The 288,358-nt window shown below is 41.0% G+C and overlaps 1 long non-coding RNA gene across 1 annotated transcript; it reads right to left on the bottom strand.

Moving 5' to 3' along the window:
* Positions 1-634: 634 nt before the first annotated feature.
* On the bottom strand, positions 635-5,998 carry LOC137501892 (uncharacterized). Its single transcript, XR_011018678.1, has 2 exons — positions 5,945-5,998; positions 635-906 (listed from the first exon to the last, which is right to left on the bottom strand). It is a non-coding gene; the product is annotated as an uncharacterized lncRNA (long non-coding RNA).
* Positions 5,999-288,358: the final 282,360 nt, after the last annotated feature.

Raw genomic sequence — 288,358 nt, 5'->3', positions numbered from 1 at the left:
ACGAAAGAGGCAGTAAACGTTTATATGTAGCGCTTCGTATCGGCGACGACAACACTTACCTGAACATTCTGTCCACTCTCTCGGCTAACAGGAAGGAGGCTAAACATTGTGTAAGGCACTGCAAGACGTTAATGGGGGAACTGGGGGAAGCTTAAGTACAGTACCGGTCAAAAGTTTAGGACCACATTAAAAAATCATGAGGTTCCATCTAGGACCTACAATTTTGCTACTAGACCTCTGTACTTTTTTCCTGAGCTCTTGCATCTAATATGATATACATCGCCTGATTTCAGTGATTTACGCCAAGTTTTGAATAAGTTATACAATTTTAACTGTTGGAAGGTCACATCAGAAAGTCAACATTTTTGGAAATATTATGTACTATATCCTCTAATTGGTTTCAAGTATCACCACCAAGATTCTTGTAGAGACTTAGCAATAGTTAGTGGTCATTTTAGTATAAATATAAAAATTCCGAAAAAAAAAAATGAGGCACCCATTTTTGTGCCTTTATTTTCTTTTCGAACCAGCGCTAAAATAGTCAATTCTTCCTTGTTTTTGTCATAGGTCTCAGTGTGAGCTATCGGCATCAGAAATGTGTTCTTGGATGCCATTCGCAGAGTAAATAATAATAATAATAATCGTATGGCCTCAGCTACCGTTTGCAGACATTTCGATTTGACGCCATCTGGCTGTCTGCTCGTCAATTTCGACGTTCCGGTTTACTCTGTCTGCCATCTAGCGGACCTAGAGTAAACCGGATCTCTCTTGGGCGTCTATGGCTGAGATTTAATTAATTTTGTCGGGTAAATACCAAATGTATCACCAGAGATCTTTTACATGCCGACATCGTACGACATGGAGTGTCGAATGGACTTTTTTTCCGCCCTTCAAAAATCCGACTACCTCTGCCGGGCAGATAAGTTTGACGCCGATAGCTCGCCCTGAGACCTTAGGCCTTACATGAAAAAGGCAAAGAAAAATCAACAATTTTGGCCCTGGTTCAAAAAAATAAAACACGCAAAAAGACCGGTGCCGCATATTTTCGGAATTTTTATATTTATACATAAATGGCCCCCACCTATCCCTAAGTTTATAGAAAAATCTTGTTGGTGTTACTTGCAACCAATTAGAACGTACAGTACATTATATTACCAAAATGTTTGATCTTTTGGTGTGACCTTCCAAGAGTTAAAAATTCATAACTTCCACAGTATTTGGAGTACCTGTAACTCAATGAAATCAAGCGACATATATCCTATTAGATGTGAGAGGTCAGAAAGGAAATTATAGAGGACTAGTGGCACAATTTTAGGTTCTAGATGACATTTCGTGATTTCCTTATGTGGTCCTAAACTTTCGACCGGTACTGTATGTCGCGAAGGCGAGCATTACTGTACAAGAGTTAAGCATAATTTGGCTGATAGGCAACCACAGAATCCGGGAAATGTTGGATGAAAATATCCTAGCTCTCTCGCTGATTTTTTGAATGCATCCATTTATGTACGTCGATGAATCCCCTAGAGCTATGAAAGGAAAAGTATCCATTATTTAATTCAGGGTAAATTAATAGTCAAGCCCGCCCCACAAACTAATGTTACACGTGAAATAATACAACGTCTTTCCTTCTTACCTTCCTTCCAAATTGGAAATGTCTGCATCAGCTTGTCCAGTTTTAAGCCAGAGCGAGAAGGAGCTTGACAAGATTGTATTTGCAGCAAATCCTGCAGAGGAAGAGCAAACAGGCAAGCAATTAGTTGCGAACATCGTCTTGATTCCCTAAGAAGTCAGCTGTTCTGCTTCAGTCAATCGTGCACAGAGCCAATTAGAGAGAGGGCCGCTCTCAGCTAAGATGTAATGCACTGCATCACGCGGCGCAACACTGAATAGTCCTCGTAGAACAAATACAAGTCAGTAGTCGGTATGGCAAACATAATGCAAGAAAACTGTCAGCTGTCGACTGAAAAATTAGCAATCCAAGGTAATGGTCATAATAGCTGTTTTAAAGGACACAAACGTCAAGATGGTGATGACGAGTATAATAATAATAATAATAATAATAATAATAATAATAATAATAATAATAATAATAATAATAATAATAATAATAATAATAATAATTGTACTGGGAATTACACCTCAACGCCGCGAATTTAAAATAAGCGCCTTAATGAACTCCTCTATTGAACTAAAGTGGAAACTACTACAACAGGACTTAGAACTTTAATGAGATGTCTCCACTGAAATATTAAGTAATTTTGTTATTCTGAAGTTTCCTAAAGTGAGTGAAATACTCCTTGTTTTGTCTGCCATTTATCAAGAAGTTTGGACATTTTTCTACAGATGACACCACAAAAAATTTATGCCCTCTGGTGCAAAGTGAAAGAACTTATAATTTAAAGAAGTTTTGTATTTCTAGGTTTTTGCAACTGATTGATGTTCATTTATTTTTGGGTTAGCAATCTTCCCTTTTCCTTTCCACCAGTTTTGAATCTAGCCAATCACTAATTTCTGTAATTAATTTTCAACCTACCACAGGCTTCTTGTTCGATTCTGAGTGTAACATTGAGATTAACCAAGTAAATGGAGAGGGTGTGGCTGGTTTAATCTTGAATGATCTCGAACCTTCCCTGTGGGTTTATAAACTGCGGCTTTTCCCGTTTCTTGGCCAACTGATCGTCGTCTTCCTGAGTGTGTGTCCTTAAGCAGGAGGCGGGTGGCCTCATTCGTCGGCAGCAGAACATCTATAAGGTAATGGCCACATAAACTACATCTTTCTTGTTGTAGCTACCTCCGCAGCTTAATCCGAGGGTAAAGGTCCGAATCTTTACTTATGTAACCTACTTTCTAAAATGTAAATCTTCTTCCGGCTAATGTAAAAATTTCATAAAATCTTTAACTGTAAATCGGGGATATAGAGTGATGTACCCCTTTCGAGCTCCCCTTCATCTTGGTTTGAGGTGACTACGTTTTGTAAATGTTTTTCCTTCTGTAATGTGTTAAAGTAATTTCTATGCCAGTCACCTGAGTAGGTTAGGAATAGCCCCTGTTTCATCGGCCTGGAGCCCTGTAAGTTTTTAAGTTTTCATTATGTTGGAGCGCAGTGTACGCCTCCATTCATTTTTTGTTTGAGCCAGTTATTTAACCTCTTCCTTTTTCATGAAGGCCCCGTAGGTTGGGTATAAAATACCCCTGTATAGATCATTTTCAAATTGTAAGTTGTGCCTTGAGCGGCCAGTGATTGTAAGTTGATGTTGCCTTGAGTAGGTTTGGACACCTGAGAGCCTGTTAGCTTGTTTTCAAGTTTTGTAACTGTAAAGTGTGCCTCTGGGAAGCTAGATATTGTGATTTAGGGAGCGAATGCTCTGTGAATTAGGGGATTTCTGCCCTTGAATAAATTTGTGCTCTTTGGTAAATTTAAGCAGGGAGCTCACGAGTTGTAAAGCGAGGGGCTTGAAGCCCAGAATGTGTAAAGTTCACTAATCTTGTATCTTCCTTGACTTGTTTCAAGATTCTCATTGTACCTGATGTTTCATTGTTATGGAAAATTGTTACATTTGAATTGCTAAAAATATAATATTCAGCTTAAGTTTAAAATTAATTTTGATATTGTAGATAGACCCATTCACCCCGGCACCTTCTTTAACCTCTTTCTGCTCCATGGGTAATCCCGTAACAATAATAATATTAATAATAATATTATATTAATTATTATAAATATTTTATAATAATATTATTATGTTACCCGGCGAGTTGACTGTGCGGTTAGGGTCTCACAGCTGTGAGCTTGCATACGGGAGATAGTGGGTTCGAACCCCACTGTCGGCAGCCCTGAAGATGGTTTTCCGTGGTTTCCCATTTTCACACCAGGCAAATACTGGCGCTGTACCTTAATTAAGGCCACGGCCGCGTCCTTCCCATTTCTAAGCCTTTCCTATCCCATCGTCGCCAAAATACCTCTCTGTGTCTGTGCGACGTAAAGCAAATAGCAATATATATATTTATATTATTATTATTATTATTATTATTATTATTATTATTATTATTATTATTATTATTACAAGTGATACCATTGAGAAACTGATATACTTCTTTCAATTTATTTTATTCAGCGAGAGTGGTGCATAGCTCTAATAATGCTTCTGCTAAGTATCTGTTACCATTCAATTGATTCTTGCATAAAATTTAACTGGTTGTCTGCGAAGACATTCGTACATTGCCCTTATCATTCCTCTTAATCCGAACAAAACGTATTTCCTCTCAGTGCTTACCTGAAAGGCTTGAACGTGTGGTTATCACTATGGACGAGGTCTGGTGAATATGGCGGAAGATATTAAATCTGTATGTCTTGGATGGTCACAACTGCTGCACGGACAGTATGGGGCCCAGCACTATAATGATTCTACAGTGACAAGCATGAAACAGCTGAAACGCCATTCGTCTATGAATTTCACGAGGTTTCATATTTTCACTACTCAAAAACCGAATAACAGACCACTGTTCTCCTTTAGAGCATATCCCATGCTGTCAAAGGACGAAACCAATTTTCTTCATCAGGAGTTCTTTTACGTGTTAGCAAATCTACCGACACGAGCTTGACTTATGTGATTACCTTCAAATACAATCGGACTGAGTCAGAATCAGTAGGCCAGAGCGTGTACCGTCTGAGTCAATCATCCCAGCTGTAATAATAATAATAATAATAATAATAATAATAATAATAATAATAATAATAATAATAATAATAATAATAATAATAATAGACCCCTATTACCAAACGAATTGTATCACTGATACATGTCATGTAGCTTTACGTTTGCATTCAGGAGATGGTGGGTTGGATTCCTACCATAGGCAATCCTGAAGATGGTCTTTCATGGTTTCCTCAGTTTTACATCGTGCAAATGCTGAGGATGTACCTTAACTAAGCCCACGGCCACTGCCCGCCTACTCCTACACAGTCTATCCAGTTACACGTGAAATCAGAACCACAGAAACGTGACAATTCCTTTAAAACATCCCACGCATACTGGCTAGAATTCAAACCATGGCTGTCTTGGTGCGAAACCAGTTTCGAAGTCGCTCGACCATCACGAACCCATAAACATTCAAACAGAAATGAATCGAACTGAATAGTTCTCTACCAGTTGAGTTACATCCATTGCTTCAAATATTAACGTACAGTTTTGTTGAGTCAACCATCCAGAAGTGAGAAGAGTGAGAATTTCTTAAAGGCAAAATTTAGGCAACGGAGGAAGTGTAGGGAACAGTCTACTAACACGGAAACCCAATTGTTAGTCTCCGATCTAATTGGAATTTGTTATAGCGACTTCAGTATGAACGCTTTATTCACCCATACTAAAATTAGAGTAGTATATTTAGCACTTGTTTTGGGGTGTCAAAGTTTGCTAATTTAACACCGCGTAGATAGGAGTGAGTGACGGGTAGCAGGTAGTTGTTGGGCAGTAATGTGTGAGCAAGTGAGAAAGAGTGAGAGTGTGGCACATGGACTGGCCGGCTGCTCAGTTGTTGTACCATTTCTCAATCAGATCTGAGACTTAAAAATGGAAGAGTTTCCTTGTAAGATCTTAAACTGCTGACATTAGGGCATTGTTTAACAAACAGCTTGTGTTTATCATAATAATAATAATAATAATAATAATAATAATAATAATAATAATCGTATGGCCTCAGCTACCGTGTGCAGACAATTCAATTTGACGCCATCTGGCTGTCTGCTCGTCAATTTCGACGTTCCATTTTACTCTAGGCCCACTAGATGGCAGACCGAGTAAACCGAAACTCTTTTGGGCGTCTATGGCTGAGATTTAATGAATTTTGTCGGGTAAACACCAAATGTGTCACCAGAGATCTTTTACATGCCGACATCGTACGACATGGAGTGTCGAATGGACTTTCTTCCGCCGATCAAAAATCCGACTACCTCTGCCGGGTTTGAACCCGCTATCTTGGGATCCGGAGGCCGACACTCTACCACTAATCCACCATCATCGTCCGGCTCCATGGCTAAATTGTTAAGATGCTGGCCTTTGATCACAGGGGTCCCAGGTTCGATTCCCGGCCGGTTCGGGAATTTTAACCATGATTAGTTAATTTCTATGGCATGGGAGCTGGGTGTGTGTGTCGTCTTAATAATCATTTCATCCTTATCACGACGCGCAAGTCGCCTACGGGAGTCAAAACAAAAGACCTGCATCTGGCGAATCGAACTTGTCCTCGGACACTTCCGGCACTAAAAACCATACGCCATTATCATCATCTTCATCATCATAGAAGTATAAATGTAAGTTATTGCCTACATTATTGATACCTCTCTACATTTATCAAGTTTAATTCACAAGCCGATCCATCTTGTTCTACCCGCCCCAGAGCAAACCATTGCCCTAATTACTACTCGGGCAGCCAAGCTGGCCACACAGACGGATCAATTTATTAACATCACATTCTGGGGTAGGACAGATCCTCCTATCTTATTTATCAGTGGCTCACATTAATGGAGGAGTGGAGGAGCAACGTTTGAATGAATTCACAGCAAAGTGAATACCTCGGCTGATAACATCGGTATGAAGCATTCGCTCAGTAAAATAAGACATTAACTGGTATCGTTGATACCGTGAGTTTTATTAGCGTATGAGAACTTTGACTTGATAATTAGTTGAAATTTAACCTCCTGATTACAGTGAGTATTTCAAATTTCATCACCTGTTAAACTACTCTTCCTTAATATTTCAACATTAGAAGATGTAAATATTCTTAAATCTATATAAATAAAATTGTACAGGGTCCACGGTCTTTGCAGGACCCTTCAATTTCTTGGCAAATACAGTAATTCGTCGAAGTGTCGGACCTCTTCCACTTATCCCCTACACAGCGAAACCTCGGTAAGTCGAATCAAGTCGGGAGCTAAATTTTATTTTGAGTCATAGAAATTTTGAAATATAGAGAATACCGTTTTAGAGCATATAATCGAATCATGTGTATCTACGGGCTTATACCGAATACATTATTTTTTCAGTATATAAAATACACTGACTGACAGAGCAAATGCAACACCAAGAAGGAGTGGTCAGAACTTTATGCCAATTGCAGGGTAGACTGACGTCACTGAGGTATGCTCATGATGTGAAATGCGCCGCTGTGCTGCGCACGTAGCGAACGATAAATGGGACACGGCGTTGGCGAATGGCCCACTTCGTACCGTGATTTCTCAGCCGACAGTCATTGTAGAACGTGTTGTCGTGTGCCACAGGACACGTGTATAGCTAAGAATGCCAGGCCGCCGTCAACGGAGGCATTTCCAGCAGACAGACGACTTTACGAGGGGTATGGTGATCGGGCTGAGAAGGGCAGGTTGGTCGCTTCGTCAAATCGCAGCCGATACCCATAGGGATGTGTCCACGGTGCAGCGCCTGTGGCGAAGATGGTTGGCGCAGGGACATGTGGCACGTGCGAGGGGTCCAGGCGCAGTCCGAGTGACGTCAGCACGCGAGGATCGGCGCATCCGCCGCCAAGCGGTGGCAGCCCCGCACGCCACGTCAACCGCCATTCTTCAGCATGTGCAAGACACCCTGGCTGTTCCAATATCGACCAGAACAATTTCCCGTCGATTGGTTGAAGGAGGCCTGCACTCCCGGCGTCCGCTCAGAAGACTACCATTGACTCCACAGCATAGACGTGCACGCCTGGCATGGTGCCGGGCTAGAGCGACTTGGATGAGGGAATGGCGGAACGTCGTGTTCTCCGATGAGTCACGCTTATGTTCTGTCAGTGATAGTCACCGCAGACGAGTGTGGCGTCGGCGTGGAGAAAGGTCAAATCCGGCAGTAACTGTGGAGCGCCCTACCGCTAGACAACGCTGCATCATGGTTTGGGGCGCTATTGCGTATGATTCCACGTCACCTCTAGTGCGTATTCAAGGCACGTTAAATGCCCACCGCTACGTGCAGCATGTGCTGCGGCCGGTGGCACTCCCGTACCTTCAGGAGCTGCCCAATGCTCTGTTTCAGCAGGATAATGCCCGCCCACACACTGCTCGCATCTCCCAACAGGCTCTACGAGGTGTACAGATGCTTCCGTGGCCAGCGTACTCTCCGGATCTCTCACCAATCGAACACGTGTGGGATCTCATTGGACGCCATTTGCAAACTCTGCCCCAGCCTCGTACGGACGACCAGCTGTGGCAAATGGTTGACAGAGAATGGAGAACCATCCCTCAGGACACCATCCGCACTCTTATTGACTCTGTACCTCGACGTGTTTCTGCGTGCATCGCCGCTCGCGGTGGTCCTACATCCTACTGAGTCGATGCCGTGCGCATTGTGTAACCTGCATATCGGTTTGAAATAAACATCAATTATTCTTCCGTGCCGTCTCTGTTTTTTCCCCAACTTTCATCCCTTTCGAACCACTCCTTCTTGGTGTTGCATTTGCTCTGTCAGTCAGTGTATATAAATAAACTCTATTTTACGGAAAAACGTTAATTATAACCCCTATTATACTAAAATTTTAGAAGACAGGATACAGTACATACACTAGTGAAACAAGAAACATACCTCAGTTAACACCTTTGAAAAAATCCGTTAATCTCTTGTGCTTGTTACTGTTAACCTTTCCTCCCTTCACGTTGGAACTTCTTGTGAATACCACGCAGCCGAGATTCGTAAATAGAGCTTGTGATCCACTACCTCGGAGGTTGCTTTCATACGTGACCAATTTTCCGATCATTAGAAATTTTAGTTCTTCGATTCCAGTCATATTAGCTCCCACCGTCACTGTAACCCTTTCTTTACAAATGCCGTATTGCACAGTTAATGTTGCACAACTTTCGAATTACAGAGTATTTTTTGCTTCAAGGGAGGAAATATTTGCTTCGAGAAATCGAGAATTTCGTGTAACCGAATTTTGAGTAATAGAGAAATAAATACATGAGAAGAATGGAACAAACAGCCGGGAAATAATTTCATTTCTCACATTTCAGACTTAGGATGGTCTACGATAATTATTTGCATTTACCAACTTCTTATATGAAAACTGTAATATGTTGTTGCCGGTGCAGTTCTAATTTTGCTTCGTACATTGAGTAAAGTCCGCCTCTGTGGTGTAGTGGTTAGCGTGATTAGCTGCTACCCCCGGAGGTCCGGGTTCGATTCCCGGCTCTGCCACGAAATTTGAAAAGTGGTACGAGGGCTGGAACGGGGTCCACTCAGCCTCGGGAGGTCAACTGAGTAGAGGTGGGTTCGATTCCCACCTCAGCCATCCTGCAAGTGGTTTTCCGTGGTTTCCCACTTCTCCTCCAGGCAAATGCCGGGATGGTACCTAACTTAAGGCCACGGCCGCTTCCTTCCCTCTTCCTTGCCTGTCCCATCCAATCTTCCCATCCCTCCACAAGGCCCCTGTTCAGCATAGCAGATGAGGCCGCCTGGGCGAGGTACTGGTCATTCTCCCCAGTTGTATCCCCGACCCAAAGTCTGAATCTCCAGGACACTGCCTTTGAGGCGGTAGAGGTGGGATCCCTCGCTGAGTCCGAGGGAAAAACCGACCCTGGAGGGTAAACAGATTACGAACGAATATCGAGTAAAATCTGTACGCGAGCACAACTAGGAACTGTTTCATTCAAAGTTTTGGCTGTGAATTTCATAACATTGAAATGTCTAATCCTAACGATGGCTCAGTTAGCAATAACCAGATGGCCAGTAAAGAGAGGCTCAAGCAAATGCACCCACGTTCATTCAGTTATCGATTAAGAAATCTCGGTAGTATTTAGTATTAGCATTTAATATTATAATACGGTATATTAAAATTCGTCAGTCTGTTCCATGTCTTGGTTACTTGTGTGTGCGAACTGAAGCAGATGGAGTTAACACAAACCTTGGAGGTACTTCGTGCGATGCTGGCAGAGATGGGCATTCTCCATGCAGCAAAGATAAGCCCAGAAAATGTTAAGTGGCATGCAAAGAACCCAAGGGTCAACATTGATGAGATGACAATTTCGGAAAAATATTCAGAAATAATAGCTCCATTCTTCAAGCAACGAAATGTCCACCTCCGTTGCGTAAGGGCTGGTGTTATTAGCTGCCGTCCTCGGGGGCCCGGGTTCGATTCCCGGTACTGCCAAAAATTTAAAACTGGCAGGATGTCTGGTATGTGGTTAAAATAGTACATGCAGCTCGCCACCATTGGGGGTGTGCCTGAAAAGAGCTGCACCACTTCGGGATGAGGAGACGACTTTACTTTTTAGCAATAAAATATTTCAAAAATGTATTCCGCGCTCTTCTAAGGTGATACGCATGTATTTTGCACCTTCCTATAGATATCCTCAGTATTGTGGTGTAGTGGTTAGTGAGATTAGCTGCCAGCCCCTGAGGCCCAAGTACGAATCCCGGCTCTGCCACGACATTTAAAAAGAGGTACAAGGGCTGTAAGGGGTACAGTCTGCCTTTGGAGGTCAACTAAGTAGAGGGGGTTCGATTTCCACCTCAGGCATCATCGAAGTGGTTTTCCATTGTTTCCCACTTCTCCAAGCGAATGCCGGGATTGTACGTATCTTAACGCCACGGCCGCTTCCTTCTCTATCATTCGTGATCTTCTCTTCCATTAAAAGGCCCTTGTTCAGCATAGCAGGTGAGGCAACTTGGGCTAAGTACTGGTTCTCCTTCCCAGTTGTATCCCCCGACCCAAAGTCTCACGCTCCAGGACTCTGCTCTTTAAGTGGTAGAGGTTGGATGCCTCGCTAATAATAATAATAATAATAATAATAATAATAATAATAATAATAATAATAATAATAATAATAATAATAATAGTAATAATAACCCTGGAAGGTTAACGGATGAAGGAAGAATGAAGATTGAGAGCGAGTCACAGATATCCTGGGGATAGTATCACCTGGTTCTAATTGTTGTTCTAATTACCTCTCGGACAGTTCGGTTGGCCACAATGGGATCAATTTGTAAACATGACAACTGACTAGGGCTAGGCAAGACTGCCTAACCTAATTATGGATCGCTCAGCTTACAGAGGCTTACACGTCAGTATCTGCAAGTTGGAGGAACTACAGCAAACAATACACACACAATATTTATCAGGAATCAGTGAAGATTACTGCTGCCCTATATCAGTTATCGATATCAGTCGTCATTAGTCTGAACAGTCAAACCAGGCCAAGCTTATTAGCCTCTGGTGCTAAATCAAACCCTCCGGGAGCTTAGCCTCCAGCTACATCATTAACAAACCCTCTGAGTACCTCCGGGCAGTGCTCTGTCACAACCATTATTGCCAAATTCTCGAGTCTTTAGACTTGAATATAGAAGACAAGCAAAAATAAGTTTAACTTCTTAATCATAAAAAATAACTTTATTGAAAATTAGCTCTGTAGTTTTTGATAGTAATTCCACAAGCACACGTCGAAAAGATTACATACGCCATTAGGAAAAGGGGGATTGTTTTCTATACTCTTTCATGACGTGAATGAAACCAATTAGTATTATTATTATTATTATTATTATTATTATTATTATTATTTATAGTACGACTCGTTGGCTGAATGGTCAGCGTACTGGCCTTCGGTTCAGAGGGTCCCGGGTTCGATTCCCGGCCGGGTCGGGGATTTTAACCTTAATTGGTTAATTCCAATGGCCCGGGGGCTGGGTGTTTGTGCTGTCCCCAACATCCCTGTAACTCACACAGCACACATAACACAATCCTCCACAACAATAACACGCAGTTACCTAGCCATGGCAGATGCCGCCCACCTTCATCGGAGGGTCTGCCTTACAAGGGCTGCACTCGGCTAGAAATAGCCACACGAAATTAAATTTATTATTATTATTATTATTATTATTATTATTATTATTATTATTATTATTATTATTATTATTATTATTATTATTATGTCCACGTCTGTGGTGTAGTGGTTAGTGTGATTATATGCCATCCCTGGAGGATCGGATTCGATTCCCGACTCTGCTACGAAATTTGAAAAAAGGTACGAGGGCTGCAACGGGGTCTAATCAGCCTCGGGAGGTCAACTGAGTACAGGGGTGATCGATTCCCATCTCAGCCATCCTCGAAATGGTTTTCCGTGGTTCCTCACTTCTCCTCCAGGCAAATGCCGGAATGCTACCTAACTTAGACCACTGCCGCTTCCTTCCCTCTTCCTTGTCTATCCCTCCCAATCTTCCCATCCCCTCATAAAAACCCTGTTTAACATAGCAGGTGACGCCGCCTGGACGAAGTACTGGTTCTCCTCCCAGGTGTATCCCCCGACCCAAAGTCTCACGCCCCAGAACACCACCGTTGAGAGGTGAGATCCCTCACTGAGTCTGAGGAAGAAACCAGTCCTGGAGGGTAAACGGATTTAAAAGCAAAAGAAAGAAAGAAAGAAAGAAAGAAAGAAAGAAAAAGAAAGAAAGAAAAATGTTGATGATGATGATGATGATGATGATATCATTATTATTAGTGGAGCTGTACTATTCCGCAGCTTTCTTTATAAATAGGTCAGATAACTCGTCTTGATACGCCTGTTGTAGTCATATGATCAGAGGAAGTGTATATTGTCTGGCTTGACAGGTAGTAATCAAACACGGCTGCAAGTAATCACATTACTAAGGATAAACATCATATGTCAGAATATTAGTGAAAGTATTAATCGCTTAGCAACTTGCTAAGTACAGAATGTATTGCGGGCTGGGGCGAGCCTTCGCCTGCAATTATTGGAGTAATTATTTAGTGCTTTGATTTTACTCAAAACTGACCGAACATAGAGGCCTAACAATGTCTGATAACCGGCAGATAATAAAAAATAAGAAATAAACAAAGACTAAAATAAGAAGCAAATCGGTCGAGTTAAAAGGCCTGACGAAGTGGACAGATACATGTTAGTAAACATTTTAAATTCATGGATTGTTGTTGTTATTATTATTATTATTATTGTGGTTGTTGTTGTTGTTGTTGTTGTTTTTATTATTATTATTATTGTTGTTGTTGTTGTTGTTGTAAATGGTTCGTACAAGCCGACTAAAGACTATGATGTTCAACTGTTGCATTTTTGGGTGGGATTTGATGTTTCCCCAGCATTGTGCATGATCGGGCTGCATTTTACCTTCCTTTATTTCTCTTTATAATTGGTTTTATGTCGCGTGGACACAGATAGGTCTCATAGTGACGATGGGATAGGATAGGATAGGATAGGATAGGATAGGATAGGATAGGATAGGATAGGATAGGGATAAGAGTGGGAAGGAAGTGGCCGTGGCCTTAATTAAGGTAATCAATTACTTGTATTTTCTGATTTGTTCGCTATTTTTTCTTATATCTTCATGTTGGTATCCATATCTTGATATACTGATAAATAATAACATATCACCTCCAATATATTTTCCGCATTACATGAATATATATATATATATATATATTATTTTCTTTTGCTATTGGCTTAACGTCGCACTAACACAGATAGGTCTTACGGCGACGATGGGACAGGAAAGGGCTAGGACTGGGAAGGAAGCGGCCGTGGCCTTAATTAAGGTACAGCCCCAGCATTTGCCTGGGGTGAAATGGGAAACCGCGGAAAACCATTTTCAGGGCTACTGAAAGTGGATTCGAACCCGCTATCTTCCGAATGCTGCGCGCCTTAACCACACGTCCAAATCGTTCGGTTTCTTCCTTCCTCTCCTTGACTATTATTATTATTATTATTATTATTATTATTATTATTATTATTATTATTATTATTATTATTATTATTATTATTATTATTATTATTATTAATATCAGTTGACCAGCGCTGCTCCGCAACATTCGTCATAAAGAGGTCAGACATCTCGTCTTGGTCTGTCACAGTCATATTGTTTTGCCTGCCCTTTTCAATAGATTTTTGAATATTTAATAACGGGGTTTGTTCTTTTTCTTTTCTAGGGGCTTTACGTCGCACCGACACAGATAGGTCTTATGGCGACGATGGGATAGGAAAGGCCTAGGAGTTGGAAGGAAGCGGCCGTAGCCTTAATTAAGGTACAGCCTGGTGTGAAAATGGGAAACCACGGAAAACCATCTTCAGGGCTGCCGATAGTGGGATTCGAACCTACTATCTCCCGGATGCAAGCTCACAGCCACGCGCCTCTAAGCGCACGGCCAACTCGCCCGGTGGGGTTTGTTCTGGAACCGGATTTGTTTTAAGCATCCTCGTGACACAATTATGTTTGTAAACATCAAGTTACATAATTCATCCGTTTGCTTGTTGTAATGTACTCTACTACTCTGACCTTCGTCTAGGTGTGTTGTGTTTGTCACAACAGGTCGCTTGCCTTTTCGACTGGAGTCACTCGCAGCATACAGAAGCAAGCCGCTGTACTGCGGCGAGTGTTCTCACCTCTTATATCACCTTACATAGAAGTATTAATTTTTTCACAACGCACCATCACGTATGCCTTGTAAATACCTTTCTCTCCTATTCCATATGATCGCTGTATAACATTCTGTTTCATTCTGTAAATAGGCTTTATAACGTGTCAGTTTTCCAACTGTGTAGCTTCATACCTTCTAGCTGTCTAGAGATTTCAGCGCTGTCCAGAACGACAGTGGAATCCAAAGCAAATCGATGGTAACTTCAACTATGCGAACTAAGTTGCATCGGTGGAAAAATGTTTCAGTACCACTACTGGACCTTGTGCGATTGGCGAAGGGTTACCTTTTTCAATGAGGCCTGTTTTCTGCTTCATCGAACGGATGCACCTTGGCTTATCACGGGAGAAACAGTATGGAACAAACATGCTGAAATAACACACGCTGTTGATAGGGAATTATAATCTAGGAAATATCTTTGTCACAATCTCTGGGATCACTCATCTATATGAAAGACATTCTCGATCGATTTAGTTATGAATTTATTGTTGCGGATGACTCTCACTCACGCATGGGACGGATGGAATCATCCATCGAGGCAATGTGACAGTGGTTCGCTTAGCACAACAAAGACATCCAAGAACTTCCCTGCCCCTACTTTACCCGAATTCAACCCAATTTATGTGTTAGGCAATCTGGTTCGTGGCGTTCACTTTCTACTTTGCACCCAGTAGCAGAAGTCAGAAGCAAAGCAGGTAAGTACGGCAGCAGATTTCACTTTATTAAGTCACTAATAGCTCATTTGTTTTATTACAATTTGCTTCACGTCGGCCAACGGCCGTAGCCGTGTTGAAACACGGATCCCGTAAGATCTCCGAAGTTAAGCAACATTGGGCGTGGTCAATAACTGGATGGGTTGCCACGCGCTGTTGGTGGGGGTTAAGGGAATGGAGGAGCGGAAAGGAACTGTCCACCCTACCGTACGTAAACTTCGGCTCAGGCACACCTCTGTGGAGGTTCGGACATGCCTTCGGGCAGAATACACCCTTACCTTAGGCTACTATTTTTAATGTATTGTCTAACGTTTACACAATCTTTTAACACAGCATTGGCTACTCTAGCATGCATCTTTCTCCAGCTTATTTCGGGTATATCTGGGGGCGATGCAGCCACCCACACTTATTTTGGTTTAAGTTTGGGCTTTAAGGACGGATGCCCTTCCTGACGCCATATTATTTTGAGATGAAAACCACATCCAGGATCCGCCGTGAATCGAACCTCAACCCTTCGGTGGGAAACCGGCAGATAAGCCACTGATTCCCCCCCCCCCTCGAGGCTACACATAATATACGAGCAATTAATATATTATTCCAAGACACGCTACAACAGACAGTACAGTATGGGTTATCAGGTTGTACTTGCACTAGTTTCATGGCCTAGGCCATCAGTATGTCACACTGGAATCAAGTGTTGTCACATCGCTAATTCATCACAACCTGACAGCTGTCACATGCTAGTAGCAAACAAGAATTGTATGTGCTGCTGAAGTACAGTGCGTTCATGATTTTCCCCACACATTTTCGACTTAACATTTCACTAATAATATTAATACGCCCTGTTTTATATTCTTCTGACTACATTTACAGTATTCTGAGACTATTTGCATTTTTCAGCCACTGTGCCTACATCAGGTTTTACGTTCTGTGAGTTTGCTCATATGCTGTGCATGCCCATGGTATGAACATTTCTTGTTCGTATTGAGAAAGCTGTAAGGTAGAGGTGAGGTGTTTGAAATTCGTCATGCTTTCCAGTTTTCAGGTCTGAAAATAAATGCGGTCACAGAATGATAGTTTCAAATGGAGGAATGTGCATACATTTAGTAAAATCTCAGTAGCCTGTAGACTGAACGCTGAAATATAGGACAGTCTAAATCAAGGGCAGGCACAAATTCCGCTCTTTGAGAAGCGCTCCAGATCACGCAGATAAAGGAGCAGATAAAGGAGCTCTACTGCTCAGATAGGTAAAGGAGCAGAGTACAGCCTAGCAGCTGCTTGCACGGCTCTCAGTTACAACTAGTGAAGGAGCAGAGTACAGCCTAGCTGCAGCTTGGACGGCTCTCAGTTACAACTAGTGAGGCGCTCCAGCTCAAGCAGGTAAAGGAGCAGAGTACAGCCTAGCAGCAGCTTGCACGGCTCTCAGTTACAACTAGTGAAGGAGCATAATACAGCCTAGCAGCTGCATGGACGGCTCTCAGTTACAACTAGTGAATGAGCAGAGTACAGCCTAACAGCTGCTTGCACGGCTCTCAGTTACAACTAGTGAAGGAGCAGAATACAGCCTAGCTGCAGCTTGGACGGCTCTCAGTTACAACTAGTGAGGCGCTCCAGCTCAAGCAGGTAAAGGAGCAGAGTACAGCCTAGCAGCTGCTTGCACGGCTCTCAGTTACAACTAGTGAAGGAGCATAGTACAGCCTAACAGCAGCTTGGACGGCTCTCAGTTACAACTAGTGAAGGAGCAGAGTACAGCCTAGCAGCTGCATGGACGGCTCTCAGTTACAACTAGTGAATGAGCAGAGTACAGCCTAACAGCAGCTTGGACGGCTCTCAGTTACAACTAGTGAGGCGCTCCAGCTCAAGCAGGTAAAGGAGCAGAGTACAGCCTAACAGCAGCTCGCACGGCTCTCAGTTACAACTAGTGAAGCGTTCCAGCTCAGGCAGGTGAAGGAGCAGAGTACAGCCTAGCTGCTGCTTGCACGGCTCTCAGTTACAACTAGTGAGGCGCTCCAGCTCAAGCAGGTAAAGGAGCAGAGTACAGCCTAGCAGCAGCTTGCACGGCTCTCAGTTACAACTAGTGAGGCGCTCCAGCTCAAGCAGGTGAAGGAGCAGAGTACAGCCTAGCAGCTGCTTGCACGGCTCTCAGTTACAACTAGTGAGGCGCTCCAGCTCAAGCAGGTAAAGGAGCAGAGTACAGCCTAGCAGCAGCTTGCACGGCTCTCAGTTACAACTAGTGAATGAGCAGAGTACAGCCTAACAGCTGCTTGCACGGCTCTCAGTTACAACTAGTGAAGCGCTACTGCTCAGGTAGGTAAAGGAGCAGAGTACAGCCTAACAGCAGCTCGCACGGCTCTAAGTTACAACTAGTGAAGCGTTCCAGCTAGGCAGGTGAAGGAGCAGAGTACAGCCTAGCTGCTGCTTGGACGGCTATCAGTTACAACTAGTGAAGCTCTCCTGCTCAGGTAGGTAAAGGAGCATAGTACAGCCGAGCAGCTGCTTGCACGGCTCTCAATTACAACTAGTGAATGAGCAGAGTACAGCCGAGCAGCTGCTTGCACGGCTCTCAATTACAACTAGTGAATGAGCAGAGTACAGCCTAGCTGCTGCTTGCACGGCTCTCAGTTACAACTAGTGAGGCGCTCCAGCTCAAGCAGGTAAAGGAGCAGAGTACAGCCTAGCAGCTGCTTGCACGGCTCTCAGTTACAACTAGTGAAGGAGCATAATACAGCCTAGCAGCTGCATGGACGGCTCTCAGTTACAACTAGTGAATGAGCAGAGTACAGCCTAGCTGCTGCTTGCACGGCTCTCAGTTACAACTAGTGAGGCGCTCCAGCTCAAGCAGGTAAAGGAGCAGAGTACAGCCTAGCAGCAGCTTGCACGGCTCTCAGTTACAACTAGTGAAGGAGCATAATACAGCCTAGCAGCAGCTTGCACGGCTCTCAGTTACAACTAGTCAAGCGCTACTGCTCAGGTAGGTAAAGGAGCATAGTACAGCCGAGCAGCTGCTTGCACGGCTCTCAGTTACAACTAGTCAAGCGCTACTGCTCAGGTAGGTAAAGGATCAGAGTACAGCCTAGCAGCAGCTTGCACGGCTCTCACTTACAACTAGTGAATGAGCAGAGTACAGCCTAACAGCTGCTTGCACGGTTCTCAGTTACAACTAGTGAAGCGCTACTGCTCAGGTAGGTAAAGGAGCAGAGTACAGCCTAGCAGCTGCTTGCACGGCTCTCAGTTACAAATACTGAAGCACTCCTGCTCAGGGAGGTAAAGGAGCAGAGTACAGCCTAGCAGCTGCTTGCACGGCTCTCAGTTACAACTAGTGAAGGAGCATAGTACAGACTAGCAACTGCTTGCACGGCTCTCAGTAAACAACCAGTGAACCGCTCCAGCGCTAGGCAGGTGAAGGAGCAGAGTACAGCCTAGCTGCTACTTGGACGGCTCTCAGTTACAACTAGTGAGGCGCTCCAGCTCAAGCAGGTAAAGGAGCAGAGTACAGCCTAGCAGCAGCTTGCACGGCTCTCAGTTACAACTAGTGAATCGCTCCAGCTCAAGCAGGTAAAGGAGCAGAGTACAGCCTAGCAGCAGCTTGCACGGCTCTAAGTTATAACTAGTGAAGCTCTACTGCTCAGGTAGGTAAAGGAGCATAGTACAGCCTAGCAGCTGCTTGCACGGCTCTCAGTCACAACTAGTGAATGAGCAGAGTACAGCCTAACAGCTGCTTGCACGGCTCTCAGCTACAACTAGTGAACGAGTAGAGTACAGCCTAACAACTGCTTGCACGGCTCTCAGCTACAACTAGTGAAGTGCTACTGCTCAGATAGGTAAAGGAGCAGAGTACAGCCTAGCAGCAGCTTGCACGGCTCTCAGTTACAACTAGTGAAGCTCTAAAGCTCAGACCGGTAAAGGAGCAGAGTACAGCCTAGCAGCTACGTGCACAGCTCTCAGTTACAACTAGTGAAGCGCTCCAGCTCAGACAGGTAAAGGAGCAGAGTACAGCCTAGCAGCAGCTTGCACGGCTCTCAGTTACAACTAGTGAAGCACTCCTGCTGAGGCAGGTAAAGGAGCAGAGTACAGCGTAGCAGCTGATTGCACGGCTCTCAGTTACAAGTAGTGAAGGAGCATAGTACAGCCTAGCAGCTGCTTGCACGGCTCTCAGTTACAACTAGTGAAGCACTCCTGCTCAAGCAGGTAAAGGAGCAGAGTACAGCCCAGCAGCAGCTTGCACGGCTCTCAGTTACAACTAGTGAATGAGCAGAGTACAGCCTAGCAGCTTGTTGCACGGCTCTCAGTTACAAATAGTGAAGCACTCCTGCTCAGGCAGGTAAAGGAGCAGAGTACAGCGTAGCAGCTGATTGCACGGCTCTCAGTTACAAGTAGTGAAGGAGCATAGTACAGCCTAGCAGCTGCTTGCACGGCTCTCAGCTACAACTAGTGAAAGAGCAGAGGACATCCTAGCTGCTGCTTGGACGGCTCTCAGTTACAACTAGTGAGGCACTCCAGATCAAGCAGGTAAAGGAGCAGAGTATGGCCTAGCAGCGGCTTGCACGGCTTGCACGGCTCGCAGTTACAACTAGTGAAGCGCTACTGCTCAGGTAGGTAAAAGAGCAGAGTACAGCCTAGCAGCAGCTTGCACGGCTCTCAGTTACAACTAGTGAATGAGCAGAGTACAGCCTAACAGCTGCTTGCACGGTTCTCAGTTACAACTAGTGAAGCGCTACTGCTCAGGTAGGTAAAAGAGCAGAGTACAGCCTAGCAGCAGCTTGCACGGCTCTCAGTTACAACTAGTGAAGGAGCATAGTACAGCCTAGCAGCTGCTTGCACGGCTCTCAGCTACAAATAGTGAAGCATTCCTGCTCAGGCAGGTAAAGGAGCAGAGTACAGCCTAGCAGCTGCTTGCATGGCTCTCAGTTACAAATAGTGAAGCACTCCTGCTCAGGCAGGTAAAGAAGCATAGTACAGCCTAGCAGCTGCTTGCACGGCTCTCAGTTACAAATGTTGAAGCACTCCTGCTCAGGCAGGTAAAGGAGCAGAGTGCAGCCTAGCAGCAGCTTGGACGGCTCTCAGTTACAACTAGTGAAGGAGCATAGTACAGCCTAGCAGCTGCATGCACGGCTCTCAGTTACAACTAGTGAATGAGCAGAGTACAGCCCAACAGCTGCTTGCACTGCTCTCAGTTACAACTAGTGAATCGCTACTGCTCAGGTAGGTAAAGGAGCAGAGTACAGCCTAACAGCTGCTTGCACGGCTCTCAGTTACAACTAGTGAAGCGTTCCAGCTCAGGTAGGTAAAGGAGCAGAGTACAGCCTAACAGCTGCTTGCACGGCTCTCAGCTACAACTAGTGAAGCGCTACTGCTCAGGTAGGTAAAAGAGCAAAGTACAGCCCAGCAGCAGCTTGCACGGCTCTCAGTTACAACTAGTGAAGCGTTCCAGCTCAGGCAGGTAAATGTGCGGAGTACAGCTTAGCAGCTGCTTGCACGGCTCTCAGTAAACAACCAGTGAAGCGCTCCAGCTCTAGGCAGGTGAAGGAGCAGAGTACAGCCTAGCTGCTGCTCGGACGACTCTCAGTTACAACTAGTGAGGCGCTCCAGCTCAAGCAGGTAAAGGAGCAGAGTATAGCCTAGCAGCAGCTTGCACGGCTCTCAGTTACATCTAGTGAGGCGCTCCAGCTCAAGCAGGTAAAGGAGCAGAGTACAGCCTAGCAGCAGCTTGCACGGCTCTCAGTTATAACTAGTGAAGCTCTACTGCTCAGGTAGGTAAAGGAGCGTAGTACTGCCTAGCAGCTGCTTGAACGGCTCTCAGTTACAACCAGTGAATGAGCAGAGTACAGCCTAACAGCTGCTTGCACGGCTCTCAGCTACAACTAATGAATCGCTACTGCTCAGGTAGTTAAAGGAGCAGAGTACAGCCTAGCAGCAGCTTGCACGGCTCTCAGTTACAACTAGTGAATGAGCAGAGTACAGCCTAACAGCTGCTTGCACGGCTCTCAGCTACAACTAGTGAAGCGCTACTGCTGAGGTAGGTAAAGGAGCAGAGTACAGCCTAACAGCTGCTTGCACGGCTCTCAGCTACAACTAGTGAAGCGCTACTGCTCAGGTAGGTAAAAGAGCAAAGTACAGCCCAGCAGCAGCTTGCACGGCTCTCAGTTACAACTAGTGAAGCGTTCCAGCTCAGGCAGGTAAATGTGCGGAGTACAGCTTAGCAGCTGCTTGCACGGCTCTCAGTAAACAACCAGTGAAGCGCTCCAGCTCTAGGCAGGTGAAGGAGCAGAGTACAGCCTAGCTGCTGCTCGTACGACTCTCAGTTACAACTAGTGAGGCGCTCCAGCTCAAGCAGGTAAAGGAGCAGAGTATAGCCTAGCAGCAGCTTGCACGGCTCTCAGTTACATCTAGTGAGGCGCTCCAGCTCAAGCAGGTAAAGGAGCAGAGTACAGCCTAGCAGCAGCTTGCACGGCTCTCAGTTATAACTAGTGAAGCTCTACTGCTCAGGTAGGTAAAGGAGCGTAGTACTGCCTAGCAGCTGCTTGAACGGCTCTCAGTTACAACCAGTGAATGAGCAGAGTACAGCCTAACAGCTGCTTGCACGGCTCTCAGCTACAACTAATGAATCGCTACTGCTCAGGTAGTTAAAGGAGCAGAGTACAGCCTAGCAGCAGCTTGCACGGCTCTCAGTTACAACTAGTGAATGAGCAGAGTACAGCCTAACAGCTGCTTGCACGGCTCTCAGCTACAACTAGTGAAGCGCTACTGCTGAGGTAGGTAAAGGAGCAGAGTACAGCCTAGCAGCAGCTTGCACGGCTCTCAGTTGCAACTAGTGAAGGAGCATAGTACAGTCCAGCAGCAGCTTGCATGGCTCTCAGTTACAATTAGTGAAGGAGCAGAGTACAGCCTAGCAGCTGCTTGCACAGCTCCCAGCTACAACTAGTGAAAGAGCAGAGGACATCCTAGCGGCTGCTTGCACGGTTCTCAGTTACATGTAGCGAAGCGCTCCAGCGCAGGCAAGTAAAGGAGCAGAGTAAGCCTAGCAGCTGCTTGCACGGCTCTCAGTTACAACTAGTGAAGCACTCCTGCTCAGGCAGGTAATGGAACAGAGTACAGCCTAGCATCTGCTTGTGCGGCTCTCAGCTACAACTAGTGAAGGATCAGAGAACAGCCTAGCAGCTGCTTGCACGGTTCTCAGTTACATGTAGTGAAGCGCTCCAGCTCAGGCAGGTAAAGTAGCAGAGTACTGCCTCGCAGCTGCTTGCACGGCTCTCAGCTGCAACTAGTGAAGGTGCGCGTTTCTAGACAGACTTAAACTTTTAGCCGTTTTATTGTACTAAAAATTTCGTTCTATTCAGTGCAGTAGATTAAGCTATGGTGAAGAAACAAAGTAAGTTTTGGATAAAAACGCCTTGTGCTAAGTAAAGGCGTTCAATTGTATTCATTCAATTAGGTTATGCGTAGGAACCAAAATTAAATATTCTGAAGTGTACTCCTCGGACTGCTACCTGTACTCCTAGAACTGTTGTGGGCCAACATATGATGTTGTTTAATAAACACAGCATAAGCAGTGAATGGCAAGTGTATTTAGCAAACATAATATATTCAGCCAGGTATATTTCTGGGGTTCTGCTGGCACCTTGACTCCACATTTATCGCTATATAGACTTTACAGTAGAAACCATTAAAGTTAGCTCCTCTCGGCTCTGCTCACGCTCATGCTGTTAGCACAACGAGCGGGGCTCTCCCATTGCCCATGTATAGTCTCCGTCCTCGGGCACACAGTAGATATATAAGTGGTTGGGTGAGCAATCAGTGCGTGCGCTTCAGCGACAGCTACGTTGTGGTTACGTCACAGACCGTAAAGGTCAACGAACAGTGAACGTTCATTTTAGTAAACTGTGTTATATATTTTTATTTCCAGTGAACAGAGATCCAGATAATGGTCAGTATCAATTGCATCGTAATAAATTTTTTATTTTTTTATTTTTTTCATTTATTGCCCGGATTCAAATCAGAGTTTACCGGTACCTAAAAGTATTTTCGTACTCTACTCAATGAATTACGATTTGGACCTTGATTTTGCTACTTTCTCTTCAAATGTTGAGGTATTGTCAAATCGGCTTCTGAACTACTTTCTGTTCTTGATCAGATCTGCCGTAAGAACGATTTCCTCCGCACCCCTCTTGAACTCTTCCACTCACTTCGTTGTGGCCTTCAGCCCTACAATGTACTTAAAGATTTTATTCGTCAATCGGTTCTCGTCCATTCTCGCCAGATTTCCATAGAATATCCACCATCGTTTCCACATCTAACTGACAATTTATTTTATTTATTTTTATTCTTAATCAGGTCCGTTGAAGGTGTCTAAATTCACCGTGATGTCATATGTCTATCACTTCACTGATTGTCAGTTCTTCATCATTTAAGAATGTGAAGTGTTTTAGGAAATAAAAGGAATAAATGGGTCCCTTATATATCCTTTCTGATATTCGCAGGCTTGCACAACGTAGGATTTGTTCCTACGCTATGGGTAGTTGTTCGGAAGTAGTTGTACTTTGATCCCTCAATAGGTTACTTAAGATTCTGCGCAACATTTCATGTTACCCGGACTACTGAATTTAAGAGAAATATACATTCAAAAAACCTGAAGGCTGTATAGGAAATGTATTTGATACAAAATGGTACAATGTCCTGTTATTATCCTAAGGAAAATAGTCAATGTTTTCCGTTTTGCGTTACGTCGCTCGCGCAGTGAGTGTTTGTAAACAGGTACGTACACCCTGAACACAGGTGACCGCCAAACAACAATGGCACTGGTGTGTTTGTCACAGAGCGAGTGTTCGTAAATATTAAGTTACACAATTAATTCGTGTGCTTGTTCTAATTCATTATACAACTCTGAACTTCGTTCTGATGTGTTGTGTTCGTCACAGGTCGCTTGCCCTTTACGTTTTCTTATGCACATGGTATTAGTAAAGAACTGGAATCACAGATGATGTTATACTGCATAGAGTATTGAATGAGTTATGGGTTTGTATGTAACTGCAGTGGGACCAAGACTACTATGGTCGCCTGAAGAGAACTTGGGTTGGTGCGGGGTGAGGAGTGCGAGGGGTAAGCATGACCATTGCGCAGGCGCCAATATCAAGACTCAAGGCCTGACAATAAACATCGGTTCAGTCCGCGGTGATTCTTCTTTTTTTTCTATTTGCTTTACGTCGCACCGACACAGACAGATTTTATGACGACGATGGGGCAGGAACGGCCTGGTAATGGGAAGGAAACGGCCGTGGCCTTAATTAATGTACAGCGTAAGCATTTCCCTGGTGTGAAAATGGGAAAACATTTTAAGGGCTGTCGACAGTGGAATTCGAACCCACTATCTCCCAGTCCTCTGTTTTAATGACTGTGTTGATGCGGTGATAATACCTGATGAGAAACACTAAGTAGGTAGGTGTTAATGTGAGGAATGATCTTCGTTTTGATAGTCACATTAACGACGTTGTTAAGAAAGGTTGCAGATCTCTTCACACGGTTATAAGGGTATTTAGAGATCTCAACCTTCAGCTCCGAGTTCGCATGTTGCGATACAAAGTTTTCCGTGTCCTTCTGTATGGTTATGATGGATGAACGCTCAGTCCTTTGCTGTAGAGACGAACTGAAACTTTCAAAATGTAATTGTAAAGAGGAATTCTTCGAATGTCCTGGGTAGAGAAGAAGTCCAATGAGGAAGTCCTCATCTTGTTAAATAAGGGAAAAAAATGAGCTTTTAGTATTCGTCAAGGAGCGAAAGCTCGGGTATATCGGACACATCATGAGAGGTGAGCCATATGAACTTCTCTAACTCACCATCGAGGAAAATTGAACGAAAACGACTTCTGGGGGGACGGAGAAATGCCTGGCTTAAAAATCTGGGCCGTTTAATGAATTAGTTTTGTCTTCAAGTCTGTATTACGATACCCAGTTTTGTATTGTTTTGAGAAATTATACTATGTAAACCTCCTGTAATTGGAGAGTATTCTGTGTTGGTGGTACAGAATGAATAAATAAATAAATAAATAAATAAATAAATAAATAAATAAATAAATAAATAAATAAATTCACTATACGTTTAGAAATATTTAAAATACACAAAAGTTGTGCTTTCTCTAAAATTACTTTTGTTATAATTTTTTAATTAGTTTTTGTAACATTCAATAAATTTCTTTACTTCATGGGTTGATATATGTATCTCAGAATCCAGCAACATTACAGGAATTAAATTTTTAATTGATGATTGCCATAATCTGGTCTTCAAGGGACATTTTATATTATATTATTATTATATTATATTTTATATTTATAAACAAAAGTATTGAAATTTTCAGGGGTTGTTCCAAACTGGAAAACTGTTTATAACAATTATTGAGTACAAGTAAACAGAGTTACAAGCACACTGAGTGTTGTCTTAATCTTAGGATATAATATTTAGGACATGAACGATTCGTGACACCAGGACTACTTGATACGGGAACTGGTAAAGATCCAGAGGAAAAAAAGCACGATTTGTTCTCGGTGATTTCCGAAAAAGGAGTAGTGTTACGTAAACGTTGCAAACTTTGGGAGACTTGGGAGTAAGATGAAGAGATCCGCGACTAAGTGGTATGTTACGAGCTATCAGGGGAGAGATGGCGTTGAATGACAATTAGTAGATGAACAAGCTTGAGCGGAATTTTTAAAAGTAGGAATTCAAGAGGGCAAATTGAGAAATAGTTTATCAATTTCGATACATTTCCAAGGTTTTTAAATATTCAAGAAAAGGCTAGCAAACGAGTGATTGATTGATTGATTGATTGATTGATTGATTGATTGATTGATTGATTGATTGATTGATTGATTGATTGATTGATTGATTGATTGATTTTCTTAATTTCCTTTTTCAGTTATAATTCTGTTAATTATATGTTTTCTTTTCCACATAATTTATGAGTTCATTCATAACTTAGTTTTGAGAGACTGGAAAACCTAATAGTTATAAATTCACATAGAAGTGCTGTGATGTACAACGTAACACGTGCAGTATGTCCGAAAAATCAAAATGGTTTCATGTATGCCTTGCAAATATTATTCTCTGCTGTCCCATGTGATCGTTGTACAACATTCCCTTTTAATCCTGTTACATAATGTGTGCTCAACCCATTTAAATGCATTTTTTTACATTCTCAACAATAATCATGATTACTTCAAATAATCACAGTTGTTGAATAACTACAGTTATAGAGCTCGGTATCCTATTCTACTCGTTCCTTTCTCTGTTATTAATAACATTTTGTTGCTCCTACGCTAAATATTTAATCAAATATGTGTATTTTTAAACTTTGTAGTAAATGAAATTCTCATTTTTCTTCTCATCAATCACCGGGGGATTTGGTGTAGTATAAATTTTACATACTGGCAATTTTTCAAAATGTTCTCATCAATGTGAGGGGTTTATAAAGATTTTAAGCGGCATTACTTCATACGAGAACCCATTAGATATATTAAAACACTATGTTTCTCTCAGCCTACAGAGGGGCACAAGCATCCGCGAACATTCAACTTAGTTTTCAAAATGGTAAATATTCAATTGTATAACCTGATTGCATTTATACTGTTTGCAACCATTCCCCCTGATATGAATGATATTGAACAGTAGAAAAAATACATTGGTCTTAGGGACCTCTAAGTCGGTTCTTGAAAAACACCCCTTACTCATTATAAGGGGACTTTTACGTGAATATCTTAGGAAATGCTCAAATATTTGCTTATATGCATGGTACTCCTGCTACTGAAGTATGGAATGCACAGGGTTAGTTTTCCTTTTATATTTAAATTTGCTTGTAACGTTGCAGATTATATAAAAATTACATGGTAGTTTCTTTAATGTCATGAATCGTCTTTAATATTATATCCTTAGATTATGATAACACTCACTGCTCTTGTAACTCTGTTTGCCTGTACACTATAATTGTTTTAAACAGTCTCCCAGTGTTGATGAATTACAGTAGTTTTGTTTGTTTTCATGTCAGTATTACAGTACAGTTTTGTATTATTTTGTATCATACATTGAGAAAATATACTATGTAATCCTCCTGTAATAGGAGAACGAACTCTGTTGGTGGTGATAAATAAATAAATAAATACATAAATTAATTAATTAATTTAAAATACTCCAGGATGCAAGCCTGCAAAGGAACTGATAAAAGGAGCAAACAAGAAGCATACTAAAGAACTGTTGAAACTCAGCAGAGAAAATATAAGATGGGTAGAAGGAATGTTGACAGACACTGCCACCTGAAAAAAACACCTACATATAATTGGAGTAATAAGAGACAACATATGTAGGGAATGCATTTTTTTTTGCTAGGGGCTTTACGTCGCAAAGCAACTAGCAAAAAAAGAATGTTGGCCGGCAGGGTAGGGGAGGTTGTAGTATACAATTTCTAATCAATAGATTGTGTGCCAAAACGTTGGATTAACTTCCAAACCTCTCCGCAGTGCCCATATCGATTAAGGGCATATGACGCCGTTGATGGTGATTCGTCCGTCGGATGGGGACGTCAAGCATTGAGCAGATCCCTTGGTGCTATTCGATAGGAATAGGCTATGCGCCGGCACCACGTTTCACCCTACTATCTTACATCACGTCATTAGTTTCATCTCATTAACTCCTCTTATGAGGTTGACGTCATGAAGGGCATCCGGTCCTAAAAATCCGCCACGACAGACTCATCACACCTCACACCCGATACCGTAAAGAATCGGGACAAGAGTTGGACCAACATTGTTTAGAGTATGGCATTACACAGGAAAGAAAAACCACTATACATACATGCAAACTACCGTAAATACAAATATTAACATAATAATGATCACAACAGAAACAAATAAAACACAAAAATAATCAGATACATATTACTGGAATGACACGAGACAAGATAATGTTAGAGCCTAATGTCCAATCTACTTTATGTACAGAACAAGGGCAACCCAAGACGTTACAGCCTAAATAAACATCGGTATACCGAGCGACCACTGCTCATCCCGAAGGCATGAATATCATGAGGTGATGCGTGGTCAGCGTCATAAATCATCTCGGCCAGTTTTCTAGACTTGGCCGCTATCTCACCATCAGATAGATTTGTAATTGTTCTCATGTAACTTGAATGGACCTCGAACCAGCTCTATGATCTAGGTTAAATATGTTTGACCAGAACAGTAATCGAATCCCGGATCTCCGGGTGAAAGGAAAGCTTCGGGACCGGCCCACCTTAAATATTAAGTATAAATTATTTTTGTTTCATCAGGTGCTAGAAACATCATCCTTCCAAGCTTGAAACGAACGGTTGTGTAGATAAAAGTTTTGTAATTCACATATTGCATGTTCCTTGCTTGTCGTAAACTTTATTTCTCTTGTCTCATTGTTCTGTGTCTGCGATATCCACCCTCTGCTTATAACTTTTCCAATACCGAACGCAAGGTAGAGCAGAGTGTACAAGCGGCAGATGTGTTCGTACTAAGGCCATCTCTGCGACATTTGTCATAACATTTGTGGCAAGATAGATGTGTCCGTGTAAGGTAATATACTGTCGGAAAGTAACTTGCATCTCCCAGGACTACACAAGTCGATTAGGATTTGCTTATATCGGGAGTAGAAGCTTGTATAAGATAATCGTACTTGATATTCCTAATGACGTGCAATGCGTCCTGTCCCAGTGTGTTTTAACTGTCCAGCGCTAACAGGTGCCACGTCATATCATGGAGACAACAATGTGCTTCTTTTGTGCATTTCTTAAAAGTGGTTTGACACTGTAGTAACATATAGGAGGTTTTCTGTGACGCGGGGATTGGAAAGGGCAATGCAAGGTAGTGCCCATACTCTTAATACAGTCGCAGCTCCAGTAATTGACCGGTGCCCAAACGGGAAAACACGGAAAACCACACTCAGGTCGGTTTCAAACCCAACATTTTCCGAATCCCATCGTCACCATAAGGTCTGTACTGTTGGTACGACGTAAACAAAGCAGCAAAATTTACAGAATATACGTGCACTAGCGAAAGAAATGATAATTTTGTTTTTAAGAACATGCTTTACGTCGCCCCGACACAGATAGGTTTTATGGCGACAATGGGAGAGGAAAGGGCTAGGAATGGAAAGAAAGGGGCCGTGGCCTTAATTAAGGTGTGAAAAAGGGAAACCACGGAAAACCATCTTCAGGGCAGCCGACAATGTGGTTCGAACCCACTATCTCTCGGATGCAAGCTCACAGCTAGGCGCCCGTAACCGCACGGCCAACCGCCCATGAAAGAAAAGATTGTCGTGAACGGGCTTCGCGACGCGCCTCTCGCGTATTTATCAGTGAACGAACGGACTCGAGCGAGATACGAATCCGCGACCGCCAGGTTATAAGGCCTGTGGTATGAGGAGTAGTAGGTATATGAACACATGTAAATATAAAGAGAAATTACAGGAGATTCTGTATAATTCATTACTAATAATAATAATAATAATAATAATAATAATAATAATAATAATAATAATAATAATAATAATAATAATAATAATAATAATGGGAATTATATTTTAAAGAAAAGACTCAAATATTCGATGTTGAGTCAGAACTTGTAAGCAAGTTTATTTGGTGAAGCAATATTAGGATATTACGAAAGATACTTGTGTAATCGAAGTGCGCATTTCCTTCTGTAAATGTACGATGTCACGTGTACGAGGCATACGGAGAATCCCCAAATTATTCCAGAATGTCGCGTGTAAGTTCAACGTGACTGAAGTATTCCATGAGCAGGACCAATCTAAGAACAGTGATACTGTGATGTGTACGAGTGACTAGTGGTGGTGGTGTGTTGCTCAGTGGAATGTTTTAGAAAGAATCGGAGAGGCTATAAAAACTGATATCTCGTAAACAACGGAGCTTTTGACTCTGGATTTCTTCCGTGTGTCGGCCGAAGGCCCTGTCAGCGCGAAAACTGATAGACGGCATGGAGCCCTGTTAAGGGTGCTGTGAGAGATCGACAGAGCTACAAGTATGTGTTAGCTAAAGTGTTAGCAAGTCAGAGTAATATTAAGCTTTAAGACTAAGTGTGACTCGTCAGTGGACAGTCACAGGGATTTTCCACACCAGTAGACAATTAGGTGTTCGAATTAAATCAATAGAAACCATCAAACCGAGCTCGATAGCTGTAGTCGCTTAAGTGCGGCCAGTATCCAGTAATCGGGCGATAGTGGGTTCGAACCCCACTGTCGGCAGCCCTGAAGATGGTTTTCCGTTGTTCCCCATTTTCACACTAGGCAAATGCTGGGGCTGTACCTTAATTAAGGCCACGGCCGCTTCCTTCCCATTCCTAGGCCATTCCCATCCCATCGTCGCCATAAGACATGTCTGTGTCGGTGCGACGTAAATCAAACAGCAAAAAAAACAACATCAATTGCTCTTAATTGGGGAAGTACCACCTCGCCGCCGAAGTAACGGGTTCCAGGGACGCCAGCGCAGAAGAAAGAAGAAAAGAAGAAATACCTCCGCTGTACGGAGATCGGCTATATCCTGTAGTTAAGTATTCATCCAGTTAACATATGTATTCTTATGATGTAGATGTTGATTCCCATAGGGAATCAGAAATAATTGTTCCGAATGAGTAAATTTATAATACCAATCTAAATGGTCCGTTATTGGACATCATAAATTTTCCAGCTAACTCATTCCTGGTTGCCAGCGTTTCGCCCCCGTGTGCTGGGCTGGGCTCATCAGTTGGTACCTAGCACACCTACCAAGACGCTGGATAGTGCATACCGTGGAGGCCACTGCGTAGGCTAATTGTAGCCACCGGCAGTGTCAATGCACTATGAGAGACATTGTCTCATTATCAAAAATTGATGCCTGCTTGGCCATCAGATGATGTAGATGTTGATTCCCATAGGGAATCAGAAATTATGTTAAAACGTAAGATTAATTATATATAATAAACACATGCGCTCCTATTTTTCGCAGAACAGAGGTAATTTAGGACGCATGCTTAGAGAACCGCTTCACTAGACAGAGAACAGCCCCGCAGTCAGGACATAAAAATTCCGGCACCTTGGCATCTCCGAAAAACGTAAAAGTAATTAGTGGCACGTAAAAACCAACCAAATTATTAAGCGTTGTCTAGCCCGTTCTTCCGTTATGTAGCGAGAGTAACATAACCTCTAGGTGTTAGAACAGGTCGGTCCCCTTATGTTTATGCAAATCTCATAGCAAAACTGTTGTCCGGGTTAGTGTATACTTGCTACTCACTTCAGTAAGACAATTTTCCGGAACTGCACTTGCTTTCTTGAAAAGTAAATCAATTTATCTGGGAATAAGGGCATGCACGACAGATCTATGACTTAGCAATCATATACCAAGTCCAGCCTGGTGTCAGCAGCGCAGCAGCAGTGGCTCGTATTCTTTCTTCAACTACCTGCAAGGTTCGGTCTGCGATAAAGTTTCTACGGAAATTGCGATGGGCCTTTCAAAACAACAGGCGTGAAATGCTCAGAGCAGGTGTTGTACTGTCCCATGGCAATGCTCGGCGCTCAGCAACTGTTCTACAGGAGCTTGGCTGAAAAGTGTTTTATCACCCAACGTACAGTCCTGATCTTGCTCCTAGTGATTTTCAGCTTTTATTGCATCTCAATAAATTCCTATACTACTGCCAGTATTTTCACACGGACGAAGAGCTGAAGACGAATATCCCACGCTGGTTCCATTCGCAGGCGGCAGACTTCTACGACACCGGCATACAGACGTTGATCGCACGATATAACAAGTGTCTCAGTTGTGGTGGAGATCTTTTCGAAAAAATTAATATTTCCAACATTGCTGTATCTGGTGCCAATAAGTTTTGTCACGTAACTATGTTGTATTTTCTTTATAGGCAAACTTACTTCTATATGGCACTCGTATTTAACTAATTTGTGGCTTCGCTTTAAAATAATAACAAATTTGATTATTGCATATTTAAATACAGTCAGTTTTATGATGACGGGTAATTAATTATTTCGAGTTTCATTGCCTTAGTAAACCAAATGAATAATTTTTCTTGCACATTTATTCTATAGGAACATAATAAAACGGTTAACATGGATTTTCTGTTAACTTTTTTACTCTGAGAGTTTTCCTCTCGCCTGTAAAATTTTATTTTTGTATTTTGGTACGTTTTAGAAACAGGTTTCTCAAATGTGAGGTTGTGTTATTTTTTTTTACTTTCGCGGTGTTAATCAGTACAGGGAAGAATCGCAGACAAATACAGCCGTAACTTTTAATCTCTGAAAATACATCTCTTCCGTTTCTTAATTTAATGTTGGTCAGTGCCTAAAATCCCTGCAACGCATGTAAGTTTTTGAAAAACTGAAGTAGTGTAAGTAAGGTATGAGTGGCAGACAGATCCTGGATGTATAGGCAGTGATACGTTGGAATGCAAACTAATTTATTTAAGAGGAAGTGTCGTCTGCCGGGCTGAAAAGCTCAGACGGTTAAGGCGCTGGCTGGCTCTCTGAGCCCAAGTTGGACGGTTCGATTCTGGCTCAGTCCGGTGATATTTGAAGATGTTCAAATGTGTCAGCCCCATTTAAGTCAATTTGCCGTCACATAAAGCAACTTCCACGGCACAAAATTCCGGCACCTTGGCATCTCCGAAAAACGTAAGAGTAATTAGTGGCACGTAAAAACCAACCAAATTATTAAGCGTTGTCTAGCCCGTTCTTCCGTTATGTAGCGAGAGTAACATAACCTCTAGGTGTTAGAACAGGTCGGTCCCCTTATGTTTATGCAAATCTCATAGCAAAACTGTTGTCCGGGTTAGTGTATACTTGCTACTCACTTCAGTAAGTCTGCATTCTAGCCTATAAATGTTTAAACATCCAGGCTCAAGTGATCGTCATGTTTCTGGAGCGTTTTGTGGTTTATGTACTTTCCGCTAGGATTCGTGATCTATTGGGACTGCCTTCCAGCGTTCTATACCCTTGTAACGTAAGGAGGATGCGCGCAATATTCCACAAGACGAAACAGTGCTCGGCAAACCTAGATCGTTTCAAAGCCCCTGGTCTACAGAAATGTTTAAAAGTGTACTATACAGTTCAATGAAACCACACATGCTGCTGGGTGCAGTCGAGCGTCATTTATACAAATATGACTTCTCGTGCCGGATGTGCAAAACTAAACTTTGAAATTGAGATCAGAGAGTACTACACATAATATAGTTCTAGAAACACACTCGTACTGATGGGTGCAGACGAACTTCATTTATACAAAATATCCACAGTTCTAGCCCTTCAGGCAAGCAACTCATGTTGGAAACATGCTAGGAATATGAGCAACGCATTTTATGTAAATAACATATAATAAGGTATGAGAATATATTCTTTATTTATTCCTAAAATTACAATCCTTTTCTTAATCATCGTTATCCGGTCGATTTATTTTTTTTGCAAGTTGCTTTACGTCGCACCGACACAGGTAGGTCTTATGGCGACGATGGGAGAGGAAAGGGCCAGAAGTGGGAAGGAAGCGGCCGTGGCCTCATTTAAGGTATAGCCCCAGGATTTGCCTTGTGTGAAAATGGGAAACCACGGAAAACCACCTTCAGGACTGCCGACGGTGGTGCTCGAACCCACTATCTCCCGAATACTGGATACTGGCCGCAGTTAAGCGACTGCAGTTTGCCTTTTTTACCACTACGAGCGCTAATGTGAGTCAATGCAGAATTTCACTTAAGCCCTTATAACTACATTCGATGTGGACATATTTCAGAAAATAAAAAAAAAAACACCCGACGGTATTGAACCAAGGAGCACATTACAGAAATTACGAGTATTATGTAAATAAGTTGTATTGTCTAGGATTTGAACAAGAAAGAAAACTAGCAAATAAGCAAGCGATTTTAGGCTGTTTTTCTGGAACTCCATTTAGGTCGCAAATTATTTTCGAAATTTGATTTTTAGTTTGATAGATCTATCTAAGACTTGCAATTTGGAACATTCCCAGACCAGTTTTTCTTGAATTTTGCGACACAATTGAGGAAATTGCTAAAGTTTACATTTTTCGTAGTATTGCCTGTTAATAAATGTTTGCAACATCAGTATCATTTCTCGTTCTGGATACTAAATTACGAAACTGAGAGCAAAAGAACCGTTCGAGGTTGATCGTGTGTCATCGATTACGTCATATTAACTGTAACTTCAGTTTCAAATAATACATTTCAGTATTTTTTTAATTTGCTAATCAAAAACGCTGTGTCTGTTTTTGCATATGCAGGCATTTATGCCTAATATTTGAGTAATTAATGTTGTAATATACAGGAAGTATCTAAAAGGTAGCCAAACATTCAGGACAAATTAGTCACACGTAAAAATATGTTACATGGACCTGTGTCCCGAAACGCTTTATTTTCATGTTAGATTTTTCTAGAACTCTACATAGCACATTATTAGTGGCAAACACAGGAACATAACGTACCAGCATAACACCTGAAACTTTTCCTTACATGATTCAAAATGTCCTCCGTTAACATCAACCAGTCATTACATTGTATTCTGGATGCGCTGTTGTATTCCTGGAGTACATCGTATGCATGTATCCATGATAATGCTTCTTGTTTAAACGTGCCTAACATCTAAGGTCATCGGCCCCTAATGGTACTAGGTGGACGACGTGATATGATAAGTAATATTTTAAAATGTATGCACTGACTGGAAATTAGAACAAATGTAGATGAACAATGATTGTGAATTTAAAATAATCAGTGTGTCTAATTCGCAATGCCTTATTTTCTGTAAAATGATAGATTATGGTAGAATGAGACGTTGCCTTAAAATTCAATAATATATCATGCAAATTACTATTATATAAACACATTAACATATACAAACATAATCTAAAACAGAGTCAAGTTAATAAAACGTTGTGAACAATAATACAAAGACTAATGCCATAAAACAACCCACTATCCCTCATAAAACGGATGACGAGGTCTGCTGACTTCGTCATCTAGTAGGATGAGGGCGATGGCACTCGGGAATTTTAGACTACGGCGCGGATCGACCAGGTCCACACACTCCGTAAAGATATGTAACACAATAAGATAATCGCCGTATATACACAGCGAAGGGAGATCTCCTTTCAGTAAATAGGAGTGTGTTACTATACAGTCGCCGCTCCGAAAAGGGCATAATACCACTGCTTCCCTCCGAGAATCCCGAAGGGAAGTCCTCCATACGTTATATCGATCTCAAGTTATTTGGAAGTGCAGTGGCCTGCCACTCCATCTCCCAGTGGGACATGACCAAATGTCTCAGCTGAGTGCAAATATCACTGGCTGGAACGTTGTAAGGCAATGTAACAGCCTCCTTGGCAGCCTTAGCAGATAACTCGTTTCCCTCTACACCCATGTGGCTTGGGAGCCACATTAATGTGATTCTGGTGCCGGCATCCAAACACCCAGCAAGCAGGTCATGGATGCGCTGCACCAGAGGATATGCATGTATCAATTACACTCGAGGACATTTTGAACATTTCATATATGAAGTATTTTCTTATGTTATGCCGGTAGTCTACGTTCTGCTCCTGTGTGTTTTCATGATTAATGTAGAGTTATAGAAAATGAATTCTAACGGAGAAATAGATCGTCCATGTAACATATATTCTTCTTTTACATGTGAGGAATGTGTCCTGAGAGTTTCGCCTACCTTATTGGTACACCATATATTTGTAATAAATCTTTCCCATCATTACTTATAAACGAAATTTAATTGTGTGATTTCATCATTCACTGGTATGTATAATTGGCCATATGAAACAACAATTTGTTGGGGTTCGAACCTACTATCTCCCGAATGCAAGTTGATAGCTACTTAACAAAAAACCTCGTAGCATTGAATTAACACGGTCGAAAACTACCAGATTTTTCAGATGTATTAATCAAGGCTACGGCCGCTTCCTTCCCACTCCTAGGCCTTTCCTATCCCATCACTACCATATGACTTATCTGTGTCGGTGAGAAGTAAAAACAAATTATATTCTAAAAATGACCTGAGTGATCACTCCAGGCTACTCTTGGAAAGATTTGTAGAAATTCAAGTCTCTGCTGAAACAGAGAGACACTTCATTGCATTTAAGAAAGTTTCTTCGATTTTTATTTGGTATTGCACTTAGGCTAAAGATCAGTTGATTGTTATCTACTTCAAGAAATGGATGTTTGTGAGGCAAAACGAGTTTGAAAACCAGAATGATACATCATCATCTCGCTCCCCAGGAGATACCAATGTAAATGCACAGTGCAGACAACTACTGAGCAATCAATGTCAAAGATATTATACCAGCATGCCGTGGTTCATGCGAAGCTCACATGGCGCAACAGCCTCGAAGGGACATGCCCTACCAAGCGACAACTGATCAGTCCGAAGGCATGTAGATTAGAATGTGTCGCGTGGTCAGCACGACGAATTCTCATGGGCGTTATTCTTGACACTTTAGACTGGGGCCGCTATCTTACCGTCATATAGCTCTTCAACTGTAATCACGTAGGCTAAGGTGACCTCAAACCAGCCCTCAGATGTGGGTGGAAATCCGTGCCCTGGCCCGGAAACGAACTCGGGACCTCTGGGTAAGAGGCAGGCTAGTTACTCCTACACTGTGGGGCCGGCTGACAGTCAATCCAGTCAATAATTTTGTAATGACCACTCTATGAAACTGTTCCGATATAGCGAGTTTGCCATGCAGTTAAGGTCGTAAAGCTTGTATTCGGAAGATTGCGGGTTCGAATCTTTGAAGATGGCTTTCCCTGGTTTCCCGTTTTCACATCATATTGGGGCTTATATTAATTAAAGCCATGGCCTTTGGCTTGTGAATTCTAGTCCTTTTCCATCCTTACATTAATGCGACGTTAAACCAGTAAGAAAGGAAAAAAGAAAAAAGAAAAAAAGAAAAAAAGAACCGTTTCATCTTCTTCCCATGAAGCGTGAGTTTTAGCCGTGTCCACGCAAGTCTTTATTTGTGCATACGAATACTTGGTTTCTTTTTTCAAACTGTAACTTGACGTATCGTATGTGAAATTCAGAATCCATGTGTACGTGTGCTAATGTCCTTTATGAATTAATATAGATAGAAACAGGTATTTTTAAGGTCCAGTGCGTTAACTTTGACTCAGAAAACCACCTTGAGATATGTGTCCTACGTTGGTAATTCACCGACGAACACATCATGCTGCATTAAGGATAAAGGTTGAAAGAGTATATTTAATAGAGTACATAGAGGTATATACGAGTGTAGGAAACAGCTGAATAAACACATCGCACCCCTGTTTGAAATGCAGTAAGAGCTTTCCTACACGTCAGTGTGTTATTGAAGATGCAATATTCCGATAGGGGAATTTTATTGCACTTCGCTCTTAGAAGAGTTCATTCAGACGTAAAATCAATTACTTCCACACTTCTTCCTTCCCACTGCAGTGGCACAGCAGCAAATAGAAACTTGCCGAGTACATTCAGCGCAGTGATAATGCATACATACACTTTATCAAGTACGTTTCCACTATACAAAGGAGGAGCATTTTATGTGCTCTGCTATAATACATTACATCGCTGCTGGGACGAAGTGTGTAGGTAAACATAAGCAATAATATTATTTGTTGTTGTTGTTGTTATTGCTTAGTTATGTGACCAAAGAATAATTAAGTCATTACCACTACGTGTGTAATATGTACGAAAGGAAACGATAAGAAAATCTACCATAAACATCTCCAGATCCACTGAATATATTGATATCTTCTTTTATGTTAACCCGCGAGTGGTCGCTTTGTCTCCCGTTACGCGATCGTTCGCGCGTATATATTTTATCTATAATGGTATTTTTATTGAATAATGACGTAATTCTGTCATTTTTTGTTAATTTCACATTTTTAAAATGCATTAAGGCTATTTGCTACCTCGAACATGCCTTTTATCTCCTTTCTCCGTTAAGGTCTTCTAGTAATCACGTATCATTTTCAATGCTTCATCCTTTGTTGTTCCATCTTCTTCCTCCAGTATTCCATCTTCTCACTATGTCCCCTTTTCCTCTTCTCGGACGATTTTGAGTCTGTTTTTTCCCCATGCAACTTTAGCATCCTTCCACTTTTAACACTTTCATTCTAAAAATATATCTGTTGCGTCGTCTTCTTCTTCTTCTTCTTCTTCTTACCCTTCTTCTCTTCTCCCATATTGTTTATTTCCAAATCTTTCTTGACTTCCAAGAATTCTAATTGTTGTTGAATTCTTGTTCCAAATATATTTAAAGATTTTTTTTAGCCTCCCATTCTGTATAAATTTCCAAAAAATATCAATCACCTCTTTCGTGTGGTTTCTGTTACATTACCTATGTTGCAATATATGTAATCATTTTTCTATGATTTCGAGAGTTCTTTAGTCTCTTTATTAAAATTGTAAATTACATATTCTGGAAAAAATGTGGCGAACACGTCATAGGCTAATTGTTCATATTGATCATAAAATTAACATATCCTATTAACGAAATTACCCAGATTAATGTAGAAAATCATTCTTTCAAAATCAGAACCAGTTTAATGTCATCATCTTTGATACTCATGAAGTCTTCTGATCAGATCTTGATGCCCTCAGAAGAATGTGTAATATTCTTTTGTCACTTACATCACTATCGTCGAGAGTAGGCGCTATCAGGGATCATATTCATCATTTTCCTTCATATCATTTATAAAAAAGATAATCTTCTCGGTTTATAGCACTGATATACACCCCACATTCACACTTAACTTCAGTACAGTGAAAACAGAAATACAGTAAGTTCCAACTCCATAGGTCGCATCGTTAGAAAAAATCTAATAAACTAACTATAGTGAACAATCCCCCTGCTAAGTGCAGAATAACATTTCATTGGCATGCATTTCAGAATTTTCTGCAGCCCCTACACCCCCCGCCACTGATCTAAGCCTAGAAAATATGGAGACGAAAAGGAGTACCAACGTTATATTTCTTCTGACAGTGGGACCAATTTCGTGTCAATATAATAATATGGTCTGCACAGTTCATATTTTTGCCCAATTCTTATTTTTTTAAAATCTCAGAGTAGGTACGCAAAATTATAAATATTTTCAGTTAAATGTCTGTCTGTCGGTTACAACAATACGCAAAAACTGGTTAAACATAATGTTTCATGGCTCGTTATTCAAGGTTGTGCAAAACGTTATGTTTTATTTGATTACTAGACAGTAATAAAATGGCACGTGGCCTCCGGAGAAGCCAGGCGCAGATCTTACGAGTTGACGCCGTATAGACGACCTGCGCTTCTGTGAGAATGGGGCCCTTTCTATTATGAACTCTAATGATGAAGGAGGCAGACGCATACCCAGCCACCGAGCCATCGGAATTTAACAATGAAGGTTAAAATCCCCGACCTGGCTGGTAACCGAATCCCGGACCACTTGGGCCAAAGTCCAGTACGATAACCATTTAGATACGAAGCCAGAAACCATACAGTACCTAAGCAGAATTGAGGAGAGTCAAAAAATGAAATGTCATCCTTTTTCATTAATGTTAGCTGTATTCAATAACGTAACAAAATAAAGTTGTTCAAAATATTATACCTAACATGTAAATTGATTCTTTCATGGACCGTATTGATAAGACAGAATCATATTTTGGATTCTACAATTTGTTTCCTTTGACACGGCAAAAACCCCAAAAGATGGCGTCAACACCGTTTTCAGTTCCGTCTTAATATAAGCTGATTGACGATAGTCACCCACGCAAGTACTCATGTCACAATGTTTTCCGGACAGTTGTTGAACGTGAATGAGCTGTTATAGATATGAACTAAAGTAATATAGTTAATATAGTATGCGCTGACTAGACGTTAACCTAAACGGTTGCCCTTTATACACTAGCGCGTGCATAACTTTACACGCTAGCTAAGAGTGCTGGCTTAGCCTTACGCTGACCAGGCGTTAGCCTAACTGGTTGCTTTTCCACACACTATGGCTAAAACTGGAGGCTTAACCTTCCGCTGACCATGCGTAAGCTAACGTAACCTCCCCGGCCTAGGAGCTGAACTTGGAACAAGATGGCGGCTGCATATAGGACAAGGGGGATGGTGTAAAGCTTAATACATGCACTTTATTCATACTTTTTGTGTCTGGAATTTGGACTTAGACCCAAAACGGAGATCGAGTTTTGGACTCACTTGAACTAAACAAGAAAAACTGCGGGACTGAATTCCAGAACTTCCGCGACTCTAAAACATATTTAGTAGGATGTAAAGCCAATATTGTCATTGGCAGGTGGCAGATGTAACGTGATAGGTGTGTTCGTTTCCAATTACTACTACTAATATTACTGATAATGATGATACTGCTTGTTGTTTAAATGGGCTTAATATCTAGGTCATCGGCCCCTAAAGGTACGAAATGAGATGAAAGGTAATGACAATTTAAAATTAGAAAATTAATCCCCTGACCAGAACTCAAAACGTGATGATGAAGAATGAATGGATGCATATGAATTTAAAATAATCAGCGGATCCAACTCACAATAATGAGAGTTAAAATTAAATCCAAAATAAATCCACTGACTAGAATTCAGAAAATACGGCGACGAACAATGATTATGAACTTAAAACCATCTGCGAATATGACCCGCAATGCCCCTCCTTCCCAGAAACTATCTTAAAACAATTTTATATACTGACCAAGGGGCTGCTTCCAAAGCACAATCCTGAATCGATGATGCCTGTTGTCTAAAGAGATACAAAATCCAGGTCACCGCCCCCTCATAATGTTTCTTAATCACTAGGAAAGTAGAAGCATGGTATTTATAATGTACCGGTCCTAATCACAATTAACGTAGGCTCACAGTGTTCCACACATTATGGTACTACTCACAAGTATTGTACGCCGCACTGTACCGTACCCAGGGGTAAATACCCTCTAGGACGATGCCTCCATTCCTGTATGAACATCCGACTAACTCAGGGTTGGGCTGAGTGTGGGTTGGTTGTCGATTGGGTCAGGATAAAAAGTCGAAGTTCTACACTAAAATAGCAATCAATGACAGGAAATGGAGGTATAACACGAATGAGAAACAATCATAGGGGGTAAGATGGATTTATTAATAAATATCCCCGATCAAATCACAAGAAAATAATTAAATCAACAAAAATAATAATTTGTAAAAAAATGAACTCAAAGTATAGAAATAAGTTGAAATCAGAAACGTTAATTGAATGATTGTACAAATTTGACATTAAAAAAACAAGTTCAACAAAGAACATATATATAAATCAAGACTGATTTTCTTCTTATAGTCCAATGTTTATGTTGTATGGCAACAAGTGTACACAAACACTGCCATGTGGTATTTCCGTATGGAGTTTCACACTATCGCATCCCAACGATACGGTTTCAAAATTAAGTTACTCCCGAGAGTCGTCAAACTATTTCCGTAAAATAAAAGTTACATTATAAAAAAATTACGACGGAAAGAAAAATAATTAAGACGAATCGGACGCTATGTAAGTTATGCAAAATACTAGGGGCAAATCCTACACTATATTTACAGCAATTCAAATAATCAAACTAAACATATATATACATCGGATATCGAGTAAAGTCTTAAATGCTACACTGCTTCTAATGTGAATCCCGGTTCACAACAAAAAATCTAGACAGAACTAGATAAACCAACAATACTTCAGCACTCGGGCTGTTCCCTTTAAAAACAACGAGACAAGGTATACAATCATAAATAATAATGTAAAACCATCCTGTAAGGGAAAAACATATAAATAATCCTTGATATCATGAAGAAAGCAATGGACAACATTGCCTCCTTCTGCTGCGTTTGAGCGCTCAACAGCGCGGTCATCCGTCATGTACTTCCGGGTAGATTACGAGCTGTAAAGAAATGTTGAACTCCACTATGCTAAAGATTGGATTTTGTCTCCCGAGGCCGCCACAAGGAAATACTGTCTCTTTCACACATACCGATAACACAGGCCAGGAATCAGCTTGCCATGAGATAACGCCCATCATCGGCTACACGGAAACTCACGTATATTTATTCCTTCTTGGCATGCTTGGGCCATTTAACAACATCAGACTCAATAGTCTGGAATTAACACTGTCCATTCTGATCACAATATACACTCAGAAGACACTAGGCAGGTACACACATCTGCACAATACTCTTTATCTTGTCAGGCATACCATCAGCCTGCACCAGTACATTATAATTCAGCATGCAATTATGATCTCATTATTCCTCATGAATCCCACTGGCCTTTCCACATAATGAGACGCAGTTCCAGTCCTTGGCAGACCATCAGGCAAACAGAATCCAACTTAACTTCAAAGATCTTATTTTAACAACGACGTTCTGCAGCTCCTTCTGGCAGCTTCTGTAAAACCATGCATCATGCAAAATAGCTATACCTGTCTCTCTGAATAACCAAAATAAAATGAATTGATACGTGTTTGACGTAATATAAAAATGAACCTGTCGATCTAGCCCTTCTAGCATATATTTAAGGAAAACTCGGAATATCCTACGCTAAGTACTATATTTACAACAATAACTGATCCTATCAATCCCTCATTTTCCCAAACATCTACTCATAAAGCAAAATGAAAATAAAATAAACATGCATTATTCTCGTATCCGAATCTATCATAGTAACAAAATTAAACAAACACATGCCGTCAGGCTTACTTTGAATGAAAATTAAAATTCTATCTACACTGCCCTAGTACCTTAACATAACTTACATTTCATGCGTAAATAATACATGCGTCTTACTTTACATGACTCTCGGGAAACCAGGACAGCAGCTTACATCCCCACTGCTTTATGGGTCTACTCCATGTTAATCACAGCATTAACATGTGGGAATGCACTTCCTTCCTCTACAGACGTATCCATCATCTTGCTGGAAAATAATTCACTGGAACACAGAAGACTATTATTGATAATCTCTTCGCTGTTTAATGCTGCGAGCCGCAATACCCTTTCTTTTACCAGATCAGCTAACACACTGATTCACATATATATAACACACTTCACTTAAAGGGTAAAAATACAGTTTTTAAAAAGCAGCCCACTGTTCGGTACGGAAGTTCCACGCGAATACGCGCCCGTCGCGAAATAGTGAAACAATAGCACGTTTCCACTACACTTGTTACTCAGCGGTCACTAAACACCGTCTTTATCAATTGAAAGTAAACTCTGCCAAAATGGTACTATTTCATTTACTCAAGTACAGTAAATATTGCGACTGCACAATTTACAGTATCAATGATAACCAGTTACTATTACAGGAATGATACCACGTTAATCACGATCACCAGCCACAGAGTTAATACATCCGCACTGTGCAAATCTCTACCACGGAGTCACAGAGTTGGAACATCCGAACTGCTCAAATTTTTACTACCGAATGACGCTCTCCAGAGCTAAGGGTTACTGAGGAGGCTTCGGTGACGCCAGTAATGTTGGGGTTCCCGGGTGTCTGAACCAACCACCAATCAGAGAGTTCGTCATGTATGATGACATAATACTTATTGTAATATATTTACAAAACACAGTTCAAACACTAGCAAATCTCTTCCACCAATTTCTATAATACATTTCCAAATATATCTGACTTCAGAAACTGTGGAAAACCGATCTCTTACAGAAACTGACTTTATCCACAGAGCACGTTGGTCATCCTGGAATTAATATTTGGCGCGGTGTAGCCTCCAGGTTTGCCAAATCCCTAAGTTCCCATTGGCTGAAATATCTTGCTTGGTCAGCATCTAATACACGTGTCGATCCTTGCCAACGCTTGGGTACGCTATCTTTTCTCACGGTCATACGGAAATATGAAGCAACATCCAGCGAACCACTGTCTTGCTCAACATCCGGTATCAACTATCTTAGGATACGATGCTTTCACATGTTAGACTGTAACTTTATGAATAAATTTCACATATTTGGTCAAATAATATTTCAATTATTATTATGGGCCGGTAGGATACGGCTCAGCACAGGTAACGCAGACCTATGGTGTTTCTCAAATAATGGCGCCACTCATAGGCAACGCGACCCTATGGTATTCCTCACATAGGTGTACTAATCTTTCTTTTTTTGCTATTGGCTTAACGTCACACCGACACAGATATGTCTTACGGGGACGATGGGACAGAAAAGGGCTAGGACTGGGAAGGAAGCGGCTGTGGCCTTAATTAAGGTACAGCCCCAGCATTTGCCTGGTGTGAAAATGGGAAACCACGGAAAACCATTTTCAGGGCTGCCGACAGTGGGGTTCGAACCTACTATCTCCCGAATACTGGATGCTGGCCGCACTTAAGCGATTGCAGCTATCGAGCTCGGTGGTGTACTAACTACAGGGACTCGTACTATCCCGTTGTGTTCCGCACATAGTGGTACTAATATTTTTCTTTTTTCTTTTTTACAGTTTGCTTTACGTCGCACTGACACAGATAGGATTTATAACGACGATGGGGTAGGAAAGGCCTTGGAATCGGAAGGGAGCGGCCGTGGCCTTAATGTACAGTTCCAGGATTTGCCTTGTTTGGAAATGGGAAACTATGGTAAACCATCTTAAGGGCTGCCGACAGCGGGGTTCGAACACACTATCTCCCAGATGCAAGCTCACCGCTACGCGCCCCTAACCGCACGGCCAACTCGCCCGGTATGATACTAATCACGGACACTCTAAAACCGGAGTGATCCACAAACTGTTGCTATTGATCATAACCCTATTGTGTAGGTTCATGGTTCTAATTCAATCATCGCTTGGTCGCATTTTCTAGTCACCTCTTACGACTGGAATAGATACCGCAGGTGTATCCATCATCGTTCCCCACCCACGAGGGTGGTACTACTAAAACGTTTTCGTTTCGGAACCTGATGAGGGGCTAGGGAAATTTAAAGCGTTGGTTTGAGGTGCGGAGAAGGTGAGTGGGCAGCGGCTGTGACCTATAAAACTGTCTGGTGAGGAATTCGTCTTAGTGCAGGGGAATGGAAAACCACGGGAAACCATTATCTAAACGGCCGGCGATGGGGACCAGCCCCTGAATCTCCCAAAAACTAGTAAAGCTAGAAGCCTACTATTCACGATTTTCCACCAAAGAGGAGAGCCCCCCATCACACCACGACGAATGAACTGTGAACATATTGCATTGTGTCTTACTTTCCTATTTTATATTATTTTTCCTTTATCTACATGTATCTTTATATTAAATCTGTTTACCCTCCAGAGTTGGGTTTTCTCCCGGACGAAGCGAGGGATCCTACCTCTACCGCCTCAAGGGCAATGTTCTGGAGCGTGGGACTCTGGGTCGGGGGGATATATCTGTTGGAAGAGGACCACTACCTTGCCAAGGCGGCCTCATCTGCTATGCTGAACAGGGTTCTGGTGGGGAATGGGAAGATTGAGGGGATAGGCAAGGTAGCAAGCGGCCGTGGTTTTAACTTTACGTACCATCCCGGTATTTTCCTGGAGAAGAATTGGGAAACCTTCCAGAATGTCTGAAGTGAGAGTCGAATCCCCTACACTCGGTTGACCTCCCGAAGCTTAGCGCACCCTGTTCCAATCTTCGTAGCACGTTTCAACTTTCGTGGCAAAGCCGGGGATTGAACTCGGGCCTCTAAAATTTAGCAGCTAATCGCACTAACCGCAACACCACGGAAGCGGACTATCAGCATATATTATTTTGATAAATAATATATATATAATATTTATTATACCGACAATATCATTCTGTAACATTTTTACAACTTCCATGCATTTATAATGACAATACATTACCCAATTTATCAGGATGACATATTATAACAGAACAATTTTTGGTGGTGCTGTTTGAGGATCCAACCAGCCTCCAGGCTGAGGACTTAAGGCAACACTCCGGGGATGAAAATCGATATTTTGATCATTTTGGTGAACTTTTTAATGACTGAAATTGAAAGGATTTCCGCTGAATTCAAACAATAATTTATCCCTGTAATACTTTTTTTATTTGCAATTGTAAATTTACATTTAAACCCCATTTTTCCCACATAATATTCTGCCAAATGTAACAAAATTTGCATGGTATATGTTTCACAGCTGTATTAAGAAACCTGCGTATGGAATTTTTGATTGAAATTTTTTTTCAAGTAGTAGGGATTTTTAAGTCCAAAATTTTAGAACGTAAAAAATTACCCAAAATTTAGTACGATATATCTCCTTACATTAAGGATGTACAGAAAAATCGATACGGTGTGCTATTAAAAGCAGTATTACCTACCTAATTATGAATTTACATTAACCTATTAATTAAATTTCGTGAAGAAACGGAATTAAAAATTTCAAAAAATATTTGGAAAACTATTAATTGTATATAAAAGAAATGTTTGTGGTATCTGTACTTTTATGTAGGTGACATTCCCACAACGCTTCGTGAAAACCCATGCATTAGGTAAAAATATATTTTTATCTCCGGAGTGTCGCCTTAATAGACAGAGTGACGGACAGACCTTGAATCCATTCGAATTTTATTTGTTTTTAAGGAAAAATTCAACAAAGAACATTATGACAGTGGGATGGAACACTTCAATGTATGGCCACGTTGTTTAGCCTTGGGATCGAACTTGGAATCATGCGTCAGAGAGTATATCTGCCCCTGATCCGACAGATAAGGGGAGAATAATAACTTTTGAATGCAATGAAAAATGCTTAGAGTGCTTAGGAGTGAGTGGTCGTCCTTGGCTAATGTAGGCGAAGGGCTGGGGCCGTGCGATGCACTCCCTAAGGAGTCTGCCGGAGATGACCATTACCCCGGGCGAGCCAGTTGTTTGGATTAACTCAAGCTATGGGATGGGTTGGGATAACACAGATTCTGCTCTTCCGGCGAGTATTGTTCGCCACTCCAAGATACGTCAATCTGTTCCGCCTCGCTTTCCACTGGAAATTATTGTCACTGACCGAGGTACTGGCTGTCTTACGTAGAGCATAATACATGTTCAGTTTCTCTGTCAAGTTATTGTTTACCGGGCGAGATGGCCGTGCGGTTAGTGTCGCGCAGCTGTGAGCTTGCATCCGGGAGATAGTGGGTTCGAACCCCACTGTCGGTAGCTATGAAGATGGTTTTCCGTGGTTTCCCATTTTCACGCCAGGCAAATGCTGGGACTGTACCTTAATTACGGCCATGGCCGATTCCTTGCAACTCCTAGGCCTTTCTTGTCCAATCGTCGCCACCATACCTACCTGTGTCGGTGCGACGTAAAGTAAATAGCAAAAAAATAAATAGTTGTTATTAACCTCAAAGGAGTAAGTCTGTAACTATGGAAGTTCATAACACTTGTCAGGATCTCACTACATTATTAGCAGATTCTAACTGTTGCTGTGTTACATCATTCCTGTGGCACGTAGAGCCTATTAAGGGTCATAGCTTATTACATCGACTGGGTTGAGTGGCTCAGACAGTTGAGGTGCTGGCCTTCTGACCCCAACTTGGCAGGTTCGATCCTGGCTTAGTCCGGCTGTATTTGAAGGTGCTCAAATACGTCAGACTCGTGTTGGTCGATTTACTGGCACGTAAAAGTTCTCCTGCGGGGACAAAATTCCGGCACCTCGGCGTCTCCGGAAACCATCAAAGTAGTTAGTGAGACATAAAAGAACATTCTTTTTCTTTTTCTTCTTCTCAATCTTATTATTATTATTATTATCATTAGATCGATAGCTGCCCTACCAGATGGCCAAGCAGAAGATTTTTGTGAGTGGGTACCCTCGGTCTAGTATCAGACAGCACTCTAGTTGGTCTCAACAGGCAACGTAATATCGGTATTAGCTCAGTTTTGAATTAATGTCTTTCGAACGGTCGAGAACGAAAGTGTAAGTCACCACGATGTGACTGACTAACTTCGACTTAGAGTCTACCTTCATTTGGTCTGTGATGGAACTGGGGATCATGAGACAGACAGGCTACTTCCTATCCGCCGACCCAGCCAGTGAGCAAGAAAATCTCTTCTTGAGGAATATGGAGAGACCTAAGGAACAAATATTTTAAGGGGCGAATTATAGGATTAATAGCCCTCCTTTCCTACTCCCGATCTTGAGTTTGACAAAGAATGTGATGCACAGTCATTCACAATTATATTGTACCAGGTATACGGACAGAGGGCATAAATTTGAAGACAAGAGAAACGAAGAAATTCTCAACTGCTGGTTCAGAAAATAGAGAGAATAGGAGCTTTTGAAATGTTGGGTTACAGAAGAATGTTGAAGGTGAGATGGGTAGCTCGAAATAGGAAAGGAGAGATACAGAATCGAATTGATGATAAGATACGTATATATGGCGAAATTTAACCAAAGAAGGGATATACTGACAGGAATGACAGGACACATCTTAAGATACCCAGGACTTGTTCAGTTTGTTTTTGAGGGAAGTGTAGTGTAAGAACGGTAAATGATGGACTAAGACATGGTTATGACAAACACATTACAGCAGATGTACGATGTAGCAGTTACGTCGAAATGAAAATATCAGCAGAGGATACGGTGGCATAGAGAGCTACATTGAACGAGTCTATGAACTGATGACCCTAACAAAAACAACAGCAATCTAATTTAATCGCAAATATTAGTATACATACAGAAAGGCCGTGCGTAAAACGAGGCCAATGATACTCACTAAGTGCTGTCATGTGATCGAGATCTTCATGGTCCGAATCTTCTATTTCATCATAGAATTGCAGATAATCTTGCCTCTCACTATTTTTTTTATGTGACCATGAGAGCTTTTTGTGTAGATGCTTTGGTCCATCTTCTTTTCAAGATAATTTAAAATAATTTTGCTAGTTATTATGCATTAATAATAATGTAATGTCCTTTAGATCCCAATAACTACTTTCACGGTTTTCGGAGACGCCGAGGTGCCGGAATTTTCCCCGCAGGAGTTCCTTTACGTGCCAGTAAATCTACCGACATGAGGCTGACATATTTGAGCACCTTCGAATACCACCGGACTGAGCCAGGATCGAACCTGCCAAGTTGGAGTCAGAAAGCCAGCGCCTCAACCGTCTGAGCCACTCAGCCCGGCATTTTATACTTTTAATCAATTGAAAGAAGTCTGGTATACAGTCTCTTTTGCTTCATGTCACACCGACACAGGCAACTATTGGGAGGGTGGAGGGTGGGAATGGGAAGGAAGCAACCGTGACCTTAATGTGGGAACAGCCCCATTATTTGTCTAGTTCGAACATGTGAAACCACAGAAAATTGTTTTCAGGGCTGCTGACACTTTTCTTTTTTTGCTATTGCTTTAATGTCGCACTAACACATGGAAGGTTTTTCGGAGATGCACGAATAGGAAAGGGCTGGGATTGTGAATGAAGCGGCCGTGGCCATCATGCAGGCCCAGGATTTTTCTGGCATAAAAATAGGAAACACCGAGCGAGCGGATGCGTGAATTGGTTCGCAGTATTGTCAATTTGCATTCGGGTGTTAGTGGGCTCGAACCCTTAAAGATGTTTTTTCCGCGGTTTCCCATTTTACACCAGGAAAACTCTGGGAATGTATCCTAACTGAGACCATGGTCGCTTCCTTGTCCTTTGCTATCCCATCGTCTCCATATGAGCCATCTGTATCGGTGCGACTTAAAGCAATTTGTAAAAAGAATTAGAAACCATGGAAAACCATTTTTAGGACTGCCAGCGGTGAGATTCGAACCCACAATCTTCCGAATGCTAGCTCACAGCTACATGGCACAAACCACGTGGCCAAGTCGCTCGGTAAACATGCATATTTTTTTCTACAGAGGTTTTTTTTACCGAGGAACACAAGGCTACAAGGACACCCATTGTGAATTCCTTGTCATTGCTTCTCAATTTAAGGATAAATATTTCATTGTTCCGTATTGAAAGTATTAACGTTAAAATTGAATAATTGAAAAAGAGGTTCAACCTATTCGATACATAAGAGAAAGAAATGTAGTGATTACATTCTTATTTAATAGTAATTAGAATTGGGACCGGTTTCGACCATAGTCCAGGTCATTGTCAGCCGATCAAAACATAAAAAACATGAAAAACAATGCATATGAAAAAAAAAAGATTAAGTGAACTCTGTCAGTTTCTACCCCCATCATCATTTTATATTGCCTCTTATACCGATCCAGAGTTCACTTAATCTTTTTCTTTTTCATATGCATTGTTTTTCATGTTTTTTATGTTTTGATCGGCTGACGATGAGCTGGACTATGGTCGAAACCGGTCCCAATTCTAATTACTATTAAATAAGAATGTAATCACTACATTTCTTTCTCTTATGTATTGAATAGGTTGAACCTCCTTTTCAATTATTCAATTGCTTCTCAATGTTTTGGTAAAACACAAAGCACGATAGTAAAGGAAATCACAGCTTCGCTTATTGTGTTCGAGTTGACTTGATAACGAGAAACGTGAAGTTACAGTACCAGGCCAAGCTATGTTTTAGAGTCCACCAAAGAATATACAATTAATGAAGTAGTATCTCGCTTCACTAACTGCGCTCCATTTAAAACAAACACAGACAGCATATTCAAGATCTAATTAGTTAAAACAGAGTGAGTATTTCTACTCTGCTCTCATTTCTGTGGCTAAAAATCATCCACTTCTACGTGACTGCTGGGCGGTGGAAACAGAGCTGTATCAAAAATGAAGAATAATCGTATTGGTGATGCTCTCAGTAGAGGTATTAGCAATTTATTAATTTTACGTAGTGGCCAGCAGAACATATCCGTCATTGATGGGTTGGTTTACGTTACCGCGATAGAGTTGCATATATTGGCCGTCACAGCACAATTTTATACAAGCTTGCATTACTACAAAACATTCACACATAAGTACACGGCCAAAGTAAATGCATTAACGCTAGAGTGGTGATAACATCACTAATCTCTCGTCGAAATCAATAATATGACTTCACTTATAACTTACAAATGGATGTTGCGATATTATCGATATCAATTATCGATATTTTTAGTCGATAGTTTTCTGGTATCGATACTACATGGCATTACCAATATCAAGAAGATCGTTAGGAAAAGTTAAGGAGTAATGAGAGCAACTCAAGCACTGCTTAAAGTTAAAGCACGGTTAAATAATAATGATTCTTTTAAACATTAAAAGACAAAATTGATGAATTTTTCAGTAAGATACAAGAAACGATTTTAGTGAATTAACTGCACACAACATCACTTGTAAATTTAATTGTAACTACTACAAATTGTATAAAGTAAGTAATATTTAGTACTGTCCAGCCCCGAGGTGTAGGGGGCAACGCATCTGCCTGTCACCGGGCGGCCCCGGGTTCGATTCCCGGCCTGGTCAGCGGTTTTTAATTGTAAATGTTTAATATACATAGCCTGGGGACTGAGTATTTGTGTCGTCCTTCACTTTCTTTTCCTCATTCAACACTCTGCACTTCCGCAATTACAACCACACGCAGGTTCATAACATATGGTGAAAGTAGTGACAAAAGATCTACTCCATGGATTACAATGCGAACAGTTTTTCTGTTCCCACCAGATATAACGGCCAGGATTCGAAACCTGGATTATACAGAAGTGGAATTTTCACCTGGAAAATTAACCTGGCTTCAGGTAATACATCTGACTTGTAATATCAGGCCGATACTTCAAAATGATTGAGATAAACTGAAGAATGTGTCGGCTGATTTCCACTGGTAGACCGCTTACTGCGGAAAAGTCATCACCTGAAATCTCCAGTGATTTTCTAGTAATCTGTTTCACTGTGTTCTGATTCTCAGGTTATCCAGTAATAGTTGTTTATTCAATTTGGGTGGCATGAACTGGACTTGTGCTGTCAGCATGGACAGTTGAGTAATTGTCTTGATGGCGGTGGACGTGATTGCCTGTTTATCATACAGATTGCTGTCCCGCCACTGCTCCTGATTAATGATCAGGTACATACACATACTGGTGCGCAGGTGACTGGAATAAATGTGTACACCGTCTCATTATCTATTAATGAAATAATTACCGAGCATGCTTCGTGTAAGAGACAAGTCATTATACGGGCATAATTATACAAACATGTGTCTGTGTGTGCGTGTTGGTGTGTGCCAGACATCAGCGATCCCTTCGACGTAGGTACCATTCGAACAGTATACTATTCTGGAACTCGTTCTAAATGGAGAAGTAACGAGACTTCCATTACCTACAATGTCTGACGTCCCAGAAAAGATAAGGCAAAAGCAAAGTCACCTCCGTACAGGCCATGAAGGCCCTTGGAGGAGTGGAAGGTAAAGGCCTCCACCATTGTTAACCATGGCACGTGACGGGGTAGAGTGGTTAGCTCTACGCCCGGCCGCCTTTGCCCCCAGGAATTAACCTGGTACTCATTTTTGGTGTAGGCTGAGTGAACCTCAGGGCCATATGCACCTCCGGAAGTGGAAATCTCGTCTCTTAAATTTTACGACTTCCTGACGGGATTCGAACCCACGTCCTTCCGGGCGAACCGAGCACGCCTTTACCGTCTCGGCCAGGCAGCCCCTAGAAAAGATAAGGGATAAGGTAAAAATTATGCAGAGGTTGAGAAGAAAGAATTAAATTATGAAAGAGAGCTAGAGAAAGTAAGAGAGTAGGAATACTACTAAAATATTTCTGCTAGGTATTAAGTATGGATGATTTTAATTATCTCCTATGGTACTGAGGTGAAATAAAATGAAATGGACTTTGTTATGTTTGTATGGTACAATGTAAAAATAAAACCCTTGGAAAAATAATCAACTTCTTTCCTCAGCGAAATTTATATTTAGGGATTCTTGTTTCCCACTGCAGTACAATGCAGTTTTACGCTCATTTCTATCCAGTTCAATTTCCCATTTACAGTGAAATTTACTACTGCCAAACGATTCTGTCATCTTCAGTAAAGCAGGCTGGTATCTACTCTACCACCCTACGCAACTAGTCTGGTGTAAAATACTTTAGAAGAAATGCCATCTCGTAACTTGATATCTCCAAAAGAAACGTCTGTCTCCTGTATTACAGTGCCTCCAAATGCATGGCAATATCTAGTACATCATTCTTCTTATTATTTGGGACATACTTCGCTGAGCTGTATTCATGAGAATCATCGTACTGCGGTGCGGTGTTAGACACATCATCTTGAAAACACATTATCACATCTGTATCTTGATAATGCCTTTTATTATCCGGCCTCCAGCCCGTTCCGATGATTTACATTCAAAAAGCAAGTTGGGGGAGACTCATCATTACACTACCGCACACATTCCAGAAGGGTGATGGGGTTGCGAGGCTGTCTCCTGTTAATATGACGGAACATTTCTGTGCTCCCTGCATTATACGCAGGAAGTAAGACATCTGACAAACGAATCTTGTAGAGAGGGAAACAGAAGATTCCTCCTTACTCTTCTACAGTATTCGTCTCCTCCACAATCCCTGCACCATTAATGGTGGCATGTTGTTCCGTATTAATGCTCCTGGCTAATGGATGTGTGGTGCCCCAGCTCAACATATCTCTGACAACTGGAACTGCCTTACAGGGATATTTACAACATCTATCCTTCATTACGAATGTTTCTCTGACACTCCTTTCCATCCCCAAAGCTCAACTAGCAACTATATTACTCCTGAAGTGCTCAACAAATGTAGAAGGTACCCACATCGTTTCAATAATAGCTTTGGATGTTGATTTCTTCAGGCTTTTCCACCACATGTAAAAGATTCGGGAAGATACAAGATTCAGTTTCCAAAGTGCCACCCCTTCATGCTTATACTTAAGAACTGGACTGTTTAACAACTTACACTTAAGCAACCACTAACCCGTAGACATGTGATATACCAGCTGTATAGTCTAAAATGGTTTACCTGCCTCCAAAGGGTTAGACTTGAAGGAATGTATATTTCTCATATGTTATCTGCCTCTGTGGATCAGCGGTAGAGTGTCGGCCACCGGATCCCAAGATAGCGGGTTCAAACCCGGCAGAGGTAGTCGGATTTTTGAAGGGCGGAAAAAAGTCCATTCGACACTCCATGTCGTACGATGTCGGCATGTAAAAGATCTCTGGTGACACATTTGGTGTTTACCCGACAAAAGTCATTAAATCTCAGCCATAGACGCCCAAGACAGTTTCGGTTTACTCGGTCTGCCATCTAGTGGGGGCCTAGAGTAAAACGGAACGTCGAAATTGCCGAGCAGACAGCCAGATGGCGTCAAATTGAAATGTCTGCACACGGTAGCTGAGGCCATACGATTATTATTATTATTATTATTATTATTATTATTATTATTATTATTATTATTATTATTATCATATGTTAGACGCTTTTGTGGAATATATTTAATACCGGTATGCTTGCTTGCTTGCTTGCTTGCTTGCTTGCTTGCTGGGGAATACCTACGAGAATACACGCAAGTGCTGTTACTAAATGTAACGGGTACCCGCGTTTCCGGATCCGTATCCAATCTATTGGGTGCCCAAGTCCCGTTATACGCCTTAATTACTACACTCATTTTATTTGATCTGATCACCAGCAGTGATTACTAGTTGGCGATTTTCCTACACCTTATTGATATTTTCACTAGATTGCTAAGATTTCTCCTCCATCTGTCAGGCTGAACGTACCGCAAGTAATCCTTAACTTCTGGTCATATGGAAAAATGGGTGATGTGGAAGTCCATGACCTAGAGCAAGCGAGTAGATTTTCGGAAGATGATTCGTCGTGTGGGGGACAGGTGTCACCCAAAGTGTTCATGGTATTTCGTAATGAAATAGATGTGTATGTTCCTTCGTGGATTAATTGATTTATTAGATAAAATTTAAGACTAAATATTGAACCCATGAACTTTGTGCCCTAAGAACATTATGCATAATGTAACAATTAAATTAAAAGTTGGATTCTTGATAGCATGGATTTGACACGTGACGAGGGGGTGATTACCTTCGGTCCCACGCTCTGGGGTACGTGACGTCAACCACACGTGTCGACGGCGGAAGAATCTCAAGTCATTTTTATGAACTATTTCAAAGCGCGTGTACATGGCGTGACCACGCCAAGTCAAAAAAATATAGTGCCTATCAAAGGAGGTCAATCATCTCACAAATCGAACCCGTAAAATTTTTAAATGTCCATGAACACTACCGCCAGAAATGTAGCAAGCATGTAGTCACTTTCAAAACTCTTGAAATTGCAGTTTAGGTAAGTCAGAAAATTTATAGGAATTTTCTTGGCGGCAAAGGGAGAGATCCGAAGAGAGGGGGTAACTGCTATAAATATGAAGGGACGCCATGACGAAGCTTCCTTTGTAACGTTCCAGAAGTTACAGTGTAATTATGTTAATTTTATTATGTGTAATTAATTCAGGAATTTAACGTCATGATATTTATTTTGGTATGTAATTGTATTATAATTCATGTTTAATCATTTGCTCACTATCATTTCATTACTTTGTAACTACGACTTGTAAACGAGGGCTGAATATCCTAATATTCACTTAGATTCTTGCGACAGTTGGTTAAAAGTAACTTGCAGTAGATTTCCTTTATCTTGCCACATCACCGAGGTTGGAGGAAGGACAAATTTAGACGTCAAGTTCTGAGAAAAGCGAGCACGTGTTCACGCGTCCTAACGTAAGCTACCGTATTTCGACCAGAATTATTCGAACTGATCAACGCCTATATTTTCAAAGGAGCGTCATGTTGCCATGGATACTGAGTGAAAGGACGAATAGAAGAACAGTTGATATCATGGTTTTGGCCCGTCAACTCTAATATCTAGAGTGGGGAGAGAAGTGTCATCTGATTGGACCACGTGTAGCGGCCTGTAATTAGCGCGAGAGAAGGTTATAAGAGGGCGTGTTGGAGCTCCTGGACGGTCTCTCTACAACGTCTTATTCGCTTCTGCGAGTCTCTCTACATTATTCTACGATCTTCTACGAGGCTTCTACTTGATTTTCTACTTGATTCTGCGTCTCGATACTTAGAAATTCTGAATGAGGGGTGTATAGCCACTCTCATGAGGAAGTACGTACAGCACGGCTACAAGACCGGTTTGAACCAGTCTAAGTCAATAGATAGTTTTAATCTAGATAGAAATGAAACTTCAGAGAACATTATCAGTAAAGTTGGAAGGATTCTTAATTGAGTATCCTCTCCATATAACCCAAGGTGGTTCTTCTAACTGTGACATAGGGCTTATCTCCAATCTATGGGATAAAGCATAATAGGGAGTGTTAGTTTTGAAGTCATCTTCCAATTAGTGGTGGGTGCAATTTGTAAGGCAGGAATGGTACTGAGCTGCAGATGAAGAGATACCCAAGACGACCGTTGATGTTCCCGCTACAAGGATGGAAGCTTTCCAAGGACCAGCAGAACAAGACGACATGGTGAGCAAGCGAGTTAAAGATATTGCAAGTTTTCGCGAAGTAGAGTCATTCAATTTTTTTGTTAAATTCATTTTCGATGTTAAATTCAGTTCTCGTTAAACCGTCGTCATTCATATTAAATATAATAAATAGTATTTTTCTAGTTCACTTTCATTAATCTGCCTTAATTAGCCTTTTGATTTCTAATTCTCCTGCTTAATGATTAGTGCACTATCACCTCACCCCTGTGATAAGAGTCTGTCCAAGCTTGAATATAAATTTTATCTTTAAGTCCTCAACTTAAAGATTGGCGCCCTTTGCTTGCTTGGTTGCATTTCTCATTTGATGATGGTTCTCCGAGCGGGGAAGTCACATAAATGCCGCTCCAACGTGTGGCGAGAAAATCATTAAGTACGGAGCAGTTAATAACAGTAACAATATCAGAATTCGTATTATGGGCAAAATTTGGATATCCACGTTTCATTAAGAGTGTTTGATTGTGGGAAGGGTCATGGCTGATCAGACGAAAGAGGAGAGGATGTTGCGCAGTGGACGAGCGATAAAAGGCAATAACGTAGTGAGTTCAGAGGAAGAGTTGTGTAGTCTAGTAGAGGAAATTGAAGATAGAAGTGTAAGTAGTATGGAGAGTGAAGGCAAGCAGAAAGAAGTCAGTATGGAGTCAGATGATAGTAGGATGGGGGGCGAAGCGGAAGTAAACACTAACAATGAAAGTAATAATAATGATCAGTTAATGGGAATGATGCAGTTAATGTTAAGTAAGATAGAGGACACTAAATCTGAGCTTAAAAGTGAATTGGAACAAATTAAAACAGATGTAGAACAAAATAACACTAAAATTGAGAGTATTAAATATGAACTTAAAGAACAGTTAGAGCAAACTAAAGCTGAATTAAGTAGGGAGATGAGGGAAAATAAGGAGGAAGCGAATCGGAGAATGGACGAACACAGTAGGCAGTTACGCGATCTGGTGTTAAAAAATGAACATTTTAATAAGCGATTAGAGGACCAGGAAAGTGAATATGTACGGCAAGGGAAAAAGGTAGAAGAAAAGTTTGCGGAACAGAGAAGTGAATTCCTGGAATTAATGGGGAAGGAAAACAACTCTACTAGGGAGGAAGTAATGAGGCAGGTCACTAGTATTGATAAGAGAGTTGAGACTCAAAGAGGGGAAATACGGGTATTTAAAGACCACGTCCAACAAGAGATTGACACGGTAAAGCTTAGAATAGAAGATGAGACCCGGGCAAGTGAAGAAAGGTTTGCGATAGCTGAAGAGAATAAGATTGAAATTAGGACATTGAAAGAGAAGCAGGTTAATTTGGAGAGAGAAATTGATAGGAGAGACAGAGATGTAGAATGCCGGATGGAGAAAGCAGAAAATCAGTTAAAACAGGTGGCAAAGGATAAACAGGTTTTCACGGGAAGGCAATGTCTAGGAAATAGCTACATTAGGGAAATTGAACTACCTAAATTTAATGGGAAACAAACAAACCCGCTAGATTTCCTTAAGATGATAGAGAAACGGTTTGAAAAGCGTCTAGAGGAAGGGTCTATGGACTGGGACGACGTTATGGAAAATATTGACCATGCTTTTGTAGGAGAAACTCGGTCTTGGTTCATGGTATATAGGCAGACGATGACGAACCTGAAAGAATTCAGAAATAAATTTAGAGAGAAATTCTGGAATGAAGCGATACAAGCTAGGGAGAGAGAAAGGGTGGTATTTGGGAGGTACAAACAGCATGAATGAGTCACTATGACCGAGTACTTCCTGGCACATGTCATGATTTGTCAGAACTTAGATGGTATAACCGAAGGGTCTGATGTAGTAAGACTACTTTTGAGACATTTTCCGGACAGGGTGAGAGAAGCGGCCTGTATGCAAAAAGTTGGAACTATTCAGGAGATGGAGAACCTACTAGGCAGTTTTGATGCTTTAGGTAACCTTAGGAGTAGAACGGAGAATATTCAGAACTTTAGTCATCACAACGGAATGAGACATAACGGTAGTACACAGAATCACGAAACTCGCAATCAGTTCAGACCTCAGCAGAACAGCAGGAGAGGAGCATCTGAATATAGGACAGGAAATTCCCAACGGAGGCCAGAGCAATGTACTAATGAGTCCAACGTCAATACACAAAGGGAACCTTTAAACTAACGAGAGGCTGTAATGTTAGGTCAGAATTCCAGCCTAGTAAGAAGGTAGCGAAGTGTCTTGCCATGAAAGTGTTACCATATGACCTCGATGTTAGGGACGAGTTGTTGTATGAACCCGAGCAGAATAATGGAGATTCATGTAATAAAGTAGTCAATCCCGTTGTTAAATTGAAAGTCTGGGGGGCGTGGGTTAAAGTTTTGATTGATTCTGGTAGCCAAATATCATGTATTAGTTCTCAGTGGTATGAGTCATTAGTGAAACAGGGTATTCAGTTGGAGGAAATGCCTGTTAAGTCTACTTTCATCATTACGGCTGTTGGAAAGAGGTCTAAGCAAATTTGTAAACAAGTAGCTGTCCCGATCTGTATTAATAATTTTATTAGCGTTCAGATATGTTTGGTAATTCCGCATTTAATATTTGATCTTATCTTGGGATCTGACTGGTTAACGTTAAAATTGGCTCAGTTAAATTACAATGATCTAGTGCTAAATTTGAGGTGGAATAATGAGGATATTAAGGTCAAGTTTGAGGAGGAAATTCAGAGGAAAACGGAAGTTAGTACAGTGTGGAGAATGAGAGAGGTTTCTAAAGTTAATGAAGAGGCTAGTGAGGGCCTGAAGTTGTGTCAGTTGTGGATTCATGAGGATAAAATATGTGGCTTGAAAGAAGCCGTAAGTAGAAATGAGTTGAATGAAGTCCAGAAGGACAAGTTATTTGAAGTGTTATGTGAACACGTGGAGATTTTCTCCGAGAAACCTGGTGTTACCCATCTGTATGAACATTCTTTTTCTGTGCTGGATAAGACTCCATTCAGCGGACCGCGATATCCGATACCACACAAATATGCAAAAGCCGTAGAGGATCAAATTCAAGCTATGTTAGCAGACGATGTGATTGAATTATCAAACAGTCAATATGTTAATCCCTTAATTGTCGTGCCTAAGTCTGATGGATCAATACGTTTGTGTATTGATGGTAGGGAGATGAACAGACGTATTGGTGCTGATCAGTTGAGATCACAAACCATTGAAGAGTTGATACAGAGTTTTCAGGGTAAGAGTTGGTTTTCTACGTTAGATCTTAGGAGTAGTTTTTGGCAGATACCTTTAAGATCAGAAGACAGGCCTCTTACTGCTTTCAGCTATAAGCATAGTTTGTACCAATTTAGGCGTGTTCCTTTTGGGACCCGTACGAGTTCGGCAGCTCTTATTCGCGCACTTAGTATTGCCTTAGGAGATGATACTGGAGATTATGCTACTATTTATATCGATGATTTGGTTATAGGATCTAGTACCTTTGAAGAGCACTTGGACCACTTGGAGAGGGTTTTTTCTAAATTAGAGTATGCTGGTTTTACTCTGAAACTTGACAAATGTGTTTTCAGTAGACGAGAGGTGACTTTTTTGGGGCACCGTGTATCGGCAATGGGAGTGACGCCTGAGAGCACAAGAATTGAAAAAATATTGAATACTACGACACCTAGAAATATTAAGGAGCTCAGATCGTATATTGGTGTATGTAATTTTTTCAGACGATTTGTAGTGAGATTTGGTAACTTACTAGAGCCATTTAGAGAACTATTGAAAGCTGGCAGTAAGTGGGAATGGACACAAGATCATGATAGAGCTTTCCTAAAATTAAAAGAAGGATTCAGGCAGGCAGTTGTTTTGAGATACCCTATGCCCGATAGGAAGTATGTGTTGCTGACGGACGCATCTCACTGTGGTATCGCTGGTGCATTATGTCAAGTAGATGATGATGGTAATTTAGGGATTGTGTCTTTAGCTTCCAGAGGTTTAAGTGCTGCTGAAAAGCGTTATACTATAACGGAACTAGAATTCCTAGCTATCGTATACTCCCTCAGTAAATTTAGGATGTATGTTTTAGGTACCGAATTTGAAATTAGGACGGATCATCATGCTCTTTCTTTTGTATCCAAGTGTAAATTATCATCTAACAGAGTTAGTAGATGGATACTCGCCCTACAAGAGTATGAGTTTAAGGTAACTCACGTTAAGGGAAAGAATAATGTCCTTGCTGATTTATTGTCACGTGATCCGAAGTTGTGCGAAGAAGGTAGCCTTCTAGAGCCACGTGAGGGCATTATTATATGTACATGTCTGTCTAAGGAAAATGAAACTGCTCTAAATAGACTACGTAACCTATTGGTTGAACAGTCGGTAGACGAAGAATGTCGGGAACCTTTGTCTGTACTTCAGGGAGGAGAGCAGCTTACGGTGTCGCATGGTAGGCACACGTACAAACTGGTTAACGGGTTTCTAGCCAGGAAATGTGGCGAGGATCTCTGGGGGATTTGTGTACCCAAAGCGCTACGTGTGGAATTGATTTGGTTTATCCACAAGGAATTAGGACATTTTGGAGCTAATAAAGTTCTGTATGAGATCCGACAGAATTTTATATGGGACAAGATGGGAAGAGATATAAGAAAAATTCTTTCCACTTGCGATCTGTGTCAGCGTAGCAAAGTTCCTAACCGCTATTTAGAAGGACCTCGTCAGGCAGTAATCTCAGAAAGACCTGGTGACTTGGTGTGTACTGATTTATTTGGACCTGTGGTTAAGGGACAGTTCGGCTTCCAATATATTTTAGTCATTATTGATGCCTTCTCGAAATTGGTCAGATTATACGGTATGAGAAAAGCCACTGGAAAATCTTGTAGTCGTATAATCAAAGAGAAGTATATCCCTGAATTAGGTACTCCTCTTAGAATATTATCAGACAGTGGACCGCAATTTATTTCGAGAAAATGGAAGTCCATAATTAGAGAGCTAGGTATTACACAGGTTCATTCATCTATTAGATACCCTCAGGGTAATATGTGTGAGCGCGTTATGAAAGAGTTATCTCGCATGTTTAGATGCTTAGTGTTCGACAAGCATACAGCCTGGGTGGCTCATTTATCCCGCATAGAGACATGGATCAATGCAGTTCAACATGAAAGCACGAGATTGACGCCGTCACAAGTTCATTTTGGTTGTAAGCCTCAGAATGAACTAGTGAGAGCATTAGGTTTGCCTGAGGAACCACCTCGTAATGCTGAATTTTACGTCCGACTGGCACGGGAGAACCTGATTAAATCTGGAGATAAACGTAGAAGGCAACAAAAACGTAAGGTACTTGATAACTTTGAGGTAGGGGATATGGTTTTGGTGAGAGTTCCCATGTTGTCAAATAGTGAGGATAAGGTAACAAAGAAATTTTTTCTTTTATATCAAGGCCCGTATAAAGTACATAGAAAACTAGGACCCTGTGCTTACAAGTTAGCGGATGGCGAGAGCGTAATGAATGGTTCATACAACATTAGTAGTTTAAGGAGATACCTGTCGTGTGAGGTGGCTGAACCGGATTGTGAGATATAGGTCAGTAACTCGGGGAAGTTGCTACTTGTTATGTCAGACTACGAGCGGTATGTGTTTACGTCTCAATTGTGGTGGTATTTCCTAGTTGTGTTTGTAAACAAGGGAGATGTTTTGTATGTGGCGGTAGATTTACGCTCGTTCATTAACGATAGATCATCTGTTTTCCGTATGTGAGGCCATGAAATTTTATATATTTGTTTTATGAGATGTTACAGAAGGCTAATTAAAGCTGACGACGGCAAATAATTAATTTTCCCGTATGTGCATTTCTAACTTGCAATAATTTTACCGTGAGCTTAAATCACGTGTGTATTTGTGTGAAGTGTCTTACATCATGCTTCAAGATAAGGCTGAAACATTCGAAAGAGTGATAAAAGTGTAAATTGTTGGTATCATATGTTTTCCATTTTTTAAATGTAAAAGATTGGAAGAGAACGTGTTACTGCTATCTAGCACAGAATGTCGGAAAGATGGGGAGGTAAAGGACAGATAGACACTCGGCAGAGTTTGTAATCTGAATTGTATATATTATGTTATATTCTCTAGAATAATCTTGTTTTTTTTTTACAAAAGTGAAAAGTTGCTCATGATGGGCATAATTTGGCATCTAAACCTCAAGATGAACTGAAATAACAGACAGTCGCAATGGTAAGCAGTCTAAGCGAGATATGGAAACACAGAGATATAATTAATTGTATGAAAATACTGTCGCTCGTTATGGGCAGGTAATAGAGGTATTTCAAGTCAATGTGGGAGTAAGTGTGTGAGTTCTCAACTCATGTAATATTTGTTAAGAACTCATGGGGGCGTATGTAACGTTCCAGAAGTTACAGTGTAATTATGTTAATTTTATTATGTGTAATTAATTCAGGAATTTAACGTCATGATATTTATTTTGGTATGTAATTGTATTATAATTCATGTTTAATCATTTGCTCACTATCATTTCATTACTTTGTAACTACGACTTGTAAACGAGGGCTGAATATCCTAATATTCACTTAGATTCTTGCGACAGTTGGTTAAAAGTAACTTGCAGTAGATTTCCTTTATCTTGCCACATCACCGAGGTTGGAGGAAGGACAAATTTAGACGTCAAGTTCTGAGAAAAGCGAGCACGTGTTCACGCGTCCTAACGTAAGCTACCGTATTTCGACCAGAATTATTCGAACTGATCAACGCCTATATTTTCAAAGGAGCGTCATGTTGCCATGGATACTGAGTGAAAGGACGAATAGAAGAACAGTTGATATCATGGTTTTGGCCCGTCAACTCTAATATCTAGAGTGGGGAGAGAAGTGTCATCTGATTGGACCACGTGTAGCGGCCTGTAATTAGCGCGAGAGAAGGTTATAAGAGGGCGTGTTGGAGCTCCTGGACGGTCTCTCTACAACGTCTTATTCGCTTCTGCGAGTCTCTCTACATTATTCTACGATCTTCTACGAGGCTTCTACTTGATTTTCTACTTGATTCTGCGTCTCGATACTTAGAAATTCTGAATGAGGGGTGTATAGCCACTCTCATGAGGAAGTACGTACAGCACGGCTACAAGACCGGTTTGAACCAGTCTAAATCAATAGATAGTTTTAATCTAGATAGAAATGAAACTTCAGAGAACATTATCAGTAAAGTTGGAAGGATTCTTAATTGAGTATCCTCTCCATATAACCCAAGGTGGTTCTTCTAACTGTGACATAGGGCTTATCTCCAATCTATGGGATAAAGCATAATAGGGAGTGTTAGTTTTGAAGTCATCTTCCAATTAGTGGTGGGTGCAATTTGTAAGGCAGGAATGGTACTGAGCTGCAGATGAAGAGATACCCAAGACGACCGTTGATGTTCCCGCTACAAGGATGGAAGCTTTCCAAGGACCAGCAGAACAAGACGACATGGTGAGCAAGCGAGTTAAAGATATTGCAAGTTTTCGCGAAGTAGAGTCATTCAATTTTTTTGTTAAATTCATTTTCGATGTTAAATTCAGTTCTCGTTAAACCGTCGTCATTCATATTAAATATAATAAATAGTATTTTTCTAGTTCACTTTCATTAATCTGCCTTAATTAGCCTTTTGATTTCTAATTCTCCTGCTTAATGATTAGTGCACTATCACCTCACCCCTGTGATAAGAGTCTGTCCAAGCTTGAATATAAATTTTATCTTTAAGTCCTCAACTTAAAGATTGGCGCCCTTTGCTTGCTTGGTTGCATTTCTCATTTGATGATGGTTCTCCGAGCGGGGAAGTCACACCTTCTCCGGCATTTGTGATACAAAGCGGACGAAAAATTGTTGAGCTGCTCTGCGAAATCAAACCAACGAAAGTAGACTGAGTTCAACTGCAGATTTTAGCCATTGCGGCTAAGTCTTGACTCCATGAGGAGATAGTTTTCTTGAGTGAAATAACTGTACCAGATAGGACGGTCAAAGTACTGAAATATTCTAATGTGATTAAGTAATTCGTGTGCGGGAATAATTATAATCCATCGTGTGCGCTCCGCAAACAAGTGAAGGGTATTTCTTTTTTTTAATGCTATATTCCAGGAAACCTGAAGAAACATAATGAGATATACAGCCATGAATGTAAAGATGGCTAAATAAAATGCCAGGGTCACAGGTGAGCCCAAAGACGAATACTGGCGTGACGACATGAGGTAGGTGGCTTTCCATCTTACTACCTCTTATATCTCGTCTCGTGATTTCTAAAAGTGTATTTGCATGGGGATATACGACGCAGTGGTCGCCCTACTAAGTTTTGTAAATGTGAGAGTACGACTAAAAGAGTCATTTGTTTTATTTCCCACTTGGATAAAATTTTGAAGCCTTGCGAGTGTCGTATAATGTTCTAAAAGTTATTGAATAGGGTTCTGAAGTGATATCACGTCCAATGTAGATCGTCATCCGTGTGAGTGTACTGCCTGTATTTTGTGATGTCGAAGTAAGATGTTCATTCGATGTAATATTCTTCTGTCTGCAATTTGACGTTAATAATAATAATCCATGGTCACTCATTTTCAATCGAGTGGAAGCGCGCTGTCGGGTGAGAGCCATGGGTGATGAATTTGGTCACGGAGAGAAACGTTCTTTTTTAGTGCCCATTTTAAACTGTGTCTGACTGACAATAAAAAGGATCTAGTAGAATGATTCAGTCATTTCTCGTAAAAATCAAGTTATTAAATACGATATCATTTATGCGAAGTTATTCATGAGTAATGCATTGTGCGATATTAGACGTCGGGATTTCTAGTGAGGATTTTATTCCAGTTCTTTGTCGATGATAATTGTGGAGCTGGGAAACAGAGGTTAGTTTTGTGAATCAGGTTGGACCTGTCATTGAAGCCGGGACACGGAAGCCCGAGGAATGTTTTATATGAGTTGAGATGAGATGTGCGAATCAGGTTAGAGTCCTGTCATTGAAGCCGGGATATGATAGCCCGAGGAATATTTTATCATGTTGGGAATGGAAAGAAATTCATAGAAATCCATAGCGGTATCAATTGCCGAAGCGTATAATTAGTGTGGGCATCTTGAAGCATAATCTGTGCATTTTGTTGGTTAGAATATCGTATTTGTTTAATCATGTCGGCAGAGTTTAAAGGGAGCATTTTGAGAAGTCAGTCAGGCAGAACGAACCGGGTGGTTTATGTAACTGCCAAGCGAGCATGGGGTGAGAGACCTCAGCTATGATAGCGGGAAAGAAGTGGACTTGAGATTGTACTGTAATTCTCGGCCAGGGGATACGTTAAAATGCTGGATTTAGTTGAAAATTCATAGCCGGTAATGATCTAAGTATTGTGAAATACTGTAATTGAGGACGTAATGAACATTTGAAACCATGAACTTTGAGTATAAGGAACAGAGTAACCAAATTTAGGGTTGTCCAAAATATAGAGCGATGGTCGTGATTGATCGGTTTGTCTGTGAGGGGTGTGCAAAATTCATAATGGTAATGACGAGATATGACATCGTAATTATATGGCGAGTTGTTTGGTTTGTACGTAGATTATTAGGATATCCAAGTGTTAATAACGGTTAGGACTAGATTCGAATTTTAAAGTGTGATATCACGAGACGAGATATATGTAGCTGGACATGAATTATGTAAAATTCTTTTCCAGCCAGATAAACATCGCAATATTGAATTCACATCACAGCTGCGTAGAAAGTTGTGAAGAAACCAGAGTCCGCGGAAATAAAATTTACTGTTCTTTAACATTTCGATAAATCATTTAAATTTATTTAATTATTAAATTCAGTGAAACCGCATTTTGAAATAACTTTAATCAAGCGAATAACTTGGAGATGCATTCTGGAAATTTTAGTTTGTTTTCTGGGGAATATTAACATGTAAAGTAACGATTAAGGGGACATATCCGAAGGAAATGGATTTTACTGCCACAAAGTTTGTGAGCATTGCTATGGTTGTAATTATTGAACTTTGATTGATTGAGCAGTGAATGTGCTGGGGATAGTAAAGTGGAACTTTGGTCATAAACCGATGTAACTTAATTGTGTTTAGCCTTCAGCCTAGAAACTTGGATGGTCAGGGGGTCATCAACCTCAGTGACTTAGATTAGGGCCATATGCCATCGTAGCATCATTTCCTTGCGGTCATCATCCACAATGACTTTAAAGTAACTTAAAAGATTAGATGTCGGTCCATGACATAGACGCAGGTCACATCGATTCAATTAAGGGTCCATGCCGTAGAACCACTGTGTGGCACACACCGATTGGACGGCCTTAATTATACTCAGAGTCCAGAGTTCGTGTTACGAGGGCTGGACCATAACGAATCACTATGATGGTACATGTGGTCTCACATGGAAGCCGAATTTAAGGATTTCCAGACTTTCCTTTCTTAAATGATTAATAATTGAGACAATGGTTTCTAGTAAGAATGCCCATCAGGCAATTACGTTAAAGTCTCACACCAGTGTTCTGACATTTATGTAAAAATGATTGTGGTGTCCAGTGGACACAATTGACTATGACACCGTTGACCTAGTAAATTACTTCAGAAATTTCCTGAATAAATAGGAATCTTTTAAATAGACCTTTCATTCCAGTAGATAGATTAGAATTAATGAACCCTACCTTTACCTCAGCAAGTGACGAAGAACCCGAAACGACCCGAGAGACAGATCTCATGAACTTTGCTGATAGGTAAGGAAGGTAGGTATCCCTCAATATGGACCTAAAGGGTTCAATATACTTAAAGTGTCATATATTTAAGCCCTAGAATTCTTATCGAACATCCTATAACTTGAACGTAACGCCCCCTACGTCTGGTAGATACAGTGGTTCTGATAATGAGTTTAGGCGTTTCCTTTCTACACTTCTCTCCAATCTTTCTGATACAAAACCTCGACGATTCATCCTGTCCCTTTTCACCAAGTGCGTCTTCTTCATTCCCCTCCTCCTTTTCCTGCTCAGATTCAGTTTAATGGTCACGAACAATAACTATATGTACCTCTCCACTTCTACTTTCTGTATATTGAAAGGGAATTTCCTCCTCACCTTCAAATAAATAATTTAACCATCCACTTTTGGCCAAGGAATCCGTAGTACTCAGAATTCTTATCTTCTTAGGTGTTGACGTGGTATGCCAGCTTGTGGTTACGAAAAAATAAAAGAACACCCAAAGCATCCGTATTAATGATATTTCAGTGGATATGTATGCATTCCCTTAAACGCATCACAGATATGAAGTGCAATAAGATTAAACCTCACTGCGATAAAAAAAAAAGATATTATGGTTCTGGTGCGAATGAAACAATGAACTGTATTATCATGAGATATTTATTATTGACGAGAATGTCCTTGAAAATGATTGAAAAACTTGAGAGCCTAGAGTGTGTGAACCAGCAACGAAATATAGAAGAAACTAGGTGTGCTCAACGCGCCTGCTCCAGGGTTAAACAGGCCAAAGACGGAAATAGGCAAATATAAATGTGAGGCAATTTACAACCAACACGGAGTTCTGTGACTTCGGTAATCAACTGACAACACATCTGCTTAAGTAGATGTGTAATGAAAGTCTAGGTGTTAGCTCTTGAAATCCATCCATACTGGGCAGGAACTACGTATATTGGACCTCTCTGGTATCCATAGTCTTAGAATGAAATTATAATACCTCTGAGTCGCATGCAAAGTATGTATATGTAATAATTCATACATTCTTCGCCACTGTCCCCACACCATTGTAAGATCTCAAGTGAAATTTATATTGCACACATGCAGATTCGGTCCTGTTTAACGCCTGGATACCGTTCCTGGCGCGATTTATCCACTATCAGGTGCTTCTATGGTAGTTGGTAGTGTTGAATATGTGTTTTAATGCGTGAAAATGAAAACGAGTATGTTGGGGCAAACACACACACACAGTTCCTGAGTCCGCGGAATAAACCAGACATAACTAAAAATCCCAATCCAGCGGGAAATCGAATCCGAGACCCTTTAAACCATGTAATACCTTCAAATGAGACGTCTGTTCTTTTCTGTCCCTCAATCACTCCAGAAATACAGGACTAACACAGCAGAAATATCGATATGTGCCTTTACTGACGACACCTAGTGCTAGTGAAAAAATATGTTCCTCTTCTGAAGAGAAAATTATCTCCAACCCTTGATTCGGGAATATCCCCAAAATATGTTGTTTGTACGGGCTGGATTTCACTAGTCGTCATCATTTTGACTGATGCAATAATAATAATAATAATAATAATAATAATAATAATAATAATAATAATAATAATAATAATAATAATAATAATAATAATAATAATAATAATGAAAAAACTACAACATGTTTTTCCAGTCATTGACCGGGTCAGGGATATAAGGAATGAGTCATATATAGGCTATTAGTACGATGGGGTCGCCACTCCCAAAGTGATTTTATTAATGACCGATAAATGCTATGAAATGATAATGGAGAGAGTTGCTGGAATGAAAAATGACAGGGAAAACCGGAGTACCCGGAGAAAAACCTGTCCCGCCTCCGCATAGTCCAGCACAAATCTCACATGGAGTGACCGGGATTTGAACCACAATATCCAGCGGTGAGAGCCCGACGAACTGCCGTCTGAGCCACGGAGGCTCCAATAATAATAATAATAATAATAATAATAATAATAATAATAATAATAATAATAATAATAATAATAAATGAACATAAAAAGCCCTATCTCCTGGACAGAGATAGCCAGACTCTACCGGTTCTAATCTTTGAAAGAGGAATTGGAATTTCTTGCTTTGTTCATCAATGGCTAATTCTAGTGTATGCTGAGATTTTCCGCTACTGATGCTGTTCATTGTGGCCCAGTCACTGAAATACAACGTGCTGGTGAAAGTGAGATGGAGCTGAGATATTTCACTCTTTAGGGTAACTTCTTAGCCAATTGTTCAACTCTATCCCCGAGCTAATATGCTTCTATTTAGAAATATACACGACACATAGTTGAGATAATTCCGTCTAGCTTACAGCAATTTCATCAGCGAACTCATGGATGTTAATTTTATTATTACTCTATCTCCTGACTGATCATTAGAATAAACTTAGTTGGTAATTTCCACGAGCTTGAATTATAGTCAGACATACCCTATTACAGGCGGGCAGACCTAATTACTGACAACGAGCAGTTCGATTCACTACGGACACTCCCTTCTCAATTCTGGCGGAGATTGGTGACACACACACATGAAACACAAGACCCATTATCATAAATTTGATCCTCTTAACAATTAATTCTTATTGGTAGAAAATCAGTCAATAGTTATTAGGCACTGCGGCAAATGCTTCAATAATAATAATAATAATAATAATAATAATAATAATAATAATAATAATAATAATAATAATAATAATAATAATAATAATAATAATAATAATAATAATAATGACGATGATGATGATGCTGAAGTACAAAGGGCCAAGATGAATGGCTCAGACAGTTCAGTGCTGGCATTCTCGACCCATTTTGTCGGGTTCGAACCCGGCTCCGTCCGGTGGTATTTGAAGTTCAAATACGCCAGCCTCCTGCCGACATATTTACTGGGACGTAAAAGGACTTCCAAACTAAGTACTGGAACCTCGGTTTCTCTAGAAACCAGTAAATGCAGTTAGTGATAAGTACGAAGGAATAACATTTTTTTCAATTTAGATTATTATTAAATCAGTAGACCTCCGCTGTGGTGTTGTGGTTAGTGTGATTAGCTGCCAACCCCGGAGGTACGGGTTCGATTGCGGGCTCTACCATAATTTGAAAAGTGGTACGAGGGCTGGAACCGAGTGCACTCAGTCTCGGGGGGTCAGCTGAGTAGAAGGGGGTTCGATACCCACATCAGCTACCCTCGAAGTGGTTTTCTGTCGTTTCCCAGTTATGCTCCAGGTAGATGCCGATATGGTACCGAACTTAAGGCCACGGTCGCTTCCTTCCCTCTTCCCCTTCCGATATTCCCATCCCCCACAATGTCGCTGATCAGCATAGCAGGTGAAGCTGCCTGGGCGAGGTACTGGTTCTCGTCCCAAGTTGTACCCTCCAGACCCGAAGTCTCACTCTCCAGGACACTGCCCATGAGGCGGTAGAGGTGGGATTCCTCGTTGAGTCCGAGGGAAAAGCGAACCCTGGAGGATAAACGGATCGCATATTGGGTGCAACCATTATGCCTTTCAGCGTTCAGTCTGCAAGCCTCTGTGAATTTATTAAACGTCGCCACAATCCTCTATTTGCAAATAGTGCTGTGGCCCCATTTATTTCTATATCTTTTATATTAAAATCATTAGAGACTGAGTCTAACTATCGTCGTCTTGGTCTCCCTCTACTTCTCTTACCCTCCATAACAGAGTCTATTATTCTCCTATGTAAACTATCCTCCTCCATTCTCCTTAGATGACCCCACCACCGAAGCCGAATTTTGCGTATGCTTCATCCATCGAGTTCATTCCTAACTTAGCTTTATCTTCTCGTTCTGAGTACCCTCCTGCCATTGTTCCCACCTGTTTGTTGCAGCAATCATTCTCACTACTTTCATTTCTGTTACTTCTAACTTATGAATAAGATATCCTGAGTCTATCCAGCTTTCGCTACTGTAAAGCAAAGTTGGTCTGGAAACAGACCGATGTAAAGACAGTTTCGTCCGGGAGCTGACTCACTTCTTATAGAATACTGTTGATCGAAACTGCGAGCTCACTGCATTAGCTTTGCTACACCTTGATTCCGTCTTACTTACTATGTTACCATTCTGGGAGAACACACAACCTAAATACTTGAAATTATCTACCTGTTCCAGATTTGCATTACCAATCTGACATTCAATTCTGTTGGATTTCTTACCTACTGAGATAATTAATTTATTTAGTCTTCGGAAGGCTAATTTTCATACCACACTCATTGCACCTATTTTCAAATTCTAAGATATTAGACTGCAGGCTTTCGGCACAATCCGCCATTAAGACCAAGTCGTCAGCAGAGGCCAGACTGCTTACTACATTTCCACCTAACTGAATCCCTCCCTGCCACTTTATACCTTTCAGCAGGATGACCAACAGCAAAGGTGAAAGATTACAGCCTTGTCTAAGCCCTGTAAGTACCCTGAACCAAGAACGCGTTCTAATTGGCAACCCTGCACAAGCAACTGGCGGAACTACACACTAATAAAGTCATATCACTCTACCAAAGACATGAAAGGATGCTTCCTGTTGCTCAGATGGTAGTTGAATTCTAATTCAAAGATGGGGGGACCACTAGAGTTGCGTGTGAATCTACATTACTTTTATGATGTCTGACTTTCACCTCTGATCTTCTGGCAATTTACCACCGGTTTATATCTTCAGTCTGGTCCCCAAACCCATTCCCTGTATTTATCTCACATTTCTCTTGCTTAGAACATCTGGAGTCACCCTTTGGAGGAATTATGTCATAAAAGCAGCAAGTCAGCTGTTAAGATATAATTCTACCGAATATACTGTAACACGCTTCCTGTCAGTCAGATGGCGTCTGAGTTTCATTTCAATGAAGGGGGCACGATACTAGCGCTTCATGCGAGTCTACATTAAATTTATAATGTCCCTGGCTTTGTTTCGACGTGGCTCAGTCCCACTCCACATGCCTGCACGCGCTGAAATTTGTTAGCATTAAGAGTATTTGACAAATTATAAATGATGCAATCAATATTCTGATATATCTAGGTAACTATGGACCTCAGCTAATTGGTAGAGTGGTACCTCCCCTTGCAGGGGCCGCGTGCTTTAAATGCTCGATTATGCGCTCTCAGAAGAATTCAGAATGCCGTAGCAAAAAATCTGGTTTCGCTCTGTTCACAAACTGACAGGATACCAAATATGTGCCATCATAGCAAATGCAAGTATAGTTTATGAATAACTGATAGTTAGGTAAGGTAAGGGTTGTTCTGCCCTAAGGCAGGTCCGAACCTCCGCAGAGGTGTTCCTGAGCCGGAGTTTACGTGCGGTAGGTTGGCCAGTTCCTTTCCGCTCCTCCATTCCCTTACCCCCCACCAACAGCGCGTGGCAACCCATCCAACTCCTGACCACGCCCAACGTTGCTTAACTTCGGAGATCTCACGGGATCCGGTGTTTCAACACGGCTACGGCCGTTGGCACTGATAGTTAAAACTATAATTTTTTTAAAATCTGCAATTTCAGTGCCGTTATATCAATTCCATTCACCTCCGTGCTGTAATGGTTAGTGGGATTAGCTACCACGCTCGGAGGCCCATGATCGATTCTTTGCTTTGCCACGAAATTTCTAATGTGGTACGAGGACTGGAACAGGATACACTCAGCTTCGGGAAGATTTCTGACTAGAGAGGTTTCGATTTCCATCTTCGAAGTGGTTTACCGAGGTTCCCACTTCTGCAAGCAAATGCCGGATGGTACTTAACTTAAGGCGACGGCCTCTTTCTTCTCTCTTACTTGCCTATCCCTTCCAATCTTCCCATCCCCGATAAGGACACTGTTTAGCATAGCAGATGACGCCACCAGTGAGAGGTACTGGTCCTCCTGCCGAATTGTACCCCCGACCAAATATCTCACGCTCCAGGTCACTGCCGTCGAGGTGGTGGAGGTGGAATCCCTCCTGAGTCCATAGGAAAAACCAACCCTGAGGGTAAACAAATGAAATAAACAATATATCAATTCCTGTCCCTCATGTGAGATACCATTAGAAATCTCTCTCTACGCCTAATAAGGTGATATTACAACGGTTACCCTAAAGCACTTAGGGACAAAGTATTGTGGGGTCTAAAATGTGAGAATTTCTTAGTTTACTTAGGAATGACTTATTAAAGTGAAGTCCGAAGCATGACGTGTGCGTCATTGAATAAAAAATCTTACATCCGACATAACGGTAGCATTGTGGTAGACATGGAATAATTAGAGTGGATGTTACATGGTGAACGAAAGTTTTTAAAATGGGTAAATGTATTGAAACAAACGCTCGAGCTACATACACTGGCGAAAAGAAATATCCAAATACCAGGAAGGGGTTGTGATAATTTAACGAACGTTAATAAGTGTGTTTATGCATCTTAAATATGACGATGATTCAAATTTTCCTCAAATCGCATTAGCGTGGCGCTAGTAGCGGCCCAATTGTTTGCACATCAGGTTTGCTTTAAACACGGGCTGTACTGTGCGAGAGCGTTAGTTAACTGTGAGGTTGGATGGAGTGACTGTGAATGGGTCAAGAATGCCTTTACGACGACCAAGAGGCCAGTATCAACAGCTCACTGTGGTTGAACGCAGCCGTATAATAGGGCTACGTGAAGATGAATTTGCCTTCCGCGCGATTGCAGATCGACTTGGTTGGAATGTCTCCACTGTGCATGCGTGGGATGGCAGCAGTGGTCACGAGAAAGTACGCTCCCAAGAAGACCGGGCTTCGGACGTCCCCGTGGGACCACCGAGAGGGAGGACCGCCGTATTCAGCGTATGGCTGTGGCGCAGCGGACTGCGTCTGCAGCAGCAATTCGAGCGGCAGTTGGCACCACTAAGGCTCTATAAGATGGGTACGCTTAGCCGCCATTTTGGTTCATACATGCGCAATGGCGATGTGATCAAACAATACTTTCTCCTATGAGCGCTCGCTTCGTCACATTGAACGTATCGCTTTAATCACCGCTTGCATGGACGGAATAGTGCTATATTTGTGTGGATATTTATTGCAAAATGGTGGGTTGTTCTGCACCTAATTGTAGTACCGGTAATGTCTATACTGAGGGATACAGGTTGTTTACATTCCTTTCTGGCCTGCATTATGCCTCCACTGCCTCTGCTACACCTTCTACTTCAACTGCTAACTTAAACCTGCATCCAGCTCCCACTGACATTACTACACCCCTTAATTCAGTCACAGTAATCGTTCAGTATTCAGTTCTGCCCCCAAAGTCCGGCAACAGGAGTTAAACTTCCAAACACCACAGTTAAAATATTTGTCAAAACTAACCTCGTATGACAGAAATAATTTGTGTAACGTTGGTGATAATATAACAAATGCATTATTGAAAACCAAGATCTGTGGTAGGCCTATATGCAGGCAGGTTTTAAACTATGAGCTCTCTGACTCAAGCTTTGAAACATCGAATTTTTTTTTAAATTGGATGGTCTAAAGAAGCCAAATTGTGAAGTTAAGAAATCAATTTGTAACTGCGATGTCTTCTATAGGAACTATAAGCATTATATAATGCAAAATGGTGCAAATCTTGTAATGGAGAAAACTTTGAATGATAAATGTATAAGTACATGTTCTCCAACGTGTTGTAATTTAAAAGAAAAAGTTGGCAGACACTTCTTCAAAATTCGATCCTATGCTGTTGTGGACTTTAACAAGAATGTACGGAAACGAGGTAAAATGTATGGGACTACTTCGGAAAAGAAGAGAAAAATATAAACTAGGAATGTAATGTTATTGTTTTGTAAATACTGTAATAAAAGGAGACAGTAAATTTGTAAAATATTACTTAAATATCCTTTTTTAATGTGCTGCCTGAGCAAGTTAACAAATGATGCAAACTTTTGAAGTTTAATAAGATGAGTCGTGTTGAGAAATAATACTACTACTCCTCAAACCAGAAGAATTTCTGTTTTAAAAAAAGTACTGTTAACTTTGCCGAAGTCAAAATTTTTCAATATTCTCCACAGCTCGTGGGCCACTCCCCTTACAAGTCACTGGTAACTGAGTATCAGGTTGGGAGAGAAGTTTCAGCTGTAGAAGTTTATTTTGCACATAGAATGTTTGTTTTAATACAGGTAAATAAGAAAAGAGACTAAATTTTAGAGGAAAGAAATAAACTTAAAGAATCCCAGTTACTTGGGTGTGTTCGTCTTCGTACATCACATTTCAGCGTTATTTTTGTTCCAAGAATATTTTTCTTATTGTTTATTTTTCAAGTATGAAATACCGACTGAGATCATGTGGTATCAAAATCTTCTATCACAATTTATATATCTTCGACACTGACCGATTACCACGTCAAAATCCACGATTTAAGAATTACAGTAGCCTATATCAATACCACAGTGTCCCTCATTTCATTTGACGGTACCGCGGCTCATAGCTTACGAACAACCTATTCAACTTATCAAAAATATAAATATAATAATAATAAACCGATTTATTAGTAAGCTATTTTTTTCTAATATTTCTCCAGTGAGAGTACGTGCCAAGTTTGTTTGTTTATTAAAAGACAAATTATCAACGATCTTGCTTTTACAATCACCGTCTCAAGTAAAAATTAAATAATAATTAACGAAATATACTAATATTTATGTTGAGTAACCGTTTGAGTAAAACTGAGAATGAGTATTTTTACAGTGTTTCAGTTTAGCATTATTTTCTAAGTGGAGAACAGTAAAAAAAAGAGCGATATACAAGACTGGGGCGGTCAACTGCCTTACCAACGTAGTGCAGGAATGAACCATAATGGCGGGCGAGCATACCTAGTCTTTAGAGAGCCCTAGGCACCACAGTGACGCAACGAACTGTTCTAAACTGGTTACTTGAAGGAGAGCTCCCAACCAGACGCCATGCGGCATGCATTCCACTTACCCCCACCCACCGCCGTCTGCGAATTCAGTAATACCAAGTGAGAGCTCATTGGAGGATGGAGTGGAATTCCGTTGTGTTTTCTGATGAAAGCTGGTTCTGCCTTGGTGCCAGTGATGGCCGTGTGTTGGTTAGGAGGAAGCCAGGTGAGCGCCTGCATTCCACCTGTCTGTGGCGTCGATACACTGGACCTATGCCGGAAGTTCTGATCCGGGAAGAAATTTCCTATGACAGCAGGAGCACTCTCGTGGTTATCCCACGCACCCTGACTGCAGATGTGTACGTGCGTCTGGTGGTGTGCTGCCATTCGTGAACAGCATTCCCGGGGGTGTTTTCCAACAGGATAATGCACGCCCCCATGCCACTGTTGCAACCCAACGTGCTCTACAGAGCGTCGACATGTTGCCTTGGGCTGCTCGATCCCTCGATCTTCCCCCAGTCGAACACGTATGGGACATCACTGGACGGCAACTTCAGCGTCATACACAACCGGTTTTAACCGTCTCTGTATTGACCGACCTAGAGCAACAGGCATGGAACTCCATCCCACCTGTACGACACAATTCATGCACTCTTGCATGCCTGCATTCGACAGTCAGGTGATTACACCTGTTATTAATGGACCAGCAAGGCATATTTGCATTGGTTTTCCTCGCTTGGATATTACCTTGTAGTATTTTACCTTTAATCAATTAAATATGTTACCTCGGCAAATATATTACTAAAATTCCCGTATTTTACATTCCTTGTTTGATGGTACTTGGATATTTTTTCTGCCAGTGTAATTATCCATTCATGTCGGTAGACGACCAATCAGATAAGTTAGTTCCTAATTAAAAAACACCAGTAATATAACAACCATAAATATAAAATCAGTTAATGAAATTCTACTTATTTAATTAATTAATTAATTAATTAATTACCGAGCTCGATAGCTGCAGTCGCTTAAGTGCGGCCAGTATCCAGTATTCGGGAGATAGTAGGTTCGAAACCCACTGTCAGCAGCCCTGAAAATGGTTTTCCGTGGTTTCCCATTTTCACACCAGGCAAATGCTGGGGCAGTACCTTAATTAAGGCCACGGCCGCTTCCTTCCCACTCCTAGCCCTTTCCTGTCCCATCGTCGCCATAAGACCTATCTGTGTCGGTGCGACGTAAAGCAACTAGCAAAAAAAAAATTAATTAATCAATTATAAATGGTTAGCGTTCTGGCCTTTGATCTAGCTCCCACCCGTGGTTCAATACTCATTGGTTAATTTCGATGGCTCGAGGAGGGCTGCCGACTGTAGAATTCGAACCCACCTACTCCCGACTGCAATCTGACAACTGCGCGACCCTCTCCGCACGGCCAACTCTCTCAGTGGTTGGTAGTGTGATGTGTTGTATGGAAATAAAATCGTGTATTGAAAACGAACACAAGCACCCAGTCCCCAAGCTGGGTAAATTAACCAGACAAAGTTAAAAACCCTCGACGCGGCCGAGGTTTGTATCCCAGGCCCTCATAACCAAAGGCCACGGTGCTGACCATTCAGCTAAGGAGCCGGACTAAGATTTCTAGCCACTGTATCATTATTCATTAAAATCTACAAAAGCGGTACTACGCCTACAGCCCTGCGCGGATATACAAAATAATATCCACATCCTCACTTCCTTCATCCACATTCGTGAATGCTTATCCGCATCCACGAATGGTTATACGCGGATATTATAAATATTAACCTATAGTATATTACACCCAAGATATAGAAACATATACATCGGTTAACATAATACAATAGGCCTGACACCTGGCGCCAGAACCCCTACAGTCACAGGTTTATAAGGGATTTGCTCTTGCAACAAGTACTGACGTATTGACCTCTGTTCCTTCCTTCCACTAATTGCGGGCAGGTGCCAGTTAGGATGTGGTCAGATTTACGGCTTTATTGTCTCAAGCCTGTATATATCACCATTCTCCCATACCAATGCCAAGAATCGCCTAATCACAAGCAAAAGTAATAATACAACTGAATGAAAATCAATAAATAAGTTATCAATATTTAGAAATGATCAACAAAATTTTCCGCACTACCATACAGTTTGAATCCGCCAAGACGCTAACTTGCGGATATCCGCGTATTTATCAACCGCTAAATTAGTGTGACAGAAGATGAAATAGTCCGCCTCTGTGATGTAGTGGTTAGTGTGATTTGCTGCCACCCCCGGAGGCCCGGGTTTGATTTCCGGCTCTGGCAAGAAATTTGAAAAGTTGTTCGAGGGCTGGAACGGGGTCCAGTCAGCCTCGGGAGGTCAAGAAGAGGGTTCGATTCCTGACTCAGCCATCCTCGAATTGGTTTACCGTGGTTTCCTACTTCACCTCTTCCTTGTCTATCACCTCCGATCTTCGCATCCACCCACTAGGCAGGTGGATTTAGCACAGCAGGTAAGGCCGCCAGGGTGAGGTACTCGTCTTACTTCCCAGTTGTATCCCCCAACCCAAAGTCTCACACTCCAGTAAACTGCCCTTGAGGCGGTAGAGGTGGAATCCGAGGAAAAAACCAACCCTGAAGGGTAAACAGATTAAGAAAGAATAAATAAAGAAGAAAATGTAATTAAATTAGGATTGCAAATTTGTCAGATAAAAATTTTCCTACCAGCGTTCGGAAATTATCTGATTTATCATATATTATCCTACGCCAAAATACTTTGCATGCCCAAATTAGACTGTTATCCGTTTCATCATTCAGCCTTTATTCGTCTGCGAATGAACCACCGTTGGTTACTTCAACAAAAATAAAAATAAAAGCGAAACCTGCTTACTGAGTAAAGGGTTCAATTGATGATAAATACTGAGATACTATCCAAAAGTTTTAATATTCGCTAAGCCGTCGAAATGAATCATTTTCTGTTTGTTTTCTCATTTGTTTACGTATTTTTGTATCTCTGGATCAGCTTCTACGTTCTCCGGTCGATCGTGATAAGGGAAGACTGACAGATGGCGGTCAGTTCCCTAGGGAATTCTGCAACCAAGTGACACACAGGCGCAATGCGGGTTGTTTACACACACATATGCACTAAAACAAAACAGCCTTCAGGTAATTCACTGTTGGGATATACATGAACCATGCTGTAACTTCTGTTGCAAACCTAAAAGTAATACTATTTTCACGCCCTTACAGTTTTAGTCCTTCAGAAGAAATTAGAATTTTCTGATTACATTGGTGTTTTCAATTGTTAAGACTAATTCTGAAGCATATTTTTGAAAGTAAAGATACCTCTGAATTGCTGAAAGGATTTTTTTAGTACACCACTAAGTTATAGAACTATCAGTGAGGTGATTACCAATAATTTTTTCCTCCAACCAAGATTTCCATTCCACTTGAAGGAAACTGCTATCGCTCCAAGTGTTTGTGAGTATGTAAGCGAATGATACTCACAAAATCGAAAACCATCATTACTGGCACTTCCAAAACTCATGCCCAGTCCATGAGGAACATTGGCGTAATTTTCGAAAATTATTTAAGTTGGTCGGAACACGTCAGGGAAATTTGTGAACGAGTCTTCTTTTCATTACATTCTCGAAGCAGGATGAGGGACTTCCTTTCAGGAAGCACTAGGAAAGTAATGAAAATCCAATTTCAACCTATTAGGTCGTGTTACGTACATGTAGTACGTGTTGAAGGGGCGTTCAGTTACAGAACAAAAATGGCCAATCGGGCTCCAGTGCGATCCGATCCCAAAACTTCCCGATTTCGCGCCGGTTTTTCTACCGCTCGTAAAGTATTATTTCAGAGTCTAATATTCGCAGCATACGACTATGGTGATGTACGATATAATATGAGCTAGTATCTCAACCATCGACTACAGTGTGCCTATAATGCTTGTGCTCAATCTTTATCCATCTTTCCTTCTTAATCCGTTTACCCTCCAGGTTTGGTCTTTCACTCGGACTCAGAGAGGGTTTCCACCTCTACCGCCTCAAAGGCAGTGTCCTGGGGTGTAAGAGTTTGGTTGGGAATACAATGGGCAGGAGGATCAGTACCTCGCCAAGGTGGCCTCACCTGGGGCCTTGTGGGGATATGGGAAGGGGAAAGGAAGTACCCGTGGCCTTAAGTTAGGTACCACCCCAGTATTTGCCTGGAGGAGAAGTGAGAAACCACAGAAAACCACCTCGAGGATGGCTAAGATGGGAATAGAACCCTCTCTACTCAGCTGACCTCCAGAGGCTGAGGGGACCCGGTTCCGGCCCTCGTACAACTTTTCAAGTTTCGTGGCAGAGCCGGAAATCGAACCCAGGCCTCCGGTGGTGGAAGTTAATAACACTAACCACAACGCCACACAAGCGGCTGCTGCTCAATTAGTTTTAAATATCACAGTTCGGTCTCATATCAGTCTTTTATCTGTCACTTGACATGGGTAAGATTAGCAGAACTACTTAAATACTCCGCTTTTCCCCTTCTTCACAGTGTTACGCAACCATTCTATCAGGATCTCTCAAAACAGACTTTAAGTCCCTCTCCACTTCAAGTAGAATTCTCTCAAGTTTATCAACACATCTCGTATGTTCCCATTCATTACAGCCGCATATAAACATACCTAGTGCATAACTTACTTGGAGCACAATCCCAGATAAAATTAGAGGCATAATTGGCTCGATAATGTACCAGAAGTACAATGGAAATAGAATGCACATATAGGCTTATAGATTACAATAACAGAACGAATAGAAGTTCACCTAAATTATCAATAATGAATTAACACTTAATTACTCGCGTCGGGTCACAGAGACCCGAATTAATTTTCTTTATCAATTTGTTTTGATATATAACAATATAAATTATTGCTAGCCTTATGTAATTTCATCTGCTGTTGAGTTATTTGCCACACAGCAGACAATTTCTTGCGCATCTTTGACCCAACGTGAGTGTGTGTTTTGCAAGAAGATACACGTAGAAATGGCAGAGCGGTTATTACATGTGTTCTTGCTAGTTTATTGTGGATTATGGAAGGAAATACCGGAGATTTTGTGTTTATTTGAATATGTTGGTGTTGTGCAACAGTTCCTTACATTCATAGTGTTGTGTGCGGAAGTATAAGTAACTATTTATTTACAAAAATGTTTATATAATCTCTACGTTCTTCACTTCATTCAGCAATGTTGGGCTGCAATACACAAGTTGGATAAGTTACAACTCCAGTGCTGAGGATTTAGAGGTAATACATTTATATCCTATTTAATTACAGATATATGAAAATGCCTCGTCGCTGTAATGTCTTCGGATGTCGGTCTAATTCTGACACTGAAACTTAAGAAACATCGACTTTTTCCTTACCGACGGATGAAAGCCGCCGTAAGCTATGGCTTCGTTACATTCCGACAGATTTTTCTAAGCTGAAAAACTCAATAGTATGCATAAAACATTTTGATGAGTCGTGCATAATTCGAGTGGACAGTTAAGGGAGAACTGAAAGAGTTTCCAAGAATAATTCCGAAACTGACTGAAAATGCTGTGCCAACTATTTTTAAAAATACACCTTGATATTGTTCGAAGTCCACTCCCAAAGTAAGGCGTCTTGCTGATGTAGAAGAGGATAATCTTCGAACAACTATTGAGGATAGTATCGAATCCAATATAAATTTGCCTGGCAGAGGATTCATTGAAGTGTCTGAACGATTTTAGTTTATTTCTGGAAACCCAGCAAGTTTATTCCAATAAGTGGACTGTAATTAAGCATGAGGGGAAATTATGTATTTGTCTCCTGGGAGTTGATAGGGGAATGCCATGTGTTACTTCCTTTATCACTGTACTGGAAATTTGACATTCATTGTAAATATACAAACCGGTAATGACTTCAGTGTAAATGCTTCCTTCAAAAACATTACGATATTGAACTCTATTAACGCTCTACAAAATATTATGTCACAGGTGGAAAAGGGAGAAATAGTGCCTAATATTAGGGATAAGGTTGACTTCGCTATTCAACTTTTGCAAACTATTCCCAATTATGATGACAACGAACAGTTAAAATTTATAGTAGAGCAACTTAATGTGTCGCAGACCTCAAAAATCAACAGACAATATGGTAACAGAACTATGATAGTAGCATCTTGTTTATATATTTATTCAGTCTCCGCATACAATGCTCTTCGAAAATGTGACTTAATGTTTTTACCACATCCTCGTACCTTACAGAAACTAGCAGTACCTACTTGGAAAACAGGGTTAAGCATTTAAAAAAACATGAGCTCTTAGTTTCTGTGTTGATGGACGAGATACATGGAATATATGGAAGTAGCAATGTTGATGCACAGGCATGTGAAAAAAACTGCTCAAGTGTTCATGGTATCATCTCTTTTGTATAAGTATGTTGATGTGGTAGCTATAATTCCAGTTGCAAATATGACAAATGAACAGTTGAAATCATTAACTTCTAATGTTTTGTGCATGGTGGAGAGAGTTGGTTTCAATGTTGTTAGTCTCATAGCAGATAACAACAGTGTGAATAGGAAATCATTTGAACTTTTCACTCCTAACATTCATATTCTTCAACCCAGTATTGAGCATTCCTTGGATTCCTCCAGGAAGCTGTTTCTTATGTTTGACACTATACACATTTTGAAATGTATTAGGAACAACTGGGAAACAAAGCGTAATGTCAACAAGAATATGCATTTTCCTGATGTGAATAATCATTCAGTAATATTTTCAGCACAGTACAAATATTTGGAACTTGTATTTGAGAAAGAAAAAGACTCTTCAGTTAAATATGTGAATACGCTTTCAATTAAGGTTTTGTATCCATCATCTATTCAGAAGCAAAATGTGAAATTAGCATTAAAAATGTTTAATGATAATTACATAGTAGCCTTGAAGCATACCACGAAAGACCTACCTGGAGTTTCTGAAGAGATAAACCAGACTGTCATATTTCTACAAATTATTGTGAACTGGTGGAAGATCGTTAATGTTAAAAGTGGATTTGAAGGGAAGAGATTCAATGATCCCTTTAGGGAAGCAATTAGATAACTAACAGATGAGCAGGTTCAGTTCTTAAGTGGCATGTGTCAGTGGCTGCTGAAAATTTGGAGGGCCTCAGTTCGATCGAGTGATTTTTTTAACATCACAGACCTTTCAGTCCTTGATTGCAATAACTGAATCGTTTCTTCAGATCATTTGTTCGACAAATATAGGGTGGATTATATCTTGTTGGGTAAATGTCAAAGTAACAGCCTAGAAGGTTCAGTGATGGTGAATTCGTGAAGGAATGTTTACTTCTAGTCGGTGAGGAGTACTGTATTGTACCACTACTAACACCACTGTGTGAGGCAGTTCCATCCACTCTACCACTGAAACGCCTGACCACTCTGCGCTCTTACGTCACACGGGCTCTCCGACGTCACACGTCAGCCAGTTGGTGGACACTGAACTAGAGCTTTTATTTCAGAGAGCTCACCATTAACCTTTCGGTCTTACTCTAACCACAAGAGAGTGGATGTCGGTTCTTCCACATCCTCATCCAGCTACAACAACATTCACACATTTCATGACTTTGACAAGGGTAAAGAGTAAAGTGGATTACCGTTGTCTTCCTCATCAGCGATACTCCTCTACTGGAGTTCTATATGCTGGTAGTTTTTGTTCCGTAGGATCTTCCACTCACCACCTTGTGAAATCTTGAGGATAGCCTGTCTTTGTGTCCACTGCTATCCTTTGCGTTCTTCTGCCAGACGAGTTGCTTGTAGGAGGGACATCTTGGTCGTGCGGTTTACGTGCTCTGACCACCGTGTCTCCCTCTTCCCCGGCAAATTTCCTGTTATCATGTGCCTTTCAAGACTGCACTTGCCGTGCCACATAATTTGACCAAAGAATAAAATTGGAGATTCCTTTGCTCATACACTTCCGATAAATTGGTGCTCATGTTCTTCTTCTTCAGGATGGATTATTTGGTGAAAAACGGGAATCTGCTGAAAACCAGCTTCAGGGCTGCCGACAGTGGGTTCTTGCATCTTAGTGTGTCCAGAGTCGGGTTCCATGGCTAAATGGTTAGCGTGCTGCCCTTTGGTCCAGGGGTCCCAGGTTCGATTACTGGTATGGTATGGAATGTTAACCATCGTTGGTTAATTCCGCTGGCTCGGGGGCTGGGTGTAAGTATCGTCTTCACCATCATTTCATCCTCATCATGACGCGCAGGTCGCATACGGGCGTCAAATCAAAAGACCTGCACTTAGCGATCCGAAGTTCTCGGACACATCCCGGCACTAAAAGCCATACGCCGTTTCATTTCAGTTTATCCAGAGGAACAAGACGAGGAGATGCCAATAATTTCCTCATCTATCAGCCCAAAAATTAATTTTTATGGAAATCTGATGCCTTTCGACGCCGTGAAGTAGCATAAAAAGTAACTCATAACTCCGAAACATCGCTAATGTTTCGTGATTTGCCCCTAATATTTACCACTTAGCGGCAGATTTTTTTCAGAAAATGCTTTTTAGCTCATATCGTCAAGATAGACCTCTATGCTAAGTTTATCTCTTATGAGATTGGTTGTTCTTGAGACACAGTGGTAAGTGAACAGTATTTTGATGTTTTATCTGAATGAGTAAACGTATTGTAACAGTATTACACTTCAAAAAATAAACAACTTAATTAAAATAGGATTATATGTTTCGTTCTAGAAAGAACACCATCAGAATCTATCAAATGTCATTCAAATAAATTGAAATAAATACATTTTAAATATTAATAACTGCGGAGCAGAGACAATAAACATGAATATGGACTTCTAAATATTTGAATGTGATTTGATAGAATCTGATGATGTCCATTCAAGAACGAAACGTGTCATTCTATTTTGAATTTAGTTCTTTCCTTTGCAGGTGTAATACTGTTATCATTCGTTTTCTCTTTCACGCAGTTTTGTAAATTTATTTACCGGTACTCAAAGTTAGTTTCGGCAGACTGAAAATCCTAACAGTTGTAAATTTGTATAGTAGTTCAGATTTTTAAGCAGGAAGTTTCAGAATGTCAAATTAATATATAAAATGAATACGTTACATGAATAATTATAGTATTTAATTCTAGTTTGTAAATTCGTTGAATATAGTTACAGCAGAAATATTTATATGCAAAGGTGGGAACCGAGATAATTCCAGTTATGATTTGGTAATTACAATAATCATGAAAGTTGGCCCGTTAAATTCTGGGTCCCTTGGTTGCCATTTAAATTTGTAACACTGGCGCGCGTTATTGCACACAGCATAATCCAGCACAGAGTGCACTCAGAAACACAGTAGCCTCTGGAGATTTTCAAATCTCTGGTGTATCTCCATATGTCAAGCAGAGCACGAAAAGGTACATGTCCACTCTAGCGATAACAAATGATCGCAGGCATTTTTTAAAGTCGTCTGGAAGCTCCTTTGAATTCCATTTATTTCAGGTGATGAATAAAAATGCCTTGAATCTTTTGTGCTTTTTTTTTTTTTCCTTCCTCTCCTCTTTTGCTTTAAAAGTTAAGATTATTCGGTTTGAACAACGAACCGCACTTTAAAGGTCTGCTAATGAAGGAGGAAATAAGCGCGCAGACTGTCCATTGTTTGTGACGCTAAAGTGAGTGAACCAGGGGGCTTAGCTTGGCCGGCACGTGTAGCCCGGCGAAAAGATCGTTCACACCATGCGACGTTCCGGTATCTTCTTTCTTAATTCAAAGTGGAAATGGAATTTCACAGAAATATTCATGTAAATAAAATATACTTTTGTCTGTACATCACGATTTTGATAGTTTTGTTTGACTTAAACGTCTGCCCATGGCATGTAAAGACGCTGTAGACCACCCTTTCAATTTGTGTCCGTATGTATGTATGTATGTATGTATGTATGTATGTATGTATGTATTTATATATTTATTTATTTATTTATTTATGTGTATATGTATGCATTTTTAAATTTTATTTACAGCATGGCCCATTACAAAATATAATATACTACATGCTCATGTAGGCCTACAATAACTTAATACCCTATATGCAATGAGTAACGTTTGTCTTCTTGCCAATTATTGTTCATTAAAACATGTTAAAATTTATTTTGCCTACACATTTAGAAAATTATTTCAGGTTTTTGTCGATGAGTCCGTATGTACACATATATACAGGCTGACCCAAAAGTCCTTAACATTAGACGAGGTAAAACTTCATGGAATGTTGGAGGCAGAGAGGTAATGATTGGCATGTATGATTCGCCTGAATGAATGAAATGCGTATGGCTTTTTTTTTTTGCTAGTTGTTTTACGTCGCACCGACACAGATAGGTCTTACGGCGACGATGGGACAGGAAAGGGCTAGGAGTGGGAAGGAAGTGGCCGTGGCCTTAATTATGGTACAGCCCCAGCATTTGCCTGGTGTGAAAATGGGAAACCACGGAAAACCATTTTCAGGGCTGCCGACAGTGGGGTTCGAACCTACTGTCTCCCGAATACTGGATACTGGCCGCACTTAAGCGACTGCAGCTATCGAGCTCGGTCGTATGGCTTTTAGTGCCGGGAGTGTCCGAGGACATGTTCGGCTCACCAGGTGCAGGTCTTTTGGTTTGACTCACGTAGGCGACCTGCGTTTCGTGATGAGGATGAAATGATGAGGAAGGCAACACGTAAGGACAGTCCCCGTGCCAGCGAAATTAACCAATTATGGTTAAAATTCCTGACCCTGCCGGTAATCGAACCCGGGACCTCTGTGACCAAAGGCCAGCACGCTAACCATATAGCCACGGAGCCGGACGATTGTTATGATATGGGGTTTTAGTTACACTAAAATAAAGTACACAAACTGACCAATAGGTGGCGCTGGACAAGAGCACGTCAGGTACAAATGGCCACACATGCTTATCATGACATGGGGTTTTATTGACACCTACAACGAGTGTACGAGCAGGCCAACAGATGGAGCTGGATAGCAACACGTCAGTGATGCTGCATGAGACCCGTGTACGGTATAAAATGAGCTGTCGTGAGAGAGAGCGTCAGGTGCGCCTGCAATCGCAGCATTTCGACGTTACCAGAAAAGCCACTGTTAGAGAAACTGCCTTTACTTTGTTTTGGTATCAATAAAACCCTATGCCATTCCAATAATGTGTGTTAATTATTACCCATCTACCTATAATATTCCGTGAAGTATTGCCTGGTCAAATGTTAACGGAATTTTGAGACATTCTGTATAAAGGGTTGGTCAAACTCACAAAACCATTTGAAAAATATAATTCGATATCTCTCGCCGTGGTCATTGCACCAGCTGCTAAAATTAGCCAATCAAATTGCTTCGCGGACGAATTCAAACGGACTTTGCAAGGCAATGTTGATAAATCTTCACGTCCCTTAAGATCGTCTTGAGAGTCATGCCGATAAATCAGCATCACAAACACAATGTGGGTTTCATCCAGTGTCACCGGAGAGTACTTGCAATGGTGCGATCCTGTGAGTTCGGAGGTCCGTGTGCAATTACTTCCCCCGATGAAGTTTTTCTCCCGTCGAGTGATACTCTCTTCCCTCATCCCGTATAAGGGAATGGGACTCTTAAGCGCAGACGGTCTTGAGCTATACTGAAGTGATGCTGAAACTGCACAACATCTCTCACTGTATAGCCTACATGGTGTAACAATAATGTAGCCCAAACATTCAGGACACATTCCTCCCGCGTGGAAGAAAAAAGTATGTGATATGGACATGGGGAAAATTAGACTTATAGGATTATATAGAGCCTATACAGGAAAGGAAGCAAGGGGGGCGGGGATACGTGAGAGGCTTCAGTTGGAAAATAATTGAATCGGCAGGGCTGATCACCAGTATAAAATTAGTCGGGATTTTAGCAGAAAGGTTTGGGATAAATTTTCATTCATTGTGAAGGGCGTGAAGGAGTGGAACAGTTTACCTGGTGAAGTGTTTGATCCTTTTCCTAAATCTGTACAGATATTCAAGAAAATAATAAACAGCAACTGAGGAAAGAAATGTTACATGGCATTCTACCCGTGCAGGTTTTCGTGAATAAATTAATTCCATGGAGGTTGGACAGCCGAAATAAGGTACTGCCTGTAGGGGTGATGTACAGTGGGGACATCGAGGGCCCTGGGACCGCTACTGTAGCTGTGAAGGCCCTTCTGGAATTCTTAAAAGCGGTGGCAAAATGGGCTCTTCTTAAGACGCAGCAGGTCGTTATGCCTATTAGGTACGAAAATGGGCAGAAAAAAGTAATGTAATTTTAAATCTTATAGCAATTGTATAGTATTATTTGCAGTGATTCCACATACCGTATATGAATTGATTATGTGTGGAGGTACAGAAGCTATGAGTAGAATTGTTTAAATAATATGAATTTAATAAGGATGAGCTGTGTGTTTAATAGAAAAACTGTTAATTTATATTGTATAATATTGTATTTTAGGAAAATATCTTCTTTTATTTTGAAATTATATTTAGTGCTTGAGAACAATGTACTTCTGTGTATCATTTGCCACCGAGGTAGGCATCTCATTTGCAAATAAAGTGATTTGATTTGAGTCCAACAATCAGTGTGACGGAGCGTTGATGCATGCATCAATACTAACGGAGTAAGATTTGAACACTTCATGTAGGGCAGAGTTTTATATGGCATGTAAGAACGTTCTGTTCCCCTGTGTTTTTTCCCGTTAGAATTCTAACGTGGAAATAAAGCGTTTCCAAACCCTTGTTCACGTAAATTTTCTTCTTCTACGTGTGGGGTATGTTTCCTGAAAAATTTACCATACATTATTGTTACACCCTGTATACCATGCTACTGAATATAGAAATAGAATATAAGAGACTCTGCTGCGTGAAACCATAGCATTACTGAATTAAGTAAATTACAGTTGATTGAATTTTGATTTCCCGTTTGTTATCAGCAACTTTCTAAAACTGTGTAAGTTTTCGAAGTCTCATTGAAGCATGCCATTACAAGGACTACGCACTTCCACAGAAGTAATCATACACTGACTCCAAATTTTACACACAACTTGCATTTAAAAAGTATTTATAACATTTCGCTGATTAATTAAAATGTTATTATAAAACTATAACAATGTGTTAAAATAACAAAATTTGGAAGCTAAATTAAGAATCGTACAGTTTTAATGTAGCAGTCCGGTCATAAATGACTGAGAAAAATGTCACATTCCTAGATATAACAGGTCAATGCTAGTGTACTTAAAATTGAAAGAGGTAGTTCACAGAAAACTGCAATTAAATTTTGTGTTACACTCATTCCTATCTCAGAAAAGGATTCATATTTTTTATTTTCCTAGAATTTGTTTTACGTCGCACCGGCACAAATAGGTCTTATGGCGACGATGGGATAGGAAAAGCCTAGGAGTGGTAATGAAGCGGCCGTGGTCTCAATGAAGGTACATCGCCAGCATTTGCCAGGTGTGAAAACGGGAAACCACGGAAAACCTTCTTCAAAGCTGCCGACAGTGGGATTCGAACCTACTATCTACGGATGCAAGCTCACAGCTGCGCGCCCCTAACAGCACGGCCAACTCGCCAGGTCAACTAAATGTTATGTTACATTAATTCCTGTGTCAGAACGAGACTTCATCTATATATGAAAAGAGTTTACTAAAGCAGCTTTGGCAAATCCGTCCGTCCGTTCTACCGGTCCGATTTGCTTCACTTTTATTTTGTTCTCTCCGGAGTGACCTGCCGGTGAATCATGAGACATTGATAGGTCTCTAAATTGAGCCAACTTTGATTAATCATAAAATCAATTTATTAAATGATCACTCCAATAATTGCGCCAACGGCCGTAGCCGTGTTGAAACACCGGATCCCATGAGATCTCCGAAGTTAAGCAACATTGGGCGTGGTCAGGAGTTGGATGGGTTGCCACGCGCTGTTGGTGGGGGGTAAGGGAATGGAGGAGCGGAAAGGAACTGGCCACCCTACCGCACGTAAACTCCGGCTCAGGAACATCTCTGCGGAGGTTCGGACCTGCCTTCGGGCAGAATAACCCTTACCTTACCAATAATTGCAGGCGAAGGCTTACCCTTACCTGTAATACATTCTGTACTTATCGGTTTGCTAAGCAACTAACACTTTCATTAATATTCTGATATATATGATTTTTTTGCTAGTTGCTTTACGTCGCACCGACACAGATAGGTCTTATGATGACGATGGGACAGGAAAGAGCTAGGAGTGGGAAGAAAGCGGCCGTGGCCTTAATTAAGATACAGCCCCAGCATTTGCCTGGTGTGAAGATGGTAATAATAATAATAATAATGTTATTTGCTTTACGTCCGACTAACTACTTTTACGGTCTTTGGAGACGCCGATTTGCCGGAATTTAGTCCCGCAGGAGTTATTTTAAGTGCCAGTAAATCTACCGACACGAAGCTATCGTATTTGAGCACCTTCAAATACCACCGGACTGAGCCAGGATCGAACCTGCCAAGTTGGGGTTAGAAGGCCAGCGCCTTAACCGTCTGAACCACTCAGCCCGGCGATGTGAAGATGGGAAACCACGCAAAACAAACTTCAGAGCTACCGACAGTGGGGTTCGAACCCACTATCTCCCGGATGCGATTTCACAGCGTATGTGATTTTCATCCATAGTAATGTCATTGCATGCACCGTTGTTCGATCACTCCTGTCAAGCCAGGGATTGTATATTTGCCTCAGATCCCTGCTAGATACTCTTTGATTCTCCAATCTATCTCAGCTTCCAGACATATTCAGCAGATGGCAGAGCGTTCCTAATAACACATGCTGCTAAGAGAAAAAAGTCTACGTACAAACAGACCCCATCATGACATATACCTTAGACTTTACCTGGAAATACCTATCAAAGGATGACCTAGCTACACGAGAAAAAGTGTATGCCATGTATCTTTAAAACGTTCTCTACCTGGTAAGGAACGCTCCTTCGAGACTAAGCTATGATCTTACAAGAGAAACGTTCTATGTACAGTAGAATAACTGCCATTAAAAATAAGTAAAAATAAGTATCTAGGTGTTAATATAAGGAAAGATCTTCATTGGGGTAATCACATAAATATGATTGTAAATAAAGGGTACAGATCTCTGCACATGGTTATGAGGGTGTTTAGGGGTTGTAGTAAGGATGTAAAGGAGAGGGCATATAAGTCTCTGGTAAGATCCCAACTAGAGTATGGTTCCAGTGTATGCGACCCTCACCAGCATTACCTGATTCAAGAACTGGAAAAAATCCAAAGAAAAGCAGCTCGATTTGTTCTGGGTAATTTGCGACAAAAGAGTAGCGTTACAAAAATGTTGCAAAGTTTGGGTTGGAAAGAATTAAGAAAAAGAAGAAGAGCTGACTAAGTGGTATGTTACGAGCTGTCAGCGGAGAGATGGCGTGGAATGACATTAGGAGACGAATAAGTTTGAATGGCGTTTATAAAAGTAGGAAAGATCACAATATGAAGATAAAGTTGCAATTCGAGAGGACAAACTGGGGCAAATATTCATTTATAGGAAGGGGAGTTAGGGATTGGAATAACTTACCAAGGGAGACGTTCAATAAATTTCCAATTTCTTTGAAATCATTTAGGAAAAGGCTAGGAAAGCAACATATAGGGAATCTGCCACCTGGGCCACTGCCCTAAATGCAGATCAGGATTCATTGATTGATTGATTGATTGATTGATTGATTGATTGATTGATTGATTGAACATTGGCTTCTACTACGCAATACCAAGCTTTACATCAAAGAACTTCAGGATAAAAATTCGAATATATGGTGTAACCGTACAACAGAGTTACAGATTCCATTTATTATTATTATTATTATTATTATTATTAACCCGAGTCATTAGATTTTATATTCTGTTTCTCATCATTTAGACTGTAATAATTAGGTATCACGTATATTATTGTATTTAATCATAGGTTAAGTGAAATTTGTTTGTATTTATTCTGTATTGTAGTAAGTGAGATTTGTTGGTTTCATATTGTCATGCTGTGGTTTGTAACTCTGGCTAGATGAGCTGGCATAGTATTTTGCAATCGAGGCTATGTTTAACTGTGCAAGTAGATTTCCCGGTGACGCATTCAGCATAGTCATCCTCAGTCCGCTTGGGCACGCTTAGACAACACATGACTGATGACATCAGTGCGTGGGCACGTGATTGCGACCAAGTGTCAGTATTCGCCAGCTACTGTATGTGGAAGTGGAAGGGAGGAACAGTGAGTAGGGAGATGAGTCGTCATCGCGAGGTTATATAAGTTGATGCAACGGTGGGGAGAGGATTCAGTTCATATTATTCAGATCATATCGTTCCGATCATATTGTGCAGATCATATGAAACAGTCAGAGGTATCAAATGGAAGAAGTGGTCTTAGTGTGATGGTCAGACATAAGAGTTGTGTTTTCAAGAGGTCTTGTAATCATCGAGGAGGTCTACAAGTGGTGGTTGTATCCGAGCAGAGACGGGTACTATGCTGATAAAGAAACATCAACTTCTTGTGAGGATGGACTTCACAAGATGTTTCAATAATATTTTCAAATTTCTTATAATATATTGAGTGGACGTAATTACATTGGAGCTCCCTACACGCGTACATGGTATGTAGGCCAACTCCTTGTTATATAAGAAGATAAGAGCAGACGGCTCCCGACTTCAGCTCAGAGGTTTTCCCAAGAATTTCAAGTTCAACAGCGGTGTATGCCGACATCAGGTAATTAAAGCATCAGACATGTTATGCATTCATAACATGAAGAAGAATGTAATCAGCGGCGATATCACATCTCACTTCAAGTTCATGCCAATAGCTTTTTTTGTTTAAATTAAATTTTCCTTTTATTAGTACCGCAAATCTCACGATATATTTTTTTTGTTAAATTAAAAGACGTCAATGATTGTTAATTGTGACGTAAATTATAGTCATAAACTCAGTTTTATTTTAATTATAATAAGTGATTCCAGCTCCATGTACAATCCTCAATTGTGGAAATGCAACAGTAAGTTAATATTGTCCTGATCCATATCCCTGTATATTGCCAGATATGTGAGTTTATCACCTCACGCCTTGAGATAATTGATATAAGAGGTATGCTCTACCGAATTTCGTTGTTTTTCTTAAAAAAGCAACTGGCGCTCAAACAAATGTTATTTATATTGTGTGGAAGATATGAAGGTATAGGAGTAGTGGTTGGAGTAGCCACAATGGATAGATTTTTACCAAACAGACAGCATGATGTCGTCGGAATGGATGAATTTTGACTACAAACTGCGGCACATCATAACGCACTTCTTGTTAAATGTTCATAAAACCATTGAAAATGGCAGGCAAAAACAATATAACTACGACAGGTATATCAAGACGAGTTATCTGACCTTTTTGTAACAAATGCTGTTCAGCAGCACGGGTACATTTGCTAGTAATTTTCTAAATTTCTTTGTTAATTCTTATAAAAATAGATATAAATTATATGTATTCATATTTAAGTGCCAACGGCGTTAGCCGTGTTGAAACACCGGAACCCGTGAGATCTCCGAAGTTAAGCAACATTGGGCGTGGTCAGGAGTTGGATGGGTTGCCACGCGCTGTTGGTGGCGGGTAAGGGAATGGAGGAGCGGAAAGGAACTGGCCACCCTACCGCACGTAAACTCCGGCTCAGGAACACCTCTGCGGAGGTTCGGACCTGCCTTCGGGCAGAATAACCCTTACCTTACCTATATTCATGTGGGCGCGTTTGAAAGTACTAGTAAAAAGAATTCGAACATCCTATTCACGATCGTCTGCTCATAGTTATTTCCTGTATTATTCCCAGAACTTTGCATGTTATTTGATTCTATTCATTGCCTACTTGTTTCTATCACGGAAGTAATTTGAATACAATGTGATTTCATGTTACAAAAATGAAAGTTACACACAAAGCGTTTTAACAACAATATTTTACAAGAGGAACCACTTCAGAGTTTTAACAATTAAGCTTTATAATACACTGACAAAGGGACAATACCCAGCTCTAATTTTCGCTAATACGTTGTAATTATTTTATGAGAGGGTTTACAAAACCATTCCACGGCTCTGTGTGCGTAGAAATACACCAACCTTATCCTCCTACATTACAGCAGGCCTTGACCGGAGCATCAAACAGATCTGCGTGAGTGAGTTAGAAGAGCCGGGCTGGCCTTGTGACTAACGAACGGTGGAACAGTGGAGCGGGTTGGCGGAAATTACTGCAAAACCAAACCAAAACCCATTATTAATTAGTCATACGTACATACACAAAGGACATGGAAATTCGAAGTGGAGGGAAGCGCTCATACAATTAAACCGTCTTCCGTCCTGTGAAGCTTTCGCAAACTTCTTGGCCTCCTGTTACGGATATTGTTCGCAGCCGTACTGCAGTTAAGATCTTGGAGGTTACCAATATCATTAACCTCGCCAGCTAATCAGTGATACAAATGATATTGTATCAATGTAGAAGTCACTTTTCTTTCCTTTTTCAAACTAGTAAATATAAAGTAATACACAGTTTAATAACATCTCCCAAGTTATTTATGTTATTTCAACTCCAATAGTAACTTAAGTACAATTGTTAAACACCATTTTTATCGTGGAATATAATTTGCTTACTGTAAATAAGGCAGACTCTAAAATTATAGAAGTGAAATATTCTATGCATACAGAGTGTTAAGAGATAAGAATTTCATATTGTTCCGTATTGAAGTGAGTTCACTAATAAGTTAAAAGAAAGTATAAAAGGGTTCAACCTTTCAATACTATTAAAATAAGAAATGTAACTTTACAGTGCCTCATAAACTGCAGTTGAACTCTTTAATAATTCGCTCCGTACTACATTTCGATACGTATTTGATTCTGGACTTCTTCCCATACAGTGCACTCTAACGCTTATGTCTTACTAACGTGCTTGATCCATAACTTCTTCATGATTGACGCGCAGTGCTGATCCTTAAAATGATACAGTGCCTTATAAACTGCAACTGATAAATACGTATTTGATTTTAGACTATTTTCTTAACATTGTGTTATAGTGCTTCATAAACTGCATCTGACAGTATCATCTAAACTTCATATTTTTACCTGTGCATCTTATTTGTGATTGACTGTATTTCAACGCACAGTACTCCCTAAAGATTTTAGTGCTTCACTAACAGCAACCTACAAAATTCTTTATACTTCGCAATTTATTTAGGGCCTATCTGTTCATTGTTTTACACTTATTTGTGATCGGCTTATGATGACCAAAAATACTGGTCGAAACCGGTACCAATTTTAATTAAATAAGAATATAAAGTTACATTTCTTATTTTAATAGTATTGAAAGGTTGAACCATTTTATACTTTCTTTTAACTTATTACCGTGTGTTAGACAGTTATCGAGATATAACAGAAGATACCAAGACAGATACATTTTATTTAATAACCACAGGTTGGAAGTTGCTAAATGTGTTTTTCTCAGAGAAGAAATCTCATGGAGTGTTGTAAGCCATGGTTCAGAAGCATGGACCCTGTGAAAAGCGGAAGTGATGGAACTCAAGGCCTTTGGAATGTGGGGTTGGCGTCGACTATTAGGAATACCTCGGACTGACAGAGTCGCTAACGACAACGTTCTGAAAATAGCAAATGAGACACGAACCTTGCAAAAAGAAGAAATAGCTTCGTTTGCCACTTGCTTCTTCAGTCTGACTGATGTACCACCCTATTTCAAGTTAAAATGGAAGGTAGAAGGACAAAAGAAAGACCTACAGTGCTATTTATCGACAGCATTAAAGGCAAGCACACCTACTGCCACTTGATGCTGGTGGGAAATAACGGAACGCTTAGAAGACATGTAACTTATGTTAGCCACCAACCTTACGGTTGAGGAGAATAATAAGAACAAGAATGAAAATCGTATATTTCAATTGAATTGCAATCCTTTAAACATTCATTGAAATGTTCAATATTCTGCTGTAATCGCAATCTCGTTCGCTCGATCTCAATCTACTTGATTTTATTTAATGTGGGGGCACATGGTATATGAGACTCCAATTAAATGGGAGGAAGTGTTGGTTACCCGGATGCTTGCTGCTGCTCACTATCTACAGCGCATTTCTGGAACCTTATGAACGTGTGTGACACAGACAAGGTCATATCACTGCAGAGCAGCAAATTATCAGCTAAGCAGCCTTTGGCGTAAATATCATATATTACATGTATGTAGACTACGGGAGGTATGTGTGCGTGAAAGAAAGGGATTCTGAACTTTTCTTAAAGAAAGGTATAGGTAACCTTCATTAGTTATAGACTGTTATGCCTTTCAGCGTTCATTCATCAAGCCTCTGTATCCGGTGTTATTTGAAGGTGCTAAAATACATCAACCTTGTGTCGGTACATTTATTGTCACGTAAAATAACTTCTGTGGGACAAAATTCTGGCACCTCGGTGTCTCCGAAAACCGTAAAAACATAGATAGAGGGACGTAAAACAAATTACAGTCTTCTTCTTCTTCTTTGTAGTTTGGGCCTACTGAGGACCACGGGGCTCGTGTCTTCTCGTCACTTGAGACTCTTCCAGTTTTCCTTCATTCTCTGGCTGTGAGTCAATTTTCCTCCGTCCACGTAGGTCTGCTCGTTCCTGTGTTCTCCGTGCTCGTTAAGTGACGTTGGAAAAATTCCCCGCTGGATAGTTTACCGAAACTGTGGGCGGTCATGTATGGACTCATGCGCGAACCCCAGTTGTTCCAGATCCGAGTTGACCGAAGAGTTCCACTTGTTCCTGGATGCCTTCCCTCTGCTTGCCACAGCGAAGATCCCGTTGGTAAGTCTGCAAGGGTTCATGCGGGTTAGGTGCCCATAGAAGACCAAGCGCCTTTTCCTTGTACAACTAACGGTGTATTTCTGATGTTTGTATAGCTAATCGTTGTGTCGAATTCTGTAGGTGCCTCTCTCTTCTCTTATGGGTCCCCGTATTAACAATTTTCGTTGAGTTAATTGTTTTATGACCGAGCTCGATAGCTGCAGTCGCTTAAGTGAGGCCAGTATCCAGTATTCGGGGGACAGTAGGTTCGAATCCCACTGTCGGCAGCCCTGAAAATGGTTTTCCGTGGTTTTAAGTTTTCACACCAGGCAAATGCTGGGGCTGTACCTTAATTAAGGCCACGGCCGCTTCCTTCCCACTCCTAGCCTTTTCCTGTCCCATCGTCGCCATAAGACCTATCTGTGTCGGTGCGACGTAAAGCAACTAGCAAAAAAAAAATGTTTTATGCCTCCCACAAGGCCAACCCCTCGTCCACGTCGTGGGAGGTGGGCAACGGAATGAAGTAGGGAATTGCCTGCAGAGGTGATGTACATTGGGGACTGTGTGTGCCCTATGACCGCTACGGTAGCTATGAAGGCCCTACAGGAACCCTGAAAAATGACGGCTAACGGGTCTCTGGTGAAGACCTCAACGACTGCAACGGCGGAGAAGAAGTCCTTTGGTACGGCGAAGCTGGAGGAGGAGGCAGCCCCTCCACTGGACTTAGGGTGCTGTGGCCTAATAACTCGCACACCAGAATTAAACTCATAACAGAAACCAGACGAAATTTATGCCGGCCGGATTTTATGGAGACGACTCTTGCAATGAAATACAGGACATGAATCGGATTCTGGAATGTGAAAACTATGTATGAAACTGGCAGACTGAGAGAAACCGAGATTACCTGGAAGAGAACCATAGACAAGGAGATTGCTGAAGTTAACAAGACATGGAGGGAGGTGAAAGCATTGGCGGCAGATAGAACAAGCTGGAGAAATTTCGTCGAGGCCCTATCTTCCACCTGGAATTAAAGAAATAATATATAATATGTATTAATTGCTTTTGCTGACGGATGAAAGAAACTGAATCTTACCGTATCGCACGGTAGCAATGTATGTCTGCATGATGTAATTTTGCACCCCTACAGTGTAATGTATGTAAGGTTCCATTTCCCATACACATCACCACAGGAAAATGAACTCAACGAATGTCCATACGTGGATGGGAGGCACGACCGGTCGTAAGGAAAATAATGTACAGGAAGTTCGTTGTGACATAGAAGGTTTTTTTCTTCACCAACGGTATGTTGAAACAACAGAGTACGCGTGAATTAATGAAATTACTACATGTATTGTGAATACCTTGTTTTCCTCTGTAAATACTCCATTTTATACAAGCAAGCAAAGCAAAGTCTTCTCCGTACAGGCCATGAAGGCGCTTGGAGGGGTGGAAGGTAAAGGCTTGCACTACCCGTAACCTCGGCACTTGATGGGGTAGAGTGGTTAGTTCTACGCCCGGCCGCCTTTGCCCCCAGGAATTAACCTGGTACTCATTTTTGGTGCAGGCTGAGTGAACCTCAGGGCCATATGCACGTCCGGAAGTAGAAATCTCATTTCTTAAATTTGACGACTTCCTGACGGGGATTTCATTTTATATAAATGAATACATATTTAAGATAAATAAGTTTATATACTGTATATATTAATATTTTACCTTTATTTACAATGACGGAAGGTAGCAGATCTCTGATCTAACTCCAGACGGGAAAACCACGTACTATTTTAGTGCTACTTATTTAAGGTTCATAGGGGGAAAAACTAAACCTCGTCTTAACTCATTTAAATAGCAACTCGTGTAGTATATCGTTCAACGTGTAGTCTGTGGTGTCTGTACATTCTTCTTTTAGAATGCTGATGTAAGATGACACATAAAGACGATGTTTTGCTCTTTATTGTTCCAGCCTGTAATAAAACTGAGTTTTATGGTAGCTCCAGTGTTAGTTTTTTGGAAATCTGTCACACTTTCCCAGACACGGTTGTTGTTTGGATATTCTTTTGCCGAAGTGAATTACATTAACGACGGAACTTGTTAATCCTGAGGAGTCATTTATTTGAAATATGACTTACATATGAGCGTGTTTATGAGCTTCTAGTTGAGATGGGCTGGATGAGTCATAGGGGGCGCCAAGGGCTCGAGTCGTCTAGCAGTCAGAACTGGCAAGTGAGGACGTAAAAGGGTGAAGAGATTGTCCGCTAATGTTGTTTGAGACAGGATATTGATAGTGGGCTATCCATTATATGTTTGGCTTTAAAATCGAGTACACAGTGATCTGTGAAGTGTAAGCTACAGTACATGGAATGTCCTCTCTCTCTCTCTCTCTCTCTCTCTCTCACACACTCTACACCTTTACCAACGATGACGCTCAAGAATTATGCAATGGAAATGTGTCCACAACGTGAACCTGGGAATATTACGTAGTCAAAAGTAATTAACCTGAAAACAGACACGAAAGAACATGAAACTGTGTGAGTTTCACAGAAAATTGCCCATTTTTTATAAAACCGTTCTTTATTAACGCAAATTGTTGGAACCTGGCATAGTCCGGACGTATATGGAAGTGCTCAAATACGCCAGCTACTTTGTAGGTAGATTTATTCGCATGTAAAAGAACTCCTCTCCAATAAAATTCTGGCAAGTTGGCGTCTCCGAAAACCGTAAAATTTGTCATTGCGACGAAAAACTTAAGTAATATTATTAACAAGTTAAGATGTTTGAGTCCGCCTCTGTAGAGTACTTGTTAGTGTGATTCGATTCCCGGCTCTGCCACGACACTTGAGATGTGGTTCGAGGACTGAAACGCTGAAACGGGGTCCACTTAGCCCCGGGAGGTCAACTGAGTATAGAGGGGGTGGGGTTCGATTTCCACCTCAGATATCCTTGGAAATGATTTTCCATGGTTTCCCACTTCCTCTATAGAAAACTGCCGGGACGGTATCTAATTTATGGCCACTGCCACTTCCTTCCCTCTTCCTTGTCTGTCCCTTCCGATATTCCCATCCCGCACAAGGCTCCTTGTTCAACTTAGCAGGTGAGGCCGTCTGAACGACTTACTGGTTCTCCTCCCCAGTTGTATCCCCTCCAGTAGACTGACCTTGAAGTGGTAGAGATGGGATCCCTTGCTGAGTTCGGGGGGGGGGAGAAATCAACCCTAGAGGGTAAATTGATTAAATAAATAAATAAGTAAATAAATAAATAAATAAATAAATAAATAAATAGATAGATAAATAAGTAAATAAATAAATAAATATCTTCGAGATTTGTTTTCAACTTAATTCAGGTCTTATGGTCATGATGACATAGTAAAGGGCTAGAACTGGCAAGGATGGAACGAAGGAAGGGAGGAAACGCCACCTTAATTAAGGTACATCCCCACCATTTTCCTGATGTGAAAATGAGAAACCACGAAAAGCCATTTTCTGGGCTGCCAACAGTGGGGTTCGAACCCACTACATCCCGAATGCAAGCTGACAGAAACGTGAACCAAACCTAGTAAATACTCGGTATTGTAGCCCAACCGGCTAAACCTGTTTTAGTTGTTAGCTGCAATAAAATTGGAGGAGAGCTCTTATTTAGGATGAAGTTTGGAAGTCAGACACGCTGTATGGACATTGCAGTGTGTGGAACAACGTTGCCATCCAATGCGTGCTATCCTTGGACCTGGAGTGTTCGAACGTCCAACTGTCAATGGATGATATGAATAAACCGGAGATGTAGGCCTATTTCTTGTCTCATAAATATCAAGACATGTCTCAATTGTATATGGACAAAAAAGCTACGTCTCAGCAGTGACCTTTGCTCATTGAGACACAGCTCGTTAGCGGATTCTCTCGGAGATACACGTCCAAATTTATATGAACAGACTGGAGCTTAGTCTTTCTGCCCAGTAGTTGATTCAAGGTGATAGACATCAGGCTGAAACGTGATGGCTAATTTATGATGGTTTTTACAACATCAAGCAGTGGACCGGTATTGAGACAACTGAGAGACTCTTCCGACTGGCAGAAGACAGAAAAACTTTTCTTCAGAGTAATCGCCGACGTCTGGGCAACAGGATATGGCACTTGAAGGAGAAGAAGAAGAAGAAGAAGAAGAAGAAGAGTCTTTCAAACATGATTATAAAGATCTCTACCGTTTCCGGAAAGAAAATATGCAATGGTTAGCACAACGTTTTCTGGAGCCAATACACGAGACAAGAAGTTGAGCTCTTACAAATGAGAACAATATTCCATACTCCTGAACTAAGGTGAATTCCTGGAAAGTTCCTAGTATAGGCCACGCCCGCCAACCCTCTCACCTACTCCGATACAAATATCCTGGTCTGAGAGACGGCGTCACCATATAGAAGGCCCGCCTCCACCTTCAGGGGAGGAATGAAAATATTTAGTAGTAGTAGTGTTAAATGGCGTTTCCAGGCGTACATCAGGCGCCTGGTGGACAGTTTGATCATTCTTGTACTAGAATACAATATCCCTGCTGGTAGGCCTATATCAACATAGCGACAGCTACTCGACATGAGATGTGCCAGATAAGGCTATAAGCAATACTTCCCGTACAAAGTTAGAAAGTCTGTAGCTCGTAAACTGTCGACCGTAGGACATATGTTCATAGGAAATGTTGAGTTGTTTTGAGGTGTACGATCCGCCCGCTGGTTATTTGCCACATGTTTTATGAATCACGCTTATATGAGAAGAAGAACTTTGTGGAAGCTACATTTTGGTTCTGCCTAGCCGGGGTGGTAAAGGCGTGCTTGGTTCACCCGGAAAGACATGAGTTTGATTTCCCGTCAGGAAGCCGAAAAATTGAAGTAACGACAGTTTAACTTCTGGAGTGGCACATGGTCCTGAGGTGCACTCAGCCTATACTAAAAATGAGCACCAGGTTAATTCCTGAGGGCACAGAGCTAACCACTCTACCCTACTTCGCAGGTGCGATCATGGTTCATTCTGGTGGTAGCCTATTTGGAGGAGCTCAAATATGTCAGCCTCGTATCGGTAGTTTTATTGGCACGTAAAATAACTCTTGCGGGACAAAATTCCGGCACTTTGGAGTCTCCAAAAGTCGACAAAAAGTAGTTAGTTGAACATAACAAATAATAGCAGCATTATTTGTTATCTGCCCTACTGAGTGCCGAGGTTACGGGAAGTGGAAGCCTTTACCTTCCACAGCTGATGTACGATAAAATGAACGAAACTGATTGTAAGACGTTAGAAAATCAGATGTTTTAAGCCACACAGCACTGCCAACATTGCAAGATAAGTTTCCTGTACCCTCAGGACCATTCTTGATCGGAATTCATGGTATAAATAGTGAAGACGAATTTTAGGACAACTTGTGTATGAATATAGTGCAGATGCCTCGGTTGCGTAGGGTATAGACTTTTCATTGATATAGAAGTCTTGTTAAAAACAATATTTTTCTTAACAATATAAGAACTGTGAAAGTTCTGTTGTCAGTTGAGAGGTTCGAAATATTCATGTGCAGTTCACATTAGCAGGAACATATTCCAATATATTTCAATGTTCACTCTATGATACCTCGTATGAGTTCACTAATAATAGCTAGGAAATTCTGACAGAGATTGCAGGTCCTAAAGAAGTCTGCTACACTTGTAGAAGAAGTAGAGTCCAGTGGGCCACTACTGTGCATGATGGAAAATATTTTATGTTGATTTTTATGATGCTTAGTACTTCCATAAAAATGGAACTCATCAAGACCCTTTAGAATAAGCGAGGGAAGGAGTTTTCCTAGTCACATATAATACTGTTCAACACTGGACGTCAGTACGAACGAACCATGCCCGTTATTACGGCAGTTACCACATTTTTCTCTGCTGAGTGCCTCATATGCTGTGATTTGAGATAGATGTAGGAACTGATTGGTTTCAGATTTTAATGGGCGAGAGGACGTGCAGACCACTTCATTCCACTCTCATCTGAAACCAATTTCAAGCTATCAAGGTTCAATTTGTGAGCTGTATATTTTGTAGAGTAGATATATTCTATTCGTAAAATATGTTCCTTGTGCTGTGAACTGGACACAAATGTTTCAGGAACCTCAAACAATAATAATTCAGTTTTATTAGGTGCAGTTTAATTTATTCAAATTTGATTAGTTTAGCTTAGTTTAGTTTATTTCAGTTTTGATTCGTTTGATTCAGTTTTGATTAGTTTATTTTAGCTTACATTAGCTTTTTCAGTTCAGTTTAGTTTAGTTTATTTCAGTAAAGTTTTTTTCAGTTTTGCTTTGTTTAGTTTCGCTTTGTTCAGTTTCGCTTTGCTTGGTTTAGTTCAGTATAAATTAATTTAGCTTGTTTTCCTTAGTTTAGTTTAATTCGGTTTAATTCAGCTCTGTTTAGTTTTGCTTAGTTTAATCCAGTTTTACTTGGTTTAGTTCCATTTATTTCATGTTCAGTTCGACTTGTTTTGGTTCAGCTTAGTTTCCTTTAGTTAAGGGACGTGCTTGGTTCACCTAGAAGGATATGGGCTCGATACCCTATCAGACAGTTGAACAAATTTAAGACACAACGGCACGTAACTCTTGAGTTTCACTCAGCCTACTTCAAAAATGAGTATTAGTTTAATGCTTGGGGACAAAGGCGGCCAGGAATAGAGGTACCCACTGTATCGCAATTAGAGTTGGGGTTACGGATAGTGGTTGCCTTCACTTTCCACCCCCTCTAGGGATCTTCATATCCTGTACTAAGATGGCTTTGATTTGTGTACTTTAATTCAGTTTAGTTCTTCTTCTTCTTTTCTAGCCTGTTTCAATCCACTGCTGGATATAGGCCTCTTCCATGTGCTTCCATCGTCTTCGGTCTTGAGCCACTTGGAACCAGCGTGTTCCAGCCAACCGCTTTATGTCTTCGAGCCATCTCTTCTGGGGTCTTCCACTGCCTCTCTTTTGTCCCCATGGTCTCCAGTGAACAATCCTAGAGGTCCACCTGTTGTAGTCTTGTCGAGCTACGTGTCTTACCCATTGCCATTTAGTTCGGATTATTTTAATTCATTAATTAATTCATTCATTCATTAATCGGCCCCGTAGTCTAGGAAAAGCAAACCTGTCTCCCACCGGTAGGGCCCGGTCTCGATTCCCTTCAGTTCAGGGACATTAACCTGGATCGGACGGCTAGTTCGATGTGCGCTCAAACTACGTGAGAATAGCTGAGGAGAAGCAGAAACAGCAGCCCTGGTCTAGATAACTAAGAGTAACGGGTGAGAGGATTCATTGCAATCTCCACGAGGCATCTTAATTCTTTAATTAATTATTTAGTTGGAGCCGATGACCTTAGATGTTAGGCCCCTTTAAACAACAAGCATCATCATCCAATTATTTAATTTTCACGAGCACATATACATTAAAACAGGTTTCGAGTAGCCTACATAACAAAGGGATGTTAAGATAAGAACAAAGATGGCCAATTGTCCACTGATGTGACCTGCAGCTAAGACTCTACCCGAAGGAACAGAAATGGTAGGTTCACCATAGCCTAGTCGGTAGAGCATCTTCATCATAGCCGAAGACTGTAGGTTTGGGTGCAACCACTGCTTAGTTAATCCACTTTTGCTCCGTACTTAACACATCGTTTGGCAACAGTTTAGTAGAAGTCTTTAGTTCTTTAGTTAGTTAACTATTTGGTTTCAGTTTTCTCGCTTAATTTCGGTTCGATTTTTGAAGTATTTTTAGATAGCTTGGAACATTGCGGTGTGCAATTCTGTCTTCTTATTAGAGTTCCGATCTTGTACTAGATGTTGGAGTTCAACATGGCAATTTTGCTTTTGTTGACTGCAGTTTGAAATAGTTCTATCGATCAAGTATTGGAGCAAGTCAGCTAAGTCATCCGAGGTCTTCTGCGCCAACGACTATCAGTAGTAACTGGAGGAGTCAAAACCTATTAGGAATGCCTCGTTACGGTGCCAGATAATCAATTTTTCTCTTCTTAGATAGATAGATAGATAGATAGATAGATAGATATGGTTTATTTTAACTGGAAATGTTAGGGACACCTGTCTCTGTCTTACACTTAACCAGTGAAATATATAAATAACATAAAATAAAAGTATTTGAGTACTGAATTTAAAAAAAGAGACAAAGAAATTACTATGCTACTGTGCTATCCTACTGTACATAAAATATCTATTGTAAAACACAATATAAATTAACATTTCATTTCCTAAGTATAATAATATAATACCTTCGAAAAAATTAACATACAATGAATTGCAATAATGATAATAATAGCATAATAATAATAATAATAATAATAATAATAATAATAATAATAATAATAATAATAATATAGACAAACCTACTAATATTTACAATTAATTTGTCCAATTCCAGAAATATATCACACTAACGAATGCTGCAGTTTTCGTGTTTTTATTGTCGGCGAAAAACATTACAAAATGGAGATAGGGATAAGGTTAACTATGCAGGGAACCAGAGCTGAGTACTCTATAACACTAGTGATGAATGATATAATAATAATAATAATAAGAAGAAGAAGAAGAACAAAGGCCAGAATAATAATTTCTACGTCCTTTCTGAGTCTCTGTTAAAACCTCATAATTTGTTACGTGGTCTGTCGAGAAAATTGTGAGTGTAGGCCCACATTTCAAATGCTTCTATTTTTTTGTAGTCGTCGCAGTTAACGTACAAGTTTATACAACTTACAACAAGACTGTGAAAACGTAGCATTTCTTCAGCTGGAGCTTAATATATAAGTGCAAATGGTGTCTTTTTCAAAACAGAACAGACATTACGTGCCTGTTCTATAAGGCATTTGACTTGGTCAATATGTTTCAAACCATCTCCGAATTTACCCACAGTTGAAGCGAGATATGTTGGAAATAATCCTCCAGGATGGACTGGAGTGGGATTATAATTCTGCTCATTTTTGATTTGTACAGTTATTTTCATCACATTGTCAATTTCCTGATAACGACAGAATGGTGTGTGTTGATACATCACATAAAAGCCTTAGACCGCTAAGGTACAATTTTACGAATATCAGCTGGTCACAGGAAACACCCAACATAAAAGGGCACACATTTAAGTGGGCCAGACAAGGGCTATCAGGGTTATGCATGCACAAGTGGGAGCTGCCCCAGAAACAACTTATCAAGCGTAGGCACGCGAATGGAAGATCAGCATTTCTGGGCTTTGTAGTATAAATACAATTTTATAACATCTACAACTCCGGAAAATAATAAACAAAATTCGACTGTTCCACTTTTAGGTACACCAAGATCTCGTGTTTAGTTCACACGGAAATAAAATATTTTCACCTCGCTGACGGACAAAGTTTGTGAGATGGCGATAATATCCATCCAGGATTGAAAACCAAAGCAGTAATTTGACGTCATAGGCACTGGACGTACAGATTTACATGGAACTGAAGCATAGCGACGTTACATCAACATGAATAAGAAGAGTGGCCACATTTGCAAAGCCGGTGAATTTGGAAGAGATCAAGATTTGATCAAGGGAGATGATGATAATAATAATAATAATAATAATAATAATAATAATAATAATAATAATAATAATAATAATAATAATAATAATAATAATGAAATGGCGTATGGCTTTAGTGCCGAGTCACCAGGTGCAGGTCATTTGATTTGACGCACGTAGGCGACCTGCACGTCGTTTTTTTTTGCTAGTGGCTTTACGTCGTAGCGACACAGATAGGTGTTATGGCGACGATGGGATAGGCAAGGCCTAGGAGTTATAACAAAGCGGACGTGGCCTTAATGAAGGTACAACCCCAGCATTTGCCTGGTGTGAACATGGGAACCACGGAAAACCATCTTCAGGGCTGCCGACAGAGGGATTCGAACCCATTATCCCCCGGATGCAAGCTCACAGCTGCCGTCCACTAACCGCACGGCCAACTGGCCCGGTCCTGCACGTCATGATGAGGATGAAATGATGATGAAGACATCACATACAACCAGCCCCCGTGCCAGCGGAATTAACCAAGAATATTGCCGACCCTGCCTGGAATCGAACCCAGGACGCCTGTGTCCAAAGGCCAATACGCTAACCATTTAGCCTCGGAGCCGGACAATAATAATAATAATAATAATAATAATAATAATAATAATAATAATAATAATAATAATCAACATCAACGTAGCAAACATAACTCCGCTAGAGATGGAAAACTTTACAGGTATCCTGCTGGAAATACCTTGGAGAAATCATACTACCATCTGGACTAGACAGTAGGGCCAACGCAGGAAGAGCCATCAAACTCCATAAGGCGTACAGACTGAAGTGGAAATACTCAAAGAAAGCAGTATATCGTGTAGTGCAAAATTACGTTACAAAAAGAGAGTTGTTTTGTCGGAAGCCTTATACGCCTCAGAAACCATATTCGTTGGAGGCTTCTAGTGTCGGGATGTGTGCGAAGACTTCAGCTCGCCAGGTACAGGTCTTTTGATTTGACTCACGTAGGTGACGTGCGCGTCATGATGAGGACGACACACACCCAGTCCCCGTGCAGGGGAATTAACCAATTATGGTTAAAATTCCCGACCCTGTTAGGAATCGAACCCGGGACCCTGTGACCATAGGTCAACACGCTAACCATTTAGCCATAGAACCGGACGTTATAGATATTGAAAAGGAAGAAAGGAAAATACTCCGAAAACTTACAGTTCCACGAGATAACATAGAATTAAGCGCACCCGTACGCAAGAAACTCCTGAAATTTTATGGCCATATCTATAGAATGGACAGCGACAGACTCTCCAAAAGATGATTTAAAGTAATCAACACAAGGAAGGTTAAAGTAAACTGGCTAGAGGGAACCAAGGCGGGCCTCCAAGAAGTGAATATCACGGACGACATCACAGAAGATCGAGGATCCTTTAGTACAACAGTAGCCAAGCACAAATTCGTGGAGAAGCCGAAAATGAAAACTGGTAAGAAGTGGTCTACAGAACCAAGATGCAACACAGTGCATTTATGAAGAGATTTTTGGGAGGATAATGAAACGAAAACCATCAGTCCAACGACCAAGTTCAAACGCGCTCTGTGAATAGAAAACATGTCCCTATATCTAATATGTTAAGAACTATTTCTTAAATTTAAATAAAAAACTCTTATGTATTGAACAGGTGGAATTTATAATTTAGTATTATTTTTTAACTTTATAATAACGAAGAAAGAAAGAAAGAAGAATGACAATAATAATAATAATTTCGTGTGGCTATTTCTAGCCGACTGCAGCCCTTGTAAGGCAGACCCTCCGATGAGGGTGGGCGGCATCTGCCGTGTGTAGGTAACTGCGTGTTATTGTGGTGGAGGATAGTGTTGTGTGTGGTGTGTGAGTTGCAGGAATGTTGGGGACAGCACAAACACCCAGCCCCCGGGCCATTGGAATTAACCAATGAAGGTTAAAATCCCCGACCCGGCCGGGAATCGAACCCGAGACCCTCTGAACCGAAGGCCAGTACGCTGACCATTCAGCCAACGAGTCGGACAATGACAATAATAATAATAATAATAATAATAATAATAATAATAATAATAATAATCTGTGGCGTGAAATGTCCTCCCATTTTGGGTTGGGGTGTCTCAAGTGAAATATCGATGAAACATTACAAAAGCCCAGTGAGTTGGCCATGCGGTTAGGGTCCCGCAGCTGTGAACTTGCATTCGGGAGATAGTATGTTCGAATCCCACTCTCGGTAGCCCTGAAGACCATTATCCGTACTTCTCCATTTTCACGCCAGGCAAATGCTGGAGCTATACCTAAATTAAGGCCTCGGCCGCTTCCATGTCACTCTTAGCCCTTTCCTATCCTTACGTCACCGAAAACCTACGTGTTACCGCGAGGATAAGCCACCAGCAGGAAAACTCAATATATAAATAAATCAAGTAAAATTATGTAAGCAAGTTTGCTATAGGACATAAATTATTTTAGCAAAATTTCAAGTGGGTTTCGACATGAGCTCATAGATAGTTCCATAATGAGATCACAGTTGAAAAACAATAACAATTTCCTGCTACCAGAGGGGTTTTCTTTCTGCTGACGGCTCCAAATATTTGCGGGATTTTCTTTGCATCTTAGTTTTTATGTTATGGGAGCTCGGTATGACAACGTTTATGATCCATTTAATCTTAAGCAGTGTTTCTAAGACAATGAGATCTAGTTTGTCCTGTTAGTGGAGACAGGGGAATAGTAACATGTTTCATAATTTATATACTTTTATAGCTTGTGTTTTTATCCTGCAATATGACTCTGGACCTGTAGCAAAAACACTGCATACATAGTACTTCGTAGATGACTTTAGCTGCGTTGTCATGACTATCTCGGTATGCAGCGCAAGTAGCGAGCATGTTGATGTTTATGATTCACATTCTTAAATTACGAGCATCTGTTCGACTCGTTGGCTTAATGGTCAGCGTACTGGCCTTCGGTTCATAGGGTCCCGTGTTCGATTCCCGGCAGGGTCGGGGATTTTAATCTTCATTGGTTAAGTCCAGTGGCTCGGGGGCTGTGTGTTTGTGCTGTCCCCAACATCCCTGCAACTCACACATCACACATAGCACTATTCTCCACCATAACAACACGCTGTTACCTAAACATGACAGATGCCACCCACCCTCATCGGAGGTTCTGCTTCACGAGGGCTGCACACGGCTAGAAATAGCTACTTCTTTCTTGCTATTTGCTTTACGTCGCACCGACACTGACAGGTCTTATGGTGACCATGGGACAGGAAAGGCCTAGGAATGTGAAGGAAGCGACCGTGGCCTTAATTAAGGTACAGCCCCAGCTTTTGCCTGGTGTGAAAATGGGAAAACACGGAAAACCCTCTTCAGGGCTGCCAACAGTGAGCTTCGAACCCACTATCTCCCGGATGCGACCTCACACAGATTCGCGCCCCTAACCGCACGGCCAACTCGCCCGGTGCTAGAAATAGCAATAAAGTTGCTATTATTATTATTATTATTATTATTATTATTATTATTATTATTATATGCCATTGAGCCAATTAGGACTACGCAAAATAATTCAATGCATGCATTTGCCTTGATTTGTGCCCATATTTCTTTCATTATTTTACTGTGGGCTTCTTTTCTGTCCTGAGACCAGGTTGTTCCAGTCTTCTTCTTTGCTCTTTCCTCTTGGTTAACTTGCCATTTGTGAATTTTGGATCTGAAGATTACCCTGCTTTGGACACCTGTAGTTGTAATTCCTGCCTGTTTCTAATCGGCTTTAATTTCGCCAATCCATTCCATTGTGTCTGTTTTAGTTTTACTCGTGTTTTCATAGAATTCGACGATTGTTGGATAAGTCTGTCTGGATGCATTCCTTTAATATGTCCATAAAATCTTAGCCTGCGTTTTCTCACTTCATTGTGCATATTTAGTGTATTGTTTAAATTCCTGTCTGCATTTAAGTTGGTATTGTCCATCGGTGAGTTTTGGGCCTAGAATTTTCCTTATGATTTTGCGTTCCTTTTTTCTGATTGTTTTCAATGTCTGCTTTCCTTTTCAAAAATTAGCATCTCTGATCGATAAGGACTGTATTGTAATGTTTTAGTTTTGTGTGCTTGGAGACACAGTTTTTTATAGATACTTTGGGTTAGTCTATATGCAGTTTCCATATTTTGGCACCTAATTTCGTTGGCTTTTTATATCGGATCCATTTTTCTATTGCTTCACCAGAATAAGTACTAAAATTGTGATATTCGTTTAATTTTTCCGCAATTTGTCTCCGGGAATTTTGGTGCTTGTCTGTTGCAGATCATACATTCTGTCTTTTGAAAAGTATCAGAAGGCAGAATTTTTCCGCTACTTCTTTCGGAAGTTCATTCTGATTATAATATTATTACCATGATTTTATGTCGCAGATAGGGAAAAATTGTGAGGAGTAAACGATAGGACAAAGCATAAACCACATATTAAACTTTGACAAATTTATTTAGTAATAACTTCTTTTTACCTGTAATGAATGATAATCTTTTTCAAAATGATGAATTGGTTTAACAAGAAAAAATTAACAACAAATAAGCTTATATGCTTGATTAGTTCACAACCGGGGAGACGAGAGAACTTCTATTTCCACTTCAAAAGATGTAAGTCGAAACAATTTACAATAAGTTTTGGCATTATTTAGTTAGGCACTAGCCTTCACAAAATTATGTCCCCTGGCATAGGAAATATAGAATTTTCTCAGTTGAAAAGAAGGATCCACAGCTTCTAGAATATGGTTAATCAGAAGGGAATAGATCCTTCAAATTTAAGGGACTTCGTAAAATGTAAGGAAGAACGAGTGTGTACCCTCGTTTCCCTTATTCACATTGCTTTCTGGTGACTAAGTTTTCAATTTTATAATGTTTTTACCCTGTTTCGGACTTAACAGTTACCTTCCTGGTCACCAATAGTATGGCCTATTATCTATGTCACCGGACTTTAAGCCCTATTACCTTTTGTCGTAAGCATTTATCGAGGAGAACTTGATGGATTCAGCCTCCGTTTTTCATTTTGTTCTCGGGCTTCTCCATTAACCTTTGTTTTACTTTTCTCGGCCGTGTAGTATGGCCTATGGGCTGCAGCTCCTGTACAAGGTGACCGAAAAGGAGGGATCGGGGAGGCCAAACATGACATGACCTGTAGTCGATGTACGATGTTCTGAATAGCACTGTACAGCATATCTGTAGGTATGGTGAAAAATTAACATCCGTAATGAAGCCGAACGATCGCGGTAGACTTGCGACTTCAGGTAAATCCACACCAAAAATCACATGGATTGAGGTCGGGATATCGAGGAGGCCAAGTATGACATCCGCGATTGCAGGCGCATCTGACATCCTTTCTCACGACAGCTCTTTTCATACCGTACAAGGGTGTCACGCGAGATCACTGACGTGTTGCTGCCCAGCGCGATCTGTTGGTCATTATGTGTACTTTATTTTGGTGTCAACAAAACCCCATGTCATGCCAATCATTTGTGTCAATTTTTATCTCTCTACCTCCAATATTCCATGACGAATTGCCTCGTCAAACGTAAACGGACTTTTCATCCACCTTTCGAAAGTGGCTCTCCTATGAAGTAAGGGTGACGTGTGCGAAAGCTGTTCAAGCTTATAAGAGCAGAAAGTGTATTCTGTTGAAAGTAACCAGAGGTATTCGACGTAAGTCATTTTGTAAATTAATTTATCTAATGCAATTTAGGGGCCCTTTGGGCCATTTAAACTGTAAATTTTAAATTTGTGGTTGAAGTTTCGAGGCCCTTCTGGTGTAATTATGTAATGAACCTGAAATTAATATAGGCCTAAACGTTCTCACAGTTACTGCTGGATCTCTCTCTCTCTTATATATATATACAAATTTGAAGTAGAAAATAACGTTCACTGCAGTTTGCCTTATATTTTTATTCGCAGATTTATCTTCACGTTCCACCAAAAAAAAATTTATTGTATTAAAAATTTCTACGGCGAGGCTCAAACTCAAGTCTTCGAGGTTAACAGACGCTTGTCTCAGCCACCACTCCACATGACTATGCTGTAACTCGCCAAGTACATATGTGTTGCATTGGAATCGGGTGAGTCATCAATTTTTCGGAAATTATTAGTTTGCGGACATGACATGTTTAAGTAAAATGTGTTCGCCTTTTAGTGTTCTATTACTTCCACTTGGGCCGAAGCGGATCCTGCATCATGACATTTGTCTTCATTTTTTCTAAAACGAAAGGCTATTGACCTAAACCCTTATACACGAGTTACTGTTGGGTGTCCTCCAACAGGTACAGTGAAGCTCGTTGAAATCGCAGGATCTGGCCTCTCCTTGTCAGTTCAACAATTGTCAAAATTAAATTAATCATTATTATTATTCTACCGCTCTTCCTACACCTGTGGGATCGCAGGTGCGAACTGCGTCGCACATGTGGATTTGGCCCTGTTTTACGGCCAGATGCCCTTCCTGACGCCAACCCTGTATGGAGGGATATTATCACCATTGCGCATTTATGTGGTAGTTGGTAGTGTAGTGTGTTGTCTAAATAAGAAGAGGAAAGTGTTAGGACAACACAAACACCCAGTACCCGGGGCAGAAGAATTAATCAAAGGCGATTAAAATCCCCGACCCGGCCGCGAATTGAACCCAGGACCCTATTGCACGAATGAACTCAACCAAGAGTTTGAGAAAGTCCTCGTCAAATCTGAATATCCGTTTTAAATGAAGGTTTGGGGGAAGCCTAGCTAATTCCAATAATAACCGGGAAAAGAGGAATTCAAATTGGAAGAGCGAGACCCAAATGAAATGTGACACAAAGGTCAGGACTAAGAAGAAGAAGAAGAAAACAAGAACAAGTATAATAATAACAAAGAGAGGAAAATAAGAAGTTTCTTCACTTCAATTTCCAGGGACTAACAATATCGTTTTTATAGTCACACTTCATTAATATAAACCATAAACGTACAACCCATGTTCCGACTGAGGCCGAATCGAGAACGTAATAAAAATGTTTATAAGATAACAAGTACTATGAGGAGAAAACGACCATCATTTTATGGGCACATTAAGAGGATGAATCTAAAGAGACTGGCACACGGGATAATTAGTCTACAAGAAAAAATGGAAGGGACAACCTTTATGTCTTAAGGAGGTTCACAAGGATTTGGAAGAAGTAGGGTGATCCGGGAGGGAGATATATACAGGGTTATTCATTTAAGATGTTACACGTCTAAACCATTAAATATATAGGTATTCTGTTTTCATATCCAGGAATGATAGCCATGGGTTTATAAAATAATATAAAAATAATAATATAAAATAAAATAATAAAATTCTCATGGGGTGATTAATAACAAAGATATTGATACGAACTCCATATCTTTAAATTGAACGGCACAAATACATACAGCTGGCCTAAAAGTTCAACTGCTTACAAGCTCAAATATGTAAGTATTTTCAAAATCAGAGAGTTACTTTTTGAGATATCAATAAAAAAAACATCTGAGCTTTTGCGTGCCGCATCAGACATTGATTCCTGGTGGTGATTCCAGTCACATAACGGATCCCAGGCATGTGCTGTAAAATATCGTACACATAAATGTGATGTACCGTAACATACCCTGGGTGTGCAACGTTATTGTATGACTGTTTTGAATTCCATGTGTAACAGGTAGCGCTCAGTTTGGCGGTTAGGAACGAGAAGGATTTGGTAAAGACGTTGGCCGTGGCCTATTTCAAAGGTACCAATCCGGCATTTGTCTGGTATTGAACATGGGGCACCATGAAAATCACTTTCAGGTCGGGAGAGGCAGGACTCGAACCTGCGCTCTCCCGAATGTGCGCTACTACAATCAGTGTCATAACAATTACACTGACGAGACCTTGTTATGTTCCCATGTCCACTGAAGTCTACCTCGGACATTATTCATCTGCTTTCCTAGAAGGAGCTCTTCAGGTGTCCTGTGTTATGTTTTCTCCTCAATTCATACAGTAGTGTGTACTATACACTTAAACCAGTGAAAATTATAACTTTCGTTATGTTCCTTCGAAGACGAAGTAATTATTTTATTCCTTTTACAAACATCAACCCTCCCTATCCTGTCATGAGTTCACCTGCCATACACACTTTGCAAACCCATCACGTGTGTACGGTATGCTTACATTCTGTGGCTGGAATCACACCCAGGAAACTGCTTGCGAGTCAATATGTCCTCGCCCGACTGCACGCTCTCTGATGCGGCATGTAAAACCGCGCATGCTGTTCTTATTGATATCTCAACAAGTAACTGTCCGATTTTTAAAATACTTACATGTTTGAACTTGTACGCAATGTAACTTTTAGGCCAGCTGTATGAATTTGTGCCGTTCCATTTAAAAAATTATGGAGTTCGTATCAATATCTCAGTTATTAATCATCCGATGAAAATACGTAGCACATTATTTTACAAGACCCTGACGAATATGAAAAAAGAATACCGATATATTTAATGGTATAGACGTAATTTCTGTGAAACATCTTAGGCGAATAACCCTGTATATAGGAAAGAACATGCTTTAGGAAGAACTTTGTGGAAATGAGGGATGCACCGGAGAAAGTCGTCGAGTCATACAACATCTCGGTTGAAGGGCGACAAAGGAGAACTGGAAGACTTAAGAACATCTGAAAGGAGTGTAAAGAAAAGGGAATAAATTTGAGTGACAGAAGATCTGGTGGATTGTGCAAACGTGGTACACAAATGCTTCAAAGAATAACATATAAACCATAAATAAATAAAAAAACAGGTAACGAACAGTTCAAGCAGAAGTCTACTTTGTACGCAACCTGTCTGCATGATGTGTGTGACATAAGGACGCCGCTCAGATAAACCATTCTCTCTGCAGAAACATTGAGAACTGGATATGCGTACAAACAAACTGCTATATCAGTCTTGTTACATGAATTACGATAGAAGTTTCTGGAACATGCGAACAAATTCCTATCATTTTCTCTTTTTTCCTACTCTTTCTGACAGTCATATTGCGGGCATGTTTTTGTACGTTGTGCGTCACTGAAGAGCTAGCCAAAGGCAATCCGTACAAGTTGATAGAGTGGCAATTTTGCTGTGGAGCACAATATGTACATCCATAAGAGCGAAGAGACCGCTGCCAGTTGGCAACGCTTGCCCTCCGCAGTGGAGTGATACAAAATGAGATGAATTCACAAATAAATTACATGCTATTTCTTAATCACGAGGGAGGGGAAAGGGGGGGTCGTTTTGGTTCAACGAGACAGAAAACGACTGCATGACAGTTCATTTTTTACAAACTTTTTTAGATTCAGATAAAACACTGCGAGCGATTACTAGGAACTACTGCAATAAATGCCTAGTTATTAATCATGAAAACTCCCGAAAACACAATCTCACGCAACTTGCGAATACCTGGGAAGAAGCTGAAAGATCTATATTATTATTATTATTATTATTATTATTATTATTATTATTATTATAACTTTGTTTTACGGGAGCGAAAGCTGGGTGGACTCAGGATATCTTATTCATAAGTTAGAAGTAACAGACATGAAAGTATCAAGAATGATTGCTGGTACAAACAGGTGGGAACAATGGCAGGAGGGTACTCGGAATGAGGAGATAAAGGCTAATTTAGGAATGAACTCGATGGATGAAGCTGTACGCATAAACCGGCTTCGGTGGTGGGGTCATGTGAGGCGAATGGAAGAGGATAGGTTACCTAGGAGAATAATGGACTCTGTTATGGAGGGTAAGAGAAGTAGAGGGAGACCAAGACGACGATGGTTAGACTCTATTTCTAACGATTTAAAGATAAGAGGTATAGAACTAAATGAGGCCACAACACTAGTTGCAAATCGAGGATTGTGGCGACGTTTAGTAAATTCTCAGAGGCTTGCAGACTGAACGCTGAAAGGCATAACAGTCTATAATGATAATGTATGTATGTATGTTATTATTATTTATTCTGCAAGGAAGGTAGCCCTATTTTTTCTGAAAGTATGTTAGGAATCTTGTTAATAACAATACAATTTTAAATATTATTATTACACTAGTTGAACATTTTACAAAGAGTTCAAAACATTGTCTAAAGGACAGATAAAACTGAAGTGTAACACCTTTTCACAAAAAAAAAAAAAAATAGCGTGGAAAATTTTTATATTATAGTAACTGAGGTATCCTAAAGAATCGTCTCTTTTGATAGAGTGTAGTGGACAATACAAAATTAAATGAGTTGCTATCTGACTGGCATTTGCAAAGGTATCCTTCTGGTGATGGTATTTTAAACCGTTCTAAATTTAGCGTGTCTAGGCATAAACTGTAACAGTGGGTTCGAAGAATCTTGAGGTTGAACCTTGATGAACAACTACCGCGTGACATGACCCTTCATGCTGTTTGTCCATACAGAGTTCCAACTCTATTCCATTTCACTTCTAATTATCTTCTTCACATGAGATATGGGATGTATTATTGAGGTCGTCCGCCTCTGTGGTGTGATTAGCTGCCACCCCCGGAGGCCCAGGTTCGATTCCAGGCTCTGCCACGAAATTTGAAAAGTGGAAAGAGGGCTGGAACGGGGTTCACTCAGCCTCGGAAGATCAGCTGAGTAGAGGGGCGTTCGATTCCCATCTCAGTACTCCTCGAAGTGGATTTCCGTGGTTTTCCACTTCTCCCCGAGCCAAATGTCGGGTTGGTACCCAACTAAAGGCCACGGCCGCTTCCTTCCCTCTTCCTTGTGTATCCCTTCCCATCCCCTCTCCCCTACGAGGGCCCAGTGCGGCATAGCAGGTGAGGCAGACAGGGCGAGGTACTGGTCATCCTCCCCAGTTGTATTACCCAGATCCAAAGTCTCCCGCTCCAGGAAACTGCCCTTGAGGCTGTAGAGGTGGGATCCCTCGCTGAATCCGAGAGAAAAGCCACCCCTGGAGGGTAAACAGATTAAGAAAGAAAGAATTATTGAGGTCTGAAAGAAAACCTCATTGTGATGGACGTGTGTAAGAATACTGTTGTAATAAACGGAGCTCCAGAGTGTATCTCCAGAAAACATCGCACCAAATACAAAAATAATTACTCCTTCGATTTACAAATATTTTTGTGTTAATACTTTCTTTCTTGCAAAAAGAGCCACAAATATCGTTATACCACTCGAGCATACTGAACATCGTCAATCAAGAATATTGACATTTCTTTGTTGTGATTAATTTCTTTAAAGCTCTGTGAAAACCATATTTTGTTATGAAGATATAACCAAACCAAACCCCACGGCACCTAACGCCCTGGAGGGATTACGAGGGGTCGTGTGGTAGGCACGACGCATCCTCTCGACCGTTTTTCTGGGCTTTAGAGAACGGGGCCGCCATCTCACCGTCAGACAGCTCCTCAGTTCTAATCATGTAGGCTGAGTGGACGTCGAACCAGCCTTCAGGTCGAGAGAAAAATACCTGACCTGGCCTGGAATCGAACCCAGGTCATCCGGGCGAGGGGCAGGCACGCTATCCCTACACCACGGGGCCTCATGCAGAAATAGTGTGATACAAGCAATACTATCGTTGATTTGATGTGGTGTTGTACTTTTTAAATGTATTTTCTCGGAAACGTTAATTTGTTCTTTTTTTCTTTTTTCTTGCTTTACGAGCACCGACACAGATGGGTATTATGGCGACGATGGGATAGGAAAGAGAGCTAGGAGTGAGAAGCAAGTGGCCGTGGCCTTAACTGAAGTACAGCCCTAGGTTTTGCCTTGTGTGAAAATTGGAAACCAAGGAAAACATCTTCAGGGCCAGGCGACAGCTGAGTACCCCTAACCACACGGCCAACTGGCTCGGTGTGTATAAAACTTTCTGTATATTTATAACCGGAGAGAACAGCAAAGCTATATAATATTACAAGAAGAATGTAGGAAGGGAAATTAAAAGAGGATGGAAACAGAGAAGATTCATGTATCTATTAGTAAGAATAACTTACGTATGGGGAGGTATCGTAGACTCTATGACCGGGCCGATCACATTTTGCACGGTACTGAACTTCCCAGTTGAACTGTGGGTCTCCCCATCCCAATACCTTTCTCCTTGTTCATTTGAACTCGTTCTGTCAGCATGTCGGCAAGATCGTGCATCCTGTGTGCGAGTGTGGGATCATTGTTGTGACGAGTGACATCGCCTGGACGTTTCCTCCGTGTGCGAAAAATTACCTCATATTTTTGTGTATTTTCGAGGTCGATGACCTTGTTGTTTTGTTTTCTAAACTTCGTTTAGAAAAATATTATTTCATATTTCATGTGATGTGATCGTCGTAGGTAATGGCAAGTCTCGCGAATTTAATATCATAAGATCATTCGACATAGTTAAGGTTTACATTGTTCTGCTTTTATATCAAACAGACTGTGTAAGAATAACCTACAAGTACTTAAAAGGTTTTCTTTTAATTATACCGATGAATACTGCAAACGAACATGCCAAAACAAAATCTCAAAGGACGAAAATGACTCGCATTTTTAACCCCGGAGGTTACCTCCGTGCGCGACTAGTAACGTAATATTTTTCGCGCGACTAGACAAGGGTTAAAATCTAGGAAGTAGTCCTAACTCAAATGTTAGTTTTATACCGGGTGGTACAGCTGCCCCTATTTTTTTTTTTTTTTTTTTGCTAGTTGTTTTACGTCGCACCGACACAGATAGGTCTTATGGCGACGATGGGACAGGGAAGGGCTAGGAGTGGAAAGGAAGCGGCCGTGGCCTTAATTAAGGTACAGCCCCAGCATTTGCTTGGTGTGAAAATGGGAAACCACGGAAAACCATTTTCAGGGCTGCCGACAGTGGGGTTCGAACCAACTATCTCCCGAATACTGGATACTGGCCGCACTTAAGCGACTGCAGCTATCGAGCTCGGTGCCCCTATTTTTTCCCGAATATATGCAACCAGCTAGGACGTAAATGCCTCTTAGACCCGATGTAGACTTCTCCGCACAATGGAAAAATGGTACAAGAGGCAGCAAGTGAGGTCCATCTCAAAAACACTGTACCATTTTATGTAGAGCGGTGTCCAGTACTCTACTAATTTTTACGAAATGTTACTATACTGTACAAACCATAAACACGCCTATAGCTGTCGGTAGAGAATTGCGCACCTGATTGGTCCAAGAGGCCATTTTCTTTTGATAGAAAGGGCGGTCGTGGTATCATAGAAAACGTGATAGGGTAAGACCAATTACAGACATGTCAATGCACCACCATTTTGTACAGTCTCATCACATCGAAATTGATAGAAACGTGTTTTGCACTATAGTATATAATCTGTGGCACGCAAATGCTGTACAGCAGATGTGATAGCTTACGCCATGTAATTACTACCGTTAGAGCGATCAAAAATGGCATAAAACGGGACCATAAGGCTGTAACTCATCAGTAACTTGTCGAAGCGGGAACTTCCGCTCTCCTCGTGAATACAGAGTTACAAGGATGGCGCTTGTACGTTGCAAATAGCTGCGCGGAATTACGTATGGAAGACGTACCTCGAGAGGTTACTTGAAGCAGGAAGGATTCCAACCATTCTTGAGTCATGCATTTTTTAATGTCATTTCGTATTCGCCTAGGCATCGTTTACGAAGACCTTTCTGAAGTCTCCGATATTCTTCTACGGAAGTTATAATAAACAGGTGTCATAAATATCGCCACATACGCACCGATTGTGAATACCACCTGAAACATAACGCTGGACTCATTCAACCAAGTAACGCGTAGAAAATGGTTGCAACTATCTGGGCGTAAGAGAGACGCGATTCTTTAGTTCACTGTGGTGTTTGCACATTCGAGTTCAGAACTTCTAACATCAACGATCAGTATCGAAGCGATAGCCTAGGTAATTCCATTAGTACAGAGCTACGAGACCAATTCTTTGTCGCCTGCAGTGGCTACATGGTACCTATCGCAGCGAGCATACGATAAGTTAGCAGGCATTTAGAGTTCGAATCTAGTTACGAGCTTTTCAATTTTATTTTTATATTATACTTGTAAGGCCATTCGTAATAAATATTTAACGTTCTTAAGTCTCAAAAGTAATTTGCCACCTTTACAAAGAAAGCATACATACGAAAGGAATAATAACATGCGACTTCCATATGGCAAACGACTACAGGGAATGAAGCGTAGTGCACGTGTTGTCAACATTCTGACCCACCCATTCAACCAAGCAACTGCGCACGTTCGACTCGAAGACCAACTAACAGCGGTGTACACTTCATACGTAGGGCACACGAAACAGCATATCGTAATCCTAGCAGCAACGTGTGAGCATGTACTGTACGGTTAGCACGAAAGCAAACATTATGTATTCACGGGATGATTATGTGAATATGGTACTACTTTATGGAGAAGCAAGGCAAAATGCACGGGAAGCCAGACGCTTGTATCAAGAACGATTTCCTGGACGAAGGCTGCCAACTGCAGATACATTTCGACGTGTTGAAAGACGGTTGCGTGCAACGGGGTCATTTCATACATTACCCCCCGTTCGGGATGCTCCAGTGACGTCTGGAAATAACGACGAAGCTGTTCAAAATGCAATTACATACAACCCGCACACAAGCTCACGGGCCATAGGAAATGAACTGAACATCAGTCGTGTATCTGTACTGCGAATATTGCACCGCCATAAATTCCACCCTTTCCATCAACAGTTGCATCAGGAACTTCACGGAGATGACTTTCCAAAACGGATAGAATTTTCGCAATGGATATTACGAAGAGTTGAAGCTGATGCGAATTTCTTAATGGACATTCTCTTTAGTGATGAATCCAGATTTCACAACAACGGAACTGTTAATCGTCACAACTTCCATTACTGGAGCGTTGAAAATCCTCACTGGATCAGGGGAGCTCGATTTCAGGTACAATGGGGCGTCAACGTGTGGTGCGGGATACTAGGTGACAAGGTAATTGGACCATATTTCTTCGAAGGAAACCTCACGGGACGACGCTATCTAGAGTTTCTTCGTGAGTACCTCTCACTCTTATTGGAGGATGTGCCCCTTATGACACGGTTACGGATGTGGTTCCAGCAGGATGGAGCTCCCCCACACTGGTCGTTGGCAGTATGGAACAACTTGCATAGGACATATCCTGGACGATGCATTGGACGAGGGGGTCCGGTCACATGGCCGGCTAGATCACCTGACCTTACTCTACTCGACTTTTTCCTCTGGGGTTATTTAAAGGAAAGAGTCTATGAGCAGGAGCCTGAGAGCCCGAATCATTTACGGCGGCTCGTCACGGAAGCCTGCAGGCAGATTCCACCACATATGTTGCAACAAGCAAGAATGTCTCTCCTTCACCGTGCTCAGATGTACATTAACGAAGCAGGTGGTCATTTTGAACATTTGCTTCATTAATCGAATGGCCATGCATAAGCCCATCGCACCGCTGTCGGTACAATCTTACTTTATTGCAAATAGCCCTTTTAAGAGCTCCTTAAAAACAAACATAGCTGAGTACCTGCAATATGAGAACTGATCATGATTTAGATTTGTCGTCAACAACACGACTCTCACGAACATCAACAACGCAATAAAAATATTCGTCATACACAGGACTCGAACCGCCTACTAACGAACACCGGTACTCTAACTTTTACCAAGCTCGGCTATCACGATTGCTGTTTAGCGCTGTTGTGTTGCTGCTACTTCTAGTCATTTACCAATAATATTCTCTGTGCAGGACGTTTCTGCGACACATAATTTTAACGATTCTTTACCATCAATCGGTATTTTATCATTAATGCTGATTTGCTTGACACGAATAAACGAATTATGGAAAGCGTTGTAAGAGCAGACATTGTAGTGAGTAGTCAAGGTCAATATTTTTAGGTTCGACTATAATCTGCGTGTTGCATAAAACTGCGTGAATAGAGGCAGCTGTACCAAGCGATATAACGACTAATTAGAGATACGTTCAAGTACTGTTTACGGGAAATACCGTATATTTAAATAATTTTGCAATATTTTTCTCAATTGGGTTACCTTTGTGTATTGTAAAAAATAACAGCATGCTTTAATTAAAATAAATTAATAGTCTCTCCCCTGTCGGTGGTTATCAGTGACTGGGAGGGAAGAGTATTTTACTCTATTCTACGCATTCAATCATTCATTCTTCAAAATAGAGCTCATTTATAAGAAATCGCGTTCTCAAGTGCCTCATTAATATCTCAAATACTTTACTGTGATTAACAATATTATTGGTTTTACGCCCCATTACCAATATTATTATTAACTACAGTGCATCACTGGTTAAATAGTCTACTTTAAATAAGGGCTATATTTCAATGTGAGTGGAAACGGGGGGTTGAAAAAGAAACAAGCCATTTGAAGAAGTGTTCGCCCGCCGCACTTTCCACTTTGCCTACTGATCAAATCGTAAACACAAACACGCTCCTTCCCTCGGTGCAGTCCCCGAGGACTGGCACAGCCGCTGTCAGAACAACTTGTCGAAACAAATTTGTTGCAGAGTAAAACTAGAAAGTTGAAGTTGCGGCCATCGTTTGCGGAATATGTAGTGCGCACAGATTGCTTCGAGAAATGTGTCTGCGTCCTGTCGCGTCTCAGAACGAAGACCTTGTTTCAAGTGGAAGAAATTATGATGAGCAGTAGCGTGCAATGCCAGCCTGTCAACAGTTCTTTCAGTGGCTGTCAATAACAACGGACGGCCGTAAAGAAATGAAGTGACAGAACGTATACTCTAGTATATGTCTATAGAAAACCTTTGTTTGGTATGAATGGTACAGAGATATTGCATGTTTACAATATGTGGACGATGAAGTAGAAGAAGAAAAATTAGATTATAAACTTAATGACACTCTCAAATGTAGTCTACATAGAGGGTAAAGAATTTAAGATGGAATCACAACCCAAAAGATGTAGAAGACCTCAACCCAAAGAGCACAAGAAGGCTGATAGACTCAACAAATACCGAGAGGATGTCAAAGTGGGGGGGAATAACAAATCACTGAAATGAAATTGGTTGTTATCACATAAACCATAGAGGCTCACTCGATACAGACCTATTCTTAATAATAAGAAAACTAAGGCACCCTGCTTCACCGAAGTTGAAAAAGATCTTTGAGAATTAGGAATCACACATGAAGTCATCCAGGAACGTGTTTCTCCCCAGAAGAACCTTCGAGGTTACCAGTGATTCCAAGAAAGCCAATGTTGGAAACAGGCAAGTAGTCGACTTATAAAGGAATAAAGGATCAAAGAAAACGAATCCGGGAATACTGGGGAAGAATTCGAGCTCAAGGATGCAAACGGTTGAAATAACATGGTCCACAGCAGGCGAAACCAATAATAATAATATTAATAATAATAATAATAATAATAATAATGATAATAATTTAATTTTTTATTTCGTGTGGCTATTTCTAGCCGAGTGCAGCCCTTGTAAGGCAGGCCCTCCGATGAGGATGGGAGGCATCTGCTATGCGTAGGTAACTGCGTGTTATTGTGGTGGAGGATAGTGTTACGTGTGGAGTGTGAGTTGCAGGAATGTTGGGGAAAGCACAAACACCCAGCCCCCGGGCCACTGGAATTAATCAATGAAGGTTAAAATCAACGACCCAGCCTGGAATCGAACCCGGGACCCTCTGAACCGAAGGCCAGTACGCTGACCATTCAGCCAACGAGTCGGACAATAATAATGATAATAATAATAATAATAATAATAATAATAATAATAATAATAATTGTACCGGGCGGTACACCTCCACGCCGCTAATTTAAAAGTTGCGCCAGTTGAAACTCCTCTGCTGGAGGAAGTCTGAACTTTATTGACGGTATTAATTTTCAAGTTTCTCAGAAGATGTCACTACCTGGAAATTTTAGAGTTTTTGAACTGTGTCATTTTCGACGTATTTTGTTTTGCTTGTAGTAAGAAGTGTGAACTTTCTCTTCTAGAGGACACTACTGAAGATCAACAATAGTGCACCCTAGTGCGGAGTGAAAGAACTGTTTTTTTGGAGAAATTTTTATTTCAAAAGTTTGTTTCTTGTTAAATTTCTTTCTGTTATTGTTTAAGTTAGCTGTATACCCCTCTCCTTCCCCTTGTTTTGTATTTCACCAATCCCGAATTTCTTTTATTAATTTCTGACCAATTGGATCTATCTTCCCCCAACATGGATATGTTGCTGTATCCTACCCAATAAAGTGTTTGTGGGAGGGTGTTTTCATTCCCCTAACGCCTCGAACCTTCCGCGAGAGGATATAAACTGCTGATTTTAGGGTCTCCTGGCCACTTCTGTTCCATCTTTCGGTGTGTAAAGTACATAGCAGGGGGCGGGAAGCGCCTCTTTCTTCGGCGACAGTCAACAACCAGGTAATGGCCGATTAATTACTTCTTTTCTTGCTTGCTCAGCAGTTTAACTCTCGGGGCGGGTCCGAAGTTTTTCCATTATGTAACCTTCCTTAAAAATGTAAAGAAACTTGTATCTATTCTATCTTTTAAACTACGTATTGGGATAGAGAGTGCGTAACCCTCTCGAGCTCCCACTCATATTGTTTTGAGGTGAACTTATTTTCTCAACCTATTCTTCCTTAACATTATGTAAATTTGTTCTTTTCTAAAGTCACCTCCGTAGTATGGGATTAGCCCTTGCATCAGCGGCCTAGAGCCAAATTAGGTTTTGAAACAAATACATTAGGAGTGCAGATCGCCTCCTCTCAAATTGTTATTTTGGAGGTCATGTAATTACCCCTTTTCATTTAATAGACCTCAGTAGGTTGGGTATTTTACCCCTGTGTCTATGTCCAGTGGGGACAACTTGAAGGTGGAGTTTGGTGTGGCCTTTGAGAGGCTTAAAGTTGAGAGCGAGTGGCTCTTTTTCGTAAATTGAGTGTTGTATGCCTCGTGGAGGCTTTTCGGTGTAATTTGGAGCAAGTGCTCCTGAGCATGAATGGGGTTTTCTGCCCCTCTGTTAATACTTATTTTGAAGTAAGGTTGGGCTGATTGCCCAAGCATTGTTAAGTCAGGGCTCGAAGCCCAAATTCTGTAAATATTGTAACTACCCTTGTGACTTGCTACCTTGTACCTGCAATGCTTGTTATTTCTTCATTTTAAAAAGAAAATATAACCTTGTTAAATTTTATATTAACTTTGATTCCGTAGTTTGAGACCCATTCACGCCCGCACCTTCTTTCACCTCTACCTACCACTAAAACACGGTAACAAGTGGTAGCAGAGCGTGGTTGAATGGGTCTCAATTTAGCCCCTTTTGACGGCTAAACATTGTTTTGTTCCGAACTCGAACAATTTTCTCAGTTGCTGGAATTTTTTGATTTTTTTTCAAAATTGTTCTGTCATCATGCCCGGCCCTCGCGATGTTCTCCATCTTAACTATTTGCGCAAGGAGGAGTTAATCTATGAATTGACTATTAGAAATGTGCAATCTGGAGGCACGGTTGCGATAGACACAAACAAGCTTAGAGAGTCCCTTGAGTTGCCTATTTCCATCCCCACCTTGGGAGAGAAAGAAATTGACGACTCTCTTTCCACGATCGTCGAGAATATTACTGGGCTAGCCTCTGTAGTTAGTTTTTTTGATGATAATGATCCTTCTCCTAATCAAATTAAGCGTGTGCAAGCCAGGCTATATCATTTCTCAAATAGAGTTAACGATCTGTTGTCTCTAAAGCTGAATGACGTTCAGAAGAAGGAAGCTAGTACGCTGCTTGAAAATATTTCGGAATTGTCTAGCAAGGTCACTCAATTGTTAACGGGGGAGGTTCCTCCCAAAAGCGATCTACCCACCACCGTGAATGTAGGTAGTGAGGAAGAGCCTCCTAAGGGAGAAGCAAATAGGAAAACCATTGCTGCTCAAACAAGCTCTGCCCCATTGGACGAGTCTGAACGCCGTAACTCATTAAATAATGTACGTTCTGAATTAACTTCCTTGCCATTGAAACCTTTACCTACTATGTCACCAGGGTTTAGCAGCTTGCCTCATCCATTGGCAATGTTGCTCAGAGGTATCTCTAAGTTTTCCGTTAATACCACCAGTGACGTAATTTCATTTTTAAGATTTCTAGTTGAATTTCAGGATCATGCCCTTGTGTTTTCTCTTTCTCCATGTCAAATTTTGCAAATTATCTATCCTTATGCAATTGGTATTCTCTCTGACAAAATAGTAAGAGCCATAGCTGAACAGTCATCTATTGAAGATTTTCATGCACACTTGCTTGCAAATTTTATTCCCGCCCGCGAGAGGTCATCTCTGATTCAGAAGTACTATTACCGTGTACAACGCTTGGATGAAAACTTGGCTGATTTCATACAGGACATTAAGTTTTATACTAGGGTGTTTGCTCTTCACTTCCCTGAGGATCAGATTGTACAAGCCATTGTGGAAGGTATCTCACCACCCTATAGGTCATATTTGTGTTTCGCGGCGTGCCCGCAAACTTTCTCTGAACTTGAAGCATTGGCCGTCTCAGCGGAAGGAGTTAGATACGCCGATTCTTTGCGTGTCGCGAAAGAACCCCCTCCTTCTTTTAGTAATCCTCGGCCTCCACCTCGCCGACCAGTCAATTCCCGTAAATGTTATGCTTGCGGGTCGCCTGACCATCTTCGCAATAAGTGTCCACTGATCAAGTCGAGTGGGACAAGGAATGGGGCTGGTTCATCACAAGGCTGTTTTAAATGTGGGGCTTTCTCACATATCGCCAAGAATTGCCCAAACTCAAATAGCACCCCCTCCTGCTCAACGTCTGGTGCAAATTCCACCAATGCCAATAATAAAATGTGACTAGCGGCTTCGGCTGAGTCGACTAATTCTGCTTCCCAAGGCTCAGCCCCTGACAAAAATGTCGTGAATTCAGGGAACGATCAGTCTTCAAATTCATCTTTTGAATGCCCTAATGAATGTCTTAGGATTGCGGCGGATACCCCCGCACCTGTTCCTTTTCTTAAGATTGAGTTAAATAACGAGCCTATAACAGCTCTATTAGATTCAGGCAGTGTTTGTTCAATTATTTCGGACCTATGGTATTCAAAATTTAAGTCTGTTTGTAAATTACCTGACTATGATTCATCTCCTGTTCAATATGTTTCGGCTAATTCATCCCCATTAGAAATTCTAGGTTCTGTAAATGCCAAAATTCGTATTTTTAAATTTACATGGAAAATCAAACTGTTTGTGGCTAAGCACTTGTCTTGCCCCATCATACTGGGAGCGGACTTCATTTCTCACACTGGTCTTGTGCTCGATCTCCAGAGTAGGTCGTGCACATTCAAGTTTGCGTCCAATTGTAAAATTCCCTTGTTAAAGTGTAATTCTGTATCATGTTCATCTATTTCGCCTACCCAGGATGAGATGTTGTTAGACCTTAGACATCTACCTGAGGAGCAGGCTGATAGTATTCGTAAATTATGTCAGTCATTTCCAGAGGTGTTCTCTGATACTCTTGGTGTTACTGACCTTATTGAATACAAAATTGAGGTCACGGATTCGATTCCTGTCCGTTTTCCACCATATAGGCTATCTCCACCTAAAATGAAGGCATTGAAAGAAATCATCGATCAAATGTTGAAGGATGGTATTATTAGGCCCTCTAAGTCGGCGTATTCTTCGCCTATTTTTCTAGTCCCGAAACCCCAAGGAGGCTTCAGGCCTGTCATTGATTATAGGGCTCTCAATCGGAAGGTGGTGTTACAATCTGTGCCCCTTCCCGACCTTCATTCTTGTTTTTCATGGTTCCGTAAGTCCAAGTTCTTTACTATCTTGGACCTGAATCAGGCCTATAATCAAATTCCCCTTGCCGAAGAGTCTAAACACCTCACAGCGTTTGCCACGGACTGGAACTTATACGAATACAACCGCGTGCCTTTCGGGCTCCCCACGGGAGCAGCTGTACTCACTAGGCTACTAGATAAGGTCTTCTCCGACATCAAATTTGAGTACTTATATCACTACTTGGATGATGTCGTCGTATTTTCAGAGACTTTTGAAGAACATCTAGATCATCTGCGAGAAGTTCTCGATCGCCTTCGTAAGGCTGGGTTAACTGTCAAGTTGTCCAAGGTTGCCTTTGCTAAGCCCTCTATGTCATTCCTAGGGCATATTGTGTCACCTGATGGTGTAGCAGTCGATCATTCTAGAACACAGGCCATCCGTGATTTTAAACCCCCCAAGGACATTAAAGGTATCGCCAGGTTCATTGGTATGGTGAATTTCTTCAGGAAGTTTATTCCTAACTTCGCTAATAGAGCGGCACCCTTAAACCTTCTTCGTAGGAAAGGCATCAAATTCGAGTGGGGACCTTCTCAACAAGCCGCTTTTGAAGATCTTAAATTAGCTCTCTGTAATGGCCCTGTACTTGCTGCGCCTGATTTCTCGAAGAAATTCATCGTCCAAACTGACGCGTCGTCATCAGCAGTAGCGGCAGTCCTTCTTCAAGAGACTGAACTAGGGAGGCGACCCATCGCCTATGCATCTAGGACTCTATCGGCTCAAGAAGCCAAGTATTCCATCTATGAGCTCGAAGGTTTGGCAGTCTTATTCGCCTTAGAGAAGTTCCGTCTCTATCTGGAACACGTCAAATTTGACCTGGAGACAGATAATCAAGCCTTAAGCTGGGTCTTAGGTAGGCCGCGTCGTACTGGTCGTATAGCCCGTTGGGCCATCCGTATTTCTGCCTTCCAATTCGATGTCCGGCATATCAGAGGTACCGAAAATGTTGTTGCTGATGGACTCAGCCGTATGTTTTCCAACGACGTCGAGACCCATGAACCGGTCGATAGTTCATCACCTTCCGAGTCCATACTATCTGATGTTAATGCCATCTTAACAGATATTCCCATGCTCTTTAGGGATATCGAGAAATACCAACGTGAAGATCCGACGCTGGCTCCGATAATGGAAACCCTTTCTTCTGGGGAACATGTCGTCCCTTACGTTCTGAGGAATGGTGTTCTATGTTGCCCCTCGAGGCATGATAAGATGATGAAAGTTGTCGTTCCAGCTGTTCTTGTACCTATGATCTTCAAGTATTATCATGAGACCCCATTAGGAGGGCATCTTGGAATCTTTAAAACTCGTGAGAAGATTCGTGAAATGTTCACCTGGAAAGGTATGGACGGTGAAATCCGTGAACTAGTGAAGGCTTGCAAACCCTGTTTGCTTAGTAAACCAACCATGTCCACCAAGGTAGGCCTTTTGTCTTCTCATCAAGCGTCGCGCCCCATGGAACGCCTGTATATTGATTATGTAGGACCCTTCCCCCAGTCTAAGGGAAATGCTAACAAGTTTATCTTTGTATGCGTAGATGGCTTTACTAGATTTTCCTGATTATTTCCGACTATGCTGGCTACCGCTCAGTCTACCATTACTTGCTTAAATTCTATTTTTGCCTCTTTTGGTCCGTGCCAATATATTGTGTCTGATAATGCTAAGGCGTTCACATCTAATCTTTTTCGTAAATTCTGTTTCGACTTGTCCATCTCTCATGTAACTACTTCTGCTTATTACCCTCAACCATCTCTGGCTGAAAGGGTTAACCGTAATCTCAGGTCCGCGCTTATTGCCTATCATCATGAAGATCATTGCAGGTGGGATACGTCCCTGCATTGGTTAGCTTTTGCTTTGAATTCGGCGGTTCATGAATCACATAAATTTACTCCAGCCTCTTTGATGTTCAAGTTTGTTCCCAACACGCCGCTCTCTAACCTCTGGTCTCTGAGTGACATTCTACCCGAGACAATAGATCCGGACCACATTAAAGATCTTTGGAAGAAGGCTAAAGCCAATCTTAAAGTGTCTCATGAAAAGGTTAGGGAAAGGTATGATCGTGGACGGAGACCCACCCCTTTAAAGGTAGGTGACCAAGTTATGGTCAAGAACTTTGTTCCCGCGGGCAAGCTTGCCCCCAGATTTCATGGGCCTTGTATCATTCTCGATTTTCTTACGCCGGTTACGTTGTTATTAAGTAATCCATCCACCGAGAGGATATTTAGGTTTCACCTGTCACAGGTGAAACCAGTGTAAATTTTGTGTCAACTTGCTTCATATAATTTGAAAGGAATATGAAGGTTATATTTTTTGAGTTTCACTTTTAAGGCTTTCTGCCCCTTCTATAAAATTTAGTTTCATATGTAAGTATTTTTGTAAACCCTCCCCGCACCGTTAAACTGCCATTCTGTCCTTACCACGGCCATTACCACGCTCCCGTCTCCTGCTATACACACTGTGGCTTGCTTATATTAAATGCCATGGATATCTGCACGCCGCTGGCCCCTCAACCTCTCAACCAAGCCTGTGCCCTCAAAAAAAAGATGATGGTCCAACAATTCTGCCGCCTAGTTTTAATGTTTCAGTGCCCCCGCAGCCGCGTGGCGCCGTGCCGCGACTGGGCTAGAGGAAGGGCCCCCTCGACCCCAGCGAGGACGACATGTGCACGGCGAGCCGGAGCTCTCCTCCCGGCCAAGGCTGATGTGCGGCGCACGACCTGCTACTTGCCCGCAGCCTGTATATGTTCACCGCGGGCGCGGCGTGCTTCAACACCACTGCTCCCCTCATAGTGCGGGCGAGCGGTATCTCAGGGTACTTGAGGGGTCCGAGCGGCCTCCTTTGGACGCAAGCTGCAACGGCCGGTCTGGCCATCCAACTTAATCAACATCAACTACATGAACAGTTACTATAAGCAATGACTACACTTGGGAATTCAACAGCAATATTTGGTGGACATTGCAAAATTTTTCTTCACTTTCAAGTATTAAAAGTTTATCTTCTGAATTCCACTTCTACAACCATAAAGACTTTACTTCACCTGCAACAACAGAATTTTGAAACTGAATCAAACCACATTAAGAGAATCTTATAAATTTTTCGGCAATTAATCTCCATATCTACATCTAAACTTGGACCTTGTTTTTAAACAAATTTCATGTGTCACACCTGGAGGAACTTTTGGGGGGGGAGGTCTGTACCGGGCGGTACACCTCCACGCCGCTAATTTAAAAGTTGCGCCAGTTGAAACTCCTCTGCTGGAGGAAGTCTGAACTTTATTGACGGTATTAATTTTCAAGTTTCTCAGAAGATGTCACTACCTGGAAATTTTAGAGTTTTTGAACTGTGTCATTTTCGACGTATTTTGTTTTGCTTGTAGTAAGAAGTGTGAACTTTCTCTTCTAGAGGACACTACGGAAGATCAACAATAGTGCACCCTAGTGCGGAGTGAAAGAACTGTTTTTTTGGAGAAATTTCTATTTCATAAGTTTGTTTCTTGTTAAATTTCTTTCTGTTATTGTTTAAGTTGGCTGTATACCCCTCTCCTTCCCCTTGTTTTGTATTTCACCAATCCCGAATTTCTTTTATTAATTTCTGACCAATTGGATCTATCTTCCCCCAACATGGGTATGTTGCTGTATCCTACCCAATAAAGTGTTTGTGGGAGGGTGTTTTCATTCCCCTAACGCCTCGAACCTTCCGCGAGAGGATATAAACTGCTGATTTTAGGGTCTCCTGGCCACTTCTGTTCCATCTTTCGGTGTGTAAAGTACATAGCAGGGGGCGGGAAGCGCCTCTTTCTTCGGCGACAGTCAACAACCAGGTAATGGCCGATTAATTACTTCTTTTCTTGCTTGCTCAGCAGTTTAACTCTCGGGGCGGGTCCGAAATTTTTCCATTATGTAACCTTCCTTAAAATGTAAAGAAACTTGTATCTATTCTATCTTTTAAACTACGTATTGGGATAGAGAGTGCGTAACCCTCTCGAGCTCCCACTCATATTGTTTTGAGGTGAACTTATTTTCTCAACCTATTCTTCCTTAACATTATGTAAATTTGTTCTTTTCTAAAGTCACCTCCGTAGTATGGGATTAGCCCTTGCATCAGCGGCCTAGAGCCAAATTAGGTTTTGAAACAAATACATTAGGAGTGCAGATCGCCTCCTCTCAAATTGTTATTTTGGAGGTCATGTAATTACCCCTTTTCATTTAATAGACCTCAGTAGGTTGGGTATTTTACCCCTGTGTCTATGTCCAGTGGGGACAACTTGAAGGTGGAGTTTGGTGTGGCCTTTGAGAGGCTTAAAGTTGAGAGCGAGTGGCTCTTTTTCGTAAATTGAGTGTTGTATGCCTCGTGGAGGCTTTTCGGTGTAATTTGGAGCAAGTGCTCCTGAGCATGAATGGGGTTTTCTGCCCCTCTGTTAATACTTATTTTGAAGTAAGGTTGGGCTGATTGCCCAAGCATTGTTAAGTCAGGGCTCGAAGCCCAAATTCTGTAAATATTGTAACTACCCTTGTGACTTGCTACCTTGTACCTGCAATGCTTGTTATTTCTTCATTTTAAAAAGAAAATATAACCTTGTTAAATTTTACATTAACTTTGATTCCGTAGTTTGAGACCCGTTCACGCCTGCACCTGCTTTCACCTCTACCTACCACTAAAACACGGTAACAATAATAATAATAATAATAATAATAATAATAATAATAATTGGGACATCCTTGCTCCGGCTCTGACTCCAGACTCAACATCACTTGCACCTGTAACCGTGGAAATGTGCTGCGACTCCGCATCAATTTTACAACTCACCCCTTTAGTGGAACAACCGTAGTTTTTGGTCTTGGCCTCTCATCCACCTCGTTTCAAACTCTCAGGATTTCCAGGGCTGGTATCTGACGGTACCTACTTAAAAAAAGAAAATCTCCTGATACCGGGGGCCGGAATCTGAGGGTACTTAAGGGGTCCGAGTATCTCATCCGGATCTCGGTCGCTGCGACCGCACTTGCCGTCAACCCTGGACATGCCATTCCGGACTTGTACTCCTCCCGTGCAGTTATAATCACTTTTCTTCAACATCAAACCAGAAATAACTTATGAAAAAAGATACTTAAGCAAGACACACTCAAGATTATTAATGAATTTCTGTCGTTCCTGTTACGAGCTCAACTTTGCCTACCTTATGGCTGCTTCTCCGTCTTGATTTAGTGCACACTATATTGCGCTGCTCTATGAACCTTCTGCTTGCTATGCTGTCTCACCACTGCTTCATCTGCTACACCGCCACGCGCAATCTCCGTGACGTCACCTGTTCTAGTGTGTTCTCGAGCTCGCTTCGCTCCGTGTATATATACTCGCCGCTTTCTCCTGTCCGGCGATCAGGTGTGATTTGGTGTTGTAATCGGCAGTGGGAGCTCAAGCCCTGTACCGGCTGGTCCGAGTGCATTTGGACTTTACCTGGTTCTCCGTTACGTGTTGGGTGAGCAGACTTTTACTGTAATTATTTACCATTCATTTTTATTTCGCCCTCTCATTCATCATATGGGCTTGAATAACGCTTCGATATTGAACTGTCGTCCCTTCAGGACACAGCGAAGTTTCACGGTGCCAAATTTTTGACTTTGACTTTATGATAGAAATATGAAGGAGGAAGCGTGCTGGGCTTCAAGTTTTGAACAGTTGTACTGGAACCTTTTCTCTCGTTTGGAGCGGACATCGTACCCTGGTCAATCCCCTTTCCCTGCTTGAATCTCTTTCCCGATTTTTCCTTCTTTTCGTCTACCTTTCGTACCTCTAGTAACATATTAATAAATTTGTAGCTTGGTGCTCTGCTAAAAATTTTTACACTTCAACTGGCGTGTGCCTTTCGATTACTCTGGTGTCTACTTGCTTTAAAAAGAAAAAAGGCGTGCCTTACTTTTAGGGGGATAGCCTGTTCTTTTATCACGTGCCTTTGTGAGCACTGGAAAAATTCCTTTTAACTAATGTTAATTTTCTTGTTCCTGTTTCCATAATTCCTTGCTACTTTTGTGGCATTCGCGTGAACATTGGTATAAAATTTTATTCTGGTTTCGTGCTTGCCCCCCCCCCAAGCTCTATTGTGGTTTGGTGATTACCCCTTTAAGATACGTACACTAAACAAAAAAAAAGGAGAGAAAACCTGTTGATAATTTGTACAATTTCCCTCTTTAATGGTGTATCAAATGGTCGAAGTTCTCTTTCTTATAGTGTAAACAATTGTTATTTCTTGGAGTTGTTTTAATATATGTGTTCATTTTTTTGAAACCTGTGCTTGTGGGAGTTTTCTTGGGTGTTCTCCTTCCCCCCCCCCTTTTCCACGTGTCCCTTCCGCGATAGTTCCTCTGGGGAAAGGCCCCATAATTGAAATCACCACTTGATTTGGGATGTGATCACTGCTATCTGGTTATTCTAGACACGACATTTAAATATTGGTGTTACCTCACTTTACGCCCTTCCCTGCGCATTGCTCTGCTGAGTCCTCTTCCCCCCCCGCACCGGCAAGTATTTCTTGAGTCCCTTTGCCTACTTTACGTCGAACTTGGTCGGTTTATGCTTAGTGATTGCTGCAAGCACTTGAAAGTACATATCTGTTTAAATGTGTCAACGCTCACCGTAACAAAATTGTAGCAGAGTACTTCCTATTTTGACTGCTTCATTCCTTTGTGTGCTTTCATTCATGGCTTGTTTTTCCGATAATTTCCCTTTAGGGGATGACTCTTCCGTACTATCTTCTCCGCTAACACCACATTTATCATTACCTAACCCTCCTGTACCGAATCTAATTTCTTTTTCGTCTACCCCATCTACTCCTTCCCTATATCCGTCTTCCTCAACCCATACACCTCATTTGCAATCCGATGATACTAAACCTTCCGTTTTACTACATCACATGGCCCCGTCGCCCCCTCCTTATTCTCAACCCCCAGTACCTACTACCCCCTCTGTTGATAATGCACTTAATGTACAAATCATTACGCAATCGTTATTACAAGTTCCCCAATTATCCGCAACAGATCCCCGAAATCTTACCATTTGGCTGTTTTCAGTTCGTAAGTTCTTAAATATAAAAGTTGCCTCCTTTCCCCAATTAATTGGTCTCTTATCCACCAAAACTACGGGTTTTTTCTCCACCTTTTGGTTGGATAATATGTAGAATTTTTCAAATTGGTATGAATTGAGACATGCGATACACAATTATTTCTTGCCCCTAGAAGTCCGTTACAAACTAAGTACAGAGTTCATCAGACGCCACCAGCAACCCAATGAACCTGCGCACGACTATTTGGACTCTATCATCACTTACAGTGACGTTTTGAATGTTTCATATAATACTTCCGAACTGATATCTATTATTCAGTTTTATGCCGCTCCATCATTCCGCATGCTTTTTAATGTTCTTACCCCCCCCCCCGTTTCCCTTTTTCAACTCTACAATCTTGCTCAACAACATATGATACATTCTCTAGGGGATCGTTCCTACTATGCTTCCGTCTCTCCCCCACCGATCCCTGCTCCTCCTTTACGTTCTTCTTTGTCTGCCGTACCTACCCTTAGTGTCCGTCCTCCTATAACCTGTTATCGTTGGAAATTACCGGGCCATATTGCCCGTCAATGTACTAATTTGCCTTCGGGAAACGCCTTCCACCCGCGTCCTTAGGCAGTAGGCGTTCACATAGGGAAAATCTGCCTCATTCCTCCCAGCTTACCTCCGTATCCCCATCTTCCCAATCCCTTCATAATTCTATTTCTCTCTCACCCCCGAGTTGTCATGTTATGCTCACAGTTAATAACCTTCCTTCTGTTGCGCTCCTTGATTCTGGGGCGACAGTGTCACTCATTAGTTCCCGATTTTATAGCGATTTACTTCACAATAATCCTCATCTGCAATATCTTCCATCTCCCCTTCGATGTCTTTCAGTCTCTAATCAACCCTTAAAAATTTTGGGTAGTATCTTGTTACATATTAAACTCCAGCACCTTTCTTGGCCTTTCACTTTTCAGATTGTGGAGGACTTGTCCTTCCCGGTTATCTTAGGTTATGATTTCTTTTCACATACTGGTCTTCTCCTTGACTCTGCCCAGTCCAATGTTTCTTTTTCCTTTTCACACAAGTCTGTTCCGTTGATTAATATCTCTGATTTCCCCTCTCGTTCACATTCTCTACTTCCTGCTATTAACTCTATTCATTCTAACCAGGTTCAAGCTTTGCTCACTGAGTTCTCTGACGTTATTACCCCTAATTTGGGCACGGTTAAGAATTTTTTTGCACATATTGATCTAGTGGATTCTACCCCTGTCCGTTCTTCTCCCTATTTCCTTAGCCCTCCTCGGATGAACACTTTAAATCAATTGATTCAAACAATGCTTAAAGATAATACTATTATTCCATCATCTTCCGATTATGCTTCACCTGCCTTTGTGGTCGCCAAGCCTGATGGTTCTGCGAGATTTATTGTGGATTATAGGAAGCTTAATGAGAAAATCGTCTATGACGCCTATCCGATGCCTAAATTAAATTCGGCATTCCAACATTTTTCCGGTTCCAAATTTTTTTCAATCTTCGACCTCAATTCTGCTTACAATCAAGTTCCCTTAGATGACCTCAGTTCTCGGTATACGGCATTCATTACTCCTACTGGGCTCTATCAATTTAAAAAGTTCCCTTTGGCCTTAATCTTGGCTCCCAAATAATACAGCGCTTTGTTGACTCCCTTTTTGCTGACATTAAGTATAAGTATCTTTTTCTTTTTGTTGATGATATCTTAGTTTTTTCTCCGGATTTTGACTCACATTTGTCTCATGTACGCGAAGTCCTTACTCGTCTACGCAATGTCGGCCTCACCGTTAATCCTTCTAAAGTTTTGATCGCCCAATCTTCGATTAAATTTCTTGGCCACATATTGAGTTCTGATGGCATTGCTGTTGATCCTGATCGTGTCTCTGCCATTAATAAGATACCCCCTCCTACGAACTTGAAACATTTACGTTCCTTTTTGGGAATGGTTGGCTTCTATGCCAAATACATCCCTAATTTTTCATTTATTGCTGATCCATTGAATAAACTCAAAAGAAAAGGGGTCAAATTTCACTGGTCCCCTCAGCAACAAATGGCCTTTGATCTTCTTAAATCGAAACTATCTCATGCTCCCCTCTTACAAATTCCTGATTTTAATTTTACCTTTGAATTATCTACCGATGCCTCAGACATTGCCATTGGTGCTGTCCTTCAACAAACTATTAATGACCGTCGCTCCCCGTGGCCTACTTTAGTCGCCTGTTATCCCCTGCTGAACAAAAGTATTCTACTTACGAAAAGGAAGCCCTGGCTCTTATTCTCTCAATAGAACACTTTTCTGAATATCTCGACCATCGCGAGTTTATTGTCAGCACTGATAACCAGGCCCTTTCTTGGCTCTTACATAATGCCCCCAAAATTGGTCGTACTGGTCGTTGGTTACTCCGCCTGTCTCGTTTCAAGTTCTCTTTAAAATTCGTTTCCGGTTATAATAACTCTGTCGCCGATGCTCTTTCTCGTCTCTTTGATGACCACCAGCTTCAACCTTCCGAACTTGATTCCCTTCCTATTAACTCTGTTATTTCTGTATCTTCCTTAACTAACTTTCCCCTCTCTTTTCAATCTTGCTTGCACCATCAACAGCATGACCCTTACTGTCAACAAATTTCCCAAGAAATTACTTCTCCTGATTATTCTGGCCCTTTTCGGGTCCACCACCAACTCCTTCTTTTTAAACCTACTCCTAAGGCTACTCCTCGTCTGGTTCTTCCTTCCACTCTCCGGTCTATGGTATTTCAACATTTTCATGATTCGCCTATCGGCGGCCACTTTGGGAGAGCTAAGACCTACGCTCGCCTTGCCTCCCAATTTTTTTGGCCGCAGATGCGTAAAGACATTTTTTCGTGGGTTCGATCTTGCCCTTCTTGTCAGAAACATAAACCGTTAAATCACCTTCCTTACGGCTCCTATGCCGCTTCTCCCGCCACTTACTCGTCTGAAAAGTATTACATTGACATTGTTGGGCCTATTGTTAAATCCTCTAAGTCCAATTCATACATCTTTACTCTGTTAGATGGGTTTTCAAAATTTCTTATTGTTCGTCCTTTGAGAAATATCTCTTCACAAATTGTTATTAATCTTTTGTTCAATTACATTTTTCCTATCACTGGCCTCCCTAAAGTTCTCATTTCTGAAAATGCTTCGATTTTCACCTCTAGACAGTTCTATAATTTTTGTTTTTCTCTTGGCATAAAAAAGGTTTGTACTTCCCCCTATCATCCTCAGGCAAATACCGTCGAACGCTACCACCGTAACCTTAAAACATTTCTATCTATTTTTCACTCCCATAACCAGAAATCATGGGATACCGAACTCCCTCCTTTTGTGCTCGCCCTCAACTCCACCATCAATTCTTCTACTGGTTGTACACCGGCTAAACTCTTTCTTGGCCGTGAGTTGAATACCCCCCTTGCCCTTACGTGGGATCTCCCCTCGCTTTTGGATACACCCTCCGATCGTCTTAATCACTCCCAATTGTATTCCGCTTATCAAAAGCTCCTTCAGGCCAGTAAAGTTCATAAAAATCTGTGTAATTCTCGTGCCTTACCTTCTAAATTTAAATTGTTTGATTTAGTTCTTCTTAAAAATCATCCATTTAGCTCTGCACCTCAGCATATTTCGGCTAAACTCTCCCCTCGTTGGCTGGGTCCCTTTCGTATTCTTTCTTTTCCCTCGCCCAATACTGTTCAGCTTCAGTCTGTGGAATCCCCTACTGATCTCCGAAAGGCTCATTTTTCTCAACTAAAGCCCTTCCATACCTAATCCCTACGTTCCCCTTTTTTTCTGTGGGGCGGGAGAGGGGTATTGATCGGTTCTTTTATTTCTTTTGTATTTTCTTGGTTTTACGATATTAATTTGCTGTCCATTACTCTTCTTTCTTCATATTTTCTTAATAAAAAATTTTTTTCCCTTGTCTCTGCTCATCCAGCTCTTCTCCCACTGCCGAAAATTTCATGCCTGATCCTCCCCCTCTTTTAACTAAGTTTTGTCTTGTTATCCCTTTGGGGTATATTATTGATAAATATTGGAAATTTTTTTTAATTGTCATATTGTTATGCAGAGCACTAGATAATTTGGTTTGATCATTTAAATCATCCTGTTTGTTTTCTTGCTCTCTCCTTTCCCCCCGTCCTTTTCCCCCTTATTCTCCTCTTATTTTCTTTGGTGACTTATTCTCTTTATTTCTTCTTTCCTATGATGCTGCGTCTTCCTGTCTGGCCCTGAGATCGCGCTTCCTTCAGACTTCGTGGGACCTGGTGCTTCTACTGTCTTCATGCTTTCGTCGGTTCTGCCTTTTTGCCTGTCATCGTTTTCGCCGCAGTTGGACCTCCGCCACTCTTCATCTTCGTCCGTATCGCTTTGGACCACCGGTACTGCTTTCACCATCTTCTGCTCTCATTTGCCGTCTCGTCAACTTTGGACACCAATCCTTCGTATTTCTCCTGGTGGTGGGAGTATGTTACGAGCTCAACTTCGCCTATCTTATGGCTGCTTCTCCGTCTTGATTTAGTGCACACTATATTGCGCTGCTCTATGAACCTTCTGCTTGCTATGCTGTCTCACCACTGCTTCATCTGCTACACCGCCACGCGCAATCTCCGTGACGTCACCTGTTCTAGTGTGTTCTCGAGCTCGCTTCGCTCCGTGTATATATACTCGCCGCTTTCTCCTGTCCGGCGATCAGGTGTGACTTGGTGTTGTAATCGGCAGTGGGAGCTCAAGCCCTGCACCGGCTGGTCCGAGTGCATTTGGACTTTACCTGGTTCTCCGTTACGTGTTGGGTGAGCAGACTTTTACTGTAATTATTTACCATTCATTTTTATTTCGCCCTCTCATTCATCATATGGGCTTGAATAACGCTTCGATATTGAACTATCGTCCCTTCAGGACACAGCGAAGTTTCACGGTGCCAAATTATTGACTTTGACTTTATGATGGAAATATGAAGGAGGAAGCGTGCTGGGCTTCAAGTTTTGAACAGTTGTACTGGAACCTTTTCTCTCGTTTGGAGCGGACATCGTACCCTGGTCAATCCCCTTTCCCTGCTTGAATCTCTTTCCCGATTTTTCCTTCTTTTCGTCTACCTTTCGTACCTCTAGTAACATATTAATAAATTTGTAGCTTGGTGCTCTGCTAAAAATTTTTACACTTCATCTAGCGTGTGCCTTTCGATTACTCTGGTGTCTACTTGCTTTAAAAAGAAAAAAGGCGTGCCTTACTTTTAGGGGGATAGCCTGTTCTTTTATCACGTGCCTTTGTGAGCACTGGAAAAATTCCTTTTAACTAATGTTAATTTTCTTGTTCCTGTTTCCATAATTCCTTGCTACTTTTGTGGCATTCGCGTGAACATTGGTATAAAATTTTATTCTGGTTTCGTGCTTGGCCCCCCCCCCCAAGCTCTATTGTGGTTTGGTGATTACCCCTTTAAGATACGTACACTAAACAAAAAAAAGGAGAGGAAACCTGTTGATAATTTGTACAATTTCCCTCTTTAATGGTGTATCAAATGGTCGAAGTTCTCTTTCTTATAGTGTAAACAATTGTTATTTCTTGGAGTTGTTTTAATATATGTGTTCATTTTTTTGAAACCTGTGCTTGTGGGAGTTTTCTTGGGTGTTCTCCTTCCCCCCCCCCTTTTCCACGTGTCCCTTCCGCGATAGTTCCTCTGGGGAAAGGCCCCATAATTGAAATCACCACTTGATTTGGGATGTGATCACTGCTATCTGGTTATTCTAGACACGATATTTAAATATTGTTGTTACCTCACTTTACGCCCTTCGCTGCGCATTGCTCTGCTGAGTCCTCTTCCCCCCCCGCACCGGCAAGTATTTCTTGAGTCCCTTTGCCTACTTTACGTCGAACTTGGTCGGTTTATGCTTAGTGATTGCTGCAAGCACTTGAAAGTACATATCTGTTTAAATGTGTCAACGCTCACCGTAACATTCCATACTTCCAAAAAAATTCTGTAGTGCTTCAAGATTTCAAAAAATATTTTCGCTATTGTAAACTTTTGGGGGGTGGAGGTCTGTACCAGAGGTACACCTGTCCTTCCTGTTTGTTTTGTGCGCCTTCTCTACTATGGCCATCTCTGATAGCAACTAAGAACTATAAATAATGTAAACGTTTATTATTCGGTCGTTAAATGGCTCTAACGTATATATTGGAATGAACTATGGAGAACAAAACCCAAAATTAATTTGTGAGAAAGTTTAAATAAGAACAATATAATTACTCGTACGGACTGTGCTACTGTGCGCAGTATTTTGAACTGACGACATTTAGGATCGCTGAGCGTCAATTTCAACGTTCCGTTTCAGGTTTCCGGCCGACTCTACCAGGTGGCAATTTAAACCGGACCTCTCTTGGGCGATCATTAGCTAAGTTGTTGGGTAAACACCAAATTTGTTACCAGATATCTTTGACAAGCCGACATCGTACGTCGTCGTGTGTCGAAATAGGATTTTCTCTGCCCTTCAAAATTTCGACTCCATCTTCCGCATTTGAAACAGTAATATTGAGATCCGGAGGCCTGCGCTCTATCACAGATCCATAGAGGAAGCTAATAAAATAATAATAAGTTTGAAACAGCCTTCCGACTCACACGAAATATATACTGTATATCAAAAGTCCATCTCTCGAAACGCAGAAATGAGGCATTATCAAACTAACTTATAATTAGAACTGAAGCATTGTATCTAGCAGAATGTTTTACATTTCGAACACATAGCATGTTTGAAAAACTGGCAAAAAAGAGGATTATCCGAAAAAATCATGGTCCCAACCTCAAATATGATGTTTAGAGACTTTGGATCAACAAGAAATTTAAACCCACACCCAAAAGAAATCAAGCGTAATACGGAAAAGAAGGATACCTTTTTATGCTCACCTGTACAGACGGCCAACTGAAGAAATGTCTAAATGTTATCCTACTTCAGAAGTCTCAAAGGGATTCCTCCTTGGTTGGTGGAGATCGATCTTTTAAAGTATGGAATTCCAGAACAGACATTCAATTCTGTGCACCACTTAAACACAAACTTAGATTCATAAGTAGAAGTCCAGGGTCGACTGAAGCATGTCAGTTCTGATGCATGGAAGAAAGGACACTCCTAAAGGATGAAAACCTGGTAAGTCGGCAAGAAGACAAACAGTCGAGATATCGCAGTCCTTATTGGCCCGATTAATAATAATAATAATAATAATAATAATAATAATAATAATAATAATAATAATAATTTTTGTGGTTAATTTCATTGAAGCTCTGTGAAAACGTGATCCAGTATATACTAAATTTTGTCATATAGAAATAGTGTGATACAAATAATACTATCCTTGATTTGAAATGTTGTTCTACCTTTTAAACTTATTTTCTCGGGAACGTTAATTTCTTCTTTTTTTCTTTTTCTTAAGTTGCTTTACGTGCACCGACACATATACGTCTTATGGCGACGATGGGATAGGAAAGAGGGCTAGGACTGAGAAGAAAGTGGCCGTGGCCTTAATTAAAGTACAGCCCTAGTGTTTGCCTTGCGTAGGTAGGTTTGTACTTTAATTAAAGCCATGGTGGCCTCCTTCCACTCCTAGCCCTTTTCTATCCCATCATCGCCATAAAAACCTCTCTGTGTCTGTGACACGTAGAATAGGTGCCGGTACTCAAAATGTAGGTGCTTTTACAGCAACTTGCACACTTCGAACATGAACTCCGATATAGCCTCGCGGCCATCATCCATTCCTTATTCTCACAGAAAGGTAATTTTCTTATTCTTCTACGTATTCATCGAAAATTATTCAACAGTCTGGCCAGTCATTTTCAGAATCTTCCATCTTAATTTTGTGACTCTCTTCACCACGTGTATTTTCGATGATAGTTTTGTGCTTTATACGATCACAAGTAGATTTGACTAATTGTAACTTATTCAGAATTCATTATTTCCTCATGCCGAACAAGTGGCTGTGAGGTTTGGGTCACACAGCTATCAGTTTGCATTCGGGAAGTAGTGCGTTCGAACCCCACTGTCGGCAGCCCTGAAGATGACTTTCCGTGTTTTCCCATATGCATACCAGACAAACGGTAGGTTTGTACTTTACTTAAAGCCATGGTCGCTTTCTTCCCACTCCTAGCCCTATTCTATCCCATCATCGCCATCAAACCTATCTGTGTCTGTGAGACGTAGAGCAAATTGGTAAAAAATAATGCTCATTGACATAAAGTAACCTATTTTATCCATTTTGAACATTGGTTGCACTGATTTATCTTACAGTATATTTATTCAAAATTCACATGAACACCTGAATGTTGCAGAGCGAATATAGAACTGGTAGTCTGGTATTGGAAACAATCGGAAATTGAACAAAATATAGGCATGGTACTAACTTGCGAGAATGAAAACTTAAACAAATTTCTGGAATATTTATAGTGACCTAGCTAACGTACCCGTGCTTCGCTTTGGAAGGAGCAGAACGCAGACGGCCGTGACACTCAGTTTGCACAGTGCACATTCCAATCTGCGCCTCAGAGTAGGGATTGAATAGTTGGAATAATATGATGGACCAGTGTGTTACGTACCAATAGTTATCAGAAGTATGAACCAGAGGAATGGCATGCTGGAAAAAAAAAAAAGTTATGTAACTCCCCAGTTATTTTCCGCCAATATTCAGGAAGGCTGTTTTACTCGGGAAGCATCGGAGATGAGTGGCAGCAGAAGAGACAAAGCACATCACAACAAACAATGATAGTCTTTGTCTACTCAACCCGAAGGTTGGTACGCAGCATGATCTTCTCCCAATGACTTCCGCTCTTGCGTCAGGTGTTAATTACCTGGTAAGGGCGCCCTGTTTTTCTGTCATCTAGAAATTCTGTCCTTGGTCGATCTCTTTTTTTTTCTGCTAGTGGCTTGACGTCGCACCAACATAAACAGGTCTTATGGCGACGATGGTTTAGGAAAGGGCTAAGAGTGAGATGGAAGTGGTCGTGGCCTTAATTAAGGTACAGCCCCAGCATTTGCCTGGTGTGAAAATGGGAAACCACGGGAAACCATCTTCAGGGCTGCTGACAGTGGGATTCGAACCCACTATCTCTCGAATGCAAGCTCTCGGGTGCGCGCTCCTAACCGCACGGCCAATTCACCCGGTCGAACATTTTTTGGTTGCCTTTCCACTTTTCCTTCGATCAGTGAGATGCACCAGGATGAATGACGCATTAGATGACCAACCCAGCTGTTCCGTCGATTTTCAGTAGTTCAGTAGTGAAAACAATGGTCAATGTAATGTTATTGTTGATCTATTTTATGAGCTTTCTATATTGTGAGCTTTCAAATTTAGTTTTCTTCCGACTCTGTGATATTTGGGCATCTAATGTAAAGAGAGTTTTTTCATGACTTCCTCTTGCCTCATTCTTTCAGCGATCATTATTCTTCAAGGGCTCGTTCCTTTAAGGCTCTTTCTCATTTTTGTAATCGTCTTCACAATTTTCCTTGAAGACACTGGCATTACGAAAACCATCGCCAGTTAACACGATTGAACAGTACCTCCACGTTAGCAATGTTCGGCGTTGATATGGACTAAGCCACATAAATCTAAATTCATTAATTCTGTTATCATAGTCGGTACAGTAAAACTGCATTAAGACTTCGATGAATGGAAATTGTATTCTCTATAACTTTCTTGTGTAGCAGCTGCTTTTCGATAGGATCAACTGCATAGGTATTTAAAAATTAAATTTTAGACTTCTTCCACTAAACAAGCATTTCTTTTTTTTTTTTCTAGTTGCTTTACGTCGCACCGACACAGATAGGTCTTATGGCGACGATGGGACAGGAAAGGGCTAGGAGTGGGAAGGAAGCGGCCATGGCCTTAATTAAGGTACAGCCCCAGCATTTGCCTGGTGTGAAAATGGGAAACCACGGAAAACCATTTTCAGGGCTGCCGACAGTGGGGCTCGAACCTACTATCTCCCGAATACTGGATACTGACCGCACTTAAGCGACTGCAGCTATCGAGCTCGGTACAAGCATTTCTTGCAGCGGCTATATAATTATTTATAGCCTATACTATAGCGTCTTATTCCCAGACTTTATATACCGATTTTCATTAAATTCTGTTCACTCATTTTCTCGTGGCTCGGTATTAATTTGGACTTAGCAACAAAAATCAATATTCATGACTTGCTTAGTTATCATAGCCGGTACGGTAAAAATGTATAAGACGTAAATAATCGAAAATGTAATTCTATACAACTTTAGTTATGTAGTATTTATCGATAAGAACATAATATATTTTAGAGTTAAATTTTAGACATTCCCCTAAACTACTATTTCACTCAGCGTGAATAAAATTATTTATAGCCGAGAGTATAGTGACTCATTTCCCGACTTTTACATAACGATTTACCGGGCGGGTTGGCCGTACGGTTAGGGTTGCGCGGCTGTGATCTTGCATCCGGGAGATAGTGGGCTCGAACCTCACTCTCGGCAGCCCTAAGGATGGTTTTCCGTGGTTCCCAATTTTCACACCTGGCAAATGCTGTGGTTGTACCTGAATTAAGGCCACGGCCGCTTCCTTCCCATTCCTAGGTCCTTCCTCTCCCATCGTCGCCATAAGACCTATCTGCGTCGGTGCGACGTTAAGCAAATAGCAAAAAAATAAAAAACGAATTTCATTCCCTTCAGCTATTTTCTCCTGATGTCCGGACCGACAGACAGGCACAGTTGACGGAAAATTAAAAGTGTATTTCCTTCTCACTGTGAACATGACCGGTATAAAAATACCATTCTTTTCAAATTATGAGCAATGTACAGACGAAACTATAAATTTTTTATATATATTACTCTGTCGATAAGTACCAGTTCTGTTTTTAAAAAATATAGGGAAGAAAAGTGCCGGTACCACCTACCATTGCGTACCGGTAATAATAATAATAATAATAATAATAATAATAATAATAATAATAATAATAATAATAATAATAATAATAATAATAATAATAATAATAATAATAATAATAACTCGTGCAGTTATTTCTAGCCGAGTGCAGCCCTTGTAAGACAGACCCTCCGATGAGGGTGGGCGTCATCTGCCGGGTGTAGGTAACTGCGAATTTTTCTGGTGGAGGATAGTGTTATGTGTGGTGTAAAAAGTTGCAGGGATACCGGGGACAGTACAAACATCCATCACCCGGGCCATTGGAATTAACCAATAAAGGTTAAAATCCCCGACCCGGCCGAGAATCGAACCCGAGGCTCTCTGAACGGAAGGCAAGTACGCTAACCATTCAGCCAACGAGTCGGACAACAATAACAATAATAATAATAATAATAATAATAATAATAATAATAATAATAATAATAATAAGACGAAGAAGAAGAAGATGATGAATAGCGTGTGCTTCTGAAGAGACCTAGTGCACGTCTTCCTAATTCACGCCGTATAAGTGACCTTCGTGTCTGTGAGGCTAGGGATCTATGATGAATTCTAATACTGAATATGACAAACACCCAGCCCCCGAGCGATATAATTTAATTAATGAACGATAAAATCGCAGATCCGGTCGAAAATCGAACCCGCGACTCTTTGAATCAATGGCCAGTATGATAACCTTTTGGCTATAGAGTCGGAAATAATAATAATAATAATAATAATAATAATAAGAAGAAGAAGAAGAAGAAGAAGATGAAACATGTCTACAACTCGGAAGGTTTGTGTAGTATTCTTTAAAATAAGTCTCTGAAATTTAATTGAAGTATGAGTATTCATGAAAGTTAAGAGAATGGGTTTTGAATTTCCAAGGAAACTGTACTCCGTTCCTTTAACCATCTCTCCACTCGTACATCCGTATACAAGATGAACCTATATACGCTGAGAGGATGTAGCATATTCAAATGTAACTGTATTAAATACGGGTGAATACATTACTCGTGGAGGGAGAAGCCCGCTACAGAAACATCTGTTTCTCTTTATTTTTCATACATGTAAACTCCGTACACGGTGTTAAGGTAGAAGGTGTTGGCACTTGAAAAATAAAGCGGATAAATATAAACATGAAAGAGGCGTGGGGAACCTTACAGAGGAATTTAATATAGTACTGAAACGGTGTTTTAATTGCCGATAGCTATTGGGCTGGTGTGAAGAGAGAGACAGAGAAAGGGAGAGAAATCTTGAAAGAGAGATAGGAAGAGTAAAGTTAACGATGTGTCCTGCAACGTTAACATATTCACCCAATTTGTATTCATGTCTCGCGAATCAAATTTAAGCTAGTCGTCAGGTTTTTGATTTCTGTACCTTTAACTGCTAAGGAAACCATTTAAGTTGGACCTAGAAGATTTTAATTAACTTTGGAGAAAAATGAGTTAACATTTCTAAAATGTAATGTTTATGATCACTTCACCGTAAAACAAACGGGTCTGTTCAATGCTGGAAAATAGAAATAGCTGGGCGGGAGGCACGACTTATCCGATGAGCAACCATTCATAACAATCAGACACACCATCGTGTTCTCTCAGCACACCCGATACTCCAGCAGCTTCCATATTGTCACAGCGATGGGCGAGACTGGGACTTCCGTGGAAGCTACATTTTGCTCCGGCCTGTGCCAAGAGACATATCGACGGCGCTCGAGCAATACTTGGTATCCCACAACGTTCTTCCGATCTATTACCCTCCTTAAGACTTGTGATGCCCCGCAGCCACACATGAATATGTAGTCCATCAGAACAACGTTCCTTGTATTCATTTCCTTCTGCAAATGTGTAAAGAAAAATGACACCTAAATGCATTACACTACAGGAGTGTAAAAAGACTTCATGAAAATATACATTCCTACAGTACGGTAGAATAAGGAAAATTTTACTGTACATAGTGGCAGAGGAAAATTAACGAAACAAACGTTGTTCTGATGGACTGCATATCCATGTGCGGCTCGGAGGCGTGGCCAGTTTTAAGGTAAATAATGGGTAGGAAAAGCGTTGTGGGATACGAGGTATTGCTTAAGCACCGTTGATATGCAAAGGTCCTGCATCCATCGAGAAATGGCAGAAAGTGGTCTTAAGGACTGTGAGAAAGATAATTACGTAATAGATATTTCCAGGCAGTACGGTCTTGAACAATTCTCTGAAGGAATCCCTTGTCAGGACAGACAAATATTCCCAATCAGTATTCATTGACTTGGCCCACAACCGGCGACTTGCACGCACTCTGCAATGTGATGGCAGTAGCCTGTAGCTTAGATCCGTTCTAACAGTAAAAATTGTGACCTAGGCCACCATAGCTCAATTGGTAGAGCAACCGACGCGATATTGGGAGGCTGTCCCACTGGCCATTTCTGTTCTGTATTTAACAACTCATCAACACGTACTGTAGGTACGTAACACGACATTATAGGTTGAAAGTCGGTTTCAAATATTTCTAAATTACAAGAGAGGATGCCATTTTTTTATGTCATCAGAGCAACCTTTGTTCTTCAGCAAGTTCAATAATCTTCAGAAACGTTATGAACAATGTGTCGCACATCATAGTGCACATTTTGGAGACATACTGTACCAAAGCGATAAGATCACTTTTCGGTGTCATTTGTTTTGAAACATCCGGTATAAAGATGTTTGAATGCTTTATTACGTGCGTCTCCGTAGTGAAACGACTGGCAGTACTAGCTGTCGTCATTGGAGGCTTGGGTTCGATTCCCGGTACTGCCAGTTATTTAATAATGTGGTTGAACTGATACAAGCAGGAGCCTGAAAAGAGCTGCACCACCTCGGGATGAGGACAGGAGTTTACTTTACTAGACCAGTGTTCTATTATGATTAATTTATTTTAAAACAAGTGATATTGTGATATTAAACAAAACCCCATGGCTCAACAGCCCTGAAAGTGGCACAAGCACCCAATCCCAAGGCAAGAGTAGTTAGGAGGAGACCTAAACTTTTGAATATAGAAGAATGGAGTGTGTTGAACTTTTATCCGCAGCAATGGGAATGAATACGAAAAGGAAACATAGTATGACAAACACATTATTCCTCAATAATATGCCTACATATTTAGAAATCATAATTATAAACATATGCCATTATACATAATTCAATACTCAAAACGGCGGTGTGTCACGGCCGTTTCCCTGATAATTTCTGAACACATGAACATTTTCCTATGATTCTTTCTCATTATGATCAGTAATGTTATAGGTACAACCTGAACTAAAATCAGTAAAATCCATAAAGTATATATTTTCATTGAATTATTTTCAAGTAGTCAATTTTTCGCTAATTATCTTCGTTTGATTTTTTTTAACTTAACCAAAGAAAAGTAAGGTAAGAGTGTATTCTGCCCTAAGGCAGGTCCGAACCTCCGCAAAGGTATGCCTGAGCCGTAGTTTACGTACGGTAGGGTGGCCAGGTCCTTCCCACTCCTCCATTCCCTTACCCCCCACCAACAGCACGTGGCAACGCATCCAAATCTTCACCACACCTAATGTTGCTTAACTTCGGAGATCTCACGGGATCCGGTGTTTCAACACGGCTACGGCCAATGAAACTACCACTGAAACTAGCTGAATAATTCTAGTATATCTTCTTATTATCTATGATATATACATTAATGCAAAAGTTCATCTTAATCAGGGTAACTGTTCCGGAAAACGAAACGTAACGGGAAAGAAGCAACAAACTTACCGATAAAGGGCTTGCTTAGGTGAAAGGGCTTCACTTTTCTGGTCATAAATCCGAAAGTGTTGGAGATAATAACGAATATTTTTGCACTGTTATAACCGAGCTCGATAGCTGCAGTCGCTTAAGTGCGGCCAGTATCCAGTATTCGGGAGATAGTAGGTTCGAACTCCACTGACGGCAGCCCTGAAGATGATTTTCCGTGGTTTCCCATTTTCACACCTGGCAAATGCTGGGGCTGTACCTTAATAAAGGCCTCGGCCGCTTCCTTCCCACTCCCAGGCATTCCTTGTCCCATCGTCGCCATAAGACCTATCTGTATCGGTGCGACGTAAAGCAACTAGCTGCTGCACTGTTATAAAGAGAAAAGTTCAATTTTATATGAATAAGTTGGAAAAGCACATTTTTTTTCCTGTCAAATGTGTTGGTCCCCCTTAAACCTTTATAGGACAGCAACATTTTTTCTTTACAAAAACACTGTGGTTTTTTTCAATATCTCCACATGGGTCTAGTTTTGAGTAAAACATTGCACTGACTGAAAATACAGTGTTGGGTTTCAAGAATAAAAGTAGAAAATATGTGGCCAGCATCGTGAACACCATTGATTTAAAATGACATTGAAGTGGTCACAATCAGTCTGAATCAGCTGCCTCTTCATGTCTAATTCTTCTTCTTTTTATTGTTCTTATTCTCGCTCTTCTACCGCTTTTCCCACACCTGTGGGGTCGTGGGTGCGAACTGTGTCGCACACGTGGATTTGGTCCTGTTTCACGCACGGATTTCCTTATTGACGCCAACCGTATGTGGAAGGATGTAAGACTATTGCGTATTTTTGTGATGGTTGGTAGCGTAGTGCGTTGCCTGAATATGAAGAGGAAAAGTGTTGGGACAAACACAAACAACCAATCCCCGAGGCAGGAGAATTAATCAAACGCGATTAAAATCCCCGACCTGGCCCGCGATCGAACCCGGGACCCTCTGAACCGAAGGCCTCAACGCCGACCATTCAGCCAATGAATCGGACCTGTTCATGCTCAACTGAGGCATAGAATTCATCTTGAGTCATTGATTCTAATATCTCACCATAATTTTGGCGTGCCATGCTGGGAAAACAATGGTAAGAAATTTGTGTTTGTGCCACCACCCGGAACAACAGATGACATCAAGATACATTTATGATTCAAAAGCCAAACGTGAAATTTAAGTTAAAATAGAACTACATAGGAATCACTTATAACTCTTTGCATTCGGGAGATAGTGGGTTCGAACTCCACTGTCGGCAGCCCTGAAGATGGTTTTCCATGGTTTCCCATTTTCACACCAGGCAAATGCTGGGGCTGTACCTTAATTAAGACCGCTGTCGCTTCCTTCCCACTCCTATCCCTTTACTATCCCATCGTCACGTATCTGTGTCCGTGCGACGTGAAGCAAATTGTTCAAATTAAGTTTGTTTGCAATGCGAGGAGTGGTAATGGACTGGAGTAAGGACGTTTCAAATGTAATTCGTATATTTACTAATAACGCCATTCAGTTACAAATAAAACTAGGAAAAAAATGAAATGGCGTATGGCTTTTAGTACCGGGACTGTCCGAGGACATGTTCGGCTCACCAAATGCAGGTCTTTTAGATTTGACGTCCGTAGGCGACCTGCGCGCAGTGATGTGGATGAAATGATGATGAAGTCGACACATACACCCAGTCCCGTGCCAGCGAATTTAATCAATGATAGTTAAAATTCCCTACCCTGCCGGGAATCGAACTGATGATGATGATGATGATGCTTGTTGTTTAAATGGGCCTAACATCGAGGTCATCAGCCCCTAATAGTACGAAATGAAATGACAACAAAAAATTCAAAATCATCCACTGACCAAAATAAAAAAATCGTCATGAAGAAGGAATGGATGGATATGAACCAAAAACAAAAAAAACGAGCAAACAAAAAGGAAGTGGATCGAACTAAAAAAATATCATAGATGAATCATTAATGACCAAGGGCCCACTGATGAAGCACAATCCTGAATCGAGGATGCTTGATGTCTAAAGGGGTCCAAAATCCAGTCTAAGGCCCCTCAGAATGGTACATATCGCGAGTATACTAGAACCATGGTATTTATCAAGCTGCGGTACTAATCAAAGGTAGCGTAAACTCACGGTGTTCCAAACATTAAGGTACTACTCACAAGTATTGTACATCGTAAAGGTAACGCAGACCTATGGTGTTTCTCACAAAATGGCGCCACTCACAGCCAACGCAAACCGATGAGATTCCTCACCTAGGTGTACTAATCACGGGCGCCGGCATTCCCGTGGTGTTCCTCACATAGTGGGTACTAATCACTGGCAACGCAGACCCACGGTGTCGCTCATACAGTGCTACAACTCACAGGCAACGCCCAGACCCGCGGTGTTGCTCACATGGGTACGACGCACGGGTACTGGAAACCCACACTGAACCCCGCTTGAGTGCTACGAATCAGAAAACTATTCAGTACCTAACAGAGTGGTACTACTCACAAGTAAAGGCGAACCATGGTGTTCCCCGCGTGATGGTACGAGTCAAAAATTGTTTCATGGTTCTAATTCAATCATTCCTTGGTCGCCCCTTTTAGTCGCCTCTCACGACAGGCAGGGGATACCGTGGGTGGTATTATTCGTCTGCCTCCCCCACCCACAGAGGGTGTGTGTTTGGTCCGCGGGAGGTACGGTATTTTATTTCCCTCAAGTCCGCCGGCAAGCCGGTTAGGACCTCTCTATCCGCCACCTGGGACGCGCCACGTGGGAGTATCACCTCTCCCCCTGCTACGACTGCGTAGCAGGTTCGTGGGGAATCGAACTCGGGACCCCTGTGACCAAAGTCCAGCACGCTAACCATTTAGCCATTTAGCCGGACAGAAAACTAGGTACAAAAATTTTTAAAAACTAGTACACGTAAGCATAATAGCACAGCTCGCACCTTTAATTCCAATTGATATGGATAGAAACAGCTGGATACCGTGGTCCAAATGCCGGTCATTCCATGTGAGATTTGTGCTGGACAAAGCGGAGGCGGGACAGGTTTTTCTCCGGGTACTCCGGTTTTCACTGTCATCTTTCATTCCAGCAACACTCTCCAATATCATTTCATAGCATTTATCAGTCATTAATAAATCACCTTGGGAGTGGCGACCCCATTGTAATAACAGCCTATATATATGTTTCATTCAATTACATCCCTGACCCGGTCAAAGACTGGAAAACAGGTTGTAGGTTTTTCATTCATGGATATAAATACTATTAATCATCACCCAAAACCACAACAAGGATAAAACCCGGTAAGGAACAACTCAGTGGTAGACGGTGGTGCTTGTGAGAACAACGTTCGTACTAAAACCGTGTTATCAACTGTATAATGCAGAAGTAAATATATATAGCACTACAATCCATCTCAGTACCTACATCTGAACACGTCTGAAAGAGTAATCTCATGTTAAATACAGTGTCCATTTTGGCACTTACGGTAGGTATTTGCTCTATGAACCACCATCCTATAAAGTGTTGAAGATATCCCTCGACCTGGCCGAAAATTGAACCTGCAGCCAACAGGAATGAAAGTAAAATCTGGGCCCACTCAGCTATGGAGCCGGGCATCTTCAACATATAAACCAGGAAATGTTTTGTTCATTGTTTAACCACGTAGCATTACTTATTTTGAGTAGGAATTGTTTTGCGTGCTTTATTTCAGTCAGGCTGCGTTATTAACTGGTTAAAACATATTTTTAAACGTACAGGTGTATGGTTATTTATGAGAAAGGGGTTTTGTGTAGGGAGGCAGCAAGTTTTGAACACCTTCTAGATTCACCTGCTGTTCGGGGGCTCGTATATGCATTAGTACCGACCTCCCAGCCTGCCAAGCAAACAAGCAGCCCCATCCTATAATAGTAATAAATTTATGCGCTAAGCCCATGGTGGGGTGGGATTATTTCATGTTCCAGGTGGATATTGATGGAGCGAATGAACGAATGGCTTCCTGAACCATAGAGAACAGCGGTATCCAATCGACCTCTCGCTTTAGAGTCGATGAAGCACACAGAGTTATCGATGCATGCGGTTTGTCCGGCTTGACAGAGCACGTGTAAAGTGGTTAGCAAGCTTTCCTGAGGTTCACTGCTGACACACTTGGTTGGTTACACCACGCGTCCAGTTCATACAATCTCATTCCGATATCCATTCCATTCTCTGACGGAATTACGTTACATAAAGGACAAAGAATTCGTGGCCAGAACAGAATTACCTCACCACTCTCATTTTCCTTTACGTATCGACGCTTCTGCTATGAGAGAGGGACCGCCGTATAAGGGAAGCTGCGAGTTTGGCATTCTATTACATGAAAGTGACGTTCAAACGGGATAAAATGTACTAATATCTAAGGAACTGCATAGGCTGTGTGGATCTCAAGTGAAAGGTGGAATGTCTTTGTTGGGGAAAACAATTAGCAAATTCTTGTATTACGATTCTAAAATTATACTTTATATTTTAGGTGCATTAACGTCAGGGGTAGCGAGTCTGCCTCTTATCCGGAGTATCTGAGTTTTATTCCCGGTCAGGTTAGGGATTTTCTCTTGGGTCTGTGGGCTATTTCGAGGTCCGCTTAGCCTATGTAAGAACAAATAAGGAGTAATCGGACGTTAAGATAGTGTCACCGGTCTAAAAACCAAAGGATAGCAGGTGAGAGAATTCAACACACTGATCAAGAATCATGTTGTGACCTTCAAGCTTTCAGGCTGAGCAGCGGTCACTTGGTAGACCAAGGTCCAGCACAGCTGTAGTGCCATGGTGCTTATTTAGGTTCCTAGATCAATTAACAAAGACAGGTTTTCGGCGACGCTGTCATAGGATCCTTTACACAAAATGTAGTAACACGTGACATTCCAAAAAAGAAGTCAAAATTCAACAACAACAACAACAATAATAATAATAATAATAATCTTATGGTTTTTACGTCCCACTAACTACTTTTACGGTTTTAGGAGAAGACGAGGTGCCAGAATTACGTCCCGCTGGACTTCATTTACGTGCCAGTAAATCTACTGACACGAAGTTGACGTATTTGACCATCTCCAAATATTATTGGACTGAGCCAGTATCAAACCTCTCAAGATGGGGTCAGAAGGCCAACGTCTCAACCATCTGAGCCCCTCAGCCCCGGTACTAAACATTTATTAACTTCCCAATGGGAAATCAAACCCATGTTCTTTCAAGCACGCATTATCCCGTCAGTAAGCTGGTCAACGGACACATGCCTACATAGCTTGACCAAGATTTTTAAAAGTTGAGGTAGGAGATAACTTGTGTTGTCTGTTCTGGTGAGGCTGCTCAATTGACTGCGACTACATCTTCAGTCTCAGTCAGTTTGAAAACTATTATGTTTGGAGACTAGATTGATCACTACCCATTAAACAAGCAATTAATCCTGGAAATAATATTTTGAAAAATGAATTTAAATATCTAAATAACCACTACGCATACACCGAAAGGCATGATGGTTCATTCCTGCAGGAATTTACAGTTTCTAGTGAGTTAATTTATAAATGTGAGGATCTTGAAGTCTGTCGAAACTAATTAATTATAACCTAAATTGATAAACTATCTGAAAAAGAAAATATTCATAAAAAAACAAAATGACATGTTTCGTCTTCTTGATTACATCATCAGATTTTATCAAGTCAAAATTTTAATCTTTTACATGTATACATTTTATGAATTCACAAAAATGATTAAGAAATGTAAAAATACATTCTATTTATACCAATCTAATACTTGAAAATAAGAAATTATCATAATGAAGTGCTCGAGCTAGTGCAGCAAAGAGTGCAAGGTGGTGCAATGCTCTGTCATTGGCGTGAGGAGCAGCTGCTATACGTAGTTTGTAGGTAACTTTCCGTTATGTCATTCTCTGGTGACGTCATCGGACTACGTGTAACTGTGCTTGTAGTTGTTGTAGTAGTAGTAAGCATATAATAATAATAATAATAATAATAATAATAATAATAATAATAATAATAATAATAATAATTTATGTCCCGGGCATGACGTTAAACTGCGTCCACAAACCGAGTGACCACCGGTATAAGTGGTCCTCCTCTACCAAGTGCCAACGGCCTCTTCGGAGGGCGGATGAGCGGGTAGAGGTTCAGGGCACTCTCTTGCCCTTGGGGTGGGAAACTGCCCCTAAAGGCGGAAGAGCCACTAGATGGCCAACGGCATAGGATAATAATAAATCCAGTAGCGTCTGTTCACCTATTTCGTGCGGCAACTGGTCAGGGTCTGTACTCCGAGTTGGAGCGGCTGCCTCAGAAAACCTTCAGGAACTCACCCACCTGATTGTACTCCGATCCCTCGGGATCAACCCAATCGCTTGAGAACAAGCACACCATGATTCGTGCAAGTAAGAACAACATTACTCCAGGTGGTAACCAATCCACCCGCCAACTGAAAACGAAGGCGGCAACCGGCCACTCGGATTCTGGAGGAGCCGGGCTGACACGAAAGAGAGAGTCGGAGCTCTCCGGCAAACTTTCCACTAAAACGCCCTTCTACATCGGCACGCTAGACATAAACACACTCCTACAAGTAGGAAAACTTCTCAGATTAACATCAGAATTAGATCAGCAAAAAATCCAGCTACTCGCCGTACAAGAGACCAGACTGACTGAGTCGGAGACGTCAGAATATGGTAACTACCGCATTTTCAAGAGCAAAACTACACGAACAGTAGGAAAAGCCACACCAATGTTAGGCATGGCCTTTTTCGTACACAAAAAGATCGTGAACTCCGTAGAAGAGATCATACCCATAAACAACAGACTAATGACCTTACGACTTCGCTGTGCAAATCGCCACTACACCTTTGTAAATGCCCACGCACCCACCAATGACTGCAAAGATCAGAAACAAACAGAAAACTTCTGGAACAAACTTGAAACCACACTTATCAAAATACCTGAAAAAGACACCATCATTCTCCTCGGAGATTTCAACGGTAAAATTGGTAAAGAAAAGTGCTACAGAAAAACCGCAGGAAGTTTCTCAGCACACGAAAAGACCAACAAAAATGGCAAATGCCTCATCGAACTCTGTCAACAACACGACCTGAAAATCATGTCAACATCCCTACGGAAAAACCCCAATAAGCTCTTCACATGGGAATCACCCAACACCTGCTGCGGCAAACACCAGATCGATCATGTCGCCATCTCCTTCCCAGCACAAAAAGAAGTACACAATGTTCAAGTCCGCAGAGGAGCCAACATTGACTCGGACCATCATCTAACAAGAATCAAAGTGAAATTTGCCCCAAAACGCTTCTACCAGAAATCCAAGGCAAACAAAAAATTGGACACAGCACAAATAAAAACATCAAATCTCAGGGAAACATGGGAAAAAATCCCAGCCAAAACTTGGAACGAATTCCACGAAAAAATCATGAATAGTGCATTAGAGCAAATCCCACTGCAGAAAAAGAGCAGACACCCGTTTTGGAACACCGAATGTGACCAAGCCATATTGAATAGAAAAAACGCATACCAGAAGTTCTTCAGAAACCATACACCTGAAAACGAAGAAAAACTCCGCGAAGTCCGCAGACAGACCTCTAAACTCATCAGACAAACCAAGAGGAAATACCTGGAGGACCAACTGAAGTCGGCCGAACAGGACTTCCGCAACTACAACACCAGAGATGTTTACAGCGTCTTCCGCAACAGATTAAATGGGTACACGCCCAAGAACCTCTGCTTCAGAAAACAAAACGTAAAATTGGCACTCACAGATGACGAAAACACCAAGGAACTCGCGAGATACTTCGAGTCACTACTCAACTGCCCAGAACCAACGGAGAGGTTTCCACTTAAACCCCACCCGAACCCAAACCCAGACTCATCCCCACCTACACAAGAGGAAATACACCGACACATACAACGACTGAAAAACAACAAGGCATCCGGAGACGACGGCATCATAGCAGAGCTTCTTAAACATCTAGGAAAGAATTCACTCCAAGAACTCACACAAATCATACAAGAAATTTGGACAACGGAAAAACTACCAGAAAATTGGACAAACGCCCTCCTCGTTCCACTTCACAAAAAAGGTGACCGAACAGATGTGAACAATTGCAGGGGAATTTCCCTGGTGCAAGTCACATACAGAATCCTCTCTGCAGTCCTCCACCAAATAACACAGGAACAACTAGAACCACTCATAGGCGAATACCAAGCGGGCTTTAGGTCCTACAGATCCTGTGCAGAACAGATACTCAACCTGAAAACCATCTTGAAACTACGACACACAAGAAAACAACCCACAATCTGCACCTTCGTGGACTTCCAGAAAGCATACGACTCCATTGACCGGCAATCTCTCTTCCAAACACTGAGTGAGTACGGACTGGACAACAAGACTCAAGAAATCATCGGACTAACTCTCACCAACACAATCTCCCAAGTAAAATTCATAGGAAATATATCTGAAAAGTTTCAGATAAAAACCGGTGACCGACAAGGAGATGGACTTTCCCCACTACTCTTTAACATAGCCCTGGACAAAATCATGAGAGAATGGGAACAAGCTCTAAAAGCTCAAGGAAATTGGCAACCATTAAGTATGACAAGAAGACATGTAAAAATCTCCTGTCTCGCTTTCGCAGATGATCTCGCGATCCTTGCAACAAATGAACAACAGGCAATCAGCCAAATCGAAACTCTCAAGAAATGCTCAGAAAAATTCAGCCTACAAATCTCCTTCTCAAAAACCAAGGTCATGTGCAACCACTGCAGCCTCCAGAATTTGAACACGAAATTTGGCACAATCGAAAAAGTAACTGAGTTCCGATATCTCGGAGAAATTTTAGTACCAACAGGAAAAGAACAGAAGGCCCTCGAGGTCCGCATCCAGAAAATGAAGAGAGCCCTCGGCCGAACGCAAAACATTTACAACAAAAAATGCCTTTCAATCTTCACCAAAATTCGACATTACAACACTGTGATCAAACCTGAAATACTATACGCGAGTGAAACACTGGATCTCCACAGGAAAATAGTACTCGAAGACATCCTGAAAGAGGAACGTAAAATCATCAGAAAAACTCTCGGCCCAAAACTGACTGACGAAGGATATAGACTGCAATCTCGTACAAAAACCGCGGAGCTCTCAAACCTTGCGGCCGACATCAGAAAAAGACGCCTGATAAATTTACGGACACATCAAACGCCTTCCAGAAAACAGACTGACAAGAATCTTACTTGAGGCAACAGAAAACATCAAAACAAATAGGTGGACAACGGAAATCCGTCAAGACCTGGAAAAATCAGGAATCAAAGTGGCCGACATCGCTAACCGAACCTGCTACAGAACGAAAATCAACAAGTGGGAAGTAGAGTCAGAGAGAAACCACAAGAAGAAGACAGGAGCTAAGTGGATAGAAGAACGAAGAACCACGATGAGAGAAAAACTGAAGGCTGCCTGGCAAAGAAGGAAATGCACAACTTCTAAGTGAGCTTTGCGTGATCAGTTTTCTGGTCTTTTTCGCATCTAATAATAACAATTATTATTATTATTATTATTATTATTATTATTATTATTATTATTATTATTATTTGCCGGCCCCGCGGTGTAGGGGTAGCGTGCCTGCCTCTTAGCCGGAGTCCCCGGGTTAGATTCCCGGACAGGTCAGGGATTTTTACCTGCATCTGAGGGCTGGTTAGAGGTCCACTCAGCCTACGTGATTACAATTGAGGAGCTATCTGACGGTGAGATGGTGGCGCTGGTGTAGAAAGCCAAGAATAACGGCTGAGAGGATCCGTCGGGCTGACCAAACGACACCTCGTAATCTGCAGGTCTTCGGGCTGAGCAACGGTCGATTGGTAGACCATGGCCCTTCGAATCTGTTGCGCCATGGGATTTTATTATTATTATTATTATTATTATTAATTAACTAATTAATTAATTAATTAATTAATTTATTTATTTATTTATGTATTTATTTATTTATTATCCTTGAATTGTACATGTACAATTTATGGCTGCTAGATGGAGGAATGGGCAAGCCCCACATACTGTACACGGAAGTGCCTTCATCCCCTCTATGATCAAAGAGTTTCAATACACCTAAGCCATTTACCATTTATTAAGGTCTGCATCAGTGGTTTTTAATAATAAAAACGGTTTTGTGCAGAAAATATATTTTCGTTTTGATTTTTTATAAATTTTACACATTTATTTAGAAGTCATTCCATATTTCAAAAACTAATACTTTCTAGGCGTGTCTAAAATAGAATACTTTATTACGCTTCTAATCGGTTAATTTCTATATCTGTCAGTCTCCTACCTTATCCACGATTATTCGTTGATCAGTTTCTATAAATAAGCTTATTACGATATGAACTTAGAACAAGACGCGTAAATCGATATTCCCATGAATACGACCAGCTGTGTAATTTACTCATCCGATTGTTTATGTTAGAGGATTATTAAGAACTTTGCCAGCTGTCTTACTTCATCATTAACACTGAAGTAGTTCTTCCAACTGCAAATACAAATATTGATTTGACAATTTACTTTCTATTGACAAAAGTCTGTTTCAACAATGAAGTATTGACTGCCAGAAACTTCCTAACTTGGAGGTGTTAAAGGACTGTGAAGAACTGGCTGGGAGACGGTAAAACAAAGAAAACATACGAGCTGTAATCAGATAATGAGGCTAAAAATAAAAGAGAAAGAGATGTAACTTCGTAGAGGAAGCTAACGAAGTAAGAAGAAATTGAAGAGAAAAATCAGAAATGTATGATGAATTGAAGCTTAAATTTTATATCCGACAGAGAAGCTGAGAAAGGTGTGAGGGTAAAAAAGCAAGGTTTTTAAAGATTAATAATCACGGTTTTATTTTATTTTGTTTAATAATATTTTCTTCTTAATTATTACCCAAAAGTTATATATGTTCACCTACGGAATGTAAGTTATTATATCACGTAGAGTTCCTCGCAGACATTCCTTATAGACGATGGGCTGTTCTGATCAACACAGCCGAATTTTGTTTTCACAGATAATATAGATATATTAAGTGAAGTAGAGGACCGGAGCAATTTGATGGTGCAACAGCCACGGGAGATAGTCTAGATAGTCTGAAAATATAATTTCAAAAGACGCAGGTAATGAATGCGACGGTGGATTGGAAAACGCATCCAGAATATTCAAGAATATAAATTAATCAATGTAGCAAAATTAACAGGCCAAAGAGGAGAATACGATTAGTATTACGAAAGCAGAGTTGGCCTACAGGCTCATACAAAATATAAACATTAGAAATCAATATCGAACAGAACAAAGCTGAGAGATTAGAGCACAGTGATCAGACTAGAAGCGTCAAACGCCTTTTAATGTCTAACAACAGGAAAACAAGAGGTGAAGATATGAGAAAATTTGAGAGGAAACTACTCAGAGACATATTAGATCCCACAGAAGCAGGCGATTCGTGGAATAAAATGAAGAATCAACAACTGCACTCACAGATAAATGAACAGACTGACGAAATAAGAAAAAAGGAGGTCACTGGAAGCTTTGCTGGGTTTGTAAGTTGTTGGATTTGGAGGTCTATCATTAGCATTCTTCGTATCCTCAATGAATATTGGCGAATATATTGGAGTAACTTCTATCTTGCATTTCTCGTGTATGAGTCCCCGTATCGTGGGTATCGAATCGAGGTTGCGCGTCCAGCGTCCAGCGTCCACTCCATTCCCGTATTTGGCCTTCTGTGATTAGTTGTGTACGCCTGTGTTCTTCATTTCGGAGGAGTGGCCGAGATAGGTGCTTTCCTATATTCTGCGAGGAATAAAACCACGGTTGCCAGGTCTCCCGAAAATCCAGGAGAACTCTCGACTTTTCCGCAACACACCAGAAAACCCGAAAACAAAAAATCTCCCCAAAATATCTTCTAATACTAATTTAAGGAAACTGAATAATAATGATAAATGGCACATGATATATTTGTGCCGAAAAACTCTTTCCTCGTCTACGTAAAGTTTGTTCGATAACATCACTCGTTAGGTACTTCTCCACATTCATTCTAGGCTCGAATTACGTAATCTTTCCCCTCTTATTGAACTCATAACTATACCTCGGATTTCTAGGTGGTAATAGGTTAGAATGCAACGTTATTTGGTTTATAGGAAGTGTTATGCAACCCGTTGTACCAAAATGTAGGAAGAGTAGCATAAATTCGAGGAGTTCTATAGGCTGTACCCGTAATATCTATGCAAATCTCATAGCATAACCGTTGTGCAGTGTAGGGTATACTTGTTACTGGCTTAAGTAAGTTTGCATCCTAACCTATCAGCACCTAATAATCCGGACTCTACTCATAACTCACGCTTGATAGGACCATTCCAAGGGTAATCCCCGACCTGCATATAGATCTGTATCCTGCTATGATTTCAAAATGTTGAAGTAAAACTGTATCTACAGGAAGACTGGGGAGAAAGAGAAGAAGTCGAAGAAGAAGAAGAATGGCCAGATGGTACGGGTGAGTGAAATTTTATATTTTTCTCATATAAAACTTCACAAGACCATTTCATGCCTTAATTTACTTAGATTAAAATATTTCAGTGCTCAAGAAATTACCGAAATTTTAATTAAAACTCTCGAATTTGTATGTACAATCTACCGACTTTTTATTTGTAGACCTAGCAACACTGCCACGGTACGATGAAGTACATCCTTGTTGGTGAAGTTGTCTATCCATGTGATTTGGAACATTATGAGATACATCCAGATTTCAAAAGCATTCAGTCGGTTTATTGACGAGGCATTTAGTGTCTATTCATCGACACTGTACAGTAACACGTAACTATCAACTCTTAGACCATCTACACACGGAGCTACTCATTAGTAACTGATTGGTAACTGAAGTTTCCGGCCGCGTACTTGAGTGACACTTCCTGTGTATTTCCTGGAAAGCCACCAGTTAGTAACTAGTTTGTAATCAGTTCCAGGTGACTCGCGGAGCCAATCACCAGCGAGTTTAGTTTCTCAGTTCCCAGTGATCAAGTGCCTTTTTACGATGGCGAGCGAAAAATTTTTCAACGTAAAGTTAGTGGGAGTATGAAAAACACCCCGTACCGTACAATTAATTGTACGCTGAAGGATTACGCAAGAAAGGACATTACGGAGAAAGCATAGAATTATTTTCTAAGCTTTTAAATTTTGTTTGTTTGTGAAAATGAAGTTCACTTTTCTTACCTGAGAGTTATTAGCACACTTTCCTCAGCACTCACACATTCTCTCACATTTGTATTTCGTTGTCGAATGGCTCCACCGGGCGAGTTGGCCGTGCGGTTAGAGTCGCGCAGCTGTGAGCTTGAATCCGGGAGATAGTGGGTTCGAATCCCACTGTCGGTAATCATGAAGATGGTTTTCCGTGCTTTACCATTTTCACACTCGAGGTGCCGTAATTTTGTCCCATGGGAGTTCTTTCACGTGCCAACAATTTATAGCACCACACACGTTTCCATAATATGTTGACTGCATTTTAATCAGTACAGTGGTTCTACTTCAGATACGGACAACACGAACACTGTTCACGTAGCGAACCACTATAAAAATATTATGTATCCGTGGTCCGATATACAGTAAATGCGTAGAAAGAGACAAAAATGTCGGTCGGTCGGTCGGTCGGTCGGTCGGTCGGTCGGTAAGTCACTTGCTTTCTTGGCTTACGCTGCGTGAAACATCAATGAAAGACCCCAAGTGTAAGCGGACGAAATGTAGAGCATAGAAACCTCTACAACAAAAGTTCGCGATCGCACATATCTATTTCCAACCGGCTGCCCTCTGGAAGCGATTTTATGCTATAGTCCCCGGTAAAATATATAACTCCTTAAAATTAAATAGATATTTCGATATTATCCTCGAGTTCCTCATCAAAATAAATTGTTTGACCTCCTCCAGTATTTTATAAGGATTACAATAACCTTATCAGGACATTATTTGCATGAATGGTTCAGAAGTTATGACCCTTTTAGACTGTAGTAGTAATACGTGTCAACAGGACGGGCGAGCGCTGTGTCCGTCACCGTACAGTAGCTTCGTGTGTGGAGCCGAGTTACTATTCAGTTACTAACCAGTTTGTGACCACGGTTACAAACCAGTCACGTTTCTAATGAGTAGCTCCCTGTGTAGAGGGCCTTAACGACACGCAAACGAGTTTCAAATAGCCCACGAGATGTTATAATTTCAGAAAAACATATCTTGCGATGCCGACTCTTATTTCTAAACCCCAAACCTATTCCTTTGTTAGCCAATATCCTAGGTACTAGATATGGGGCGTCCTTTCAATTGTGATACCATACACGGTGATAACAGAGATGTCGTCTTTGAAGATGCCCCTTATCACTTCATCCGCGTTCCTTGAAGCTTTTCATCAGTGTGTGCAAGACGTCATCATGCTGGATTTTATCAAGTCGGGTTACCGCACGAGGCGTCCGGCTCCATGGCTAAATGGTTAGCATGCTGGCCTTTGGGCACAGGGTTCCCGGGTTCGATTCGCGGCAGGGTCGGGAATTTTAACCTTAATTAGTTAATTTCCCTGGCACGGAGACTGGGTGTATGTGTCGTCTTCATCATCATTTCATCCTCATCACGACGCGCAGGTCACCTACGGGTGTCATATCAAAATACCTGCATCTGGCGAGCCGAACATGTCCTCGGACACTCCCGGCACTAAAAGCCATACGCCATTTCATTTTTTCTTTTTTTTTTTTTTTTACCGCACGAGGCCATCTTAACATGCACATTCCTGCAGCATGGAGTTTCTGTTACTTTAGTATCCCAACATTCAGAGCGCACTATCATTTTATATATTTTGCCTTTAAGGTGGGGAGACAGTTTCCTGTCCAACAGAAATCTTCTAAATTGTTAGAAGAATGGCACTGAGACATCTGTACGCCGGATGGTGTTTGTTTACTTCCCATGGATCCGGTATCCCTTATGAACTTCATCCAGGTCAATGCAAGGAAATTACTTCAGAGTGTAAGTTAAAAAGGAGTAGTGTTTCACTCCCCAATGTTGAGAACTCACAAGGTGAAGAATTCCAAGTGAAGAAATATTAGATGGAAGTAACAAAGTTTATCGTCAGTGAATATGAGTTCCCGACAGTCCTCCAAAACGTACTGGACGCCACAAAGTACTTAGCTGGTTAACTCCATAAGCAAATTAATGAATTGCATATCATCAGAAATCATCCTGCCACAAGAAAAGTCCACAAAAGTGTTTACAATCCTTTTTTAGAATGTAACTTTGAAAAACGAAAGAACTACAATAACGCGTATTAGATTAGAATGACACTACGACATGTAGCAACAGCATTATGAATCCTCCAGTGAGTAGGGTGGTGGAATACATCTTCGTTATCCCGTATCACTCGTAAGAGATGATTGCATGGACGAATCCCCCTAGGGTCTCTTAGTATGGGAGTATCGACTGGTGACCATGGAGATGTTCACTATAGCATCACTTCTACTTAGTTTCGTAAGCCTCCTCACATTTAAAGTTTTTAATTGACCTCCTTCCCGCCTCCGTAGCGTAACGGTTAGTGTTATTAGCTGCAGTCCTCGAGGGCCCGGGTTCGATTCCCGGTGCTGACAGAAATTTAATAATGGCAGGAGGGCTGGTATGTGGTTAAACCGTACATGCAGCTCACCTCCAATATGAGTGTGCCTAATAAGAGCAGCGCCACCTCGGGATGAGGACACACGTTTTTGTCCGGCTTCGTGGTTAAATGGTTAGCGTGCTGGCCTTTAGTCACAAGGTGGCCCTGGTTCCATTCCCGGCAGGGTCGGGAATTTTAACCATCATTGGTTAATTTAGCTGACACGGGGGCTGGGTGTATGTGCCATCTTCATTATCATTTCATCCTCATCATGACGTGCAGGTCACCTATGGGCGTGAAATCAAAAGACCTGCATCAGGCCTCCCCGGAGGCCACACAACATTATTATTATTATTATTATTATTATTATTATTATTATTATTATTATTATTATTATTATTATTATTATTGTTGTACCGGTCGGTACACCTCCACGCCGCTAATTCAAACATTGCGCCAATTGAAACTTCTCTACTGGAGGAAGCCTGAACTTTAACAACCATGTTAATTCTAAAGTTTCTCAGAAGATGTCGCTATTGTAAATTTTGAAGAGTTCTGAACTGTGTCTTTTTCGATTTATATTTGTTTTCTCTGTAGTAAGAAGTGTGAACATTCTCTTCTAGATGGCACTACTTAAGAACAACAATTGTGCACCCTAGTCCGAAGTGAAGGAACTTTTTTGAAGAAATTTTGTAGTCATAAGTTTGTTCTTTGTTAAATTTCTTTCAGTTATTTTTTGGGTTGGCAGTATAACCCTTCTCTTTCCGCTTGTTTTGAAATTAGCCAATCCCGAATTTCTCTAATTTTTGACCAATAACGTATGTTTTCTCCGATATGGAGATGTTGCTTTATGCTACCCAATAAAGTTCAGGGGGGGTGTGGGTTCTCATGCTTGAAAGGTCTCGAATGTTCCACGAGGGTATTTAAACTGCTGATTTTCTGGTCTCCGGGCCACTTCAGTAACATCTATCTTAGTGTGATTATGTAGCAGGGGGCGGGAAGCGCCTCTTTCTTCGGGCAGCAGTTCATCCATCAGGTAATGGCCTTTTAATAACTTCATTGCTCGCTAGCTCAGCAGTTTAACCCTCGGGGCAGGTTCGAAACTTTTATCATGTAACTTTCCTTTAAAATGTAAAAGACACTTGGTATAAATTCTATCTCCTTAACTACAAATTGGGATAGAGAGTGCCTAACCCTCTCGAGCTCCCACTCATATTGTTTTAGGTGACTACGTTTTCATAACAGTTTCCCTTCTCTTCGTAATGTAATAAAGTTTTCCTATCGTGTCACCTCCGTAGTATGGGATTAGCCCGTGCATAAGCGGCCTAGTGCCAAATAGGTTTTAAAAAAGTGTATTAGGTGTGCAAGTTACGCCTCCACTCAAGTTGGTATTTTGGGACCATGTAATTGTCCTGTTGCTTTACTGAATAGGCCTCAGTAGGTTGGGTATTTTTACCCCTGTTCTTGTGAGCCTGGAGGGCAGCTTGAAGGTTGAGTTTGGTGTGGCCTTTGAATAGGCTTGAACTTTGTGAGCGGGTTGCTCTTTCTTAAATTTGGTTTCTGTGTGCCTCGAGCAGGATTAACTGGGCAATTGGGAGCTAGTGCTCCTTGGCATGATTGGGGTTTTCTGCCCCTTTGTTGAACTTGGTACTTAGGTAAAGTTGGGCTCACTGCTCAAGGATTGCGTGTCTGGGGGCTCGAAGCCCAAATCCATTAACAAATTGCAATTGTACTTTCTTAATTTGTTGATATGCTACTGAGTACCTGTCATACTTGTTATATCTTGATCTTGAAAAGAAAATATAACCTTTGTTAAATTTTAAATTAACTTTAATTTCGTAAGTTGAGACCCATTCATCCCAGCACCTTCTTTCACCTCTGCCGGTCCACAAAACATCGGAACAATTATTATTATTATTAGTATACATGACCTGCCTTGCTCAACGCTTGTCCTCTTCCGACCCCGCGGTTTTAAGTTTACGAGGCCTTGAGAGCTTTTACTTTCCTTTCCCTTCCTTGTCCCTTGGGGCTCTTTCCCTACTTTTACTGATACCCTTATTTCTCGAAGGGACAGGCCTCTTCCTTCTTAAGTGAGGATAATTGCCCATTTACACGTATTGTTAATACAATCACCAGTCTCAGCACCACCTTCCTTTATCAAAACCCTCCTGATTGAACGGTCTCTGTTCACACTTCTATTCCATTTTAAACAGCTATTTGTATGTACCTATGTCCACTTCTTTGTCCCATTTTCTGATGGGGGTCGGGGATGAAATGAGATGAAATTGTGGGGCACGCTTTAACGGCCCGATGCCCTTTCTGACGCCAACCTCAGTTAAGGAGCTAATGAAAATGAAATGAGTGAAGTGTAAGGGACCGGCTATGAATAGGAACTGTCGCGGCATATACCTAGAAGTGGAAATTGAAAAACTAGTCTCAGGACAGCTGACGGTGGGGTTCGAACTCACACACCTCCTTTGCACTTGCTAAGAATAGTACCGAAGCAGCATAGGAAAGGAAGAAGGGACCGCGCAGGGGACCGAAAATAACACTGGACCGGATGATCAAAGTGGATATGGGAGAACACTACGTCTCACCACTGAGGATTGCCAGGAGATAATGCTATGGAAACGACTCTGTGACGTCACATATCCTACGTACGGGACAAGACGTGGAAGAAGAAGAAGAAGTTGGGCATAAAGCCGTATTCAAAAAGATCATCTTTCCAACACTCGACTAATTATCAGAGCTCACAGAAATGGGGTCGAACTTTGAGAGTTTGAACCACGTCACAAAATAAAAAGGTATATTTCGGAAGGTTTATGCCATTGGACGTCATTTATGGAGAATATGGCCCAGCAAACTCTTGATAATTTGCCTTTGCGTACTGGTAAAACTTCTGGTCTAATGGTCAGGGTCACGGGTCCGAGGTTCACCAGCGCCCGATTTTCACTTCGTCCATTTCCCTTCTTCTCGTTCATCCATGCGAACTTACTAGCAGGAAATGAGCAGAATAAATACAAACTAAACCAAGAACACGATGTCTACAAGTCCTTGGTGAATGCAACGCACAGAATGTATAATAGGTAAGTTAATAAATCATATAATGGACGATTATCTCGAATACGTTCTGATAACACGTTTACTATCGCCCTACGTTCAGCTTTGTTGTGAAACGCGAACAGGTTGACTTCGTCTCCATCTCAAATCAGAGCTGCAGTGTTTGTATGTATGTATGTATGTATGTATGTATGTATGTATGTATGTATGTATGTATGTATGTATGTATGTTCCGTGCTCAGCCCGAAATCTGATTGGATCCTCAACAGCTCCACCATTAGCTGACGCATGATACTCAGTTGTATACATTTAGGCAAGTGCGTTTTTCTCACTATTCACGCATAGTAGGGGATGGTAAGGAGTGATGGGCAAGGGAGGACAGGGCATAACCGTAAGAGAACGGGTGGGACGGGCCCACCCGAATGTAAAAGAAGGGAGAAATGTGAGAAGCGGGATAAGGGAGGAGAACGGCTGCAGCTTTTCGTGGCCAGCCGCAAAGGAATGGTGAGAGGAACGCACTGTCATCTGGTAAAGTTGTTGGGGTCTTCCTTAGGGCCTCACGGATACGGCCGGTCGTGTCATCATCGGGAGGGCGGCTTCTTCTCACCAGGGGTGATGACACGGCCGGGCAGTAGCGGTAGATTGTCCTTAATATTAGTTCTCGTTTTTATTTTATTATCCCTTATTGTTCATTTAATTTTCTTTTAAATATTAAGTGTAGACGAGGTTAGTGACATGTAGGGAATGAGGATGACTGCTGTCGTGACCCTCCCTTGGGAGTGTCACGTTTCCGGGGTGGCATGCCCAGAAATTTTGTATTTCTGCTTTTCTTACTTTGTTGTCAGCTGTCCTTGAGACCATGTATTGGACTAATTCGCCTGTTATTTTCAATAAATACAAATATTCAACAAATGTCCATCAGCTGTCATAGATGGCCTAGGCATCACTGAAGATGCGTACTACGGAAGTGAGGAGTGAAGTAGTTTCCGGTTGCTTTCCTCACTGAGCCAGTAGTTTCTAGTACATATCAGTCTGCCAAGTCCACTGAAGTGCATGCACCAACCGACCCTATGAGCCAAAGTTTTTACACCATTCCTAAAAGGGACTGGCTGCTTAAGGAATGGCATTACTCATACCTCAGTCACTTTCATATTGTTAAAGCCAACGTTAAGACTGAGACAGATCAATGAAAGTAACAAAATAGCTCTATCTCATACCAGAAGACATAGTGCACTGCAAATAATATGTCTCGCCAGCAAAGGTTTAAGAACTGCAGTAGTTAAATAACAGAAAAAGAGCGAAGATCTGATAAATCACGTGTGGAAAAAGGGAACAACTGTAAATGAGTTTATGATACACTTATATCAAATCTGCATATTTTCTAGTTCACATGGACAAAGAAAAATAACAGATAAAAGATAAAAGTAAATATGATCTGTTGGCGTGCCTCGAACCATAAACTTCCTTGTTGAAGTCATGGCGCGATTACCCGACCAGGGGTGCTACAGGATACTCGTTCGCAATTTTCAATGTAGATCTAGTGGAGTCATACGTCCGTTCGCATTGTTCATAATGCATACAGCAGGAATATACAGCGTGGGGAAGTCACAACACGCTCTACAGCTGTGATAAAACAGGTGTCCTTGCTCTGGAATGGCTAGGAGTTAAGCCAGCAACTTGTCCGTCCACGCTGTTAAGTGGCTATGCATACCTTCCAGGTGTTCTAAATGGTGACATGAACGAACTTTTTACTCTAACAGCTCTTAAAATTGAACAGTCATATTCTCATTAAACAAAAGTTAATGACACAAAGCCGTGGATAGATATCTCTTTAGTATTGGTATAGAACCTTCCTCCAAAGGAACGATATCGATGACTATATAGCGGTGGCTTTCCCTTGTTGGATTCTATTGTATACGCATATGTCCAAGGATATGGTGCTTACAAGTACTTGAGGATTGTATCAATGAAGAGAATGTATAATATACAAGTTAGTAAATCATGCAATGGAGGATTTTCTTGGATAGGTTCTGATAACGCCGAAGGTAGGTCGGGGACTCAGAAAGTTGGTCTTTCTCCCTTAAATTATCAAACACCGTGGGCCTCGCACATTATACTCATAAAGTTTGAACTTCATTCCCTCATAAGTCACCAAGTCAGGCTCCCTCAGATTATAAATTAGTAGTGCCTTGGGGGACAGAAGTTTAATCCTCGAGCTGGTAGGGAATTTTCCTCATAAGCCTCGGAAAGTAGATCTTTAAATATATAAATAATGAGATCCATTAATCTGGCGAGCAACAGTAGCACATGGAGGAAGATCGGTAACAAATTAAGAGATCAAACAGCCGCATACTCATTTTAAATTTACAAAGGCCTTCCTCGCTTACTGGGCACAGACCGCTGATTTAACTGGAACCAGATGGAGAAAATATGCGCATTGCCTGATGGCGGAATGATTTCAAACATAAGTAAAGAGGCTAAACATTTATAGTCAGATAGATACTAATTTTTATCAAAGTTTGTATATTTTGAGTAGTGTGCCCGTATCAAATTTCTTGTCCGAAAACTTGCCGCCGCGGACCATTAACAAACTGCCAACCTCCTCCCCACTCTCATCGAAAGTGCATGTATAAGAAAATAATCGAAAGGAAGACATTGAATTGAATATCGATATAAAAAATCAAAACATTAAAGTGGAAAAATACACACAAATATATAACAATTCGAAAGTCAATAAATTTGTCATTGGTTTTACTGACAAATATTATGTTAATGCTGAAGAGCTTCCTTCGCATTTTCGGTCATCCGTCAATTACAACTGCTCTATTGGCAAATTATTTCAATCCAAAATTTATCTTCCCTCAAACGAATATTTGCCTCATTTTGTCCTCTTGAATTTCTATTTTATATTCATATGATGATCTCTACAAATTTTAAAGTCCTGATTCAAATTAATTCGTCTGCTAATACCATTCCAGGCCTGCTCTCCAATAACAGATCAGGACATTCAAATTAGTCAAGCTGTTCGTCTCCTTACTCCGAAGCCTTCACAGCCCAAAGTTTTCAACATTTATGTAATACTACTCTTTTTATTGGAAAACACCCAGAATAAGCTGTGCTCTTTTCGTTTGTATCTTTCCCAGTTCTCGAATCAAGTAATCCTGGTAAGAGTCCCATACACTGGAACCATACTCTAGTTGGGTGCTATCAGTGATTTATACGTCCTCTTATTTGAATTCTTACTGCAACTTCTGAATACCCTCATAACCATATATAGTGATCTGTAACTTTTATTTACAATCCCGTGTAAGTGATTACCCCAATGAAGATCATCCCTTATATTAGCATCTAGGTTCTAACAGGAGTCCACATGAAATGCATTCACTCAAACAACACAGTAAATAAAACAGAGAAATTCTCCTCTTTGTTAAACTCTCGGCCTGTATTTTCACCCCATATGCCACAATACTATTGTCTGCTGGCCATCTCACAACGTCGTAGAGGTCTGCTTCGTAGTCTCTACAGGGTATAAGAACAGCCCCAAAATCCTCTTCAGAGTATAAGAACAGCCCCAAAATCCTCTTCTATGATTCCAAATTTCATATATATAATTTATACGAGGGTTGGGACGTTATTCATGTCAAGTATTTTCCCCTGCGCTACCGTTCAATGGTCATATCTCAAGGAAAGCATGGCACTCATAGTACATGGACACAGCACGACATGGTGGTGCATTGTACAAGTAGCACGCACAGGACGATGGGACTGCAGTAGTCAGTCACGCTCCGTGCAGAATGCATGCGACAAGGAAAATATTCGAACACCCGCCATATTCACCGGATTTGTCTCCGTGTGATTTTGACCTCATCCTCAAAGTGAAAGAACCATTTCGTGGGAGACTCTTTCTGGCAGCAGAATACATTGCCAATGCTGTGACACATGAGATTACAATATTCTCACATGGTGAGGCGACTGGTATCCGACATCTCCCACATTGCAAACAACACATTTTGTAAAAAAATGCCGAAGATTCTTTCTTTTTTTTACAATTTTCTTTTTGCACCGACCCGGACAGGTTTCATGGTGACGATGGGTCAAGAAAGGGTTAGGGTGGGAAGGAAGTTACCGTCACCTTAATTAAGGTACAACCCCAGCATTCGCCGGATGTGAAAATGGAAAACCACGGAAAACCATCTTCAAGGCTGCCAAAGGATATCCTCGTGTACACAAACGTTTTTACTTTCAGCCGTGTATCCGCAACTGTGGCGATTATTACGGCGCGTGCAGTGGGATCGTCCGCATCTAGTATGCAGCTGTTTTAAGTGGGATACGAATCAGGTAAACTGACATTTCATTTTGGAATTCCCACATACCCCGGCTGCGATTCAAACCATGTCCGCTTTCATAAGAAGCCAGTTACGATGCTATTCGGCTATCACGGTCGCTAATCACAGTTTGAATTCTACCGTACATCAGTCTATCCCTGACGTTCGTGACAGGTCCAGCCGTGGGAAGATCTCGCTTCGTTATGAGAATTTCCTAACTACTAGTCTAATATTAATCCTGATAAAGGTGAGGCATTAGAGAACAACAGAGGAAAGGAACACATGAGCTAATCAGCGCTTAGTGATGAGATAGTGGCGTGCTTCCAGCACCCTCTTGTGGGTCACTGCTAATTACGTCATTAGTTGGGGTGGACCCTGCTGCCACATATTTCTTCGTGGAGAAAACAAGAACACCGTTATTAAGTATTTTGCTGTAAGTTTACTTACACAGCGTTCAGTCCAGGAGAGAAAATCCCTCAGATCTATTAACATACAGAAAAGAGCTTAAGTAAGAAATATTCATGTTTAATGTCAATGCTAGGCACTTGATCGATCAAGTATAAGATACGTAAGAGCGATCAATATACTATTTTATCGATGAGACAGTGATTCTTACTTTCAGTCTAGAAAACCCTCCTTCGGAAGACTATTTTGTGAAAAGGGGCAGCATAGACGGGGTTCTCAAGAGCCTTAAAGCGCATGCGCATATACTACCATGGGCATAGTTACTATGTGCAAGTCATTGCTATGTACTAGAATATAATATAATATAATATAATATAATATAATATAATATAATATAATATAATATAATATAATATAATATAATATAATATAATATAATATAATATAATATAATATAATATAATATAATATACCCATCCCCTAGTCCCGGTTCGCCTGAAACTGAGGAGACAGTAATCACTTATTGCAATTCATAGTATTCTGATACATGAATGCTCTTCTTATTAGATTTAAATTTATTATTACTACATTAAAAATTACACTTACACCTAATTAATATTTCCACCTGATATCTAAATTATGGTTTAAAATAAAACTATTTATTTATTTATTTATTCATTTATTTATTTATTTATTTATTCATTTATTTATTTATTTATTTATTTATTTATTTATTTATTTATTTTTGTCCTAGACATTTCCCGACATCCTAGTTTCCTGTTCTGGATCAGTGTTGCCAACTTATATTTTCAAGATCCGCTAAATACTACTAAAAATCCGCTAAATTCCGCCAAGAAATCCGATCTCAAATAGTGAGCAATAAAAGTGAGCAATAATAATATAAATAATAATAATAATAATAATAATAATAATAATAATAATAATAATAATAATAATAATAATAATAATAATAATATGTCTGCACTCACCTGATCTGCGAGTTTCACTGGGATTAACTTCCTGCTTGCGAGCCGGCGAGCTAAAACTTGTCGGCGTTTCACTGCCGGGTGCAAACTAGGTGAATCCCCTACCTCAAGGGCCACACACAGAACAGACCAGTTCATTAAACGGTTTTCCTTCATAGCATAAAATAAATGCTACTTTCTCGCAGTTTCATTGTCTGTCGTCATTCGTCAACTAGAGATAAGTACCCTTTCCCCACGCATTACAAATTTATGATGCCATGATCTCATAACATCACATCCAAATAACAGGTTTTCCTCTTGTGACTGCTAGTTCCTGACAAGAAATACGGAATAGCTCGGAGACAGACTGGAGTACAAATTTAAAAAGAAACGTAAAATGGATAAAACACTAAATTCCCCTTTAATAAATCTAGAATTCCGCCAAATTTAGCGGAAAATCCGCTAAGTTGGCAACACTGTTCTGGATGTATGTCGGGATATACCCGCCAGTTGTTTCCACGGTAAATACATACACGTGTGGAGCAATTATGCGTGCTTCTGCTATCTATAGTTATTGTATGGAACGTTTAGGAATTTCACAGCCTTCTCGTAAAACTTTGTTTTACGAGTTTTACGGGTAAATAAATAACGACCTGTTGTTTACATTAGTCAGCTGTGTAAATGGCGGCGCGCAGATAGGGTAGTGCTACTTCGTCTGATATAGCTCGATTTTTAGATGAAACTGACACCAGTGATGACGAATTATCAGTTGAAGACGGTGAGTCCGATGTTTCTGAGAGTGGTGATGACAATTCTAGTGAAATGGAATTACCTGAATGCAAGAATGAAGGCTGTATAAATAGTAGTGTACCAGACAATGGTTGGAGAGTTTATCTCCCAGCTGATCCGAACTTTGTAAAGAAACCACACGCTTCAATTAATGGTTTTCTACCTCCCGCAGGTAAGAAACCATCTACTCCCGTTGAAATTTTTACACACTTTTTTTTTCACGGAAGAATTGGTACAAAAAATAATTGATGAGACTAACCGCTATGCAAAAGAAAAAATACAAATGAATACACCATTAAGAGGGAGGAGCATATGGGCTAATTCTACTGATGTGTCAATCGCAGAAAAGAGGGCTTTTCTCGGTGTAGTACTCAATATGGGAATGAAGCATAAACCAGATATAAAGAATTATTTTGATAAAGATTGGGTAGACAAATGCTCATTTTTCAAACATGTGTTTTCCAAAGAACGTCTTCTAACCAATTTTTGGATGTTTCACCTGTGCCTTCCTAGTCCTGATGCTACTAGAACCAGAGGCGACAAAATACGTAATGTAGTGGACTATGTGGAAGGGAAATTTAGAGCGTATAATGTTCCAGGGCACAACATTTCTATAGATGAATGTACGGTGGGCTTTCAAGGACGCATCATTTTCAAATTTTCAATCCCCAGAAACCGACTAAGTAGGGACTGCTCATATTTGTAGCAGCAGATTCAAAGACAGCGTTTCTATGCTCATTCATTCCATACTACGGTGCTCCCACAACAAATGCACTAACACATCCGAATCATCCGTTTACAACAAGAATTGTTCTTCAGCTATGCCAACAGTTGCTTCAGAGATCCCCTGCTACTCCTTTTAGTAGCCTATTACGACAGCCAGTGGTTACCGTTGGTGTTATTCTACCTGCCCCACCCACAGGGGGGGGGAGTGTTGTGTTCGTTTTAATACACTTCATCTACATACAGCACGCCACACTACCAACAATCTCAAAAACGCGCAAAAGTGAGCACAACCCTTCACATAGTGTTAGCATCAAGAAGAACACCACCGAGGAAGTAGCCGCGCAGTTTGTGTCACGCTGCTCTCGGCTTGCATTCGGAAGATAGTGAGTTCGAACCCCGCTGTCGACATTCCTGAAGATTCTTCGTCATTTCCCATTTTCATACCAGGCTGTAACTTAATTAACGCCACGGTCACCTCCTTTCCTGTCCCACTGTCGCCATAAGACCTGTCTGTGTCGGTGCGACATAAATCAAATTGTACACATACAAAAAAAAAAAAAAAGAACTCCCACTCGTGAAACTGAGTGAAATTAATACAAAGTGCCGACCGTAGGTAACTGGAAAAAGGCTACAAGAAGATGAAGGATCAAACGGGAAATGGATGTGCCACTGCATATATTAGAACACATTACATTGATGAATAATGTATGTTTGAATGATTAGGGCTTCACCTAGTAAAAACATGAGTTATTCACATAAAGCATTTATCTACTCAGTGATCGGCCTGTTATTCACATATTACGCCTGCAGTGCTACGGACAATCACATTTTCCCGCAGAGAACGACCTACTTCAGCACACTTGTCTCTTTTGGCCATGCACTGGTAACGGAATACTCGTCGTTCGTACTAAGTAAGAGTTCGTACTCTTCCCCATGACCACGATCTGAGACATTTATAGGACACTGTTACGTGAGCAAGGCTTTTTTTAAGTAAGGATACTTGTCTATAGAAACTTTCTCACGTATAAAAGAACATGTAACCAGTATACAACCATAAAATAAGTTCTTCGAATTCTTGAAATATCTCCATTATTGTTGAGGTGAATTTCCTCTTAGAAACTTCATTAATAATAGCAATAATTCATGCGAGGAGTTAGAGAATGGGATATCTATGAGAAAGAGGTGCTCAATTGTATGGTCATATCCTCGGGATGAATAAAGGAAGAATCACGCAAAGGATCTGGGCCATTTTGAAAGCAAAGGTTGTTCCCGCGTGGCTCACCAAAATCCTCAAGGATAAGGAGAAAATGGACATCAGACAAGAATCCAGTTAAGCTCGAAGCAATTTAAGAGAAATAGGATTAGATTTCAATGGTTCAACTGGAAGGAAACCTCCAAACTTGGTCATTTCGTAAGGGCGAAGGAAAGAAATAAGCAAACGAATGGAGAAACATTGGCGGAATATGGAGGAACCGATGGAAGAAGATAATGAACGTACATTACATCCAATATGCTGAAGTTATTGTTCCGCGGTCTAGAGTAGCCCAAATTTATGTGAATAATAATAATGGTTTTACGTCCATCGTTTTGTCCATACCTATTAAAGTGAGTAAGTGAACCACTTCATAATTCATCAGTTATCTGTATGTTCAAATTGAATCCAATTATTCTGTACTCATATTTGTCCTGGACAATACATATTTCTAATTTCAGAAAAAAATATAGAAATACTGAAACAAATTATTTTATTTACTAGCAGAAAATTCATCTTATAGTGGGTAATTTTGTCAACATTAGGAGAAGGTTACACTGAATCTTAAGTTCGAATTGTCCATGTAATCATTTAGCTCGCAAGTTCTTCAAATTGAATAAAAATTCTGTTATATAACATGTTTAATCAGAAAATCGAATTTTTAAACTACTTTCTTCAACACTGGTTAGCAATATTCGACGGTTTCCACTATTAAGAATCTCGTAAAATGATCATGAAAACTAATTTTCTACATATTTACTTGTATTTAAATTTAACACCCTTCTTATAACATTCTGATGACAAAGTTTCTTTTCCAAACATTAAGTGGAAAATTCTAAATGATACACATTATAAGTGGACTCCCACACACTGATATTTTACGGGACGTCTAGCCCGCAAAGTTGTTCAACTGGAAGATATGTGTAAAGAGAAGACAGGCTTGAAGGCCAATACATTATGTTATGCAACTTCTTTTGCAGAAACATCATGCAGACTACAGGACACCTGTTATTACTCATGATGTAACTAAAATATCTAGTAATTAACTGCTCACTACTGACGACCAAGTTGGACACTACATTTGGTAGGAAATGGCAGAGAATTCAACCGCCATCAGTTTCTAGAGTGCACTATCAGCATTCAGTTGGAATCAAGAGTAAAAACCGGAAGACATTTTACGAAAGTCTACCTTATTTCCAACACGAACTTCCACTGATGGAGGTGATTGCTGCCTCTCGTTCACTTGCACGTAGTGAACCGCGTTAATTAAGTTGCCTAAATACACGGGCCGGAGGTAGGCGTGATCTTGCGCAGCATCAGTGAAAGTCGTAAGAAAGACACTTCGGTAAATGTGCTGCCCTAATTGACAACCATTGCATAAACGCACGAAGTGGGTCGAGGAGAAGAAAGAAGTGCCATTGCCCGCGGTATCAGCAGTTCAGAACGGTCTCTGCACAGGAAGATAGCGTTGCAATGCTCGCTGCTCCGTCGTACTCGCGGGATGTAGAAAAGTGGTAGTGGGGGAGAAGATAACGACATAACGAGAAAAAAGGGAGACGAAGAAAGAGAGGGTGTGAAGAAAAGAGGAATCTAATGACACCAAGGTCTCCACTCTATTATGTTCACATTCCACTCACTGGCATTAATAAATTAGACGCTTATTTATACATACATTATTCTAGCAGAGGGGGACGGATGTGTTAGCAGAATGTATTACGTATTTCAATTCATGTGATCCCCATTTACAAATTCTGTGTGACAAGGGATTTATTGAAATGCTGGGTGAAGTATGAACTTGCCTGCTCTGGGATTCTTTGGCTTAGCATATTGACGTTGCGCCTGCGGAAACCGCTATGTGACTACGTTGCTCGAGAAATACCAACCCGCAGCACATTTATCACTAAGTTCGATAGTTATTTGGAGATCATCGCACAATGTTGAACCATACCAGTCAAAATTCTAAACTAAAATATGTCCCAAAGCAGTTTGCGCTGGTGCAAAAAGGATATACTATCATAAATATGCCTACAGGTGAGAAAGATGTCACAAAAAGTTACGTTTCTGAAGAATTTTGCTAAGGCGGAGGATCATGTTTCTTCTGATGATGATGATGAAGATTTCAATAATTACTGCCTAGAGTTTAGCCTCTGACTTATAACAGTCCCGTGTTCTATCCCCACCTTTGTGCCGAATGCTTGGAATTCCGATAATTAAAGTTAGATCAAGAGTTTTTCAGCCATGCAAACATAAGAAGACAGAAAATCATTCCAGAACTGATGGTTCGTGGTAGAGTGCAATAAACATAGCCAAGTCTAGGTCACATACTGAAAATCTTGCTTTCATTTCAGCACAGGCATCACAGCTACAAAGGTTGTAAAACCAAAAGTAATATCATGTTGAGTACAGAAACATAGAGAAACTACAATCTTATTGTGATGCCCATTTAAAGACCGTGGTAACTTTCTCAAACGTACTGTTTGGCTTTGTTGAACTATTCCGCTACTCCTTACTCGATGTCACGAGGTTTAGTGGAACCGTTGCTAGCTGCAGTACAAGATTAAATTCTATTGATGCACCGAGAATCTGGGACCATGAGGTATAATAATTTCATGTGACTATTTCTAGCCGAGTGCAGCCCTTGTAAGGCAGACCCTCCGATGAGGGTGGGTGGCATCTGCCATGTGTAGGTAACTGCGTGTTATTGTGGTGGAGGATAGTGTTGTGTGTGGTGTGTGAGTTGCAGGGATGATGGGGACAGCACAAACACCCAGCCCCCGAGCCAATGGAATTAACCAATGAAGGTTAAAATCCCCGACACGACCGGGAATCGAACCCGGGACCCTCTGAACTGAAGGCCGGGACGCTGACCATTCAGCCAACGAGTCGGACTGGGACCATGAGGTAAAAGGCAGGCATGCTATTATTAGAGATCAGGACTGGTCTGTGTGATTGACTGAGTTTGAAAGTGTCCATAGAATTTTATTTCTTCAATTAAAATAATTAAGAATTTTTGGTGTAAAACAAAGCAGGCCTACAAGTCTCACAGGGGAAATTCTTAACTAATGCTTCCTCGGGAGTTAACCACGTCAATTTATTTACACTTACAGACGTTTCACCCATACTATGATATGTTCGTAGAATTTTCAATTAAGATAATCCCAAGATCGTGGGCTCCGACCGCATAGTTATAATTTTGAAGGGTGGAAGGAAAGCCCATTAGGCACTACATGTCGTACGACGTCAGAACGTAAAATAATGGAGTCCGCGTTTACTTGAAAACATTTAAATAAAACTCAGCAATAGGATTTCCGAGAGTGACTTCAATTCTTAGTCATCTGAAGGAGTAAAATAGAGCGTCAAAACTGACAGTTAGGCTGCCTAAACAGTGTCGGAAGGATAATAATATGAGTTACGTATATAACGAATATTATGGTCCGGCTGTTCGGATGAAAGGTTACGTAATGGCCTTCGGATTGGAGGTCTGCGGGTTCAATTTCTGACTGAGCCGACGAATTTAGCTATGCTTGTCTAGTCGCGCGAAAATTATTACGTTACTAGTCGCGCACGGAGGTAACTTCCGGGGTTAAAAATGCGCGTCGTTTGCGTCCTTTGAAATGTTGTTTTGGCATGTTCGTTTGCAGTATTCTTCGATATAATTAAGAGAAACCCTTTTAAGTACTTGTAGGTTATTTTTACACAGTTTGTTCGATCTAAAAGCAGAATACTGTAGACATTAACTATGTCGAATGATTTTATGATATTAAATTCGTGAGACTTGCCATTACCTACGACGATCATGTCATATGAAATAAGAAATCATATTTTTCTAAAATAAGTTTAGAAGAACAAAACAACAAGGTCATCAACCTCCAAAATAACAAAATTAAGCACTAAAATATAATTTAATTTAATCGCATACGGAGAAAACGTCCAGGCGATGTCACTCGTCAAAACAATGATCCCACGCACACACGCACACAGGATGCACGATCGCGCCGAAATGCTGACAACACGAGTCCAAATGAACAAGGAGAAAGATATAGGGATGGGGAGACCCCACAGTTCATCTGGAAAGTCCAGTACCGTGCAAAATGTAATCGGCCCGGAGGAAATCTCCTTGAGCGACTAATTAATTCCTCTGGCTCGGGAACTGGGTGGGTGGGTGTATTTGTTCATCTTGATACACATCTCTTCAGATTTAGTACACACAGTATTGAATGCGGTCCACCACATAGTGTTGGCATAATGAAGGGCATACGACCGTAAAATATCGTTAAATCCACATCAAGTGACCAACTGTCATCCCCAATAAATTGGGGGAAAGGATAGGGAAAATAACAAGAAGCAATGAAAATGATGGGCCATTGATGAATAATCCTGAACCGGTGTTTCATGTAGCCAACAACATGTGGCCGACCACGCCCAATGTTGCTCAACTTTAGAGAATACAGGGATCCTTTTTTCAAAACGTTAAACAACTACTGTATATCAATGAATAATATGGTAGTGTTTATATCCTGTATCTTTACGCAGTAATAGGTTAGAATGTAAACTTACCGAAGGTATACGCTAGCCCGCACAATGGTTCTGCTTTGTGATTTGCATAAACAATAGGCGGTACGGCCTATTAGAACCCCCAGAATTTACGTTACTCTTGCTATATAACAGAAGAGCAGGCTAGACGAGACTTTCCTTCTAGCCAAATTAATGTAGACGAAATAGAAAGGTTTTCATTCCATGTTTCTTGTCAAATTATTCAAATTTTCTTGATTCACCTTCAAACATATGCTAAAAGCATGTTTATGTTTTCGAAGAGTTTCTTGAAGATTGAATTTAGTGGTGTAAATTTCCGTGACCCATACAGTGGTAAATGAAATTACAGCGACCCTGTTTGAAAATTACTAACAACATCCTACCTGATGACTTGGCGTTTGAGGCGACACTGAATGTAAATGGAATCCATACGTACCTGAAACAAAGAAATTAAGCAACGTTATATTTAATGTAATTAGCAACATTCAAAAATTTTAGACATACAGTAGATTTCTGAATATTTAGTGGCTTTAATGAAATAGTCACTCATAAAATTACTGTCATAACAGGATATCAAATTAGCCGGTGAGACTGACTTTCAAGAAATAAAACAACTTTCGTATAAAAGTTCCAGCTCTGAGCATATGTTTGCAACTTTTTTAACAATTGGATTTATGTTGTACCGATACAGATAGGTCTATGGCGAAAATGGGACAGGAAAGGGCCAGGAGTCGGTGGAAAGAAATAGGCCGTGGTCTTAATTAAGGTACAGCCCCAGTATTTTAAAATGGGAAACCACGGAAAACCAGATTCAGAGCTGCCGATAGTGAGTTTCGAACCCACTATCTCCCGAATGCAAGCTCACAGCTGCGCGCCCTTAGTCGCATGCCCAATTCACTCCGTTTCTGCAACTGTTAATGAGCTGTGTAGTATGTAGGGTGTACGGTAAGTGGTAGAGCAACCTAAAGGTGGATGAAATTTCTCTGAAAAGGGAACTTTACACACTTTGTGTCAACATCCTGGAAGACGTAGTTTCGAGGATATAGCCCGTTGAAATTGCTGTGACATTGGGGAGTTGGAAGCGCTTGTGAAACGGGCGTGCCTTGACTCGTGCTCGATCAAGCAGTGGCTTCATATTCCTCGCTTGTACGCTGTATTTAACAGACGGAGCTGGCTTGCAGTGTAGTGTTCTTTTCCATTGCCTTCTACACCGCTGTTGGAACTCGCGACCATGAACTGTATTACGCCACTCCATATTCAGTCCAGAACCTGTGATCTTCTTCTGAGCTGCTCGTTTCCAGCTGCCACCTCCCAAGATGGATTACAGTGGCATTTTCAACACTGAGAAGACCATCACCCCAACTGAAGGAGCTCTTCCGCATGAAGCTAGTGGCCCCTTTTAGAGAGTCCAGTCTGTTACCGCCGCCCGACAATCGGCATCAAGTTCCTGACTATATAGTCTACTCCTATCACAGTGAGCGAAGTGACCCGAGCAGCAAATTAAAGGTAGCATTGAGAAGGCGAGAACCACATTTCTCCAGTTCCAGATAGTCCTCAATGGACGTGACCTCAACTTGGACCTCAGAGTATACCTCTCCCGTTCCTCTGTCGTTTTAGTCCTTTTATGGGTGATGGGATTATGGGTACTGACATAGACTTTTCTCAAAAAGCATGAGACATTCAAGATGTAATGCTCTCACCATATTCTCAAGATCACCTACGTGAATAGGATACGAAAGAAGCAGACGTTTATCAACACCATCAAGACACGAAAACTCAGCTATTTCCGTCCGACATATGATGCGACAACCTGTGAATCGCAGACTTCTCCATCTCCTACTGCAGGGTAAATCATGTGGAAGAAGCGGCTTGGGCATAAGAAGGATTTCGTGTTTGTGAAACTTATGTCACTGGTTCGACCTTTCCTCTACAGCTCTCTTCATATCAGCTATCAATAGAACGATGCTGCCAACATTATTTCCAGTGGCTAGTTAAGGGAATGGTATATCAAGAAGAAGAAGGAGAAGAAGAAGAAGAAAAAGAAGAAGGCTTAACTCTGAGGAATTGGAAATTTTGTTTCGAAACGTAATGTTTCCCTGAAGTTCTCCTCCTTTATGCAGCACAGATGAAAAAGACATGTCTATGTTTCGTGCTGATGAATTTATTGGATCAATTCTCATGTTGCCATCTGTCTAAGTTTGCACTAGGGTAATACAAATAGCTCTTCTATGACACTTGTAAACGGAAGTGTAAGAAATAGATAAGAAGCGACACGATATCCATAACCATTATGATCAGCATTTACGACTTTTTTGTGCTCAAATTTAGAAGTAATAATTTAGATAGGCAGAACCGTGTTATTTATTCTATTGTTTCTAAAAACTGGTTAAGTCTGCACATGATGTGATTGCTGAATCCTTTGGACATACGCCTAGTGTTATTAGTCGTCGTACCGCTAGCTGATGGGGTAGTTTCCGTTATAGCAGTAATGCAATCTATGAGAGAGGAGTAGCAGCGCATATCAACGGACAATAATAGTTTTAACTGTTCGCTCTCCTACTCTTCACACTTGAGGAGACGAAAGTTAATACCTGGGGACACATAAATATAAATATAAACTATATGTGGCTTGCCCGCAAATTGCCACGCAAATAGAATCAATTATCATTCCATGGTGTCCCATTTCTCTATGTAATGTTTGGGCGCCAGCGTTACAGTTTTAAACAAAACTGTAAAGCAAAATTTATATTTACTAGCATAGAGACTTATACTTAAATCACAGAGGTAGGATTTTAAATAATTAACCATTAAGCATCGCTTGAGAGAGAAAATTAATGCAATATAAAATAAAATGAATTTATTATACAAAAATGAGATGAATAGGAAAAGTTCCTTAAGTTTGGAGGGATTTTAGAATTTACGTTACTGAAATTAACTGTTTCTTGCTTTATCTAATTGAGGTTCACCAATTATAGCTTCCGTTGAGTTCATCTGGATTTCGTGGTTACTCGTTCCCCTCGTCTCGTTGTAGAATTGGCTCCATGGACATACTTCCTTCTGTGATATGGTTTGGGCTATCTGCACTAGCACTCCCTAATTGCCTAGTCTTTAAATTATACATTGGCCCTGTATTTATGAAAATTGATCACCGTCGATTGTAGGAGGAGAAAATTCAGAGATATGAATTTTTCCATGTTAGCAGAAAATCTCAATCCAACTTAGCTATTCTACTGATACAATACAGACTTGTACCAAATTCCGTTGTTTTTTTTTTTGCTAGGGGCTTTACGTCGCACCGACACAGGTCTTATGGCGACGATGGGATAGGAAAGGCCTAGGAGTTGGAAGGAAGCGGCCGTGGCCTTAATTATGGTACAGCCCCAGCATTTGCCTGGTGTGAAAATGGGAAACCACGGAAAACCTTCTTCAGGGCTGCCGATAGTGGGATTCGAACCTATTATCTCCCGGATGCAAGCTCACAGCCGCGCGCCTCTACGCGCACGGCCAACTCGCCCGGTACCAAATTCCGTGGACTTGAACTAAACGTAGTTCTTCGTCCAGAATAATTACTGAATATATCACAAGCCGTAAGCTTGTTTCGTCTCACCCTGACCCGACTGCATCACAGCAGCTAAGTACTGTGTCGAAACGACAACGCACTGTACGAAAAATAGCTACGTCTCGAAGCGACCACTCACTGTCTCAAAAATAATAAAGTAGATGTGGTTCTGATAGTGTCGTGTCAAGGGTTGCTCCGCGCTAGATAATATATCCCCGGGCTCTCCCTACTCTTGGTAGGAGCTCAATACCGAATCTCAATACAACGAAGCATCTGATTCCTAGATCGCATTATCATCTCCCTCCTCTTCATTCTTCACAAGTAACCAGTAGGCGTGGCGATGATGTAGATGGCTGGCTTGTTAGCCTCGCGCGCGGGTCACTGTATACTACCTTTGCTCATGAGTTAAACTCGTGAGTCATCCAACTTCCCCGCTTCAAAAATACTTTTCCGCGTACACAAGTATGAGATGAAATGACACCAACTCTGTCTCAACATTGACCATATATACAGTACATAATGAATTACTATCCTACATAATATAATAATTTAAATAATAAATGATGTTCTAATATACAGAATATGATTTCAAAAGCCTTATTTGCACATGATTAAAGTTAAATTAATATCTAATTGTGAATAATTTCCGATGGCGGATAATCTTGATATCGAGTGATATCGAGTGATATCGCGTGAAAGGATTGTACACTAATTTAATATGGCTGGAGAAGGCTGGACGGTTACATAGTCAATCAGTGTAATGCTATTTTTGACAAGTTTTAGGGACTTCGGACATTGTAGCCATCACATTTTCGTCCAGGTCAGTGATATTAAAATAAACAATACCTAGGCTTACAACCTTCTCTTTATGAGAACTGAACAATATCCACTTCGGTTATGTTCGTCTAGCTCCTACGGTGAAACCGTACCTGAAATACAAGATTGAACAATACTTTTCCTATATTCCTCTCCTCTCCTCAAACTAAAGGTTGATGGGTTTGCACATTCCTTCTTTCGAGGCCCAAACTCTCTGCTTAACTGTATTCTCTTCCTGCCTCGGTCTTCTTATCACATTACGTCCTTACGCATTTCTTTCTAGCGAGGTTCTACACTATGAATCAAATCCTCCAGCACCACATCTCGAAAACCTCCAGGGTTTTATTTTCTGTTCTGAAATTCCATGTTCCAGGGGCGAAAGTGGGTAAGTTCCAAACAAAATTTTCGTTTGCTACTGTAGTTTTGACTGACGCATTTCTTGATGTTAACAGCATGCTTCCTTTTCTTCGTCTATTCTGCACTTTATGCCAACTGTACTTCTTCCGTCCGATGTTAAAGAGCTCGCCATGTACTTGAAAGTATTTACCTCCTTTAGCTGCTCTCCTTCTAGTCATACGTGTCGTATCTGTTTTTAAGCTCCCAAGCACTTCATAATCATCATTGTTTTCCTATTTATCTTCATGTACCAGTTAATCTTTAGTATGTAGTGCGTCTTCTACTTTTTCATTAACATTTCGCAGGAAACCAGTGTCATGTGCAAAACGAATTGTTTTGTAGTATTCTCCGTTCATCATTATACCACTCCTGCTGGTTTCTAAGAATTCTTTCCATGTACAAGTTGAACATCAGTACAGTCCACATCCCTTTGCAGGTCTTCACCTGCAGTCCTTCCTGACGAATTAGGGTCTAACAATGCATTCATGGGAAATAAATTGTGAACAATTTTATAATGGTTATAAATGTGATTAGGTCATGTGTCATAAACGGTTGGTTTCTGGAACTATGCTTATTAGAATATACTTCCTTGTTTTCAATGTCCTGTACACACCCGACGGTTTATACCTAAAACTGTGAAACACTTTGAATAGAACTTATATAGTTCCAGGGTATATTTTGTTTCATATAATCTATAGATCTAATAACATTCTGTTCTCAAAAATAATTCACTCTTGCTGTCTGTGGACGGAGGAAATACTTCAAGATTGATCCACCTTTGAATCTCATGATAGACGATAATTATTCTAAATGTGTACTTGGTGCAAATTTTTTAAGTTATCAGATGCTTTAAAAGTCCAAGAAACTTTTCAAGTTGAATGAAGAACGTTTTTGGAGTTAATGGGTTCATTAAGGTATAGTAGGTAAAAAAATATTGAGTGCATGGCTTTGTATGCTGCTTGCATTTAATACTTTATTAGACTTAATTTTAGTTATTATCAAAATATGTTTTACCTCTCATGTAATTATAAACCCCTTGGAAAGAAACAACAAACATTATGACTAATTATCTTTGGATGCTCGATTTTATTCCCAATACGTCTTGAGTCCTGCGATTAGATTGTCCTTCCTTTCCTGAGAAAGAGGTTGCGAGATTTAACAACCTGCGGTAGAGGAGATCACGAGTTCGAGTTTACTATTTTACAAAATTTGTGACAGTCTGGGACATCAGAATCAGATATTCCAGCGGAAAGTAAGGCATTTTTACTCTATTGAGCCACATGCTTCCAGCCTTGTTGCGTTTGATGAGTGAGAAGATCATCTTCGCAAGTCTGCTATTAAAACGTCAGTCGCATACTAACGTTCCCAACTGTTGGTTCAGTTTAGAGTTAGCTTTTCATCGGTAGGTTACATACGGGAGCACACTTGGCCCACGGATTTTCCGATGAATAGGGCTTACGTCTTTGAATATTTTCCAGGTTATCCACAGTGCTTTTCCTGTTCATCAGTGAGGTCTCCGCAGTATATAAGAACTGGGGTCCAACAACAGTTTTGTAATGGAATATTTTGGCGTTCTTGTTGTAACTGTTTTGTTGCGTCGCGTTTGGCATATGTGTCTAAGATGGAATTTCCGTCTCTGCCATTAGGGTGGACCCATTCACCTGAATATCGGAATCGATTGACTTTTCTAACCTTCCCATAGGTTCAATTGTTATTGATATCCGGCTCCATGCCTAAATGGTTAGCGTGCTGCCCTGTCCCGGGTTCGATTTCCGGCAGGGTCAGGAATATTAACCATCATTGTTTAATTTCGCTGGCATGGGGACTGGGTATATGTGTTGCCGTAATCATCATTTCAACCTCATCACGACGCGCAGGTCGCCTACGGGTGTCAAGTCAAAATACCTGCACCTGGCGAGCCGAACTTGTCCTCGGACACTCTCGGCGCTAAAAGCCATACGCCATTTCAGTTGTTTTTGATAAAAGAGTACCCGCGAGAAACGTATAATATACCGAATGTTCTTTCTTTCTCTCAGTGACTGTACATTCAAGTTTCATTGATTAATCAGGTCATATATTTGAGATCTATAAGCAGAACGAATGGTTTTGCGCATTTCAGTATAAGATAGAGTATAGTGGTCAAGAAAAGAGCAAAGGAACGGGTAGATAGTGAAGAATAAGAAGAAGATTATGTGAAAAACTACACGACGAAGGCAATCTAAACATCATCTTTATTGCCTGAGAATTATGAAACCAAGTATGTTCTCTAAGGATATCAAAGCACTCTTTTTAAATCCAAACGTGGAAGCAATATCTGATACTATCATCTAGTTTTAAACGCGAGTAATATTGCCCACCTCAAAGAGCCTTAGCTCCCTTAGGATGTTCGCTTCTCTCCCAGCCTTCCTTCCAAAATTACATTCCATCCCGTCAGAAGAGAAACAGTCTCACATTAAGGGTGGTCTCAGTTTACGCTAACTAATATGTCCGTGGTTTGCCTCAGTCTTTGGGCCAGTATCGCACTTAGCGCTACCCTTCCTGCAACCCCTGGAGCGCGGCAGGGCAGGGGGAGTAGGCCGGTCCCGTGGGAAGAAGAACGGAGCGCACCAAATGGCTGGTGAGCAATCCTGTTCGTTCTATGTTTATCCTCGTAATGAACACATTAATGCTTGAATTACACGACACCCCTTTTAGGGCAGTGTTCTTTTAATATCAGATCCTTTTTTACGTACTAAAAAGGGTGATTTCGGGAAGATACTTTAATTTGCGGAGCTGAAATAGTTTATATACCCTAGTTAATTTTTATTTCATTTATTGAGGTGTTCGCTTTTTATTATCCATCTACAGAAGCTGATGGACAACGTTTTTTACCCTCTCCAACGTCGTTCTATACGGCAGAAATATTAGCCATCTACGCAGCAATTCTGTATGGTACCTCTCAACAATTTAAGGAGATCCTAACATTTAAAAATTGCCGTAGCGTGCTGAAACGATTAGAACACCGAGAATGAAACATTTTTTTTTTTTTTTTACAATCTGCTTTACTTAGCACCGACACAGATAGGTCTCATGGCGACAACGGGACGGGAAAGGGCTACGAGTGGGAAGGAAGCGACCGTGGCCTTGATTAAGGTACAGCCCCAGCATTTTCCTGGTGTGAAAATGGGAAACTACTGAAAACCATATTAAAGGCTGCCGACAGTGGGGATCGAACCCACTATCTCTCGAACGCAAGCTCACAGCTGCCCACCCCTAACTGCACGGTCAACTCAATCGGTAGAATGGAACATACAATCACAAATTAATATTTGAATTACTGCTATTGTTAGAGGAATCATCATCCACTTGTTATGGATAAAGGGACACACTGGAATAAGGCAGAATGAAAAAGTAGAGTTTCTCACTCTGATCCAACATTCCCATTAAACCATGGTTCACCGTGATCAACATTAGCAGAGGATATGTTACAAGCATAAATTGAATGAGGCCTGGGACATAGACGATAGCCCGGTCACTTTCACCGAATTGAAGTATTGGACTCACTAGTGTGAAAATAGGATCCCGTATGCGTTTCAGACTTAAATCATTTAATAATGGAATGTACAAAATAATAGATAGCGGGATGAAGTGATGTACCTGAAGATCATAAAATTAGGAACACCACCACCAACGAGTGTTGTTTTGCTACTGAAACAAGCGTAACTACACAACCTTAGCACTCTTCATTCAAGACAGTCGATTTAAAATATAAGTCATGTAGTGCATATCGTCGACTTATTTCATTTTCTTCCTTTCTTAATCTGTTTACCCTCCAGGGTCGGTTTTTCCCTCGGACTCAGTGAGGGATTCCACCTCTACCTCCTCAAGAGCAGTGTCCTGGAGCTTCAGACTCTGGGTCGGGAGATACAACTGGGGAGGACGACCAGTACTTCGCCCAAGCGTCCTCACCTGTTATGTTGAACAGGGGCCTTGCGGGGGGATGGGAACATTGGAAGGGATAGACAAGAAAGAGGGAAGAAAGTGGCCGTGGCCTTAAGTTAGGTACCACCCCGTCATTTGCATGAGAAAAATTGGGAAACCACAGAAATCCACTTTGGGGATGGCTGAGCTGGGAGTCGAACTCTCCTCCACTCAGTTGACCTCGCTAGGCTGACTGGACCCCGTTCCAGTCATCGTACCGGGCGAGTTGGCCGTGCGGTTAGGAGCGCGCAGCTGTGAGTTCGCATCCGGAAGACAGTGGGTTCGAACTATGGTTTTCCGTGGTTTCCCATTTTCACACCAGGCAAATGCTGGGGCTGTACCACGGCCGCTTCCTTCCCATTCCTAGGCCTTTCCTATCCCATCGTCGCCGTAAGACATATCTGTGTCGGTGCGACGTAAAACAAATAGCCAGTCCTCGTACCAATTTTTGAATTTTGTGGCAGAGCCGAGAATCGTACCCGGTCCTCTAGGAGTAGCAGCATGTCACACTAACCACTACACCACAGAGTTGTATATAAGTTGTATAATTGTAAGTTGAATGTTACTCCATAACGACCTTCAGAAGATATTACATAAATTAGTGAAATAATTTGACAATGTCGAGGTACATATCGAATATATACCAGCGAATTTTCAGTAAACGACAAATGAGCTGCTCGTGTTACTTAAAAAAAAAAGTCACTGAACACGAAGACCCACCCAGTCTTGTACCAGCGGAGAAAAAAACTAATGTGACCAAAATTCCTAATTTTGGAAGGGCAACCTGGAACTTGTCATAGATCTCGGGTTCATCCAAAAATGTGTATAACGAAAAACAGCGTAATGCAACAAAATGTATAACGTGATGTTACACAGCAGCAGTCCATCCCCATGGCTAAATGGTTAGCGTACTGGCCTTTGGCCATGGGGTCACGAGTTCAAATCCCGGCGGGGTCGGGTTTTTTAAAATTTTATTAGTTAATTCCTTAAGTTCGGGACCTCTCTGTGTGTGTGTGTCGTATTCGGCATTAGAATGAATCAAACGTAGGGCCCCATTTTCAAAGACGCCCAGGTCGCCTGTTGTGCCATCAACTCGAAAGACCTGCATCAAGCCTCTCCGGAGCCTACACGCCATTATTATTATTACCACCTAGCAGCAGTACCTTGCGAGCTGCACAGGATGTGGATCTGTGTGTTATGACCAACCATCAGTACTTCATTTCACATCACATCCTGCACGGTTGCTAGGTAACATCGTGTCACACATTTTACTGAAAGAAATATTTATGATAATTTAATTTTACCAAAGGGAAATTTACCGTAAATTTATTTCATTACGCCGTGTTATACCGAAAGGTTTAATGCACAAGAATTCCATTGCCATGGATATTTTCGTAATATGTTAAACCAATATCGTTTCCAGTGTCATCTTACACATCAAAGATGACAAACAGAAGTCTGTGTCTTTACCAACTACTGGTCTGTCAACAACGGGTAAGTTCTGCTTGTTTGATGTAAATATCAGTGAATTAGATCACGATACCAAACAGTATGGCTGAGGATTTTCACGCAGTGGCCAGAGCTTGCCACTATATGAAAACCATAGGTCTGAGCAGGAGTCGTTTTGACAGGCCCAAGACTGTGATTAGACCATTCAGTTTTTAAATCAATACCTACTACCTCAGACATGGGTTGATTTCTGGGTCACCTCTTAAAATTTTTAAGTGCTGATACGTAGATTGGATAAGATATTCGATCATTTTGATTCGTTCAAGTTGTTTGAATTTCTGAAGGTAATCGGGATCAGATACAGAGAAAGAATAATTATCTATAGTACAAAAGCAACTCTGCAGGAATAAGAATCGTGGGCTACGAAATAGAAGCAGCAATTTAGAAAGAAGTGAAGCAAGGCAGCAGATTTGCCCCTCTCCTTTTTCAAAGTTTATATAGAATAGGTGGTAAAGGAAATCAAAGAGAAATTTAGAAAGAGAATCCCAATCCAAAGAGAGGTAGTTAAAACTATGAAATTTACCGATGATAGTGTTATTTTATCTGAGTCTACAGAAGATCTCAAGAAATTGTTGAATGGTATGGACACAGACTGGGAGGAGGATTACTAGATGAAAATAAGTAAATCTAAAAGAAAAGTAATGGAGTGCAGTCGAACGAAATTAGGTGATGCAAGAAATAATGGATTTCGAGATGAAGTTTTAAAGGAAGTAGATGGTTATTGTTACTTGGGCTAGTGGAATAACTAATCATGGTAGAACTGAGGAGGGTATAAATTACAAACTAGCAAAACGGAAGGAATTACTTTTTAAGGAAAATAAATTTATTCACTCAGAACTATGTCCGGTCCTATGGTTAAATGGTTAGTGTGCTGACCTTTAGTCGAGGGGATTCCGGGTTCGATTCCCGACCGGGTCGCAGATTTTAATTCTCATTGGTTAATCACGTTGGCTGGGGGGCTGGTTATGTATGAAGTTTTCATCATTATAAGTGTTAAGTGGGGCCCCATCCGTATAGAAGCGCAGGTCGTCTATACTCGAAAGACCTGCACCAGACCTCTTTGGAGGCCACACATCATTATTATACTTCGAACACTGACATACGAATTAGGAAGATGTTTTTGGAGATTATCGCCCGGAATGCTGCATTGTATGATATTGAAACATGGACGATAACTAGATTAGAAAGGAAGAGAATATAAGGTTTTGAAATGTGGTGTTACAGAGAAATACTGCAGGTGAGGCGGGTTGATAGAGTCACGCATGAAGAGATACTGAACTGAACTAATGAGAAGAGAACGATTTGGTGAAATTTGACCAGAAGAAAGTATGATAGGAAACATCTCAAGACACCCTGGACTTATTCAGTTGGTTCTTGAGAAACTTAGATGAAGGTATGAATATGACAAATAGATTAGAGTAAATGTAAGATGAAGTAGTTACGTAGAAATGAAAAGTTTAGCACGGAGCAGGGTGGCATGGAGAGCTGCATCAAACCAATCTATGGACCGAAGACCCAAACTAGAGCAACGTAGATTGAAGCTTTCACACAATGGCTGGGATTCGAAATATAGTAACCGTGATGAGAGACCAGTGACTATGTCGCAAAGCTATCAAGTCCCTTTAGTTACACATATATCGTATACTGAGAGGAATTTCATTATACTGATTTTCATGATTTTCCCAGCATGTTAACGAAATAACAATTCTGGCGTGAGTTTCCTTTCACAAGCTAAAATCGCCCAACTTGCTGCTCGCTGAACTGAATCATAACTTGCAAAGGACATGCCTACTCAGTAAACACGAGTTAATTGCTCATCAATTGGTAACACTGTGAAAATGCGTTTCATTTCCATTAATGCCCTCGTGACAGGTTTTTGATCATTTATTGATTACACAAGAGCAAACTTCCATACAGCGCTATCTCCCGTATGGTCACGTACATACGTTTTAACAATAGACCAATTCTTCATAAAGAATTCCATTAACCGAGATACATCTACTGTGAACAATAAAAAAAAAAAAGCAACTATACTGACCCAGTCCTCTTCCATTTCAATCTCTCTATCCCTCTCTCCCTCTCTTTTTCGCCCACTATCATTCTTCCATATCCTATTCGAAACAAATTCTCGCATCTGTAGGTGGGAGAGATTTTATGAGCAAAATACCATTGCACTTTTCAGTTTCCTCTCGATCTTCTTCTTTTCGATTGGTTCACCCAGAAGAACATGGGTTCAGTTCGCGGTTAGAAAGTCGAAAACTGAGCGAGCTGGCCATGCGGATAGGGTCACGTACCTTTGAGCTTACATTCGGGAGATGGTGGGTTCGAATCTCACCGTCGGCAGCCCTGAAAATGGTTTTACATGGTGACCCATTTTCTTTTTCTTTTACAATCTGCTTCACGTAGCAGCGACACAGATAGGTTTATGGTGACGATATTATAGGAAGAGGCTAGGAGTGGGAAGGAAGCGGCCGTGGCGTTAAGGTCTCCCATTTTTGCACAACGCAAATGCTGGGTCTGTACCTTAATTAAGGGCACGGTCGATACCTTCCCGACTCCAGCCCTTTCGAATCCTTCCGTCGTACAAAATGTTTGATGTGTTAGTGCGACATTAAACCACCCGAGTAAAAAGAAAACTTTTACGTCCTACATATTATACTGTGTTATGTATTCTAGGAAAAGCATGGTTTATCCTTCATTGATTAAATTGATTAGTTTTTATTTTATTTTTGCCACATTTTTAAATACAGGGAAATATTGCTGTTCTTCAAGATGAAATCCACTCGTTATTTAATAATTTTACAATGGTTTGGAATTAATTCTCTCTTTCTAATTTTACTTTATATTCACTACTCAGATATTTAACCGTAACTGTGTCAGTCTCCCTACATACTCTCAATAAATGTGCCTCTTACATTGCTTCTCCACGCAATAAACAACGATTTTCATCATGTTTCACTCTTTAACCCGTATTATTATTATTATTATTATTATTATTATTATTATTATTATTATTATTGCTAGTGGCTTTACGTCGCTCCGACACAGATAGGTCTTAAGGCGACTATTGGATAAGAAAGGCCTAGGAGTTGGAAGGAAGCGGCCGTGGCCTTAATTAAGATACAGCCCCAGCATTCGCCTAGTGTGAAAATGGGAAACCACGGAAAGCCATTTTCAGGGCTGCAGACAGTGGGATTCGAACCCACTATCTCCCGGATGCAAGATCACAGCTGCGCGCTTGTAACCGAACGGCCAACTAGCCCTGTATTGTTATTATTATTATTATTATTATTATTATTATTATTATTATTATTATTAATATTTTTATACTCACCACGCCACACCTTTGACTTATCTATTCGTAAACCGTTGTTTCTTTCTCTTTCTTTCTTTCTTTCTTTCTTTCTTTCTTTATACATAACTTTCGGATAATTCCACAGAATTCTCAAAATGTAATTTTGATCACATATTATGCAATGGTCATTTGCTGCTCAGTATCCTTCACTCTACTCCTTTGCTCTCTTACTCGGATTATTATCTTCATTCTTAATCTGTTTATCCCAAAAGTATCCCATTCCTGTTCTTTCTATCATCATTTTTTTTTTTTTTTTACTTTGCTTAGCCAGAAATCATCATTTGCATGTTTCATCTGATGTTGGTATGCTACTTTCCATTTTTCCCTCGCGTTTTCCCTTCTTAATTTTATCCAGTAGTTTATAACCTTCAAGCTAAATCATTAAAGAATCCAAAACGAGAAGACACAGGTAGGTGGTTAAGATATCTAATTATATAGCCTTTGATGCCACAACGAATGATCTACAAGCCTTAGGGGCGATGTTATGTGGGGTCTAAAATGTTTTCTCGTTTCTTCCAAATTTTTCTTTACGTTGGTCGCACCGTCACAGATAGATTTAATTATGACGATGGGATAGGAAAGGTCTAGAAGTGGGGAGGAAGTGACCGTGGGTTTAATTTAAGGTACAACCCTAGCATTTTCCTGGTATGAAAACGGGAACCAACGGAAGGCCATCTTCAGAGCTGTCGGCAATGGAGTTCGAACACAATATCTCCAAAATGCAAGCTTCAAGCTAGTCTGTCCAAGCTGCGCAGCCACTGGTTCGGTTCGAAAATGCGAGAATGTGTTAATTTGTTACGAAGGAAGACATGATATGCAGTATGAACTCAGTTAAATGTAACTTAAAATACTTTAGTCTGTCGAAATCACATATTAAATATATTACACTATAATATACCTGTAAAAACACTTTATTAAGGAAGGAATAAAAATACACACTGTTAATGAATGACATGTTTCGTTCTTAAACAAACTTCATCGCATTCTACGAAGTCACACTCAATATTTGGAAATATTTATGTTTATTTCTGTCCAAACACATCGGAAGTGAATTTTGAAAGCATATAATGTTCTTTCCTTCCCAATGCAACGGAGTGGAGACAAAGTAGGACTTCATTAAGAAAAGTTTCAAATCTCAAATTCCTAGAAGATTAGACAGAAATAAACACAAATATTTCCATATATTGAAGTAGATAAACTGGATGGTTCAGCCGCCACCACATTTCAAAGGTAAGTAGCTAAAGAGGGTAGCACGGTGCTCTCTTGATTAAAGATGGCAGTTTGTCAAATAGAATTTTTCAAATTTTCCGCGGCCACATTTCAAAGGTATGTAGCTAAAGAGGGCAGCACGGTGCTCTCTTGATTAAAGATGGCAGCTTGTCAAATATAATTTTTCAAATTGCCCGCCACCACATTTCAAAGGTAAGTAGCTAAAGAGGGCAGCACGATGCTCTGTTGATTAAAGATGGCTGCTGTCAAAAATAATTTTTCAAATTATCCGCCACCACATCTGAAAGGTAAGTAGCTAAAGAGTGCAGCACTGAGGTTTGCGATGCAAGATGGCGGATGACAGCTGTCAAAAAAAGCACGTGGTTTTGTTTACCTATTCAAATCTCGCGCTAGTAAGGTTTAGTTGGTAGCACTGGGGTTTAGGCCCGTCAAGATAGCAGCACTGAGGTTAGTGATGCGTTGTTGTCGATGATAGCTGTCAAAAAGCACGTGGCTGTCAAAAAAGCACGTGGCTTTGTTTACCCATTCAAATCTCGGGCTAGTGAGGTTTAGTTGGCAGCACTGAGGTTTTGGCCCGTCAAGATGGCAGCAGTGAGGTTAGCGATGCGTAGTTGTCGATGACAGCTGTCAAAAGGCACGTGGCTTTGTTAACAAATTCAAATCTCGCGCCAAAATTCAAATTTCCCGCGGGAGGACAAGCGGACCCCTGGGAAGGCCCACCGGGAGGCGGCGGTGGAGCGGGCCCCTGGAAGGGCTGCGGTGGCGGCCGAACCGTCCAGTTTATCTACTTAGTGTGACTTTGTAGAATCTGATGATGTTATTTTAAGAACAAAGCATGGCATTCTTTGTTTAGTAGTGTGCATTTGTATTCCTCGTTTAATAAAGTGGATTTTTACAGGTATTTTAGAGTGTAATATTTTTATTAACCTTATATGTTCGAAAGACTGAAAGGCTTTAAGTTAAATTTATTCGTTTATTTATTTCATTTCGACTTCTGAAGATGCATCGACATTTCATATGTGTACCACTGAATGTAGAAAGTTAAACCCAACATAATTGTTTTATAGAGGTATTCCTAGGCCAATATTTACGTGGATCGCTGTAAGTACCTACGTGTTAATACAAGGAAAGGTCTGCATTGGGATAATCACATAAATGGGATTGTAAATAAAGGGTATGGATCTCTGCACATGGTTATGAGGGTGTTTAGGGGTTTAGTAAGAATGTAAAGGAGAAGGCATACAAGCCTCTGGTAAGACCAAAACTAGAGTATGGTTCCAGTGTATGGGGTCCTCACCAGGATTACTTAATTAAGGAACTGGAAAAAATCAAAAGAAAAACAGCTCGATTTGTTCTGAGTGATTTCTGACAAAAGAGTAGCGTTACAAAAATGTTGCGAGGTTTGGGCTCGGAAGAATTGGGTGAAAGAAGACGAGCTGCTCGACTAAGTGGTATGCTCAGAGCTGTCAGCGCAGAGATGGCGTGGAATTATATTAGTAGACGAATACGTTTGATTGGTGTAGGAAAGTAGGAAAGATCACAATATTAAGATAAAGTTGGAACTCTAGAGGACAAATTGGGGTAAATATTTGTCTATAGGAAGGGGAGTTAGGGATTGGAAAAACTTACCAAGGGAGATGTTCAATAAATTTTTAATTTCTTTGAAATCATTCAAGAAAAAGCTAGTATCACAACAGATAAGGAATCTGCCACCTGGACGACTTCCCTAAATGCAGATTAGTAGTGACTGATTGATGATTGACAATCAGGGCAGAATATATTTTGTGTTTGAAATTAAAATGTACAACGGTAGTCCTGTTTCTTGAGACGGGGTCGGCGATGAGGTAAGATAATTTAATCATCATCATCATCATCATCATCATCATCATCATCTGTTTACCCTCCAGGTTCGGCTTTTCCCTCGGACTCAGCGAGGGATCCCACCTCTACCGCCACAAGGGCAGTGTCCTGGAGCTTCAGACTCTTGGTCGGGGGATACAACTGGGGAGTATGACCAGTACCTCGCCCAGGCGGCCTCACCTGCTATGGTGAACAGGGGCCTTGTAGGGGGATGGGAAGAATGGAAGGGATAGGTAAGGATGAGGGAAGGAAGCGGCCGTGGCCTTAAGTTAGGTACCATCCCGGCATTCGCCTGGAGGTGAAGTGGGAAACCACGGAAAACCACTTCGAGGATGGCTGAGGTGGGAAGCGAACCCACCTCTACTCAGTTGACCTCCCGAGGCTGAGTGGACCCCGTTCCAGCCCTCGTACCACTTTTCAAATTTCGTGGCAGAGCCGGGAATCGAACCCGGACCTCCGGGGGTGGCAGCTAATCACGCTAACCACTACACCACAGAGGCGGACTAATTTAATAATAATAATAATAATAATAATAATAATAATAATAATAATAATAATAATAATAATAATAATAATAATTGTATTTGCTTTACGTCCCACTAACTACTTTTACGGTTTTCGGAGACTCCAATGTGCAGGAATTTAGTCCCGAGGGAGTCGTTTTTCTTGTCACTAAATCTACCGACTCGAGGCTGACGTACTCGAGCACCTTCAAATACCACCGGACTGAGCCAGGTAGAACCTGCCAAGCTGTGGTCAGATGGTCAGCGTCTCAACCATCTGAGCCACTCAGCCCGGCAAAGGTGAGATATTTTATGGCATGTGTTACTGTTGGATCCCCGTACTGACGCCAACCTCGTTAAACAGAAAATGAAGATTTAATGAATAAGGGTGAAAGGAATAGGATAAGCAGATGAAGAAATCGTTTGTGACCCATGGATAGGAACTTTCTCAGCATTTACTTGGAAGTGAAAATGGGTAATAACGGAAAACCATTGTCAAGGAAGCTGATGGTGGGGTTCGAATGGAGAGCTCCTGAATGGAGAGCTTGGCTCCATAGCAAAAGCGTATTAAACACACGCAGCAATTCCGTGAGCGTAATAACAACAATTACCTAATATTTTCACATGTATGCTCGCGCTATATTATTAAAAATCCATATCATTAATATCAATAAAGATGATACCAGTTAATCTCTTCTTTATGTCCTTACTTACAAGGTGTCCATAATTATGGAAACGTTTTTCATTTGCACTGTATTACCACATCATGTTCACTTAATGTCCGGTTGCATGGCTAAATGGTTAGCGTGCTGGCCTTTGGGCACAGGGGCCCGGGTTCGATTCCCGGCAGGGCCGGACATTTTAACCATAATTGGTTAATTCCCCTAGCACGGCGACTGGGTGTATGTGTCGTCTTCATCATCATTTTATCCCCATCACGACGCGTAGGTCGCCTGCGGGGGTCAAATCAAAAGACCTGCACCTGGCGAGCCGAAGTCCTCGGACACATACCGGCACTAAAAGCCATACGCCATTTCATTTTTTCGCTTAATAGCAGATGAACATCTTTTAGTAATAGAGAAGCTAATTCTGATCTGCAGTAAAGATGATCTGTAGTATTCACAATAACTGTAGGTTAATAGAGAAAGTTACACATACAAAGGGATTCCGTACAGGAGGAGTGGTGATTCATGCCAGAAATACACATTTTTTTAAATGTTTTAAAATAGATCCTAGAATTGACAGATATCCTAAAGTAAGTGTCAGAGGACGTGAGGGCTATTTGAAGATTGTCATCCAGGGATCGCAAGAAATCCTCAGGAGAAATCCAGGAAATTTGACAACATAACAGAATTGATGTTTCTGCGAGAATATTTATAAGGGAATTGGATCGCTCAGGAAAAAGTAATTTCTCAATTAAAGGCAGCGTGAAGACGTGTAAAACGGTGTAAGAGTATTAGAGCATGGACTGTTGATAGTTAAAGTTATCCAAAAAAGATTTGGCATTACCTTACTACGAGGAGAATGCAAAGAACATGACATAGAAACTTGTTGAACATTGCATGTATTTTCAGTTATTAGGTTTAGAAACTGCTCTGCTTAACATAAGATGAACCTATTTCAATGAACAATGAATTATTTTTAATGTTTTTGGAGCAAATTCAATGACTAAAAAGTTTGAAAATGTTTCCTTTTTTACAAAATTTCCAAAATTATGTCCACCAGTGTACTAACGTGACAATTGTACACTACCATGCCATTCATCTCATATTGTAGATATCACTGCAAAAAGAAAGCAAAGTGACTTCCGAACAGGCCAACTTCAGGGCCATTGTGAAATCTCGTTTCTTACATTTTTCGTCTCCTTGATAGGGATTCGAACCGAGTACCGTACGCCTTTACTACCTCGTCCAGGTAACCCTTGAAGTTATCATTTTTTTTTGCTAGGGGCTTTACGTCGCACCGACACAGATAGGTCTTATGGCGACGATGGGATAGGAAAGGCCTAGGAGTTGGAAGGAAGCGGCCGTGGCCTTAATTAAGGTACAGCCCCAGCATTTGCCTGGTGTGAAAATGGAAAACCACGGAAAACCATCTTCAGGGCTGCCAATAGTGGGATTCGAACCTACTATCTCCCGGATGCAAGCTCACAGCCGCGCGCCTCTACGCGCACGGCCAACTCGCCCGGTGAAGTTATCATTGACTGCTTGTTACTTGTATTGAACTGACAATACAACGTGCCTTTCTCTTCATCTTAAGTCAAACTTCCGCTGGGCGACGTTGTCACGAAAACCCAGCAGGATCGCCCCTCATCTGTTCCTACATGCATTTTTTGTCCTCCTTAAAATTTGATATATTTGAATTGTTCAGTTTCAATTCGCCATCCTACTGTAACCATCTGCAAGTGTTTCTCCCCTTGCATACTTAACTTACAAGCTGCCACCTCGGCGTTCCATAAACTAATTTCGCTGGAACAAATTCTCTATAACCTCCTATGTGAAAACCACCTACCCTTCAACTCCTTAACCACCCTAAAACTCCAGTCTCTCCACCCTCTCCTCTAACACACGCACATGAGCTAGTACTAATAATAGAACCAACGTGTAATAATGCCACGCAAAATATTTCTCCCACCCCGTCCCCTCCATATTTCATTTACAGCGAACAAGACCTTGGCGTGCACATTCCTTTGCGGAGCCATCCTACTTGCTTGGATCGCAATAGCTGTCAAACCGTGTCGACATTCGGATGATAAATTGACGTGCACCACTAACTGAAGTTCAGTGTAACGTTTACTTTAGCTGTTGTGGTGAAGGAATCATTTGTTTTCTTCCCCACACCCCATCGCGCGCATGCGCCCTTTACTAGTCCTCGATTAATATTTCCTCACCTCCACGCGCCAGTCTCTTCCTTATTCTCCAGAGGTGCTAAAAGGGAGAGAAGAGATATTTCTATATGCTATTATTCTTGAGTCTACGATTAGCTATTTAATTAGTTTCAACTGTGCCTTTGCAATTCCACCCTACCTTTTCATTCAAATATATCACAAAGGAGAATATAACAATTTACTACATTTAAATGTTCTATTTACCCAACTTTCCATGAATTTCAATGACGACAAAACATAATGGATTATATCATTCCCGCGTATGCGAATAATTTTACGAGGTGAGATCCAAAAGTTCGGAGACTTTGTGTGTAGTTCTTTGCAATAAACACTTTGAAACACTGATGTACAACTTACTACAAAGTAATCCCATTAGGTGTTATACATTTATGCTAGCGCTGGTGAAGCATCTCGAAGCAATGCTGGAAGTTATCTCTTGTAACCTGGATAAAACTGCAGGGTCTCTCCCTTATAAACCCGGACCGTCCATCAGTGTTTTTACTCCCCGAGACCTAAGCAGCTGAACGGGAGGCGCGTGCATAGTTCTTCACCCTGTAAGGAGCATGCACGTTTTGTCCTAGCATCAGTAGCCAGTCTGAATCTGAGCTGTTAATATGGCGAGACAGTTATCATTCCAACACTGTACTTTCGTATATACAAGTTATTTTAAGTACGACTCGGCTTGACGGGTACGTGATGCATTTGTTCAGGAATTTCCTGGTGAAGTGCCACCTTCACGAGCACAGATTCACGTAATCTATATAAATAAAGTCCGCAGTCTGTAATTTCGTATGTTTTGACAATGTTTCAGATACTAGTCCGTTTTGGGTCAACTCAACAAAACCGTGTCAGTGGTTTTTACTTTTAGTGTCTGTTTGTCTGTTTGTTCACTCATAACGGCGAAACAGCTGGATAAATCTAGACCGAACTTAATATCCAGAGCAGGGGCGAAGCGTCAGGGGAGACAGGGTAGACAGCGTGTACCCTTAACATTTTGTGAACGAAATACTGTCTAGTTAATTCAGTTATTTTTAGGACATTAGTTATTTTCACATTCATGACATTATTATAATCTCCGCTTTACTTATTTTCGTCTCACTTCGGCAACGTTAGGGCTCGCGTCAGTTACACGAAGCACGTAGGCGAAAGTAGACGCTGTCCATTCTGTGTATGATCTCTTTGATATCAGATAGAGCAACACTAACGCTATCTGTAGGTGCTGACTGTGGAACTATGACTTTCCTATAGCGAGATTTCTCCGCCCAGTAGACAGACTTGCCAGCGTCTCTTCTTGCTCTCATTGGCTAGTATTTGGACCCCAGGTATAAAGGTGCTCTTATTGGTTATCATCTCAGACATGCTTTTAATGTAGTTAATTTGAATTTATTTTATTATAAGACAGTATAAAAATAAAATAATCATATTCAAATACGAAATATAGCAAACTTACACCTAATAAATGAATGACAGCATGAAAAACCTTCAAGTACATGCACTTCCTTGCCCGCCATTATTAGTTAAGGTATTATAACCCCCACAACTACTGGCTTACATTCTGAATAATGAACTCCAGTGTGTGCATACGGAAACAACAAAATCGTTTAACTAGATGCCGTATATTCCGTTAACGTCAGTTTCTAATGAACGCGCTATTAATGCCTTGATACGAATTAAAACCTATTTAAGGAAATCAGTGATCAACCAGAGACTTCAAGACGAGGGGTAATAGATATATTTGCTGAAATGAAGGACAGGCGGATTGAACTCATTTACAAGAATATTGTTTAAGGTGACTTGTACGAAAATCTATTTATTTCTTATTTCTCTTATTAAATCAACATAGCAATATATGACAACTCCCACTGCCCATTTAGTCTATATTTAAAAATAAAACGAGTGCATGTAGGATTATAGGTTGTTATAGGATTTGTCTTAGTTTCAGTCATTAATATAATATTGAATGTAGATCTGTATGCGTCGAAAACAAAATTCCATATATACACTAATTAAACTAAAATTAAACTGATTAAAATAGTTTAATTTTTTTTTTAAATCTGTCTCCCCCCTTACTTAGTTCACGCTTCGCCGCTGATCCAGAGTATCCTCATCCATGGAAAGGTTTAGGTATGCATAAGATTTAAAAACCATTGAATAGACGGGTGTTTATGGGAAAACCACAAGAGTTTTCTTCCATTTTCTCTTATACTACTAATTTACTGTAAAATCCGGGGACTATATGTGAAACGCCCCTTCATTTTAAACAAATTTTGTTATGTACATAATTTCGCTTACTCTTCAAATGACGGAGAAAATTCCATTTTCTGTGGCTTTCATGCTCTGCATTGAGTCACCGACAGACCGACAAAGAACTTAACCAGTTACCATGGCATCAAACATGGCTGCTTGCCAGCAGAGAAGTAATGAATGTCATGTTCGTGATCATTCCTGTAAACTCGTGGTTGTTCCTTGGGTAGAATGCGAGACAGACGTCAAGCTGCCAAACTACGAGATATTTGCAGAATACCGTCGTCCTCGAATAGCACTAATATTTGAATAGTATCGAGGAGTTTAGTCTATTATTTCACACAGTAAGGTGTTTTCTGGCATTTGATATAATTTTTACTGTATTTCGCTTCTACTTCTCTTTTCCGCTTTAATTTCCTCCACTTCCTTGCCTCTTTAGACTTGAGTAATAACCCCATACATCATCTTCTCACCTGTTTACCTAAGAACCCCTACGTCTAAATTTCTCCTCTGTTACCGCCTTTTTATATTCGTAACTCATGTCTTCACCTTTTAGTGACGGACATTTAATTTTTAAATACATCCGCTTGGGATTTACATGTGTGTTCTCTCCGGATGTCATCTGTTATAATCTTATATTCTATTACTTTCAAATTTCTTAACTGCATTACTTTAATCCTTAATTACTTCGTATGTATGCGAGTGCTAATCCCGAAACCTGAATACTCACTCCTTCGAGGTAAAATTCCAAGCTGTTCAAATGTAGGCAATCACTTTTGGCCCCCGAAAAATATCGAAATGTGGAGGCAATTTTAATGACCTACGTTTCAGGGACACAGCTGACCTAACAGAACAAATTACTCAATCGCCGCTCATTTTAGAGATCTTCAACTTTAGGCTTATGACTTTTTTTCGTATCTCGATTCTTTATACGTTAGGTAGCGCTGAATTTCTCGATTATACTCAAATCTCTCGAACTCGACTGTGATTGTCATTAGGAAAAGGGGCCTAAGTTTTAGAAGAAACTCACAATCTCGATTGAGAATGGCAGTAGAAAATGTGTTCTGCTATTGTCATCAAAACTTCCCCAGTGCCCACCTTACTTAGGTAACGACGTATGGCGTCCTCCCGTTTTGTATCTCGGATAGCACCAAGAGATATGTAATGTAATAAAATCTTTCTCACTGTGTGTAAATTAATTTACGTAGAAATCCGTATACATTGATAAATACTGTAGCAAAGCACGGGTACATTTGCTAGTTGTAAATAAATTTGAAACTACTAGCTCAGTGCTCAATAAAATTATTCGCGCACACGAGCAGTTTTAAGAGAAAAGGTAGATGCCATTGGTGCGAATCTTGAACGGTTACTAAATAAATCACTAAAAAAATTTAGCACAACAGGTAGGAGTTCCGGTTTCTTCTGCACACACAGCTACAAACCTGTCACGCATCAAAGTATACAGGTTTACACGGGCCCATTGTTTAAAACCTGCTGATCCAGACACAAGAGTGAGATATTGTGAGTTGTACCTTGCATCATTGAATGATCGTTTCTTGCTTGTGTTATTTTCGGATGAGGCCTGGTTTCTTCTCAATGGTCGTGTGAACAGTAATAACTTTCGCTATTGGTGTGCAGAAAATCCTAATGGTGATCATGAAGTCCCTCATTATGAAGGATTGCACTTTCAGCACCTTTTATAAGGTAAGCTTGCACAATCGCGATCACAAGAATTCTGGTTGGAAAAGGAAACAGGTAACGTTTGGGCGACGATTTTGGCCAACCCTGAGGGTGAAGGAGAAGTAACCAAGGCTACGTCACATGTGTTCGTCTCCCAGGATGTGTGACTTGCCACGTTGCGTATTCAGAGGCCACTCCCAATCCCATTTTTTCGGGAACTGATTAAGATGTTCCTATGGTTAAATATCCGGGCTGTACTAGCTTTTCCCAATCAAGGAAAACAATTAATTAACTGTAATTTAATTGCGATGAAGTGTGCACGATGTAATCCCACCCCAATATATGACATTTAATTGTCTGATCAGCACTGACAATAACTTCATAGTGTAACGGTTCAAACCCCGTTACAAACATTCCTCTGTATTTATTATTATTATTATTATTATTATTATTAATATTTTAACTTTTGTTATTATTTAATTCAATTCTATCTTCTGATTTCGCCACATAAATCAATTATTGCTTGCTTCATTTTATTTCATTATGTACCATGTGTGTGTGTTTTAGCATTAACGAAGTGTACAATAAGATTTGCTGCTTTATATAAAATATGTATTTACTTTGTGAAACAATTTTTAAGACATTACATTACGTGGTGCAAAAATGTCAAATTTTCTGTCGAGTCATGCTTTATATTTTACTAGCTGATGTACCCTTGCTTCGCTATGGAATTCTACATTGTACAGCAGGGCCTCTCAAATGCCCAAAATCCCACGCGTGCAAATCGAGGCGCAAGAGCTCCGTGCACTGTGCATCGGTCCCGCTCGGCTGGCTCCGAGTATCTGGGCTACTCGACTAAGCTCGGCTCTACTCGGTTCAACTCAGCTCGGATATGGAGCGCTACGGAGCAAGTGGGGAAGATGGAGGCAGTGGGAGCGAGCGAGACAGGCGTGAGGAAAGAGAGAGTAAGCGCTATCGCTCCAAATCGAGGAGTGGGGGTCTGCACTCTGGTTAACCAAGCGAAGTCGTCTTATGCACCATGCACAGAGGCCCTGTTGTACAGTATACAGAATCCAAGGTTGCGTAGTGTACACGTTGTGAGCAAGATTGTATGAAATTGCATAACTCTGAACGTTACCCTAGAAACGCGACGAGGAGGTCACCAAACATTTTTTCTCATATGAAGACTGAGTTAGGGAATTTTCTCTATGATGGTAGACCTGCTTGCATACTATCAGTAACAGTCAGATTGGGGAGCTTTCATCATAATGGTAGCCACTCACTCTCCACCTGCCTTTATACATCCTCAGAAAAGCTGTCTTAGTAGTTTTACCAGCTGAAATGAACATATATTACAATGACGTCAGTAGGAATCGTGCGATTTAAAGCAACGCTTTCATACGAAATACTCGATCAAATTTAAAAAAAACATTTTCTCATTTTTAACGAATAGGACTAAGCTGCCGATCTAACAGTCCAACGTTCCAGAGCTGGAATGACCAAGCCGCAGACTGCTGGGAGCCGTGAACACTCTTCGTCCCTTTTCGGCGGGGAGGGGGTCGAATAGTGGCGACTCCCAGGGCAAAAACTATGTCCTTTTACTAATCTGTTTCCTAGGAGTACTCGATGAGTCGGAAAGTATCAATTCACTACACTGGCGGCGGAAAAATCTGTCTAACTTAGAGGAAAATTTTTCCTCCAAGTCAGAGGAGAAACCCCTATTTACTGCTAATTTGGAATAAAACGAATGTAGAATTTAATAAAGATGAAGAAGAAGCAGCTTTTCTTAAGAAACGGCTCTTTTCAGGGTTCAGTGTTGAGTTATTTAGTGAACTGTGGTGCTATAATTTGGAATAGCCCTAACTGTTGTTCCTGACCGGGCCATAGACCTTAAGAATGCGCACTGCTCACTCAAAACAGCGCGTCAGACTAGGGATCGAATAGCTGGAATACTATGAGGGACCAGTATGTTACGTACCAGCTGTATCAGAAAATGTATGAACGAGACGAATGGCATGCTAAATAAGAAAGTTTTCTAACTCCTCGGCCATTTCCCGTCAATATTCAGTCAGGCTATTATACTCGGCACGCAGCAGTAATCCCATCTAACGGAGTTGAGAGGCAGCGTAAGGGACAAAGAACATAACAACAAACAATGGTTAATGTAATGTTATTGTTGATCAATGTTATGCGCTTTCGATATTGTAGCCCTTCACATTTAGTTTTCTTCCGACTCTGAAATACCACTCTTATCATAGTCGGTACGTTTAAACTGAATAAAACATAAGTGACCGGAAATTGTAATCTCCATAACTTTTGTTATGTAGTACTTTTCGATAGGACCAATAACATAGGTATTTAAAAATTACATTTTAGGTGCCTTCCCCTAAATTACAATTTCATCCAGAGTGAATAAAATTGTTTATAGCTCATACTGTAGTTTCTTATTCCCCGACTCTATACACCGATTTTCATTCAATTCTGTGAAACCATTTTCTCGTGGCTCGGCGTTGATATGGATTAAGCAACGAAAATACAAATTCATGAATATCTGTGTTATCATAGCTACTACGGTAAAAATGTATAACATAAATGGCCGGAAATTTAATTCTATATAACTTTGATTATGGTAGTATCCATCGATAGGACCACTAATAATATAAATATTTGAGAAATAAATTTTAGGCCTTCCACTAAACTACCATTCCACTTGGCGTTAATTAAATTATTTATAGCCTAGATTGTAGTAGCTCATTCTTCGACTTTGAATACCAGTTTTCAATGAGATATGGCCACTAATAATGTAAATACACTGACTGACAGAGCAAATGCAACACCAAGGAGGAGTGGTTCGAAAGGGATGAATGTTGGGGAAAAAACAGAGTCGGCACGGAAGAATAATTGATGTTTATTTCAAACCGATATGCAGGTTACACAATGCGCACGGCATCGACTCAGTAGGATGTAGGACCATCGCGAGCGGCGATGCACGCAGAAACACGTCGAGGTACAGAGTCAATAAGAGTGCGGATGGTGTCCTGAGGGATGGTTCTCCATTCTCTGTCAACCATTTGCCACAGTTGGTCGTCCGTACGAGGCTGGGGCAGAGTTTGCAAACGGCGTCCAATGAGATCCCACACGTGTTCGATGGGTGAGAGATCCGGAGAGTACGCTGGCCACGGAAGCATCTGTACACCACGTAGAGCCTGTTGGGAGATGCGAGCAGTGTGTGGGCGGGCATTATCCTGCTGAAACAGAGCATTGGGCAGCCCCTGAAGGTACGGGAGTGCCACCGGCCGCAGCACATGCTGCACGTAGCGGTGGGCATTTAACATGCCTTGAATACGCACTAGAGGTGACGTGGAATCATACGCAATAGCGCCCCAAACCATGATGCCGCGTTGTATAGCGGTAGGGCGCTCCACAGTTACTGCCGGATTTGACCTTTCTCCACGCCGACGCCACACTCGTCTGCGCTGACTATCACTGACAGAACAGAAGCGTGACTCATCGGAGAACACGACGTTCCGCCATTCCCTCATCCAAGTCGCTCTAGCCCGGCACCATGCCAGGCGTGCACGTCTATGCTGTGGAGTCAATGGTAGTCTTCTGAGCGGACGCCGGGAGTGCAGGCCTCCTTCAACCAATCGACGGGAAATTGTTCTAGTCGATATTGGAACAGCCAGGGTGTCTTGCACATGCTGAAGAATGGCGGTTGACGTGGCGTGCGGGGCTGCCACCGCTTGGCGGCGGATGCGCCGATCCTCGCGTGCTGACGTCACTCGGGCTGCGCCTGGACCCCTCGCACGTGCCACATGTCCCTGCGCCAACCATCTTCGCCACAGGCGCTGCACCGTGGACACATCCCTATGGGTATCGGCTGCGATTTGACGAAGTGACCAACCTGCCCTTCTCAGCCCGATCACCATACCCCTCGTAAAGTCGTCTGTCTGCTGGAAATGCCTCCGTTGACGGCGGCCTGGCATTCTTAGCTATACACGTGTCCTGTGGCACACGACAACACGTTCTACAATGACTGTCGGCTGAGAAATCACGGTACGAAGTGGGCCATTCGCCAACGCCGTGTCCCATTTATCGTTCGCTACGTGCGCAGCACAGCGGCGCATTTCACATCATGAGCATACCTCAGTGACGTCAGTCTACCCTGCAATTGGCATAAAGTTTTGACCACTCCTTCTTGGTGTTGCATTTGCTCTGTCAGTCAGTGTATTTAAGAATTAAGTTTTAGGTCTTCCCCTAAATTACCATTTCACTCAGCGTAATTAAAATTATTTATTACCTGGATTGTAGCGACTTATTCGCCGACTTTGCATACCAATTTTTATTAATATAGGGCCATTAATAACATAAATACATGAAAATTAAATTTTAGGCTTTCCCCCTAAACTACCATTTCAATAAGCGTGAATAAAATTATTTATGGCCTAGATTGTAGCGCCTTATTCCTCGACTTTTCATACCGATTTTCATTACGTTCTGTTTAGTCGTTTTCTAGTGATGCGTGTACATACATACATACATACATACATACATACATACATACATACATACATACAGACATACAGAAATTACGGAAATGAAAAAAGTGCATTTCCTTGTTACTGTGGACATGACCGATACAGAAATACAGTTATTTTCAAATTCTGAGCAATATACAGAAAAAAACTCTTATTTTATATATAGATAACCCGCGCGTCATCCTCTCCATTGAGAAACCAAAGCTGATTCAGGGAGCTCACCTAGTCTGCGGCTATTTTAAATATTACGTGCAGTACGTCGACGCTTGGTTTGAGTGATGTCATTGACTGTTTTAACCACGACGTGTCCGACTCGTTGGCTGAATGGTCAGCGTACTGGCCTTCGGTTCAGAGGGTCCTGGGTTCGATTCCCGGCCGGGTCGGGGATTTTAACCTTCATTGGTTAATTCCAGTGGCCCGGGGGCAGGATTTTTGTGCTGTCCCCAACATCCCTGCAACTCACACACCACACATAACGCTATCCTCCACCACAATATCACGCAGTTACCTACACATGGCAGATGCTGCCCACCCTCATAGAAGGGTCTGCCTTACAAGGGCTGCACTCGGCTGGAAATAGCCACACGGAATTATTATTACCATGACGTAGGTGTCATATCATGTGATACTTAGTGTCTAAAACAGGAGGGATCAACTATAGCGGCCAGTCAGTTGGATGGACAGCCACTTGAGTTCTTCAGTGATAAGATGGATTATATTTTCGGAGTGTGTTTGTTCGGTCGAGTTCTTCTGTCCGTTCGGTAATGGCCGAAGATTGAGTCGTCGTAATGCGGTGCAACAGTTCAGTGAATTAATTATAAAGTTGATCGTGCAGCTGTGGTTATATTTTCAACCATGCTATCTCTCGTCACTGAAACTAAAAGAATACGTGACCAAATCAGGGTTGAGATACCTACATCTGATGCCACTTTCAAGGAATATGTCATAATAACACTCAATGTGACGAAAATAAGGGTCATTCTTTCTTACAGCGGCAGAGCACGACGCCATTTGATAACTGAAGTCATAGTCGAGACCGCCAACATTTCAGCCAGACCTCTCACACAAGAATTACTAAGAAACTGGAGAATTTGACCCTGAATGAGAAGAAATATACATTACGTATGTTGCCTTGAAGGAGGCGTTAGGTTTTTCCCTTCATTCCCGTCTGCCTTCATTGTCGAGCCAGTGGGATGTGTGGGCAGGCGGGGAAACAAGTACCTTCCCCTCCGCGTGTGTTTCGTTCACCCTAGATATCCCCGTACTTCGTTTTCTCCACTTCCCCTCACTCTTCAGATGTGTGCATTTGTTAACGCGTCTAATGGTTGTGACCAATGAGAGAGTGTGTGTAAGCAGGTACAGGGTGGTTCTGAGCACTGTACTGATATCCTGCCTAAAATTATTATTTTTGGGCACGAGATACTAAAGATTTCGAGTGTACACACGCTTAAAGCAGGGCGGCCGCGCACGACGTAAGTTGAGCTGAGGCAGCTGCCGTAGTGCAGAGTACATATACCGTGCGCTCGGTCTGGGTTTTCAAGATAGATCCTGTATACAGGGTGCCCGAGGAGCAATGGTCAATATTCAGGGATATGACAGGAACGATCATTTGAAGCAAAAAAAAAAAAAAAATCACATGGACATATGTCCTATTCCGAATTGTTTCCGGGATAGAACTCATTTCATATACATTTATTTTTATGTTATTGGTGCACACGTATATGTCTTATCCACCCAACCTCCTTGACGATTTAAAATCGTTCCAAGATTTCCGTATGTAATGTTCGCTATACACGTGTTCGTGGGACATTGATACGTGCAGAAAGTCACCGTGTGCTGGAAGTAGGACTACGCTGCACCATTTCAACAATATTTTGCTCTTCCTGCATAGGGCGTTGAACCACACGTTCAGAAGAAAGATGGGAAGAAATTGTAAACGTGAAAATTTTATGAGCATTTCGGAAAGGCACTTAAAGACACTATGTTAACGGTGGTGTATGGGAGACCACGAAGGTGAGATAAAATGTATTCGCGTGGCAACCACGTTTTAAAGAAAATCGACAAAGTAGAGAAATTGGAAGAAAGAAAGAAAGAAAGAAAGAAAGAAAGAAAGAAAAAAGATTCAATGGAGGAAGAAGGGAGGACTGACGGAAGGAAGGAACACAAAAGGGAGGGGGCGGGAAGAATATAGCAAGATAAATCAGAAGAATGGAAAGATGGATGAGAAGGAAAAGAATGTAAATCCAAATTCCATCATAAATGTATTACGAAATAACGACCTCCACTCTTAGGTACTGAGTAGAGCATCCGTGGCTCAGGCGGCAGTGGGCCGGCCTGTCACCGCTGGGTTCCGTGGTTCAAATCCCGGTCACTCCATGTGAGATTTGTGCTGGACAAAGCGGAGGCGGGGCAGGTTTCTCTCCGGGTACTCCGGTTTTCCCTGTCATATTTCCTTCCGGCAACACTCTCCTCTATCATTTCATTTCATTATTCATTTAATCATTGCCCCAGAGGGGTGCGACAGGCTTCGGCAGCCGGCACAATTCCTATCCTCGCCGCTAGGTGGGGGCTTCATTCATTCTATTCCTGACCCAGTCGAATGACTGGAAACAGGCTATTGATTTTCACTCTTGGGTACTGAACATAGCCGTTCAATAGGTGAAGTACCAGTACATCAGCATTACAACTCCGGGCCCCGGAGAATGGAAGGCAGTTTAAGATCAGTGGAAACACAGGCTATGGCTTTAACGAGGAACTGAGGAAATGCTGACACATACTGCCAGAAGTTTACAAATCAGAAATACGGCGGGCGCGGAACTTCCGTACACGGCCTAATGAGTATAATTAAAGAGAGGAAGAACAAACTTGTGGAGAGAGCTTTAAACGTGACCTATCACGCATTTATAGGGTCAGCACACAATAAGACGTTCATCTCTCAGTAAGCTATTTATATCACAAAGATCACAACGAACAAAAACACAATTCTTCTCAGTTTTTGTTTATTGTATTTTGGTCATCACTTCTGATAACTTACTAAATATCTGCCTCTTTGGATCTGTGGCAGTATATCGCTCTTAAAATCCAAAGTTAGCGGGTTTGGTCCTATCAGAGGTAGTAGGACATTTTGAAGGGCATAAAGCATTCAGTACTGCATGTCGTATCATCACGTAAGATATATTTGGTTCCACAAGGTGTTTACCCCTAAAAAGAAATTAAAGCACAGCCACAGATCGGTAAACCGTGATCCCTGATGCAGAACTTCAAAACTGATGGGCAGACAAAATTAAAGTGCCTGTGCACGATAGTGGAGGCCATGTAAGTATTATAATTATATTATTATAACCGACCGACTCCATGGCTTAGTGGTTAGAATTTTGGCCTTTGGTCCATGGGATCCCGGGTCCAATCCAGGCTAGGTCGAGGATTAGAACTTCTTTACCTTAACTCCCCTCGCTTGGGGTCTAGTTGTTCGTGCCGTCTTCAGCATTACATTCATCTTAGGTACGGACCCATCCTCACAGATACGCAGGTCACCTGTAGGGAGTTACCTCGAAAAGTCTCCGGAGGCCACATGCTATTACTTAAAATTCTTGTTCTCTACGCCGTTTCATAGAGCGCGTTGGAATTTCTTCATTGGCTTGATGACTTTTGACTTCCAATTCTTCCAAAATCACTTCATGAACTCACCGTGTTGCCTCTTCCATTTTTCCCACTACTTTGTACCAATACTGCTGCTAGTTTTGAGTTCAAATGTGTGTTCATTTACTGAGGTCCTGAATACTGCGATTTTTCATGATGTCTTCCCTGATGATCAGTTCAAACAGATCCCCTTTTATTTCCTCTAACAAATGTATTATTATCATTATTATTATTATTATTATTATTATTAGAGCCCGGAATTTTATGCTCTAATAGGTTAGAATGCAAACTTAATAAAGCGAGCAGCAAGTATAGTCTTCCTTCACAACGATTTTGCTATGGGGTTTGCATAAACATTACGGGTACGGCGCTTCAGAAACCCTATAATTTATGTTTCTCTTTCTACATTGTAGAAGAGCGGGTGGCCGGCATTTCCCACTAACCAAATTAGTTTGCAATCTAACCTATTACCGCATGAAAATCCGGACTTTAATTATTATTATTATTATTATTATTATTATTATTATTATTATTATTATTATTATTATTATTATTATTATTATTATTATTATTATTATTATTATTGGGCATGAATGGGTGGATAGAAAAAATTAGCTTGCAATTTAAATTTTAAAAATTTGGAATATATTTATTTCCTGAATAATTCTTTTCTTCTCAATCTTTACACTTTGCTAAGCAAAAAACAAATAATCAGGTACAAGGTCTAGCTCGTGACACTGAAAAACGCTATAAGAAAAATCTAGAATAATGGGATAACAAGAATTTAGCAACATGAGCCTGAAGCTCCCCCGTTACAAATTTAACAAGAGAACCATTGCTCCCTTCAACACATACTCAAGGAAACGGAGCTCCAAATTTTACCTCAGTAGGATGAGCGTCTTTGCTCTACACAATTACTTCCTAGGAAACTATTCTCGAATATTTACAAGTCCGAGGCCTTCTTTAAGGCACAATCAGTGTTTAACAAAAGCCAAGGGTCGACACTGTCATATTTGCACAACAGTCGAATTTACTTAGGAAAATAGAGTGAAAATAGTAAATATTAAGAAGGGCAATAATTTCCCATTCTACCTGGGATAGGCTGCTTCTCTTTGTGCCATAAAATCAGGTGCATATTATTGGTGTGAAAATGGGAGGCCACAGAAACCATCTTTTAGGGCTTCCGACAGTGCGGATCGAACTCATGACTTCTGAAATGCCAGGTTCCAGCTACGTGATTCAAAACGCGTAGACAACTAGCTCGGTGTATGTGGTTTATATTGGTGTGCCATTTTAGATAATAATAGTACTGATACTAATAATAATGATAATAATATAAATAATACAATATAATTTCTGTAGGAGTGGATGTTTCGGATGGTAAAACACTGGCTCAAGGTGGCAGGATCAATCCTAGCTCTAAGTGGTTTTTTTTTTTTTTTTTGTAGGTTTTCAGTTCGGAATTCTAAAGAAAAATTTGTCAACAAACAGTTTTATATCTCAAAAATTAAGTTCCCGGAAGGAAACCACAATTCAATAATAATAATAATAATAATAATAATAATAATAATAATAATAATAATGTCGTGTGTCCTCTTAAGAGGCCTGGTGCAGGTCTTTCGAGTTGACGCCGAATAGATGACCTGAGCGTCTATGAGGATGGGACCCTACCTATGATGAATTCTGATGGTGAAGACGGCACACACACCCAGGCCCCGGGCCATCGCAATTAACCAAGAAAGGTTAAAATCTCCGACCTGGCTGGGAATCGAACTCGGGACTCCGTGGTCCAAAGGCCAGCACGCTAAATATTTAGCCATGCAACCGGATATAATAATAATAATAATAATAATAATTATAATAATAATAATAATAATAATGGTCCCAGGAATTAACCTGGGAGGAGTGCATGTTGCTTTTGTCATCACATGGCTCTGGGCAAATGGGACAAATGGGAGTGAAATGCGTCGTTGCTTGTCATCTGCAACTATAACATATTGGGTTCAGAAAGAGAACCCAACGTAGCGTCTCTCATTCCAACTCCAGTATGTAACCTGTTAAACCGAGCAACCCAGTGGAAGGTTGGCTCACCAATCCCAGCGGGAATTGGGTCGGTGAAACGATCAGTGCTGGTGGCTTCAATCCACCCCCCTACACAGTCTGGGGCAAGTAGGTTATCGGATTCTGGGAAATCTGCACATTCATGCTTCCAACTTCTATCTAATTCTGTTAAACGACAACCAAAGAGAAACATCGAGTACTTAGCTACAGTAAACATTAATTTCCTACTGAAGGTAGGTAAGCTCAAACAAACGCTTGACGTGCTGGAAAAGTACAAGGTTACGATAGCAGCAGTGCAAGAGACTCGGTTTATCGAGGAGGATAATATAGAGTCCGGAGTGTACAGAATCAACCAGGGGAAACCTGGTGAAAGAGTTATCAAGACACTCCCACAATTTTTGCTATTTGCTTTACGTCGCACCGACAGAGATAGGTCTTATGGCGACAATGGAATAGGAAAGGCCTATGAATGGGAAGGAAGCAGCCGTGGCCTTAATTAAGGTACAGCCCCAGCATTCGCCTCGTGTGAAAATAGGAAACAACGGAAAACCATCGTAAGGGCTGCCGACAGTGGGGGTCGAACCCACTATCTCCCGATTACTGGATTCTGGCCGCACATAAGCGACTGCAGCCATCGAGCTCCGCCACTCCCACAATTTGGTACTGGGTTTGCGGTAGCCCACAAGATGGTTGACCATATTTTAGAGTTCACTTCACCGAACGGATGGACCTCCTCGTTATCCTTCAGGTCTCGTAATAGAGCAAACAAAATCGTAAATTTCCACGCACCCACGAATGACAGAAACCGGACAAACCTGGTAAATAGAAAACAATGCTGGGACACCTTAGAAGAAACTCTAGATAAGATCCCTCCCCGCCATTCTATTATGATTACGGGAAACTTCAATGCACAAGTCGGTAAGGAGTGGAAGTACCGGAAGATAGTAGGCCATAATCCAACCCACAAGAGAACAAATAGAAATGGGGAACATCTCATTGAACACTGTGACAAGTACAACTTGGTTCCTGAAGTCAACAGCCTTCAAACGTCTACCTAGAAAGGCTAAATCCTGGAATAATCCAAATCCTATGCTTAGTTAATTCCAGTTAGACCATGTTGCTATGGTACGGGAACATCATATGGACATACGGAACGTCAAGATATTACGAGGAGCCAATATAGACTCTGATCACTACCTTTCACTTGTCACGATTAATATGCAACCCTTTAGAAAACACCAAATCTCCAAAGTAGCCTTAAGATACCCAGGTTCAACATTCTGCGACTGCGCAATGAGGATTGTGATTTTCAGAATACATTCAGGAAGAATACAGACAAAGAAATATGTCCTGTCATACAAAAGGCATTTTTGGATGCCGCTCAGTAAACTATCCCTGTTTCACCAACGAAAGGCAAACACCCATGGCACAATGTGGGGATGAGTTTATAGACGAAAGGCGTAAAACCTGGACTAGATGGAACCAACATAAAATTGAAGGCAATTATGAACCCTTCCTCATACAAAGAAAAGCTACAGCTAATACCATCTGCAGAGCGAAGAGAAATTATCTCAGGAGCCTAATGCAACATGCTGAAAATAATTTTCAGAGAAACAACTCAAGAGACCTGTTCAAAGGACTTCAGTAGCAAACGACCCAGTACACTGCTCCTACCCTCATCCTCCAGATGGAAAATTTCAACTGAACAATAAAGACTGCACCAAAACTCTTGCAGATTATTTCCAGAAGCTACTAAACGCGGAGGAACCTAAATAAAAGCTTATTTTCCATGAGCCTTCACACAGGAATCCTGATTCTCAACCTCCTACGAGAGAAGAAAATGGACATCATCGGTGGTCTCAAGAACAACAAGGCTTCAGGTGAAGATGGCATAGTTGCCGAGATGTGGAAACATGCAGGTGACCAGACCTTGTAGAGTACCTATCAAATCATAAAGGACATACGAATATATGGACAACAGAGTCCCTACCCAAAGGATGAACGGGCGTCTGCTGTGATTCATCCCCTCCACAAGAAGGGAAGGAAGACAGACCTCAACAATTATAGAGGTATTTCCTTGTTACAAATTAGCTGCAAGATTCTCTCTGTAGCCTGGCTCAATAGAGTCATGACACAGCTAGACTAACAATTAGATGAATACCAGGCTGGTTTCCGTAAGACTAGATATTGTCCAGAACAGATACACAATCTTAAGACAATTCTCAATTACAAAGCCTAGGTGGACATCCATGGTTGGTGGTACTAATACATTTTCTGAAAGTTTATGACTCTGTGGACAAAGAGACCCTTTTTTCCATTCACTGTGAACTTGGTCTCGATGGGAAGACACTACGATTAGTTCAAGCCACTCTGAGGAACACGACGCCAACATCAGGTTCAGAGGTGAACTATCTGAAAGCTTTACAATCAGAACAGGAGTTAAACAGGGTGATGGTCTTTCCTGCATTCTATTCAACTGAGTCCTGGAAAAGATCATTAGGGAATGGAGAACAATGCTACCACCGGAAGCTGGACTGAAGATTGGGTACAAGAGAGACAACCTCATTGTCCCATGTATAGCATTTGCTGATGACCTCATTCTACTGGCAAACAATATAGAGCAGGCTACCTACAACTTACAGAGTCTTTATAGTGTAGCGGTTAAGACTGGTCTGAAGTTGAGCATCCAGAAGACTGAATTTATGACCAATAACAAGGAGGCCCCTTTTACAATTCTCTCACAGACACTACCATACGAAAAGTACCTGAAGGTAAATACTTGGGAGAATGGATCTGTGCGAATCAGAGCGAGCACCTAGCCATAGATGCCAGATGTACTCAGTTTGAAAGGGCTTATCACGCCTCTTGTAGTATCTACTCATCTAAGTACTTTTACAAGAAACTCAAACTCAGACACTATAACTCGGTCGTCAAACCATCTGTTCTGTATGCTTCTGAGTGCCTTGTAATGGCCAGGAGGGATCCACTCAGAAAGCTGGAATTAAAAGAGAGGAAGATCCTAGGGAGGATATTAGGACCAATCAGAGAGGAAGGAGGCATTTACAGAATCCACCATAATAATGAACTGTAGGAACACCAGGAGGACGTTTTTACGTCTATAAGGGAATGGTGCCTGACCTTTTATGGACACTTGGCCCGTCTGGATTTCGAAAGACTCACAAAGAGGATATTCACAGTAACAAGAATAGGCAAGGCTTCTAAGAAAAATGGGTCACGTCAGCCATCAGTCTTGAATCGTGAAGTAAATAAGGAGAGGATCTCAAACTTACAGAAGGTCTATAGACTCACCTGGAACAAAATATCAATATGCAGACATTACAACTCAGTTATCACACCTGAAGCACTATACTCCTTGGATACCTTGATCATTGGAGGCAGATCACTCATTAAAGGCATATAGAAACGGGAGAGGAAATCTGGATAAACGGAAGTCTCGAAAGCTGTATCAGCATTTTGAAAAGATCACCGACATCATCAGGAAAAGGCGATTAAAACTCTATGGCCACATTCTCAGGATAAACAATGACAAGCTCACCAAAAGGATTCTCAACCTTGCTCTCTCAAAGTCAAGAGCAACTGGCTTAGTGGAATAGAAAAAGACTTTCAGGAAATTGGCATCCCACAGGAAATTATTCAAGATCGACTCCAGTTCAAAAATCAGTTAACAACCAAGGATAAAGTACCAAGGACCAATAAATCATGGACTGAAGAACGGAGAAAGACACTCAGTGCCCAGATGGAGAAATACTGGGAGAATCATAATAAGCTAAATTAGTTCTATCGTACTCCACAGATGGGCATAACGCTGTAAAAGAAATATATTATTATTAATATTCTTCTTCTTCTTTCAAATAACCCATTTGGAGGGTACGATGAATCAACTTTGGTTTATTTTCATTCTGTTCGATTTCCTTTGCTTCCAAATTTCCTTCATCATTCGAGAGTGTAGTTCCTTTTCTTCTGGATTCCACTTTCTTCTAGTTGTTTGTTTCATCCGCTCCTGAAACGATGCCTCTTGAACTGCTTCTCTGAAACGTATTCTGTTTTTGATTGTATCTGTTTTAATTCCAGCATTTTTCATGTCATTCTCAATTTCAACGAACCATGTGGGTTTAGATTTTTAACTATTCAGAAGGTTGAAGATGCATTTATTTAGTCTGTTGTCATCCATTCTGTAAACGTGTCCAAAAAATTGTAGTCTTCTTGTCCTCATTACGTCAGTTAGTGTTCCAATTTTCAAGTATAGCTCTCTGTTTGGTCATAACCTGTATTCTGCATTATTATTTCGTATAGCTCCCAGTATTTTATCAAAATTCTTTTTTCAAACTTCTCTAGTTTTTCGAGATCTCCAATTCTTGTTAGTTTAAGTGTTTCTGCCGCATATAAATTTTCATGTCTGACTACTGTTTGGTACTGACTCAATTTTGTGTTCCAGGATAAGCATTTTTTGTTAAATACATTTTTTCGTCATGTGAAACATCCATTCCATTTTGTGCACTAGTTTCTATAGCTGTCTTTTCTTCTGTGTTATTCGTTATCCTCTCTCCTAAGTATTTAAGTATTTTACATATTGTGTTGTCATGAACTGTCATTTTTTGCGGGACATCACTGATGATTTTCATGAACCTTGTTTTTCCAAAAGTTATTTGTAGTCCTATTTTAGCTGCCTGTTTTTGTAATTCTCTGATTTGTTCTTGAACATTATCCAGTGAGTCAGTAATAAACGCCATGTCATCTGCAAAAGCTAGACAATCTACTGTGATTTTATTTGGATTTCTTCCTAGTTGAGCACCTTTAGTATTGATGGCTTTCCTCCGTTCTCGAACTATCTTCTCTAATGCTCAGTTGAAAAGCAGAGGTGACAAACCATCTCCCTGTCTTAAACCTGACTTTATTTCAAAAGGTTTTGAGAGTTCGCCCCTAAATTTTACTTTGGATTTTGGGTTTGTTAACGTTACTTTAATTATTTCAGTTGTTCAGTTCTCTCAGTTGTATTATTGTTATTATTGTTGTTATTTTTAGCCAGCCCTGTGGTATACAGGTAGCGAGCCTGTCTCTTATTCCAAAGCCCTGGGTTACTTTACCGTCCTGTGGAAAATTTTTCTCTTGACTTAGCAGTAGAACGGAGTTCGCTTGATACGGGATTTTTTAAGATCTTAGTTACAGGAAGGGCCCTGGGAAGTAACCTAGGGAGTATTTTTATGATCTTCTTGAGACTCTGGCAGAATGAAGGTGTGATGCGAATATAAGAACTCAACAAGAGAGTTCTCTTAGCCACTCTCACCTCAATCCTCTAATTTCCCACCTACTCGCGGTGCCCCTGTTAAGCCGAGCAACCCAGTGGAAGAATGGGTAACCAACCCCAGTGGGAAACTGGGTCGGTGAGCCAATGGATTTGGCGGCAGTGGATGGCAACGGGAAACCATCACTGTACTTTTCCCTCGACAACCCCATGATGGCTTTGCTTAATTCCAAATGTTCCGGAGTAAGTCTCCCAGTCGGATCTCCGGAGGAGACAGGATTAAGAGAAGCCCCTATTTTATTCCGTCAAAGTAAATTCTCTATGAGAGTTATTAGAAGGATTGCAACATGTAACGTCCGTGGTGCCCTACACCCAGGGAAACTTGCAATAATAAAAAGAAAAATGAGTTCACATGATGTGGATATCCTTGGCCTTAGTTAGACTCACTGGAAAGGACATGGACATTTTGTAACTCATGGAAGGAATACTGTACACTTTTCGGGAAGCGATGATATGAGTCGAAATGGTGTTGCAATTGTTGTTCCTGAAAAGCTGAACAATGCTGTCCTAGGCTATGAACCCATCAGTGATAGAATCATTACCATCAAACTGAATGCTTCCCCTTGCAGGATTAATATTATCCAGGTCTATGCTCCCACAGCTACAGCATCAGATGCTGAAATAGAATAGTTCTATGAACTATTAGAACATACCATCAATCTGTTTGCAAATAGGGAAATAGTAATAATCTAAGGTGACTTCAATGCTAAGATTGGGGACACTACTGGAGACACTGACATCAGATCTGTGATTGGTCGTTATGAACTAGGCGAAAGGAATGAACGAGGAAAAGAGCTACTGAAGTTTTGTGTTGGCAATAACATGGTAGCTTGCAACACCCACTTCCAGCATCATCCAAGGCGTCTGTACACTTGGATAGCACCTGGTGATAGAGTCAGGAATCAGATTGATTTCATCTTGGTGACACAACGTTGAAAGACATCCGTTCTAGATTGTAAGACCTTTCCTGGAGCGGAATGTGGCAGTGACCATAATCTGTTGTCCATGAAAATACGGCTAAAACCAAAAGTCACCAAGAAGATAAGAGCAAGGCAGTTTAGACTCACTAACCAGGAACCTCTTGCTCGCTTCGGGCAACTTGTACGGCCAAAGCTCCCAGATTTGCTACTAAAGGAAGAAGAATCACCGTGTCAGACGTCGGACAGAATAAAAGAGATTGTCTCCTCATCTCTCCCAGAGCCAACTAGGAGGACACCGAGTGAAAAACATCCCTGGATATCAAACAAGACTTTGCAACTGACTGAAGAGAGAAGTAGTCTGAAGAAACATGGTATCCAATCCATTCAGGATGAAAATAGGTACAGGATCCTGTATAGAGAGATACAGCGTAATTGTAGGAATGATTAATCACAGTTCACCCACAGCGTTTGCAAGGAAATAGAACAAAACCAGAACCAAAATCAAACAAAGGATCTCTTCAAAAAAATCAATAGCATTACTCGTCAATTTAAACCAGGCACATGGTGTATAGAAGACGAGAATGGAAGGCTAATTGGGGATATAAAAGAAGCGCTAGAGAGGTGGAAACAATACTGTGAAAATATGTACTCTGGAAGAAATGATGATGTAGCAGTCCAGCAACCAGGAGGGCCGTCTGCATTGGAACCTCCCATTCTACAAAGCGAAATCAAGAACGCCATTAACCATTTGAAAAGAAACAAATCCCCTGGACTGGATTGTATTTCTGGAGAGATGCTTAAAGAAATGGGTCAAGAAAGTTTGCACGTGATGCATTCATTGTGTAATATGATATGGACGACGAGAGAATGGCCAAAAGATTGGACAAGCTCTATCTTAATCCTCTTTCACAAGAAAGGGTCAGTCAGGAAGTGTTCCAACTATCGTACAATTGCTCTGGTATCTCATGCAAGTAAGATTTTTTGTACATCATAAACCAGCGCCTCAAGTCTTACATAATGCCTCACATATCCATTGAGCAAGCAGGATTTCTTACAGGAAAATGAACAGGGGAACAGATTTTTAATATGAGGCAAATACTTGAAAAATCTCATGAGTTCTGTGCTCCTATGCTAATATGCTTCCTTGACTACAAGAAAGCTTTTGATTGTGTTGCCTGGAGTAAACTATGACAGGTTCTTGGTGAATTTGGCATTCCAAAACATCTAATATCATTACTGAAAAGTCTGTTTGCAAACAACATTGCAACTAATGGTAGATGGCGATATTTCGGAATTTTTCAGTATTTCGGAGAGTGTCCGACAGGGCTGCATATTATCACCTATTCTATATAACATCTACGCTGAATATGCAATGAAGAAAGCCCTTGACTGGACTGGAGGCATATCAATGGGTGGACGAAACAGCAGTAACCTGTGCTTTGCTGATGATACCACTCTCCTTGCCAGCAGTGAAGATGAACTTGCAGAATTACTAGCAAGGGTAAAAGATGGAAGTTTAGAATATGGGGTAGAGATCAACCTGAGCAAGTCCAAACTAATGATAATTGACAGAGCGGCACAGATCCAGCTGACAGGTCGATTAAGGGAACTGGAAATGGTAAATAACTTGGGTCGACCATCTGCGATACTGGAAGTTCTGACAAAGAGATTAGGAGACGTATCACATTAGGGCGCGTTGCCATGAGCAAACTTACAAAAATATGGCAGAGCTGAGCAATCACAAACAGTACAAAGATTAAACTAGTTGATTCTCTTGTGTTCTCTGTCTCCCTTTATGGTTCCGAGACCTGGACACTCAAGGCAAGAGATAAATACCGTATCGACGCCTTTCAGATGTGGTGTTGGAGAAGGATGCTCCGTGTATCTTGGACGTAAAGAAAAACTAATGCATCTATTATTCAAGAAATGAAAATCTCCGAACGTCTCTCCTCTCGCGTCCAATTCTTCGGACATACTATAAGTCGTGATAGTGAAAATTTGGAGAAATGTATCATGGAAGGCAAAGTTTTCGGCAGAAGACCACGAGGAAGGACATCGAGTAGGTGGATTGATCAAGTTCTGCGCACCACCAGTCTGACTCTTCAGCTGGCTTTAAGAGAAGCTGAACATCGTCAAAGTTGGCGTCGCTTAATCCAAAATATTGTGTGAAGTCAAGTGGGGTCACGACGCTCAGCAATGAGTTACACGACTTATGATTATGAGTTACAGAAAGGAAGCGCACAGTGAGAAGATGGCACTAATGACCCAGTATACATGTTCGAACACTAGTTGCTATGGTTACAATGATGCTAGGAATTTGATGATTCTAATTCCACATAGAGTTCAATAGGATCGTTAGTCAGTGAACCAACATCCTCAAACGGAGGAAGTTTAAAAATATATTTTACGATGCCGAAATATATTATATTCCAGAAAAGTGAATCTTAATGAGGCTTACTATACAAAGTTATTCACCTAATATGTTACACGGACATAACTTCTAAACCATTAAAGATATCGACATTCTGTTTTCATATTCGTAAATGGTACGCAGGGCTTGTAAAATAACGTGCTACTTAGTCTCATGGGGGTGATTAATAACCGATATATTGATACTAACTCCATGTTTTTAAATAGAACGGCACAAATTCATACAGCTGATTTAAAATTTCATCTCCGTACAAGTTAAAATATGTAAGTATTTTCAAAATAGGGCAATTACTTTTTGAGATATAAATAAGAAGAACATGCGCGGTTTTGCATGCCGCATCAGACGGCGTGAACTTGGGCAAGGACATATTGAGGCGCAAGCTCCTTCCTGGCCTTGATTCCAGCCACAGAACGGATACCAGGCATGTACTGTGAACATAATGGGATGTACCGTAACATACCCTGGGTGTGCAACGATGACTGGCGAACACACAACGGGGAAGGGATTTTAAATTTGCATTGTTTTGTTTTGACATGTAACTGGTTGAGCTCAGTTTAGCATTTCTTTCCTACGGATGGGAATGGGTAGGATTAGGGAAGGAAGTCGGCCGTGGCCTATCACAAAGCTACCTATCCGGTATTTGCCTAGTGTTGAACATGGGACACCATGAACATCACTTTCAGGTTGGGCGAGGCAGGACTCGAACCTACGCTCTCCCGAATGCACGCTACTACAGTCACGTTGGAGCTCTGCGGAGATTACTGCGTGTAAAATAAACCATAAATAATAGTGTTGCTGCCATCTCACCACGATCAGCTCTGAACATTTGCTTTTCTAGAAGGAGGTCTTCCGGTGTTTTGGTATTATGTTTATTTCCCAACTCATAGGGTAGTATGAACTGTACACTAAAACGAGTGACAATTATAGCTTTCGTTATGTTCCTTTCAAGGCAAAGTTCTTATTTTATTCCTTTTAAACACATCAACTCTCCCTGTCCTGTCATGTGTTCGCCTGTCATACAAACTTTGCAAATCCATCACATGTGTACGAGGTGCTTACATGCCTGGTATCCATTTTGTGGCTGAACTCCCTCCCAGGAAACTGCTTGCGCCTCAATATGTCCTTGCCCAATTTCACGCCGTCTGATGCCGCATGCAAAACAGCGCATGCTGTTCTTATTTATATCTAAAAAAGTAATTGTCCGATTTTGAAAATACTTACATATTTGAACTTGTACGCAGATGAACTTTTGAATCAGCTGTATGAATTTGTGCCGTTCCATTTAAAAATATGGAGTTAGTATCAATATCTCGGTTGTTAATCACCCCATGATACTAAGTAGCACGTCATTTTACAGGGCCCAGCTTTCCATTTACGAATATGAAAAAAGAATGCCGATATCTTTAACGGTTTAGAAGTTATGTCCGTGTAACATGTTAGGTGAATAACCCTGTAGTTCATGTTTCATTACGATACAGGTTCTCCTCCAATTAGAGTTCATATTTTCATTATGATACAGGTTCTCCCAAAATCAGAGTTCATATTTTGATTATGATACAAATGTTTTACCAATTAGGTAAGGATAGCAAAATCAAACATGTCGGAAACACATATTAACGTCAATGCACCGTCTACTTCCAGTATTCCACAAGCACACGGCACATTCCCGCAAGTTCACTTCAACTGTACTATAAACAATTTGTGTTTGAAATGAAGCTAGGTTATGACAACCTATCAAAGCTTTGAAAACATATGCCATTGTGAAGGTCTCTGATCCACTCACGAAAATCCAATAACCCAGCTCATTCGCTCTGTGCCTGTTCAGTAAACTCAACTGTCAAGCGTCATCTCGACAGAAATTTATGATATTTAAAAAATAGAGTTATAATTATCGTTGAGCATTAACAGTCGTATGCAACTCGCCTATAATGGGGATTCAGACACTCGTATGGATATTATAAAACTCGTGGTGTGAAAATGGGAAACCACGGAAAATCATCTTCAGGGCTGCCGGCATTAACCCACTATCTCCCGGATGCAAGCTCACAGCCGCGCACCTCTAAGCGCACGGCCACTCGCTCGGTGTTTTGCTCGTTTTGTAAACATACTCCTGTCTTAATAATTTAATGACAGGCTTCTTGCATAATAAACTATTAAAATTCTGCAATCACTGACTTCAAATAGGGAGAAATAATTAAATGAGATAGCTTGGTAGTGTACAATTTCGGCATTCTCGCATCTAATTCGGGAGAGTTCGTAGGCACGGAACTTTTCGGACAGCGAACCGGAATATGCATACACACCGACTCAATATTTGCCCAAACAATCTGCTTTTAGAATTGTTATACATTTCATGTTTTGTTCACCACAGTGCAACTTGTGAGATTTTAACGTATGTTGGGTATTTAAAACAGATCGATTACAACAAGCTCAGTGCCTGACAGTTATTGTGAATGAGGGTTTGCTTTGAAGCTCTCTCTCCGGCTCACCTTCATCATGGGCCATTTACCGCCAAAGCGAAGCTAATAGGGGCCATCACTCTATTGCGAAATATCAAAATGAATTGTAGGGACCATCTCCCAACTAAATCCTGGGAGAGTGAAAGGAAAGGGGTGTTAGGCGTTGTAATTCCCTCTAGACCTTCGTTCTTTATGAGTTCCTAGCCAGCCACTTCAAAAAGCCAGGTTGCTCATATGAGATGTTGTAAAGTCGGTATATTACAGCCAGAGATTGCGCAGCGTTTAATATGCTTGAGGCAAACTTGGGTCAGTTTTATCCAATCATGAGTAACGCCGCTACACACAATAGATGGAACGAGTGAAATTCAACGCCTAGTCATCTTCAAAGTCTTATTATAAACTCCCTCCGGCTCTACTTTGAAATCTTTCTGAGTTTTAGATGCAAATGGCGAACGCTATATCAAGTGAGCTGTTGTATCCAGATGGTTAAGGTAGTTATTTTCCGAATTCCATTCTTCCTGTGTTAAGCCCTCGTGGCAGTGCGCTGGCCTCACACCGCTGGGTTCCGTGCTTCAAATCCCGGTCACTTCATGTGAGATTTGTGCTAGACAAAGCGGAGGCTGGGCAGGTTTTTCTCCAGGTACTTCGGTTTTCAGTGCCACCTTTCATTCCAGCAACACTCTATAATACCATTTCATCTCATCTTTCAGTCACTAATCATTGTCCCAGAGGAATGAGACAGGCTTCGGCAGACGGCACAATTCTTATACTTGCCGCTTAATGGGTGGTGAATCATTTCATTTCTGACTCGGTTAAACCTCGGAAAAGGCTGTGGATTTTCAATTTCATTTTTCCACTGTTACGAATGTAAACGTGTGAATCATTGATTGCGATATCAAATTCTGCGGAGGTCGTTGATTTTCCGAAGGACACTGCATGTCACACAATGTGAAAAGCCGAAAATTTTGATTAGCCTGGAAACAAACAAGGTCATCTCCATTTCCTTACAGGAAGAATGTCCAGCTCCTTGGCTGAATGGTTAGCATAGTGCTGTTAGGTTTAAAGGGCCCGGGAGTCGATCCCCAGCCGGGTCGGGGATTTTAAACTAATTCCCTTGCCTGAGAAACTGGGTGTTAGTACTGTCCCCAACATCCCCGCAACACACACAACACTATCCTCCACTACAATATCACGCAATTTCTTACACACGGCAGATGTCTTCTTTACCAGGCTAGAAATTGCAACACGAAATTATTATTATTACAAAAAGAATTAACTTATACATTATTTCAAACAGCATTTTCAGGCATATTACAATTTTCAGATTGATTCGTTCCGAAAACGGCCAGTAATGTGTTAAAAACATTATTTAGCTATAGTCTAATTACAAAACCGGGCAGCTCAGTGATTACAGTACTTTATGGCAGATATGACGAGTTCCTGACCACCAAATTAGAGAAATGGATTCAGTCGCGTGACTACTGAAAATCTATATCTTATTTGTTGTCAGGCCTAATAGGAGTGTTTCAATCGATTTCGGTACTATTTGTAACACTTTCCTTATATTTCCATAAAGACATGATAGTGAAAACTGAAGAATAGTCATCATCATCATCATCATCATCATCATCATCATCATCAAGGAAGAAGTGTATTAATCCATCAGACATGACATTTAGTAAAAAGCAGCAGATGTTGATGACGTGAAAGTTATCGAAAGAATATATGCTGGAAATTAGGAAACAAATTAATAAGATCAAGGTAGACTGAAAGGACTAATGAGAAGTTTTGAAAACCTTCAATGTTAAGAAACTTTGAGAAAACACAGAAGACTTATGGTAGAACAGAGAATGTGTATCTGTTTCAGAACTATTCCCTTTTTATATAATGAACAAAATAACTATAAGGTTATGCAGCCAACTTAATAAAAATTACTTTCAAAATGTAATGTAGACTACTACAAATTTTATTCACTCAGCCAATTTTAAGATACTACTGTTCATATAAAATTCTTTCAGCTATCACATAAGCTACTTTATTCTCCTCCTCTGCTTCCCAGAAGACATGTGATTTATCCAAAACTGATTATTGTACATTTTTAAGTCAATAATATTAAAGATCATTAATATGATCATTGATATGCCGTAAATTGTTTCAAATATAAATGCGTGTTCATTTTTATAGACTTATAAGTTAAATTACGGTGTGATAAAATACAACACAGCTGATCAGTTGACTTGATATTAGCCTTAGAAAAAACACCAAACACCTTGATGTCTGGGTTAAGGTACAGATGTGTTATTAAAACTATCAATACCACTCCTTGGTGACGAAACCGGCCAACTAAATTCTTTCTTCCCTAACAACCTTCAAACATTTAGGCAAGTTTAATATTGAATCTATTATTAAACCTGTCCCTGAATCCTGGATAGCGAGCTGGGATGGGTATTATTCTTCCTAATGGGGGAAACTGAAAATCTCTCTGATATGAGATACAAGGCCTGGTCATGCAATGCGGCCGTGGATGTGACATACAAGCCAAGTGATACTCCATTATTTTCAGAGCATCTGGTTGTGCAGCAGTCATCTTCGGAAGTCAAGATTCTATATGAGCTCTACAGTATGTGCCATACGAAATAATTCATCTCAGCTGGTACTCCAGCCACAGTTACATTCCTAACTAGAAATATTTCATGATGAATGTTTAATTTTCTCTGTAGATCCAGCAGAACCCATGAAGAGTTGAAGAGAGTTATCGTTCTCAAGTTCGTGTGGTTGTCATGGATGAAAAACTTGAAATTAGTCTCATTTTACAGTGCTCATTCCGCTTGGTAATGACTTGCCTGTGGTGGAGACGAACTGCAGGTCGATAAAACGACGGCTGATATAACGGGAGGAGACTTGGGTGATATATTTCACAGCCGTAAATTGTACTTTCTCTCAATGATTATACTGGAAAGTCAACTGAAAGGAGAAAATATGTTACATTTCTCCAAGAATGTTTCTGGACATGAGGAAATTTAGAAAAATGCTAAATACCTGTATATATTAACTTTACATAGTCAGGCTCCGTAACTGATTGGTGGGTAGATTTTAAAAAGCGTAAACAAATGAATATTTCCAGTATTATTGTCATCATTGCATATTCTAAACATAACCGGATATTTCATCATTTAGGATAATTTAAATGATCTTGAACAAAATCGAGTTTGTCTGTGGTTTGGACACGCCTCTGCGAGTAATATCACTTCTCTCTTAATACTTAAAATATGATGATGATGATGATGATGATGATGATGCTTGTTGTTTTAAGGGGCCTAACATGTAGGTCATAGGCCCCTGTTGGTACGAAATGAGACGAAATGCAGTGACAAAATAAAAATCCAAAATTCTCCACTGACCAGAATTCAAAGCGCGAGGACGAAAAATGAACGGATGGATATGAATTTAAAGCAATCAGTGGAGTCGACCCGCAATGACTCAGTCTCAGAAACTGACGGAAAACAATAGTAATACTGACCAAGGGACTAATTCTATAGCTCAAAATATTGAACTGATGATGCTTGCAAGCTAAAGGGGTCCAAAAATAGGTCATCAGCCTCTCATAATGGTACTTATCGCTTGGAAAGTAGAACCATGGTATTTGTCATGGTGCGGTACTAATCAAAAGTATCTTAGACTCGCGGTATTCCGTACATTATGGTACTACTCACAGGTAATGAAATTCGCACATGTAATACAGACCTACGGTGTTTCGCACATGGCGGCGCCATTTACACGCAACGCAAACCTACGGTTTTCATTACATAAGTGTACTAACCACAGGGACTCGTACTATCCCGTGGTGTTCCGTGTATAGTGGGTACTAATCATAGGCAATCCAGAACCCTGGTGTCGCTCATATAGTGCTACTAATCACAAACCTCTGGTGTACCTAATATAGTGGTATTACACGCAAGTAATAGAGACCCATGGTGTTCCCTGCGTGGTGGTACTAATCACAAGTAGTTTCATGGTTCTTATCGAATCATTCCTTGGCCGCCCCTTTTAGTCACCTCTTACGACAGGCAGGGAATACCGCGGGTGTATTCTTCGTCTGCGCCCCCCACCCACAGGGGGTTGTGTGGTTGGTCCGTGAGTAGTATAATTGGACAGTTCTGGCGCCACCGCCACCTCCGGCTCCCAGTGGCCGCCTCCACCTCAGCCAGTGGCCTCTTCCAGTACTGCCAACTTAACCTAACTAGCGCGACAGTACTGCCAACTTAACCTAACTAGCGCGAAATTTGAATTTGTAAACAAAGCCACGTGCTTTTTGACAGCTGTCATCGACAACAACGCATCGCTAACCTCAGTACTGCCATCTTGACGGGCCTAAACCTCAGTAGTGCCAACTTAACCTAACTAGCTCGAGATAAACAAAGCCACGTGCTTTTTGACAGCCACGTGCTTTTTGACAGATTTGTAAACAAAGCCACGTGCTTTTTGACAGACAACAACGCATCGCAAACCTCAGTACTGCTATCTTGATGGACCTAAACCTTAGTGGTACCAACTTAACCTCACTAGCGCGAGGTAAACAAAGCCACGTGCAGCTGTCATCCGCCATCTTTGAGCACAGTGCTGCCCTCTTTAGCTACTTACCTTTGAAATGTGGTGGCGGATAATTTGAAAAATGCTTTTTTGACAGCAGCCATATTGCATCGCAAACCTCAGTGCTGCCCTCTTTAGCTAGATACCTGTGGTAGCAGACAATTCCACGTGACAGCAGCCATCTTTGAGCACCGTGCTGCCCTCTATGTGGTGACGGCAAATTCCACGTGCTCTTGTTTGGAAACAAACCCACGTGCTTTTTTTGACAGCTACCATCCACCATCTTTAATCAACAGAGCACAGTGCTGTACTCTTTAGCTAGATACCTTTGAAATGTGGTGGCGGCAATTTGAAAAATTCTATGTGCTCTTGTTGGGAAACAAAGCCGCGTGCTTTTTTTTTGACAGCTGTCATCCGCCATCTTTAATCAATAGAGCACTGTGCTGCGGGCAATTTCGTTAGCTGTCATCCGCCATCTTTAATCTAGAGAGAACAGTGCTGCACTCTATGTGGTGGCGGTAAATTCTATGTGCTTTACAAACCTATGTGCTTTTCTGACAGCTGTCATCCGCCATCTTTAATCCAGAGAGAACAGTGCTGCCCTCTATGTGGTGGTGGCAAATTCCACGTGCTCTTGTTTGAAAACATACTCACGTGCTTTTTTGACAGCTGTCATCCGCCATCTTTAATCCAGAGAGAACAGTGCTGCCCTCTATGTGGTGGCGGCAAATTGAAAAATTCCACGTGCTCTTGTTTGAAAACATACTCACGTGCTTTTTTGACAGCTGTCATCCGCCATCTTTAATCCAGAGAGAACAGTGCTGCCCTCTATGTGGTGACGGCAAATTCCACGTAGAAACAAAGCCATGTGCTTTTTTGTCAGCTGTCATCCGCCATCTTTAATCCAGAGAGAACAGTGCTGCCCTCTATGTGGTGGCGGCAAATTGAAAAATTCCACGTGCTCTTGTTTGAAAACATACTCACGTGCTTTTTTGACAGCTGTCATCCGCCATCTTTAATCCAGAGAGAACAGTGCTGCCCTCTATGTGGTGACGGCAAATTCCACGTAGAAACAAAGCCATGTGCTTTTTTGTCAGCTGTCATCCACCATCTTTAATCTAGAGAGAACAGTGCTGCACTCTATGCGGTGGCGGCAAATTCTACGTGCTTTACAAACCTATGCGCTTTTCTGTCATCCACCATCTTTAATCTAGAGAGAACAGTGCTGCACTCTATGTGGTGGCGGCAAATTCTACGTGCTCTTATTTAGAAACAAATTCTACTCGCTCTTCAGCTGTCATCTACCATCTTTAATCAAGAGAGTCGTTAGCTGTCATCTGCTATCTTTTAATGAACAGAGCACCGTGCTGCCCTATGCGGGGCAATTTCGTCAGCTGTTATCCGCTCACATACCCGCAGTGACACATGTTTAGACTTGAACACACACATACTACTGTTCAAAACTTATTACAACTTGAACTGCATACTAGTGCTCGATGTTGCAGAACACAGCATTGCGAGACTAGAATCAAGCACTGTTTAGAAAAACAAAAAATTCTCTTCTCAACATACTTACTGAGCTGCTCTTCCTGCTCAGTGAAGGTACATCTCTATCGAACGTGCATTGCAAAAGCAAGATTGTAAAACATAACAAGACTAGAATCGAACACTGCACTTGATGTTAACTTCAACACGTGATTAGAACATTAAATCAGGTTCAAACATAGCAGGACTAGAATCGAACTCTTCCTACTCTTTCAAGGTACACCTCTATCGAACATGCATTGCAAAAAGAAACAAGATTGTAAAACATAACAAGACTAGAATCAAACACTGCACTCGATGTTGTTAACTTCAACATGTGATTAGAATATGAAATGAGATTAAAACATAGCAAGACTAGAATCGAACATTGCACTCGATGTTGTTAACCTTAACATGTAATCAGAACATTAATTGATGTGCTCAAAACACTAGATAAATGATAAGACTAGAATCGAACACTGCACTTGATGTCGTTAACCTTAACATGTGATCAGAACATTAATTGATGTGTATAACTTCCTTTACCTTTACTTACTCTGTCAAGGTACATCTTTATCGAACATGCATCGCAAAGCGAGAGTGTGCAAGTTTAGACTTGAATACATACCACTGTTCAAAAAAACATATATACACATACTATAGTGCGATGTTGTAGTACACTATATTACAAGACTAGAATCAAGCACAGTTTAGGAAAAAAATCTCTTCTCAACATACTTACTGTGCTAGACGATAACATACTTACGAATTTAAACAACATCTTCTTTCTTGCTCTTATTCTTCTTCGAGAGGAAGGAGTAGGAGGAGAAGGTAATACCTAATCTAAAATAAAAGAATATGCCAATTCTACAGTATTTATTCACATCTTGTATGTACTAGTTTTATCATGAATGATTTTACTTGTAGTGATGTTTGCATACTTTTGCTTTCTCGATGTAATTCTTGTATGCACATGCTTTTACGCATCAGTAAAACTAATAACACAAGATTTGTTCTCTATGCCGTGACATGTAATGAAAATAGAACGTTGATTTAGTTCTTCTATTTCTAAATCAGTTAGCATGCTAAATCTATTAGGTAAAAAAACTTGAAAGTCTTCGCAGACACATAAAATCCTTTCTCCAAATTTCGTTTTTAATCTTCGTAGTGAAATTACTTTAAATTGCTCATTTAGCGGTAGACTTGTTAACGGCTTGGTAGTTGGAGTTGAAATATGACCTAGCTGGTTAATCTTCTCCATTTTTTTCTAAAAAGAATAAATGTAGCGTTAGCACTTGCATCACACATAGTAATAATAGGATATAAAAGGGTAAGTGTGCTAGCCTAGAGTTACGATGTTCGGAAGAAAGCAAGTTTCAACCTATAGAGGTCAGACATGGCTGTGAGTTTGAAATTATAAGATTAACCTCTTCTACAGCATGAAAGATTGAAGAGAATAACTATTTATCTATAGACTAAAGTTGCTATGTTCGGAAGAAAGCAAGTTTCAACCTATAGAGGTCAGACATGGCTGTGAGTTTGAAATTATAAGATTAACCTCTTCTACAGCGTGAAAGATTGAAGAGAATAACTATTTATCTATAGACTAAAGTTGCTATGTTCGGAAGAAACTAAGTTCGAACCTGTACAGGTCAGACATTGCTGTGAGTTTGAAATTATAAGATTAACCTCATCTACAGCATGAAAGATTGAAAGAGAACAACTATTTATCAATAGACTAAAGTTACGATGTTCGGAAGAAACCAAGTTTAAGCCTGTTGAGGACGGACATAGCTATGTGTGCGTGTTTGAAATTATACCACGTCTATAGTATGTAGGTTGAAGAGAACAATTATTTATGAATAGCTTAAAGTTACGGAAGAAACCAAGTTTCAACCTGTTGAGGATAGACATAGCTACGTGTGCGTGTTTGAAATTATACCCCGTCTATAGTATGTGGATTAAAGAGAACAACTATTTATGATTAGCTTAAAGTTACGATGTTTTAGATGAAACCAAGTTTCAGCCTGTTGAGGACAGACATAGCTATGTGCGCGTGTTTGAAATTATACCTCGTCTATAGTATGTGGATTAAAGAGAACAACTATTTATCAATTGCTTAAAGTTACGATGTTCGGAAGAAACCAAGTTTAAGCCTGTTGAGGATAGACATAGCTACGTGTGCGTGTTTGAAATTATACCACGTCTATAGTATGTGGATTAAAGAGAAAAATTATTTATGATTTGCTTAAAGTTACGATGTTTTAGAAGAAACCAAGTTTCAGCCTGTTGAGGGTAGACATAGCTATGTGCATGTGTTTGAAGTTATACCACGTCTATAGCGCGAGGATTAAAGAGAACAACTATTTATCAATAGACTAAAGTTACGATGTTCGGATGAAACCAACTTTCAACCTGTTGAGGGCAGACATAGCTATGTGTGCGTGTTTGAAATTATACTACGTCTATAGTATGTAGATTAAAGAGAACAACTATTTATCAATAGACTAAAGTTACGATGTTCGGAAGAAACCAAGTTTTAACCTGTTGAGGGCAGGCATAGCTATGTGCGCACCACGTCTATAGTATGTAGATTAAAGAGAACAACTATTTATGATTAGCTTAAAGTTACAGAAGAAACCAAGTTTCAGCCCGTTGAGGATAGACATAGCTATGTGTACGTGTTTGAAATTATACCCCGTCTGTAGTATGTTGATTAAAGAGAACAACTATTTATGATTAGCTTAAAGTTACGATGTTCGGAAGAAACCAAGTTTCAACCCGTTGAGGGCAGACATAGCTATGTGCATGTGTTTGAAATTATACCACGTCTATAGTATGTGGATTAAAGAGAACAACTATTTATCAATTGCTTAAAGTTACGATGTTTTAGAAGAAACCAAGTTTAAGCCTGTTGAGGACGGACATAGCTATGTGTGCGTGTTTGAAATTATACCACGTCTATAGTATGTAGATTAAAGAGAGCAACTATTTATCAATAGCTCAAAGTTACGATGTTTTAGAAGAAACCAATTTTCAGCCCGTTGAGGATAGACATAGCTACGTGTGCGTGTTTGAAATTATACCACATCTGTAGTATGAGGATTGAAGAGAACAACTATTTATGATTAGCTTAAAGTTACGATGTTCGGAAGAAACCAACTTTCAACCTGTTGAGGGCAGACATAGCTATGTGTGCGTGTTTGAAATTATACTACGTCTATAGTATGTAGATTAAAGAGAACAACTATTTATGATTAGCTTAAAGTTACAGAAGAAACCAAGTTTAAGCCTGTTGAGGACGGACATAGCTATGTGTGCGTGTTTGAAATTATACCACGTCTATAGTATGTAGGTTGAAGAGAACAATTATTTATGAATAGCTTAAAGTTACGGAAGAAACCAAGTTTCAGCCTGTTGAGGGCAGACATAGCTATGTGTATGTGTTTGAAATCATACCACGTCTATAGTATGTTGATTAAAGAGAACAACTATTTATGATTAGCTTAAAGTTACGATGTTCAGAAGAAACCAACTTTCAACCTGTTGAGGGCGGACATAGCTATGTGTGCGTGTTTGAAATTATACTACGTCTATAGTATGTAGATTAAAGAGAACAACTATTTATCAATAGACTAAAGTTACGATGTTCGGAAGAAACCAAGTTTAAGCCTGTTGAGGACGGACATAGCTATGTACGCACCTCGTCTATAGTATGTAGGTTGAAGAGAACAATTATTTATGAATAGCTTAAAGTTACGGAAGAAACCAAGTTTAAGCCTGTTGAGGACGGACATAGCTATGTGTGCGTGTTTGAAATTATACCACGCCTATAGTATGTAGGTTGAAGAGAACAATTATTTATGAATAGCTTAAAGTTACGGAAGAAACCAAGTTTAAGCCCGTTGAGGGCAGACATAGCTATGTGTACGTGTTTGAAATCATACTACGTCTATAGTATGTTGATTAAAGAGAACAACTATTTATGATTAGCTTAAAGTTACGATGTTCGGAAGAAACCAAGTTTAAGCCTGTTGAGGACGGACATAGCTATGTGTGCATGTTTGAAATTATACCACGTCTATAGTATGTAGGTTGAAGAGAACAATTATTTATGAATGGCTTAAAGTTATGGAAGAAACCAAGTTTAAGCCTGTTGAGGGCAGACATAGCTATGTACGCACCTCGTCTATAGTATGTAGATTAAAGAGAACAACTATTTATCAATAGACTAAAGTTACGATGTTTTAGAAGAAACCAAGTTTCAACGAATAGAGGTCAGACATACCTTAAAATCTTCGCGCTGCAAACTGTTACTCAGATGTATAAAATGCGTGCGTTCAAGCCTGAAACTCGAATGATAATATTCTAGCCGTACCTAAAAGAAAAAGAAGAAACATATATGAATGTAGTGTAGGGTGCATCATCTAACCTAGTTATCTTTACAACTCAAAGTTCGAAAACATACCTTTTTAAAAAATGCACGTGCTGCAGACTGTTACTCGGATGAATAAAATTGTTGCGTACTTTCGAACGGTACCTAAAAAAAGAACAAACATATATGAATGTAGATGTCTAGCGTAGAAGTTGCTTTGCAAATAAAAAAAGGTAATTAACAGTTCTACCTTACCTTAAGCTGAAGAATAATATTCACTGCAGACGGGAGATGTGTGTGTACGTAATAAACGCATACAGAGAACTGTGAGCACTTCGCGCAGACTGCAGCGGCTAAATATTCTGCTTGTTACCAAGCGGATATGATAATCGCTGAGCTGACAACTGCGGTACAGTCGGAACGAATGCAAACAAGAGCTCCTACCTGCAGGCTGACGTATTCAAACCTCCTGTTGATACCGAGGTGTCAGAATTTAAGAGTTCGATCCTTGGAAAGTTAGCGTGTGATCCTCGACTTCTCGAGGGTACATACGCGGTATTCCTTACCTGTAGGTATTGAGCTAAAGCTAGATCATGTAATGACGATCGCGCAGGCCCCTCGCCTAGCATTTACGGCTTCCAGTTCGAACCCGCTATCTTCCGAAGTAGCGAGAATGATTGAAGAGTGTTTGAGTGTGATTCATTTGTTGGATGGAGGCGTTAAGCTGCCTTCTTCGGTAGGAGTAGGCTATGTCGGGATATCGATTTAAAATCCTAGTCGGGAAGGGCAGCCGGTCGTATAAAACTATGGTGTGAGGCGGGGTGTGCAAAAAAAAAAAAGCTAGCAATAAGTAAGGGCTGTTGATGGGGACGTTAAACCTTGTGCAGACTCCTTCGAAAATGATTTTTTTGAGTACAAGAGTGTTGATGCTGATTCATTTGTTGGATGGAGGCAATAAGCCTTGTGCAGGCTTCTTCAGTCGAGTAGGCTATGTATCGGTACCGGGATATCTAGTTATAAAACCCGCTACAACAAATTTATCACGTATACTGCGATTTAAAATCCTAGTCAGGAAGGGCAGCCGGTCGTATAAAACTATGGTGTGAGGCGGGGTGTGCAAAAAAAGCTAGCAATAAGTAAGGGCTGTTGATGGGGACGTTAAACCTTGTGCAGACTCCTTCGAAAATGATTTTTTGAGTACAAGAGTGTTGATGCTGATTCATTTGTCGGATGGAGGCAATAAGCCTTGTGCAGGCTTCTTCTAGTCAGGAGTAGGCTATGTATCGGTACCGGGATATCTAGTTATAAAACCCGCTACAACAAATTTATCACGTATACTGCGATTTAAAATCCTAGCCAGGAAGGGCAGCCGGTCGTATAAAACTATGGTGTGAGGCGGGGCGTGCAAAAAAAAAGCTAGCAATAAGTAAGGGCTGTTGATGGGGACGTTAAACCTTGTGCAGACTCCTTCGAAAATGATTTTTTTTGAGTACAAGAGTGTTGATGCTGATTCATTTGTCGGATGGAGGCAATAAGCCTTGTGCAGGCTTCTTCAGTGGAGTAGGCTATGTATCGGTACCGGGATATCTAGTTATAAAACCCGCTACAACAAATTTATCACGTATACTGCGATTTAAAATCCTAGTCAGGAAGGGCAGCCGGTCGTATGATGTGAGGCGGGGTGTGCAAAAAAGCCAGCATTAAGTAAGGGCTGTTGATAGGAGGCGTTAAACCATGTGCAAGCTCCTTCACCAGGAGAAGCCTACATGCCGGTACCGTGCAGGTTCTTTCGATAGGAGTAGGCACTGTGTGTGTTTTAACCTCTCCGTACAATCATGATAGTTTACGTTAGGAACTTACATAGGCTAAATGCTACACATTCCGTGGCAGAGCCAGGAATCGAACTCGGACCTCCGAGGGTAGCAGCTAACTACTGCACTACAGAGGTGGACTATTTCAGAATATTTTACAACCTTATTTAGTACTGTGTTTTAAGAGCTTGAATGGTACTCACATAAGAAGACGTTCGCGAGTTACAAGCCGCTTATCAGTGTCTTCGTTCAAGGTCGAGCCGGAAGATACGTATACAATTTCAGCTAACACATGCATTCCACACAACTCGCTCAGAATGACTGTGCCGATACTTCGAGGACTGTAGGACAAATCTATAGCCTACAGTATGCATGCCTCTCACCCGGTAGTCTCGGGTTCGATTCTCTTGGGGATAAAAATGTGTTTAAATCACATGAATGTGTTGAGTTGTCCTTCCTGATGCAAAACTAGCAGTATCTAACCTCATAGTTTTACGACCGGTTGCCCTTCCTTACAACTCGGATTAAGAATCTGTCGAGAATCGGGGATTTACAGCTAGATCCACTTCTTAGATTTTAAATCACGAACTATTGTTTTACGGCCGGATGCCCTTCCTGACTAAGATTTTAAATCGCAAGAATTTGTTTTTAAGACTAGTCGCCCTCCCTGATGCAAAACTAGCAGTATCTAAGCTCTTGGTTGCCCTTCCTGACAACTCGGATTAAGAATCTGTCGAGAATCGGGGATTTACAGCTAGCTTAGATTTTAAATCACGAACTAACAAGAGCACGTGGAATTTACCGCCACCGGGGCAGCACTGTTCTCTCTGGATTAAAAGCTTTGTTCCCAAACAAGAGCACGTGGAATTTGCCGTCACCGGGGCAGCACGGTGATTAAAGATGGTGGATGACAGCTCTGTCAGAAAAGCACATGGGTTTGTAAAGCATTTAGAATTTGTCGCCACCACATAGAGTGTAGCACGGTGATTAAAGATGGCGGATGACAGCTGTCAAAAAAGCACATGGCTTTGTTTCCACGTGGAATTTGCCGTCACCGGGCAGTACGGTGATTAAAGATGGCGGATGACAGCTGCACGGGCTTTGTTTCCACGTGGAATTTGCCGTCACCGGGCAGCACGGTGATTAAAGATGGCGGATGACAGCTGCACATGGCTTTGTTTCTACGTGGAATTTGCCGTCACAGGGCAGCACGGTGATTAAAGATGGCGGATGACAGCTGCACATGGCTTTGTTTCCACGTGGAATTTGCCGTCACCGGGCAGCACGGTGATTAAAGATGGCGGATGACAGCTGCACATGGCTTTGTTTCTACGTGGAATTTACCGTCACAGGGCAGCACGGTGATTAAAGATGGCGGATGACAGCTGACAAAAAAGCACATGGCTTTGTTTCTACGTGGAATTTGCCGTCACCACATAGAGGGCAGCACTGTTCTCTCTGGATTAAAGATGGCGGATGACAGCTGTCAAAAAAGCACGTGAGTATGTTTTCAAACAAGAGCACGTGGAATTTTTCAATTTGCCGCCACCACATAGAGGGCAGCACTGTTCTCTCTGGATTAAAGATGGCGGATGACAGCTGTCAAAAAAGCACATGGCTTTGTTTCCACGTGGAATTTACCGTCACCGGGCAGCACTGTTCTCAAAGATGGCGGATGACAGCTGTCAAAAAAGCACGTGAGTATGTTTTCAAACAAGAGCACGTGGAATTTGCCACCACCACATAGAGGGCAGCACTGTTCTCTCTGGATTAAAGATGGCGGATGACAGCTGTCAGAAAAGCACATAGGTTTGTAAAGCACATAGAATTTACCGCCACCACATAGAGTGCAGCACTGTTCTCTCTAGATTAAAGATGGCGGATGACAGCTAACGAAATTGCCCGCAGCACAGTGCTTTATTGATTAAAGATGGCGGATGACAGCTGTCAAAAAAAAAGCACGCGGCTTTGTTTCCCAACAAGAGCACATAGAATTTTTCAAATTGCCGCCACCACATTTCAAAGGTATCTAGCTAAAGAGTACAGCACTGTGCTCTGTTGATTAAAGATGGTGGATGGTAGCTGTCAAAAAAAGCACGTGGGTTTGTTTCCAAACAAGAGCACGTGGAATTTGCCGTCACCACATAGAGGGCAGCACGGTGCTCAAAGATGGCTGCTGTCACGTGGAATTGTCTGCTACCACAGGTATCTAGCTAAAGAGGGCAGCACTGAGGTTTGCGATGCAATATGGCTGCTGTCAAAAAAGCATTTTTCAAATTATCCGCCACCACATTTCAAAGGTAAGTAGCTAAAGAGGGCAGCACTGTGCTCAAAGATGGCGGATGACAGCTGCACGTGGCTTTGTTTACCTCGCGCTAGTTAGGTTAAGTTGGTAGCACTAAGGTTTAGACCCGTCAAGATGGCAGCACTGTCGATGACAGGTGACGCAAGAGGGCAGCACAGTGCTTTGTGGTTTAAAGATGGCGGATGACAGCTGTCAAAACAGCACGTAGCTGTCAAAAAGCACGTGGCTTTGTTTACCTCGCGCTAGTGAGGTTAAGTTGGTACCACTAAGGTTTAGGTCCATCAAGATAGCAGTACTGAGGTTTGCGATGCGTTGTTGTCTGTCAAAAAGCACGTGGCTTTGTTTACAAATCTGTCAAAAAGCACGTGGCTGTCAAAAAGCACGTGGCTTTGTTTATCTCGAGCTAGTTAGGTTAAGTTGGCACTACTGAGGTTTAGGCCCGTCAAGATGGCAGTATTGAGGTTAGCGATGCGTTGTTGTCGATGACAGCTGTCAAAAAGCACGTGGCTTTGTTTACAAATTCAAATTTCGCGCTAGTTAGGTTAAGTTGGCAGTACTGTCGCGCTAGTTAGGTTAAGTTGGCAGTACTGGAAGAGGCCACTGGCTGAGGTGGAGGCGGCCACTGGGAGCCGGAGGTGGCGGTGGCGCCAGAACTGTCCAATTATACTACTTCCGTGAGAGGTATTTTATTTCCCTCAAGTCCGCCGGCAAGCCGGTTAGGACCCCACTATCCGCCACCTGGGACGCGACACGTGGGAGTGTCACCTCTCCCCCTGCTACGCCAGCGTAGTAGGTTCGTGGACTTAAAATATGAGCAGGCAGCTTGGTTATAAAAGCGGTTCTGGAATTTTTCTGCATTTATTTCACCACTACAAGCCTTGAAACGCGCAGCCAGTTTACTCAGTTTAACGATATTGAAAGTCTGCTGTCCGGATACAGAGGAAATACGATCTAGGCCCCTGGGATCAGCACATGGCAGCTCTCCGAAATTAACTGACGGTTCCTATCACGTCATAGGGTCTCGTGAGGAGTATTTTCAGTTAAAATGCTACGTTTTACTTCTGTAATCTGCTTCCCATTTTTATATTCCGGTGGTTTTTTTTTACTAAAAATGCTCAAGAAAGGCGCTGCCCGAAATCTATATATTATCAAATAAGAGTTTTGTCTGTACGCTGATCAGAATTCGAAAAGAATGGAATTTATATAACGGTCGTGTCCACAGTAACAAGGTGCAATTTTTAGTTTTCCGTCATATCGTTTGTTTGTCTGTACACTCATCACGAGAAAATGGCTGAATTCAACCTGGTAGCATTTGAGCTTGCCATAACTAAGCTACATGATTTGCACAGAATAGCAAATTCACTGCGTAATCAGTCTACCTATTTACCTCTCTACCTGTCTAGACATATATAATATTGGATGTTTAATAAACTGGAAATTTAAGATTTTTTTTTTCAAATAGCAGGTGGATCCTTTAAAGTGGAAATATTTTTAAAATGTTCGTACCATTCACTAGCGCTGGTTGTTCGTCTCTTGCGGCTATTTGCATGAGAAACTCGATTAGGAGGTACAGCAAGTGAGATCTAATAACAGGATGGGCTTTGAAGTCGTATACAGTATGTGGTGTGTTCAGTATTCTTACAAGGTCATTGGCCCCTGATTCTAATCATCTTCCACCACGATACTTCTTCACTGATTCAAATCTTTGCCTAATTGCATGGGATGTTTTAATATCTTCCAATGGTGGCGCACCAGCAACTCACATGCGCATTTACCTGATTGAGGCCTGTACTTATCGTTTATAAACACTACGATAGTTCATTTGGATTGAGAGCATACAACGCTGTTGATGCTTAAGGGAGACGTCAAGTTTTGAGTGACCCCTTGGTGGCATTCGACAGGCGTAGGCTATGTACGGGCACTGAGTTTCACCCTCTCTCTTGCTACTTTCTTTTCTTTTTCTTACAATTTGTTTTACGTCGCACCGACACAGATAGGTCTCATGGCGACGATGGGATAGGAAAGGCCTGGCAGTGGGAAGGAAGCGGCCATGGCTTTAATTATGGCACAGCCCCAGCATTTGTCTGGTGTGAACATGGGAAACCACGGAAAACAATCTTCAGGGCAGCGGACAGTGGGGCTCGAACCCACTATCTTCCGGATTCAAGCTCCCAGTTGTGCGCCCCTAACTGCATGGCCAACTCGCCCGGTTTTTCCTACTATCATATACGAGTATCATGTCATTCATTTTGTTTCTTCTCATTAACTCCTTTGATGAGGTTGACGTCAGGAAGGGCAACCGGTCGTAGAATCTCTCTATGAAGATTCATGTCATATCATACCCGACCCCGTAGGGAAATGGGGCAAGGTATGGAGACTCACACACAAGACTAAACAACCAAAATAAAAACTATTAAAATTATTGAAGTTAGAACGTTTACAAAACAATGCACGTTATATTAACCCTTTGTTGCATGATGTAGCATATATGCAACATAGAATAACAAATTGATTTGCACGCATCTGGTGGACATTTCATGAACCAATGCATGTTCCACATGTGTTCCGAGATGTTTATAGAATATATTTGACCTTGGTTACCCATTTTTATATATTTTATGTAGTGAAACTAGCTGAATGGCAACCGTATCAAAGAGAATGTTTACTCATGATATAGCATGTTGCTTTATTTGAAAACTGACTGATTGATTTTTTTCAATATTTTTCCCGTTCTATAAACCTTTCGGAAAGTACAAAAATAACTTTTAAACATGAAAATAAAAAATCATGCATTAAAGGGTTAAATGTTAACATTATTGTAAGGTTAATTTGCTCAAGTATGAACAACAACATTATCACGAATGCAATATTAACGTTTTCACTAACACTAAGGCCGCTCCAGAAAATCGCGTGGGAGAACAGTCTGTTACGACGCGTCATAGCGCAGTGAGTCTGCCTCAGCATTTACTTGGTTTAAAAAGGAGACATGTCGAAACAGTCTTTAGACCTAGGAATGACAGGACTCGAACCCACCACTTCCCCAATACCTTTTTTGCTATTTGCTTTACGTCGCACCGACACAGATATGTCTTATGGCGACGATGGAATAGGAAAGGCCTAAGAATTGGAATGAAGTGGCCGTGGCCTTAAAGTACAGCCCCGGCATTTGCCTGGTGTGAAAATGGGAAACCACGGAAAAAACATCTTCAGGGCTGCCGACAGTGGGGCTCGAACCCACTATCTCCCGATTACTGGATACTGGCCGCACTTAAGCGACTGCAGCTATCGAGCTCGGTCTTCCCCAATACAGCCTTACGGCTACATCAGCATTGTTAAAATGGCGACAAGTTGCTTTACCTCTCGTTTTGCTTCAAGACTGTGCCCACTGCTCTCCATGCTTAGTGTTCGAAGTTCAGTCCTTTCACCTTGACACTTGTAAGAGATTGATACTATGTGAAACAGTTTGCTACCATTTTACCACTTCACCATTATTATTTAATGACGGTAATTCTCAAATATATACAATTCTTTTTTTGAACTTTATCTCGTTATGCATTGACTGAATTTGATGAATAAAAATGTGTTGCAGTCCCGGAGATAACCGATAATGACCGTACCTACCTGCTCCACCGCTATGCTCTGTCTACCCTCCGAAACTATTCTCGTTCATTTATCTGGCCTGAACTTTCAGGTTTTTACTGAATCCTAACATCCAGCAGCTTGAGTATTGAGGTGAGTGTACGGATGTGAAGCTTGAAGCTTTCGAGCTCTGATGCTACAGGCGAACACCCAATATTAAGCGGACAGAAAAGTCCTGATGAAAATACAAGGCGAATGGAACGCATGGGAAAACACTGTCCGAAGAAATACGGCATGTACCAAGACATGGAAGGTTCTTACTCGCCATACCAGACACGAAGGCAGAAATATTATATCTAACAAATTGGGAGCCTCCGTCGTTCAGACGGCAGCGGGTCGATATCTCACCGCTGGATACCGTTGTTCTAATCCCGGTCACTCCATGTGAGATTTGTGTTGGACAGAGCGGAGGCGGGACACAGATTTTTCTCCGGGTACTCCGGTTTTCCCTGTCATCATTCATTCCAGCAACACTCTCCATTCTCATTTCATAGCATTTATCATTCATTAATAAATCACTTTGGGAGTTTCTCTTTAACTTCTCGCCCGTGAACGTGGTGCCTGAGGTTCGTTTGATTCGAGATCTTTCCAGATTCATGATTGTCCACCTGAAAACTGTATTTTCACGAAATCTCGCCTGTCAACTTACGGTCTCAACTTTACCTCACAATATCGAATTAATACTGAAGTATAGAACTAAAGCTATTGACACACTACTAAGTCAAGCTGTTTCAGTGAATCCATGCAAGATATATCCTATTAAATCTTTTAATTTAACAACTGAACAATCCAAGCAATATACATGGTTCATTGATCACAACACATGAGAAACTATTTTTTACACAAATTGGTCAATAAAATGGTCTTCTAACTATTTACACTGTATAACAATACTCTAGATCAAAATTAGCTGGTGTGTATTCTTGCAAAGATCTCTCATGACGGAATGTTTAAAAGGTTTTATATATCGCCTCAAGGCCATTTGTATATTTTTAACAGCTATTAAGATATACCGGTAATTAAGAAGTAAATTTTATTTGAAATTCGGTGCTAAAATTAATTTTATGCATAGTCACAAACATTTAACAACACCAGGAGAGATACATGTACAGTACTGTATATAACTTAGAACATTTTACGACATTTGTAGAACCTTATAAGAAGGTATTTAGTCTCTGTTTTTCAACTATTCAAATATCTTATGCCAACGGCCGTAGCCGTGTTGAAACACCGGATCCCGTGAGATCTCCGAAGTTAAGCAACATTGGGCGTGGTCAGGAGTTGGATGGGTTGCCACGCGCTGTTGGTGGGAGGTAAGGGAATGGAGTAGCGGAAAGGAACTGGCCACCCTACCGCACGTAAACTCCGGCTCAGGAACACCTCTGCGGAGGTTCGGACCTGCCTTCGGGCAGAATAACCCTTACCTTACCTAAATGTCTTATGATGTGACGCAACTGTAAATAACAAGCTTATTTTAGGAGTGTTTGTACATACCTATATTATAGATATGCTAATGTAACTAGTTAAATGTCGTTACTCCATCCTAGGCTGATGATAGCAAATAAAATTGCCGAAATTGGTATCAAATGACAATAAAAAAGTGATGTTTTAATTATTTCACATTTTTATAGTATTGAACAGGTGGAAACCCTACCCTTATCTTTGTTTGTACTAATATCCTACACATGATTCATTCATTACATCCCTGACCCGGTCAACGACTATTAAGAAGGTTGTAGTTTTTTTTCATATCTAACAAATTGAAAAAGATGTCGGCTGCACGAGATATCAAGACATAAAACTCCTTGTTGAAGACTGACATGCATAGATGATGACTACCTCTGTTATTGAATACCTTACGGGTAGAGACATATATAATGAAGATTGAGTCCAGTCTGGTAGCATTTGAGCTTGCCATAACTAAGCTACATGATTTGCACAGAATAGTAAATTCGCTGCGTAATCAGTCTACCTATTTACCTCTCTATCTTCCTAGACATATATAATATTGGATGTTTAATAAACTGGAAATTTAAGTGGTTTTTTTTCAAATAGCATGTGGATCCTTGAATGTGGAAATATTTTTAACATTTTCGTACCTTTCACAAGCGCTGGTTGTTCGTTTCTTGCGGCTATTTGCATGAGAAACTCGATTAAGAGGTACAGCAAGTGAGAACTAATAACAGGAGGGGCTTTGAAGTCGTATACAGTATGTGGTGTGTTCAGTATATTCAAGCCCATTATATGCATCGACGTAGCTGCTAATTGGTTGGAATTGATACAAGTCATCCTAAAGCACAAGGCTGTTCATAGCTACATAACAGGATCTGACGTGATCAGCCTGGTATTTTATTTTGAAGTGACGCCGCGGATGGCTTAAAATTCATGAACAGGGAACAGGGTACAAAGAGAGTTGGGGGAGTCTGTTCACTAAACAGCACTTTACAGGAGATTATACTAAGTGTGCTGTAGGTGAGAGAGAGGTATAGAGAGAAGGTGACGGTGGGAGAAGCAAATGGAGGTGAGGATGCAAGAATGATTGGAGAGATCTGCTCATTGAAGGCCAAACAGAGAAATGAAGAAGGGAGAAAGAAAAATGAGGGAGATCGTCACAATGAGTACTGAGAGAAGGAGAGAGTGGATCTGAGAAGAAATATGATAGAGGAAAATAGAGAGAGAAAGAGAGGGACATTGAGAGTGTGGGGTTAGAAAAGGGGGAGAAGAAGAAAGAAAAGACAGCAGGAAGACAGAAAGAGAGATCAAAAGAGGATAAGCGAAGGGGAGGGTGGTAAAAGGAGAGTGGGTGTAAGAGCGGAGGAGAAAGAGAGGCATAGAAAAATAGGGAACAGAGAAAGAAAGAAAGAGAGAGAAATAGGCAGAATGAAAGAGAAAATAATGTTATTGGTTTTCCACTAATCTACATTTACCGTTTTAGGAGACGCCGAGGTTTCGGAATGTTGTCCCGCAGGAGTTCCTTTACGTGCTAGTAAACTGACCGATACGGGGCTGACGAATTTGACCACCTTCAGATACTACCGGACTGAGCCAGGATCGAACATGCCAAGTTGGGGAGAGAGAGATAAATAGGGAGATAGAGAGATAGAGAAAAAGAGACTACAGAGGGACATAGTGGAGAAGGATGCATCAAAGTAGTGAGAAAGGGTATGGAGAGTGAGAGTAACGAGGAAAGGGAAGTGGTGAATAAGATTAAGGGGGGTGGGGGAGAGAATGAAAGAGAGGGAAATATTGGAAAATATTACAAGGAGTCACAGAAAGAGAGATACGGCGATTTTTGTTTTAAGGTGAAGTACAAATAGTTAATTACACTATCACCTCAAACAGTGATCAAAAGAGGAAAAGTTCCGATCCTTCTAAGAATAAAAATAGACTGTCGGCCAAAGAACGCGAAGGTCTACGAAGGCGGTGATAATTAAAGACTCAGTTCTTCTTCCTTCTCCCTCGGACACAGCGAGAGATCGCACCTCTACCACCTCAAGGGCAGTGTCCTGGGGCGTGAGATTTTCTGTCAGTGGATACAACTGGGTAGGAGGACTAGTACATCGCCCGGGTGGCCTCACCTGTTATGCTGAACAGGGGCCTTGAGGGAGAATGGGAAGATAGGAGAGGAGAGACAAAGAAGAGGGAAGGAAGTGGCCGTGGCATTAAGTTAGTTACCATCCCGGTATTTACGTGGATAAGAAGTGGGAAACCACGGAAAACCACTTCGAGGATGGCCGAGGTGGGAATCGAACCCGTCTGTACTCACTTGACCTCCCGACGCTGAGTGGAACCCATTGCAGACCACGTACCACTTTTAAAATTTCGTGGCAGAGCCAGGAATTGAACCCAGGCCTCTGGGGTGGCAGCTAATCGCACTAACCACTACATCACAGAGGTGGACAAGACTCATTTTTAAAAAGCTCATTCTTTCAGAAGATAACAAGAGTTGACCGAAGGAGATGGGTGGGAAAGACAAAAATGAGGAGACAGAGAAAAATAGGGAGTGGTAAGGAAATTGAGAGTGAAAGTAAGTGGGAGAGAGAAACAGAAACAGAGAGAGTCAAGCTAATAATAACCCTGCTCCGCTAGACCCCCACAGGTTAAACATTTCTTCTTAATATAGCAGTAGAAAGTTTCACTAATATCTGTAGGTTCTCTCTTCATGTGGGATGGAGAGTGCTAGTACTGGAAAGGTACCTGTGGTTTCAGTTATGGATCAGGCCAATTATGGTACAATTATGGTACATTTCGCTGGGGTGGAATTGGAAAATCACGAAATACCATCTTCATGGATTCAAACCAATCATATTCCCGATGGAAGCTCACAGTTAAACCAAACAGATCGAAGGCTTCTTACTAGGTAGTTATAACTTGCACAGAAGTCTAATTTGGAGCATATAACATTTTCTCAGTCTCATCAACATATCATACCAATGAATATTTTGCTACAGAAATGCAGGCCTAATTCATCAGTAATTATAAAAATTCAATTCATAACCGTAAACCTACAGGCAATCAAAGGATGTTTAATTTGTATTTGCCTTTAAATTGTTTAGGTGGAATGAGCTCTTGGTTCTAAATTGTTACAAGGTTTAGTATACATGGAACGTTTTTGAAAGTTATTGAACGACAGGAATGGATTCAACTGGGTGTAAATATAGTAAACAGACTGACCATGGAGTATGGTAGCTAGTGACGTATGAGCAGTGTTAAATACTGAAATTCGGAGCATGAATTGCGTATCTGGATGTTTTCAAAGGTGTTGCTTATAGCGTTGTTTGTCCTGCAGTACCATTTCCAACCCAGCGAGAAAAGCAATGGTAAAGTACTTCACACCTCATCATGCGCTTCAGTATGAGTCTTCTATCGGCTTTTGCGATTTCCCTATAACCAAAAAACCTTAGGAGGTGTTATTTGAGGATCTACCAGTCTTCCGATTGTAGACGTATCAGACAGACGTTGACTCTTCAACAGATGTGAGTACGAGGGTAATTTCTGGGTGCCAAAAGCAGCAGCGGATTTAGACAATCATGGAAGTACTCACAGAAACTCAGCCCTCCATGGCAGCACACAAAAAATACTCCATGGAAGTACCCACACAGAAAGGCACATGTATTACCAGACTGCCCACTCACAGTAAAACCCACAAAGTCTGAGTTGCAGTTCATGAAACGAATACTGCCACTCACAACTCGAGTCCAATAAGTCTGGCATAGGATTAACTCCAAAACTAAGTGCATGATGTTCAGAGACAGAAACGCACTGCATCCTACCAACGAGAAGAAATTAAAGTGTCCTGTATCGTGCGGTGACGAGTATATTTCTTCCTTATATCGAAGCACAAAGCTGCGGAAGATTATTGCACCTTTCATGCACACGCCGGGGAAAGTCAGCCAAAAAACAGACAATATTACGTCACAGAAAGTTCGAGAACATAATATGTGTCCTGACGTAGGTAGATGTCGGAAGCGGTGCCTTCCAGAACAATCCGGAGCGTGAATAATCAGTTCATGATTAGACTCGTGTTGGCGGTAAGTAGGTAGACATGTCGGTATAACGCAGAAATAATAATTCATGATAAATGGAATTCAGAGCCGCAGCTAGGAGAACAGTGCAGGACGAGTAAGTGAAAATACCGGAGTGGATACTACTCTCACCTTAAGTGGTGTCCGACTCGTTGGCTGAACGGTCAGCGTACTGGCCTTCGTTTCAGAGGGTTCCGGGTTCGATTCCCGGCCGGGTCGGGGATTTTAACCTTAATTGGTTAATTCCAATGGCACGGGGGCTGGGTGTATTACCTACGGGAGTCAAATCAAAAGACCTGCACCTGGCGAGCCGAACCCGTCCTGGGATATCCCGGCACTAAAAGCCATACGACATTTCACCTTAAGTGGTAACGAGATTGAGTGATCGTTCCATAAATGTGACAAATGACAGTTTTGGTTACCGAGCTCGATAGCTGTAGTCGCTTAAGTGCGGCCAGTATCCAGTAATCGGGAGATAGTGGGTTCGAGCCCCACTGTCGGCAGCCCTGAAGATGGTTTTCCGTGGTTTCCCATTTTCACACCAGACAAATGCCGGGGCTGTACCTTAATTAAGGCCACGGCCGCTTCCTTCCAATTCCTAGGCCTTTCCTCTCCCATCGTCGCCATAAGACATATCTGTGTCGGCGCGACGTAAAGCAAATTGCAAAAAAAAAAAAAAAATAAGACAGTTTTGGCAATATCTGTTCTTTCCTTAATCTTAGCAGTCCAGCTATCTGAACTGGAAAATTGGTCTCTCCTTAAATTACACACAACACCAAGATTGTCACATTAAATTTGACAATGGAAAATGTTTGCGAATTACAGAATATCATTAATCTACTAACCTATGAAATTTGTAGCGTGTTATATCACCAGACATCATTTCATATTTGTATAAATGTCCTGCTACTATGTTGGTTGAAGCGGGCACTGCATTAATTCGTACCCGCTGTTAGTTTTTGATCAATTCATTTAACGTGTTTGCACATCCAGTTACCAAGTGAATACAATCAACAGCAATAATAATAATAATCCTGATGCAAATTACAGGTTTAAAAAATTGAAGTCTATACCTCCCAGAGGATTGTCATGTTGCAGTTGGATCCACAGAGCGAGGATATTATTAAATAATAACAAAAACAACAGCAGCAGAACACTTTCAACATAAATTGGATGTAATTGAGTGTTGATAAATGTATCAAAGCATATGTCAACAGTATTATGGAGACAGTAATATTAATCACGTGTGAAATCATGACGGAATCCACAAAACACGTAATGAAATATCATAAAGAATTACAAACGATGAATGAGATTCTCACACGCTGTTAAAAAATCTAACAATATGAATTATTTTACGAAACCTGGATTGGCACAGTAGGAAGTGCGTTTCTGATGTTAAAATTCATGTGTGTAACCTGACGTCCGATTCGAAACTCAGTAGCGTATCGTCAGGTGTTGCTTTACGGTGTCGAAGGACGCACATTGAAATTACTGTCAACGAATCTACTGAAGGCCTGGCTGAATGTTGAAAACCCAATTGTGTGGACCACGCCACCAACGAGGAGGTACTGTGTCGAGCCGGGAAATCATGAAAAGTTTTAAACCTCGCGAAACTCAGGAAAGCAGCCAATTTCAGCCTTATTGTTATTATTATTATTATTATTATTATTATTATTATTATTATTATTATTATTATTATTATTATTATTATTTCAAATGGGCTACTTTGGGCCATACTTTTTCAACTTTCGTTCTTTGATATTTTCCCAGAATTTTCTGCCGGCGTAACTCCTTTCTCTCATCCAGTGTTGCCAACTTAGCGAATTTTCCCTTAAATTTGGCGGAATTAGAAGACTGTCAGCGAAGAAAAATATCATTTAGCGGACAGCGGATTTTTTGGCGGAATTCTAGATTTATTATAGCGGAATTTAGTGTTTTATCAATTTTAAGTTTTAAAAAAATTTGTACTCAAGTCTGTGTCCGAGCTATTCCGTATTTCTTATCAGGAGCTAATAATCACACGAGGAAAACATGTTATTGTCATGCGTGGAGAAATGTTACTTACCTCTTAGATGACGAATGACGACAGATAATGAACCTGTGAGAGAGTAGCATTTATATTTATGCTATGAAGGAAGACCGTTTGTGAACTGGCCTGTTCTGTGTGTGGCCCTTGAGGTAGGGGATTCATCTAGTTTGCACCCGGTACTAAAACGCCTGCAAATTTTACCTCGCCGGCTCGCAGGCAGGGGGTTAATCCCAGTGAAACTCATAGATCAGATGAGTGCAGACATTTACTTTTTTATTATTATTTATTATTATTATTATTATTATTATTATTATTATTATTATTACTCATTTTATTGCTCATTATTTGAGATTCGATTTCTTGGCGGAATTTTTGCGGATTTTGACTAGTATTTAGCGGATCTTGAAAATATAAGTTGGCAACACTGCTCTCATATGTCCAGTGGGTACCTTCCTTCCAAGTTATGCCTGAAATCCATGGACATTTTTCAGGGCATGTCGTACAGACCTGATATTCCTATTTCTTCAATGTCCTTCTCAGTTTCTGTCAGCAAAATGGTACGAATCTTCTTGTTATGCCCCACGAACCTACTAAGCTGGCGTAGCAGGGGGAGAGGTGATACTCAATCGTGGCGCGGCCCAGGTGGCGGATAGGCGGGTCCTAACCGGCTTGCCGGCGGACTTGAGCGAAATAAAATAGCTCTCGCGGACCATACATAAAACCGCGTGGGGGTGGGGACGCAGACGAAGAATACACCCATGGTATCCCCTGCCTGTCGTATGAGGCAACTAAATGGGCGACCAATGAATAATCGAAGTAGAACCATGAGACTACTTGTAATTAGTACCACCACGTGGGAAACACCATAGATCGCTTTTACTATCGCGTAGTACCACTATGTTAGGTATATAATAGGTTTGTGATTAGCAGCGACAGCGTGTGCTTTGGGCTTTTACAGTACCTGTGATTAGGACCACTATATGAGCGTCACCACGGTTCTGCCTTGCCTATGATTAGTACTCGCTATGTGAGGAACAACACGGGATAGTACAAGTCCCTGTGGTTAGTACACTTATGTGATGAACATAGATTTGGGTTGCCTGTAAACGGCGCAACACCATAGGTCTCTGTTACATGTGCGCATTACGATACCTGTGAGTAGTACCATAATGTGTGGAATATCACGAGTCTACGCTATTTTTTATTAGTACCGCATCATGTCAAATACCATGGTTCTACTTTCCTACCGATAAGTACCATTATGAGGGGCCGATGACTTGGATTTTGGACCCCTTTAGACTACAACCATCATCGATTCAGTATTGTGATTTAGAAGCAGACCATTGGTCAGTAATACTATTTTTAACGTTAGTTTCTGGGAATGTTGGGCATTGCGGGTTGGATCCACTGATTGTTTTAAATTCATATCCATCCATTCATTCCTCGTCCTCACGTTTTAAATTCTGATCAGTGGAGGATTTTGGACTTTTAAATTGTTATTACATTTCGTCTCATTTCGTACCATCAGGGTACGATGACCTAGATGTTAGGCCCCTCTAAACAACAAGCATCATCATCATCATCATCATCATCATCATCCTGTTATGCCAGAAGTTCAACAGGCGATTGGTCAGTTTTTGGGAGGCAGTCTTACTATAGAAAGCTACTCTTCTTTTCCTAGCACAACCAGAGAGCCTCTCACCGGGCTAGTTGGCCGTGCGCGTAGAGGCGCGCGGCTGTAAGCTTGCATCCGGGAGATAGAAGGTTCGAATCCCACTATCGGCAGCCCTGAAAATGGTTTTCCGTGGTTTCCCATTTTCGCACCAGGCAAATGCTGGGGCTGTACCTTAATTAAGGCCACGGCCGCTTCCTTCCAACTCCTAAGCCTTTCCTATCCCATCGTCGCCATAAGACCTATCTGTGTCGGTGCGACGTAAAGCCCCTAGCAAAAAAAAAAAAAAAGAGAGCCTCTCTGTATGTTCGTAGATCTCGGAATTGTGTCGTCTACGGAATTCCTTATCTTCCTTTACCGGACCTAAGATCTTCTATTATTATTATTATTATTATTATTATTATTATTATTATTATTATTATTATTATTGCTATTACAAGTTACTTTACGTCACACCGACACGGACCGATCGTATGACGATGATGGGAGAGGGAAGTACTAAAAGTGGGAGGAAAACGCCGTAGCCTTAATTAAGTTACAACACCAGTATTTGCCTGCTGCAAAAATAGGAAACCACAGAAAACCATCTTCAGGGCTGCCGACAGTGGGGTTCGAACCCACTATCTAATGAATGCAAGCTCACAGATTCGTGACCCTAACCTTACGATCAACTAACTCGGTGCTTCTTCTCCCCAAACTAGTAGGTTGGTGTGTTTGCAGATTTCTTCTTTCTAGGGCCAGTCTCTTGACTTTTTCTTTCTGCGTTGATCTCTTCCATGAATTCCTGCGTTGGAATCCATGTCGCATTACGTATTTCCATTTTTTTTCCTCCGGCTAGGTCGTAAACAATTCTGTTAGGCCTACATTACGCGACCAACCATAATATTCCTGCTTTTCCCAGTTGTTTTCGGTAGATTCCTCTCCTCGTCTCCTCGAGCTGCCACTTCCTCGTTATCCACACTCTATGTATATGGTAGCTTCAACACCTTCCTCTAAACTAAACTTTTTCGAGTTTTTCTTTTCTATTATCCTCAAAATCCAAGTTTCAGAGCCATCTACAAACCTCGATTCGTCCTAGTAAGCTGATAGCGTACTTTCTGTACCTGTGTCATTACATTTACCTACATTTTAAGAAATCCATTCCAGTCTAGGAAGCCAAGAATAACGGCCGAAGGTACTCGTCGTGCTAACCACACGACACCTCATAATCTGCAGGCCTTCGGGCTGAGCAGCGGTCACTTGGTAGGCCATGGCCCTTCTGGGCTGTTGCGCCATGGGTTTTGTATTAAACAATCCATTTTTACGATAAAAGTAAATCAGTTCAGTGAATGTTAAAATATACATCAATAATAAAAGGAACTTCAGACAGTGGAGTTATTCTGGCTTATTTTGAGTTTTGGGTGTGGTTGAAAAGGAAAATACACTTTTCACCGCCAATAAATATTTCAGCTGAAAATCTACACTAGAGGAGCACCGGGATTCAAACTTGGCCATGTAGCCAACATTTCAGCTTTAACGCTTATGATTATTATTATTATTATTATTATTATTATTATTATTATTATTATTATTATTATTATTATTATTATTTCCGGGCTGAGTGGCTCAGGGGGCATAGCCTTGGTCGTCTGATCGCATCATAAAGTATTCAGTCCATCAATATTTGAAAGTGTTCAAATAAACTATCCTCGTGTCGGTGAAATCATCACACAGAAAGGAAATCCCACATGACCAAATTCCAAGAAACTCGGCGTACTTACAATTCATATAAATGCAGTGCTTTGTGGTACATAAGGCCAATAACACGATTAATAAAACATACATAACGTTCCGTAATTGATATTAGTTCTTTTTTTTGCTAGTTGTTTTACGTCGCACCGACACAGATAGGTCTTACGGCGACGATGGGACAGGAAAGGGCTAGGAGTGGGAAGGAAGCGGCCGTGGCCTTAATTAAGGTACAGCCCCAGCATTTGTCTGGTGTGAAAATGGGAAACCACGGAAAACCATTTTCAGGGCTGCCGACAGTGGGGTTCGAACCTACTATCTCCCGAATACTGGATACTGGCCACACTTAAGCGACTGCAGCTATCGAGCTCGGTGATATTAGTTTTAAGAGACGTCCGGGAATTCGTTCCTTCAATGACATGAAATTATTACATAGGGCCTTAACCACTTCAAATTACTCCGATTAAGCTCCTGTCCAGGAAACTACTTTGCAAACAGTTGGAACATGATAAACTAATTTCACCACTGAAATTGGCTCCCCTCAAATGAGACTAGATTTGCATTATGTTAGAAATAATTATTTCTTCGGACAGATATTCCCATATAATTTACCCATTGCCATTATGAATCAATCGGTTTAAACTCTCCACAACTAAGCGAATATTTAATTAACTCTCACAAATGCAGTGTGTGGGTTTGTTGCAATGTTGTATACTTAAAGGAGGAAAGAGGTTGTTGTCCCTTAGTTCACACACCGTTCACGGAAAGCAATCAGAGTAAATGGCCCTCCTTGTGCACATACGTATGAGTGTTTTGTCTCCGTCTTGCGTCATCTCCTCCCATCTCGAATGTGACTTCGCCCACGTTATTGGCCCTCCCTCTACTTTTTTCCCTCTTCTGAAAATTGCCTTCACACGCCATTTCGCCTTCCTATTTTTCCTAGTTTTCCCCCTGTCTTAAGTTTTGATATTTTTCCTTTTTTTGTTACCTCTTCACTCCATTTTCCTTTTGTGAAAGAGCACGTGCACTCTTTCTGGAGACAGGGACAATGTGTTGCTTTTTATATATATATTCCTTCTGATGAAACCCTTTTCTCTGTTTTTGACCGATACTAGGCGCATACTCTAGAATCGTCTGTTTGTTTTATCAGCCCTTATTTCTGCCTGAAGCACAGGATTTCTCGTCTCTCGCTCCAGAATCATACGAAGGGTAAAGTTTGCGGTTGGAGGAATTGGTTGGGAGCTGTGAGAGGAAATGAGCAGTACAATTTGTCTACTTGTGGTCTTCTGGCTCGTCCTGTGTTTTGCCCAATGTTTTGGTATATAGCAACAGTCAACTTAACCTTCTCTGCTACCTAGGAGCTATACGCGATGGCGTTACGAAGATTGATGGCCACATCCTGCACGGAGATGCCCTTGCCCTGCCTCATTTACTGCCGCCCCAATTTCCTCACCCAACCCATCTCTTCTACTGCAACCTCCCCTTCCCACCGTGATGGAACTCTGCGAACTTAACTGACCGTACCAAGGGAGTATCTGAGAAAGATGCTGCCTTATGGCAGCAAATTTCACGTTCTATAGCTCCCACGCTAAAGGATTGTTAGTTATCACCCCAAAGCTGTAATGTTAGAAGGGTTGCAAACTGGCAGGGGAAGTGAGAATAATGAGAGTTCAGGGAGACAGGAATAATGTGTAATCATTCTTAGATTACGCTGTGCTTTAAATGTTACACCAGTAAGTGACTCCTAATACTATGCAGATACTGCAAGTCAATTCTAATTCAATTGTTGTGAATTAAAGTAATGATTAGCAAATTAAATGAAAGGAGAATTGGATCTTAATAGCAACCTTTAGCTTGTTTCGCTTCTATTCAACACAGATCTAATCTAACAAGCTAGTAATTGTTCCACTGGGAGAAGGGAGTGTTTCAATTTACGGACTAGGTTGGAGAAGTATTTTTTGGATCCTTATACATACCTAATGTGCAGTACATTAAATAATAACCATTAATACATGTTTAAATGCCTGGAATATTCATTAAAGTAAAAATGTATGACCTTAAACTCTACAGGCCGTGAACAAATTTTGAACAGTGGAAAGTAAAGCCTATCGTCACAAAGTGAGGCATAGTGGTTAGTTATTCATCTGGCCATCTCTGCCTCCTGCAATTTGGTGGGTACTTTCTTTGTGATGTGCAATGAATGAACTCTATGGCCACCCGTCTATTGAAAAGCTGATGTCTCGTCCCATTCTGTTCTGATATGAATGGTAATCGAATTCATGACCTTTCGATTAAACCAATTACATTTTAGTATCTCAGAAAGACAGCTACATGCATTAAAACCTGCAAGATATTTACTGAAATTTTTAATATTAAGAAGCAACTCTACGGTGGATTTGAACTGTGACTGGTTGAGCCTCTGACTCATGAACCATGTTTTTATATTTTTCTTTATATTGTACTGAATTCTTCATTTACGTACAATATACTACACTGTACTCTATATCACCACGGAACTGCCTAATATTTGAATACATTCGTCAACACAGGGTTGGCATCGGGAAAGATATCTGCCAGTAAAAACTAGTTACCGCAGTGGCGACTTCAACCGAGGAGCGAGAAAACCAGTGGATACATAAAGACAGAAAGAAAGAAAAATGAAAGGAAGACTCGAGCCATTTTCCAACTTCCTCGAAATTGCTGAAATGCTGCTCTGCGAGCGCGTACCCTATTGATGCGGAGAGGTGATAGATGGCGCCAGGTCGGGGCAGTACGGCGGGTACCGAAGGATGTCCTATCCAAGTGATTTCAAGGTGTCTTTCACTGGTTTTGCTGTATGAGACGGCGCATTGTCGTGTAGTAAAATCACTTGCCATGTCTTTTGGCCCATTCCGGTCGTCTTTTTATCAATGCGTGATTTAAATCAATCATTTGTTGGCGATACAGCTGTGCATTAACGGTTATACGGGTTATACCATAACAAAGCGCGCACTGTCTTTCACACTGAAATCAAAAAACAAACCAAACCCCATGTCCCTTGAAGGGACTTTGCCTACCAAGCGACCGCTGCTCAGCCCGAAGGCCTGCATATTGCGAGGTGTCGTGTGGTCAGCACGACGAACCCTCTCGAACGTTATTCTTGGCTTTCTAGACCGGGGCCGCTATATCACCGTAATATAGCTCCTCAATTCTAATCACGTAGGCTGAGTGGACCTCGAACCAGCCTTCAGGTCCAGGTAAAAATCCCTGACCTGGCCGGTAATCGAATCCGGGGCCTCCGGGTAAGAGGCAGGCACACTACCCCTACATCATGCGTCCGGCCACATTGAAATCACCACGTTTAAATAGTTGAAAACATGTCTCATATGTCTAATAGAGGAGCGTGCTCACCATCTTTCTACCAGCAAACATGACTTTGCACAGCATTTTCCTTTTGATTAAATAAGAAAAGCAATCTGTACCACAAGTGACTTTTTCAGGCACAAACATCGATATGATCACTGAGCGATACAACACAGACGAGTGTTTGGCGGACTCAACTTGTGTGTGTTGATAGGTTAATGTCGGATGAACAAACTGACGTATGTGTCAAATTCATACGCTGCGTACTGCTCGCTGGCGCTATCTCTTAGTGAAACCGGAAAATACACTTGATATTTTGTGAATATTACATATGTGACTGCATATTTCACTGATATTTACTGCATGTTTATGAAGATAGATTTCAGTTATAATTACTGCAGTAAATATCAGTGAAATATGCAGTCACTTCGCACCTTGATATTAGAAAAAATCCTGGCCCTAGTAATGACGTATACTAGCAAGTGTTGCCCATTCTACATACCTGAACTCGACTGGCTTATCTGGGTGGATGAGGACGCGAAAGACGACATTAACAGCAGAACTGGGAAAGCCCCTGCAGTCTACCAACGAATGTTCTGCAAATGGATGTGAACTTCAGTTAGCACATCCATAAATCTGACTCGTTGCATCTACAGTTCTGCCGATATCAATATACTCGTGTGAATCATGGAAGATGTCTATAAAATCAGCACACAAGCTCAAAGTTTTCCATAATCGGAGTCTGAGGAAGATCCTTAAAATAAGCTTCCGTGACCACATTTACTAATTAAGAAGTTCGACAAAGAAGTGGTCTTCGTAGCTTACACAGTTTCGTTGCCGAAAGAAGACAACGGCGATTTGTGGGTCATATTCTGCGGATGGGCGAGGAAAGAATCCCAAAGTTGATACTGTTGTGAATGCCACTAGACGTACGTTGGAGAAGAGGAGGGTCACGCAATAAACTGACGCCAAACATTCAAAAAAGGATCTTGAAGTAATGAATGTTGGCTGCGATGAAGTCGAAGATCTGGCAGCTAACTGGAAGAATGTCATGGTAGAGAATGAATAGGAGGTTTCACGGCTATGGAAACATCGGTTTCATTAAAACTTCGGGAGATTGGTCTACAGTACACTAAGTTTACTGTGACTAGATACGAATCCGAAGGTGTATGCTTTTGGCATTTTTAACGAGAAGATGGTCCTTAAAACCTAAGAGCTTGCGTACATGTTGGAAATTTGCTTATAAGTACTTGTAGAATCGCTGGCCTCAGAGCCAACGCCTTAGACATTGACGCGGGGACCTCGGGCTGGAAGAGTGTCAATCTATCATTTTTACTTTATATTTCCCTTTTTAAATTGACTTAAGGGGCGAGACCCAGCTTAACAAAGGAAAAAAAAGGGTTACTTTTCATTGGATTTTTAAATATGCTACAATTGTTGTTGACTATTGCTGCACATATCGCAGTGTTGGCATGCTTCCTGGCAACCAGAAGCAACTTCAATAATGTCAAAATTTTAATAATTTTAATATTTTAAAATAAAATGTTCAAAATTTCCCGCGTTTTTAACAATATATCACTGTTTCCATTATAAATTCCGATTTTATAAGAATTTTCGTACTTTTCCTTTTTTAAAGTGTGTATCAAACCTCGAGCTACAAAATGAACTTCAATCATTAACATAGACTGTGATTTGGATTTTTTGTCGCGTTTTTATTCTGAGCACTAGAAAATATCAAAAGTTTTTTAAATAAAAATGTTATGTAAAATCTAATTTAAATCCTATTAATCTGAGTGAGGTACAGATTGTAGCACAACACTATGGGAGAAAACTCTGAAAAAATCATAATTATCCATGAAGCAGTAAGAGAGTTATGAAGGAAACCGTGATATATTGTTAAAAAGGCGGGAAATTTTGAACATTTTATTTTAAAATGTTATAATTATAATTTTGACATTTTTGAAGTTGCTTCTGATTGCTCTGAAGCATGCCAATACTGGGATAAGAGCAGCATTTGTCAACAACATTTGTAGCATATATAACAATCGAATGAATATTGGCCTATTTTCTCCGTGTTAAGCTAGGTCTTCCCCCTTAAACACTGGTATTCATTGACGAGAACCATTTTTATTGTAAAATTTGTGGTGAAATATGCAACTGACTGAAAAACAATAATGCGTCCACGTTCCACTAAAATAAATTTCAGGCTTCTCTGGAGTTGCCTGTTACTCCCTGTGCCGTGTCTGAGTGAGTTGATGAGGCAATAGCCACCTGACCCTTATAGCTCGCCCGGTGATATCACATTCTCAGATACTCTGCGATACGCTTCCATACAGCGTGATTGCTATATATACAGCAATAATTAATCGGTCTTGTGCGTTTCATAGATTCTGAATCAAATTTTGAATAGGGTGTTTTCTTGTGCTATAGGTTTTTAGATGCCGGACTGTGTGGCTCAGAAAGTTAAGGCGCTCACATTCTGGCCTCAACTTGGCATGTTCGATCTTGGCTCAGTCCGGTGAAATTCGAAGGTGCTGAAATACGTCAGCCTCGTGTCGGTAGATTTACTGGCAAGGAAAAGGACTCCTGCAGGAGAAAATTGCGGCACCTCAATGTCTCCGAAAGCCGTGAAATTAGTTAGTGGGATGTAAAGCTAATACAATTACTATGAATATTAGATATTTAAATGCAATTCACACTCAGAAATTTAAAAATCCATGAGAATTGCACAGAATGAACCAGAGTATCATCACACCCTGAAACGCTAATTTACAGAATGAGAAAGAGAATTTCTAAAATAGTGTAATGTGATATATTTTAGTGTTTCCCGGTCTATTTTTTTAATCTGATTATCCCTTCATCAAAGCTGAAGGGTTTTCTACGGACGTACTGGAACCCTTGTGGAACTCGCCCTGTATTTGTTTAAAGTTCATGCAAAGTTGAGATATCATTTATTATTTTATTGCGCACTGATTTATTCAGCGACAAATTGAACCGTTTCAAGAAGATACATGGCAAACTCTTACCATGGACATTTTAAATAAAACTTTTCTAACATCTCAAATCATGAGTGTTTTTAATTTACATTTAAGGATAGAAGGTACGTAACTGCTATCTTTTTGCAGCTTGCTTTGGGAAAAATTAATACAAATGCATCTGGGCTCATGTTCATAACAGACTAATGAAATTGTTACCACATACATGTGGAATGTTCCTAACGGTTATCGTGCATTTTAAACATCATAATGCAATTAGATCACCTGTAATTAATTTTTCAAGCATAAATTGTGAGTTAACAGATATTCAGATGCACTTTTATCAGAAAACTGTTGAGATAAAATTATGACTTTAAATACGTTAACTCTTGAAGCAACCTTCAAGGATGTGAGGAAAATTGTATATTAGTTAAATTGAAATTATTTGATTATTTAAATTAATATTGGCGAGATTTTATTCGAAATAAATTAGTTAGAAAATAATTGCTAAATAATGTCATTTTAAAATACTTTTTCCTTTAGTAGGTGACGGAAAGATAACCAAACTAAGAGTTTAGTACCTACAGATGTTTTATGAGAAATTTTTGCCTAAAGAGACGCATGCGTGAAACGAAATTAATTTTATATATGTTCAAAAGAATCCGTTGCAGGTGAGCTAATTGTATTAAGATTTTTTAAATGTATTATAACAGTTAAAAGAATTCTACATGTGTGTGGTGAAAATTGCATTAGTCTGTTTAGAATAGAAGCCCAGGTCCATTAGTTTGAATTTTCCGCCAAGCAGGCTACAAAATTATGGTGAAGTACCTACCTCTTGCCCTTAATGATTTTATGTTGTAAAACGTAACCGGTTTCCTCTCTGACATATCATATCATCAGCAGTGTCTATGAAAATAACAGGGCAAGGCAAAATTTGTCAATCCGTGAGGGAGACGAGAGTAAATGAATCTATGATGAATCTTATAATCTGATGATGATGATGATGATGATGCTTGTTGTTTAAAGGAGCCTAACATCGAGGTCATCGGCCCCTAATGGTACGAAATGAAATAACAAAAATTCAAATTCATCCACTGACCAAAATAAAAACAAAATAAAAAATTGTCATGAAGAATGAATGGATAGACATGAACCCTACAAAAAAACAAAAACAAACAAACAAAAACAGTGGATCAGACTCAAAAAGAAGGTAGTTAATTAGAGTATTACCGACCAAGGGACCATTTATAAAGCACAATGATGCTTGATGTCTGAACGGGTGCTAAATTCACGTCTAAGGCCCCACAGAATGGTACATGTCGCGAGTAAAGTAGAACCATGGTATTTGCCATTTTGGGGTACTGTTCAAAAGTAGCGAAGACTCACGGTGGTCCACACAAGATGGTACTACTCACAAGTATTGCAATTCGTACAGGGAACGCAGACCTATGGTGTTTCTCACACTCATAGCCAACGCAAACCGGTAAGGTTCCTCACCTAGGTGTACTAGTCACGGGGCAGGTATTCCCGTGGTGTTCCACACATAGTGGGTACCAATCACAGGCAACGCTGACCCATGGTGCCGCTCATATAGCGGTATAACTCACAGGCTACGCCCAGATCCGCGGTGTTGCTCACATGGGTACAAGGCACGGGTACCGGAATCCACCACGCCAGGCTTTTTACTGAAACTAATCACAAACCTATTTCGTACCAATTTAGTGATACTACCCGCAAGTACATGCAACCCATGGTGTTCCCCGCATGATGGTACGAATCAAGAGTAGTTTCATGGTTCTAATTCAATCATCCCTTTGTCGCCCCTTGTAATCGCCTGTTACGACAGGCAGGGGATACCGCGGGTGTAGTCCACATGTGCGTCCCCCACCCGCAGGGGGCAGTGTGTTTGGTCCGCGAGAGGTATTTTATTTCCCTCAAGTCCGCCGGCAAGCCGGTTAGGACCCCCCTATCCGCCACCTGGGACGCGCCACGTGGGAGTATCACCTCTCCCCCTGGTACGCCTGCGTAGCAGGTTCGTGGAATCTTATAATATATCTATTTCCTAGTCCACATGGACAAAAACAAAATAAATATTAAAACTGAGAAGCTGACACCCTTCGAATTCGAGACGCCTGCAAAAATATCAGGCACACTGACCACTACACCAGAGGTGCTATAGGTAGTCGCACGCTGTTAAATTTAAAGAGCTGCTTTCTCGTTCAGTAAAGGCCAATCGCAGAAATCTTCGGTAACGTTTCTGTTTCTTTTGACGCACATCAGACTCCCGCAGTTTGAATGAAATTGTAGTTCTAAGTTAAACAACCTCTAATATCGCAGGCCTAAGCAAGTGTTAAACCTGCAATCTTGAGGACAGAAAGATAAAGGAAAGACTACACCACTGACTTCAGCTTTTCATATTTCCTGTATCTATGTAATACAGAGATTGAGGGTCATTAATGCACGCATTGATCGCTTCGACGAAACACTTAACGAATACAATAGTCCTCCTTCAAAACACTTGATATAATCGTGCTGACTTTTAAATGTCTACTGTATCTTTCAGAACATGCTGCAGTACTGTGGAAACTGGTCCGCGGTTTGCTATTACGGAGAGAGCTTACCTTCTCGAGGGAATCTGGACCATACGTGATACTCATACATAGAGTTTAACATGTAAAGCCGGTGGGTCTGTACTATCCTCATGAGAATCCATTAAATGTACAAGGCATCTCTTATTTTAGTGTAAGGTTTTATGAAATCAGCAGCTGTATGACTTATGCATACGGACTTAAAATTTGTACAGCAGTGTTTTATATTACAATATTTGACTCAACTGAAAGTCCACCAGCCCACAGTACACAGTCATAGAAAAGTTACAAGAGCAGTATCTTGCCGATTTAAAAAAAACTTTTGAAAATCAGTTGACAGCACTTTTGTGCGGACAACAGATCAGTTAACTACTCGATAATCAGGATTTCAGCATATCCTGAATATTATCTAGCCTCCATGGGTCAGGCGGCAGCGCGTCGGTCTCTCACCGCTGGGTACCCTGGTTCAAATCCTGGTCACTCCATGTGAGATTTGTGCTGGACAAAGCGGAAGCGGGGCAGGTTTTCCTCCGGGTACTCCGGTTTTCCCTGTCGTCTTTCATTCCCGCAACACTCACCAGTACATTTCATTTCATTTCATTTGTCAGTCATTAATCATTGCCCCACAGGAGTGCGACAGGCTTCGGCAGCCGGCACAATTCCTATCCTCGCCGCAAGATTGGAGCTTCATTCATTCCATCCCTGACCCGGTCACTGACTGGAAAAGAGGTTGTAGGTTTTCATCATCTGAATATTATCTGTTTTGTACCCTTCGAATTGTTGTTGTTATCTAGAATCGTATTAAACTAAGGATCTAAAAATGTTCAGTTTTACTTCCGTCCATTTTTGGTTTGGTTTAAAATCTTAACCTCGTCCATTTCGGAAGAAATTTCTCGCGTTTTCCCCTTCAATTAAAATACATTCGAATTCCAAAAATAGTTAGTAAACAGGCTTCTGACCAAGTCGTATCCCTAGATAACTGTCCCTTCATGGCTACCGTGTACGTAGACTTATCTTTAAGAGGGTCACGCTGAACTATTTCAAAACAATATATATATTAAAGAAGATTAATTAAAATAGTTTTGAAAAATCCGTCCGTCCGTTCTACTGGACCGATTTACTTTATTTTTGCTTAATTCTCTCCGGGATTACCTGCCGGTGAATCATGAGACATGGTTAGGTCTCTAAGATCAGCGAACTTTGAATAATCATGAAATCAAATCATTAAATTATTATTCCAATTATTGCAGGCGAAGATTTACTCTAGCCCACAATACATTCTGCAGTTATCAGGCTGCTAAGCGACCAACACGTTCATTAATATTCCGATATAAGGTAAACCCAGCTATACGCGGATTCGTTATCCGCGATATACGCGATTTTGGTTTTATGTCTAGTGATGCCATCTGTTAACAGTACGTGAAAGCTGTAACGCCTTAAGACGGGTACAGACATGCGTGCCAATATTCTGTAACGTACATTACGTCGCGCGTCAGGGTTAAAAGGGGACAAGCGCATCTCTATCTTCATCTGTCGTGTTTTTCGAGACGTGAATCGTCAGTTCCGGTCAGTAGCGCTGTAAAGTTGCATATGACCGGTTTCGTATTTAAGACGCCGGGTAAAAGGAAAGAAATACTGCCTGTCGAAAGAAACAAGCGTGTACCAAATTCGTATAAGCTAGAAACCAAGTGAGAAGTTTTGGATCATTATGAGAAAGATGAGCGTATTGTTGACATTCAACGTGCTTTGGGAGTTAGTGACTCCACTGTGAGAATCATTCGTGGGAATGTGGAATCAATTCTCGAAAAACTGTCAATCTTCCACTAACTTAAGTGTGACTACAGTGACCAAATCTTGCTCGGAAGCGGTGGAAAGAATGGATTGGATTGAGCATCACAACCAGCAACACATGCCCCTCTCTGGAACTGATATTCAAGCTAAAGCCAAGAGCTTGTATGCAGTTTAGTTTATTATTGTGAGTTTCAGTGTTAAATGTTTAAGTGTATAAAGTTTATATTAAAATGCATTTAAGAAAAATGATAATGGTTGTTTCTTTATAACAATACTAAGAATCTCTGCTATTTTAAACTGAATATGTGAGTAAACGGAAACTTAACCCTGTATTTTATATATAAAATGACTCTCGATTTACGCGAATTCGTTATGCGCGGCAATTCCGCGGAACGTAACTATCGCGTATAACGAGGTCTACCTGTATGTAATTTTCATCCTTAGAAATGTCATTGCATGCAGTCACGTTTGATTACTACCTGTGATATCAGTGAGTATACACTTCATCTGATTACGGAAGAATACTATTCCCTGCTATATACTCTTTGATTTTATGACCTTTCCCAGCTTCCAAATATATTCAACAGATAACAGAGCGTTCCTAATAACTTACATACTGCAAATAGAAAAAAAAATTACAGTACAAACAGACCCCTCCATGACATATGCTTCGACATTATCTGTGAACACTTATCGAAGGGTTACCTAGCTACGCTATAAAGAGTGAAGGCCATGTAATTTGAAAATGTTCTTTAACTGGCAAAAAAAAAAAAAAAAACCGCTCCCTCGATACTAACCTATGAACTCTCAAGACAGCCGTCCGGCTCCATGGCTAAATGGTTAGCGTGCTGGCCTTTAGTCACAGGGGTCCCGGGTTCGATTCCCGGCAGGGTCGGGAATTTCAACCTTAATTGGTTAATTTCGCTGGCACGGGGGCTGGGTGTATGTCTTCATCAACATTTCATCCTCATCACGACGCGAAGGTCGCCTACGGGAGTCAAATCAAAAGACTTGCATCTGGCGAACCGAACTTGTCCTCGGACACTCCCGGCACTAAAAGCCATACGCCATTTCATTTCATTTCATTTCATTTCAAGACAGCCGTTCTGTATAAAAGAACTACGATTATAAATACCATTGCCTTCTATGACACAATGAAAAGATTTACATCAAGAACTGCAGGATAAAGAAAAGCGAGTATGTGGATATATTTTTTTTTTCCAAACAGACGGCATGATTACGCCAAATGGATGAATTCAAACTGCAAACTGCGGCATACCATAATGCGCTTCTTAATAAATATTCGTAAAACTATTGAAAAGGGCAAGCAAAGCAACATGAATACGGCAGACATATCAAGACTAGTTATCTGACCTATTCATAAAGAATGCAGCAGAACACCACGGGTCTTCTAGTTAGATATTAATGAAGCTATCGGGTACCTACTGAAACGATTGATGAATTAAGAAAAAGGCATTTGCTGACATAAGATACATATTCACAGAATATTCCCATTGCTTTTCAAGTTCCTGTATAAATCAAACAGTCAGGAGAAGATGGTGTTTTGGCTACTTCGTTTAATTGATAAAGACTGACCTACAGCTCAACAACACGATAAGAGTCGTCAATGGAGCCATTATATGAACTCAGATCTCCATTAACAAAAAAATAGTAGTAAGTCCTCACCTCCCTTACTATTGACAACGAAGACTTACAAAGACTTACAATAGTATTTGAAGGTGCTTAAATCGCCAGTATCCTGTAGATATATTTACCGACAGATAAGAGAATTCCCGCGAGGCAAAAATTTCCAGCACACCACCGTCTCCAAAAAAGGTAAATATTGTTTGTTGGACGTTTACCTCAATCGATTTTCACAATACGTCCTACATATTTTAACCTTCGATAACCTAATCTCAGATTAATTCGAAACATGGAACAAATATTAAAATTTTAAAGAATAGATAAAATGTATACGACTATAATAATTTGAAGAACAAGTGGTTCTTCAGTTTTGTGTGTAATCAGAGCCACAGGGGCAAGACTTTTAAAATCAAAATTTCACAATACATCGGCATGATTTTGAATGGCAGTCACATTAGCGAGAAGTTACTGATGATTTTACTTGACTACTACTATTCAAACATATAAGTAACGCACGAGATAGAGATATCTAAATCACGGGAGAACATCATAAACTTGATGTGATGGGGCTAAGGTAATGGCATTAGCACGGTTGCATGATGTGACATGATTCGTGGACGTCCTCCCACAAGAGGAATGACCAGTGAGATTGGACGTACACCGAGCCTCCGGACCCATCTCATCACACATGCACCCTATCACCCTGTATTTCACCCCAGTAACGAGCCACTGACATCCCCCTGATGTATTAGAATACACCCAATTGCCACTCTCCAGCGAGCTCCATGGCATATGGGTGCACCAGTCATGGTTATACCCTCCTCTTCTCCAGTATAAGAACTCCTGCCACTAACACGCTAAGATAAATAGTAATAGATATTAATTTTCTCACAAGTTTAAATATTCACCCTCAACAGTCTCACCCTACTCCAATTTTCTTACACTTTATGGATATATCGCCGAACTGACAACCAAACTGCTTATTATACAAGCAGAATCCTTCTTTTTTGTGTGCATGTGTAGTGGCTGGGGGAAATGATGGCGTACTCCACAGGGGTTGTCTAAGGCGTAAAGGAATCATATAATAAGGGTGAAACACACGGAAAGCCCTTCATCATAAGTAATAACCCTAAATAGTTTCATAACGCTGTAAATGTAACAGAAGGAAATTCTCGAGGGAGAATGCAATAACACATTTTAATTTTAAATACTGGGTAGAATTTATTTTCTTTATGCATGCATGCCTATTTGGCTTAGAATGACACGAGCGGTGGGGGTTTAAGGAACGGAGTATTAATTTCACAATTTCTTTTAAGCTCCCCCATCCTTCTTACATAGTCAGGATTGACTAGGTGTTAGGAAGCCACCCGTACTGTGCAGGGGTGTAGAGAGTCCATGAGTCGATTTTCTGCTCATCCAGAAATTTTAATTCATGTTGGTGGCTTACACATGGTTCATTCAGTCTTGTGAGAGCTGTTGCAATGAAGGACAGCAGACTTGGTCATAGTTAGAATTCAGGATCCGCAGTGATTTACTTAGTGAATTCAGTTTTAAGTAACATTACGGAACAAATAAAATAAACATTCTTCAACTGACCGAAAAATAATCTCAAGGTCTTGTAATAAACAACAATCATGATTGTCATCATCAGAAAGAACACCATCCTGCGATAATTGACAGTTATTCATTTCTTTCATTCAATTCACATTAATATTTATTTATTTATTTATTTATTTATTTATTTATTTATTTATTTATTTATTTATTTATTTATTCGTTTCGACCCTTAGGATCTCGAGGGACTTTTTCTTCGCTCTTCGTTCTTCCCAATACCTCTTCATTCCTTCACTCCTATTTATCTTCGTTTCTGTGATTTCGATCTCGATCTCCGTACCGGTCCATTTGTGACTTTCGACAAGCTTATTGTAAACAGATCTATCCCGCACAGTCTTTAGTGGGTATTTATCAATTACGTCAATTGCCTTCCAATCATCCCTAACTTCCTTCATCCAGTTACTTCCCTTAAGCATGTCGCATTCCATATCTTCTTTGTCTGCCTGTTGTCATCCATCCTCATCAAAATATCCTACGAAATTCAACCTTCTTTTCGTTATACACTTCAAATTAGTTCTACTTTCTCCTGCCTTTATCTATGTACCAATATTTCACCCTGATTTTTGGTACCCCATATATCTCTCAGGATCCTTATTTCCTCCTTTTCCAATCGAATACAAGTTCTTTATCCCACTGTCATGGTTTCAGTAGCGTACTTTGCAGCGTTCCGGATTGTCATATTTTTGTGTCGTGACTTGGCGTTCCTTTTTCCTATAGGTTGTCTTGGCCATTAATTTAAGTTTCTCCAGGAATTGTTGCTTTATCTCTCATACACTTATTATTCTGTAGTTTGCCTTTTGTGTTATCACCTAGGCACCGGAAGCTGTCGACTCTCTCTACTACTTGATCTCCAACCTTCCAGTTTCCTTTGCATTCAGTATCTTGGTTTTCTTGTACGCTGTCATCAGGCCAACTTTCACCGCAGTCCCGGCTGGGTTATCTAGCGCTATCTTCGCATCTTCTTCCTTCTAGTGTAGCAATGCCATATCATCTGCGAAGGTCAAGCAGTCCGCTGTGGCGTTGAGTTAGATCTTGTATCCAATCTGTACACCTTAGATACCCATGGTTTTGTTCAACTGTCTCCATTGTTTCACCAGAACCATGTAAATAAATATGAATGTGAATTAAATGAAAGAAATGAATAACTCTGTCAATTATCTCATCACCTTGTTGAACTACTGTCTTATTTTCAAAGCTGTCAGACAGTGTATTCTGGAATCTTACCAGGGGAGTTATGAATCGCCGAGTCCTTTACTAATGCTAGTGTTACTGTATCCAGTCCTCTTGCACGCGGAACGTCCAAAATTGTATTCTTATCTATTGAGACGTAGGCTTTGGCGAAATCTACAATTGCCACTATCGTGTGTTTTTCTTTCCTATACCTGTGTTCTATTATCCTATTGTGCCTCAAAATCTGTTCTCTCTTTCCTGAAACCACTTCGATGTTCTTCTATGCTCGATTTAAGCTGGTCTTCCACCCTATACAGTAATAATCTCCAAAGTACCTTGTATCCCATGTTCAGTATTGAGATGGCTCTGTAGTTAACCAATATATTTCTATCTCCTTTATTGTGGATTCGTATGATTATAGCCTTCACCACTTCCATTCTGATGTGTGCACGACCTTGGTTGGTGTCTTTGGTGTACTTTCGTGTCATCCCTCCTATGAGCGCTTTTATGTTCATTAAGTCCTTAAATACCTCGCCATTTTCTCACCTATTTTCATCTCGCCGTCTTGTCCTTTCATAAACGTTTCTCTTGACTCGTAACTCGTTATCCTGTTTTTCATTACTCGGAAGAAGGTTTGTGATTTGTTTCCCATGAAGCTGTTACTCTGTAAAAATAATAAAAATTGATTTATATTAAACATCTTCGGAAATATTGACTAAATTTTCCGAAATGCTTGACTCTATTTTCCAAATCGAGAATTCGTCTTACTTTCGGAATTTTTATTTTGGACACTCGAGTTTAGGTTTAATTACCAACGAACCGATAGGCCTATTGCAAAATGAGTTATACCAATATTTTCCTTGTTTAATTCTGCATTAGAATGTGTAAGAGAAATTGTTTTTAATTACATTAATTATTTTTTATTTGTGGTTGTAGTGAATATTGTCCGGGTTTTTGCCTTCCTGTCTCGGAACCGCTCACTTAAAAATACATACATGGAAACCTACTAGTCTCATGGTGATGAAACTTTTATGTGTTATTGCCACATGTATTCATAGTGTAGCACTCAAGTTACACTTTTTTTTTTCAACCACCCCAAAGAATGTTCTTATTTCTACAGCAACTTTTTCTCAGCCCAGGATAAACGTACAACAGGATACTTGGGCTTATTTTGAAGCACTCTAAATCTAAGATAAGGGTGTATTTTGGCCAAAGGCATATCCGAACCTCAACACAGGTGTGTCTGAGCCAGAGTTTACGTGCGGTAGGGTAGCCAGTTCCTTTCCACTCCTCCATTCCCCTACCTCCCACGAACAGCGCGTGACAACCCATCCAAATCTTGACCACGCCCAATGTTGCTTAACTTCGGAGATCTCACGGGATCCTGTGTTTCCACACGGCAACGGCTGTTGGCACTCAGTCGTGGTTATTTGTGACTACAACCACTGTAACCGTACAGTGTGATACTGAATGTATTAAGAGTGATACTGATGGGAAGTTGTGTGTGCGATAACCAGCAGACGGAGTGCTGCACCGTTGCCGCGTTCAGTAGTAAACACAGCGGGCACCGAACACAGTTTACTTTCAATTTTTTATATTATTTCCTCGTACAAAACTCCACTTTCCATCATCTTTTCTCGTAAGGACTTCTGGCATTCAATTGCTGGTTTAAAAATAATTGTATTCCTAATTTAGAAACCTCACACTAAATTTTTACAAGGGTTATTTATATTGCTATATACATCATTTACATGTCTGTCTGTTAGGTCATCAGCCCAGAAACTGGTTGGATCCTCAAATAGCATCACCAAAGGTTATGCAGTTATAGTGAAACCATAAAAACCAATGGAAGTACGAAAGTGAGGCGTACTAGGCAAGATGAGGAGTGAGGTAGTTTGCCATTGCTTTTCTCACTGGGCCAGAAGTGTTATTGTAGCACAACTAACCCTATGAGCAACACCTTTCATGACACTAAGACACACTGGTTGTGCTCTGAATGTCATTAATCAGCACCACCCATGCCCCAGCAGCTTCCATATTGTCACAGCCATGGATGAGACTGGGACTTCATTGGAAGCTACACTTTGCTCTGGCCTGTGCCAAGAGATGGATGCAAAAGTACTGTAACCATCAAAAAAATGATAGCAGGCAGAATTATTTACATATCTTTACAATATTTAATTCCGTCAATATTCTTCATCTGGAAAATCACTATGTTCCGATGAATCTGAATTGCTGTCATTAATGTTGATTATGACTGGCTCGAAATGAGGCACATTTTCAGACAGTCCAGCTTCCTTCCAATGGTGGTCTTCCAATTTCTTAGCGTGTTTTTTCCGACTGTTCCCAGAGTTTGAAATGTCCAGAACTGGACATATCAGTAAAATACCCCATATATTTCAACAGTTTCAGGCGGAGGCTTATAATTGTGAACAATGCCTTATTCACGTAGAGATCGCGTATATTTCTTCGTATTGTGGCTAAACCAAAATCATCGAGTTGGATTTTCGAACACTCCGACCTCAAACACTGCTTCTTTCTTGACCTGGATATTACCGTCCCGAGTTCATTTTCCTATGTGCGTGTGTAAAGAAAATGGACCTTAATGTACCATACTAAAGGAATGTATGTTTGCACGAGATTTACCCACTCTAGAGTGTGATGTATTTGAGGTTCATTTTTCCTTTACACACGCGCATAGGAAAATGAACTCAACGAAAATTGTTCTGATGGACCGCATATCAATATATGGCTGGAAGGCGTGACCAGTCTTAAGGGAAATAATGGATAGGAAGAGCTGCCGTTTTGACAGAAGAGGGACGTTATATTTCTGTCACTCTCCTTTGAAGTGGCTCCTACTGTCTGCACTGACGACAGCGATAATTCAAGACAATCTGTCACTTTCTGGTACACGGGGAAACCGCGTCTTCTACTTTTCCCTCCTCATTTTGAAGGAAACAAATACTGTGGCACTCAAAACCAATAAAAGTTCACCTTCTTGACAACGGTGGTCTCGGAGGCATGTTGAAGCGATGTGGCTAACAAGCAGAACATATGCAGACTGAAAATAACATGCGGTCAAACCGAGGTCAGGGCATTCCGTTTCACAACTACTCGAGGCGAGTGTATGTCGCAACCCTGTAGCCGATTTCAACACCCCGCCTGCTGTTAATCGCACATTGAAGTGCAACACACAACTTCCAAAACAAAATTACTCTTTATAAATTCATATCACACTGTACGGTTTCAGTGTCTGCAGTGCCTGATAACCACGACAGAGTGCTTCAAAACAAGCCCAAGTTTCCTGTTGTACGTCTATCCTCAACTGAGAAAATGTTGCTTTAGAAAAATGACAAGAACTCTTTTTGGAGTGGTTGAAAAACTTGTAACTTCAGTAATACACTACGAATACGTATGTCTGTAACATATAAAAATGTAATTGCCAGAGTAGTTTTCCATGTATATATTTTTAAGTAAGCGGTTCCTATAGATGAAGGCAAATACCTGGACAATATTTACTACAACCACATATAAAACATAATTAATGAACTTGAAAAAGTACTTTTTTCTTATACTGTCTAACGCAGAATTAAACAAGGAAAATATTGGTATAACTCATTCTGAAACAGGTCTGTTGATTAATTTGTAATTAACGCCCAAACTCGAGTGTCCATAATAAAAAAGCCGACAGTAGGCCTACCTGTGTGTTGGGAATTCTAGATTATGTTCGACAATGGGCAACACTGGCAGTGTCGTCGTAATCCTCGAAATATGTCGCCCGTTCCTTTAACCACCTAGGACATACATTAATTGCATAATTTTAATCGTATTTTCTCGTCGCTGTGATTTTCTCTTTCAATCAGATATTCAAGCAGTTTACGAGCAGCCATCTTGGAAGGCTGTTACCTTAGATACACCATTTTTACCGGCCAACTAATCGCCAGTAAAATTTTAAACCGAGATATTACCCGTTATCCAAGATAATGTTGTTGGTGAATACAAACTTTTATCTCAGTTTACGTAGCTTTAAGCTGTGACAAAAGCTTTTACTTGTGTTGGAGAATACGGGCCTAGGAAGAAGACAGAGGTTAAAGAAACCTATGGCAGGATAGGAAAGAGCAAGGGAGAACATCTTGACGATGAAAAACATCCATTGCGTCATCGTAGCCAATATATAACTGTATAAATTCTTCCCCTTCTGGGGCCATTTCCCAGTTTGATAGGAATGGTATTTAGGGAGGATTTCATCAGTTTTTCGGTCGGCTGCCCTTCCTGATTTCAATCCTGTATGGAGGAATGTACGAACTATTGCGTGTTTCTGTGGCAGTTGGTAACATGACATGCGCGAAAATGAAGAGACGTGTATTAAGAGGAATATAAACACCCAGTCCTCAAACTATATGGTGGTGGGAGTGGTGGTGGACATTGTTTAAAAGAATTAACGTGACACATTTAAAAATCACTGACACCACCGAGAATCGAGCACACGGCCCTCTGAACCGAAGGCTAATATGGTGACTTAAGTCAAGAAGCCGGACCTCCATTATTATATTTAATAATAATAATAATAATAATAATAATAATAATAATAATAATAATAATAATAATAATAATAATAATAATGTTTGTCCCCTTGATATAGTGGTTAGTGTGATTAGCTACCACCCCGGAGGACCGAGTTTGATTTCCGGCCCTGCAACGAAATTTGAAAAGTGATACGAGGGCTGTAATGGGGTCCACCCCGCCTCGGGAGGTCAACTGAGTATAGGTGGTTTTGTTCCCACCTCAGCCATCCTTGAAATCTTTCTCCGTGATTTTACACTTCCTCTCCAGTCAAATGTCGGGATGGTACCTAACTTCAGGCCATAGTCGCTTCCTTCGCTCTTACTTGCCCATCCCTTCCAATCTTACCATTCCCACAAATCCCCTGTTAAAAAGGTGAGGGCGCCTGGAGGAGGTACTGGTTCTCATCCTCGGTTGAACACACCCAGCCCAAAGTCTCGAGCTCTAGAACACTGCCCCTGAGCCGGTAGAGGTGGAATCCCTCTCTGAGTCCGAGGGAAGAACCAACCCTGTAGGGTAAAGAGATTGAATAAAAAATAAAAGCAACACTTACAATAATAACAATAATAACCATTAGGATCCACACACCACATTACTTAGTGAGTCACATGTGGAATGTGGATACTCCCACTGTCACTGTACCTTCATTAAATATTTGATCGCTACTTTACCAGTTTTAGCCCTTTCCCACTATTGCTACAATCTGTGTATGTCAGTAGGATGTTAACTACGACACCTCATACTCAGGCGTTAAACCCACAGAAAGTTCACTTCACACATGGGCTGCTGTCGCCAATATCTCACACCGTTATATAAAGCAGCAACAGATATATTCTCGTCTGTCTGCAATAATAGAGCCTGCCAAGTCGAGGCTTTGTGCACTCGAAGGTTTATGGGTTTATGGTTTATGGGTTCAATTCCCTTCGAACATTTTGAGAACTAAAAGTGATTTAGCTTCTGTTCTAAGTCAACTTCAATAGATTTTTCACTTAATTAGACTTTTTAACCTTTGTAACTTGAATATGATTTATGGTTTATTGAAACAGAGCATGACACCACAAGCCTTAGTGGGTCTTGGCCTACCAAGCGACTGCTACTTAACCCGAAAGCCTGCAGATTACCAGGTCACGCGTGGTAGGTAAGAAATTTTCTTAGGCGTTTTTTTGTGGCTTTCTTGACCGAGACCACTATTTCACTGGCAGATGATTCTGTTTTAATAAATCATATTCAAGTTATAAAGGACACTCCCTGCTGTAAATTCGAATTAATTGTAAGAAATACATTTAACGTAATTTCAAATAGATGCTATAACATAACAATTTTACCGAGCAAGTGGATGTGCAGTTAGAGTCGGGCACCTGTGAGCTTGAATCCGGAAGGTAGTGGGTTCGAACATCAATATCTGCAGCCCTGAAGTGGATGTTCCGTGGTTTCCGGTTCTCACACGATGAAAATGCTGGGGATGTGCCTTAATTAAGGCAACTTCGCTTCCTTCTCACTCCTAGCCCTTTCCTAATCCATCGTCACCACAAGACCTATCTGTGTCGGTACGAATAAGCAAATAAGAGACTTATATTTAGAAATCCCATAAAATAATTTGATTCTCAATTTTTTCGAGGGTAGTTGAACCCATAATCCTCAGAGTGCACAGAACATGAATTTACTTCCTCGAGTTGGCAGCCTGAGTGAAACTTAGTAGATCATAAAACAGTCAGTAAAGTTAGGTGATTGCATATGAAAAAATACTTTAATTAGTAAGATGGAAAAGAGACAGGCCAATCAAGTTGCACAAGAACATCCTCGCAACTGCTTTAAAAGCATTTCCGCTTCGGATAGCCCTGATACTTTCCGTAAATTTGTTCCATATGCCAGATGCGAAAACTGTTCTGTACAATAAAAAAGCAATCATACACCCCGATTTAGAGCTAAATATTTCTGATGAAGGAAAAGTATCATAGGTAGATATAAAAGTACAACAACCAGCAATTTAAATATCTGGGATCGAGAGTTACCTACTCAAATGATACCTCCTATGAACTAAAAAGTTAATTTAGGAAGAATACCATCTTCCAATACTTATTTGTATTTTGTACTGCTAATCTATGTAATTATAAAACATAGTAAAGCTTAAAATCTAGTTACATCATTTTTAAAAGTACGTGTTTCGTTCCTAGTGCGGAGTATTTTCAGCTAAAAAAAGAAAAAAATGGTGTAAACGAAATAAACACTTATGATGATGGTGATGATGGTAATGATGAGATAAACTGTTCCTTCATGTTGAGCCAAATCACTCTACAAGTCAATGTCCAAGCCTGAGATAAAATCCGTATATCTTCTTTCTTGAAAATTATGGAGAAATATGTACTTTAAATATTTTGAGGACAGACTTACAAATTTTCACACTCAGTCAGTTTACGAGGAAGGGAAGAAGTAAACCTAGCGAGACTGGCCGGAAGTTAAGTATTTTGATTGTACTTTCGTCACTCCACCACCGTATATACACAAGGTTTTTTCTAAAACAAATGTTTTTTCCTTTTGTTACAGACTGCCTTCAACATCTTAAGATATTATAACAAAAAATCAACCTCAACTTTGGTTATTCTAAGGAGTTTCCCCCGGTCATCGTAATTTTAAATTTTAAAAATTTTCAAGAAAGAAAATCCCTTACATACGGATTTTACTTGAAGCTTGAATAAATATCGCCAAGATCTAAGCGGTGGAGCTGAGCGACAACACCTGAATAAGATAAGTATGAACAGATATAAGCATAGGATAGAATTTCTAATGTAAATAAATCATTAACCTGTCTAGGGCAAACCATGTGTTGGTTTGAATAGGTTCATGGCCGTTGCATGTGTAATTTTAGTGTATATAGTTTTGCTTGGGTTGAAGATTGTTATATGAGGGATAGGCGTCAGAGAGGTTTGATTCACTGCATGTTATATAATATTATTCTTGTCTTGTCTGGAGTTACAATAGTTTGAGGGCTAAGATCATCCAGAGGATAAGGACGAAAGAGCCCTATAGTAATTAATTTGAGAGAAGATCCTTGAGAGGACTAGCCAACCTAAAGAAAAGGTTGTGCATGGTAGATTAATGATAAGCATGAGATTTCAGAGATCTAGTGAAGGGTGTAGACGAGGTGTCACCATCGTTAATTAGAGAGTGTTTTCAAGGAAATACCGGTAGGGTAATTCACAGCTGTGTCGGAGCCTCGAACCGGAGCCTAGTGAATTTGAAATAAAGAAATATTGAATATGTTCCAGATAGTCCGATATTAGAGTATACATCGCGGTCTATCTGATGTGATTTGCGAGTCTGGGGATAATTGTAGCAGGTCAAATGTGATGATATTGTAAGAATTACTTGAGAGGCTATGATTGCCGAGATGATGAAGTTTGCCAGACCGAAGGGATGGAAAGGCTCGCCCAGAGATGGGTGCTCTTGTTTTCACGAGCGAAGAAGGGGGACAGAGCCGTGTTGAATTACGACCCTCATCTGTGCAGAAACCTCTCCGTTCTTAGGAGTCTGGAATGTGTTTTGTGTGTACAGCCAGTTAAAAGGCCGTGGTTTGAAAGATGACCACCACCAGACGGCCTTGCTTATATGTTGATTCACTGAGGTCTATGACCTTTCCAGGAGGCTTGATCAGGTGCCCCGGATGTTACCAACCAGCCAAGATAAGTGCATTTTCTTTTATGCGTATTTCCAGGTGCAGTGTTTAATGTATATATTTCTTTGGTGTTTTTTGTTTCGCTTTGTTTTGATAATAGTTGTCCTAGTAAGGCCTATGTTTAAGTTAAGTAAGTCCGTATGCTTACAGAGGCATGCGAGTTTCTGAGCTCATTCACTTGCATATTGGAAATCGTGCCAATAGTAGAGTCAGTGAATAGTTTGTGGGATAAATTTACGGCCCTGGACGAGTGTTTATGTATTTGTGTCCCTAAATCTTACTAATCTTTGTCCATGTTTAATGAACGTTTAGGAACGACAGTTTTCATATCTGTTCAGACTAGAAAGTTCACAATTCCACAAGAGAAATAAGGTATCTCACATCACCGAAAAACTTGTATTGAACCATATTTGTGTGGGGAACAGACCCATCATTTAATAAAATGTTGCAGTGATTAATTCGGTATCGTGTTTATGATTCTTAAAATGAATTTCTGTATTTCGTAATAAATTTTGTCCAAATGTAAGATGTTGATTTATCATTTACACGTTGGTATGTTAGTTCCTGTCCTGCTTTGATTTCAGTATTATAGTTACTGAGTTTATATTTGACCCACTGTAAAACCGAAGACGAATCTCTACCAATGGGCAGCCGGATGAGGAAAGCAGGATGGTGGTAAGGTACAGTACAAACATGAATTTTACACCATTTATTAAGATCCTCCTATTACAAGAAAAGTAAAATCAGCGAGTTGAGGTGGGGTTGGACATATTTCACGAATCGGTGATACGGAAGTACAAAAGATATTAAATGGAAATCCAGGCGGACAGAGAGGATGAGGTCGACGGAGAAGCAGGTGGATGGATTGAGCCCTTGAAGATCTGCGGGAAATGGGCTATAGAAATTTGAGAGCTTTAGCGCTGGATCGAGATAAATGGCGGAAGATTATTGAAGATGCCAAGGTTTATAATGAAATGTAGAGACATAGAACAAGAGGAGCACAAGATAAAAATACCACAACCACAATTTTCAAAAAATATATATTTATTTAATTTATTTATTTATTTACCTCGTTTTGCTTGGTGTAGTTAACGCTATGGAACCTTCGCATCTTCTTTTACGTTAAACCAAGATTAAAAGTTACGTAAAACTATATAACTTAAAGTTACTCGAAAGTAATTTATAAAATAACGACCAAATCTATGCCCGCCTCTGTGGTGTAGTGGTTAGCGTGATTAGCTGCCATCCCCGGAGGTCCGGGTTCCATTTACGGCTCTCCCACGAAATTTGAAAAGTGGTACGAGGGCTGGAACTGGGTCCACTCAGCCTCGGGAGATCAAATGAGTAGAGGTGGGCTCGATCCCCACCTCAGCCATCCTCGAAGTAGTTTTCCGTGGTCTCCCTCTTCTCCTCCATGAAAATGCTGCGATGGTACCTAACGTACACGACCCCTTCCTTTACTCTTTCTTATCTGCTCCTTCAAATCATTCCATCCCCCGCCCCAACAAGGCCTCATGTTCAGAATACCAGATGAGGCCACCTGGGTGAGGTACTGGTACTCCCTCCCAGTTGTAACCCCAACCCTAAGTGCCACGCTTCAGGACACTGCCCTTGAGGCAGTAGGGGTGGGATCCCTCGCTGAGTCCGAGGGAGAAACCAACCCTGGAGGGTAAACAGATCATAAGAAGAAGAAGGCGACAATATCTATAATCGGTGTTTGAATGATTGTAATAATAATAATAATAATAATAATAATAATAATAATAATAATCGTCATAATCGAACAGTAACAATAAATAGAAAGTAAACATTTTTGTGCTTTAATAAGCAGCCCTATATCAGGGTCCGGAACTGATCTGGAATGAAATTCCAGGTTCAGGCTGTATCTGCCGTGAAAGAGTAGTTGTACCTTACAATGTATCAGGATCTCTATGTTGTTTGAGTGGATATTCAGCTGTTGATGAGTGTGTGTATTCGGTAAACCTGAATGCTACTGTAGGTACCGAGTCGTAGTCGTGCTTAGAGTTGTGCAGGAGGCATCAGGCACGAAGATGGCTTCACCTTTGCAGGTTTACAGTAGCATTGACAGCTGGGTAAGAAGTGGAGAGATATCTTGAAGCAGTTTCAAATAGAAAATTGAACGGAAGCAGAAATTAAGTGACTTTTGCTCAACCACATATTTTTCCTATGGTGAAGACAACCGTCCGCCTCTATGTGTAGTGGTTAGTGTGATTAGCTGCCACCCCTGGAGGCTCGGGTTCGATTCCTGCCCCGAAATTTGGAAAGTGATGCGAGGGCTGGAACGGGGTCCGCTAAGCCTCAGAAGGTCAACTGAGTGGAGGAGGTTCAATTCCAACTTTAGCTATCCTTCAAGTGGTTTTCCGTGGTTTTCCAATTCTCCTCCAGACAAATGTCGGGATGGTACCTAACTTAAGGCCACGGCCGCTTCCCTCCTCTTCCTTGTCTATCTCTTCCAATCTTCCCATCCCTCCACAAGGCCCCTGTTCAACATATCAGGTGAGGCCGCCTGGGCGATGTACTGGTACTCTTCCGCAGTTGTATCCTTCCGACCCAAAGTCTCACGCTCCGGGACATTGCCCTTGAGACTGCAGAGGTGGGATCCCTCGCTGAATCCAGGGGAGAAAGAAGCCCTTAAGGGTAAACGGATTAAGAATAAGAATAAGAATAAGAATAAGAATAAGAATAAGAATATGAATATGAATAAGTGAAGACCATTTTCCTGATGAGGAAGATAAGAGCTCGTCCGCGGTGAAGATGTGGTTGTAAATGACAAGGTATTAATGAGGATGAAGCCTATGCATTTCAAGACGGCAGTTAATTAAGACTTGGAGATTGTCTTTGTCAGTTTATTATTTCAGGATCTACTTTGTCTCCTCTTTCTGTTGTAGCCTCCTCCCACACCAATCTGTATTACGTACATCCTATTATGTCCTCCAATTCATTTCCTATCTTTCCATGTATGATTTGAAACAGGAATACGTATATATATATTCCCATTTGTTTAGGTCTCTAGGAACATACAACTGGCATTTTACACGTATATAAGATGTTCCCAGTTGATATGCAAATTTCTTGCCGGTACTCGCTGTTCACTGATCCTCTACTTATCGGGAGACTGGTAATGAAATGAGGACAAGCCGGAGGAATCCTCGCTACTAAGTAAATCCGTACCCTGGTGCTAATAACAGGGGCAAGGAGGAAGATTCCGTTAATATTCTTGGGCACGGCGTTAAGAGGGCGTCGTCCCGGCACAATGAGGACGATTAGTGCTCACAGCGGCTACGGAATATCAATAAAGCGTGTCTGCCTTGCCTTTATTAAAGATTAGCGCACGGCCTTCAAAAATACAATATTTACCTAGGAGTTCAGTTTATTCTAAGTTCAGTTATTAACAGACGGCTACAATAAAGTCAGAGAAATCGTCATTATTATTTGTTTTCTACGAGGTACATTCGATAATTAACGTATCAATACCCGTCATTCCTAGAAACGAGAGTAATATCCATGCATTCATAATTAAGGTGTCCGGATCCTTGGCTAGCACTCTAAACCAAGAGAGCATAGACCAGAATGCATCGTGCATGTGGTTACAAAGTGGGCGCTTATTTGGGGAGACAGAGGAATTTGCAGCTGCTATACAAGACCAAGTAATAGCTACAAACAATTACAAAAAGTACATCATCAAAGATACCAGCGTACCCTCCGACAAATGGAGACGATGCTCCGTTCATCTCGAGACCATCGACCATATCAATGCGGGCTGCCCAGTACTTGCCCTCGTGGAATACACGAGACAACACAATCATGTCTCGGGGATTATACACCAGGCACTTGCTCAGGAAAAACAAATAATTCAGGAGCGTATCCCTTATTACAAGTACCATCCAACACCACTCCTGGAGAACGAGTCGATTAAGCTTTATTAGGACACTGCTGTAGTGACAGACAAAACAGTCTACCATAACAGACTAGACATCATACTGATAAACAAGAAAACTGGGACAACTTTTGTTATTTACATCGCTATCCCCAGTGGCACCAACATCGACAGGAAGTACCATGAAAAATCTACAAGTACAAAGAACTTGCAGAAGAGATCAATAGGATCTGGAAGATGAAAGTGGTACGGATAGTCCCTGTGATTCTGTCAGTCAACGGTCTCATTCCATACACACTTCACAAGAGTCTGCAAGAACTGGGTCTTCCACCGAATATCTACAATATTATGCAACATTCTGTCCTCCTGTCAACATGCAACATTGTGCCATCGTTCCTCTCGCAAGAATGAAGATCCCGTGATCTACAGTTTTGTATATACCTGTACATCAATTTTCGTATTATAATGTGTAAATACTTCAATTATTGTAAGGCACTTGGTGCATCCCGTGCCCCGTTACTACCCATATTTCCTGTGGAGAAGTGTATGAATAATAATAATAATAATAATAATAATAATAATAATAATCTGTAATCTGGAGGGATGTTTAGACTCTTGCGTGTGTCTGTGGTGGTGTCTTATATTTGTATTAATACGAACACAAAGACACAGTTCACAAGCAAGACGAATTATCAATTATCCGTAAGCAGTTGAAATCCCCGGTCCGGCCGGAAATCGAATACTAAGCCCTACGTACCGAAATCACGCTTGTTTTACTTCTCATAATGTAAAAATTCATTAGACCGACTCCTTGGCTGAATGGTCATCGAACTGTCTTTCGGTTCAGAGTGTCCTGGTTTCGATTCCCGGTCGGGTGGGGGATTTTAATCGCTTCTGATTAATTTTCCTGAATCGGGGACTGGGAGTTTGTGTCTGTCCCAATGCGTTTCTCTTCATGTTAATACAACACTCCACACTACCAACCACCACAGAAACAAGCAATAGTGATTACCTGCCTCCATATATGGTTGGCGTCAGGAAGGGCTTCTGGTCCGAAAATGGGGCTAAATCCATGAATGCCTACGTAGTTCGCACCCGCGACCCCACAGATGTGCGAAAAGGGGTAAAAATAGAAGAAGAAGAATGTATAAATTCAATACGCCGTGATCTGGCAACCAAATTGCCTGTCATTTTTTATAAGTTCAATTTAGGACTTGTACTCGAGTACGGTCGCAAAATTATCAGTTAAATGCCGATTGGCGTTAGGAAATATTAACATCGTTTTGCTGCAACATCCGAAGTCGCATTTGTCTGACAATATAGTTTGAACCCACTATCCCCCCTCTAACTATATTTATGATTTTCAGATACAACGGGCTTCCGGAATTTTGCCGATAGACCTATAGACACGAATCTCGCGTAAATACCACCGATCTGAGCTGGGATCGAACACGGCAATCTGGTTTCTGAAGGCCAGCGATTCTTCCATGTGAACCACTCAGTCCGACAGACTATCCCTGATTCATGGAGGGAGCTAGTGTAGGGGTACACAGCAGATTATTCATTCTTTATCCATTTTAAACGAATGATATACATGATGAATAAGCTAGCAGATGATAAGGATCTAATCTCGTGTTATTATGGCTCAAATTTAAACTGATAGCATCACACATTTAGAATTCCATAATGACCTCCCAGTGTCTGCAACGTGTGGCAAAGATGGGTGACACGAGATCTGTTATCTTCAGTGACGTGGAATATGATGAATGGGTTGCGCTGCAGAACAATAGTCTAACGCCAGGCTTCGAAGTGAGAACCGTCATGGCCAGCTGACAAATGTTAATGCTGTCTAACTACCGAACTAAATCAGCACATTCGATATTGTTTTGCAGCATGGCGTTGTGTCGAGTTGCCTTACTCCTCCCATCAGATGGCAAGGCCACTTTGAGGGAAATGCATGAATGTGAATTCATTTTAAATACATTTACAAACTAACGAATTATCATGAATGATTAAAACTGTCAGCCGCTTTAATTTGACGTAGGTTCGAATGGATTAGGCCCGTAAATGTGTTAGCTGTAGTCTGCACTCACACAGGATTTGGCGAGGAGATAAAACGTATTAATTATTTCAATACCAGCTCCCCTCGTGGATTATTGTTTCAATGCCAGCTTCCGTGTCACAAGTCGAGGGTTCAAATATCATAGAGGAAGCTGTATAATATCTGGAGGGCGGAAAGAAGTACATTCTGCACTTCATGTCATATGTTTACACTACGAAATTAATTAAACCTCAGAAGAGGTCACTCAGTGAAGGTATGGTTACTTTGCAAGTACTAGTGCTTTTACAAGTTTTTTGAAGGCATTTAAGTGTAAATCTCCTGAATAATTTTATTTTCAATCGTTAACGTTGCTGGAAATTACAATAAATGGGTGGATAGTTCTTGACAACACTATCGCTGTCCAAAAATAACAGTACATTAATTTCTAAGTTTACTCTTTCCTTCTTATTCAACCATACCCTAATCCAGGGCCTCTCAGGTTGCATGCGCGTGGTGCATGCACTGTGCACGGTGCAAAAGACGACTTGGCTTGGTTGACCAGAGTGCAGACCCCCCACTCCTCGATTTGGAGCAATAGCGCTTACTCTCTCTTTCCTCACACCTGTCTCGCTCGCTCCGCCTGTCTCCCTCTGCCCCACTTGCGCCGTAGCGCTCTTAATCCGGGCTGACTTGAGCCGAGTATAGGCGAGTTGAGCCGAGCTTAGCCGAGTAGCCGAGAGACGAAGCGTTGATCCGAGCTATGCCGAGCGGCAGCGATGCACAGTGCACGGAGCTCTTGCGCCTCTATCTGCACGCGTGAGATTTTGGGCGTTTGAGAGGCCCTGCCCTAATCCATCAGTGGAATTGTGAAACTAATGTATAGTGATTCTTACTCGATTTTCTCGGCCGTCAGATTCAAGAAGTCTGTTTCTACTGACGAATTATGTGTCAGTGTTCATCCCGTTTCACTTCAAGTTCCACCACAGAATTTAACGCAGCAGTCAATGCTTATGATAAAAGAACAAAAGTTAACATTTTTACCTGGATCTGAAGGCTGTCCCCTCAGTCTACATGATCACAATTGAGGAGCTATCTGTTGGTGAGATAGCGGCCCCGGTCTAGAAAACTAAGAATAACGGCCGAGAAGATTCGTCGTGCCGACTAAACGTCACCTCGTAATCTGAGGGATGAGCAGCGGTCACTTGGTAGGCCAAAGCCCGTCACGGATTTTCTGCCATGGGGTTTGTTAAATATATGAACAATGATATGGAACATGGAAAGAATCACCAACCAAACAGGACTGAGGATCTCAGCAGAAGAGATCAAATTCATGATGAACATCAAAGATGGACCAAAATTCCAGGAAACAAAGATAGAACAGACAGAAAGGTTCAAGAATTTCAAGTACGTTGGTGAGACCATACAGGAGAATGAACTAGAAAAAGCTGCAGTCGAAGATTGGATCTAAAAAATGGAGAGAGCATACGGCTCAACAAAAAAAACATCTACAATAAGAAGTAATTATCCTGGAATTCCAAATTAAAACATTACAACTCCGTGGTCAAAACAGAATGCCTGGATGCCAGTGAATGCCTGTCCATGAACTACAAGCTGGAGAAGCAAGAGGTCCTGGAAAGAAGAATACTCAGAAAAATTATGGGAGCTGTCCAAACTGAAAGCGGGTTGTAACTTCGGAGCAACAAAGAACTTAACCAGAAGGTGGAAAGAATCTCAGAGACCATGAAGAAAAGGAGACTGGCGTTTCTGGACATATATGCAGAATGAACAGACTTACCAAACATATATTTCATTACTTTGGAGAAAAATACCACTACAGCATGGATTAAGGACACGACGAAGGATATGGAAAGTTTGAGCATCTTGGAAGTCCAGCTGTTGGAATCGAATACGTTAGGAACACAGTAAAGAATTTAGAAGCGTTTATTCCGTGCGAAGAACTAAAAAGACCGGAAGAGCCTGGACAGATGAACAACGGAAGCTGGTCAGCCAACGCATGAAGGAGTGTTGGACACAGAGAAAACTCCCCACGAAGAGAAAGAAATACAGTTGTAGCGTGATCCTTAGTGGTCTAGTCACTTGTAAAAAGAAACAGTAAGATGATAGTGTCCTATTTATTGTACAGTAGTAATCTGTTTATATTCGGTGGACTATCAGTAGGCTTGGCAGATTGGTAACAGCTCCTTCTAGATTGGAAAGGAAAATTACATTATACTATCTCTTCCCTGGTACACTTCTTCAGTGAAGCTGGTGGTTGATCTCTTTGGGAAACAACAGATTTCGAGTGGGGGACTCAGTATACAGTCGTTTGACTTTGTGTACAGTAATTTAATCTCCACTGCATAGTAACGTGAATTCTACTTCCCTTTACTTTGTGCAACACCGTTAGGTTGGACAACTTGCTATTAAGATATACGTATCCAAGTTAAAGGGGATTGACTTCTCCTTGCAGACCGTTTCCCATTCAACTCAGGTTGACAGTTGTGGATTTGGTCCATTTTACGGGCACATGCTCTTCCCGACGCCAAACGTAGGTAGAGGGATTTATTCAATATTTCTTGTTTTTGTGTTGTTTTTTAATGTGTTGTGTGTTTACAGTGCAGCTGTGAGCTTGCATTCGGAAGATGATACGTCTCAGCCCAACTGTCGACATCCCTGGAGGTGTTTTTCTGTGGTTTTCTATTTTTACATCAGGCATATGCTGGGTCTGTATCTTAATAAAAGCCATGGTCGCTTCCTTCCCAGCCCTAGACTCGTTCTGTCCCATCGTT

This window comes from Anabrus simplex, chromosome 8 (assembly GCF_040414725.1).
Source record: "Anabrus simplex isolate iqAnaSimp1 chromosome 8, ASM4041472v1, whole genome shotgun sequence".
Classification (NCBI taxonomy): domain Eukaryota; kingdom Metazoa; phylum Arthropoda; class Insecta; order Orthoptera; family Tettigoniidae; genus Anabrus; species Anabrus simplex.
This window is presented reverse-complemented; position numbering and strand designations above follow the sequence as displayed.